The sequence below is a fragment of the Phyllopteryx taeniolatus genome, chromosome 17 (genome assembly GCF_024500385.1).
Source record: "Phyllopteryx taeniolatus isolate TA_2022b chromosome 17, UOR_Ptae_1.2, whole genome shotgun sequence".
Lineage (NCBI taxonomy): Eukaryota > Metazoa > Chordata > Actinopteri > Syngnathiformes > Syngnathidae > Phyllopteryx > Phyllopteryx taeniolatus.
This window is the reverse complement of record NC_084518.1, coordinates 5,567,933-5,856,290: the sequence shown is the minus strand read 5'-3', so window position 1 is coordinate 5,856,290 and position 288,358 is coordinate 5,567,933. Positions and strand designations below refer to the sequence as shown.

General features: G+C 41.4%; 12 protein-coding genes and 2 long non-coding RNA genes across 21 annotated transcripts; 11 read left to right on the top strand and 3 right to left on the bottom strand.

Moving 5' to 3' along the window:
• The first annotated feature begins 7,979 nt into the window (after positions 1-7,979).
• dlb (deltaB) lies at positions 7,980-13,773 on the top strand. The gene is made up of 7 exons (XM_061751570.1): positions 7,980-8,213; positions 8,289-8,528; positions 8,610-8,667; positions 8,755-9,012; positions 10,661-11,022; positions 11,391-11,607; positions 12,319-13,773. The coding sequence occupies exons 1-7, from the start codon at positions 8,163-8,165 to the stop codon at positions 13,023-13,025; spliced, it is 1,893 nt and encodes a 630-aa protein (XP_061607554.1). The 5' UTR covers positions 7,980-8,162; the 3' UTR covers positions 13,026-13,773.
• A 1,908-nt stretch (positions 13,774-15,681) lies between these two features.
• Positions 15,682-20,944, top strand: ppp1r14aa (protein phosphatase 1, regulatory (inhibitor) subunit 14Aa). Of its 2 annotated transcripts, XM_061751565.1 has the most exons (4): positions 15,699-15,994; positions 17,052-17,132; positions 17,909-17,941; positions 20,372-20,944. In XM_061751565.1, the coding sequence occupies exons 1-4, from the start codon at positions 15,791-15,793 to the stop codon at positions 20,543-20,545; spliced, it is 492 nt and encodes a 163-aa protein (XP_061607549.1). In that variant the 5' UTR covers positions 15,699-15,790; the 3' UTR covers positions 20,546-20,944. The 2 variants fall into 2 exon arrangements, with proteins under 2 accessions (XP_061607550.1, XP_061607549.1); XM_061751566.1 differs by lacking the exon at positions 17,909-17,941 and having other exon boundaries at positions 15,682-15,994.
• Positions 20,945-22,603: 1,659 nt separating this feature from the next.
• exoc3l2a (exocyst complex component 3-like 2a) lies at positions 22,604-34,698 on the top strand. The gene is made up of 13 exons (XM_061752427.1): positions 22,604-22,821; positions 24,069-24,633; positions 25,332-25,549; positions 26,292-27,051; positions 27,150-27,264; positions 28,407-28,517; positions 28,599-28,699; positions 29,187-29,297; positions 29,379-29,514; positions 30,297-30,419; positions 30,511-30,666; positions 32,554-32,675; positions 33,897-34,698. The coding sequence occupies exons 2-13, from the start codon at positions 24,089-24,091 to the stop codon at positions 34,216-34,218; spliced, it is 2,820 nt and encodes a 939-aa protein (XP_061608411.1). The 5' UTR covers positions 22,604-22,821; positions 24,069-24,088; the 3' UTR covers positions 34,219-34,698.
• A 17,922-nt stretch (positions 34,699-52,620) lies between these two features.
• LOC133467017 (uncharacterized) lies at positions 52,621-56,197 on the top strand. Its single transcript, XR_009785110.1, has 3 exons — positions 52,621-52,799; positions 55,429-55,522; positions 56,069-56,197. It is a non-coding gene; the product is annotated as an uncharacterized LOC133467017 (long non-coding RNA).
• Positions 56,198-64,025: 7,828 nt separating this feature from the next.
• Positions 64,026-121,793, top strand: mark4a (MAP/microtubule affinity-regulating kinase 4a). Of its 3 annotated transcripts, none has more exons than XM_061751336.1 (18): positions 64,026-64,858; positions 73,899-74,096; positions 75,499-75,552; positions 82,857-82,905; positions 82,988-83,053; positions 90,255-90,325; positions 90,445-90,501; positions 90,954-91,190; positions 97,319-97,438; positions 97,519-97,618; positions 97,744-97,853; positions 105,927-106,116; positions 106,298-106,509; positions 109,830-109,933; positions 111,259-111,540; positions 114,053-114,135; positions 115,223-115,267; positions 115,319-121,793. In XM_061751336.1, the coding sequence occupies exons 1-18, from the start codon at positions 64,805-64,807 to the stop codon at positions 115,690-115,692; spliced, it is 2,406 nt and encodes an 801-aa protein (XP_061607320.1). In that variant the 5' UTR covers positions 64,026-64,804; the 3' UTR covers positions 115,693-121,793. The 3 variants fall into 3 exon arrangements, with proteins under 3 accessions (XP_061607320.1, XP_061607319.1, XP_061607318.1); XM_061751335.1 differs by having other exon boundaries at positions 115,356-115,562; XM_061751334.1 differs by lacking the exon at positions 114,053-114,135 and having other exon boundaries at positions 64,029-64,858; positions 115,356-121,793.
• Positions 121,794-122,238: 445 nt separating this feature from the next.
• On the bottom strand, positions 122,239-126,430 carry ckma (creatine kinase, muscle a). Its single transcript, XM_061751337.1, has 8 exons — positions 126,271-126,430; positions 125,150-125,358; positions 124,891-125,045; positions 124,686-124,818; positions 124,330-124,501; positions 123,094-123,217; positions 122,803-122,992; positions 122,239-122,712 (listed from the first exon to the last, which is right to left on the bottom strand). Exons 2-8 carry the CDS (start codon positions 125,340-125,342, stop codon positions 122,534-122,536), a joined length of 1,146 nt encoding a protein of 381 aa, XP_061607321.1. The 5' UTR covers positions 125,343-125,358; positions 126,271-126,430; the 3' UTR covers positions 122,239-122,533.
• A 7,913-nt stretch (positions 126,431-134,343) lies between these two features.
• On the top strand, positions 134,344-138,388 carry LOC133467290 (uncharacterized). 2 transcript variants are annotated; one of them, XR_009785186.1, is made up of 3 exons: positions 134,344-136,222; positions 137,051-137,160; positions 137,595-138,388. It is a non-coding gene; the product is annotated as an uncharacterized LOC133467290 (long non-coding RNA). The 2 variants fall into 2 exon arrangements; XR_009785185.1 differs by having other exon boundaries at positions 137,051-138,388.
• Positions 138,389-139,410: 1,022 nt separating this feature from the next.
• Positions 139,411-143,208, top strand: nccrp1 (P1, F-box associated domain containing). Its single transcript, XM_061751992.1, has 6 exons — positions 139,411-139,579; positions 140,721-140,801; positions 140,876-140,972; positions 141,204-141,299; positions 142,696-142,834; positions 142,909-143,208. Exons 1-6 carry the CDS (start codon positions 139,453-139,455, stop codon positions 143,053-143,055), a joined length of 687 nt encoding a protein of 228 aa, XP_061607976.1. The 5' UTR covers positions 139,411-139,452; the 3' UTR covers positions 143,056-143,208.
• Positions 143,209-144,114: 906 nt separating this feature from the next.
• On the top strand, positions 144,115-175,419 carry slc8a2a (solute carrier family 8 member 2a). Of its 2 annotated transcripts, XM_061751990.1 has the most exons (14): positions 144,115-144,468; positions 146,517-146,596; positions 155,743-156,143; positions 157,847-157,984; positions 158,223-158,450; positions 158,531-158,809; positions 160,052-160,492; positions 160,870-161,231; positions 163,825-163,928; positions 165,000-165,017; positions 166,439-166,551; positions 171,659-171,758; positions 172,837-173,106; positions 173,186-175,419. In XM_061751990.1, exons 3-14 carry the CDS (start codon positions 155,796-155,798, stop codon positions 173,560-173,562), a joined length of 2,778 nt encoding a protein of 925 aa, XP_061607974.1. In that variant the 5' UTR covers positions 144,115-144,468; positions 146,517-146,596; positions 155,743-155,795; the 3' UTR covers positions 173,563-175,419. The 2 variants fall into 2 exon arrangements, with proteins under 2 accessions (XP_061607974.1, XP_061607975.1); XM_061751991.1 differs by lacking the exon at positions 165,000-165,017 and having other exon boundaries at positions 144,118-144,468.
• A 125-nt stretch (positions 175,420-175,544) lies between these two features.
• On the top strand, positions 175,545-196,488 carry hnrnpl (heterogeneous nuclear ribonucleoprotein L). 2 transcript variants are annotated; one of them, XM_061752897.1, is made up of 14 exons: positions 175,545-175,669; positions 176,117-176,235; positions 182,947-183,184; positions 183,537-183,624; positions 185,158-185,252; positions 185,328-185,400; positions 192,708-192,743; positions 192,964-193,032; positions 193,116-193,366; positions 193,454-193,575; positions 193,990-194,191; positions 194,604-194,661; positions 195,688-195,783; positions 195,892-196,488. In XM_061752897.1, the coding sequence occupies exons 1-14, from the start codon at positions 175,586-175,588 to the stop codon at positions 195,951-195,953; spliced, it is 1,593 nt and encodes a 530-aa protein (XP_061608881.1). In that variant the 5' UTR covers positions 175,545-175,585; the 3' UTR covers positions 195,954-196,488. The 2 variants fall into 2 exon arrangements, with proteins under 2 accessions (XP_061608881.1, XP_061608882.1); XM_061752898.1 differs by lacking the exon at positions 176,117-176,235 and having other exon boundaries at positions 175,573-175,669.
• Positions 196,489-196,634: 146 nt separating this feature from the next.
• LOC133467718 (interferon regulatory factor 2-binding protein 1-like) lies at positions 196,635-200,638 on the top strand. The gene is made up of 2 exons (XM_061752896.1): positions 196,635-198,930; positions 200,433-200,638. The coding sequence occupies exon 1, from the start codon at positions 197,196-197,198 to the stop codon at positions 198,906-198,908; it is 1,713 nt and encodes a 570-aa protein (XP_061608880.1). The 5' UTR covers positions 196,635-197,195; the 3' UTR covers positions 198,909-198,930; positions 200,433-200,638.
• A 1,031-nt stretch (positions 200,639-201,669) lies between these two features.
• micu2 (mitochondrial calcium uptake 2) lies at positions 201,670-213,780 on the bottom strand. Of its 2 annotated transcripts, none has more exons than XM_061752899.1 (12): positions 213,533-213,780; positions 213,290-213,419; positions 211,592-211,623; positions 211,415-211,490; positions 210,139-210,186; positions 209,896-209,978; positions 206,763-206,813; positions 206,553-206,650; positions 205,737-205,908; positions 205,557-205,665; positions 205,316-205,473; positions 201,670-202,203 (listed from the first exon to the last, which is right to left on the bottom strand). In XM_061752899.1, exons 1-12 carry the CDS (start codon positions 213,725-213,727, stop codon positions 202,102-202,104), a joined length of 1,254 nt encoding a protein of 417 aa, XP_061608883.1. In that variant the 5' UTR covers positions 213,728-213,780; the 3' UTR covers positions 201,670-202,101. The 2 variants fall into 2 exon arrangements, with proteins under 2 accessions (XP_061608883.1, XP_061608885.1); XM_061752901.1 differs by having other exon boundaries at positions 201,670-202,191.
• Positions 213,781-216,045: 2,265 nt separating this feature from the next.
• Positions 216,046-251,536, bottom strand: sptbn4a (spectrin, beta, non-erythrocytic 4a). Its single transcript, XM_061752280.1, has 20 exons — positions 250,929-251,536; positions 250,569-250,723; positions 240,555-240,818; positions 238,692-238,925; positions 238,509-238,598; positions 238,151-238,429; positions 237,943-238,073; positions 237,002-237,206; positions 235,903-236,148; positions 235,644-235,778; positions 235,184-235,425; positions 233,572-233,710; positions 233,353-233,437; positions 232,946-233,157; positions 229,956-231,277; positions 224,340-224,400; positions 223,990-224,258; positions 221,756-221,926; positions 221,546-221,591; positions 216,046-219,921 (listed from the first exon to the last, which is right to left on the bottom strand). Exons 2-20 carry the CDS (start codon positions 250,689-250,691, stop codon positions 219,625-219,627), a joined length of 4,551 nt encoding a protein of 1,516 aa, XP_061608264.1. The 5' UTR covers positions 250,692-250,723; positions 250,929-251,536; the 3' UTR covers positions 216,046-219,624.
• Positions 251,537-266,110: 14,574 nt separating this feature from the next.
• bhlha9 (basic helix-loop-helix family, member a9) lies at positions 266,111-267,480 on the top strand. Its single transcript, XM_061752281.1, has one exon. It carries the CDS (start codon positions 266,278-266,280, stop codon positions 267,148-267,150), a length of 873 nt encoding a protein of 290 aa, XP_061608265.1. The 5' UTR covers positions 266,111-266,277; the 3' UTR covers positions 267,151-267,480.
• Positions 267,481-288,358: the final 20,878 nt, after the last annotated feature.

Below are 288,358 nucleotides of genomic sequence, written 5' to 3'. Positions count from 1 at the left end.
TCAGATTGAAAAGTGGTCAGGAACATCACTACGATTTAGTACTCTTTCTAAATGAAGAAATAATGTCAAGTACAAGGATTCTGAAGCATCATCATCATGATCAGAGTCACATATTTTTGAAATGGTTGTTTTTTCCATGATTATTACAACAGAAACTGATTTTTAGCTACCATGTTAGTGTAAAGTAAGTCTCATTTATATGTTAAATGTTTTGAAATGCACACTCAACAAAATGTCTCGCGCTTTCAATGGCTGATTGTGAAAACAATACAAATGGGAGATAGGAGACGACATGTTTGAAATTGCATGTTCCCCTTGTGTGCCCTCTTTGGTTAAACAGCTGCCATATTCGCCCTAATGTGCTGCAGCACACAGGGTCGGGAGGAGGGCTGGATGCAGCAGACGTCCGACACTGTACTGCAGCTTCCTGCGGAGCTGGAAGGCACGGGGGCAGTGTCTCAGTGTGTGGGGTCCCTATTAGGCAGCTGTATTCACTTGTGAAATGATCTTTTGCATTAGCTCTTGACGGAACCCTTACACGCTGGACTTAAGCCTCGGTGAAAAGATAGTATTCACTCCGAGTGCCTGGAAAACAGCATTGTACACAATTGTAACTCTCTTTCCCTCTACAAATTAAAAAAAAAAAAGTATCCCCCCCCCCAAAAAACTCAACATTAACTAACAGACTGCACTTATAGTAGTGAAGTGTCTTTGTTATTTAATTTGTGTCAACTGTACCACCTATCTTAAAACTGCTTATAGTTGTTTTTCCTCACATTTCCAGATGGTTTAATGTGGCATCAGCAGAAAATGAAAGGATGAAAAAAAATTGCAGCTCTATGCGAAATAGACGTGCATTTATAACGCACAACAATGAACACTAATGTCAGTACCAAACCAAATTAGTTTGCTGACAGCTCCATATTTCTTTAAAGCTGAAAGAACTTGTTGACATCTGGCAGAAAGAGATGTGGATTTAGAGGGGCACGGCATAAAAGGGGGTAAATTTATATATCGATCTGTCCTTCTGCAAGTTTCCTCCCTCTTGCTATTGCCACAGTTGACCTCTGTGCCCTTTCTGTCTCTTCAGTTTTTACGCCTGCTGTTTGCGTGCCCGCTATCCTCCCAGCTCCTCCTTTCATCTCCCATCTGCTGCAGAAGCTGCTGCACGAGTGTCTGGATTAGGGAGCAGGAAAGGTGGGACTGAGGCGTGGGGGTGGCCCTGTCTCAAAAGAGTAATTATACATCTGTTGCTTATAGTCAAACAATTCACTTCCACAATCCACCATTGTATTAGGAAGGGACAGTGACTCAGATGTACAGCCACATATATATAACCTTTTGCAGGGCTGTCATTGAAATAGTTTTTCATTTTGTAGCTCTTATTTTTTTTAAAATCATCATTATGATGTAAATATAAAAAAATAATATATATATAATAAAATATAATTAGAATATATTGTCTTATTGTCTTTCTTATTCAAGCATTTATTACACTAGTGAAATACCTTCTTTCATTATATTTAACGAGGTCGTTTTTATGACTACTTTTAGTCCCTCATTAGTTTAAAAAACAAATGGCAGGATTTATTACCTTGGCATGTGTGTCAATTTCAACTTGACCAAAGGGGATTTCTGGTAATTTAGATTTGTTCTTATAAATTGTATCAACACACATCGCGCATCACTTGCGCTATTGCCAGACACAAACTCGAGGAGCAACTGGTTGTGTTGTTTGGATAATGTGTCTCTAAAGTCCATCCATCCATCCATTTTCTGAGCCGCTTCTCCTCACTAGGGTCGCGGGCGTGCTGGAGCCTATCCCAGCTGTCATCGGGCAGGAGGCGGGGTACACCCTGAACTGGTTGCCAGCCAATCGCAGGGCACATAGAAACAAACAACCATTCGCACTCACAGTCATGCCTACGGGCAATTTAGAGTCTCCAATTAATGCATGTTATTGGGATGTGGGAGGAAACCGGAGTGCCCGGAGAAAACCCACGCAGGCACGGGGAGAACATGCAAACTCCACACAGGCGGGGCCGGGGAGTCTCTAAAGTCATTCACCACAAAAAAGAAGAGTTTGTAACCGTTACAAGATTAGCTAACAATTAGCCTTGCTCATTCTCCTTACTACAACCCTTTCTTCTTCTTTGTATTTTTTAGTAGTTTGGATTCCCTGTGGCAACTTGCTTCCACCCAAAGACCAGTTATATGGGGAGATATGTCTCAAAATTATTTGCATGTGTTTTTCAAATCCACAAATTAATCCGCAATTCACACGTGTGTTTTTCAAATCCACAAATATATCCATGATTTACACGTGTTTTTTTTTTTTTTAATGTTGTGTGAGCATTTATCATGACTTACAATTTGTAAATATTCAATTTTGCTTGTGCATTGTTGAAGGTGCGTTTGTGGATCAGCGGGCATGCGCATTTATTTTTGAGACAAACGTAATGAATGCGGTTTCAAATTGAACAACAATATATAATAAATCACGTGTGGGAAGGTCCTCACTCCATATGCTGGGCGGCAGTGTTGCTGTCTCTGTTCAGAAAAAAATAAATAAAAATAAATATATATATATATATATATATATATATTTATTTTTTATTTTTTGTTTTTTGTTTTTTGTTTTGTTTTTAAAGAGCAAGCGACTGTTATTAATGTGCTCCCATGTTCTCTCATGTTGAGTAAAATATTTATTGAACATAAACTTGAAAGAAGTTTTATTTATAAAATCAGGTGCATCTAAATGTGCCTCTGTCAAAATGCTCATCTTGGTCACGTGATACGGGAAAATAGTAAGTCTAGCAATAATTAATAATAATAATAATAATAATAATAATAAAACGTGTTTGGAGAGTTCCTTTAAAAAGGCTAACGGGCCAAAAATGGTATAGAAAAGGAGCATACAACATTTAAGAAAAATAAAGCTGTAATAGACAATATCGATAGTTCTACTTAAAGTATGTGTTTTTTGCTCGTCAAATCCTGCTCTGTGTATTATGTGGCCACAGGCTCACAAATGAGCAATGAAACTATCAGAACTGCTTCGGCACATGGACCCGGGCGTAAAATAAAAAACTAAATAAAAAAAGATTACCCCAAGATGGGATTGGCTCATTGAAGAGAAACAAAGTGCATCGCTCTAATAATTACAACAACTATATTCAATGTAATGGTGAGTTGTATATTTAGTAATTGTTTTTATTTGTTTCTATGCTGGTCCATCAAAATATGTGAAACTGGTCTGTGGCACAAAAAAAGTGCTCCCATTCGGGGGGTGCTCAAATTCAGCCCAATTATTGGTATGTGTACTCTGCTACTTTGCTGCTCTAGCCATATACTGTATGTTTGCCGAAGACTGATGCACAAAAAAAAATAAAAAATAGCTCAAGGAGATGAGAAGTGAATCGCTACAGTGGTTCAGTACGTGTTCACAACTTGCAACAAGCAGCAATATAGAAAAATTGATATTGTACAGTATTCCTTTGTGTTTTATACTCGGCCGCCGATTTGCCCCACAATACACCGAGACACTCGGTGCCCTCCATTGACCCAACTCATAAATTTGCTCAATGGGGGTCCATGGGGCTCTTGCATTTTAGTGCCGAGCACTGCTGAATTGTCTAGCATCGTAATGAGATCCACCAATCCGCCAAATTACACGCATGCATATGAGGCTGACTGCATTCATTCACATGCACACACACATGGGCGCACACAACCCATCACGGCCCTTGAGACACCAAAAGCACACCGCTTATTGTCTCACCATCAGACAGCAAGCGAGGGCTGCGGCTGTCGCCACAGCAGGCTGACTCTTCCCTTGAGAGGCTGCGTGGGTCAGGTTTGCCGCAACCCCCCCCCGCCCCCCTCTCCCCCACCTTGGGGAGAAGGTTTTCAAGCTGCTCTCGGTGAGCCGCAGAAGAGGCAGATGCTGGCCTCTCTAATGGGAGGTCTGCGGGGGGATGACTTGACTCCTCTCTGGTTCCCATGCCCCGTGGCACACTCATGTCACACCCCTTGCAACTAATACATACGACAATAGAGCGGCTGCATTGTCCATCTGCTCAGCTGACGTAAAGACTACCCCCCACCCTCCCCACCCAGCCCCCCGACCTGTGGATCGATAAAACACATAATATAAAGCCTTCAAGGACACAAGCTATCAGAACTGCTTTGGGACATGTACCCGGCAGTAAAATAAAAAAATAAAATAAAAAAGATTGACAAAATGTATATAAGCATGTACAATGCACAAACATATGCACTTTGGTGTTGCAAATACAATGGGCAAATAATTATTTGATCCTCTGCTATATTTCAAAGTTTGCCAACTTACAAAGAAATGAACAGCCTCAATTTTTGAGGGTTGTTCATCGATTATGGTAATAGTCAGTGTATCCGTCAAAAGGGTGTAAAAAAATGTTCATTCTATTGAATTAAAGAAGTATTTGAACCCCAAACAAATGACAAGGTAGTTCTTGGTGGAGAAACTCTTGTTGACAATCACAGCGATGAGATGTTTCTTGTCGTTGGCCACCAGCTTTCCACGCAACTCTTTCAAGTTTCTTAGCCGCTGCTTTGAAAGTCGAAGCTTCGGTTCTCGCTACAGGTTTTCTATTGGTTGAGTTATGAAGACTGACAAAATCATTCCATGACCTTGATGAGCTGCTTCTTGAGCCACTCCTTTGTTGCTCCTTTGTGGTAATATGTTTTGAGGGATTTTCATTCAGGAAGACCCATCCTCAACCCGTCTTCAGTGTTCTTCCTGCGGAAAGGAGGTTTTAAGATTGAAAGATTTTTCAGTCGATGGCTCCATTCATTGGCCACTCAATGAGGTGAAGTCACCTGTACTCTTTGCATAAAACAGCCCCTATAATGTTATAATACATAATGTTTCCACCTCTAGTTGGGGGAAAAACAAAAACAAAGAAACATGAACATCATCAGCACTATAAAATCGTAACATTGTAAACCAGCCTTTTTTAGAAGCCTGAGCCGCTTTGATGACATCGGGTTGGCAACTTGAGAATCCAGAATATCCAAAAGCTGATGTGCGCTCAACAATCACCATAAAAATAAGGATGGTCACAAAAGCTCATTCTTATACTATCATTGGTTGTAAAGGTGGTGTTGGTGTTTTGTTTTTTGAGCTGCGTACAAGTTTGTTTGGCTATTTGCTCGATGAGTTCAGGGCTAGAGTCCCTCTTGAAGTAGTCCACAGCACGCTGTATGCGCTTCCTCTTGGCAGAGGGGCCCCTGTCACTTGTGCTGAGAATGTCCAGGTCATGGTCCGGTGGGACTGGGTCTGGTACATCATCATCTTCCTCCTCGACACCATTGCTGAGGGCACGGTGGGCGGGTGGAACAACAGCAGTCCTCGCCTTATAGTCAGAAAAAAAAACACCTGAGCCGATATCTGATAAAATGTTTTTTTATTAGATTAGATTCAAACTTTATTGTCCATCCATCCATTTTCAGGGGTGCGCTGGAACCTATCCCAGCTGACTCTGGGCGAAAGGCGGGGTACACCCTGAAATGGTCGCCTGCCAATCGCAGGGCAAAAGGTAATAGGACAAATGAACAATCATAAATCAAATTCACTTTGAAGTTCATTACAGTCTGAAGACTGGAACACATAGACATCACCAGATGCTGGATTTCATCCGTGGTGATGCTCTGCTCGGCCTCGACTGCAACTGTCTTCAGTTCCTGCTTGTTCTTGGGGCATTTTCCCTTCAGTTTTGTCTTCAGCAAGTGAAATGCATGCACAATCGGATTCAGGTCAGGTAATTGACATGACCATTGCATAACATTCCACCTCTTTGCCTTAAAAAACTGTTTGGCTGCTTTCACAATATGATTTGGGTCACTGACTATCTGCACTGTGAAGCACCGTCCAATGAGTTCTAAATCATTTGGCTGGATATGAACAGCTAATAATGTCCGACACTCTTCAGAGTTCATCCCGCTGCTTATGTTTAGCAGTCACATCATCAATAAATACAAGGGAACCAGTTCCACTGGCAGCCATGCATGCACACCTGACCATGGAACAGCTGAGCAGGCAATTGTCCCATTACTTTCGGTCGCTTAAAAAAGTTGTAGACAAATGTGCAATGCAAACTGTTGTAATTCGTACACCGTTCCCCTGATTTGGATGTAAACACCCCTCAAATGAAAACTGAAAGTCTGCAGTTAAAACACATCTTGTTTGTTTCATTTCAAACCCACTGTGGTGGTGTTTCGCGCCAAAGAGATAAGAGTTGGGTGCACCCTGTGAGGATGAATTTGACATTTGATTGGGTAAAGAAGTAGTTCCATTGCTGATACGGTTTAGGTTACATCGTCCAACAGCACTACTGATTCTGAAGGCCACGGTAGCACATAGAGACTGTAATCTGATTGGACAAAAAAAACCGGCCACAAATACTGGAAGCAGTGTAACCAAGAAACACTACAAAATGAAAAGAACAAGACTGTTTGGAATAAATACTTGAAATTTACTTAAGTGAAATTCACTTAAGTGCATTTAATGGAACAAATATTAGAGTGTAGGTTGTAATTGTAGTAGGTCAGTGCTTCTGATAGGATTCTTACTCGGACATTTTGCAGTCATCTGAGACATCTTTTGTTTTATTGTTTATGTTGCAAGGGAGCCGGTCAGTGTATGTGGGCACGCGCCCCCCCCCCCCCCCCTAGCCCCCTCCCCACCCCATCACAACCCCCCCCCCCCCCTCAACCCTACCCGCTCTCATTAGAATATCAGTAGGTCCGTCCTCACATTTCAACGTTTACCACACGCGCACGCTGCACTTCGCTTATCCTCAGGTCACGGGTGCGCTGGAACATATGCCAGCTGACGTCGGGGTGCACCGTTTGGGCGATTGGGCGGCCAATCATTTGCTTGCTCACTCATCATATGCCATTTGCCGAAACGTCACTTGATTGTGTAGATTCTTCTTTGTTGAAGACATTTTAAAGTAAACGCAAGCTGCTATCATTTGAAGTCAGCGTGGAGCGCTTTTATCGTATGTAAACAATAGTTGAGGTGTGTTTATCTACCAACACCTGCAAACGACAGGTGCTTGCAAGAGCCTGCCCACCCGAGTGCTCCCTGAAAAATTGGATTTGATGTGTTGGGGAGGGGGTGTTGTGCGCACGTGCGTGTGTGTGTGTGTGTGTGTGTGTGCGTGTGGTTGGGCGCGGGGCACGCTCTGGGAAAACAATAGCAGGGTTTGGCGGCGCACACGACCGACCGTGTGCCGTTGATTATCATACAGCTGTTCGCTTGAGGGCCAGACAAAGGCAACGTGATACACACACGCGCACGCACACACGCGCTCAGTGGCGTCTGAATAGCCTCGAGCTTCGCAATAATAAGGACCATTCCAGGGACCTGACCCCCACCCCGTCCCGTCTCCCGCCCTTGTCTCCCCCCCACACGCGTCAGAGTAATTATAAGGTTTAGTGCTAAAGAAAAAAAGAGGCCCATGTGCTATTCCTTGCATGGTCTTTGTTTGGTAAACCCCCACAATAAATAATAATAAAAAAATAACCTTAAAGGTGCTAACGTTACACCATGTTAATTAAATCAAAAGATGCTAGTAGCAATTGGCTGATTTCTGAATTGCACCTGTTTTACAAGTTTAGTTTGAGTTTCAAAGCGATTTTATTTTATGGCCAAAATTATAGAGAAAAGTATTCACATAAACACTGATTTGCTCTTCAGGTAAACAAACCAACTTTATTAAAAAGTAGCTGTTTTAGCATCCTGTTGAATTCATCCCCACCCGCCATATCCATATATGTGCATTCGCTTCTTATCCATGCCAATTAAGTGCAGCCCAGATGTATCGTGGGTTGTCCAAATCTCCAGGCAGACCGAGCGTGTCAGGCTGCTCCCCTGAGGTTTGCTCCGACTCCACCTCTTTGGCCGTGGCGGGGTATAAAACCCACTCTGTACGCAGCAGAACACAAAACAAAGTAGAGTGCCAAGTGTAGGATAGGGTTAGAGAAACAAGGAGAAGACACAAAGGACACCAAAGGGATCACATAGTTGGTGTTTTGAAGGATTGTTGTCTTTTTATTTTGTGGAATTACGAATGCCGGCATCCACTTAAATTTGGAAAGCAAAAGTCTGAGAGGAAATGGCACATGTCCACCAGAGATACATCTTGGCTTTGGCCTTGGTGCATGTTGTAAGTGGACTTCTTGAGCTGAATAATCAAAACTCACACGCAGATTCTTGATGTTATGCTGATCTGTCATTGCAGGTGTTATCCTCTGGGGTGTTTGAGTTGAAAATTAATTCATTCCACACGGCGCAGCGCATCTGCAGGAGACACAGGGACTGCCACATATTTTTTAGAATCTGCCTCAAGCACCCGGAAGATGTGATCTCCGCAGAGCCGCCGTGCACCTTTGGAACGGGACAAACCAATGTCATCAGGGCCGATCACACTTCCATCTCCGGCAGTGCGCCAATCAGGGTGCCTTTCCACTTCAAATGGCCGGTAAATATCAATATTAACAACAGCGAGGATTGGAGGAATGGCATATCAAAGCATTTGTGCATCCTGTGCAAATTGTTTCAGGGGACTTTTTCGTTGATTATTGAGGCTTGGAACGCAGAATCTCCAACTGAATACACAGGTACGTCTTTCGTGAGGCGAATTGGTTCGCCTGTAACTTTCCTGTGAGTGCAATATGTTCGAAATCAATTCTGACTTTTGTAAGCAGACAACCAAAACAACCTTGTGAATCGCCTGGCGACCAGGAGGAGACTCGCCATCGGCGAGGACTGGTCCCAGGATGTGCACTTCGGAGAGCAGAGCGAGCTGCGTTATTCGTACCACGTCTTCTGTGACGAATACTACTTCGGAGACGGCTGCGCCGAGTACTGCAGGCCGCGGGACGACACGCTGGGTCACTACACCTGTGACGAGGAGGGCAACCGCATCTGCCTGGAGGGCTGGAAAGGGAACTACTGCTCGGAACGTAAGTGTCTGCTCAGTCGTTGCGGGAACAAACACACTCGCTGGAGCTCTACATTCAGTCATTTTCATAACATTTGATCAATAACGGTGAAGGCGGCAAATGTCTTCCGTGCTGAAAAAGCCACTCTCAAAGTCCTATTTTCAAAAAGTTATTGAGGATTTCAAATTTGAGGGATTTGTGCTAAGGGCAATCCGTATTGACATAGCAAATGGTGGTGGCCCACTGGAATACCCTTCTTGCGTAAAGGTAAAGACAAAATTGCATCATGGCAAAGACAGAAACAGCTTCATAAAATAATGTGTCGCCCTTCAAACACTGCAGATCCAAGTGCCTAAATGAGTCTATCTACTCCTTAAACCCAGAACACTCTTGTCTTGATACAATTGTAATAACGGTAAAGACGTGCAATAGTTCAGACACTTTCGCAAAATCGTACGTATCGCAGAAATAACACCGTTTATTTTGGCCTGTCTGCTATTGTGAATGCAAAATGGCTGCCCCATCCTTGCACGTCAGCTTCCAGATCCCGCTGGTGTATTGTAACAACATAATGAGACTCTCTCCAGTGGCATTAAAACGGCAAAGACAGCTTGAGTGTCAAAAACTAAAACAAAAAGAAGACATACACACACACACACACACAAACAAAAAGGAACTCTGAAGACAGTAATATGCATCTGCGTTCATTTTCATGGAAAAGGCAAAAAAACCAAAAACTGTAATTAGTATCTGCAGAAAACATGTTGCAAACCATGAAACTCCATTTCAGACACAACGGTAATGACATTTTGGGATTAAAATTGTTGATTGGTGCCCTTTTTTTGTTTGCGCACCTGTCCCTAAGAATGTCTGTGCACGTGCCTGTTGACTTGTGTGTCTTACTAGTAACATTTTCTTTCCTGCTACTGCCTTCCACTGCTGTATGACATTTCTGCACACTTCTTGGACAACTTTGATACACTATAAGGACGACTCCATGTTACTAGTGAAGCAAAAGTGTGCACTAGTTGACATCTGCATGCTATTAGAACTATGAGTGAATTACAGGATGTTAACTAGTAGGATTTTATCGCAGTAGCGCCCAGAGAGAACGAGACCACACATAAAGAGGCGTTGCAAGGAGAGATTTCACACAAACGTGAAAGTTGTGCCTTGCTTAAGGACACCTCAACAGCAAGCAGGGAAGCAGACTAGCATCTGTCCAACAACTCGTTGCTATTTTTGCTCTTTTCCTGCAGTGGAACTTGAACTGTGATTCTTCTTGAAACCTGAAACTGGAGTCTTTTTATTTTAATGAAGAATGCCCTTCATGGTGATATCCCATGAAGGTGTGTTTTGTAGTTTTTGTTCCATCTGCCTTATGTTCTCTGGTACAATAAAAAAAAAAAAAAAAAAGGCATTAGGCTAATGTACAGTAGATACACACATTTTTCAGGGTGATCTGTTTGCACGCAGTGAGGAGATAAAAAAAAAAAAAAAAAGCATCCGCTGGCAGTGTGCCTGCCAGCTGCTTAGCTCAATACTTAACCAACAGTGAAGTCTGGAAGGGGGCTGGGGTCAGACAAAGGGGCCCCGATGTGTGTGTATAAGATGTATACAAAGGCGTGCCCATTGTAATCACACACCCTCTCCTCTCTCCTCCCCCTAGCCATCTGCTCAGCGGACTGCAGTGAGAGACACGGCTACTGTGAGGCCCCAGGGGGCTGTAAATGTCGCATGGGTTGGCAGGGCCCCTCCTGCAATGAGTGCGTCCGCTACCCAGGCTGCCTCCACGGCACCTGCGGCCAGCCATGGCAGTGTAACTGTCAGGAGGGTTGGGGGGGCCTCTTTTGTGACCAGGATCTCAACTACTGCACCAACCACAAGCCGTGCGCCCATGGTGCCACCTGCACCAACACTGGCCAGGGCAGCTACACTTGTGCCTGCAGGCCTGGCTTTGGGGGTACGAACTGTGAGCTGGAAACCAATGAGTGTGACAGCAACCCCTGCAAAAATGGAGGCAGCTGCAATGTAAGTTGCCACGTATTAAGTTTATCCATCAATAAGCCTCTTTGTCCTTTTACCAGAATTGTTTTTTTTAATTATTATGAATAATATCTAGCAAATAGCTCTAGCTACTTCAACCAAAATAATGCGTGCGTGTACTTTCGCCACCTCTAAATATACTGTACGAGACTTCAAATGAAAAATGGGATAATTGCATCTGGAAAAAGTAATGAAAGTAAATAACAGGAGTACCTAGTCAAGTACATAACTTTGGATTTATACTTCAATTGAACTGAAGGTTAAAAACATAAACTGAAGGACAAAAGAGGAACTTCAAATGTATCCACATCCATTCAATGCTTCCTCACATAAAGGTCGTTGTTCATCCCCAGGACCTGGAAAATGACTACTCTTGCACCTGCCCGCAAGGATTCTACGGCAAAAACTGTGAGATCATCGCAATGACGTGTGCGGATGGGCCCTGCTTCAATGGCGGGACGTGTGTGGAGAGCATGTCGGGAGGTTACACGTGCCGGTGCCCTCCCAGCTACACGGGCTCCAACTGTGAGAAAAAGCTGGATCGCTGCAGCAACAGGCCCTGCTTAAACGGTAAAATGGCGACGTCTCACGGCTAACAAGTTTTGGGCCATATGACTGACTGCAATAAGCAATAAATGCCTCTTTCAGAAACTAAGAACGTGACATGAAATTGCTCCCTTGTCCAAAAAATGACATAATTTGGTGTGTTATTGCTGTTGACATCCCTCCATCCATTTTCTGTACCGCTTTATCCTCACAAGGGTCACGGGCGTGCTGGAGCCTAACCCAGCTATCTTCGGGCGAGAGGCGGGGTACACCCCAAACTGGTCGCCAGCCAACCGCAGGGCACATATAAACAAACAACCATTCGCACACACATTCGCACCTACGGACAATTTAGAGTCTTCAATCAACCTACCGAGTCTGTTTTTGGGATGTGGGAGGAAACCGGAGTGCCCTGAGAAAACCCACGCAGGCACGGGGAGAACATGCAAACTCCACACATTTTGTCACCTCACGTGACATTCCGTATGTAGCCGATTGGATAAAAGTGGCCAACATAGAACCAAAAGGTACAGGTATATTAATACGGTACCCAGTCTATTACAGATATATTTAAGGAGCTGAAGTTGGAAATTGCATTAACACAGCTAAAATGATTTAAAAAAGGAAGTGAGGTGGACACACATGGCCAGCATAGAGGCCAGAGATTGAAACGTGGACACACTGCATTTTCGTCCCTGATCTGCTGGATGCTGAACAAGTGTTTTCCCCTCTCAGGTGGCGAGTGTCTGGATCTCGGCCAGAGCGTCCTATGCCGCTGTCAGGCCGGCTTCACCGGTGCCAACTGCCAAGTCAACATCGACGACTGCGCCTCCAACCCCTGCCAAAATGCCGGGACCTGTCAAGATGGCGTGAATGACTACATTTGTTCCTGCACCTTAGGGTACACCGGCAAGAACTGCAGCGTGCGCTCAGACGCATGTGGAGAGCGTCCTTGTCAGAATGGCGGCACTTGCTTCACTCACTTCACAGGTCCCGTATGCCAGTGCCCGAAAGGATTTATGGGTCCAAGTTGCGAGTTCACGTTGCAGCCTAGTTTCAAGCCCGCTTTGCGCCAGACCTCCCAGCCCTCCTCGGCCACGCTAACCATCTCCTGCATTCTTTCCATCCTGGTAGTGGCTCTAGTGGCTGGTATTATCTTGCTGAGGAGGCGCAGGAGGCTGCAAGGAAGGAAGCAGCTCAGCGACACAGCGGTTTACAATGACCTGGAGACAGTGAACAACCTGGGGGGAAGCGAGAGAGACTCCTTCCTCAGTCCGAACGGTCTGTTCAAGATCAGCAACAGCACGGCCCACCTCAGTTTCGACCCCTTTTCGGAAGGAAGGTCAGGATACAGGCACAATCCTGTTGAGAGCGGCCCGGCCAGAGCGGATCTGATATGGAGGGACGAGGCAGGCCTTGGTTCAATAACTGGGCTAAGATGAACAGAATTCAGCGAGAACACACTAAGATGAATATTAGCACTTGGTGCTCCTCTTTCTTTGTGTACAGAAGGAGCAAAATTCACCAGTTGAAACCCACTCTGCAACAACATACCAAACAATGGACTGCTCTAATGAAGAACATTTACAAAGATTATTCAAAGAATTATATGGGGCAAACCTCTTTCACATTTAAGACCCAAAGAGACAATTATTAAGAGCCATCTTTCGGAGGACCTACAACTCAAACCAAATGCACAAAGTTACAGTACTGAACAACTTTGGAAAATTTGCCCCAGGTGTATGACTTTATTTTGATACCATTGTCCTTTTTTCAGATTTTTTTTTTTTTTTTTTTTTTTTTGCATTTCAATCTTCCTTTCCTAATTTTTTCCTTATTGTACGCACCATCATTTTTATACTTTATTATTTATTTATTTGAAAACCAACGTTTACGGCTCCACTTTGATTGTCACAGAAATATATTTATACGATGCTGAATGAAGACGAACATTATTATTATTTTTTTCACGGGCTATGGAAGATAAAATATCCCAAAGTTATTAATGGCAGGGATATAAGGATATATTTCAGTTGAGCGCTAACAACTGATGACATTGCCCTGTCATGTGCCATTGTTTGTGTTCATGCCAAAGTTTGAGTGATGTCATGTGTATTCATTAATATTTAAGTTGATCATAATGTGGTTTTGTTGTCGAATAAAAACAGGTTTGATGTAATACAATGCAGTACAGGCAACTGGTTTCCTAGTACTTTTACTGCTTTAATGTTATGGTGGTCGATGCTTATTCAACAATTTTACAGTCTCTTGACAGACACAATTGCTTCTCCATTTCTATTATCATGCATCTTTTAAATTGAGTTAGCTAAGTAACAAGCCCAGCTGTACTTCCCAAAAAATGATTTAATATTAGAAATGTACAGAAAATCATTTTATAGAACCACTTGTGTGTTTAGACCATTTTAAATTACGTGAACATTTTTGCAAACCTGTGACCTCAAACAAAGATCATAAGCATTTAAAAAGGAAATGGCCTTCTACGGCTGTTAGAAAATGACTCATTATGAATAGAAAAACACTCGGTAATGCCAGAGTAGCCTTTTACTCATCCCAAATTGAAACCAATGAAATCAACCATAATTTTTCAAGTACTGCACCTAGGCTGACAAAATGAGACAGTGCTATTCATCTATGTGTTCCAATCACTTTCAGCAGTGAGGATTTCATCACTATTAGAGATGTAACGCATACTTGAGGCGTTTTTGTCCGGTTAGCTTTCCGGCGTTAGCCTTGGCGGTTTTTTCAAACTCCTCAACTGTTTGTTAGACACGATGCTGATGTACGTAATCTACTTAAGGATCAAAAAGCAGTTGTCAAACAATTGTTTGACTATTTACAAAACAATGTATTTGGAGACAGGCCTGGAGGTGGGGTTCGAAGGCGAGCGCCTGGTGGCCGGGCCTGCACCCATGGGGCATAGCCTGAAAGGGTAACGTGGGTCCCCCTTCCCATGGGCTCACCATCTGTGGGAGGGGACATAGGGGTCGGGTGCAATGCGAGCTGGGCGGTGGCTGAAGGCAGGGACCTTGGCGATCTGATCCCCGGCTACAGAAGCTGGCTCTAGGGACGTGAAACGTCACCTCTCTGGGAGGGAAGGAGCCCGAGCTGGTGTGCGAGGTCGAGAAGTTCCGACTAGATATACTACCAGTCTCTCGAGAGGGGTACCAGCCTCTGGTACCAGTCCTGTCGAGAGGGGTTGGACTCTCTTCCACTCTGGATTTGCTCACGGTGAGAGGCGCCGAGCATTTGTGAGCTGGATGAAGTGGGAAGAGGGAAGTCTGGGCGTCCCCGCTAAAGCTAGTGCCCCCGCGACCCGACCTCGGATAAGCGGAAGAAAATGGATGGATGGATGGTGTCAAAATCAATGCATGCATCAACTTCCACCATTTTTGCTCAAATCTGTCCCGCAATTCCGACTCGTCGTTAAGATATTGCAAGCATTTTTCTGTTGCCAAACTCCTCTTTACAGTAACTTGAACAGTAGTTGAACAAACTATTATCCTTGACTTCTGATTTTAAAATGAGGTATCCATCAATTTGTTGTGTGTATGGAATACTACAATTAGGTGACAAAACATGTATATGGTTTCACAGTCACAACGGCCTTCTGAGATAAAACCATAACTAAAATACGGCAAAGTGATAAAAATGAGTTTGACACCCCTGAATATGACAATAAGTGTTTTTTGTTGTTGTTGTTTGTTTTTAAATTGCAAATTGTCCTTTGAAGTAAAACAATTGAATCAGTACTTCTACTTTTACCATTTTTTTTTTTTTTTAAACACACTTTTCTGTTCTAGCTCCTACTATAGCCTACAGTACTTTTGCCAACTCCGGTGCGATCCCTGTGCGTCCCAAATGAGGACCGTTAAAGTTCTCATCCGACACGGCCCCTGCGTCGCTATAGTGAACGCAAAGAACGTAGATAGTAGTTTACATTAAAAGCAATGTAATGTTAAACAGTGTTAAACAAAAAAGCGTAGACGTGTCACAATAATGGGCTTCCATTTATACGTACTGTGATGGAAGGACAATTTAGAGGAAAAAAGAAAAAGAAACACACTCCAGAACTGTGCCCTGTCTGAGTTGTCGTCGCCTCCCAGCGCATCTCTCCACTTGAGCTTGTGGGGGGAAAAAAAAGAAAAGAAGGAAAAAAAGAAACCAGTCAGACCAGTCCAGAGCAGACATGGCAGCTGACCGGACCGGGACGACACGCGGGGAAAGAGAGAACGCACTCTTAGCAGACGAAGGACCGTTTGAGGAACACGGCGGTCATGCCCTGAAGAGACACGCCCGGGTCACAGTGAAATACAACCGGAAGGAGCTGCAAAGACGCCTCGATGTGGAGAAGTGGATTGATGAGCGCCTGGACGTGCTCTATGCTGGCCAGGTGGGTCCCAGGGAAAAAAAACACGTGCGCTCATCTCCTTTTAATCACGACCACATTTGAAAACAGACATTTAGGTTTATTGCGGGTACCAAAATACTTGCCAATTTAGTTTTGAATTGTCATTGCAATGAGCTGAAACTCGACAGTATGGGATCACTGAAGAAACAGTATTTGTCAGTCCTGACTCGCGTTATCCATCAATTGTTCTAAGAGGGAACAGAGGTGGGCATGTGGGCATGTGGGCAGGTCCATTTTTCCTTACAAGGCCAAGCAAGCAACCTCAATAGCCGCAGTCCAATTTGCCCAGATCTGTATCTGTCTTAGGAGTTATTTCCATACATGGGCATTGTGGAACTGTGAGGCACTTAAATGAGAAGGAAAATAAGCAAGAGGAGTAAACGTGTGCATCAAGATATTGTAGCTGTGTGGAGACATTGCAGGGTAGATTCGTTTATTTTGCACATAAAGTCTTCAAATTGGTCTTGTGGCATGCATCCAAACTGTAAAGGAAAAAAAAGAATGGACCTATAAAGAGGGACATTATGAGGATGAATGTGACCCCCCCCCCCCCCCCCCCACACACCCCTTTCTGAGGCAGACGCTGACACTCAGCTGATACAAAAGCTACAGTGGCCATTTGTTCAAAGGGAGCAGGCCTCGGTGGCGCAGTTATGCCGAAACAACAGTTTTAGTGTTCAAAACCCACGGCTTGCACAAATGACTGCCTTGCAATTTGCCAAAGTTTTCAGATACTCTTGGGAGAGATCAAATATCTTGTTTTCGAGCTATGCGCGTCTCTGGATGCGAGGAACTTTTCTCTTCTGACTTGATCCACCTCATGAAGAAAAAAAACAAAACCATTTTTATCAGTTGAAAAGTGAGTAAAAGTCGAATAATTTCAATTTGGTGTTATGCTAATTGACAAATCAACCCAGTCGCTCTTCTTTGAATAACTATAAAAACAATCAAGCTTCTATTGTTTATTCCCCCACTCACGTGTTTTTATGTGGATGTGACACCATCATGACCTTTAAACTGTTTGTATTTTTGGTATCAGGAGGGAGATATGCCAGAAGAGGTGAATATCGATGACTTAATTGACCTACCTGACGATGTGGAACGTGTTAAAAAACTGCAGGTATGTAAACTTGCCTTTACTTTGAATGCTTTCATAGCATTACAAAGCCTTGTCTGATTGCTGATTTATTCCTATGTAAAGGAGGCTCCAACCTTTTACAGCAGATGTCTTTTTCATTGATGTGTGGCATATTATAAAATGAATATTAGACACAGGAACACATTAGAACACTGGAAGGAGGCAGGGTTGCGTTGAAAATGCATGAGATTACGAGGTGCCCGTAGGTGCGAATGGTTGTTTGTTTATATGTGCCCTGCGATTGGCTGGCGACCGATTGAGGGTGTACCCCGCCTCTCGCCCGAAGACAGCTGGGATAGGCTCCAGCACGCCCGCGACCCTTGTGAGGATAAAAGCGGTACAGAAAATGGATGGATGGATGCTTAGCGTATCTTGATTTACATTGGATTGGTTTTTATTGTGTATAACAAAAGAAAAAGTGGCTCCTGGATGTATTTGGCTCTTATTAAATAAATTTTAAAAAAACTTTAAAATGCCTTTTTGGCTGCTTTAAGCTGCTTTGATTAAATGAAATCAGATGAGAGCTACTTGTGTTTTATTTACATGACATTTAAAATGTATACTGTACTGTACGTTATTTTTGCAGCAGATCTTTTTCTAATATAGATCACGACTCCAACATTGAATGCAATGTCTTTTTGTATCAATTTGTTCTTTGACCCTTTGATGAGGTATCTACTGTATCTACTGTATGTTGGAGACAAATGTACTTTATTGTGTCACTTTTTTTCTTTATTCATTGTTTTTATTTTTTACAGGAGCTTCTTCAAACCTGTAAAAATGACACAGAGGTAATATTTAGTTTTTCAATTCATGCTTAAGGGTTGTTGCATATTCAGTCACACGGTACGAACTATTTTATGCACATAAACATACTGTACATGGCAATTTTGAATCTGTCCATCTATCCATTTTCTGCACCGCGTATCCTATGGATGTTGTGGGGAGCTGCAGCCTCCCAAAGCCAGCAGACTCTGGCCGAAAAGCAGACTACACCCTGGACTAGTCGCCATTCAATCACAGGGCTCACATACAGAGACACGCAACCATATACCGTCACTTTCACACTATGACTAAGTGGGAACTGAACACACACTACACAAATTGAGGTCAGGCGAGGTCAGGCGAGTGAACCGCTGCACCGTCAGTGACTTGACAATTTGTAATAATGAAAACCCCATTAGTGATTTATGCACAGTTAATGTAAGAACAGCAGATTATGTCTTCACTTAGTTGAAAAGATAATGGTAATATCACTCATATGGAACATCTTTTACAGTGGGTATGGAAAGTATTCAGAACCCCTTAAATTTTTCACTCTTTTTTTATATTGCAGCCATTTGCTAAAATCAGTTATTTTTTTCCTCATTAATTTAGACCCAGCACCCTGTTGACATTTTTGCTGATTTATTAAAAAAGAAAAACTGAAATATTACACAGCCATAAGTATTTATACCCTTTGCTCAGTATTTAGTAGAAGCACCCTTTTGAGCTAATACAGCCATGAGCCTTTTTGGGAATGAAGCAGTTTTTCACACCTGGATTTAGGGATCCTCTGCCATTCCTCCTTGCAGATCCTCTCCAGTTCTGTCAGATTGGCTGGTGAACGTTGGTGGGCAGCCATTCTCAGGTCTTTCCAGAGATGCTCAGTTGGGTTTAAGTCAGGGCTCTGGCTGGGCCATTCAAGAACAGTCACGGAGTTGTTCTGAAGCCACTCCTTCGGTATTTTATCTGTGTGCTTAGGTTCGTTGTCTTGCTGGAAGGTTAACCTCCAGCCCAGTTTGAGGTTCTGAGCACTCTGGAGAAGGTTTACATCCTGGATATCTCTGTACTTGGCCGCATTCATCTTTCCTTTGAACGCAACCAGTCGTCCTGTCCCTGCAGCTGAAAAACACCCTCACAGCATGATGGTGCCACCACCATGCTTCACTGTTGGGACTTTATTGGACAGGTGATGAGCAGTGCCTGGTTTTCTCCACACATGCCACTTAGAATTAAGGCCAACAATTTCTATCTTGGTCTCATCAGAGCAGAGAATCTTATTTCTCACCATGTTGTTTTTTAGCAAACTCCATGCGGGCTTTCATGCGTCTTGCACTGAGGAAAGGCTTCCATCGGGACAGTCTGCCATAAAGCCCCGACTGGTGGAGGGATGCAGTGATGGTTGACGTTCTCGAACTTTCTCCCATCTCCCGACTACATCTCTGGAGCTCAGCCACAGGGATCTTTGGGTTCTTCTTTACGTCTCTCACCAAGGCTCTTCTCCCCCGATTGCTTAGTTTGGCCGGATGGCCAGCTCCAGGAAGGTGTTCTGACATCTTCCAGTTCAGGATTATGGAGGCCACTGTGCTCTTAGGAACCTTAAGTACAGCAGAATTTTTTTTGTAACCTTGGCCAGATCTGTGCCTTGCCACAATTCTGTCTCTGAGCTCTTCAGGCAGTTCCTTTGACCTCATGATTCTTATTTGCTCTGACATGCACTGTGAGCTGTCTTATATTGACAGGTGTGTGGCTTTCCTCATCAAGGCCGATCAGTTTAATCAAACACAGCTGGACTCCAATGAAGCTGTAGAACCATCTCAAAAATGATCAGAAGAAATGGACAGCACCGGAGTTAAATATGAGTGTCACAACAAAGGGTCTGAATACTTATGGCTGTGTGATATTTCAGTTTTTCTTTTTTAATAAATCAACAAAAAATTCAACAATTACGTTTCCCTGTCAATATGACAGACATACAGTATCTTAATATACTCTAAGTATCATTTTTCTGTGACAAATATTAAGAACGTTATACATCCTTAAAGCTGGTGAAAACAATATCGGTGAAGATTAAGTGTGACCTTTTTTGTTGAATCTGAGTTTCAAATTTTTATAACTTTTTTTTCATCTTTGTCCTATTTTCAAAAGGACGGTATCATTGGAAAACATGCTAAACACGGGAACAGACAACATATCACAATGATGAACGGATGAACTTAAAGTCATTATAGAACGCCAAGGTTTACAAAATGGTAAAGAGCCAAAACAGAGTTCGCAGATGTCAGTTAGTTAAAGTACAGACGAAGGAATTAAAGATTAGTATGTATGCAACCCTCAACAAAACATTTGGACAGCCCTGTTTTACACAAGAATGAAAGCAATTGTACAACTTCATTTTTCGCGGAAAATACTTGAAGAGTACTTGATGTGACATCGCCATGTGCCTTGTTCTCCCGAAGACCTTCATCACAGAGCTGATCGAGAAACTGGAGGGAGTTCATAAGGAGGAAGCGCTGCAGAGTGAAGGTGTGGAGCATCCGGTCATCAGCCACAGCCACCATCGCCATGAACCTTATCACTTCAACAACCCACACCGTGCCCCCCACACCCGAGGCCAGAACCAGACCCTTTGACGAACACCTCCGGCTCCATTATACACCCACAAACAACACACAGTAGTTCAATTGTCAACAACGCATAACACTCACGTATTTAATGACCAATATAGTTTGTTCGTCAAATCCATGCAAGTGGATATGTAAAACATTGGTGGTTTGAGAATTTCGTGCCAGTCTGTCAACTGCGTGGTTGTGGCACAGTGACAGGAAGGAAGTGTCTGTTCCTTCAACTTATTCCATTCAATGTTTTGTGCAAGGCGAACATTTTGTCCTTTACAGGAGGTCTCGCTTGCCGTATGAAGGAATTTCATTGTCCACGTTGTGAAACTGATTTTATGATGTCACTGACATTCATTGCTTCTGTTTTGAGCTTTTGCTTCTACACCAAATTGCTAATAAAAGTAACACACTGTATTGCACTGTGCACTTATGTCCTATGATACTTTAATGATCATAAACATATCGAGAGGCCCTGCTTAATACTCAGTTGAGGCATAAATTGTGAACTAGAGCAGGAGCTACCGTACGTCTTCTCTCTTTTGCTTTGTATTTGTTCATTTTGTATTCATATTGTCAGCATGCAGTGTTGCAGAGTAACTAATTACATGTAACGAGATTATCTAATTTAATTGCAAAATATATGCAATTGTAATCCATTACATTACTGGGACAAAATGTGTAATTAAATTACAGTTGCTTTTGGAAATTTCCATGATTACAATTTTAGTTGCATTTGAAAAATAGCCACAAAAATTTCGTCCTTCTAAAGCCGACGCTTGTGATTGTCTCTCTCTGGTCATGTGACATTCTGCTGTAGTCTCAAACATGACATCTTTGACCAAATACAGTATGACCTCGAGGCACTTTTGAACATAAAAAAGAACATTGCCTTTTGAATAGTTTCATAGTTTGATCGTTTCACTTTTTTTAATTTTTTTTATGGAACATTCACTTACAATATCTGGTTTGCATATGAAGCGATATCGTCCAAATGTAGGACATTTGTCATTAGGTCAACAGTGTCACGCTTTCCACATGCTGCACACACACACACACACACACACACACACACACACAAACACACATATATATATATATATATATATATAAGGGCAGCACGGTGGAGAACTGGTTAGCACATCTGCCTCACAGTTCTGAGGACCTGGGTTCAAATCATGCATGGTAGGTTCATTGAAGACTCTAAATTGTCATAGATGCCATGTTATGCTCCATAGAAAGATAATTGGTTGTTGGGTGCACTCTGTTCTAATGAGGATCATAACTGCATATGCCTACAGGGACTCTTCCGATTAAGACAGTTTATAGTTGACGAAAGGTGCGCAATCAGCTAGTTTTTTTTATCAGTGAAATGTTTTTCATACAAATATTCACTTTGATTATATTTTCATCGCTGCGTTAGAGTAAGTAAAGGCCGCATTCGTAATGATTTCCATACCGTCGTAGAGGAGCCTCAGTGTGTCCAATTTCCTACTGTACACTAGGTGGCAGAAAGGAGCCGCTTTGTAAACAGGCGTAGGCCACAGTCTGAAAGCGTTTACGCGTGGGCTGTCGGAACATTTCAACTTATTTTATTGCTTTTATATTAATATTTTTACCGCAAGTTGCCACAGCGCAACTCAACAGTGCAACTCAACAATACAAGCAGACTGATGCACAAACACAAACACGTCTCCAACATCTCAGTTTCCTTTACGTGACATGAGAGCAGAGACCTCGAGTTATATTACAAACATTCCTGCAACAACCCAAGTGTTTATCATCCTTTTCGTTCAGATCTAAACTCTTCCGCTGAGGAAGAATACGCTGCTGCTGGAGCATGAATGGAATTTGAACTCAAGGCCAAGGGCATCGATTCGTGCTTTAAATTCCTTCAAGTTAGAGGGGTTAATGCACGCTGACTAAGTGTGCACATGATCAAATCAGAATACACCACAGGGGATGCTTTGGCCAGACCTCCTGCACTAGGCACTCAATGTTATTAACATAGCGAGAAGGTTCCCAAGGGGGCATGCAGGGTGGGGTATAGCAGTGGGGGCTGAAGGTTTGCCGGTGTAGGAGGGGTACAAGCGACAGGACGGGCCTTTCCTCAGGAAAGCATATCACCTTCCACCACAATAGAGCTCGCCAGGAAACCACGGGCAGCCGCATTGCTCTCTTGAGCCCATGAGCACTTTCAGACACACTCTCACACTCATCAGTCACACACAGAGACAAATCCCGCACACCCCAGGATGACGCGCTACTGAAACACTGCAAGGATATCGTCTCAGGTAAGGCTGCTTGAATCGGACTCTTGATGTGTTTTAGTCGTAGCCATCATTCAGGCAGCCGATGCGCTTTGTTTGTTGTCTTCCTCCGTACAGGTGGGAAACAGGTAACGTCTCATCAACAGACACTTCATTAGGTACACCCACACAATCTAATGAGATCCAGTACAACAACCCTGCATGCCTTGAAATCGTGTACACAATATTTGAAACGGCTCTTGGGAGTTACACCCCTGCGAACTGCCACTAACTAACAATTACAAAACAATGACCTGAACATTATTGTTACTTATACAATCATACAGCTGTTGTATTTGATTCCATTTAACTGTGTGAGTGTATCTAATGATGTGGCCTTTGAGTGCAACCTCGTATTCTCTGAAGCAAACCCACCATTTGTTATTATTTTGTTTACCTTAGCCTTCACTCCAACATTCTTTCTTAATCTTGAAAGCTGTCAGGCAATATTTCTATTTTTCCAACAATGTTCACAAAAGTAAAAGTGCAGTACACTGAAGAAAAATCTCATCTCATCAATCTTATTACAATTGTACAGATTACGCAGGTAAACAATGAGGGGGGAAAAGCAAAGGGTTACAGAAGGCTGTAATCTGTAAAGATGATGATATACCTTAACATATGAGCAATATTATTTTGTAGAATATTATACTAAAAACATACCATACCATTTTAGACAGGTTTGTTTCTGACTTGAAAAAGTGTCAAGAGTGACAAAAATAGGGTGTAATGTGACACAGATATATAGCCTACATATTTGAATAACAATAAAAACACAGAATAACCTTGTATGTGAAAAAGATGAATAAGCACAAAACTAAATCTAGTTTTAATGAAACCCAACAGTGACAGTTTAATTTCAGTGACTATTATGTATCAGTGTTAACGAACATTCTCTCTAATCATAGTCAGAAGTGCGTTGTCTGTTTCTGAATGTGTGTATGTTTCTAGTGCGAGTCTTTTAAACAATAGAAATGTATCATTGGTGATAACCAGCATGTGACAACTTCTTTTTTTTTAACTTTTAAATGATACATTGTATATAATGCCAGAATGGTTGCTTTGTTGATTACGGCATCACATACTATATGTATACTATATTTTAAATGTTTGTTGTTAATACTGTGTATTGTATTTAATAGAGAATGTACTTAATGTACTATCACTGCATATTTTCAGTGATAGAATAAAGTTTCTTTTTTTTTTTTTTTTTAACTGTTCTTATTCAACAGTTCAAATTTCAAGTGCAACGATGCCAATTCTAAAGAAGCTTCCAGGTAGGTCAAAGAGCTGCCATGAGTTCCCCAGAGTGAACGGTGAACTTATTCTACCGAGACTTGACATGAACCTCAAGGACTTGAATGATCTTAATGATCTGAAGGAGTTGCACGACCTAAAGGATCTGAACAAGAACCTGAACCCTTTTGAGGATGTTGATTTGGATGAGGATGAGAGGAATGCCGGTGACATGGGCCTCATCATGGGAGAGGTGAGGGGTAACCTCCAGCTCAGGTCCTCTCGTGATGGAGAAGAGGAGGAAAATGAACTCAATGCGGAGAGACACGGGGCGGGAAATCCTAAAGGAAAGCCACTAAGAGGCACCCTGGAGCGGATTTGTGGTGTGTCACCACTGAAAACCCTTGGAAAATTGGGCAAGGGGCTCCGCAAATCTGGACGGAGTGTGTGGGGGCACAACTCACCTCACTATAGCCCTGGAGACTCAAACACGCTCCCAACTGAAAGGGAAAAAAGGAAAGGACCACGCAGGAGCTCAGAAGGAATTATGACTCTGTTCCGGTGAGCATGGGTACACATCATTGTTTTGCTACTGAAATAATGCCTTTTTACTGACAGTGTTAATTTAACACATTTTAATCATGTGCAAATAATGTACATGTTCAAATTAAGTTAATTCAAAGGACTTTTTTTCAGTGTGCGCTGAAAATGTTTTTTATAATTCGATCATATACATTGGTTGGACACGATTAAATTGTGGTAAACTGATGGAATTTTCCCTTCTTCTCCTCAAAAATATGTGCAACTAATGCGCATGTTCAAATTAAGTCAATTCCAAAGACTGTATAAGAGCATGAGAAGACTGCCACTTTTTACATAATTATATAAATCCTTAAGGTCAATATGAAAAAATGGGGGAGAAATTGTTGTCAAATTAATAGTGATTAACAGCATACAGTATAATAGTGTGTTAATTTCCTTTGTTGTGATGTAATATGCTGTTGACTTTCTTTCAGCGGCATGTTGTGCACTCGCTGTGCTTCCCGAATGGGACTATTCTTATCGAAAGCAGTTTCTTATGTATCTTATATATCAGTTTGAATAGGTGTCTCTTTTCAAAAGAACATTTCTTCTATAACCAAAAACTACAACCGAGCCTTTCATGCGGTCATGCGCGAAATATCTTTATCCCCCACCCCCTAGTGCTATTCATTTACTGTACGTTGTCAATTTTGTTTTGTGCTGCGGATGCTGTGCAGCATTACCGGCCGTCGAAAGGAGGAGCGCAGAGAAAGCCTGCCCTGTGGGGACCTGAGTGCAGACAGCGAGGCTGAGGCTTCTAGGCGGTCCTCCTTCCTCAGGATGGTCAGTCATGGCAAGCTGAAGAGGGAATCCATGTCCGACAAGGCCTCAAAGGAGACAGAGGAGGAAGAAGAAGAGGAGGAGCCATTGGTTAAAACCAGAGAGCCCCTCTCAGGTAGTGAATTAGAAAGCAATCAGAAGCCCCTGACCTTAGGTGATACTGTAATACTATACTGAAGATCTCTTGTTTTGGAGAAGTATGTTCTGTTTGGCCGAGTGGCATTTCAGTTTCTAAAGAGCACTCATGGAGGTGCGGTATTTGGGAATTCAAAATGACAAAATTCTTGGGAGAAGTCACAGGGTCCGACTGCCTGCATTTTCACTTAAGTTTAAAATACCAAAAGTGGTTCCTTGTCCTATAGATGGCTACTGGCTAAAGTTCCCCATAATACTGAGTCAATGGGTTCAATCAACAGACTGTCAAATCAGGAAATAACTGCACTTCCTCATACCCTAGGGTCTGCTCCATAGAAGTGTAACCTCATTTCTGTATACTGACTCCACAGGGAACAACGTTTGTCATTGAAAAGTGTGCAAAAATAGACCAGACTCAGTATCCTAAGTCACTAGTTGTGTTGTAATTCATGTGGACTTACACTAAGGTGTCAACGTGAGTGTGAAGGGCTTTGTGACTCATGTATGTGACCTGCGATTGACTGGCAACCAATTCAGGGTTTAGGTTCCCTTTCGCCCATACTTGACTGCGATAGGCTGTAGCTGTCTCCTGTCCCTGAGCAGGATTGGCGGTGTGGAAACCAGAAGACTGAATGGATGGCAGACCACATGTATCCTCTTATATTTCCAGATGTTTTTCCAAATTACTGGAACTAATTCAGTCTATGCTTTGCTCTCAACAGTACTGGAGATTCTGCAGTTAGTCAACCATCGAGACCTGCTCATTGCCGACACACATATTCAGGAGCTGGAGCGAGAGTGTGAACTGCTGTCTCTCCTGCCACCGCCAACCTCTCCCATCCTCAATCCTACTTTTAGTCCCTGCAGTCCTCCTGGCATAATCCCTCTATCATGTTCATCCTTGGATGACTCACTCAGTTCCAACGCAACACTGGATTCAAGCCGCCGGAAAGAGAAGGACGTAGAGCTCCTCTACGAGGCTTTGATGAAGGAGATGTGGGATGTTGTGCGCGAGTCTCTCCGTCAGCCTATTGCTGGGCCCAACCTTGGGCTTGTGGTACTGGTTATTCAACAGGAGGAGCATGCTGATGTGACCTGGGCTCTCAGAGAAGAGAGCAAGCCAGAGCGAGATCTGGATGTGGTTCCACAGATCCAACAAAACCACCGTCCCCGGCGGATGAAGATGAAGTGGAGGGAAGCTGTGGCGGAGGCTGCTGACTGGAGCTTGCCACACCCGGTGGACACTCAGGCTGGCCAGCTGGCATCATACCTTGAGCGCCTTAAGAGTCGGATGGTCGATGACCTGGATGCAGCAAAGAGGAATGCTGTGTCTATTTACCCTGAGGAGTTTTCTGCATTCCAGGTGTATGTGGAAAGTTATCACCAAGCTGTGGCTAAACGTCTGAGAACCCTTACCATCGGCCCACTGCAGATTACTGATGTCTACTCACTGTTGGACTGGTTCTACAATATCTACAACCGGTATAGTACCAGTATATTGTACTCAGTAATACTATGTAAATACGAGTTACCTTTTTTTTTTTTTAAATGTTGACGTACTGCATGTTTCTTTTTCCAAGTGATGTTCTGGGAACCATTGGCACCGCAACACCCATCAACTATGCCTCTCTGGAACCCATTCTGCCTCAAGAGACAGTGGACCAACTTGAAATGGAGTGCCTCAATATTGTCAAAGTAAGAAAACAATTTTGATTTGACAGTTCCTTAGAACATGGACCAACTCGAGCTCGGACTCACCCTCTAAATCCCGATTCGCTATTCGTGTTGACAGTAAAGAATGACATCCGAATCAGAATCAAATTGTTACTCCTTGTACTATTCCGAAATAAACAGGAAGTCAGAGTGAAAAATCCAATTTAATTATTTTAAAACTATTGAAACAGAAAGAGAGTACACTAGCGCATTTTGGCAGACGCTTCTCCCCCTGCAAAAGTATTTCTTTTTAGTTTAAAATGGTTTACTTTCACCAATGTCCTTCGCCATACCATAGCCAAAGGTAGAATCCAGGTTGATTTTGCACCCGTCTTGGTGCCGTAAATGCATAAACCAAACACTGGCTGGGACCAGCTGCCTTCCTAACCCTAACCCTAAGCCGGCTAGTTCTGCCACGCTGTGTTGGATCGTGCACAACTTTCTCCCTATCTTTCTGCCGCGGTCACCGTCTTCCATAAACATCAGAATCGTCAGAATCAGAAGCATCTTTATTTGGCAAGTATGTCCAAAAAACACACAAGGAATTTGTCTCGGGTAGTTGGAGCCACTCTAGTACGACAACAGACAGTCAATTGACAGGGAACACTTTTGAGACATAAAGACACTGGCAAAAACAGTCACTGAGCAATAAAGGGTTGCTAGTTATCTGGTAATGCCGGTACAAATTATTATTTTTTTTGACAATTGTGCAAAAAGATGCAAACATCCGTGCAGCTCCTTGGGCTTGGCCATCGGACACCTCCTTCTGTGCAGATCATCGTGTCGGTGGGGGGCTACGGCTATTTGCATCCGTAATCCATGATCAACTGCAAGAACTAACTATTGTGCACTAACTGTGCACATGCGCAGAAATTATGCGCAGTAAGTCAAAAAGGCTAAAAATTGTGAAATAGTTTGTATTTTCTAAAGTAAATGTGATGTGGCAGCAGTTGTAGCTCTTGTCAGACTAAAGTAAATCGTATAATATTTTCAGATTTGTACTAATTTGAGTCTGAAGCTGATCGCTTTCCCACACCAGCTCGAATCTCAATTCGATTCACCACCTATTCGTGAACATCCCAAGTAACAACAGACGCACAGTCATTTTGTTATTTGACTTGCAGGAGAAGGTGACGAAAGAGCTAATTCAGGTTCTGGATGACGAAGAGAGGCGATGGGCCCATACTCTACACATAGAGGAGTATCAGTCCCACCTCGCGTGCTCGGTCATTCAGGTATTTTTTGGGGGGGACAGTTAAAGACATGATATAACTTTGACACAGCTATCTGAACAGTTATCTATTTCACAATTTCAGAGGCTGAAAGTAGATCTGGATAAGTCTACATCTGTAAACCAGTTCCTAGGGGCAAGAGTGGCTCGTTTTAGTCTCATCGGTTTGGCTGACTTTCTTTATAGGTAAGTTATAAAATAGCACTGGGAAATCATTAGCAAGCATACTTAACATTATTGCCAAGTTTAGCTATTGTGTAAAAAAACAAGTATAGTTATATGCTTTCACAGTCAACGGCCTTCTGAGGGAAACCGTGACTACAATTTGGCCCGTGACAAAAATGAGTTTAACACACCTGGCCTAAAGTATCAGTCAGGACCTAAAGTCTGTTTAATACAGTTACAATGCAGTCAATAAATGTTTTATTGTGGCGCCTGTTTGACTCTGAAACAGATTATTTCCATCTTAATTGATTCCTATTGAAAAAAGTGGAAGTCAACAAGCGTCACTGAAAAGATTGCTTTTGATTTTACAGTTTCCACTGATGTACCAATCTTTTCTTACGACGTTATCATCTGCTGGATGTAGTGTTGCCCTTCATGCAAAATAGCATTAGCAGAGCATGACAACTATTTTGTAGATCGAGATCCTGAATGAAAATTGTATATACAGTTTCCAGAGAAAAGTGGAGATGTTTCATGAGACCCAGGCAGAGTTTGGGGATCGAGGAGATGGATATGTTTCCAGGACCATAGCTCTAGTCAACAGCTGCCCTCCTCTCAGGTATAACATTAAAAAAACATTTTCAATCTCTTTCAGTCCTTTGCTGAATCTGTATATTGACGTCATCTATGAACACTATAGATCCTTTGTGGAGCGCTGCAGGCAGTGTGACCCACAGGCCAGCGAGGACTCAGCAACGAGAGCCAATTCCTCCCTTGACAGGATCATCAACCAGTCTGTTAGGGTGCTGGTTGACAGGCTGTTTGAGCACATTAGGGTGAGCAAATGTTCAGCCAGGTCTTTATAAACAAACTGCCAATGATAGACAGCAGCTATGGGCAAGATTGTGAGACTTGACTTTTACAAGTAAGAAAATATGTGGTAAAAATTACAATAAAATACACCATCATCATCAGGGTTACTATGGAAGACAAATATCCAAGATCCAAATATTATATAATTAAATTGCGGAGACAAATGTGCTGTAATTTGGAGTGTGAATGGTTGTCTGTGCCCTGTGATTGACTGCCGAACAATCCAGAATATATTTTGCATTTCGCCCAATGTCAGCTGAGATAGAAAAATCCGCTCCAATAAAATAGGGAAATAAATACACTGTATCAGATCCCTCCCTTTTTTAACTAGATGATCAATTGTTATTCCAAACTTTCTATCCTATATAGGCAGTGTTATATGATATACAGTACAGTATATGGGTCAACAACGACTTAGCTGGACTTTAGTACTCGCTCTTAATGTCTGATGTCATGTACTTGTTAACATTTACTTTCTATTTCATTGACGATGTCCTAAACTGCACAGGCAAAGAATGCTACACAATGTTAACTTAGCAGTACAAGTGAAATAAAACGTTACCTTAGCAGCATAGATGAACAGAACTGATCAGATTCTATTTCTTGTTAACGTCACATTTGCACAGCCACTTGTCATATATGCGAGTTCCGTTCCTTAGACCAGCAAAATACTAAAACAGTCAGTATGAAAGTGTTCATCAGATAACTCATATTGTAACCATTGTCATTCCATTGTTATATCCAGCCGTTTTTCGACAAAATGATAAAGAGAAAATGGTTGAACAACACGGACACATTTGAGGCCATTGAAGCCAGCATTAAACAACACTTCAAAAAGTTCAGAAGGATGGATCCTCCACCGTATCAGGTATGTGTTAACAGAAACATTCTGTGTTCTCTAATGTTTGACTGAAGGCCGAGTGAGACAAAATTCTTCTTGGATTTTCTGAATGACACAGACGCTGGTGGGTGAAGTGCACCGTCGGGTGTTGGTGGAGTATGTCCGAGCCATCATGCGAGGACGGCTCATTTGCACTTCTTCCAAGATGAGAAAAAGGATGGCTTTCCGCTTACAAGATGAGGCCAAACAGCTTAAAGGACTCTTTAAGGATTTGGTGAGTCTGTACTTTATACAAAATAATACATTATCGGGTAATGCAGAGTTAAATGACAAGATGCAACTGCTTTACTCACTAAGGGAAAGCCAGAGATACTACAGAGTCACACCACACAGTTTAATTTGATACTTGTCAAAGCACTTGGCCCAACAGTTGACCTCTTTTTCATTTTTGATGAATTTATAACATTTTGTTGACATAGATGTTATTTACGAGACAATTTCAGTTTAGCTGCAAGTTCCAGTAGAATGCACTCCGGGGAAGAATTACAAACATTCTGCCAAAGAGATGTCAGCAACATTCTCTTCAACAAATAAAAATAAAACAAGCCCCAAAAAAGTTTCAAATGATATTATGTGCATCATAAGGTAGATCCACGGCCACATTAAAAATGACCAAAATTTCTATGTTGCACTCACAAATGGACGAGACAGCGGTTACGAAATCCCTACCGAACTTACAGTAATCGTTACCGTTTCAGTCATTTACAAGTCATAACTTGGTTAAATGAAATGCAAAGGTATTGCATCCCAGTCTTTATGAGCGAAAGTTTCCAATATTGCGGTGACATATAGATTTAAGGATCAAAATATTTGACAAAGGTCTTTTGAGATGCAGTTCTCCACCACTGCAAACTGCAATAATTATTGTTCGATTGTTGGTATATTGTTAAATTCATACCTATTTGACAGTAACTTTATGAAGGCATACTTTTTGATACAGCTCTTGTATTGGATCTAATTAGAGTTTGCTGGTGTCTCCAACAAAGTGGCCAGTCAGTGTATTGTCTTTGTAAGAAGAAAGTAAATTGATCAAGAGCACTTCAAACTTCAATGGAAACCTGATGACTGAACAATTTTTATGGTGTATATACCCATGGGCAAGATGGAGTCTATCCCAAGATGCCCAAGAGTTCCAGTGTGGTCATGTACGATCATGCGTTTCTCCTCTACATACAGTACTGGATACACTGCCAAGGCTGGTGGCTGTGAATGGAGTCTGCTCCTCCAACATCCTAGGTCAGGAATAAGCCAGACAGTGTTGATACAGGAGTGCATTCTGAAAAATGGCTGCCGTCAGTGAGATGGAGATGGATGATCTTGGCTTACGTTAGCACTAACCTGTGGGGGAAGAGGCTATAAAACAACTATGCCTGACAGTGTGGCATTTGCCCCCTTTCTGTGCCCGAGTTCAAACAAGTGTCCGTCACCTCAGTTGACAACAGGAAGCTGCTGTGTTCAGAGGGAACTTCCTGTTCCTGTCAGCTGGCCGACTTTGAAGTCAGTCTGGGATGGCCTTGATGGCGTGGAATGAAGTGACTATGGAAAATGGGAACGAGCTTTTTAGTGACGCTTTAAAAAAGACATTGTTATTTTTAGCAAATGCCAAACCAAAGAATTCCGCTGTATTTGGAGGAAAACAATGGCCAGAAAAAACAGAGTTGTAGTTTTGTTCTTGACTTGGTAAATCAACAACATATTTTTTTTACCCTCTGGCCTTCGAGAGAGTTAAGAATTGCTTATAATGGTTGTTCATGATATGCTTGCATCAGAAGTGCATTTACCTTTGCTGACAAATTTAACTGTTGTGGAGTCGAGAAATCATTTTTGGGAGCTCTTTCATTGGGTTTATTCACAGAGCAAAGTACAGAAATATTACATTCTATATTAATAATATTACATTACATTCACATCCATGCGCCACACAACGATTCCTCGCCAGTGTTGTCACAGCGTTCAAGTTTCAGGGCATTGACTTGTCTGTATAAATGATGAACCTTGAGGTTGGAACAACATTTAGGAAGGAATGAATCATTGTATTGAATAAAATAATGAATATAGTAATTCGGTAAATAATACATTTCCCATCACACGTCTGTTTCAGGAATCAAGTTCATCTTGGTTGGACAGTCTCATCTGCCACCTGGCTGACATCGTTCTCCTTGAAGACACGCCCTCCATCCAGATGGAGGTTGCTGTCCTGGTGAAAGCGTTTCCAGATATTCGGTGAGGCTTTAACAAATAAAATGTGTTCGGATATTTCTGGCAGGATGTGTCTATGATAACAAATTCTCTGCACTGTATCCCCAATGGTCTTATAATATTCATGCTTACTGTCACACATTCACACTGTTGTTGTTGGCACCAAGCCAAACAGGGAAATGTATGAGTATGTATGTGTTTTTTTTTTCTCACAATGGATCATAACAAGGAAGAGAAGCATGGAAATATATCATACATTACCTTTGCTATTTTTGGAAAGCAGCAATGGGTTGTTTTGAGAGTGGATAAGGCTAAAAACACCTCAGGGTAGGGGGAGGTGGGAGGCTGGGTGGGTGGGTGCCAAAACTGCCAAAGATGTTTGTTCACAGATTAAGACTGAGATGACAGTTGGGAACCTTACTGCCTGTGACGCAGAACTCTCTAAAGAGCAGACAGGAAGCTGATGCCGAGTATTTCCTGTTCCTGTCACCCTTGGACGAGACAGACTGGTGCCACATTTGGATAGAGAGACCTGACATGCTTGCTCACTGCTTGACTCACCCTTTTGTTACCTGTGGTATTCCCTGTTGGTATTTTAAGAGATACCAGTTTTTGGGTGCCTTAAAAAAATCTTTACCGACATGCTACTACTGCTTGAAATGCTAATATTACTCACTAATAATATGTGTATGGGTCATTTTCAGATAATTGGATCAAAAATGGTAAAGACATGGGCCACTGAATTTCCTTTTGAAAATCAATTATTTTACTGATACGAGTATTTGAATTACTGGCAATTGTTACCCTTTAAAAGGTTATAATTGTTTCTAAGAAAAAAAGTATTGAAGGAATCATGTATTGTAACATGAACATCAATCAATTGTTTTGTCAACAAAATGATTACATGACATTCAAAGTATAAGAGGTGTTTCCACCCTTCTAATTTAACCATGCTGACACATTCTTACAGTGTTTAAAATAGGCACACAAAGCTGTGATGGAGCCACAAACCAAAAAACGTTCGCTTTATCAACAACTTTAAAAAAAAAAAAAAAAAAAAACTCTATTGACGAGCCGCCACCTGGTTGCAATGTGCTTCAAATATCATTCACTCCTTCCCAGAAACAGATGACTCAGATGGATGTGATTCAAAGTCCTTACTGTCTTAATGACAGTCAACAGAGCCTATGTCCGTTAACAATCATCGCCTTCCACTCATCACCCCCGTGTCCTTCCTCTCAACAGGCAGAAGCACGTCTCCACCCTCCTGAACATACGAGGCATGATGCGTCAGACGGAGCGTCTAGAGATCCTCAACATAGTCAAAGACTTTCAATGCAGCTCTGCCTTAATCAGCCGGGATCATGCTGTCTTTTCTGAAATCCCCATTACCTCAGAGGTGCACTGCATCAGCTTGGGATTCTCGCGTCTCGCCATGGCTGTTACCAACTGGTTCTCGGAGCACCGACCGAGGCGAACCCGCAGGAAAAGTACCAGAAACACAAGACCTCAATCCACTGAGAGTCACAACATTGAAGACACAAATAAATTGAACAGAGAAGAATAGCTGTTGGTGTGAAAGTAAGAGGAGCAGTTGCAGTCATACTGTAATGGGATGAGACGTATATGCACCTTGACAAAAAAAAATATGATAGTGCCATCTTTTATATAACCAGCCACGTAAAGAAACTTGACTTGAGGTACTGCTCGTTCTGTTCACACTCACATAACACTATTCTGAAACAACCATGACCTTTAGGCGTTGTTTTTTTCCCCATCTACACAGTCATTGGACACGTAAAAAAACAATTCAACTTCAGTCTTTTTCGGCCCACATCAGTATGAAATGATAACGCCACCATAGCAGAGGCAATTCGATATGATGCTTTGTTGTTTATCATTTATTTACCCGGCCATATATACTGTACCCGTTTTTGGTTTATATACTACATGGTATCTAGTGATGTGTTGAACTCTCACTGTGAATGATATGGATCCATTGCTGGAAACCCTAATAAAGACCCATTGATTGGGTAGATTGAGCAGATTTAAGTTGTGTCATTGTGGGTATAAATAATGACGGTTAGGAGAAAAATTAAGGGAAATCAGCTTGCTCCTCATTGGCTCACCAAGGTTCAATCTTAAGACTTTGTTATTGAACAATTGTCCTTTTCCCATTTGCCCGCTTCTAACTTTAGGTGTTGTTGTCCCTGAACATGGGTGTGTCAGTCTGCTGCTATTCTAAACAATACATACCAAACAGACCAGGTTCTGACGCAGAAGCAATGCTGCCACTACATAAACACACACATGCACACGCACGCACATGTCTTAGTTGGTTTATCTTAAGGATATGGCAGTTTTGTTTAGCATTCTAAGAGCTTCAAATATAGGGCTCCACCATGAATACTTCATGACACTCTCTCTCTGTATAACAAGAAGGGTCATACTCCCCCGAGGCCAACAACAGGATATTTTTCAATAAACAAAGATTTCCTGTTGTCCACTCAGGTGCCAACGGATGCTTTTATTGGAGCCAAGTTTACGTTTTCCACCGGGGGGGAGGGGGGGGGGGGGTATTTCCTCTCGTCCATTCTGAGTGAAGGTGCAGCAAGGAACAAAACTTTTTTTTTTTTACGGGAGAGTTGCTCACGGGGTTCTGAACAACGCAAGCCGATAGCAGCAGTGATTGTTCTACGCTCCTCTTGCACTTCATAGGCATAGCGCTCCTCGTTAAATAGTAAAATAATTACCAAGGGAGATGTTACACTCGTTGATGTGCCATACTCTGAAACTATACAATAGACACATTTATACAGTGTCTCTAAAAATTAAAGATTGCAGTGGTGTCTTTGTTTGTTTAAAAAATAACAAAGAATAATAACTAGGATACTTTCCATACAATCTGCCAAGCCCCCCCACAGACCCCCCCAAAAATTATCACATTGCACTTTTTTCTTGGTAACGTGAGAGGATTTAGCTGCCGTACACAGCAGAGAAAGGACGTGTTCAGCGCTGTCTGTAAACAATCAGAAGTGCAGTAAAATAGATTATAGTTGTCCAGGGTCTATGTCAGTGTTTGTTTATTATTTACAGTGTCCAGAGCAATACTAAAAGTTATTAATTAGTGTACACACCAAGCTTATTAATATTTGCCTGAGTGCAAGATACATGTAAAACCCGAATTCCAATGAATAAACATAAATAAAAACAGAATACAATGATTTGCAAATCATGTTCAACCTATATTTAATTGAATACACTACAAAGGCAAGATATTTAATGTGCAAACTGATAAACTTTATTGTTTTTAGCAAATAATCATTAACTTAGGATTTTATGGCTGCAACGCATTCCAAAAAAGCTGGGGCAGGGTCATGTTTACCACTGTACTACATCACCTTTTCTTTTAACAACATTCAATAAATGTTTGGTAACTGAGGACACTAATTGTTGAAGCTTTGTAGGTGGAATTCTTTCCCATTCTTGCTTGATGTACAGTTTCAGCTGTTCAACAGTCCGGGGTCTCCGTTGTCGTATTTTACGCTTCATAATGCGCCACACATTTTCAATGGGAGACAGGTCTGGACTGCAGGCCGGCCAGTCTCGTACCCGCACTCTTTTACTACGAAGCCACGCTGTTGTAACACGTGCAGAATGTGGTTTGGCATTGTCTTGCTGAAATAAGCAGAAAAAGACGTTGCTTGGATGGCAGCATATGTTTCTCCAAAACCTGTCTGTACCGTTCAGCATTAATGGTGCCTTCACAGATTAACAGTCGGGATGGTTCTTTTCCTCTTTGGCCCAACGTCCACAATTTCCAAAAACAATTTGAAATGTGGACTTGTCAGAACACAGAACACTTTTCCACTTTGCATCAGTCCATCTTAGATGAGCTTGGGCCCAGAGAACCCGGCAGCGTTTCTGGGTGTTATTGATAAATGGCTTTTGCTTTGCATAGTAGAGTTTCAAGAGTCACTTACGGATGTAGCGCCGAACTGTATTTACTGACATTGGTTTTCTGAAATGTTCCTGAGCCCATGTGGTGATATCCTTTACACATTGATGTCGGTTTCTGATGCAGTGCCGCCTGAGGGATCGAAGGTCACGGGCATTCAATGTTGGTTCAGCCTTGCCGCTTACATGCAGTCATTTCTCCAGATTCTCTGAACCTTTTGATGATATTATGGACAGTAGATGATGAACTTGCAATTGTACGTTGAGGAACATTGTCCTTAAACTGTTTGACTATATTCTCAAGCACTTGTTCACAAAGAAGTGAACCTCGCCCCATCTTTGCTTGTGAATGAGCAATTCAGGGACGCTCCTTCTATACCCAATCATGGCAACCACCTGTTCCCAATTAGCCTGTTCACCTGTGGGATGTTCCAAACAGGTGTTTGATGAGCATTCCTCAATTTTCTCAGTCTTTTTTGCCACCTGTCCCAGCTTTTTTGGAACGTGTTGCAGCCATAATATTCTAAGTTAATGATTATTTACTAAAAAGAATAAAGTTTAGCAGTTTGAACATTAAATATATTGTCTTTGTAGTGTATTCAATTAAATATAGGTTGAACATGTTTTGCAAATCATTGTATTCTGTTTTTATTTATGTTTATTGGGGTTGTAGTATTTTGGTTTATCATTACATTATATTATTATTACTGAATTAGGTATGCAATCTTTGATTATAACCACATCTTGCATGATTGAACCATGACCAACCATAATAAACAATGGAAGTGCTCAAAATGAAATTATAAAACAGAACATTAAATATTTCTTCAAGTTGTAATGAGTGCCACACCTTTTGGCCTCAGCTTACACAGTTAAACATGCATGTGTTTTTATGTTCCAAGTTCCACGAAGCCATAGTACAAAGCAGGAAAAACATTAAGTTGGCATCACATGAATGTTAGCTTTGGCAATGTGACTTGTCAGTCACATGTTTCTGTAAAATCATTATCAAACATCCTTTCATATATCAAGATAATGGCGGATGCCGGACGGGTGTTTTTCAGGCATCCCGTGTGGGGAATGCCATTTGCGACTGAGAAAGGCAGGTAGAAATGGAGCCCAACCGCTTGATTGAGGTTTCTCTCGATCAAGTTTTGGAGGAGGAAGAGTCCTCGGTATCACAATGCAGTCCCTGGAAAGCACTCCCCTACTTCCTCTCATTAACACGGCTCTGCAATGGAAAATCCATCTGGCTGGATTTGGTGTTTGTTTTGGGAAGCAAGCATTGCCCTGTCTTTGTTCACACTGTCATGTAAATTCATGTTTCCCCACTTTTCCGTTTATTCGGTTGTCATTCTTCATACAAGTACTTAATCCAGCGGTAACAGGCAACAGGATTCTTTGGTTCTAATGCAGGATTTTTTTTATTATTTTGGCCTCCCCTAACCAACTGATGAATGTCGTGCTACTTTGGATGGCCCAGATGGGAGTTGTGGTTGGTGAAAGGCCACCTTGTTCCAACAGGACTGCAACATCAGCAAGGATTTGGCGTAGTCATGTTTTGCGCCGCAATCATGGGGACTGAGGTTACCTGAAGGTGTCAAAATTAACTCTATAAAATATTCTATCTCACTCACACAAAATTTCCTGCCAAGGTGTCAAAGAAGATCTGTGCCTTCACGGTTAAAATAACACCAATTCGCAGTGTATAAAATATTATTGAAGCTGTGCCACTATTGACATGAAGCAAGAGAAACTCACGATGTGGCCACCACATCCGCTGATCTTAAGCCTTTTGATAACCTGTGGACCATTCTCAAAATTAACATCAATGATAGCTAAGATAATTGTTTACTTTTTTTAAAGCACTGTAAATTGCATTGACCATTATGGAAAATGAAGAGTATGTGTCCAATAATTTGGATCCCGGGTAATATATACTGTAATGAGATCTGCTGAAGTAGTGTCTATGAACAAGACATTTATTTAACCCCTAACCCCTGATGAATTCAGGGTCAGTGTAACAACCATAGATGTGGAATGAGGCAATGTGCTACAATTTTGTAGGCATTACATAAATACACTTACATTTTGTGAGTAAAATACATTTATTGCAGCACAGCGGGACAACAGTAACTTGTGTCGTCTTACAATAAAATTATGGGTTGGAGTCCTTTTGAGGGTCATTTTGGGTCTTGGGTTGTCTATATTGCCCGTACGTACACGTGAATTTGATTGCCAATTACTTTCTCAAAGAAATAGAAGTATTTACATCTGATTACATTTTGATCCATCCATCCATTTTATCTACCGCTTTATCCTCACAAGGGTCGCAGGCGTGCTCGAGCCTATCCCAGCTGACTCCGGGCGAGAGGCAGGGTACACCCTGAACTGGTCGCCAGTCAATCGCAGGGCACATATAAACAAACAACCATTCGCACACACATTCACACCTACGGGCAATTTAGTGGAAGTGGATTACAACCATAGACTATTATTTAGGAATATACCACATATTTGTTTTTTATACAAATAATAAAATGATAACAAAACATGAGGAAATGTAAATACATAATAAAAACTGTGGTTGCTGCATTATATGTGTACCGCATGTGGGAAATCACATTCCATCATACCATGTGGACCCAATGACAAATGTGCACAATTTAGACATATAACATATAAGAGACATAAGTGAATGTTCCATAAAATAGTCAAACATTTTAAAGGTGAAACTGTTCAAAAGTCAATGTTCTTTAATGTGTTTAAGTGTAACTATGAGTCTAACCTTTTCAAAATCACAGACAAAATAATAGATTACACCACAGGGTGGCGTGTTGAGTTCATATTGGGAAAAATATGTCATGTTTGAGCTTAGGGCAAAATGGCACATGACCGGCGAGAGCCAATTACAAGTGTCGAGTTTAAAAAGAGGAAGTGATATGAAAAAATAAATCTCAGGTTTTGCGGCTATTTTTCGAATTTAACAAAAATTTTAACCATGGAATTTTCCAAAACAACTGTAATTTAAGTATCATACTTTCTTGTGTATAATACGCTCTCGAGTATTATACGCGCCCTCGTAATAGATCCCCAAAATCAGGAATTCCCTTCTACCTACTCTATGCATAAATCATAGTTTTGCTGGTATGCATGCTCAAACATGAAGTATTATCTGTATTCTATTAGGTTTTTCATAGAAATATTCTGCTCTGTGTGCATTCATTTCGCCTCCTCACCATTTCTACTCGCGTTCTCATATTAGCGAAGAACAAAGACGATGATTGACTGAAATCATTGTTCAATGATACAGCAACTATAACTTTTTAATAGTACTGTAGTGTATTATACATGAGAAATGAGGGTAGCCATTTTCTCCCAGTAATGTAATGGATTACAATCACATCTTTTTAAATTAAATTATGTAATCTCGTTACATGTAATTAGTTAACTCCCAACACTGTACGTATGTAAGCTAAATAGGGTAACCAAAACAACAAACACCTGACAATATCATATAGCACAGATACACAAATGCAAACTACCTGTTTAACTGGCCATCATCCATTTACTGTATTCCTTTTTATACTGCCCATCATGCTCAGAAAAACAAACTCCTCACAGAAAGGTCTGAACTGGGATTTGAACATGGATCTCAACCACTAATTTCATGCGGTGAGGCAAACCACATGCATCACTGTTCTGCAAGATTGGGCTACAAACTGAAAAATCAATCACACCAACCCATGATCTTAATTGTAAATAGGTTCAAAAGACAATTTAGTGTTTGACAACATTCTGTACAAGACTGTTTTATTCCTTTACCAAATTACTGATGTTTATGTGTAGCATGTTTGACCAGGTATTTTTGTTTGAGGTGTTGACAGGTCAGCCGACACATTTCATAAAACAGGTAAACGTCTCGTTCCGGCATGACCCATCGGGGCGAGATTCAATAGAGAACCTCCCATCCACTCCCATGTCCAGTACACACCGTCACTCAGGATGGCTGCCCACTTGAACCAAAACAATGGTACACTTTGTCACTGCTGGTGGGATATCCTGATTTATGTTATCTGGGGTCTCCATCAAGTGAAACTTTATTTAGCAATGAGGAGGTACATGCTCCAAGCAGCCAGTGCCCACATGCCAAAATGTTCGTTTTATTATGAGCAGACATTAAATCATCGCTCTCAGACCTTGGCCTCAGACAGAGTGCAGGAAGTTCACCTTTGTTCAAAACTGGAGCTACAGTCTAAAATAAACTCTTTGAAAGTTTCTATATCAAATTAGCTGCTCTTCGAATTAATGACCAAAACATGTACGGTCATCAAGCGTTCATATTGAGAATTTTGAATCATTCCCAAAACTTGTCACTACCACTGGGTGGACATGTGGATATGAATGTTATGCTGCAGTTCTATGCTGGCCTGATGCCACTGAGATTGTAAACATCCTAACCTGTGGGGTTATTTGTTTTCCTTTGTTTAAACTATTTTGACGTCTCTATAATAGAGAGAGAAAAACACATGAGGCATTTGTTGGTCGAGCTGTATTTATGTGAGCACATCCCATTGCCTCACAGACTTGGCTGTACTGTACTGGCTCCCAGTACCAATCAACCGGTGATACAGCCATCAATGTAAAAAAGAAAACCTCTGATCCCCAGCCAGTGATGATCCATTTTGTATCCTAAGGGCTTGTGCCTGTTCATCACATACATCGAGCATCCTGTGTGGTACTGTATACTTTTCCATTTTGCAGTAAGCATTTATTAAAGAATGACGTCTTCAATTGTCGCTTGGTAGTTGTGGTTAAAATGGTGTGGGAATGCCCTTCTTATGAAAATTGCATCAGTTCAAACTGCTGCATTGGAGGAGAGGGTACAAAAAAAATTTCAGTATCTATGCACAAGTAAATTACAATAAAGCCCCAACCATGTAACCAACATTAGACATTTAAAAACATTATTTATTAGCAATCCAATGGTAAAAAAAAAAAAATCATTTGATTATCTACTTCTTCTCGTGTTATCAGTGTATAGCACATTGTCAATGGTGCTACTTCAGGGATAGGACCTACTACCAGAGGTTGGTCTGTTGGAGGGAGTGACAAAAATACCCCAAAGAAAACATCCATCCATCCATCCATCCATTTTCTGAGCCGCTCATCCTCACAAGGGTCCTGGAGCCTATCCCAGCTATCATCAGGAAGGAGGCGAGGTACACCCTGAACTGGTTGCCAGCCAATCGCAGGGCAGATATAAACAAACAACCATCCGCACGCACATTCACACCTACGGGCAATTTTGACTATTCAATCAACCTACCATGCATGTTTTTGGGATGTGGGAGGAAACCGGAGTGCCCGGAGAAAACCCAAGCAGGCACGGGGAGAACATGCAAACTCCACACAGGCGGGGCCGGGGATTGAACCTCGGTCCTCAGAACTGTGAGGCAGACGCTCTAACCAGTCGCCCACCGTGCCGCCCCCAAAAAAAACAAATGTGCAAAAATATTAATGCATGGAATTTAATATGATCAGTCAGCCTGTGGTAAAAGTGACACCAAGGAACAGGATTGGATGCCTTCTGGATGTGTACTATATCTTTTATTGGCAGTGCAACTAAAGAGTCACAGGAAATAGGGAAACAGAGAGAGGTGGGAATAATATCAATCAAAATACTTGGACATTGTGTGTTGGGTGCCAAAGGGGTCGGTGGTGGGTCTGTTATTTACATTAATAACATATGTAACAAATCACAATTAATCTAATTCATCTTATTTGCACACGACACAAATATATTTAGTACAGGGGACAATTTACAGCAACTGTTGGACAGAATTATTCATTCATTCATCTTGTTTTCCGCTTATCATCACTAGGGTCGCGGGCGTGCTGGAGCCTATCCCAGCCATCTTCGGGTGGGAGGCCGGGTACACCCTGAACTGGTCGCCAGCCAATCGCAGGGTACATATAAACAAACAACCATTCGCACTCACATTCACACCTACGGGCAATTTAGAGTCTTTAATCAACCTACCATGCATGTTTTTGGCATGTGGGAGGAAACCGGAGTACCCGGAGAAAACCTGAATAAATGTGTAATGTTGATAAAATATTCACAATTAAATGTAAAGCAAAGCACAAATTATACTTTCCTTCCTTTTAGTTGATTAAGCCTGTCGTCTCCTCAAACCTCTTGCTGTATTTTTCAATATTTACATTTTTTAATTCAGTGTCTACCGTATACATTCCCGCTCTGGCCCAGTTAGTGGCACACTGCAAATGACGTAGTGGAAATGACGGCACAGAAATTAGGCATTTTGCGGAGCAATATAGATACGGTTTTAAAAATCTCACTAAAAATATATTTTTTTGTGTTTCTGTAGCATAAAATAATCATACAACAATTGCTAGGTAAACAAAAAGAATAATAAAAATTGGTGCAAACCACCCCCCCAACTATCTCTTTTCAAGGAGCCCTTGAACTGTGTGGGCCGTCATGTGAGCTGAGCAGCAATACCCCGGTCCCGTTTTTATTGCTTTTATTGATCCTTATCTCATTTCTTTTAACGTGTGTGTAAGTAAACTTGCTGGTGACCCAGCGATGTGGTTTGAACTTTTATCCACTTGATGATAAATGAGCATTGTTATGCTACTGCCTTTCTCTGTGCCTCCTTCCTTCTTCATCTGCTTACGGGCATTGATCACCGGTGACATACAAGGAAGACACTTCGGACGACTGGTGAAAACATCCTGCGCGTCATGTTGTCAAGTGACCCCCAGACATTGAGCGCTCGGCTATGTGGACGTGCATTTGATGCTGCACATACATTATTGTACTAGATTACATTTATTAAACCATCAAAAGATATATTAAGCGTGAAGGAAGAAGTGGGTTATTACATGAACAGGAGGAGCGTGTGATACAGTACTTTAAGAGTTATTTGAACGGCTGCTAACACACGTATATCCCCGCGTACATATTGGCCACAAGCTTGGCTTTTTTATCCACATGTACCGTACATTATAAATGTAGTTAAGTATTGCTGTAAATCACAATAAAATGTATACTTTATAATGTACATTATTTGAATGATTTGGGGGGGAAACTGGAAATGTGCATGTAACTCTACATGAACACAATTATGTATGCTGGAACTTGAACTATTGAGAGTTTTTATTTACAACCGTTTTATTTACCTCACGGCTTGCGAGTTTCAACAGCTTTATCACAGAGTGTACCGTAATTTCTCGTGTATAATGCACATTTCTTCCGTCCCAAAAATTGTCCAAAGTCAATAGTGCGCATTATATATCGGTGTAGGAGCAAATGGAAAAAAAACATTCCAATTTTATAAATATATGCCGCCATCTAGTGGTTATGAAAAAGCTGTACACTTTCATTCCAAAATGCCACCGCCATCTAGAGGTTATGAAAAAGGTGTACACTTTCATTCTAATATGCCACCGCCACCTAGTGATTATAAAAAAGGCGTAGCCTACATGTTCATTTCAATATGACAGGGGTATGTACGACTGCATATATGGACGGTGAGTGGAAATATGCTGCTCAGAGTGGTTGATGCAGTTGTGCTCATAAGTTTACATACCCTGGCAGAATTTGTGAAATATTGTTGTTTTTTTTAAATATGACTGATAACTGAACAACAACCATCATTAATTTCTTTATGGTTATGTTTTGTTTAACGATAATGCTTTTCTGAAATGCTTGACCGTTTAATGTGAATCCCATTAAAATAAAATTTAATATGTTTTGCCTGGTAATTCACGTTTTCTTTCAAGAATTTTACCCATCTTACAAATTCTGCCTGGGTAATCAAACATATGAGCACAACGGTGTGTTTTGTAATTTACTAAATAAAAGTAGGGCTGGCGGCACGGTGGATGACTGGTTAGGCACATCCACCTCACAGTTCTGAGGACTGGGGTTCTAATCCCCGCCCCGCCTGTGTGGAGTTTGCATGTTCTCCCCGTGCCTCCGTAGGTTTTCTCCGGGTACTCCGGTTTCCTCCCACATCCCAAAAAACATGCATGGTAGGTTGATTGAAGACTCTCAATTGCCCTTAAGTGTGAATGTGTGTGCAAATGGTTGTTTGTTTATATGTGCCCTGCGATTGACTGGCGACCAGTTCAGGGTGTACCCCGCCTCTCGCCCAAAGATGGCTGGGATAGGCTCCAGCATGCCAGCGACCCTTGTGAGGATAAAGCGGTATGGAAAATGGATGGATGGAAAAGTAGGGCTGTGAATTTCAAAATAAGAGGAAGTAAATTTAAAAAGTATTATGTGTTCACATAAAGTGCTTAACTTCAGAATAATTATTTGACAAAAACTAACTAAATACAGATTATACTTCATGTCCTCATCATATGGGTAGAAGCAAAATCATGCATTATAAAAATGCATTATACATAGGTAGAAGGGTTTTCCAGAATTTTGAGGGCAACTTCGGGTGTGCGTATCATGGGTGCGCATTATACACGAGAAATTGCGGTATATTCTGTATACATATGGGGAGACGGGGACAAAGCGACCGAGGCTTGGTTGTAATGCTGAATTCCAGCAGTAGGGGGTGACAGAAATTGTAAATTATAGCTTTAAGTATCTTCAAAGAATAGTTTTTGGTATATTTATGATTTCAACTATTGATAAAAGCAATTATAATCACTTTTAGGGGGGAGTCAATTATTTTTGCTGTTCGTGGTTGGGCCTATCCCCTTCAAATTGCGGCAGTCCACTGTTTGCAGTTGTCTATTTACAATGGGGGTGTGGAGAGAAATTCATAATATAAGTGCCATTTTGATCATTTTATATTGAAATCAGAAATGAATGATGCATCCGCTTCATTATTGAAGGGAGGAAAGAGCTCCTCCTTCTGTTGTGTAGTGACAATTAATCTGTGTGATTCAGGATGTCAGGGAGAGATTGAGCTGTCAAAATTGAAAGTAGACAAGTTAGAATTACAAAAGGACAAACCTAAATGCTGTTCATTTATCAGGGATGTTTGTTTAGGGGTGTCAAACTGTGGTAGCAGTTTTCCCTCAGAGGGCCATTATGACTGTGAAAACATACATCTCTGTCTTGTCACCATATTACAAACTGTATACACAAAAAAAATTGATGGATAACTATTTTTGAAATCAGAATTCAAGGAACATAGCTCAATTTGTTTTAAAAGGTGGTCTGGTAACAAAAAAAGACTTGCAATATCTATTTTCTATTTTCTGCCACAGATTTAAATGCACATGATTTGCTTCAGCGGGCCACATAAAAGGATGTAGTGGGCCAGATCTGGCCCCCAGTCCTTGACTTTGACATCTGTGGTCCAGAGAAGTGATTTCCAACCTTTATGGAGCCAAGGCACATATTTTACAATTGAAAAATCTCATGGCACACCAACAAACAAAAATGTCACAAACAGGGGATACTGTATGCACTCCCTGCCATCTAATAGAAGAGCATTTATTTGTTCTGTCTGTCACCATGCCTCACTGGCATAAATAGATGAATAAAGATACATTATTTCTTGGAAATAAATATTTTCTGAGCAATTAAGTAAAATTTTATAATTTCCCGCGGCACACCTAAAGAGCGCTCATGGCATACTAATGTGACCCGGCACACTGGTTGGGAATCACTGGTCTAGAGTCTGTTGGAGGGAATCCTGCAACACATTTACTGTGTGCTGCCGATGCCCATTTATTGGATGAGAATGAAGCGTGGAACAAAAGCAGCGTTGTTGTTTGTGAAGAAGCCTCCCCTACTTTGCTTTGCTAAACATTTCTCTCCCACATTTTGCAAGGAGGGAAATTACTTTGCATGGCAACGAATAAGATTGCAGCTAAACAATGGTTCCTCTTGTGAAATATGGCAACAGGCGGCTCACCTTTGGCTCCTTGTGCTTTCTCCCCAGGCTTATTTACGTAAGCAGGTTGTGTTCTGTACCCACTAGGAAGAGGTGTTGCAGGAAACCCAAAAACTGTAGTCAGATTTAGAGTAAACTGACTGCCATAGACTTGCAAATACTTGCTTGTCTTGTCTGAAGAAGGTGAATAGAACGGTAAACACAAATGTGACCTATGCACTACAATCTGGAGGAGGGAAAAGTTCAGACCCTCTGCTTTGACTGCAAATGTCTACATTGTTGTGAGGTTGGGCTAACCTGGAGCATAACCTGTCCATTGTATGTTAAATTCCACCAACTTTGGATTTGTGGATGTTAAATGATTCACTTTTCTGATCATTGTTTAGATTTTAAAGTCTCTGTAATGTGAATTCAGAGATTTCTTTCTAAAGGCATTATACATGTTTGAAGATAGTCTCTTAAAATGTGCAAAGACTGATAACTTTGTACTGAACTGTGTAGCTTTATACTGTTTTTTGCTATTTCATTTTTCCCTTTTTTTTTTGGACTAAAACAATGTCCATAAACACACTTTTTTTTAATCATCAAAATTCAGCAGTTCAAATCTGGCCTCACCTGTGTGGAGTTCACATGTTCCCAATATATATATATATAGACACGTTCCAGGGGAGGCGGGGGACATTGAGTCCGAGTGGAGCAAGTTCCACGCTTCCATTGTTAAGGCGGCCTGCCGGAGCTGTGGCCGTAAGGTGGTCAGTGCCCGTCATGATGGCAATGCCCGAAGCCGTTGGTGGACACTAGCGGTGAGAGATGCCGTCAAACTGAAGAAGGAGTCCTATGGGGCCTTTTTTACCTGTGATAGGCCAAGCGAAAGGGAGCTTTGGTGGTCGCTAAAGCAAACGCTTGGGCGTGGGAGAGGTTCGGTGAGGCTATGGAGAACGACTTCCAGACCGCTTCAAGGATAATCCGGTTCACCATCTGGCATCTCAGAAGGGGGAGGCAGTGCACCATCAACACTGTGTGTAGTGGGGAATGGGGCGCTGATGACCTCGACCTGGGACATTGTAAGTCGGTGGTGAATGTCTCGAAGACCTCCTTAATTCTCCGAATTGCTTTCCTATGCGGAAGCGGAGTCTGTGGACTCTGAGGTGGACTTTCCTAACTCTGGGGTTGAGGTTACCGAGGTGATTAAAAAGCTCTTTGGTGGCAAGGCCCCAGGGCTGCATGAGATCCGCCCGGAGTTCCACAAGGCTCTGAATGTTGTGGGGTTGCCCTGGCTGATCGTGTGGACATTGGGGACAGTGTCTCCCGATTGGCAGACCGGGCTGGTGGTCCACTTTTAAAGAAAGGGGATTGGAGGGTGTGTTCAATCTACAGGAGGACTCACACTCCGCAGCCCCCCTGGTAAGGTCTATTCAAGGGTTCTGGAGAGAAAGGGTCCATTGGGAAGTCGAATCTCATATTCAGGACGAGCAGTGTGGTTATTGTCCTGGCCGTGTAACAGTGGACTCACTCTACACCCTCAACATGGTCTTCGAGGGTCCATTGGAGTTCACATAACCAGTCTACATTTGCTTTGTGGACTTGGAGAAGGCGTTCGACCGTGTCACCCGGGGGGTCCTATGGAGGGTGTACTGGGAGCATGGGTTACCGGTCTCCTTAATAAGGACTGTCCAGTACCTGTACTACCGGTGTAAGAGTTTGGCCTGCATTGCTGGCAGTAGATCGGATTCATTTCCAGTGAGGGTTTGACTGTGTCAAGGCTGCCCTTTGTCTCCGATTCTGTTCATTTCCTTTATGAACAGAATTTCTCGGCGCAGCCAAGATCTTGAGGGGGTCCGATTTGATGACCTCAGCATTGCGTTTCTGATTGTTGCAGATGGTGGTGTTCTGTTGACTTCAACAAGCCGCCATCTTCAACTCTGACTGGAGCAGTTCGCAGCCCAGTGTGAAGCCTTTGGGATGAGAATCAGCACCTCCAAATCTTAGGCCATGGTCCTCAGTCAGAAAATGGTGGAGTGCCCTCCCTGGATCAAATAGGAGATCCTGCCCCAAGTGGAGAAGTTCAGGTATCTCGGGGTCTTGTGAGGGAAGAATGGAGTGGTAGATAGACAGGTGGATCGGTGTAGCGTCTGCAGTCATGTGGACTCCGTCTGTCGTGGTGAAGAAGGTGAAGGAGCTGAGTCGGAAGGCAAAGCTCTCAATTTACCGGTCAATCTATGTTCCTACCCTCACCTGTGGTCACGAGCTGTGAGTCTTGACCGAAAGAACAAGATCGCGGATACAAGCGGCCGAAATGAGTTAACGGTTAACGGTGTCCCTTTGAGATAGGTTGAGAAGCTCGATCATCGGGGAGGGCCTCTGAGTTGAGCCGCTGCTCCTCCGCATTGAGAACAGCCAGATGAGGTGGCTCGGGCATCTTGTTAGACCGCCCTTTGGACGCCTCCCTGGTGAGGTGTTCCAGGCACTTCCCACTGCGAGAAGGCCCCGGGGACGACCCAGGACATGCTTGAGAGACTGCTGAATGTCCCCCAGCTGGCCTGGGAATTGCTTGGGATTCCCCAGGAAGAGCTGGATGCAGTGCCTGGGGAGAGTGAGACTTCCCTGCTTAAGTTGCTGCTCCCACGAACCGAAATGAAATATCAATGGATGGATTATATATATATATATATATATATATATATATATATATATATATATATATATATATATATATATATATATATATATATATATAAACACGAATTAAGCCTAAACATCGGCTACTGTCATTTTTGGTGGCTCTGGGGTGACGTGTTTAAAAGAGACATTGTAGACGTTTAAAGTTCCCACGCGTGCTGTGTCACAGTCCCCTTCGCCATTCACCCGCGCAAGGAGGAAGTGCAACAGCTCCACAGTAAACACACACAACAGGTCGGAAAAGCAAAAAATAATGAGTATGTTAATCCACTGTATGTCAGCAAGGTGGATGAGCAGCCTATAAGGTCAAAAGTATATTAATGTGTTACATTTTTATAATATTAGCACTAGTACATGTGTTTATTTGCACCAAAGAGTGCTGAATTTTAATTTGGATTTTGAGATCTGTACAATAAATTTAAAATTACCTTGTATCTTAATTTTTTTTATCGATTTAGCTTTGCTAAAGGATTACAACCCATTCAGAAATACTCCGATGATATTTTTTACACTTATTACTTATACTTTATTTCATGAAATATACTGTACAGGATTCGATTCATACTTAAGTCACACCAGGCAAGTAATATTCTTCTTCTAAGTTATTTTCTTCAGTTTGAACACTAGCAACACTCTCTCAGCCCCCAAACCTCGATTAATCTTTCACCAGGAAAGCGTTTAAGTCGGACCCTAATGACTCCACATCCTTTCTGCCCTCCTGCTGACGGTGCACTGCAGAGCTGCCCCGATTTAACAATTGGTCCCTTCAACCCTTTGACACATGAACTTAGTCATCTTTTTTTCAGACTTGTCACTGCAATCTCTATGACCCTAACCCCATTCTTTCATTCTTTTTCCTATTTAAGTTACACAACAGGCGGCACGGTGGATGACTGGTTAGAGCGTCTGACTCGCAGTTCTGTGGATCTGGGTTCAATCCCCGGCCCCGCCTGTGTGGAGTTTGCATGTTCTCCCAGTGCCTGCGTGGGTTTTCTCCAGGCACTCCGGTTTCCTCCCACATCCCAAAAACATGCATGCTAGGTTAATTGAAGACTCTAAATTGCCCTAAGGTGTGAATGTGAGTGTGAATGGTTGTTTGTTTATGTGTGCCCTGCGATTGGCTGGCGACCAGTTCAGGGTGTACCCCGCCTCCTGCCCGATGAATGCTGGGATAGGCTCCAGCGACCCTTGTGAGGATAAGCGGCTCAGAAAATGGATGGATGGAAGATACACAACAAATCAGGGTTGCAGAAATATGTGTAACAAAAGCACTCCAGGGGACACCTGCCGAACCAAACGTCATTAGTTTGCAGTTGCAAGCTCAGTCCTGACATCTAGAGGGTATATGGGGGAAAATGATACATGCATATATCCATACATTTTGTACACCCTGGTCCTCATTAACCTAATCTCAGCGGACTTTGGGCAAGGCTGGGTATACACACTGGACCAGTGGCCAGCCAATTGCAGGGACGAGCAAGAAACATACTATTTATTGACTGGAAGAACAAAACACTTTGATATACCAAATGTTTCACCAATATGAGCATTTACGAATTAAAGTAATTTTAAGCAGAATGTGTCGATTTTCAAGGGCCTCAAAGGATGTTGACCAAACTGCTCGTCTATTCCCTTGCTACTTTAAAGAAGAATATGAAACAAGTCTAGATAAAATATCAGGAACGAGACATTGACTGTTTGACTGGAGCTACGAATATGAAGTTCTATAAGATCTTAACGCAAGTGAAGGAGGCCATAATTAGGCAGGGAAAACAACACACATCCAAGAAACAGCATACACCTCAATTCTGGCCAAATAAACAGCACAGATCACAAGATCAAAAGGCCTGGAAGACCACAGAAGAAAACTAAACTGCATTGTGGAGTGCTTTCCATGCTGATGAAAACCCTATTCACAACATCAACAGAAATTAAGAATAATCCGGAGACGGTACGAGTATCAATGTCAACACCTACTTCTTGATTACGTGGCAGCTGTCAGAGGTAACAAAATGAATTGGTGGTGTTTCGGGCTGTCCTCCACTGCTCAAGTTCAGCTAAATTCTATAAAACTGAATGGTCGGTGCTGAATAATTTCAAGTTTTTATGAAAGCAAAGAAGTAGAATAGTATTCAGTGGCAAGGTCAATGCCTGATCTCAACATCATAGAACATTCTTGTTACTTACTAAAGACAAATGCAAAGCAGTAACTGAAGGTTACTGCACTGAAGGCCTGGCAAAGGGGGATTGGGGAGATCCAGTGGCTAAAGACTCCAGTCAGTCATAGACTACAAATGATTTTCCTTTAAATATAAAAAAATGTGGTTGTATTTAAGCTACGTTTACATTATGTTCCCAGTTTCCACAGCAGTCGCATTCCAGGCCACAAAAATCTAATAAATTATTTCAATTTCACTTCATTTGTTATTGATATTCACTTTAACCTGAACCAGTCCAAAACAATTGTGGCTTGTGATATACTTTACATTTTGCTAACCTCTAGTGTCTATTTTCAGCATTACACCACAATGCTGACAGTCAAAAGGCATTTACATAAGGCAGAGGCGTAAAACAAACCCATTGTATTCAGACTAAATGAACTTAAAGTCAACAAATAACCATCAATTATAATAGACCATTAATAGACCATTCCAGTTGTGAGTGGTGTTGTACAGTGTCTCAGATTGTACAACTACGTTATACAAACCTACCACATTATTCTTTTTCACATCATGTCATATACATATACACACATATACATTGCAAGATATATTTAGGACCAAATAAGATAAGTAAATGAATTTTTTTTATATCACAGCTTCCTATTTTATTTGTTGCATACTGTTTCCATTCCATATCACACCAAATGACATCCAATAGTCAACAAGCATTCAGCAACGGAAAATCACAGCAAATCTGCCATTATCCAAATATTTTTAACTGTACAAATCCAAATCCAATCCATCCATCCATCCATTTTCTGAGCCGCTTCTCCTCACTAGGGTCGCGGGCGTGCTAGAGCCTATCCCAGCTATCATCGGGCAGGAGGCGGGGTAGACCCTGAACTGGTTGCCAGCCAATCGCAGGGCACATACAAACAAACAACATTCGCACTCACATTCACACCTACGGGCAATTTAGAGTCCCCAATTAATGCATGTTTTTGGGATGTGGGAGGAAACCGGAGTGCCCGGAGAAAACCCACGCAGGCACGGGGAGAACATGCAAACTCCACACAGGCGGGACCGGGGATTGAACCCGCTCCTCAGAACTGTGAGGCTGACGCTCTAACCAGTCATCCACTGTGCTGCCCAGATCCAATCCAATCAAAATATATTTCTATGATAGGATTGACCATGCCGTTCACTTCGGCACGGAGCATAGTAGGATGTGAATTGGATTCAACCCAAGAGCAGACAGAGGCAGAGCGAGTATATATAGAATGGTTTATTGTAGTTTGGCTCTGGGTAATATCGAAGGCGAGGTGGAAGACCGTCGGGACGAGGAGCGAGCAGGAAGCCAGAACGTAAGCAGGTGGGGTAGCTTGGTGGCGTGGCTGGAGCAGTCACCGAGACAGGGAAGGCACGGAAGGAACACTGGAGACGGGAAAGAACAGAATCGGGTGAGTACAGATGTGGGTCGTAGATTAATTACTGTCATATCACAAAACCTGCGAGTACGAGAGTCAGCCAGTGAGTCACAAACAAGTGTCAATACTCAGGCGAAGGCTGGAGAACTTGACGGGCTTTAAATGCAGGCAGTAATCAGTGCTGCTTGAAGACAGGTGCGCTGCACAGCTGAAGCTGATTGCTCGGGAGACAGAGGGGGAGAGGGAGGGACAAGGCACACAGCGCCACCCAAGCTCCAAAAGAGGAACTGCAGGGCATGGATGATGACAGTTCACCCCTCTCAACGGCATCCTTTCCCAGGTGAGCCGCATAAAAGTCTCTAATAAGGCAGTCGTCCAATATGAGCTTGCATGAAATCCAGGATCGTTCTTCAGGGCCATATCCCTCCCAGTCCACCAAATACTGAAATCCTCTGCCCCGGGGTCGCACAACCAGGATACGTGACAACGTGAAGCCCGGATGTATGCTCCTGATCTTTGAACAATGGAGGTTGGAAACCATAACATGCCATAAAGGGAGTCATACCTGTGGCGGAGCTGGTGAGGGAGTTGTGGGCATATTCCACTCATGGGAGGAAAGTGCACCAAGAGGCAGGATGGCGAGCAGCAATCCAATGAAGAGCGGATTCCAGATTTTGATTTGCCCGTTCCATCTGGCCATTGCTTTGGGGACGGTAGCCGGAAAATAACTCTTTCCAGACCTGAGATGAGGACTGAGGACCCCGGTCCGATACTATTTCAACAGGGATACCATGACGTCTGAACACGTGGAGGACAATAATGTTAGCAGTTTCAAAGGCAGAGGGAAATTAGGGAAGAGGTATATAGTGAACACAGTAGTAGTGAACCAGTAATGGTGAGAATGACAGTGTTACATTCAGATGGTCGTAGGCCGGTGACGAAGTCCAGGGAGATGTGGGACCAAGGGCGGCTCGGAATGGGTGCGGGGCACAGCAGACCAGCTGGGGGTTGATGTGAAGCCTTGCCTCGGGCACAGACGGAGAAGGCTAGGACAAACTCTTGGGCGTCTTTGACGAGACTGGGCCACCAGAAGTGTTACTTGAAGAAATGGATGGTGCGGGTGACCCCGGGATGACAGGTGAGCTTGGAGTTGTGGGCCCACTGAAGGACTTCAGAGCGTGTGGAATCAGGTACGGATAGTCGGTTAGGAGGTCCAGGCTTGGGATCCGGGTGAGTCTTCTGAGCCACTAAAGAAATTAGCATTGCAAAGAGAAACTATGGAGTAAAGTTAGAAAAATAGTTTAGCTCTAACGACTCTAAATCAGTCTGGCATGCATTACAATCGCTAACCAGTTACAAGCGACAAACCCCCAAGCTGAGAACAATAGTAGACTAGCCGACAACTTGAACACCTTCTACTGCAGATTTGAAAAGGACACTTTCACACCCCACACCCACCCGGCCGCATTACCTACCACCATCACACCTCTGACTTCTGCATTGACCATTCACGAACAGGATGAGAGACACATCTTCAAACAACAAAAGATCAACAAAGCGGAAGGCCCAGACCTCATGTTCCCATCCTGCCTCAGAGTCTCCGCGGACCAGCTCGCTCCAGTCGTCGCACAGATCTTCAAAGGTTCTCTGGAACTATTGAAGATCTCCATCATCCCAGTCCCCAAGAAACCATCAATCTTGGGTCTGAATGACTACAGGCCTGACATCTGTGGTCATGAAAGCCTTTGAACGCATTGTGCTGGACAACCTCCAGAACATCACATGACTCCTGCTGGACCCCCTCCAGTTTGTCTACTGAGCAAACAGCTCTGTGGATGACGCAGTTAGCATGGGACTGCACTTCATCCTAGAATACCTCGACGGCACAGGGACCTACGCAATGATCATGTTTGTGGACTTCAGCTCTGCGTTCAACACCATCATCCCTGAACTCCTCTCCTCCTGGGCATAGGTGATATAGGCGGTCGCCTAGGGCGCCATCTGCTGTAAGGGCGCACTGTCAGTGCCCTCCTCCTCGCGAAATATATTTAAATAAAATCATGAAATAATTTGTGACGCCCATTGGCGCCCCTTTACGTTTCTGTCTTGAAAATAACACATAAAATTACAAATTAAACTGAAGTAACTATGTTTGTCACTTGGCAAGTCACGTCACATGACGTGGGGGCACACCTCAAGTCAGCGAACGAACGATCAGTCAGAACAGGACAAGTGATTTTGTTTACAATTTTTTGCCACCATGAAAAGGACAGCGAAGCCCTCGGGCACAGTTCTGCAAAAGAAGAAAAGTGGAGGAGGAAAAGAACTCAAAATATAAAAGTAACGTTATGTCAACATATTTTTTAAATATCGTTTTGTGCTTGAGGGAGCAAGCTTGAAATAAAGTAAGCATTAGCTTAACACGCTTATGTCTGGTGACCAGACGTCCTCTTTTAGCTGGCGATGTCCTCTTTTTTGAAACCTAAAAAACCTGTGTCCAGCCAAAATTTAAAACTAGTCCGGGATTCTCAAAGTACTATGCCCCCCCCCCCCCCCCCCCCCCCGTTTTTGTTATTATCGTCATCGTTATTAATATTATAATGACACCACAGAGTTAACACAGTGATGTTATAGTGTGGATCTACTGTATGTTTGAATACAGCTACAAGTCAGTGAGCCTCAGGCATCTTGGAGCAGGATCACCTCCATCACATCAAACATACCACCTGCCCCCTGTGAAACTCAGGCTGAAGCAGGTGAGCTGCAGCAACATTACTTATGTCAATAGGACCAAATTGAGACACAGTTCGGTATAATCCTATCACTAATTAACACATTTTCTGTCACAATGTATATATGAATATGTACAAACTATCCTGCCCTTTACTTCTGGAATGTTTTAATGAATTTACCAACATTATCTGTTATCATTATTATGTTTCCTACATTCTTGTATCATATGGTAACAGTTGCACAAGAAAATATATTTGTTGATAAATACAGTATACAAGGGAATATAGCTAACTGAAATACTATTCAGATTAGATTGCTTTAATGAAGTTGTCTACAGGACACATTAAAGGTAGAATTATTATTTCCCCATTAAAATGATATATAATAATAAAATAATACAACTGGATTCTTAATCTGTTACTCATGTAACAGAACAATATTACTGTTATTATCCATGGTTTGTGGTTCAGATGTGTTTACTGTCTGATGTATTGTAGTTTGTAAATCATTGTGAGCATTTGCTTGGAGGTGAAGGCCAAAGCACAGTGGGCATTATCCTGTCTCCACAGCCTGAAGACCACGTCTGTCAGCCGTCCTGAACTGCAAGGAACTTCAAAGGCAACCCCTTTAGACGCTGCTGACTGGCCATCTCTTTCACACAACATAAGAGTGGAGTTAGTCACCAGAGGGCCATACCAGGTATCATCAGACTTTAATAATAGAATTTGAATAAACAGGTCTCTCCCTTACATTTCCTTATTTTTCGATATTGCAGAAGAAAGGTGTAGCCATGGAGATCCCGAGAAACAACCTTTCTAAGATCACATCGGGGTCACCGATTTGTTGGCGTATTTGTTATAGCCTATGCAGGGTCCAAGGCCCCAAATTACGAATTGATAAACTACCACCACACTCTCACTGATGGTGTAGTGGTACACTCGCCTGACTTCGGTGCAGGCAGCGTGGGTTCAATTCCCACTCAGTGACGGTGTGAATGTGAGTGCGAATGGTTGTCCGTGTCTATATGTGCCCTGCAACTGACTGGTGACCAGTTCAGGGTGTAGTCCGCCTTTCGCCCAAAGTCAGCTGGTATAGGCTCCAGTGTCCCGCGACCCTAACCAGGATAAGCGGTGTTGAAAATGGATGGATGGACCACCACACTCACCAATTCGCATGTTCGTTTTCTCTCAGGAAAGAGAAACACAGATAGAATTTTGAGCCGTTTATAATTCTCAAGAGCACAGCGTGCAATAGAGTGACATCTGAGTCAGTTCTGCTGTTTGCTAGGTAAAGACAAGTTAATTGTTATCTGACCTACTTCTGCGAGCAAAAAGAACTTCTTTTTACCACCTGTAACTCATCAGCACCACAATTAATTGAAACATTGATTTGACACTGTTGTCAGTAAGTGCTGTAATCGAGTTTACAGTAACTTACTGGCAACAGTGTTAGTAGTAAGGTATGTAAAAATTCTAGAAAATGTCTAACTGTGTGTGTTTGTCTGTGTGTATATATACCATTGTATGTATTCCTTTTACACAGTGCCCTTAGTGTTCAGACTGAGACACTACTTAACTGAAATGCTTTGTATTACAGGGTACATGTAATTGGAAGTGAAATGTGTGGCAAGACTGGTAAAAGACATGTAAGATGTCAGTAACAGTAAGTTGTGATTCTAAAATGTTATATTGGAATGAAATTGATGCCATGTTCAAGAAAAAATTGTTTGATTTTGATTAAAAGGAAAAACATTCTCACCAAAATTGGAGGGCATAATGTAATTATAATTTTTTTTTACTTGGTATTGGCGAATACTCAAATGTAAGCACTTGTACGCTATCTAAAAAAAATTGGTATTGGGGTATCCATCCATCCATTATCTGAGCCGCTTCTCCTCACAAGGGTCGCGGGCGTGCTGGAGCCTATCCCAGATATCATCAGGCAGGGCACATACAAAAAAACAACCATTCGCACTCATGTTCACACCTACGGGCAATTTAGAGCCGTCAACTAACCTACCATGCATGTTTTTGGGATGTGGGAGGAAACCGGAGTGCCCGGAGAAAACCCACGCAGGCACGGGGAGAACATGCAAACTTCACACAGGCGGGGCCGGGGATTGAACCCCGGTCCTCAGAACTGTGAGGCAGATGTGCTAATCAGTCATCCACCGTGCCTATTGGGGTATCACTCAAAACAAAACAAAAACAAACAAACCACAAGATGTGTCATGGTCGGTCCCCTGCAGTTCCTTTTTTGGAACTTGGGTGACACGTTGTGCCTTGCCTTCCCCTCCCTCTCTCATCTCTCTCTCTCTCTCTCTCTCTTTCTCTCTCTCTCTCTCCAAGCAATCAGCACCCCCTTGCCTGCGCACCTGTTCTCAATCAACACTCATCACTGCCTGCATTTAAGCCTGTCAGATCCAGGAATTCAGCGCCAGAGTATTGACGTTCATCCGTGGTACACAGGCCAACTTTTGTGTAAGTTACTCGACTTCCCGCAATTGTACTTACCCCCCTTGTGTTCTTCTCCGTCTTCAGTGCTCCTTCCGTGTCTCCCACCACGCCGCCAAGCTTTTCCTCCTCCCCATGCTTCCGCTTCCCATACCTTCCCTTTTCGAACAGACCACCATCGCCCCTCGGGTATCCTACCTGCTGAGCAATACTTAATAAACCATTCTCGTCAACTTTAGTATTGAGTATTCCTTCTGAGCCCGTAGCCTCCGACCAACCCCTCTCCCCATACAAAGAGCCTCATGTCTCTCTTGCTTTTGGGTCCAGTCCTACATCATACGATTACCAGTCGTGACGGAATACTCTGGCCAACATGGACACAGCAACCCTGGAGGCGTTGGGGAAAGCGCTCACCCTCCAAGGCTCCCACATTGACAGACAAGACGAAGCTCTCCGCGGAATTACAAACTACTTACACTCTCTCCCAGAAAGTATCTCTCATATCCTCCCAGATGGACTCCGATAGCCCACCTTTGAGTATTCCTTCCGAGCCCCTCACGTCCGACCAACCCCTCTCCCCATACAAAGAGCCTCACGTCCCTCCTCCCAAACCCTACTCGGGGGACCTAGGTTTAATTTCTTTTAAATTGCGCCCTTGTTTTTGATGTAAAACCATTGACTTATCCTTCGGATAAATCCAAAGTGGCATTCATTACTAACCTCCTACGCGGAAGAGCTGCGAAATGGGCGACCACGCTCTGGCATAATTCCTCCCCGGTACTTGCTTCTTTCGACTCCTTTTCGGCTGAACTTAAAAAAGTCTTTGACCACCCCGTCAAGGGCAGGGAAGCCACTCATCGCCTCATTGCTCTTACTCAGGGCTTTCATTCCGTGGCTTCATATTCCATTTAATTTTGAATTCTATCGGGTGAGTGCAGGTGGGATGACGCTGCGTTAAGGGGCATTTTTATTAATGGACTGTCATAACAGCTCAAAGATGAGCTCGCAACCAGGGACGGGCCCACATCACTTGAAGACTTAATTTTGTTATCTATTACACGAGACAATCGCCTACGGGAAATAGCAAAAGAGAGAGGGTTAGCGCCCTCTGCAGACACAAAGCCGCTAGCCATTCCGCCGCATCCTGCACTCCTTGCTGCTTCCGCAGCATCCCCTACTGCATTAAAGGAACCCATGCAACTCGGCAAGACCAAACTAGACCCTCAGGAATATCAGCGCCGTTTCAACCAATGTTTATATATTTATTGTGGAAAGCCAGGTCATTTCATTGCCACCTGCTCTATAAAACCAAAAGACAAGGCTCATCATGACCCGAGAGCGACGCAGGACCTCTCCTAGCTCTCCCTCCCGTATGACCGATCCCTCGTGTATCCTTGGCCCCCATCGCAGCCCTCATTGACTCCGGCCCTCATTGACAACTTTATTCATGAGGGCTTGGCGTGTCAGCTCCAGCTTTCCCTCGAACTCATCCCATCTCCAAATAAGGTTACAGCCCTGGATGGGCGACTCATCTCCCCTGTCACCCATCAAATGGCACCATTTACTCTATTCATCTCAGGTAATCACTGTGAAACCATCCATCTTTTTGTCATTCCTCCCCTGAGACCCCATTAGTCCTCGGAATCCCCTGGCTCAAGGAGCATAACCCCGCCATTGATCGGACCCACCTGTCAATCACTGGGTGGAGTCCTTTCTGCCACTCCATTGTCTTCTCTCGGCCATTCCACACTCATAAAAATGATTCAAGCCCTTCTTTCATGCAATATATTTATTTTTTGTTTGATTTTCTAATACAAATCTAATTAACGACTTATACATGTACTTTTTTGAAAGATGAAGTAATAGTTTCACATTGACATTCATGAACTCAAAACAAATGTGTTTGATTTGTAATGTGAATTGGGACCGCAAATTGCAGCGCTCAGACACTTGTTCCTTGCGCTCTCAGCTTGCTTTCTTTAGCGACATTCGACGATTTGTGGCGGCGCTGCTGAGAAAGACCGTGAAGACCGTCAGCGTAGTTGGACAGGCATTATGGGCTAGCTAGCTAGCTATGTTAGGTTTAACCACTAAGATGCCCTACACTAGAATGGAGTTTGAGTAGGACTACTCGTGTTTGTAGTTACTCTAACTAGTGTTTTAACCACAGAACGTGTTCTAGAAAAAGTGTACATGTACGTACGGAACCTACAAACGTGAATTATTAACTGAATGTATGTATGAATTGAAAATTCAGTGACGTCTGTGCTTTATTCACTTATCAAATATTGCTGTGTGAATGCAAGGCGGGTGGGTCATTTATGGGGCATTTATAGTCCAGTATATTGTTAAAACACCAAAGGGTAGCTAAATTGCCCATTGAGAGACGAGTAGCACCCGGCACGTGACCTCCTTCTCTCCTCACTCCCTTTTTTTCTTTCTGCAAGCGAATCAAGTTGGGCGAAAGCATTTAAGAGTTTGTGACCAAATGTAGTGCGTACATTCAAGTGAGTACAGTACTTATTGCTTACATTAACCGCACTGGTCTGTTAATGCAGTATTTTATTTGCTAATACTGAATCTGTGCTATTTTTAGCTGCTGGGCCACTGTCGCGTTAAGAGTTTACAAGACGGCTCGTGCACACATTTTATTCTATCCCACTCTTTTGACCATAACAACTGATAAACCGTTGCTTTAAACTGCTGTATGTAATTTTGTATATGGATTTCTGTTTGTTGTCCCCCGTGTGTTGCATTTTAATTAATTTGTTTTCTGTGTTTGTGTTGTTGTTCAGCCCGTGGTAGCTTAGGATGCAGAAAGGAACATCACCACCACGGTCATAAAGATTTACATTTAATCCGAAAAGATGGACATGAGGACCCAGAGGATGTGGGAATTGTGATTGAGGGCATTGAAGTCCGTAACAACGCTGGCAGTGTAATCGTGGTGTTGATCATGCTGTTTGGGCTCATCAGGGCACTTCATCTAGTCTTTCTAGAAAACCTGAAGTACACCTGAGTTTTTCGAGACGATCATTATGAACTTGGATGGACCCAAGCTAATTGCAAAGCTACAGCAGCTAAAATTCTAACTTTTTTTCCATAAAAAATATTACTTTTTTCCATCAGGGACAGTCAGGGTGTGTGCTCACAGTCCAAGACTGTCATCAAAGATGCTTTTCTAGTACTTAAAATGTGTTAATTTAAGATGCACTAACCTGCGTTACTATAGGAGTGACTAGACTCAAAGGTGTTTTATACAACTACAAAGAAGCTTAAAAATGTAAGCATGTAAAGTTCAAAATGCATTTCCAAAAAATTTAGTTTTATTTTGTGAGTTTTCAATAAAAACACATTTACCAGATTTTGTGTTGTGTGAAATAAATTGTGGGGAGGGGGTAAACGCTAAAATAATTTATTTTAGACTAATTATAGTAATTTGAGTGGGACTGATGTGAATCAATTTAGGCCACTAAATGTACTTATTTTACTTTGGCTGTATTTGATGAAAATGGGTTTGGCTGACTCAATTATATCACATTACACGGAACTACTAAATTTGAGTTGGAGTAACACAAATAAAATGTGCCACCTGCCACACCTGTTGATCTCTCCCGGGTTCCGGAGGAATACCACGACCTCTCCAGTGTTCAGTAAAGATCTTGCCATCTCTCTACCCCCTCCCCCCACCTCTATGACTGGGATATCGACCTCCTGCCGGAAGCCCCTCTCCCCTCCAGCCACCTCTTCAATCTCTCCCGGCCTAGGAAGAAGGCTATGGAAAACTATATCCGTGACTCCCTTGCTTCTGGACTCATCCGACCTTCTTCTTCCCCCGTGGGGGGTGGATTCTTTTTCGTTGAAAAGAAAGATACCACTCTCTGCCCCTGCAATGACTTCCGGGGACTCAACGACATCACTGTGAAAAATAAATCCCAGCTGCCCCTTATTTACCCTTCATTTGAACTACTCTGCGACGCCCAGTTATTCACCAAATTGGATCTCATCCGCATTAGAGAATGGGACGAATGGAAAATTGCTTTCAATACCTCTCTTGGACACTTTGAATATCTCGTCATGCCCTTTGGGTTAACCAACGCCTCCGCAGTTTTTCAGACATTCAGCAACAACGTTCTCCGTGACATGCTCAACCGGTTCGTCTTTGTCTATTTAGATAACATTCTCATCTTTTCCCGCTCCCCTGAGGATCATCACCAACATGTCCGCCAAGTCCTCCAACGCCTTCTTGAGAACCGCCTTTTTTGTGAAACCAGAAAAGTGTGAATGCCATCTCTCCTCCATTCACTTCTTGGGATACATCATCGCCAAGGCACAGTTACAACCAGACCCGGCAAAGATGCAAGCATTCCCTCCACCCGCAAAGGGAATGTCTTTGCCTATTCCCTCCACCCACCCAATGTCTTTGCCTATTCCCTCCACCCGCAAATGGGAATGTCTTTGCCTATCTCTGTTCTGCCAAACGTTTGAACCCTCGACAAGCTCGTTGCGGCTTATTTCTCAGCCATTTCAACTTCAGCCTCTCCTTCCGCCCTGGTTCCTGCAACGGCAAGCCTGACGCACTCTCTCGCTTTTATTTACCCCCCTCCATCCCAGTAGGACCGGAACCCATCATTCCTTCCTCTTGCTTCGTTGGGGCAGCCACTGGGGAGCTCAAACAAGTGGTTAAAGAGGCTTAGAGGACCCAACCGGATCCCAAGACTAGACCACCAGACCGGCTGTTCGTAACCACTTCTGCACGCTCTGACGTCCTTCAGTGGGCCCACAATTCCAAGCTCATGCTGCGTGCAACCCCGCCTCCTGGAGCACCTTTCTCCCGTTGGTGGAATATGTCCACAACTCCCTCACCGGCTCCGCCACAGGTATGTCTCCCTTTATGGCTTGATATGGCTTCCAACCACCCCTCTTTAAGGAACTAGAGCACACCGTGGCGGTTCCTTCGAGTATGGGAGCATCTAGGACGTGTACAATCCATTTGGAAGGACATCAGGGCTGCCTTGGTCCGGACAGCCGAAAGAAACAAGCGGTTGGCGGCTCTGCATCGCTCCCCTACGCCTGAATAGAAGGTGGGTCAGTCAGTTTGGCTCTCCTCCCATGACCTTCCTCTCCAGACCGAATCACGCAAGCTCACGCCACGCTTTATTGTTCCCTTTTCGATCACTAAAATGATCAATCCCACGTCTGTGCAGTTGAAGCTCCCTCAATCTTTCAAAGTCCACCCAACATTCCATGTGTCTCCGCTCAAGCCTGCCTCCACTAGCCGTGTCTCCCGCCTCTCTGTCTGCTCCAGCCACACCGCCATGCTGTTCCTCCTGCCCATGCTTCCGCTTCCTACACCTTCCCTGTTCAAGGGACCACCATCGCCCCTCGGATGTCCTACCCGCTGAGTGATACTTAATAAACCTCATGAACCTTCTCCGCCTCCGCCTACTTTTGGGTCCAGTCCTACATCATACGATTACCAGTCATGACAGGAAGTTCCCTTTAAGACACCTGGGAACTGTTTTAAATTGTTAGGAAAAATGCATAAAAGTCAAACTGATGCACCACAATATATTGTGGTTCTCATTTACAGGACACTCAACAAACATCGACATGTATAAAATGTGTTGAACGTAAATGTTGAGTTGGATCTGTCAGTATTTTTGCTATGGCGCAGTATTTGTGCTATGGCGCAGCTCATTTGTGTAATAGAAACATCAGACAGACTGACAGGAAGTTTGAAAATTTGCTGTTCAAATAAAAAAGAATGCGACCATAACCTGCATTATCAATTATAGAATGAACATAACAACTAATCAAATAAAGATCAGCCAGCAGTATCGGTCAATAACCATTTGAGTTTTTGCCTCCAGTTGATGGTCCAAAATGGTCGCGCCTTAAACAGGTCTTATTATAATAAAATCTCAATTATTAATTCAACAGATCAACCCGACTAATTGGGTGGATTTTATTGCTGTAATCTTATTGGCTATGTTTATATGCAACAAACGTCACTCTTAATTTTCTTAGATTTGTTTTTAAACAATGTTCTTTTTAATTATTATGAATATCATTTTTTTTCAAAGGTGCAGTAGGATTCCTATTTTGCTCCTGCTTTCAAGGGCATGGACTTAGTACCGATGATCAAAGCCAACGCGCGCCCTTTAATGCTTTTAAGTCTGGTTAATTCTGCCTGCGCTTCTTCTTCGTGGGTTAATGGTGCAGCGCAACACACCGACGGAGAATACCGATTGGTGACCGCTTCGGCCTTTTGCTCCGGTGCTGCATCTTCGGCTGCTGTGAGCTGCTGCAAAGCGGGCGAGTTGCATTGGCGTCGACGGGATGACATGAAAACAACAACAACAGCATATTTTATGCGCGCGTGCTGTGATCGACGGAGATGACACGTAAACAGAAGATTGTGTTTGTTTTGTGCAGCAATGAGGCAGGGGGTGGATAGTCGCCACAGAGACGCTGGGCTCCGGCCAAACATCTCTGCGTTTTAGCACCTATTCCATGCTCCGGATTTGCATTTGCTGCATCGCTGATCGACCGAGTTCTCTGTTCTCCATTTTTTTTTTTTTTTTTTTTGTGTGCAAAGTGCATGGTGGATGGAAGATGCAGTTGCATTGAGGACACCCCCCCCTCCGGATATCAATTCCTGCCATGACAGGCAGAGGTCTGCTCTCGACCGCGGTGGTTCGGCCGGCTGGAGAAGAGGCAGATTGATTCGGGACTGTGGGTCATATCTGCGGATGTTATTCTGCCGGTGGAGCCTGTAAAAAAAACCAAAAACTGCTCAGTCAAAAACACACCCGCGATTGTCACTCAGGGAAAAGCGAAAGAGAAAACATGTCCTCTCGATCTGCATTACCGTCTGGAAACGACAGGAGTACTGGCGACCATGTAAGTGCAGCTGCAGCCTAAAGCCTGTTTTGGGGGCATTCGGGAGATAAATGCGCCCTTAAAACTAATCTTTTATCATCTTGGCCTACTGGCATGCATTTGCTGCTATGTTAATGGTGCGGGTTGCTTGATCTGTTGTTTTTTTTCTTATTACGTTGGGACTGCAAGAGGTAATATTGGATTTATGTGTAAAAAAAATAAAAAATAAAAAGACTTGAAGACGGGCTAACCTTGAGTGTCTGCGCATGCATGAATAGCTCAGTACAGGAAAGCAGCCCTCTGCAAGCTTAAAAGCAGCTGTCACATCTTATTATAAGGCTGTATGGAGATTGGGATGTCACAAAATAGCCCTCGCTGCTGCTGCTGCTGCTGCTTCCTCCTCTTTGTGCATGCATGCATTCTCCGGCAATCTTCGGGTGCACAGGCCAAAACAAATGTATAGAATCTACCTTGGTTTGTTCGTATGAAGCGAGGGGGGATTACTGCATGGAATGATGTGCAGTCAGTGTTTGCGCAGGCTGCTCGGCGCCCAACCCTACAGCCAGTGGGTGTCAGACAGCGCCATACATCCAGTACAGTGCATTTAGCAGTTAGAGGTCTTATGCATGTTCTATCTATCTATCTATCTATCTATCTATCTATCTATCTATGGCAATACTGACTGAGGTTGCGTTGTCATTTCTCTCCCCTAAACACTTATCGCATGACACCCCCCCTCCCCCCCCCCCCACCCCATGATTGTTAGCAGAGCTTTTAGCACACAAGGGTGGTTAAGCCAGACTGTGTGTGTGTGTGAGTTTACAAGATGCATAATTGATTATGAATTCACGTCCACCCTTCCTATTAGAATAATCTTGATGTGCTTTCCACAATGAAGTGATGATGGTGGATGAGTGATTTGAACAGCAAAGATGTTGCCACACTGGCGAAGGTGAGGCTTGGGTTGATCTGTGGACTCAAATAATAATAAAATGTAAAAAAGCCCTCAGTGCTTTTGCTTGTGGCTTGTCACTGCCTATGGTCATTGGTAGGGCCCGACTGATTAATCGGCCAATATGAGCCCTTTTCAAATCTGCAAAATCGGCCGATTCTTTGCCGATTTTTGCTGTTGTTGGTTTTTTTTTTTACACATTAACATAAGACAAAAATGATGACATTCATCCTTCCATTTTCTGAGCCACTTCTCCTCACTAGGGTCGCGGGCGTGCTGGAGCCTAACCCAGCTGTCATCGGGCAGGAGGCGGGGTACACCCTGAACTGGTTGCCAGCCAATCGCAGGGCACATACATACAAACAAACAACCATTCGCACTCACAGTCACAGTCACACCTACGGGCAATTTTAGAGTCTCCAATTAATGCATGTTTTTGGGATGTGGGAGGAAACCGGAGTGCCCGGAGAAAACCCACGCAGGCACGGGGAGAACATGCAAACTCCACACAGGCGGGGCCGGGGATTGAACCCGGGTCCTCAGAACTGTGAGGCTGACGCTCTAACCTGTCGGCCACCGTGCCGCCTGATGACATTCAAACAAACATTAAAAAAAACAGCAAAATCGGCAAAAAATCTAATTTTTTTTCCCGTTTCTCTCTGTTGTCAAGTTAAACAAATACTAAATTACAAAGTATTGTTAAACAATCAAATGTTCTGGCTGTAATTCATATATTTATTGTTGTTGTATTGTTGATGGAAAAGTACAGAGAAGGTAAGAAAGAGCTTTGAGAAGTCTTTGTAGACCTAGAGAAAGCCTATGACAGAGTACCCAAAGAGGAACTCTGGTACTACCTGCGGAAGACTGGAGTGGCAGAGAAGTATCTTCGAATAGTACAGGACATGTATGAGGGCAGCAGAACTGTGTCGAGGTGTGCTGTAGGTGTGACAGAGGAGTTTAAGGTGCAGGTGGGACTGCATCAGGGATCAGCCCTGAGCCCCTTCCTGTTTGCAGTGGTACAGACTTTGATGGTTTGGACTCGTCCAGAGGAGAGAGAGTGAGTATATTGATAGAAGGGTGATGAGAATGGAGCTGCTAGGCAAGAGAGCTAGAGGAAGACCAAAGAGAAGGTTGATGGATGTCGTGAAGGAAGACATGAGGGCAGTCGGTGTTCGAGAGGAGGATGCAGGAGATAGGCTTACATGGAAAAGGATGACACGCTGTGGCGACCCCTAACGGGACAGGCTGAAAGGAAAAGATGATTGTTGTAAGCATTAAGGGTCCAAAAAAGAAGTAATTTTACTTAGCATATATTTGTTTTAATTAATCAGCTGATTAATCGGTTACTGGAATTTAATTCTGCCAAATATCAGAATCAGCATCGGCCAGAAACAAATCCCTATTGGTCGGGCCCTCCCAAATTTTTGGGAAGGGATCCAAAATAGGCTGTATAGATGGGGTCTGAGAGGAGGAATAACAGTACGGGAGGGAGGGACTGCCTGAGAGTTTGTAGATGCCTGTGTGTGTAGATGGCATGCTGGGTGAATGGAAGTGCGATGCCTCAGGGCCTGGAACTGGCCAGGGACTACTGTGTCGGCATCTGCTCCCTTTTTGAGTATAACCTCCTTTTATTTGTTTGTCTTTGTGCACCTCACCCACTTATCACTCTGGCATCCTGGTTCCTCAGCCTTCTGCTTTTGGCTCTTGTTTCCCACTCTACGAATTGCCTTGCGTGAGGGCAAAACATCGTTTTTAATAGCAGAAAATTGTGATAAAAATTGACAATTGTTTTAACACTTAATCATCAAATGGTTTGTAACAACAGGAAAAACAAAAACAAAGTTCAATTCCTCACAATTCTCAATTAATCAACTAATCTGCTATCTCCGACTATAAAGCACCCACAATTTTGCTGTAGACTGAAAATATTTGGGTTTGACACGAGCGTAATAGTTGAGCTTTTATTATGAGTTATTTACATCTGCATTTTATAAAACTTAGAAGATCAGCAGTTAGTATTATTTATAAAGAATTATTCATTTTCGGTGAACAAAAGGATTGGAACTCATACAATTAAAACAGATTAACCCTTAATATTGGGTTACATACTCTTTGCTTGGAATAACTGCATCAAGCTTGTGACCCCATGACATCACCAAACTTTTGTATTCTTCTTTTGTGATACCTTTTTAGGCTTTCACTGTCACTTCTTTCAGTTGTTTGTTTTGGGTAGGTATTCCCTTCTGTCACATTCTGAGGGTTTTGTTGTAGTGGGGTGGAGGAAAAGAGTGGATTCAAGCACAGGGAAGCAGGGGAGGCAAGGTAGCAGTGCAGGGTATACTCAAAAAAGGTATAACAAAAAAGACAAAACAAAAAATACTGGACAAGCAGGATGGATACAAAATAACAAAAAGTCCAAAAAACAAATACTTGTGACTCACCACGACAGGCAACATGACAAGGACAAAAACTGACTGAAAGAAAATGGGGACCTAAATAAGGCACACCTGGGCATGACACGAATGGCTGAAGGGAACTGTCTGGTAGACACAAGGAGAGCAGGTCTGGCGAGAACAAGTGGAGATGCAGACATCATAAGTACATAGGAACATAAAACTCCAAATAAACCCAAACACATTATCTGTCCCACAGAAAAACCAAAGAGCTGAAAAAAAAACCCACAGATCATAACACTGTTCCCCCTTCAAGGACGGATTTCAGATGTCCAAAACCCAAACTGTCTAAAACAGGGTGGGCTGACGGGGGTCTAGTGCCGGGTGTAAGGGCCTGAGTACTTAGACTATCATTCTGGAAGCCGACCAGGAGGACAGGAGAAAGAGTCACATCAGGGCCAGTCTGACATGCCAGATATGAAGTGCTCAGCTGGGCTGGTCAGGAAGATGACCAGGAAGCCAAGGTTATAGGGTTTGTCATGGCCCTTCAGGCCGCCGGCCGCTACACCAGACCTCACAGAGTTGCAGGTGCCCAAAATCATGTCTTGGCCAACCAGCCAAAACGGAGGATGGCCATAGGGCTAGTGCTGGCCAAGGAGGGTCAGATGGATGTGCACCGCCAAAGCGTCAGGTGACTGGCACGGCTGTCCTGGTGGTCCCGGCCAACCATTCTCAACGTGGACATGTAACTGGTGTGGTTGTCTGGGCCGACCAGTCGTAACATGGATGGGTAATTGAGCCATGATCAATGGCTGAACCGGTATGAGGGTCCTCGAGCAGCTGCTGGTCGGGTACAGGGGACTTGAGCAGCCACTGGGGCGGTATGGGGACCAAGAACGGCCGCAGGGCCAGGAACTAGGTCTGAATCAGCTTGATCAGCCTGCCATCATATAGGTTGGGGGACACCAGAAACAAGGAGGACAGAGTGTGCAGGTACGAGGGAAGGTGAAGAAGGGAAAACTGGTGGCACAGGATGAGGTGATAAAATAGGCACCGAATCAGGTGACTTGAGGACGTGGGCAAGAGAATGTGAAAGTTGTTCTGCAAGCCAAAAGCGCTCCCATTGTCCTTGTGTGACTCATCAGCACAATTAAAACATTGTTTTAAAAAATATATATAGTAACTCTCTGTTTGTGGGTGGCGTGGCACAGAGGATAAAAGTACACCCTGCAACTGGAGGGTCGCTGGTTTGTATCCCACTCCAGCGTCGTCACTCTTTCCCTGGGCAAGACACTTAACCCACATGGGGGTGGGGGTCGCCTTCGCTGTCGTCATAGGCCTTGAACACTGGCAGCTCGTGGTAACGGTACTTTTACAAGGTTACAATGGTCTAAATATCGCTCGCTACATTTATCGTTCAATTATTGCTTATTTTATCAACTATTTCGTGCGGGGGAATACGAGTTCGACTTCCGCATTGGGCACTATTTGCGGCAATCTAATTTAAGCGCGAGTGACGTTTAAGTCTAGTTCACCAATCAAACGACAAAAGACAGTCACATGATCTTGCACGTCTTCTATTGGGCTTCCCGGGCATAGGTATTAACACTAGGTAAACCAGCCCGGCTGATCGTGGCGGCCATGTTGGGAAAGCCGTCGTTACCATGAATGCAACAGCGCGCTACTCGTGTTTACATTTAGACGGAAAAAAAACAACATCATTCACGTATTGTAGTATTTGTCTGGCACTGTCTGTCTAAGAACAGAAAAATATTGTACTTAATAATTTCCTGGAGGAGGCATTTGGGATTAGCCTTTGAAATTGCTAATCGTGACAAATGAAGTGAAACAGACAATGATTTTAGTCAATTCTTTTGCAGAATGATTGCTTAAAGAGGAAGATGCTATTCACGTGGCACAGCTTGAAGCAGGCATCAGGTGCAGGTGGAGATGAGCCTGGCACAAGTTGGAGGCAAAAACAAAAAAGCAAATTTAATTTGAATCTTAAATTCGTACATTAACATGTTCTTGAGCGGTAAAAAAAAAAAAAAATGTTTTTCTGTGGGAAGAAGATTTGTTGATTTTGCCTTATTGTATTCAGTCTTCCAGATTGCTTAATTTATATTAAAATAAAAAAGATTCTCTGCGGCGGTCCCGCTGCAAGGTTTTTATTTTTTATTTTTTTTTTAATCAGTTTATTTGAAAGGGGACAATTCAATTTCATAAAACACATGAAGTACACATGGTTAAAAAAGCCAGAATTAGCCAGAAGGCTAGTTTTCATCTGTAGTCCCCTGGCGGCCATGATGTAAAAAAGCAGTTAAATACATCTACAAGACAATATAATACAGGATACATAATCAAAGACTTACTATACTACTAAAAGAGAATAAAACCACAAATCATTTGATCATAACATGAAAACATCATAACATACTTGTCTTTTAGTGTTGGCAGCTCTAGGTGTTAACTAACCACATTTTCAGTTTTTTTTCCTTTTCTTTTTGTCACCTTTTTCATGCCTTTGGTGTTTGCATGTCTGAAGTATAATTACTTAACTGTATTTTACTGAATGCTATGTTGTAAATAACTGTCAAATTTACAGCAATGGCTAAGTGGACTGTAACATATCTTCCCAGTATCCCCTGTAATATTCATGGCTCCACAGTGTTTAGGCGTTTCGATATCAATAACAAGATACGTACATAACAAGAGACACATGCAAGAAAATATGATAATACAAGAAAGTGAATGAGCAAAAAAATCTACTGCGTAGTAAAAAACTGAACACGAACAATGTGGCACCGTTGCAGGAAAGCATTGTTGTCCTATATATACTTGTATTATATACATGTGGGTTTGGTAGCTCACTTTAGAGGTCAAGAGACAGGAGCCAATTGCTCCTTTGCAGAGTGTCACCTGATTCAGGTAAGCTAATCGACTAGTCTTGAGCAGATAATGATTCACAGCTGGTGTATGAATACGATATATCAAGTGGTGCATGACTACGGAATCCAATTCAGATTACTCATCTCCCACTTTTTCATTTATTTTTTTCAATTCAATTCACGTTTACAGTAATATACTGGCAAAAGTGGCCGGCACGGTGGGGGACTGGTTATCACATCTGCCTCACAGTTCTGGGGACCGGGGTTCAAATCCCTGGCCCCGTCTGTGTCTAGTTTGCATGTTCTCCCCGTGCCTGGGTGGGTTTTCTCCAGGCACTCCGGTTTCCTCCCACTTCCCCAAAACGTGCGTGGTAGGTTGATTGAAGACTCTAAGTTGCCCGTAGTGAGTGAATGTGAGTTGTTTGTTTATATGTGCCCTGTGATTGGCTGGCAACCAGTTCAGGGTGTACTCCGTCTCCTGCCCGCAGTTAGCTGGGATAGGCTCCAGCACGCCCGCGACCCTAGTGAGGATAAGCGGTGCAGAAATCCTCCTTATGCCTTATTCTCACAACTGAATGCCTGCTTTGTGTCTCGTGGTAAACAGGGGTCCCCAAGAGTAGCATTTCTGCTTCACCACTGCTTTACAGTTTCCTAATGTACATTGCCAAGAAAGGTGTATTTGAATGAACCTGCTGCCCATCAGTCGCCTCTTGGAGGGCAGGACTGTTAAAGCCAGGCTGTTCTGCAGAACTAGAATATTCAACATTTTCAACATTAGCGTGTCACCATTTTTAATGATCCGCGAGTTGAGTACTGCCCCTGCGTCTTTGTCAGTTACCCAAGGCTGGGGATCCGGTTTAGTTTGGATATTTTGAAAATATAAAAGGATACTGTATGTCACAAGTTATAGTTAATGCATGTGCACGCCAGACTTCTTAGTCTGTGTACAACTTTTGGTGTTTATTGCGTAATTATTTAAAAGCTTTGTATGTTTTTTGAGCACACTGAGCTGGATGTGTGAGAAATTTGTCTTCAATTATGGCTGAAAGGGGCATGGTCTCTCAAATTTAACTGCCCTAAATTGGAGAAGGAGCCTTCAGCGTGACAGCCTTTCCCCTTTCGAACTCTCTTCCAAAGGAGATTCGGCAGTCACCAACATTGGATAGTTTCAAACCTGCACTCAAACGGCACTTTAGGCCTTTGGCACCTAGTTTGGTCGTTCTGTTGTTAGTGTTTTTTCTATTGATTATGTCTTTGTTGTCCACTTGTCTTTGTTGCCCACTTGTTGTGTTGTCCACTTTGTTTATGTAAAGCGTCCTTGGGTTTCATGAAAGGTGCTATATACGATGCATCTATTATTATTATTATTATTTTAATATTAACTTTGGGGAATGCACACTTAGCTAAATTTTAGCATGTCAGCATGCAATGGTTCAGAAGAAGAAGAGAAAAAATGACAGAAGAAGACAATCAGCCTCAAGACCAAAAATACGAATTGCCTTTTACGCTGAAACATAACTTGCAGGGTCAGAATTCATCTATAACCGCTTCATGCAACAAAGCGCATGTATGACTGGATGCTTTATGTCTTTATGTTTTATGGTTTGTTTGTTTTTTTGTATTGTTTTTGTGACAGTGATCTCTTGGAAAAGCAATTTCGGCCCTCTGTATGTTCCACATGCAGACCCTTTCCGTTTATTTTCTTTCCATAATTCCATTCAAAAAGTTCAACTTTCATAGATTATAGATTCAGGTTCCACAATGTAAATCATTTCTAGTATTTATTTGTTTATTTTTACATAATTTGGGCTTCCAGCTCATAAAACCCGCAAAATCAGGAATTCAAAAAAATTAGAATACTATGAAGAAATCAGCCCAAATTTTTCAGGCCATAAATGTTTTAAACGGAGTGTCACACACTAATCATCAATTAAACTCGAAGCAACTGCACAGGTTTCCCCAGGTGTCATTAAATTGCTTCAGTTTGGTTCGATTTTCTCAGTTGGGTTCAATATGGAGAAGACTGCAGACTTGACAACTGGCCAGAAGACCATCATTGATCCCCTCCATAAAATGGGTAAGCCACAAAAGTTCATAGAGTGCTGTATCTAAGCATATCAATGGAAAGTCTGGTGGAAGGACAAAATGTGGCAGGAGAAGATGCACCAGCAAGAGATGACCGTGGGCTTCAGTGGATTATCAAACATTGAAGATTCAATAATCTAACAGAGATCCAGAAAGAGTGGAATGAGGCAGGAGTCACAGCTTCAAAAACCACCACATTCATACGCATCCGGGAGATGGGCTCCAACTGTCGGGTTACTCGGGTCAAGCCACTTCTGAGCCTGAGCCAACGCAGGAAGCGTCTTAACTGGGCCAAGGAGAAGGAGGACTGGACTGTTGGCCAGTGGTCCAAGGTCCTTTTTTCTGATGAAAGTAAAGTGTGCCTTTCATTCAGGAATCAAGCCCAAATTATGTAAAAATAAACAAATAAATACTTGAAATTGTTTAAATTGTATGCCCTGAATCTATAATCTATGAACGTTTAACTTTTTGGATGGAATTATGGAAATAAATAAACCTTTCCATGATATTCAAATTTTTTGGAAAGGGTCTGTATATTGAGAACTGACAATACAATGCTACTATAAAATGTAATCTTTAGAGTTCAAAAGCAGATTATGGATGCACATACTTTCACAGATGGTTTAGATTCTGCCGATCATAATCACTTTCTAGGATTGGGTAACCCTGGAGCTCCATGGGCAGACTTCTGTTCTTATGTGACGTTGCTATTTCTTTAAAACCTTTTCCTTCATATTTTGCAGCATGTGTTGCTGGGGGCCAGCCGCTCTGACAAGGCTACAAGTCAGTCCAGCCGTTCGCTTGGCGCCCGGTGCAGGAACTCTATCGCCTCCTGCTCTGACGAGCAGCCACACATCGGCAACTATCGTTTACTCAAGACCATCGGGAAGGGAAATTTTGCCAAGGTCAAGTTGGCACGCCACATCCTGACAGGCAGAGAGGTAAGACGCCAAATGTCAATTTAGGAGACAAGGGGAAGGCAAATGCCAGAGTATGAGTGAAAGGAAATATTTGCAGGGTGAAAAATGACAATGATTTATCATTGGTAGTCAACTCATATTTTTACACAATTCACTGTAATCTGTATTTACATATATGCACGACTAAAAAAAACTTAAGGGCTATACAGTACTTAAAAGTATACATGTCTTTGGGGTGATTAACCTAAATACACTGTAACATTTACAGGAAAACTTTATTTGACCTCTAAACCTTTCAGTGCACGTTTCCAACGCTTCAATGTTTCATTGAACAGTTGGGTGTGCATTCAGAAGTTTAATAGTCAAATTAAGTTCATCTGTAAAAGTTCAAGTGCATTTTATTCCATTATGAAATTTCACCCAAAGGTTGAACAACCCTAAATGTTTTGTGAGTAGTATAAACTGTAATTGTGTAATACTGGTGGTGGAACATTTACAAAGGTGGAGGCATGCACCGGAAAAGAGAATGAATGAAGTGTGGAGTTTGCATGTTCTCCCCTTGCCTCCGTGGGTTTTCTCCGGGCACTCCGGTTTCCTCCCACATCCCAAAAACATGCATGGTAGGTTGATCAAAGACTCTAAATTTCCCTTCGGTATGAATGTGTACGTGAATGGTTGTTTGTTTATATGTGCCCTGTGATTGGCTGGCGACCAGTTCAGGGTTTACCCTGCCTCTCGCCCGAAGATAGCTGGCATACGCTTCAGCACGCCTGCGACCCTTGTGAGGATAAAGCGGTACAGAAAATGGATGGATGGATGGATGTTATTCGTATCAATTCATCATAACATTTGGACCTGACAATAAGGAAAGCGTTGTTTATAAATTAAATTACTAAATTACTTTATTGTAATTCAATTACTTCGCACACACCGAAACTTTCGAACATGATTCGACAGAACGCTGGCATGTTTACATACGACCGTTAGTGCTAGCACCAGCTTGCTGGGCTACAGAACGTTTTGTTGGCTGCTTGTGAGCCGTATCGTATTAAAAGTATGTAAACATACCTCAAGCAATCCGTGAATGAACATCCTCTCCCAAGCACCGGTGATGACCACCACACGTTTTTCCTTTATTTTATTATTTTTTTCACCCGCACACAATTTACACATTTAAAAAAATTTGGGATTCAAATATACTGTACACGATGGCAACGCAGAGTAAAAGTCTTTTGCGGAGCCGATCAGCATAAAATGCTAATTATCGGCCGATACCGATCAAGCCGATCAGATCGGTGTAAAGTCTAATTAAAACCAAATCTATGCACACAATGGCTGTGAAGAATGTTCAGCTTCTGATACTTTTGATTTATTTTAATTGTCTTCTGTTTAACTAATTAAAAATCATTTACATCTTTTCCAGGTTGCAATAAAAATCATAGACAAAACTCAGTTGAATCCAACCAGCCTACAAAAGGTAAGTTACTGCACTATATCATGCAGAGGGGTGCTTGTAACCTTTCATACATATATTTAATGATACAGTACATTAAAATTAAATATTAGACACAACCGTCATGTCCCATGCATCACCTTGGAAAACATTGATAACTAATAAACAATAAAAAACAGTGAATTGTTCAGTGTACATTATATCCTCTGAAGCATAGTGGTGTGGTTATAAGTGCCCTAACAAGAACGTATCTAGAAGCTAAGGCCTTTCTGTGGAGAGTTTGTATCGGCTCCTTTGTAGGGATTCTCTCTGAATCCTCTCGGTTCGAAATCAAGTACACTACCCCCAAAAGTATCAGAGCACTGAGGCCAATTTCTTTATTTGTGATGTAGGCTAAAAGCATTTGGATTTTGCATCAAAAGATGAATATGACAATAACAGTTCAGCTTTAGTTACTTTAGCTTCAGTTGGTTACTCACAGCATAGCATTATTTGTAATTAACCAACATTGTTTTAGGTTAGCAAAATCAATCAAGTCTGTGACCCATGGGGTTTAAGTCTGGAGATTGAATTGGTCAGTCTAAAAATTTCACTTCTCTCTCCCGATGAACTCCTTTTTTGTTTTGGCAGTGTGTCTTGGGTCATTATCGTGCTTCATTATGACAGATCCCCAATCTGTTAAGATGCATCTTTGTTTAATTTGGCAGACATAATGTTTCTGTAGAGTTTATTTTATGTCCTATATGTAAATATGTGGGGAAAAAAATGCTGAAATGTGTTGTCTCATATTCATCAAATATTTTCAGTCTACAGCAAAATAAAGGAATTGGCCTTACTGTTCCTATACTTTTGGTGGGGATGTATTTACTGTATGTTTAAAGATGAAGGAGACTGAACTGCCTGTATGTGTGCAATTGGCTGGTAATTTGTCTAGGGTGTACACCATCTCTCATCCAAAGTCAGCCAGGCTACATTTCATCACCCTGTGACCCTGCACCGGAAGTTATGTACAAGATGGCGAATGACTAATAAATATAGACCTTGTCCAAAAAATTAGAGTATCATGGAAAAATTTATTTATTTCCATAATTTCATTAAAAAAGTTAAACTTTCATAGATTATAGATTCAGGGCCCACAATTTAAGCAATTGCAAGTATTTATTTGTTTATTTTTACATAATTTGGGTTTCCAGCTCATAAAATCCACAAACGCAGGAATTAAAAAAATTAGAATACTGTGACGAAATCAACATTTACTTCTCAGTTTTTGTAAAAAAAAAAAAAAGAGAGAAGGAAAGAAATTAGGGTCACATTAAATCAATCAAATTATTCAAAACGATTAATCTTCAATACTTGGTTGGGAATCCCTTTGCTTTAATCACTGCCTCGATGCGCCGTGGCATTGAGGCAATCAGCTTGTGGCCTTGCCTGGGAGTTATGGAAGCCCAGATTTCCTTGATGCTTGCTGTCACTTCTTTGTTTTTGGGTCTGGCGCCCCTCATTTTCCTCTTGATAATACCCCATAGATTCTCAATGGGGTTTAGATCCTGCGAGTTGGCTGTGCAGTCAAGCACTGAGATTGCATGGGCATCAAACCAGGTTTTGGTGCTTCTGGCGGTATGGGCAGGGGCCAGGTCCTGCTGGAAGATGAAATCTGCATCTCCGTACAGATCCTCAGCAGAAGGAATCATGAAGTCCTCTAAAACATTCTGATAGACTGTTGCGGTGACCTTGGATTTAAGAAAGCAGAGTTAACCAACACTTGACTGGACATACCTACCTCCTAGTACTTGAAGTTGTACAGACTTGATGATGAACGTGTATGATCTGCATAACTTTTGGTGTTTGTGCTGTACATTGTCACTGAATATACTGTAGATTATTTCAGTATTCCTGCCTCCTGTTATTTACAAAAAAACTATTATACTGTACAAAAAATTTTTTTTATGCATGTTGACTCGATTTTCATTAGATTTGTGTCGACTGAATTCGGGCAACCCCTACCTAGTACACAACGCTGGGGAAAGAAAGAAAAAAGAAAGACAAGGGCAGCAAAGTGTGTTTGAATGTGATTCGTGATTATGGATGTTTGGTTTAGTCTTTAGTGGCTATTGTATTGTGACTGGGGTCTTTCGAATTGCTCCTCGTCGTCATCTTTTTTCCTGCTGATCAGCATGTTGACGTTTGGCGCCTAAATGGTGGACATTGTGCATGAAGGTCAAAGCCAGGCCAGTGCACACTTTTTTGGCAGCGATCAAGGGCGACTGCAGCATGGCACATGCACACACTCAGAATCAAAAAGAGGAATTGCAGTATAGCCATCTGCAGCTGGACAGAGCGACAGTAGGGCTGCACAATTATGGCCAAAATAATCATCACAATTATTTTGATCAATATTGTTATCAAGTTAGAGAAAAATCATTTATATTGTAGTACTTTTTAATAAGTGCAGTTTTCAGTGCAAAATGAATCTTTAAATAAGAATAAATGGGATAATAATGACAAAATAAATGTACCCCAAAGAATTCTACTTAAACAAGGGCTAACTGAATAAATATGCTATTACAAAGTGCAATTACGAATTGCAACTTAATGGGAGCGAATACAGTTAATGCATAAAACGCAATAACTTTAGGCTGTAAGCACCGACTTTTCATTTGAAAAGTCTCGTTGTCAATATAGTGAATTGTCAAGGACGGGTACGTCTCCGTTGTTCTGCTTGATTGGTAAATAGTGAACGGCCACAAACTGCAAAGAACTCGGTGCCCTGAATGAAGCTTTAATCATACGTTCACCCCCTGGTGGCTGACTGACTAGGTTGCAGGCACTGCTGCAAATGAAGCACTTTTCATATGCAGCACTGCCCGCATTTAATGTAAAAAGTCGCAGACGATCAAGCTCATTTAATCGTGGCAGCCAAAATCGTGCTCACGATTTAAAATTGTGATTAATTGTGCAGCCCTAGTATACAGTAATCCCTCGTGTATCACGTGGTTACGTTTCAGAAATCCCTCGGTAGACTGAATCCACGAAGTAGGGACCAATTATTGATTGTACGATTGATCTCAAATTTATATTTTCATATATGCAATTCACTGTCAATAAGTGATACTTTAGAGAGGTACAAATATCCTATTTGTCCACTTGAGGCACCATCCACACAAACATATGCCTATAAAAGGCAGGTGTGCTCTGCTTGAGTGATGTGAACAACAGCCCATGCATACATGGTGTAAGCGGGCGAGTTCCTGCTTAACTAATTTATTGCCGAACACATATTAATACGTAGTTTCAAACTCATCTATTGCGTGCCGAACACGTATTAATACGTAGTTTGCGATTTTTCATGGGAAGTTGTAGAGGACGCTCTGACGCAACACCACAGGGACTCGAGAGCTTGGGAAGAATTTTAGTGTGGGGCCATCGCCAGCAGAGGGAAGTGATGCACCATTTTAGATTTGGCAAACAGCCCTCAAGAGGGTGATGGTACTGTTTGCCGGCCTAAAATAGCGGCGCGGACAGGCTGGAAGTCGGACGAGGGGACGTATTGTAGTAGCTAGCACAAGTGAGGGTTTGTGTTACAAATGTGTTATTACTGAGATCTTGTATGACGACGATCACGGTCGCCATGTCAACAGCCAGAAAACAACACAAAGCGTCATTACCGATGTGATCTCCAGTGAGTTTGCGTCACTCACAGCGCATTATATAGCTAAATACGGGATTATTTTGCAAACAAAAGCCATTTCTAAATGTTGTTTTAGCTGGATTATACAATGAAAACACTTTCATATGTCTGAAATGTGACAAAAAGCAAAAAAAATACACAAGCATCAAAGTTACTGCTGCATAAATGTTGGTTTTCACAAAAAGCTAATTTAATAATATAATAATAATAATAATATCGGTATGATTATAATCATAGAACAGAATATTCTGTAAGCCTTGAAAAGTCAGTCAAAATCCTCAAAAACGGCTGGCAATCGGGGTTCTCTTTTCTGAAAACGGCTGGCACTAAACGAGTTAAAGCATTAGGCACTATGCTTCACAGTGATGGTCCCTGCGTGTAGGCAACACAATGCATTATGCGAAGTAGGGCCAGCAGATCCTGCTGCTTCCCAGAATTCTTTGTGGTGCTCTTTTTAACTACAGTACTGTAGTTGGATAAACAAGCTAAACGTTGCTCTTTACTGTCCATTTTATTATGAATATGTGCATTAGCTACACGTTGAGCTGGGTTGGTATTTTATTTATTTGTTTCATGAAACTCTGACTGTGGCTTGTGTGTTAAACAGTGGCATTTCGGTCATATTGGTGGTGACTTAATAAATGTGTGAGTTGAAATTACTCAGTAAGGTTTCTTTTTCTGCAAAGTAAAATAGCCTATTTATCATTGCTGCAACATTACAGTCAAATCATTCTAACTGTACTAGATATGTGCAGGTGTGAGCAATCTAAAAAAAAAAAAAAAAATCTGCCATGCACTAAATCCGAAATAAGTAAACCATGATATTGCTGAACTCCAAAAATGACTGACAAAAAGGCCATCTGATCACATGCACAGATATCCCATCATCCAGTCATATCATTCAAAAGCTCTCCTGCCCTGCCATGTGTTGTCTAATGTGACTTAATCAGTCAGGTAACTGTAAAGATCTCATGTTGTGGTGAAGCTTGAAATGATGAAGCCTTCATATAACCATCCAATGAACAATATTTGTCCTTAATGCTGTTTATATGCACATATGGGGCAAAGTGTCTCACTCATTGAACCGTAAGTCTGTCACTCTCATACTTGGCCCGCTTGGCCTACATGAGCTGCTTTGCTTGGGGCAAGAAGTGGAGAAACCACAAATAAATCAATGAAGAATGAAAAAATCTTTTTTTTTTTTTTTTTTGTGTGCGTAAACTATTGTTACATGCCGTTATATCCTTTCTAAGTAAAGATCCCCATGAAGATGTACACACAGAAACGGTCACTTTAAATTATAATCTTGATAATACAATAAAATAAATCAATACATATGAATAATATTTGGGCTGCTTTTTAAAAAATAATACACGTTTTACTTTTCATCATTAGCCTACTACTAATTTTGCTCCCTGTCTTTGTATTTATTATGCAACGATAGCGATGACCTTGGGTTACTATTATTAAGGCTTTAGTAAATAAATGCAATTTCCTTTGGCCTTATCAAGCCACTGCGCTTTTTCTCGCTGACATCCCATAATCCTAGTATTTTTCACTTGAGTTCAGGTGCTTACATCGCAATAGAATGATTAAATGCTTCATTTCAGTTTGTACCTTTTCCTGTCTTTCTACTTTTGTACCAGACCAGCTGTTGTGAGGGACCTTGGTGCCACATTTATATCATGAGAGAGGATTTGGACAGAATATTTTTGAAATTCGCTATTGATGATAGTGGGATTCTTTACATGAGGATACCCAGGGGTCAGAAAAAAAAATCAGAAGACATGAAAGCGCTGACATGAACATAATCTCAACAGGAATTCATGTAGAGGGAAAATCTGTGATGTATTGTACAGGCGCGGGCAAAAGAGGAAACTGAAGGCGCAGATAGCTAAATCAAGCTCTAACATGATGAGAAGGATGTCTTAGAAATGGCAGGAACAGGTTATGTTGCTCTCTACTTCCTTACAATGTTGGAAGGGAATTTGTAGTCCGTCAGATTTGCACGACAACTGCGTAATGTACATGGCCTTCCATGTTAGTTTCATTAAAGAGTTACTACATCATTTAGGTAATTTGATATGCTGTTGCTGGGAATACATGGTGTGGACGATCACACAGCAGCACTACATATCCCATGATTCACATAACATAAGCACAGCTGGAGAAGCTGAGAAAGATCGTGGTCTTAATACCTGGGTTGCTATGGCAACAGTGACATTGGCCTTTGCAAAGAGAGAAGATGGCTAGAGATGGAGGATGAAGGACTGGAGGGAGAAATGAGATGAGGAGAGAACTGAGGAAAACAGAGTAACTGGCACTAATTTAATCCCCCTGTGTTATAAGAAAATCTACAACGACTGTATATTCCTTGAAGCTGAAATTATCGCATACAGTGACAAATGCTTATGGTTTTTTTGGCCGTATATTAATCAAATTGTTTTGATAAGGACGACTGGGTGATTAAATGTATTTTCCTTGACCAGTTTATACGTTCCGGTGATAGGAATAGTCCACATACTGCTTGACAACACTGTTCGTAGTATCGGAATGTGCACCACAAGAAAATGTTGGTGTGACTTTAAAAGAATTTGATTCATCAGGAGGGGAACTAATATTGCATTCCCGCTCAGCATTTGTGACTACATGTGAAAATTCACCACATTTTGAGTCAATCTTTTATACAATAGAATACTGTTGTACAGTGTATGTCCAACTGCGTGTTGTGGCCTGATAGATTTGTGATAAAGAAAATTATTGTGCCAAATATTTATCACAATAAAATATGGTACAATTACAACTGAAAACTATAGAGTATAGCTTGCACATTTTGGGAGCTGAAGCTTGGTCCATATGTCAGATTATTTTAAGAAACTCTATCTGAGTATGAATGTGAAAAATGTGTGGATTTAAACAACACGGGTTTAGGGGATTAAGTGTTATGGTTAGTTAATATATAACAATAAAATCTAAAATAATCTAATAGTTAATCATCTAAGTTGTGTATCCGATTCCAATTCCGACCGCAAAATAAAGTAATTGGCCTCACGGTTCCAATATTTTTGGAGGGCAGTGTAGCTGCTGTACAATTGTCTGGCCATAAATCATAACAACAAAAATATTTGTACATAAAAAAAAAGAAAATAAAAAAAAGCATTAAATGAATGAATTAAATTAGTAAATAAATAACACAAGCGTCACGGCGACCGGTTAGCACATCTGCCTCACAGTTCTGGGGACCGGGGTTCAAATCCTGGGCCCCGCCTCTGTGGAGTTTGCATGTTCTCCCCTTGCCTGCGTGGGTTTTCTCCGGGTACTCCGGTTTCCTCCCACATTCCAAAAACATGCATGGTAGGTTTATTGAAGACTTTGAATTGTCTGTAGGTATGAATGTGAGTGTGAATGTTTGTTTGTTTATATGTGCCCTGCGATTGGCTGGCAACCAGTTCAGGGTGTACTCCGTCTCCTGCCCGCAGTTAGCTGGGATAGGCTCCAGCACACCCGCGACCCTAGTGAGGATAAGCGGTGCAGAAAATGGATGAATGGATAAATAACACAGAGAAATGACAAAATACCTGTGAAATTGTAATTATATTATTATTGTTGGTTTTATTAAAAGCAAGTTATTTCTTTGCAGCTCTTTCGGGAGGTACGAATAATGAAAGGCTTAAATCACCCCAACATAGGTAAGACTCAAGCTAAAGTTTTCTACTCACAATGTGACTTGTTATGTATTTGATTTTAATCTGTTTCTGTTTTGGGCTACAGTGCAGCTGTTCGAGGTGATTGAGACAGATAAGACCCTTTACCTGATCATGGAGTATGCTAGTGGAGGTGGGTACCTCAGCCATCATGTTCAGAAACCACTGTGATGTATTCGTGAGGCATTTATTTCAAATGAGAGGAAAACAATCTTTCATTGCCTTTCTTTTCTCTTAATTTGTATATGAGCAGTATGATAATCCTAAATTCTCATCATTCACCTCTGCTCTAAGACTTACTCTGGCATTCCTATGTTCAGTTTGCATGTTCTCCCCATGCTTGTTTTTTTTCCCCCAGGAACTCCCGCTTCCTCCCGCATTCCCAAAACATGTTTCTAAACTGTTAGGTGTTATTCTGTGTATGAATGGTTGTTTGCCTATATGTGCCCTACGATTGGCTAGCAACTAGTCCAAGGTGACTAGTGACTAGGTGACTAGTCCACACCTCCTCTTAGTCAAAGTCAGTTGGGATAGGCTACAGCTCACCTACGACCCTAATGAAGATAAGCGATATGGAAAATAAATGAATCAAAGATGCCCTAACCCGATAAGAAAGAAATTGCTTCTGTCAAAATAGCTGCTTCCTTTTTCCCCTCAGGAAAAGGTTGTGCCACAAATAAGCTGTAATTAGCTTTCCAATAGCCACATCTCCACCAAGGTGTACAGTTAGGTTAATGTAGACATGGATTGATACACTACAACTTCATTTGGGTAGCGTTTCTATTACGGGTTTGCAGACAAGTCTAGCAGATTGCTGCGTGAGCTCCATAAATAGTATGACATCATAGCAGGAGGACAGGATGTAACTCACAAGTGAATTCAAAAAAGAAAAAAAAAGTACTGTAACATGAAAGACAGTGGGCTATATCCCACAGCAAATTTTAAACAGTGCCAGTGTTTTGACAAGTCTCTTCAATAAACAAATAAAACAACAACAACATATTTGCATAGCCATGTGTGCATGTAATGTGCAAACCTCAATTCCAATGAAGTTGGGACGGTGTGTAAAACGTATATTAAAAACAGAATGCAGTGGGAGGAAAAAATAAGTGAACTCTTTGGAATTTCTTAAATTTCTTCATTAATTGGTCATAAAATGTGGTCTGATCTTCATCTAAATCACAAGAATTAACAGTCTGCTTAAACAAATAACCTACACACAACGCCATGTGTGTAGGAAAAAATCGCACAGCACGCCAACATCAAAACCTTATCCAAACTTTGAAAAATGGTGCAAGGAGCATCGCAGTATGGGTGTGCTTAATTACCTCAGGGCCTGGACAACTTGCTATTATCAACAGAAAATTGGAACTGACAAGTTAAACATTTTTGCAGAAGAACTTGAGGCCATCTGTCCCACAGTTTGAGCTCACAAGAGTAGAGAGGGTGTTGCAACAGGACAATTATCCAAAACACAGAAGCAAATCAACAGAATGGTTTCAGAAGGAGAAAATATGTGTTCTAGAGTGGTCCAGTCGAAGTCCTGACCTCAACCCGATTGATATACTCTTAGAGATCTATTCACACCAAAAGTCCCAGGAATCTTGCTGATATGCAGCAGTTTTGTAAAGAGATATGGTCCAAAATTCATCCTGATCGTTGTGCACGTCTGATGTGCAACTACAGGAAATGTTTGGTTGAGGTTACCGTAATTTCCCGTGTATAATGCACACCCAGGTATAGTACGCACCCCAAAATTCTGGAAAACCCTTCTACCTATGTATAATGCATTTTTACAATGCATGATTTTGCTTCTACCTATATGATCAAAACAAAGTAGTAACTGTATTTGGTTAGGTTTTTCAAATTATTCTGAAGTTAAGCACTTTATTTGAATACTTAATGCAGTATTTTTATTTACTTGCTCTTATTTAGAAATTCACAGCCCTACTTTTACAACCCCAATTCCAATGAAGTGGAGATGTTGTGTTAAACATAAATAAAAACAGAATGCAATGATTTGCAAATCATGTTCAACCTATATTTAATTGAATACACTACAAAGACAAGATATTTAATGTTCAAACTGATACACTTTAATGTTTTTAGCAAATAATCATTAACTTAGAATTTTATGGCTGCAACACGTTCCAAAGAAGCTGGGGCAGGGTCATGTTGCCACTGTGTTACATCACCTTTTCTTTTAACAACATTCAATAAACGTTTGGGAACTGAGGACACTAATTGTTGAAGCTTTGTAGGTGGAATTGTTTCCCATTCTTGCTTGAAGTACAGCTTCAGCTGTTCAACAGTCTGGGGTCTCCGTTGTCGTATTTTAGGCTTCATAATCCGCCACACATTTCCAATGGGAGACAGGTCTGGACTGCAGGCAGGCCAGTCTAGTACCCGCACTCTTTTACTACGAAGCCACGCTGTTGTAACACGTGCAGATTGTGGTTTGACATTGTCTTGCTGAAATAAGCAGGCGCGTCCATGAAAAAGACGTTGCTTGGATGGCAGCATATGTTTCTCCAAAACCTGTATGTACCTTTCAGCATTAATGGTGCCTTCACAGATGTGTAAGTTACCCATGCCATTGGCACTAACACAGCCGCATACCATCAAAGATGCTGGCTTTTGAACATTGCGTCCATAACAGTCCAGATAGTTCTTTTCCTCTTTGGCCCAGAGGACACGACATCCACAATTTACAAAAACAATTTGAAATGTGGACTCGTTGGAGGACAGAACACTTTTCCACTTTGCATAAGTCCATCTTAGATGAGCTCGGCCCCAGAGAAGCTGGAGTTGTTTCTGGGTCTTGTTGATAAATGGCTTTTGCTTTGCATAGTAGAGTTTCAAGTTGCACTTACGGATGTAGCGCCAAACTGTATTTACTGACATTGGTTTTCTGAAGTGTTCCTGAGGCCACGTGGTGATATCCTTTACACATTGATGTCGGTTTTTGATGCAGTGCCGCCCGAGAGATCGAGGTCACGGGCATTCAATGTTGGTTTTCGGCCTTGCCTCTTCCATGCAGTGATTTCTCCAGATTCTCTGAACCTTTTGATGATATTGTGGACTGTAGATGATGAAATCGGCGGCACGGTGGACGACTGGTTAGAGCGTCAGCCTCACAGTTCTGAGGACCCGGGTTCAATCCCCGGCCCCGCCTGTGTGGAGTTTGCATGTTCTCCCCGTGCCTGCGTGGGTTTTCTCCGGGCACTCCGGTTTCCTCCCACATCCCAAAAACATGCATGAATTGGAGACTCTAAATTGCCCGTAGGCATGACTGTGAGTGCGAATGGTTGTTTGTTCCTATGTGCCCTGCGATTGGCTGGCAACCAGTTCAGGGTGTACCCCGCCTCCTGCCCGATGACAGCTGGGATAGGCTCCAGCACACCCGTGACCCTAGTGAGGAGAAGCGGCTCAGAAAATGGATGGATGGATAGATGATGAAATCCCTAAATTCCTTGTAATTGTACATTGAGGAACATTGTCTTTAAACAGTTCGACTATTTTCTCACGCAGTTGTTCACAAAGAGGTGAACCTCGCCCCATCTTTGCTTGTGAATGACTGAGCAATTCAGGGAAGCTCCTATTATACCCAATCATGGGACCCGCCTGTTCCCAATTAGCCTGTTCACCTGTGGGATGTTCCAAACAGGTGTTTGATGAGCATTCCTCAACTTTCTCAGTCTTTTTTGCCACCTGTCCCAGCTTTTTTGGAACGTGTTGCAGCCATAAAATTCTAAGTTAATAATTATTTGCTAAAAACAATAAAGTTGATCAGTTTGAACATTAAATATCTTGTATCTTGTCGTGTATTAAATTAAATATAGGTTGAACATGATTTGCAAATTATTGTATTCTGTTTTTATTTATGTTTAACACAACGTCCCAACTTCATTGGAATTGGGGTTGTATTTAGTAATTGAGAAAACACAGTTGTGCACATACTGTATGTTTGATTAAGCAGGCAGAATTTGTAAGATATGTCCCATTCTTTAAAGAAAACATGAAGGACCAGGTGGAACACATTTAATTTTAATGGCATTCAAATTAAACTGTCAAGCATTTCAGAAAAGCATTATCATTAAACAAAACATAACCATGAAGAAATTAATGATGGTTGTTGTTCAGTCATCAGTCATATTAAAAAAATAAAAAATAAAAAAATATATATATTTCTCAAATTCTGCCAGGGTATGTAAACTTGTAAGCACAACTGCACATATATGCAGTCACACGTACGCCTGTCATATTGGAATGAAAGTGTAGGCTGCAACTTTTTCATAACTTCTAGGTGGCAGTGGCATATTAGAATGATAATGTACACCTTTCTCATAACCTCTAAGTGGCGGTGGCATTTTGGAATGAAAGCGTACAGCTTTTTCATAACCTCTAGATGGCGGCATACATTTATAAAATGGGAATGTGTTTTTTCCCATTTTCCCCTATACCTATGTATAATGCGCACCATTGACTTTTGACATTTTTTAGGGGGGAAAAAACGTGCATTATACATGAGAAATTGCGGTATTGCTGCCAAAGGAGGGTCAACCAGTTATTAAAGCCAAGGGTTCACTTATTTTTTCCACCACATCCTGTGAATGTTTGCATCTTATTTGCAATACAAATATGAAAACATATATTAGTGCAAGCAGACTGTTCATTCTTGTGATTTAGATGAAGATCAGACCACATTTTATGACCAATCTATGCAGAAATTTAAGACTCAAAATTATATATATATATATATATATATATATATATATATATATATATATATATATAGTCCATGTATAGTCCATTAAATAAACTACAAAGACAAAATATTTAATGTTCATATAGATAACCTTCATTGGGTTTTTTCACAAAAATTCACTTATTTTCAATTTTATGCCTGCAACACGTTTCAAAAAGCTGGGACAGTCATGTTTGTCACTTTGTTACATCACCTTTCCTTTCAACAACACACAATAAGCATTTAGTAACTGAGGACACAAATTGTTGAAGCTTTTGGAGGCGAAATTCTTTCCTTTTCTTGCTTGATGTACAACTTCATCTGCTCAACAGTACAGGGTCTCCGTTTATGTATTTCATAATGCGGCACAGATTTTCAATGGGAGACAGGTCTGGACCGCTGGCAGGCCAGTCTAGTACTTGCACTCTTTTACTACGAAGCGACGTTGTTGTAACACATGCAGAATGTGGCTTGGTTTTGTCTTGCTGAAATAAACAGGGAGGTCCGTGCAAAAGGAGTCGCTTGGATGGCAGCATATGTTGCACCAAAAACTGTATGTACCTTTGAGCATTAATGGTGCCTTCACAGATGTGCAAGTTACCCATGCCATGGGCACAATCACACCCCCATACCATCATAGATGCTGGCTTTTGAACTTTGCGCTGATAACAATCCGAATGGTCCTTTTCCTCTTTGGCCCAAGAACACAACCAATCATTTGTAAAAACAGTTGCAAATGTGGACTTGTCTGACCACAGCACACTTTTCCACTTAGCCTTCAGTCCATCTCAATGAGCTCGTGCCCAGAGAAGCCGGTGGCGTTTCTGGGTGTTGTTGATATATGGCTTTCACTTTGCATGGTAGAGTTTTAACTTTTGTAGGTGTAGTGAGAAACTGTGTTAACTGATAATGGTTTTCTGTTCCTGTGGGAATATCCTTTACACAATGATGCCAGTTTTTAATGCAGTGCCGCCTTGAGAGATTGAAGGTCTTAATATTATGGACCATAGATACAATAGCACCTTGAGTTACGAACTTAATTCATTCCGTGACCCCGTTTGTAACCTGAAAGTTTCTTAAACCGAGGTAATGTTTCCCATTGAAATTTCATTCACTACCTACCTTCCCAGTTAACATGGATCTTTTACTTCTAAAGCCATCAATGGCAGTGAATGTGTTTTAATGGAAATGCAATGAATCTGTTTCAACCCCAAAATTAAGTTATACTTTTTTTTCTTAGTGTGTGGTTAAAAATAAACAATATCGAAATAAGTGGCAGCACGGTGACCGACTGGTTACCTCATCTGCCTCACAGTTCTGAGGACCGGGGTTCAAATCCCGGCCCCGTCTGTGTGGAGTTTGCATGTTTTCCCCGTGCCTCCGTGGGTTTTCTCCAGATACTCTGGTTTCCTCCCACATCCCCAAAACATGCAGGTTAGGTTAATTGAAGACTCTAAATTGCTCGTAGGTGTGAATGTGAGTGCGAATGGTTATTTGTTTATATGTGCCCTGCGATTGGCTGGCGACCATTTCATGGTGTACCGCACCTCTCGCCCGAAGATAGCTGGGATAGGCTCCAGAACGCCCGCGACCCTACTGAGGATAAGCGGAACGGAAGATGAATGAATGAATAGAAATAAGTGAAAACACACTATGATAAAGAAATAAAACAAGTTACTATAACAGTTTATTGCTCATTAACTTTAACTAAGGAGGAAAAGAGCAGGAGGACTACAGCACCTCATTAAAGAAGACTCTTCTTTCATAATAACATGGGGAAAGTCTGATTCAGATTTTTTTTCTTTTATCTGTTTTGTTCCTAAATCATTGGTTGATTTTGGCACAGGGCGGCACAGTGCACGACTGATTAGCACATCTGCCTCACAGTTTTGAGGACCCGGGTTCAAATCCGGCCTCGTTTGTGTGGAGTTTGCAGGTTCTCCCCGTATCTGCGTGGGTTTTCTCCTGGTACTCCGGTTTTCTCCCACGTCCCAAAAACGCGCATGGTAGGTTAATTGAAGATGATAGATTGCCCGTTGGTGTGACTGTGAAACCGGTTCAGAGTGTGCCCCGCCTCTCGCCCAGATTCTGTTTTTATTTATGTTTTACACATCATCCCAACTTCTTTGGAATTGGGGTTTGTAGAATAGACATTGCACAGCAGTGGGTTGCTTATAATTTGGAGAGCTAAATCATGTCTCATGTTTGCTTCGGTCTTGCATCGGTCTTCTGTAACAGTGAGGAAACAAGAAGGGAACAATTTGTTCCTGCTCCAACTACACTGCACTATTGATTCGAACAAAGAACAAAAGGACTGCAATAGAAAATGCAAATGTGAGGCAGTGACACATTCCATTCCCAGTGTAATACTGATTCTCCACCAACCAATCAACAGAAACCAGCAAGTCTTGCACCACCCTGACACAAGCATTTGTACAAATAAAGACCTCCCTCCTCCAAATAAACGTGTGGTACTTTCTGCACTTGAGTAAACACCCCGAAAAAATACTACATTTAAGGTCGCTTGTTTCCTATGTTTTGTTTTGTTTTGTTTTGTCTCACTTGTCTCACCTTTTCACAATCACAGGTGAAGTGTTTGACTACCTCGTGTCTCATGGAAGAATGAAGGAGGTTGAAGCCAGAGCCAAATTTCGACAGGTATTAAAAAAAATCTTCATGCAGAAAATTAAGCAATCTTTCTATTTATTTACGGAATTAATTTTAGATTAATTATTATGATAATCATTTTAAGTTGGTCTATTACTATGTGTTCACAGATTGTTTCTGCTGTCCACTATTGCCACACTAAGAATATTGTCCACAGAGATTTGAAGGTAAGAAATCTGAGATGATGTTTTGGACCGCTGTCAAAAATAGGGGATTAAGGCTAGTTCAAATCATAATCTCAGACTAGTCTTAATCTTTGTGTGTGAAAAGGGCCCCATAGCGTCTTAATCACACAGTATGGAGAATTTAAAAAAACGGGCGAATGCTGGCATGTGTTCTCATAGATTAGTGAGTAGATGCATGTGTCACGTGAAGGTATGTGTGTTGTTGGACGACATGCAGTCACTTCTCCCCCTTCCCATCTGTCTCATACATCCTGCTTTTTTTTTCTTCCATTACAATTTACGTTTTGTCTTCCAATTTAATCTCATTCCACTTTTTCGTCTCTTATCCCATTATGTTCTCCGCTTCTCCCCCATCATGTTGTCTATACACTGACATTTTCTACGCTCCTCCTCTACCATATTTACCTCCTCTCCCTCTGCATCAATATACACAGGCAGAGAATCTTCTGCTGGATGCTGACGCCAATATCAAGATCGCCGATTTCGGTTTCAGCAATGAATTCACACTGGGTAACAAACTGGACACATTCTGCGGCTCGCCGCCCTACGCTGCCCCCGAACTTTTCCAGGGAAAGAAATATGATGGACCCGAAGTGGATGTCTGGAGTCTTGGAGTCATCCTGTACACACTGGTCAGCGGCTCGCTGCCTTTTGATGGGCAGAACTTGAAGGCAAGTGTGTGTATAGTGGGGACTGCTGGTCTGCCGGATAGGCAGGAGGATTTTTTTTATAACCACGGTAGTAACAGAAACATGTTTTCCACAAAAGTTGAATCGAGGCAACTGGACTTTTCTTAGCTGTTAAGGACGTTTCACCTTTAATCCAGAAGGCTTCTTCAGTTCTAAATTTTAGGTGTGAAGTCTTCCGATTTATGTCCCTGGTGGGGTTGCCCCCTGGTGGTCACTCGAAGGTACAAAATCAGTATTTTTTTCATTTTATTTTTTTGTACTAATTTGAGCATTACTTTAACAGGTTCAAGATGTTTCTCTTCATTTTCTCAAGTACAGATTTTTTTAAAGTCAAAACAGTTCCATAGGTGGCTCAATAAAAGGTTTCTGACATTCTTCATTCAAAATACACAAATGATAAAGAATTCGAGCACAATTGATGACGGCTTGGCATTCTGGTTGAAACTACTCGGTTTTTGTCTCATGCAAATGCAAAGTATGCCTTTCGTTTCCATGACAGCCGGGGTGGAGCTAGGGCAGGCGTCAAAAGCGAGCAGATACTCATTATTCTTCTCGTTCTTGTAGACTTCACAAGATTCCCTCCAGACTGCAATGGAATGGTACCTTTGCAAAGCCACCATCGCTAACTTGACCATATCCCACACACCACCATAAAGCGAGCACTTTAAGGGGGGGTTTCACTCATGGAAGCCGTCACCGAGCCACTGAAATTACACTTTGTCAAATAGTGTCACATTGTGGTGCATGACACAAAAATCCCACATCGAGAACTGAAAATGTGAGATTCTTCTGTGTAGTCTGGCAACAGGACTCCGCCCGTCTCTCGCTAATGGCAGATCTTCGCCCAGCCTAGCGACAATTCATGGGTGGAGAAATTCAGTCTTGGTAGGTGAAGATATTATGTAAATTAGCCCCACTGTTCCTGAATTAATATTACGTTATGCAGATGGAAATGCAAAATGACTAGCCCACTGACACATTTCAAGAAAAGTCATTTGCTATTAGAACATATGAGAGGTGATCATTTCTGTCTGTTCATTCGTTACCTCTATTACATATCCTGCTCCGAGTCACAGAAAGAGCTGAAAATATCCCTGCTGACTTAGAGCAAACATTAAACAACATCCTGGAATGGTTACCAGTCAATTACAGGTGGATTGTAAATGGGGCATTTGGTTGGAATTGAAACCCACATGAAATGCACAAAGGTCAGCTATGTGAACCACTGCATTACCAATAACCCTTAATACAAAAATGTTTTAACTTGTGGCACATCTGGATAAGACACAGTATTGACGCCGGAGTAAACTAAGCTTCTAAGTTACGTTTAGGTGTGTGTGATGTTATCTACATTTTTCTGTGACCTGTGACCTGTTGATGACTGGTGATCAGTCCAGGTTGTACCCCGCCTGCCACTTGGGATAGGCTCCAGCCTCCCTCTGACCTGGAAGAATATACACGGTATGAAAGATGGATGAAACGTGATTTAAACAAACCCCCCCCAAAAAAAACTCCATGTGTAACATGCAGATGTCATTGTTATTAACTAATATATTGTGGATGCAGAGAAAAACAATAGAAACATTATTTCTTCGTTTCAGTCATTAGTCAATGACACAGTTCCTCATTTGTAATTTTGAGAAGTGAACCGTTTGATGTTTCTGTCACTGAGATGCTTTGACAAGGTGATGTGTCTGTAAATAATGCGTCAGTTTGCATAGGTTTAAGACATATTTTACAGATGGGCTCTCTGGTGTCTGTGGGTTTGCCCTAATTGCTACCAGTGTTGTACCTGAACAAGTTCAGTGAACGAAAGTTCATATTTTGTGCGAACGTGAACTGAACTTAGTTCATTTCTGCCTGATGAACGAACAGTACATAATTGTAAAAAATTTATTACTAGGAAAATTATGATTTGTATCAGAATGAAATATTTTAATATATTTTCAGTCATCCAGAGCTGTGAGGGATGCAAAGTTATCAGTCCTTTGCATGTTTTTTTTTTTTTTGCACATTACGGACAAAAGTCCTGTTTTTGTTTTAATTCCTCATTTTAAAAAAAGAGCAAGCAACAGGTTTTTCCTCATGTTTTTGAGATTGTATGGTGAAAGCTGCAGCTGGCTGCCAGTGTGGACTGAATGGGTGGCAACAATGGGAAAATGAAATTCCAGTATTTTAAGGGGACGAGCCCATCAGCAACATATTGAGAAAAACACAAAAAAGAACTATGAACTAGTTTATTTTTGGAATGGTGAACATAGTTCAAAGAAGTTCAGTTCATTTTTGCAACAGTGACTTGAACTTTGACCTAAGTCGTGTAGAAAATGAGCTTTCCCAACACTGACTGCTACATATGTAAGCAGGCCGTTTGCCTACTCTTCTGGTACTTTTCATGAGCAGTAAAGTCTTCCGTCAGGGTTTCTTAAACTCCTTTCAGCTAAAGAAACAAAACCTACCGAATAATGAAGCCTGCAATTTAAGACAAAATCCTCTGAATGCAAAATGTTTGGTTATCATGTTGTAAACACTCATTGAGAGCAAGATTGAAAAGATTCAGTCAATCAACACACTATTGTTTAACAGTCCCCTTTGAATGAGGGTGACTTTGTTAGGCTATTGTCCAGACCAGTGTGAAAAAATTGCACGAAAAGCTCTCTACAATGTTTTGCCATGAGTTCTGGTTGCACTAGCAACGAGACACTATGTCTGTAGACTCCTTTGCAAGTCACATGCACAGTAAAAGGCAACCATTGTACTGTAATTGGACTGAACTGAAAAACTGATGTTTTCATTTTCTTTAACTGCTTTAATTTTTATGATAATCTCAAAATAATACAGTTAAGATCAAATAAAAGCTTATTTATTCATAGTCTTGCTGTCCATTTTAGTCTGCCAGCAACAAATGTTAAATAATCCTTAAAGCTGCTGAATGCTGGCCCTGATCTTCGCAGGCAATGACTCACTTAGGAGCAATGGGAACGGGAAGGGTGGAAGGACTCTTTTCTGTTTTTCTCCTAATTGTTTTCGACTTAGTATTTTCACATTTGAAATATAATAAATATATATTTTTTTGTATTTCATGCAATTAATTATTCACTACTAATCAGTTTCGACCGACTTGATAAAAGAAGAATGTTGTCAAAATTATAGCATTTTAAACTAGAATGGAACCCAGTAAAGTGCAGACGTCGACACAATTAGAAAATCTCAATGACGTACTGTGCCGTGAAATATAATTTCCTCTCTTTCTGATTTCAGCTTTTTTGTATGCATATTTATCACACTGAAAATACCAATACAAGATGCTTTAAAAAATAATAATAATAATATCAAACCAAGCCTATCTGGCCATATGTGAAAATATAATTACCCCCCATGTCTCTTGTTAAATCATGAGTTAACTGTGATTAACCCAGTTTTCAGTTTTTGGAAAGCTGAATGCCTCAAAACACTAAAATGAAGGTTTTGGCACGACCAAGTCAAAGTCCAGTCTTAAATCTTATCTGATGCTGTGTTATGACAAAAAGAACAGTTCACGCTCAAAACTATCATTAATTCAGAAACTGCATTTTATATTTACTTGGGTTGTCCCCGCTACAAAAAAAAATATGTGATGATCTGAAACATTTAAATATGATGAATATGCAAAAAGCAGGAGGGGGTAATAGATAGTTTACAAAATGAAAAGAATATTGTTGCTTTTGTATGATAAATGAATTGGTCTTTATAAATTGGATTGACTACTTTGTGATACTATAAAATAACTTTGAAGTGGCATGCAGACACTGCAAAGTCTCATCATTATGATTTTGTTTTGAGTTTAACAAGCAGTCATTTATAGTCCTCATCTGCTGGACTGAATATAGAGTCAGGGGGTCCTGTCAGTACAGTCCTGTGCAACAGTTCTAAAAATAAAAAAAAATAGTTAACATAAACAAATGAATGGTCACATTGCTTCACATACAACATAGGTCACATAAATGGTGAACAAGTTTTAAAATAATTTATAGTGGACTAATCTTTTACTTTTTTAATACAAAAACCTGGCATTTGAACAGTTGTGTGTTAAATTTATATACACTGTACGTGAGGCCATGTTGATATTTTGTTCTTGTTAATGAAACCACCATTTGCTATCCAAATAAATAGTTCCTTTCTGATTAAAGTCACATTTTATTCTAATTTGCAATATTTTAATGTTTCTGTTTGGTACATGTACTGTACGTGTGGAACGTTTTTTTGTTTTCCTCCCCCTCTCTTTCCATAATCATGCTACCTAACCACGAAACAGTACATTTCTGCTTTGATTTATGTTGCATGTTGAAGGTAAATTAACTCCATGGGAATTGTGAGTGCCAAGTACAGAGTTAAGAAGACATAGATATTATTTTTCTTTAATACAACCCCAATTCCAATGAAGTTTGGACGTTGTGTTAAACATAAATAAAAACAGAATACAATGATTTGCAAATCATGTTCAACCTATATATAATTGAATACACTACAAAGACAAGATATTTAATTTTCAAACTGATAAACTTTATTGTTTTTAGCAAATAATCATTAACTTAGAATTTTATGGCTGCAACACTTTCCAAAAAAGCTGGGGCAGGGTCATGTTTACCACTGTGTTACATCACCTTTTCTTTTAACAACATTCAATAAACGTTTGGGAACTGAGGACACTAATTGTTGAAGCTTTGTACGTGGAATTCTTTCCCATTCTTGCTTGATGTACAGCTTCAGCTGTTCAACAGTCCGGGGTCTCCGTTGTAGTTTTTTAGGCTTCATAATCCGCCACACATTTCCAATGGGAGACAGGTCTGGACTGCAGGCAGGCCAGTCTAGTACCTGCACTCTTTTACTACGAAGCCACGCTGTTGTAACACGTGCAGAATGTGGTTTGGCATTGTCTTGCTGAAATAAGCAGGGGCGTCCATGAAAAAGATGTTGCTTGGATGGCAGCATATATTTCTCCAAAACCTGTATGTACCTTTCAGCATAAATGGTGCCTTCGCAGATGTGTAAGTTACCCATGCCATTGGGACTAACACAGCCCCATACCATCACAGATGCTGGCTTTTGAACTTTGCGTCCATAACAGTCCAGATAGTTCTTTTCCTCTTTGGCCCGGAGGACACGACGTCCACAATTTCCAAAAACAATTTGAAATGTGGACTCGTCGGACCACAGAACACTTTTCCACTTTTCATCAGTCAATCTTAGATGAGCTCGGCCCAGAGAAGCCGGCGGCGTTTCTGGGTGTTGTTGATGAATAGCCTTTGCCATTAGAGTTTCAAGTTGCACTTACGGTTGTAGCGCCAAACTGTATTTACTGACATTGGTTTTCTGAAGTGTTCCTGAGCCCATGTGGTGATATCCTTTACACATTGATGTCGGTTTTTGATGCAGTGCCGTCTGAGGGATCGAAGGTCACGGGCATTCAATGTTGGTTTTCGGCCTTGCTGCTTATATGCAGTGATCTCTCCAGATTCTCCGAACCTTTTGATGATATTATGGACCGTAGAAGATGAAATCCCTAAATTCCTTGCAATTGTACGTTGAGGAACATTGTCCTTAAACTGTTGGACTATTTTCTCACGCACTTGTTCACAAAGAGGTGAACCACGCCCCATCTTTGCTTGTGAATGACTGAGCAATTCAGGGAAGCTCCTTTTATACCCAATCATGGCACCCAGCTGTTCCCAATTAGCCTGTTCTCCTGTGGGATGTTCCAAACAGGTGTTTGATGAGCATTCCTCAACTTTCTCAGTCTCTTTTGCCACCCGTCCCAGCTTTTTTGGAGTTTGTTGCAGCCATAAAATTCCAAGTTAATAATTATTTGTTAAAAACAATAAACTTTGTCAGTTTGAACATTAAATAGCTTGTCTTTGTGGGGTATTCAATTAAATATAGGTTGAACATGATTTGCAAATCATTGTATTGTGTTTCTATTTAACACAACGTCCCAACTTGATTGGAATTGGGGTTGTATTAAAATGGATGAAAGTAATATAAATAGACTGTGACCAATGTTACACTTGTCCTGTTGCGTCTTGAAAATGTCTGAATCCTCAGAATGTTAAACATCTAAATCTTGTAACCAACAGGAGCTGAGGGAGCGTGTGCTAAGGGGAAAGTACCGCGTTCCCTTTTACATGTCCACAGACTGTGAAGGGATCCTTCGTCGATTCCTGGTGCTCAATCCCGCCAAACGCTGCACCCTTGATGTGAGAAGTACCAAAAAATAGACAGAGTCTGTCTCATGTGCAATTAAAAAAAAGCGGACTATGTTTTTATGTCTCCACAGCAAGTCATGAAGGACAAGTGGATAAATTCAGGGTATGAGGGTGAGGACCTAAAGCCCCATATAGAACCTATTGAAGACTACAGCGATCCGGCCCGCATAGGTGAGTCAACTGGACCAGGGATAATGTAGCTTTCATGTTGGTTGTACTGTATGCTGTCAGAGCATGACCGATGTTGTCATCACACGAGATGATTTACGTCACCATTTACTGTTTGTGTGCTTCAGAGGTGATGGTCGGCATGGGCTTTACCCCAGAGGAAATCAAGGACTCTCTGCTCAATCAGAAATACAATGAGGTCACCGCTACCTACTTACTGCTGGGCCGCAAAGGCGATGTGAGTTATATACATCTACGTTTTAAAAAAATGTTTTTATTATACATGTAAGCGGAACGGAAGGTTAATGAATTAATGTATGAAGAAATATGATATCATTTGATTTACAGTATCATTTAAATCTCTGTTGCCCTTGTTACCTGGTAATTGGGATTTTCATGATTCATAATTATTAATCTCCTATTGGTTCTTAATGCAGCCTCTCAAAGTATTTTAGCTCCTCTCGTTAAACGCTCTCTTCCTGTGGATTGGTCATCTTTGAGGCTTAGGATTCTTGCCAAAAAATCTCTGACTAACACTTCTGAAGTTGTTAATTGTTAGTTAGTTAGTTGTTATTTCGTTATTTGTGATTAAATATGAGCATCTGAAATAAAAAGTACTCTTACCTGTCAAAAATAAATAAATAAATCATGGCAGCCGTATTAACCAAGAAAATATTTGAAAGCCTTTTTGTTCGATGGTTACTGATGGGAATTTATTATAACCCTAACTCCGCAGGATCCGACATTATGGGTGACCCGATAGCCCGTAGCCACCAAGTCGGGCCACCACATAGCTTACAAATGCTGGCCCGAGAGCCATAAATTAAATAACGATGAACTCAACACATTCACCATTGTTTTTAACCAAATTCTGCGTCCACATTTTTCCACGTTTCCTGGGTACTATTGGGAAATGCTTGGGGCTCTGCTATTTTATGCACTTCATTTAGCTGCTACCTGCGTCTGTATAGCTAGTGGGGCTAAACACGGTGCGGAGCTGCTCCTCTTAAGTATCTAATTATTGCCACCTGGAAAGGAGGACGAGGAGTAATTAACAGGAGAAGACAGAGAAGCCGTGCTAACCACTAAACAATTGTGAAAAATAGTCGTGCAACACCAGAGAAAGTGCTTGGGTGCTACAGTACACTTTTCACTGAAGTCTGGCTGGAACCGCGTTATGTCGAGAGTAACCTACTATCAACAGCAAATTAGCAGGCCACTAATTCTCTGTTGATGGTGAGAAACAGAGAAAAAATACAAATGCAGCCACATGACAGTGTACAACAAACGAGGGCGAATACTCTGGCGTCGGATCCCTGGGTCGGGCAGGCTTAATTGCAGGCAGTGATGAGAGCTGATTGGGAACAGGTGCGCAGGCGAGAGGGTGGTAATTGCTGGGGAGAGAGAGAGTGTGTGGAAGGCGCGGCGCAAAGCGCAACCCAAGCACCAAAAGAGGAATTGCAGGGCACAGATCATGACAGCGCCCCCCCACTTAACGGACGCCTCCTGACATCCTACCAGGCTTCTCGGGATGGGCTGCATAAAAGTCCCTAATCAATGAGTCGTCCAAATTAAGCTTGCACAAGATCCAGGAATGTTCTTCCGGACCATACCCCTCCAAGTCCACCAGGAATTGAAAACCCCAACCACATCAAGGATGCGTGATACCGTGAAGGCAGGATGGTTGTCGATGACACGGTGGGGTTGGGAGGTGGAGGGGTTACGGCCGGAGGAGAGGCCGGAGAGAAACGTCGGATGGAAATGTCGGATGGATCTTGAGAGATGGGGGAAGTTTTAACTGCACTGAGGTGGCATTGATGATTTTAGTGATAGGAAAGGGACCAATGAAGCGTGGAGTGAGGGGGAGGAGGGGGCCTGGAAGGCGGGACCAGAGGGGACTCCCGGGCTGGCTTGAGTAGGCTGACGTGAAAAGCAGGGTGGACCCGCATTGACCTTGGGAGCCTCAGCTTCAACGGTGACAGGGTTGATGATCTTTGTGATGGGGAAGGGCCCAACAAACCTGGGAGCGAGCTTCTTCGACTCCACCCAGAGTGGAATATGTTTGGTCGAGAGCCAAACTCGCTGACCCACTTTGTAGTTCGGGGCCGGTGCCCTCCGACGGTCAGCAGCGGCTTTGTAGGACCGTCCCTGGCGCACCTGCATCTGGCGGGCTCGCTCCCAGGTCCTCCTGCAGCGTCTCACCAAGGTTAATGCCGCTGGAACTGTTCGGTTCATGTGAGCCCAGTGGATGACTCTTCCCCTTAAGGTCGGCACCACATAAAGCCTGTTTTCAGGGCAATCTTCAGGGCTAGGAGTGTTTTTCAGAGCCCCTTTAACCGCAGTTTCAATGTCCCAAACAAAAGCGGAAATGAAACATGACTTGGGCAAAATAGTCTTAGGGTCAAACAAAGAATTCTCTTCGGAGAAAATACGTGACAAAGCATCTGGCTTAACATTTTTAGAACCAGGTCGGTAGGATAACGTAAAATTAAATCTAGTGAAGAACAGAGCCCATCTAGCCTGCCTCGCATTTAATCTTTTAGCAGTTTTAATATACTCAAGGTTCTTGTGATCTGTCCATACTAAAAACAGAGTCTGTGCCCCCCTCTAGCCAGTGCCTCCACTCCATCAAAGCCACCTTGACTGCCAGCAGTTCACTTGACATGACGTCCTTCCACACAGATTGGACACGTCGAAGGTGCTCCCTCACCGCGGGAACCGCCACTGTATGCTCCTGTTCCTTCAACAAAGGAGGTTGGAAACCGTAGCATGCCGTAAAGGAGCTGGTGAGGGAGTTGTGGGCATATTCCACCCACGGAAGAAAGGTGTTCCAGGAGGTTGGGTTGCGTGCAGCAACGGTTTTGATTTGCAGAAGTCCTTCCAGACCTGGGAGGAGAACTGAGGACCTCGGTCCGAGACAATGTCAATCGGGAAGCTGTCAAGTCTGAATACATGAAGGACTAGGAGGTTAGTAGTCTCAAAAGCAGAGGGCAACTTGGGAAGGGGTACATAATGGACACACTTGGAGAAACGATACAGGATGGTAAGGATGATGGTGTTACCTTCAGAGGGGTGTAGGCTGGTAACGACCTCCAAGGAAATGTGGGACCAAGGGTGGCTCGGAATGGGTAAGGGGCGCAGTAGACCAGTTGGAGGTTGGTACGAAGCCTTACCTCGGGCACAGACAGAGGACAGAGCAGGCTAATCCAAACTCTCGTGTGGCCAGACTGGGCCACCAGAAGTGTTGTTGAATGATTGAATGGATCGGGTGATTCCGGGATGACAGGTTAGTTTGGAGTTATGGGCCCACTGAAGTACTTCTGAGCGGACAGAATTGGACACGAAAAGACGGTCAGGTGGTTAAGTCTTGGGATCGGGTTGGGTTCTCTGATCCTTCTTAACAACTTCTACGATCTTCCACATGGCAGCCCCAACAAAGCAGGAGGAGGGAAGGATGGGGTCCGGTTCCCCCGAGTTGGAGGGGGGTGAATAAATACGAGAGAGGGCGTCCGGTTCGCTGTTACGAGAACCAGGGTGGAAGGAGAGGATAAAGTTGAATCGACTGAGGAATAAGTCCCAACGAGCTTGCCGGGGGTTAAGTTGCTTGGCGGAATGGAGATGGGTGAGGTTTTTGTGGTCGGTCCACACTAAACGGAGAAGCGGTCCCCTCCAGCCAATGCCTCCATTCCTCCAGAGCCCAGACGATGGCCAGCAGCTCACGATTTCCTACGGCGTAATTGCTTTTGGAAGAATGCGCAGGCATGTAATTTCTGGGTTTCGGGATCCCGCTGGGAGAGGACGGCCTTGGCTCCCGTGTCAGAGGCGTCAACCTCCACAACGAACTAGGGGGAGGGGTCGGTGTGTCTCAGTATGAGGGTGCTGGTGAAAAGCTCCTTCAGGCGTTCGAAAGCTTGAGAGGCTGCCAGGGTCCACTGAAATGGAAATCTGGTGGAGGTGAGACTGGCGAGGGGAATGCCCACTTTACTATAATCCCGGATGAATCTGCGGTAGAAGTTTGCAAAGCCCAGGAAACGTTGCAGTTCTTTGCGGGTGGAGGGAATGGGCCAGTTAACAACTGCTTGGATTTTAGCTGGGTCTGGTTGTAGTTGTCCTTTCGCAATGAAGGAAGTGTACAGAGGAAAGATTGAATTCACATTTTTCAGGTTTCACAAAGAGAAGTAGGCGCTGAAGGACTTGGCGGACATGTTGGCAATGTTCATTGGGGGAGCGGGAGAAGATGAGGATGTCGTCTAAATAGACAAATACGAACCGGTTAAATATATCACAGAGGATATCGTTGATGAAGGTTTGAAAGACTACGGGGGCGTTGGTTAATCCAAAAGGCATGACCTGGTATTCAAAGGAAGTTTTCCATTCCTCCCCCTCTCTAATGTGGATGAGATGCTAAGCGTTGCGCAGGTCCAACTTGGTGAATATTTGACCGTCGCAGAGGGGTTCGAATGAGGCGTCAATGAGGAGCAGCGGAGCTTTGTTCTTAACTGTTTTGTCGTTGAGACCACAGAAGTCAATGCAGGTGCGGAGAGTGGAATCTTTCTTTTCAACAAAAAATAATGCAGCCCCCAGGGGGAAGAAGAGGGTCGGATGAGTCCGGAGGCAAGGGAGTCGCTGATATAATTCTCCATAGCTTCTTTTTCAGGATGGGAAAGGTTAAATAGGCAGCTGGAGGGAAGAGGAGCACCAGGCAGGAGGTCAGTGGTGCAATCAAAGGGGAGTGGGGAGGGACAGCGATGGCAAGATCCTTACTGAACATCGAGGAGAGGTCATGATATTCTTCAGGGACCCGGGAGAGATCAATAGGAGTTACTGGTGACTGAGGTTTGCTTGAGGTGGATGGCCGAATGAAGACGGTGAAAGTGGCAAAATCGATTCCACCCAGTGATGGACAGGGGAGTCAACTCAACGCCGGGGTTATGTTTCTTGAGCTAGGGGATACCGAGGACGAGTGGAGTCTCCGGGGAGGGAATAACAAACAGCTGGAGTGTTTCATGGTGATTGCCGGAAATTACCAGGGTGAACGGTGCAGATTGATGGGTGACAGGAACGGTAGAGGTTCGAGGGGAAGCTGGAGCTTTGACATTCCAGGCGGTCTATACGGGTCTTTCCCAGTTGCATGGGCTCCTCCAGTCCAGTGGGGGGTGAAGAGGAGGTGGCATATACTATACTATACTACTTGTTCTAATTCCTCGCTCTCTAGCGCTTTCACGAAGATGATTGTCCAATTTTAACGAAATTAATTCCTCCAATGAGGTGGGTTCGTCCTTGGCATTGATATTGTCTGAGCTGCTCAGATAATCCTTTTAAAAAAAATTATTTTAAAGCGGCGTCATCCCAACCACATTCACTCACAAGTAACCTAAAGTCTATTGAATATGAAGCCACGGAAGTCGAACCCTGAGCGAGGGCTATGAGGCGCCAAGTGGCTTCTTAACCCTTAACGGTGTGGTCGAAGACTTTCTTAAGCTTGTCCGAACATGAGTCGAACGATGAGAGTACTGGGGAAGAATTAGGCCAAAGTGTGGTAGCCCATTTGGCAGCTCTTCCGCGCAGAAGGTTAAAAATGAAAGCCATTTTGGATTTGTCCATGGGATAACTCAGCGGTTGCAGGTTGAATACTAGTGAACAGTTTAACAAATATTGACTACATGAACCTAGGTTCTCAGAGTAAGGTTCGGGAGGAGGGACGTGTGGCTCTTTGTACGGGAGGAGGGGTTAGTCGGAGTCTGCGAGCTTGGTGGGAATACTCACGGGAAGTTTGCCGGAGTGCATCTGGGAGGACAGGAGAGATACTTATTGTGTGAGGGTATTTAATGAGTCCATGATCTTGCGGTGGGCTTTGTCCTGTCTGCCTTTGTGAGCACCCTGGTGGGCGAGCGCTTCGTTTAACGCTTCCGGTGGTGCTAGCTAGGTCCAAGTTGGCCAGAGTATTCTGTCACGATACGTAATCAAACCGAATTGGGAAGTGAAGTGGGAGGCACAGGAGGAGCACTGGAAGTGGAAGAGAACACAAGTGGCTAAGTACAAGTGCGGGTTGTCTGATAATATCTTACACACGACAGTCGGCCTGTGTACCACAAACAAGTGCGAATACTCTGGCGTTGGAGCCCTGGGTCAGGCAGGCTTAAATACAGGCCGTGATGAGTTAACAAAAGAAATCTAGAAACGTACTGCAATCATGTTTTCTAAGAAAAATGCGGTTGTAAATCTTTTTTGAATGACAGTCATCTAAAAAAAAAAGGCTAAATTCTGTTGTTGAAACCCACCAAAATTGAACAATTTATTCCTTGGTCCTTGACACACCCCTCCATCAAGCTGTGTGGAAATCAGTTTAGTAGCTTTCAATGTAGTTTTAGTATAAAATGTAAATTACATAATGCTATCCAGCACCTCTGCAACCCGAGTGAGGATAAGCGGTTCGGAAAATGGAGGGATGGATAGTCCACATAACACAGTCCTAACTGGCTCCTCTGACTGTTTTAGTGTGGTGATGTCTTTGCCTCGCAGTTCAACTCGAGCAAGTAATGCAACTCTGTTGCCATTGTTCAACTTTTCTGAAAGCATGCCATCCATCCGTTCTCTATACCAGGACTTGAACAAGAGGGAGAGGCTGCCCTGGACTGATCACACACACTGATCACAGGACACATAGACAAACAACCGTTCACACTTAGATTCACACTTAAGGACAATTTAGAATCTTCTATTCCCCTAACATGCTTGGTTTTGGCTTGTTAGAACATGCAAACTCCACACAGGAAGGCCAGAGCCCTAGTACGAACCCACGACATCTGAACATGCTAAGCAGTCGGCTGCCACACCACTTTATGACATATAGTGCGTAGGTAATTTTTTAGACCATTTTTTGGCCCATTCCTGCCTGCAAATCTCCTCTAGAGCAGTGATGTTTTGGAGCTGTCGCTGGGCAACACAGACTTTCAACTCCACCAAAGATTTTCTATGGGGTTGAGATCTGGAGACTGGCTAGCCCACTCCAGGACCTTGGAATGTTTCTTACCAAGCCACTCCTCTGTTGCCCGGGTGATGTGTTTGGGATCATTGTCATGCTGAAAGACCCAGCCACGTTTCATCTTCAATGCCCTTGCTGATGTAAGGAGGTTTTCACTCAAACTCTCACGATACATGGCCCCATTCATTCTTTCCTTTACACGGATCTTGGTCCCTTTGCAGAAAAACAGCCCCAAACCATGATGTTTCCACTCCCACGTTTCACAGTAGGTATAGTGTTCTTTGGATGTAACTCAGCATTCTTTCTCCTCCAAACATGAGAAGTTGAGTTTTTACCAAAATGTTCCATTTTGGTTTCATCTGACCATATGAAATTTGCCCAATCCTCTTCTGGATCATCCAAATACTCTCTAGCAAACTTCAGCCGGGCCTGGACATGTACTGGCTTAAGCAGGGGGACACGTCTGTCACTGCAGGATTTCAGTCCCTGGCGGCGTACTGCGTTACTGATGGTAGCATTTGTTACTTTGGTCCCAGCTCTCTGCAGGTCATTTACTATGTCCCCCCGTGTGGTTCTGGGATTTTTGCTCCCTGTTCTTGTGATCATTTTGACCCCACGGGATGTAATCTTACGTGGAGCCCCAGATCGAGGGAGATTATCAGTGGTTTTATATCTCTTCCATTTTCTAATAATTGCTCCCACAGTTGATTTCTTCACACCAAGCTGCTTACCTATTGCAGATTCAGTCTTCCCATCCTGGTAAAGGTCTACAATTTTGTTTCTGGTGTCGTTTGACAGCTCTTTGGTCTTGGCCATAGTGGAGTTTGGAGTGTGACTGAAGTTGTGTACCGGTGTCTTTTATACTGATGAGTTCAAACAGGTGCCATTAATACAGATAACGAGTGGAGGACAGAGGAGCCTCTTAAAGAAGTTACAGGTCTGTGAGAGCCAGAAATCTTGCTTGTTTGGAGGTGACCAAATACTGACTTTCTGCCATAATTTGCTCATAAATTCTTTAAAAATCAAACAGTGATTTTGTGGATTTTTTTTTTTTTTTTTATTTTAATTATTTTCTCATTTTGTCTGTCACAGGTGAGGTATACAGGGCTCTCTGATAATTTTAAGTGGGAGAACTTGCACAATTGGTGGCTGACTAAATACTTTTTTGCCCCACTGTATATTTCAATACAATTATAATGGTCTCAATTTTCTGCAGATTTCCGCTATTCACGGTCCGTCCCGGTCCCAATTCTCTGAGAATAGCAGGGGTCCACTTGGATAGTGTTCTGTCTAAAGTGTCATTCTTTCATTTGCATATCATTTTAGGAGGGCAGCGAGGCCCGCACAGCCAGTACCCTGTCCTTGGCAAGGGTACGACCCAGCCCTATAACCAATGGAACCAACAAACACTCTTCAGCAGCTACAGGCTCCTCTTCCTCCTCCACCTCCTCCTCACACAGTAAGACACAGCGCAGTGCCTCCACTTACCACAGGCAGCGACGACACAGCGACTTCTGTGAGTATCTACTCTTACTTATTACTTCTGAAAGTGTTACACTTACTGTGTAATTCAGTACTTCAGCCAAGCTGATTTACTATCGGCTATCCTTTTATAAGCCGCTGGGGACTGCTGATGCAGAATACTCCTTATATGAGTCTCTTGTCCGTCTTATGCACTGCTGTCCTCCACAACAAAGGCGGGCCTTCCATGCCCGTCATGCACCCCAAACGGAGCCCAACAAGCACCGGCGAGCGGGAGCTGCGAGAGGGACGAATGCCTTCACGTAAGGCCAGTTGCAGCGTGATGGGAAGCCACAGCCTCCCTCCTTCTAGTCCAATGGTTAGCAGCGCCAACAACCCCAACAAGTCGGAGATACCAGACCGCCGTAAAGACATGACCGCCACCACAGTAAGTGTTGCCTACTCATTTTGCGAGGGACTACTGCAATTCATTCAAATACCGTAATTTCTCGTGTATAATGCGCACCCCCAAAGTTGAACCCAATATTCTGGAAAACCTATGTGTACTGCATTTTTACAATGCATGATTTTGCTTCTACCCAGATGATCAAAACATAAAGTGTTATCTGTATTTTGTTAGGTTTTTCAAAGAATGATTCTGAAGTTAAAACACCTTATTTGAACACACAATACTTTCTTTTTATTTACTTTCTCTTATTTTGAAATTCAAAGCCCTACTTTTATTTCGTAAATGAGAAAACACACAGTTATGCTCATATGTTTGATTACCCAGGCAGGATTTGTAAGATGTGTACGTGGATTCGGCTGCCACGGGTACGCCCGTCCCTGCTGTAGACCCTCCATCTCCACCTTTTAAGAGAACATGAAGGACCAGGCGAAACACATATAATTATATTTTAATGATATTCAAATTAAACTGTCAAGCATTTCAGAAAAGCATTATCATTAAACAAAACATAACCATAAAGAAATTAATGATGGTTGTTGTTCAGTCATCAGTCGTATTAAAAAACAAAAACAAATTTCACAAATTCACCCTGGGTATGTAAACTTAGGAGCAGAATTGTACATATATGCAGTCGTACCCCTGTCATATTGAAATGAAAGTGTAGTCTACACTCTTTTGCATAACCTCTAGATGGCGCTGGCATACTGGAATGACAGTGTACAGCTTTTTCATAACCTCGAGATGGCGGCATACATGATAAAATATGAAAGTCTTTTTAATTTTCTCCTATACCTATGTATAATGCACACTAACTGACTTTTGACAATTTTGGGGGGTAAAAAATGCGCATTATACACGAGAAATTACGATACTGTCTTTTCATTCTCGTATATGACCCTTTGAGGTGCTTTTTCCAACACCTCACCTGGGTCTCCAATTCAATGCACAACCTTCAGTTTGTGATTATAGAAAGATGGAGGTTCCAACATATGTGATTTTGAGGTTATGAATGGTATGCAACGAAGGAGTTTGAGCAGCAATAGAAGGCTCATTTACCACTGTATCTACTGTTTTTCATTTGATTGCTTTTTTTTTTTTTTTTACACATATTATTTTTAATTATGACTTAACTATTGTGGGGGGAGTTAGTGATAGACTAAGAAAGCATGCTTCAGTTACTGCTGTACTTACTGTTTTTCCATTTGATTGTTTTACAGTGGGTACAAAAAGTATTCAGACCCCCTTAAAAATTTTCACTCTTTGTTATATTGCAGCCATTTGCTAAAATCATTTAAGTTCTCTTTTTTTTCCTCATTAATGTACACACAGCGGCTCTGACAGTGGGTGACTGGTTAGAGCGTCTGCCTCACAGTTCTGAGGACCGGGGTTCAAATCCCGGCCCGCCTGTGTGGAGTTTGCATGTTCTCCCTGCGTGGGTTTTCTCCGGGCACTCCGGTTTCCTACCACATCCCAAAAACATGCATTAATTGGAGACTCAGCCATGCATGTTCTCCATGCATGGCTGCGTGGGTTTTCTCCGGGCACTCCGGTTTCCTCCCACATCCCAAAAAACATGCATGGTAGGTTAATTGACGACTCCAAATTGCCCGTTATTGTGAATGTTTGTGCGAATGGTTGTTTGTTTATGTGTGCCCTGCGATTGGCTGGCAACCAGTTCAGGGTGTACCCCGCCTCCTGCCCGAAGATAGCTGGGATAGGCTCCAGCACTCTCGTGACCCTACTGAGGATAAGCGGCTCAGAAAATGGATGGATGGATGTACACACAGCACCCCATATTGACAGAAAAAAAAACAGAATTGTTGAAATTTTTGCAGATTTATTAAAACAGAAAAACTGAACTATCACACATCCATAAGTATTCAGACCCTTTGCTATGACACTCATATATTTAACTCGGGTGCTGTCCATTTCTTCTGATCATTCTTGAGATGGTTTTACAGCTTCATTGGAGTCCAGCTGTGTTTGATTATAGTTATTGGACTTCATTAGGAAACCCACACACCTGTCTATATAAGACCTTACAGTTCACAGTGCATGTCAGAGCAAATGAGAATCATGAGGTCAAAGGAACTGCCTGAAGAGCTCAGAGACAGAATTGTGGCAAGGCACAGATCTGGCCAAGGTTACAAAAAAAAATTCTCCTGCAATTAAGGTTCCTAAGAGCACAGTGGCCTTCATAATCCTTAAATGGAAGATGTTTAGGACGACCAGAACCCTTCCTAGAGCTGGCCGTCCGGCCAAACTGAGCAATCTGGGGAGAAGAGCCTTGGTGAGAGATGTAAAGAAGAACCCAAAGATCACTGTGGCTGAGCTCCAGAGATGCAGTCGGGAGATGGGAGAAAGTTCTAGAAAGTCAACCATCAATGCAGCCCTCCACCAGTCAGGGCTTTATGGCAGAGTGGCCCGACAGAAGCCTCTCTTCCGTGCAAGACAGATGAAAGCCCAAATGGAGTTTGCTTAAAAAACACCCGAAGGATTTCAAGATGGTGAGAAATAAGATTCTCTGGTGTAATGAAACCAAGATATAACTTTCTGGCCTTAATTCTAAGTGGTATGTGTGGAGAAAACCAGGTGCTGCTCATCACCTGTCCAATAAAGTCCCAACAGTGAAGCATGGTGGTGGCAGCATCATGCTGTGGGGTGTTTTTCAGCTGCAGGGACAAGGAGACTGGTTGCAATCGAAGGAAAGATGAATGCGGCCAAGTACAGGGATATCCTGGACAAAAACCTTCTCCAGAGTGCCCACCTCAGACTGGGCCGAAGGTTAACCTTCCAACAAGACAATGACCCTAAGCACACAGCTAAAATAATGAAGGAGTGGCTTCAGAACAACTCCGTGACTGTTCTTGAATGGGCCAGCCAGAGCCTTGACTTAAACCCAATTGAGCATCTCTGGAGAGACCTGAAAATGGCTGCCCACCAACGTTCACCATACAACCTGACAGAACTGGAGAGGATCTGCAAAGAGGAATGGCAGAGGATCCCCAAATCCAGGTGTGAAAAACATGTTGCATCATTCCCAAAAAGACTCATGGCTGTATTAGCTCAAAAGGGTGCTTCTACTAAATACTGAGCAAAGGGTATGAATACTTATGGCTGTGTAATATTTCAGTTTAAAAAATTATTTTTTTTAAATAAATCTAAAAATGTCAACAATTCTGTTCCCCCTCCCCCCCCCCCCCTCCTGTCAATATGGGGTGCTGTGTGTACATTAATAAGGAAAAAAATAACCTAAATGATTTTAGTCACAAATATTTTCTTCTCACCTCACTATGAAGAACAACATCCCTGGAAGCGCTATGACACGTCGAAACACATACGTGTGCACGGATCGCTCAGGGACTGACAGGCACTCTCTCTTGCAGAATGGCAAAGACAACAGGTACTGCTCTGTGTCGTGTCTTTTTGTTGTTGGTGGTTGTTTTTTGCATTTTTGTTTCAAAATACAATAACCCATAGTGCTCTAAGAAACCAGGTAAAAACATGAACAGACAATCTATCATTGAAGCTTCTTTTCTTTATTTATAACCATCTGATAAAATACGGCAATTTTACATTTTCAAAAAATGTAAAAGACTATTAATGCACATTATTTTTTTTTTCTTTATTAACATGTCAAATTGTAGAAATTTACTTGTATTCCAGAACAGGAAAAAAAAGTTTTGGTATTTTAATGTTATCGTCTGAGTTCTCAGGGAAGCCCATGGAGCAGGCAAATTCAGGTATGAAAAGGTGAATTTAATTTTCTTAATTTGTGTTTAAATGATAAAACACCAGTAGCTCATTAAAACTGAAAGTGTCTACATTAGCGCACTTCATGGTGTTGGATGGTCTCTTGATCTTGTTTTTATTACAAATGGTCTAATACATTTGTTAAGCACTGTATGTGTACTATAATCAAGGCTAATGGCTAAAAGAGTTTTTCTTAGCCAGCCAGTACATACAGGTGCATCTAAAATAAACTGGAGCATTCCAGAAATATTTTTGTATTTCAGTAGTATTTAACACATAGAAAATAGTTTTCAGAAGGCGAACTCTGACCTAATTTGTAGATAAAAATATTGTTTGATTGTTTTTTTCTGTAATATTCTTGAGATGGTGTATTTGGGAGGTTAGTTTTATTCAGCAGCATTATTACAAAAAGAAGAAAAAGTTTTTTTCTTTTTTGTGGTCATTTGCACAAGATGAAAAAAGTGCCCTTCTGCTGTAGCCCCCCCCAACACCATCTCATCTGTTGTTTTTTTACTTCCCCTCTCTGAATATAGTTATTGTTTTTTTTCAGTTGAGTTGTACAGGTTAAAGGTTAACTAATAGTGGAAAAAAACTTTTGAAATATTTATCTCTCTATCTATTTGTCTCTTCTTGTATCTCATAGGCTATATAGATTTTTATATCCATTGTAGCTTCCCTTCACCTCCTTTGCTAATAGCTGTATTTTTGATTTGTGTTAACAGATATAAATACATAATCCATATACAACTGTTTTTTTTCTTAATTGTATGAATAATTTCGGCGATGGTTGTCCTTTTTTGGACTTGAGTACCTGACCCCAAAAAATGTCTGTGCACGTGCCTCTCAGAATCAAGGTCCAAATACATCTGGACTTAACCGTCGAACAAAAATACAAATGAGCTGATGATCGCACTGGAAAGTAAGGCTTTTTTTGTGTGTTTATTTTAACATCCTCTTTCGTTTCAATGAATGCAGCTCTCTGGGCCACCGCATGCCTGCAGCGTCTCCCTCCACACTCAGCATTTCTGGGGCCGGAGCCACATCTTCCTCTTCTTCGGACCGATGCCGCTTGACCCGAGGCTCTACAATCCGCAGCACCTTTCACGGGGGACAGCTGAGGGACCGTGGCCCTCCGATTTACTCAGCCCCGCCCACTTCACCCACCCTGTCCCACCATGATGCCAGCCCGCTGCCCCATGCTCGCACCAGGGCCACCTCCAACCTCTTCACCAAGCTGACCTCCAAACTCACTCGCAGGTAGCTTGCATGCCTTCCGCAGACTCCAGAGATTTTACTTCGAAATTTTTAGTACTGCAATTCATGTCATTGTATTGGAAATACTGTATATTTAGGTCATTTTCATCTAATTTCAATAACGGTAAAGACACTTTAAAAAATCGAATTTAGCAATTTTTTCATGTCACCTTGGTTTTATATCAGTAAAAGTCTCCCATGCTGAAATAGACATGCTTAAAGTCCCATTATCAGAAAGCTATTTTAGGATTTCAAATGTTAAGCATTCATAGTAAAGCCAATCCTTATTGAAAGAGCAAAATGTGGTGGCCCACTGAAATACACTTCTTGCATAACGGTAAAGACATCACAGCTTCCACAAAAAAAACCTGTGTCGCACGATTTACCTGCGTTGCCCTTCAAACTCTGCGGATGCAAGTGCAGAAATGATCCTAATTGCTCATTAAACCAATTACATTTGTCTTTGTACAGTCATAATAACGGTAAAGACATGCAGTAGTCGTGACACGTTCTCAAATTCATGCATATCTAAATAACAGCATTTATTTTGCTGTCTGCTATTGTGTGAAAGCAAAACGGCTGCCTCATCCTGGCAATTTGGCTCATACAGCTACCCTCTGGTGTATTGCAAAAATATAATGAGGCTCTTTCCAGTGGCAACAGTAAAGACAGCTTGAGTGACAAAGACAGACTATTTGTAAAAAAGAACCTAAAAAAAAAGACACACAGTTCCATTTGGGTTACTTTTCATAGAAAAGGCATATTAGAAAAATCCCATGTCCAAGAATGTAATTAGCAGCTTCAGAAAACATGTTGCAAATTACTGTAATTTCTCGTGTATAATGCGCATTTCCCCCCCACGCCCCCTAAAAATTGACAAAAGTCAATAGTGTGCATTATACATAGGTATAGGGGCAAATGGAAAAAACTTTCACATTGTATTAATGTATGCCGCCATCTAGTGGTTGATAAAAAAAACTGTACACTTTCATTCCAAACTGCCACCGCCACCTAGTGGTTATAAAAAAGGTGTAGCCTACACTTTCATTCCAATATGACAGCGGGTACGTATGACTGTATATATGTACAGTTATGCTCATAAGTTTACCTAGCCTGGCAGAATTTGTGAAATATATATTTTTTTAATATGACTGATGAATGAACAACAACCATCATTATTTTCTTTATGATTATGTTTTGTTTAATGATAATGCTTTTCTGAAATGCTTGACCGTTTAATTTGAATCCCATTGAAATTAAATTAAATGTGTTTCGCCTGGTCCTTCATTCTTTAAAGAATTGTACCCATCTTACAAATTCTGCCTGAGTAATCAAACATATGAGCACAACTTTGTGTTTTCTATTTTACTAAATAAAAAAACTTAATAAAAAAGGATTACGTGTTAAAATAAAGTGCTTAACTTCAGAATAATTATTTGAAAAAAACTAACAAAATACAGATAATACTTTATGTTTTGATCATATGGGTAGAAGCAAAATCATGCATTGTAAAAATGCATTCCGGAATTTTAAGGTCAACTTTGGGAGTGCGTATTATACATGGGTGCGCATTATACACGAGAAATTACGGTATAAAACGTCATGTGGGACACACAACAGTAAAGACATTTTGGCATTAAAAGTTGGAAAAATATTACTTTAGAATAATTTATTTTCTTAGCAACACTTATTCGTGTTTGAATGACAACAACATGCAAAAATATCACTTCTAGTTAGTATTTTTAATTGTTTTTCACTTTCCATTGATTTTACGCCTGCCACTATAATATGTCACTGGTTTTAGTATTATGTACAGTTAAATATGTATTTGCAAACTGTTCCTCTTAACTGCAGATGCCTTTCAGCCCATTTTTATTCTTAGCAAACAGCTACTAAAGAAATACTTTATTATTCTGTATATTTCCATTACGCATTATTTATGCCAGAGGTTAAGCAGGCAACTGTCAACATTTCCATTTGCTACATCTGTCCTATCTCTATCGAACTTTGCCACTCTGAAAAACAACTTCAAAGACTAGAACATAGGTTTAAAGTGCTTATTTACAGAAAGTGTTTTTAAATCTGGAGTTTTTTTCTGCCGTTGTGGGGAGTGAAAGCTTCTCTTGAGATCTCAAGTGATACAAATGTGTATGTAATAGTACCGTAGAACAGTCAGGAAGTTTCTTGCTTTCAATTTGAGTTCAACCCTGCTGGGATCCATGCTTATTAGAATGTTTATTCACGTTGGCGTCTTTGCAAGTCCTTCTGTGGCCCCAGATTATCCCCTGTTCCCCTCTTCCTCTCAGTCGTTTATAATCACACATGACTAATCTAATCAAACCACAGCTTTATCCTTGCCACTCAATTCCTGTGCCACACTCTCCTCTACCACTTGGTCTCCTGCGATTCAATTATCTCTCATGTATCTCTTGAGCCCCCTCCCTTCACCGCTCTTACCCTGTATTCCCTCTTCTCCTGTGTTTCTTATTCTGCTTTCCTACTGTCATGGCATCAGGGTCAACCTTGACCCGTCCAAGCGCCAGGGCTCAAACAAATCAGTGTCGGGTTGCACTCTTCCACAAGGATCAAAAACCGTTAGTAAGTTGCCGTGTGTCTTGCTTATTTCTTGTGTGGCTGCACCGCTCCATTGTCTGCCTGGTCACACTGGAGTTACATCAGTCCGTGAATGCCTCACTGATTTTCTGTATTGGCTCTATCTATTCATTGTTGCTCCTCTGCATGATTTTTGTTTATTATATTCATTATATGCTTTCTCATACAATAGGATTTAAGCATGATTTTAGCTCAAGCAAGTTTTTATTTACTTTTATTTTATTTATTTTTTGTTTGGAGGGTCACTGTAATCAACAGTGGAGACAATATCATTTAGTGTTAACTCTATCCATCCAATTCATCCAAGTATGCCCATATAATCTGGCTACATTGAACACACTTCAGCCATTTTCTTAACGTGAAAAACAAAAACAAAAGCCAGTCACGCCCACTAATCTGTTGAATGGCAAACTAGGGTCTGATGGTGCCGTGGCCCAGGATGAGAGCGATGACTGAAGCAGACGCACACAAAAGAAACTTAAGAACACATTTAATGAGATTGCTTTTGTATACCCATTAATTAAACAATTTAATCGCTGCTCTGCATGGAAATACCCAAAACCCATGTGTGTACACTAACCAGGACACAAAAAGCAAAGAGATTCAGTATGTACAGTCATCATATCACGTACACAAGTGGAGTGAGAGTGCCCTTAGAATGGAGCTCCCAACACATATGTCTCTTCCATGCTGTTCTCATGCCTGATTAAACTAGTTCATTGATCATGATGGTAGTGTTGCTTTGCAGCGTCTGCACTGTGAACAGCCTGCATACGTTATTGTGCTCAATGTTGCCAGACAGTTTTCATTATCGATTTGTGGTTAATGGGTTGAAACTCATTAAATGTTTATTCCATGTGTTACAATAATGTGCACTGTTGTACTATATAGAACAATCAATGCATGCTTTAAATTGAAGAGAGCTGAGTTGTAAGGTTACTGGTCAGTACATACGGCCTGCTTGTCGATGATGCTTGTTTGTTCTGAACGTCATCTCATCTCTGCGTCTTGTTTTCGTTCATTTGTTGACTGCTCTGGATTACCTCTCTTACATTATATTGCTGTCCTCCAGGGTCACAAATGAATCTGAGGGAATCAGGAGATTTGCGGTCACAAGGTCAGTGTGTCTTTCACATCGGAAAGTTGGGTTAGTTCCTGCGTCCTTTAGTTTTGCAAACTTACAAACGTTGTGTCTACCTTTCCAGTTGCCATCTACCTGGGTATCAAAAAGCGTCCGAGCCCAGGGCCGTCGGACGTGGCCGGGATCTGAGAAGCAGTGGGCGGCGGGACCCTGCGGAGGTTGTACTGGCTCTGCGGGAGGCAGCACTCGGATGCAGCTGCCAGGTGCACCGTGCCGGCCCCTTTCTGCTCTCCTGCACCCATGGCGTGGCAGGGGGCCGCGTGGCTTTTGAGGCAGAGGTGTGCCATCTTTCCACGGGCGCCTCTGGGACTTCAAACGGGGTGCGCTATACACGACTCTGGGGGGCACCACTAGCTTTTCGGGACATCGCCACCCAAATATCCAAGGATCTTGAACTCTGAGTGGCGGGTGTGGGGATGTGTCAGTGTGTGTGCGAGTGTTAGAAAGGGTATTTATGTGTGGGAAAAGGACAACTTTAGAATAATGGAGCAGAGAAGTGGCAAGTGGAAATACTAACTTCTCTTCCTAGTTTCTTCACAACTACCACACATGTAGACACACACACACACACACACTGAGGAAACCACCCCCCTCACCCCAAGCCACTCCCACACCTCCCTCCATCCCGTCACCCCACAAAAGCTCAGCTCTCCCCGTTGAGAAACTTCACCCTCTGGACCTGGATCTGACTGAATCTATTTCAATATTTTTTACTACTACTACTCTAGCCATAATTATTCTTTTTTAATTTATTGCTCTGATGGTTGTTTTTATCCAGTATTATTTTTACTAGTGCAGAAAAACATCATTCATTGTGTTTGAGCGACCAGCCCGTCCTCTTTTTCAATATTGATATCTGTTCATATTTACATCCACCATTCAATTTTTCCATACACTTCTGGACATAACATATGGAGATGGTCTGGCTATGTGTCAGACAAGCAATCGAAGTGGGTCGCTTCGATTAGTCCCCATCGCTACGTACTACAGTGACGACTGCGCTGGATTAAGGTCACTGGGAGCAGGGTTGGCCAGTCAGAATCTGACTAACACTAATGAGTCTGTGACATCTTCAGCTTAACGAGGCGGTGGGTTTGTGGCTTCTCAATCACATTTCCGGGTGGCAGATGAGCAGGAAAAAAAATGCTTTTGAGTCTCAACAAAGAAGCTGCAGACAGCTCATTCAATGAATAGAGCTTTTTTTGTTTGTTTTCAAATGGAAATGTACTCATTAGATGTTTACATACAGTTATGCCACAAAATATTAATACCCTGGCCAAATTTGGACTTAAAAGTCGTTTTTAATTTCATAAGAATGGGTCTCATAACTGCAAATCATGCCCGAAAGGGGTAAACGACTGTAATCCCCCTGCCCATGTCAACATAAAATTTGGAGGGGGCCCTCTGAAGAATAAAATTTGGAAGGGGGCCTCTGAAGGAGCCAAGAATATGGTGCTACATCCTTGCATCCATTTTCTGTACTGCTTGTGAGCTGGAGCCTATCCCAACATATTTTGGACAAGAGGAAGGGTAACCCTGGACGGGTTGCAAGTCAATCACAGACAAATATAGACAGATAACGATTCACACTAACATTCACACCTAGGGCTCTATTTTCAGGACCGGGGTAAATCCGGCGAGCGACGCGATTGTGTGCCAGGGGCGGGTTAGACGGTATTGGTACTTTTGTAGACCAGATCACACCGACCGATCCGAGAATGGGTGGGCTGCATCACTGTGGGCGTGTCTACAGTCGACATCTTTCTGACATGGCGACATCTCTGTGCAAAAGACGACGATGCGTAATCTCAGTGATCCGTGCAATTGTCACAGCACTTGGTCGGCGTGACAACAGGCAGTGTGAGCGGGTACCCTTAATAAATACAATTGAAGCCTGTGGTAACTGCTAGCCACTTAAATATGTCCGCAGACTTCATGTATCTGTCCCCACCCTCCATAGCTGTGCCAGCCATGTGGGATGATTTAAGAAAATATAATAATGACAATGATAATATTAATAGAAATAATGCATTCAATTAATTGTTTTCGACAATGATTCAGATGGTTAGATGCCCGCTGTTTACATATTTATGAATGGAATACATCTGACATCCACCAGACTTCCACCAGTCTGCGGAGCTTGCGTATCCGTCTGCCTGTGCACCCATCAAATTCACCAAAATCGCATTAGACCAGCTGTGCTAAACTTTAGATGTGGTGTAAGTTTAGACTGACTTTCTGCCACCAAATTGTCACTGCGCCCACGGTTATGTCAAAGGACACACCTTTGCCAATTTTCCAAATTGGAAAATGCGCAGCGAGCCTTGCACTTGCACGAAAACTACAACCCCAATTCCAGTGAAGTTTGGACGTTGTGTTAAACATAAATAAAAACAGAATACAATGATTTGCAAATCATGTTCAACCTATATTTAATTGAATACACTACAAAGACAAGATATTTAATGTTCAAACTGATAAACTTTATTGTTTTTAGCAAATAATCATGAACTTAGAATTTTATGGCTGCAACACATTCCAAAAAAGCTGGGACAGGGTCATGTTTACCACTGTGTTACATCACCTTTTCTTTTAACAACATCCAATAAACGTTTGGGAACTGACGACACTAATTGTTGAAGCTTTGTAGGTGGAAATGTTTCCCATTCTTGCTCAATGTACAGCTTCAGCTGTTCAACAGTCCGGGGTCTCCGTTGTCATATTTTACGCTTCATTATGCGCCACACATTTTCAATGTGAGACAGGTCTGGACTGCAGGGAGGCCAGTCTAGTACCCGCACTCTTTTACTACGAAGCCACGCTGTCGTAACACGTGCAGAATGTGGTTTGGCATTGTCTTGCTGAAATAAGCAGGGGCGTCCATGAAAAAGACGTCGCTTGGATGGCAGCATGTTTCTCCAAAACCTGTATGTACCTTTCAGCATTAATGGTGCCTTCACAGAAGTGTAAGTTACCCATGTCATTGGCACTAACACAGATGCTAGCTTTTGAACTTTGCGTCCATAACAGTCCGGATGGTTCTTTTCCTCTTTGGCCCGGAGGACACGACATCCACAATTTCCCAAAACAACTTGAAATGTGGACTCGTCGGACCACAGAACACTTTTCCACTTTTCATCAGTCCATCTTAGATGAGCTCGGGCCCAGAGAAGCCGGCGGCGTTTCTGGGTGTTGTTGATAAATGGTTTTTGCTTTGCATAGTAAGTTGCACTTACGGATGTAGCGCCGAACTGTATTCATGACATTGGTTTTCTGAAGTGTTCCTGAGCCCATGTGTTGATAACTTTTACACATTGATGTCGGTTTTTGATGCAGTGCCGGCCGAGGGATCGAGGTCACGGGCATTCAATGTTGGTTTTCGGCCCTGCCGCTTACATGCAGTGATTTCTCCAGATTCTCTGAACCTTTTGATGATATTATGGACCGTAGAGGATGAAATCCCTAATTCCTTGCAATTGTACATTGAGGAACATTGTCCTTAAACTGTTGGACTATTTTCTCACGCACTTGTTCACAAAGAGGTGAACCTCGCCCCATCTTTGCTTGTGAATGACTGACCAATTCAGGGAAGCTCCTTTTATACCCAATCATGGCACGCACCTGTTCCCAATGAGCCTGTTCACCTGTGGGATGTTCCAAACAGGTGTTTGATGAGCAGTCCTCAACTTTCTTTTTTGAAATCTGTCCCAGCTTTTTTGGAACATGTTGCAGGCAAAAAAATTCTAAGTTCATGATTATTTGCTAAAAACAATCAAGTTTATCAGTTTGAACATTAAATATCTTGTCTTTGTAGTGCATTCAATTAAATAGAGGTTGAACATCATTTGCAAATCGTTGTAATCTGTTTTTATTTATGTTTAACACAACGTCCCAACTTCATTGGAATGGGGGTTGTAGGAAATGCCAGCTTTTGCGCCTTGCCGCAGATGCAATTTAGAGTCTTCAGTTAACCTTTCAAGTGGGTTTTCTGGGACAATGTTCCTCTGGAGTAGAACAAATTATTGCGTTTTTCACAATCGTCTGATCAGCCATGTCAATAATTTTCAAAATGTAAAACAATGCAAATGGCAAATAATATTATCTCCAACACAAGTCTTTTACTTCTTTATTTCCAGACAGAAGATACCTTGTCAACAATTAGATTTTCACTTTAACTCCATCTAAAATTTCCCCAGGGTATTAATAATCTCAGGCTTAACTGTGCATAGAACAGATTTCAGCTTTCTTTCGTTATCATGCGTGTTCGGAGCATCAGAATTTTCCAACCTGTCATGGTGCGTCATCCCGTCGCCTTTTCGTTAAACGCATAGCACTGAAAGCAGCAATTCTGACACACACTTGAGAGAATCCATCCAACCTGTAGCCCTCATTCACTTCAATGTTTATGAAGTACGGTTTCACGGTGTCGTGGGCAGCTGAGCATGAGGCAATTCCTATTGCCCTTTAGTGTAGCCTGTCGTGCCATCACAACTGGCTTACATTCAGTGCAATGCAGCACTTGTGCCCATCTCTGCGCCCTGCACGGTCACCACATCATCACCAAAAGAGTGGATGAGCCAAGTAGCAAAACCCATCAGAGTACACAGAAAAACACACTCCACCCTCTTCTTGTTGTGGCACAGTATATGAACTTGTCTGTCCATCCTCGATGACTGCGGGCTGTTGCTATAAAAGGGAAGTACCCTGGAAAGGCATGATGAAGGCATTGTGGACGTTTTTTTTTTCACCCCCTTCTTCTTTTTAGTCCAGTTGCCTTTAAAGTGAACTACCCCAGCGCCTTCACATGGTATATATTTAATGTACAAAAAGGAAGAGAAAGAAAGACTGCTTTCTATTCTCTCCCCATGTTTTTAGTGAATACCGTACTGTGATATTTACGTAGGCTGCAGAGATCATGTTGTTTGGCTGCTGATTTACTGTTAATACTATTTCTCAATTGTGGCTTTTCTCATGGTGACCCCCAAACCAACACCCATCATCCCCCCATGTCCATTTCCTTTTCGTACCTACCAAATCAAGCAACTCTATTAAACAGGGATGCCAACCTCCACTGTCAACTACCTTCAAGTTCAGTCATTCCAATAAGCATCTGGCTTTCCTCAACCTTGAGACCCTGTTTTCTCATTGTACTGGGGGCTAATGTATGACATCTTCTCATTGCTGCTTGGTGTGTGCTTTTTCAGCCAGGGAGTGGGGAGACTGGGTTTGACCTAACCTCTTCTTTAGGGTGAAAAGCAGTGTGGACACCAGGAGTCTGTCCCTGTCTTCTGCCTCGTTGTGGTATATATATTTGCATTAGGTAATAGAGACCTCAATGCACTTTGCTTTGACTTGAATCAGCTCCTTCCAGTGGACCTTTATGGGATACCCACAACTAGCCACTGGAGGGCGCCAATGTCTTAAATGTGAAACACTTCAATTTGTGGATATTTGCACAGGTACTTAATTTATTTTTTAGAATATCATTAAAACAGGATTTATATCAGTCAGTTGTTGACTGTATATACAATTTATGAAAATAGTATATATCTTAGAGCTCAAGGTTTATTTATAGCTAGAGCAAGAGAACGTCAATCTATTTTAAAGCTGTTTCTGTCAGTGACAATGGGTAAACCAACCCACTTGCAAACCCGCATGACTTCAGTGTTTGGATTTAAAGGGAGAAATGAAACACGATGCACAGCTAGGATCGGTAGCTTTGTGAAACGCAGACATATTTGAACGTAAATCTATACACTATCAAGAAATAAGTGCTTGGTATGGCTGCAAGCTTTTTCCCCTCTCACTTATGGACAGACAGCCTTTGGGTATAACACAGTGACTTTACATTGTTCACTACATTCAGGGCATCTTCAGGCTCATTAAAAGGTAGACCTGGAATTAGAAATGTACCCACATAATATACTGAAAGAAAGCATGTAGTTTTCCATCCCTATTTAAATTGGGACTTAAACTGTTTACCTTAAACTGAATCTGATCCTTAACGTTATCAAAGCCCCGTGTTGCATTCAAGCCATAGAAAGCTATGCCACTGACTTGGTTGTATATCAGGTGAAGCATTGCAGTGGAACCAACTGAAGACAAAAAAAAAAGGCCGAGCAAACAACTCACTCTTAGGGGGAGAATGGATGAACACGGTGCAATTTTTAAATTAAACTATTTTTTTTTATTTTATTTTAATTTTTTTATTTTAACTTCAGTGGTAAACGTGGTTTTGACAGAAGGTGCAGTATTTTTAATCCCAGAGGGCTCAGTATTAAACACGCACCGCTGTTTCAAAACAGATTTTGAAAAGGAAAAAAAAATGTTGGTGTATGCAAAAGAGCCTCGATGAGACTGATAAAATGCTTGGTAGCCTTTTCACTGCTTTGCTCTTTTAATTCCTCCCCAACAGAAACCAACTGTAAACTGAGCTTGAGTGGTTGTGATATCTAAAGGAGAACATGGAGTTGAAGATTAATAAAATTCACTGATGTTGGCATTCCTTCCCTCACGTTGTGTTTTATTTTCATGTGCCACGGTTCATCGTTAATAATAGAGGGCGCAATCTGACTAGTTGCTTTTCTTGAAGACAAAAATATCAAACTTTTAATAAAATATTTCAAATTAAACTGGACCCCCTCAACGCCTTGGCTGTGTCGAGAAATTCTGTCCATAAGGTAATGAACATAATCGGTGACATCGGTTGTTTTGTAAAATATAATAATTATTATTTTTTTAATCATTACAAAGCATGTAGTCCACTAGACTTGATAGAAATTCAAATAATAGAGTTAAAAACTCAGACTAAGGACCAGGAAAGCAGTATTCAATATAACAAAGTGAGAAATTGAGAACAAGGCTTCTAAATGATTCCAAATGTCTTTCACTCCCTGTGCTGCCAAATAATGTCTGTAAGGATTTGTGACGTAAAGAACAAACTTACATGAATTTGTGAATGGGGCTTTTTTTTTTATTGAGCAGTGAACAGTTCCAATAATAATTACTTTTTATACCACAAAGTAGGTAATGCCACGTTTGCCAGGCAAGCCTAGCCGAGTGGGGATCGATCCTAGGATGTTACCGACCAACACGAGAGAGAATGTGAAAAAGCTGGAAGGACAAATAGGACGTGAGCAGAGTCAAGAGTCTCTCAATGAGCTGTCGTGTCCCCTGCATGCACACCAGTTGGCTCGATTGCACATGACATGGTCATGGGGGGGGAAACATGATTGTTCCTCTTTACTTCTGAGCAGGGATCATGCTGTCAATGGCCTCTCCCTTCTCCAGCTTTTTCTCCATTTCCACCATCAGCTTGACACCATCAACCACCATCTGGACCTGTTGGACCTCAGAGGAGCCCAGACGATCGGCGTTGGAGATGTCGAACACACCGCCCACGGAGGCGGTGTCTACACCACCTTTAGAGAAGCAGGGCGGACGTTTTGAAGTGCAAATTAGTCTTCACCGCACCGCAGAAATTTTGTGTGAATCAAGATCCGCATTCGTACCTGTGCCGCGCTTCTGCAGACGCAGCCTGGTGAGGATCTCCTCGAACTTGGGGTGCGTGCTCAGCTTAGGCAGCTTGACATGGACGCCACCACGCAGACCAGTCCCTAGGTTGGAGGGGCATGTTAGGATGTAACCCAGATGCTTGTTCCACATGAAGCCGTGGTTGTGCTTCTTGAAGATCTCCTCAATCTGGTGACAAAACAAAGACGGAAAGTTAAAAAAAAATTAATAAAATGCACTTTGCTATCACTCCCTCAGGGCATGATTAGACCTCTTGTTATTTTTTGCACCTTCTGAAGGCCAACACAGAAACGCTTGAAGACCTCCCTCATGTTGCCACCCTTCTGCATGGAGATGACACGCAGGTGATCCTCCTCATTCACCCAGACCAAGAAAGTCTTGTTGTCGTTGTGCCTTGAAATGGAAGCGAAGAAAATGAAAATGGGATGGAAAGTGGCATGGTGTGTTATAAATGTTTACTCTTTCAGTTTCAGGACTGACTATTGTCATTTCTAACTACATTCACTTGGGGAATAGTTCCCCCAGTTACTAATTCTCATCCAATTTGTAACAAAATATTGTTTGCCTGATAGTTCATCATGATGTCACTATCCACAAATGAAACAGAATGACACCTCTGTCCAATAGTGTTCCTGAAAACATAATACTGAAAGTGCTTGTAACGCTACGGCCCAAATAACCGATATACTCTATATGCTATACCACTTGGTGGAAATCTGGCTGTCATTTACAATATACATGATTATAAAAAAAATATTATTTTCATCAAATAGTTACAATCTTCGCCATCAAAAACTAATGAGCCCAACTTTCTTCTAGCTTTATTAATTGCAATAGAAAGGCCATATATAAAGCCTAAAAGTGGGGATTTCATAGCCGACTGTTCATCGTTTTTTTAAGGCTCGCTTAACTTGTTCATCATCAGAGACGTGCTGACCGCAAATTCCTTCTTTTAAAGGTCGTAAAAGGTGATACTCACTCAATCGGTCCCAGATTGAGTGAGTATGGCGGTTGGGTTATAGCTGTCACAGAGGTCACACGAAGCAGGCTGTTGTCCTTCACCTTTGATCCTGGACACCCACTTTTTCACTGTACCGTAGCCTATTGCAGCTTTCCCATACACATTATGCAACCTTTTGAAAATGTTTAGTGGTGGTCCTCTGCTTCTGACTGCATCCAACAATTATGTCATTTCCACAATGGCTGACAGGAAGACGACAGGTTTTAAGCAAAACTTTTTTTTTTTTTTTTTAAATAAACCAAACAAGTATTTGAACTGCAAACCATGAAACAAAATTCAATTATCATTAAGTTCAATTAAATTGCGATCATTATTTTTTGACTGCCCCTCGTAATCCAATAATCGCGGCATTTTAACATTGGTACCTGTTGACTGCAACTTGTAATGGATTAAATTAAATGGGTTGCTGGTTTGGTTACTAAAGTGGCTTCCTTGTCTACTTGTGATTGAAATTGTTGAATATCATTCAACGGTTCATACTCACCAGATGCCTCTGGCGTCAGGCCAGTCACGGGCCATGCCAGCACAAGTGAGAAGGGGGGAGACGGGCTTGTCAAACAGGAAGTGATCAGCGATGAGCTGCTCCTGTTCAGCGTCAGTCATAGACTTCAGGGGAAAGTATTTTCCCTTGAACTCACCATCCAGGCTGGTCAGAGCTGGTGAGATGTGTATCATTAGGAAATTACATGGTTTGTGTTGAAAACATAACCTGCTACAAGTGATAATGAAATGCCATCACTATGATGGATTCAACAATTTCTAATGAATTCCTTGAAATTGTTATTGCTATTGCTATTGTTTACATCCTGTCTTACGATCCAAGTAAGCACTCAATCGTACCCTCGACGGACAGCTTCTCAATTATTCTGCGCTCGCCACGGCTGTTGTGGGGTGGCAGAGTGAATCCCTTGATGCTGCGGCCAGTACGGACACGGCTGGACAGAACGTAGTTGGGGTCCAAGTCATCACCACCCTGTTAACAAGAACAAAATAGTCGATATTCATGCACTCCTCAGTTTTATTTTGGGTTGTTTTCATTCATGACCTTCAGGTTCTCGAAGTTCAGATCCGTCTTGTGGTTGTCATTGGGGCCGTATCCACTATGACGGTCAGAGATGATGGGGTCCAGCAGTTCCTTGAAAACCTCGTAGGACTCTTCATCACCAGCAACACAGCCAACAGTCATGATGAAGGGGTGACCTAAGGAGCGAATAATGAGTGGATGGGGGTTGGAACTGGTTTATTTCAAGAGAAAAACATATTTTTTTACTGGTGCATTTGGTTAACAAATGACAGTGTCATACCGGGGTTGTCAACACCAGTCTGGATGACATCATCCACGGTGTAGCCACTAGGTGTCTGCTTGTCCCTCAGCCTGCCATACATTTCCTTGGTCAGAACCTTGGCCATGTGGTTGTTGTGCTTGGACAAGTCAGGATACTCATCCTCAACTTTGTAGTTGAGCTTGAAGTTGTTGTGGGTGTTTCCGAAAGGCATGGTTGCTTTTCTAACACTGCAAAAAAAAAAAAGACGCAGACACGAGATGTCTCGTAAAACACAAGTAATCAGACATGATCGTGATCTGAAAAATGACATGATATAGGATAGTTGAAAAGAGACAGCTGCTGGCATTTTATGTGCCCCAGAGGAATCCTGGTTACATGTGTTATACGATTTCCAACGTATCATATGACCAGTTAAAATAGAGTGGGTTGGGAAGGAGAGGGAGTGAAGTGGGGCTATTTTTAGCTCCGTCACGTCTTCAAGTTGTCCTGAAGATATGCAGAAAGCTGTCGCTTATCAAATTTACAACCGTGTCCTCATTTTACTGGTTAACATGTTCAGCAGTCACGCTTTCCATAATAAAACAGCCTCCACATTTGTATCACGCTTGTGCTGGTCACCCTTTGGGATCAAGTTTTGTCGTAGCTAAACTCCTAACAAAGCTCTGACAATCTGCAGCAGTGCTTTCCTCTGCTCTACACTGTCCATTTTTCATTTTCCATGCAGGCATGTTTTACTTGTGATCCTAACTAATGCATGCAGTGATATAAGTGGCACATTAGATGACATATGATATCTAATGCGCTACAACCAGTTAATTCAATTGTTCTATTTGTTTAGATAATTCCGCATGGCAAATAACTTTTTGCAACTACACCATTCCGGTTGGATCTAAAAAGCCAGTTTGTAAGTGAAATTGTGTCGATCACCTCGTCTATACAGTACATTCTGGCATCCCGAAAATGTTGCAAATGTGTACTTCAGTCAAAAATCAATCAATTAATCCATGTAGTATCGTAGGAAAAAAACCTTGTAAAAAGAGTTGTATGACATTCTCATATTTTGTAGGCTTTTTTAGAATTCTCAAATACTGTATCCTAATCTTCCTTCTTGAATCGAACTGATGAAATGTAATATTTACCTGCACACTAGACAAGAATAGAGGTAACAGTCCTTGGGATCAGATCCTGTTCACTGCGGCCAAATTAGGGGTCACCCAGTTCTGAAGGTCTTTGCTCCCTGTTTATATACTGGGCCGACACTCAACCATTGGTCTTGCCATTTTAGTGCCTGCTCCACTCTGATTGGCTAGAGCCTGTGCACGAATACTCTGATGCAAACTTCATGACAGGGGCACACTTCAGTCAGCCGAGAAGGGCGCCCGCAGCTGTACCGTCACCCCACGCACGCACACACGCACCCACCCATACATAGCACCAATGGATGATGAGAGTATCTGAGCTGTGAAGGGGGTCACGATGGTAGAGCCGTCACCAGGGCAGAGGAGTTGAAACAAAAGCTGAGCTGTTTTTTCCCCCCGCCACCCAAAGCAGTCACACAGAGCAAAGGGTCTTGGTGTCAGGTGTGGAGGTTGGAAAGGGTTGCTGGAACTTTTCCATTAATCCATGATGCCTTATGTCAATACGGCTCAAGGAAACGTCTAGCCCTCAGATCAGTGGGTTCTTAGTCTGCAGTGGCAATGCTCACGATGCTAATCTCATATTCCCGTTTGATACCTGCTTTGTGGCAACTTTACTAGACAACACAAGGGGAACCACCACTAACGTTTTCAAAATGCTGCATAAGGTGTCTGGGTAAGCTGCAATAGGTGACAGCACAATCAAAAAAGTGGCTGTCCAGGATCAAAGACGAAGAACAAGAGCCTGCTTTGGGTGATTTCCGAGACAAGCAAAGGAGCTCGTAACGTCCTCAGTTCCTTTGGCCGGGCAACCATAACCCATCCCCTATACCCACCCCATCTGGCACCATCTGGTTATCACCTTTTTGGACATTTAAAAGGAGTTAGGGATCAGCACTTTTCCGATGACAACAAGTTAAGCAAGCTGTCAAAAAAATGCTGCTTTAAAGAGCAGGCTACTGAATTTTACGAGGTTAGCATACATGCCCTTGTTCATCGATGGACACTTGGTGTTGAGAAAAAGGGAGATTGTATTGAAAAGTTGCTATGAAATAAAAAAATTATTTCTATGCATATATTGCCTTTCTCTTGCAATAAATAAAGTTAGAGGAAAATCGGGATTGATGCTAATAGCTAATGTTGTTGTATGTTTTAGTCTTCAACTGTGCAAAGTGCAATGCTATCACTATCAACTTGTTTAAAGTTACCTTCGGTAGTTTGTTAGGAAAAATATAAATGTATATACTGTAACTGTATTTTTATATTATTTTATCTGCTACTCAGCTCCCAATTTCAGATTCTTTGTATGCCTGATATCCATGTGGTGGTTCGCATATCTGACTAACAATTACTGTATGAGGTTCTGCGTTCAAATCTTATCTGCGGCCTTGAGTGAGTGAGTCTGTTTGTTTATATGTGCACTGCAATTAGCTAGTGACCAGAGTAAGTGTACCCCGCCTCTCACCCAAAGCCAGCTGGGATAGGCTGCAGCTCATCCGCGACCCAAATGACGACAAGCTGTATAGAAAATCAATTGATGGATGGATGGATGGATGGATTGAAGTACACTAGCATCAATGTCATGTAAATTCAGTTGTGACGACTTCAGCAATGTAAGGAGAGACTTAAATTATTATTAATCATGCAATATAGTAGTGATGCTTGATACCCCTTTTTTTTGGACTGATATCCGTCTGAGTATTCACTCTTGAGTACTCACCAATACCTAGTACTGATACCACTAGTACTTTTGATACATAATATTTAGCATAGTGACATATAATTGTGACGAAAGACCCATGTTTCCTTCTGACACACATGATGATTCGCCGATGTGTCATACCAACACCGTGTAATGCCAACTACTGGTGAGGAGGAATTATTTGATGTCAAATTATTTTGCCTTGAGTATTGGTGACTGGTAACGGCAGCCTACACAAGTATGCAATACCTTGAAATAAGGCCAGTATTGGTACTCACCCATCTGACAATATATTCTTATTTTTCATATCTTTCCCTCCATTCCTCAGGCATCTTCTCACCCGCTAGAATTCTGTTAGACAACCTGGTCAAAAAGTCCACAACCACCTCTCCTAGATGCTTCCATACCTCCACAGGTATGTCATCAGTACACACGGCCTTTCCTTTTTCAATCCTCTTTAGTGCCTTTCTAACTTCCCCCTTATTAATCATTGCCACTTCCTGGTCCATCACACTCGCCTCTTCTACTCTAACTTTGCTCTCATTTTCCTCATTCATCAACTCCTCAAAGTATTCTTTTCATCTATCCAGCACAATATTGGCACCAGTCAACACTTTTCCATCTCTATCCTTGATCACCCTAACCTGCTGCACATTATTCCCATTTCTATCCCTCTGCCTGGCCAACCTGTATAGATCTTTCTTCTTCTTCTTTTGTGTCCATGCTGGCATACATACCATCATATGCCTCTTGTTTGGCCTTTGCCACCTCTACCTTTGCCCTATGTAGCATATCCATGTATTTCTTTCTCCTCTCCTCAGTCCTCTCAGTGTCCCACCTCCTCTTAGCTAATGTCTTTCCTTGTATTATTTCCTGTACTTTGAGGTTCTAGCAACAAGTCTCCTTCTCCCCGTTCTACCAGAAGATACACCAAGTACTCTCCTGCCCGCCTCGCTGATCACCTTGGCTGCAGTGGTCCAGTCTTCTGGAAGCTCCTCCTGTCCCCCGCGAGCCTGTCTCACCTCTCTCCCCAAAAAGCCGCACAACGCACTTCCTGTCTCAGCTTCCACCATATGGTTCTGTGCTCTGCCTTTGTCTTCCTAATTTTCCTCCCCACCACCAGAGTCATCTTACACACCACCATCCTATGCTGTCTAACCACACTCTTCCCTACCACTACTTTACAGTTGGTAACCTCCTTCAGATTACACCGTGTGCACAAGATGTAATCCACCTGCGTGCTTCTACCTGCGCTCTTGTCGGTCACCCTATGTTCCTGCCTCTTCTGGAAAAAAGTGTTCACTACAACCATGAGCATCCTTTTTGCAAAGTCGACCTACCATCTGTCCCTCCAAGTTCCTTTCCTGGATGCCGTACTTCCCCATCACTTCTTCATCACCCCTATTTCCTTCACTAACATGTCCATTACAATCTACACCAATCACGACTCTCCCTCTCTGTCTGGGATGCTCAGAGCTACTTCGTCTCGCTCTTCCAGAATTTCTCTTTCACCTCTAGGTCACATCCTACCTGTGTGGCATAGCCACTAATCATGTGACACATAAGATCCTCAATTTCAAGTTTCAGCCTCATCACTCAATCTGATACTCTTTTTGCCTTTAAGACATTCTTAGCTAACTCTTCCTTTAAAATAACCCCGACTCCATGTCTCTTCCCATCTACACCATGCTAAAGTAATTTGAGCCCTGCCCTTAAAGTTCTAGCCTTACTGCCTTTCCACCTGCTCTCCTCGACACACAATAAATATATCAACCTTTCTCCTAATCATCATGCCAACCAACTCCCGAGCTTTTCCTGTCATAGTTCCAACATTCAAAGTACCCACATTCGGTTCTAGGCTCTCTGATTTCCTCTTTTTATTCATTTTCTATAGTGCTTGTCCCCATTCGGGTCACAGGTGAGCTGTAGTTGTTGATAATAATGAATAAGAATAATAAGAATAAGAATGATAAAAAAAATAATATTATTGCTATTATAATTAATGATTAAATAGTGGCATAGGGTACAGTATTATGGAAATGAAATGAAATTGCCGTGCCGTTCCGCTTTAAAGGGCAGATCCAGGATTTTTTTCATGCTGCTTTTTAAAAAGATTTTTGACACAAATGAACTTTAAATTTAAAAAAAATAATAAATAAATACAAAATAAAAAGCATATGTAGGCGGTGGGTGACTATAAAGGTAATTGATTTGGCGCAGGTCCTGCCATCAGTACAGTTCTGTCCGTCACTTAAAATGAATACAGGACTTTAAAATTTCAATGCAATTTAAAATGAAAGCAGCGCAAGACACATTTGGGAAGCGCTGTCTTTTGCAGTTACAGTACTACTACTACTACAAATAAGTCTCGAGTGTTATCCGAGGCACTGTTCTGTGGGATACCTCAGTTGACTCGAACTAGCAGCTGACTGGCACCTGTTTGGCGCCAGTCCCCGTTATTGCTGTGTGAACAACCGGTGCTACCTCCCTCCCAAATAATAACCCTACTCTCCCTTCTCACCTTCAACTCAGACCCTGTGTCACCTGCCTTTTTTATATTTAACTTTGCACCACTCTTATTGTCATGCACCTTCTTTCTTCTTGGCCTTTTAAGTTCTAATAGCGAGTGGAGGCTTTTCAGCACAGTGTGCCATTGCCTTGCATTGAAATCATGTCTCCTGTTACGCAGCTGTCTGTTGACTCTCCTCCTCTAAAAGGGGAACCATACTCCATTAGTCTGTGCAATTCTGATGCCATGTTCTGGCTTTTCTCTTTTCTGTGTGCTGCATAAAATGTGTACAATATACTTCAAAATTGTCCTTCAGCAACCCTTGCCTTTCATGAGCGGTTTGGTGTTTTGGTTGTGACTGCACCGTGAGTGTGCATGCATGTTTTTTGGGTGCGCTATGATTTCCCTCTACAATGTAAGTGTGCTTCTGAGTTATAAAATAGCAACAATCATACCGGATTCATTTTTGTTCTTCGGTTAAAGGCTGAATGTAATAGCAGTGTAGTATCACCCACCAATACTATACCAGCGGCTGGCTCTTGACATTTGACTCACAGCATTTGATTGCTCGTCAGTTATTCAACAGGGCATTGCTGTGGTGTATGTACATTCTGCAAATGCCACCTATGGAGTTCCTCACAAGAAACAGAATACTTGAAAGTACCATCAAGCCACAGAAATATAGTCTCCTCCATATTAACCGTATGTAGCATTTCTATGGAATAATAGCGTTGAAAAGAATAGTGAAGACAGGTTTGTGTCACAAAATACATTGTGTATAAAATATTTTGATTCTACTACTCCACATTTTCTTATGCAAATGTTTTCATCCAACTCAGTGCTGCATAGGAAGTTTGTTGCATTGCAGGTTAGGCCTAGTTGAAAATATATAACTTGACCCTTGGAAAGGAATCCATGCCAAATGCACTGACCCGTGCCAGAATAGCTCAGTGTCAAGCTGCAGCTGCGCCCAATGCATACTGAGTATTACATATACTGAGTATTGGGTTTCTATTGTTCAGGACTCAAACCTCTCAGGAATCGTAATATTTGCTTCATTGTGGAACCATTTCGTTAAGGCATGACTGTGAAAGGAACGCGAGGGGCTTGGCAACCACACCCAATGACGTGGCAAGCCGCTATAAATAATACTTTTGTATTAAACGCTTCATTCCCCTGTCCCCCTCACTTACAACTAAACACCTGTTTGTTGGGAACTGTGAGACGTAGAGCATGAATGCAAAATAAACAAGAATGACATGAATGATCTATATGTCAAATTACAGTTTAGATTTTACTAAACTTACTCGCGTAATTCAGTAAAAAGTAGAATTTGGTGCAATTTGAATGGAAATGGAACACCATATTCATTTTTGTTTTGCAGACCTAACGTGGTTATATTTTGGTGGCAAAACTTGTCAAAGAGTTGGTGATTGGTCTTCTGCCTTTGAAACTAAAGCCAGCAGGAGTCACAAGTCCATCTTGTGGTCAAGGAATGCTATAATTATATCAGGCGAGCTCAGTTGGCAAGATTCACCGACACCCTAACAAACATGAACCCCTATTCATCGTGGCCCCTGATTCGGTTTCATCCAGTCAGTCCACTATCCATCTCAACCTTCCCTTGACCTGACGTCTCAGAGCTTTGGCTAGAACTCCAAATTGATTAGTCAGCTGCGAATTGTTTGAGGTGAATTTTAGTTTTTTTGTCTTTCAAAAACTGCCACGTTCTCTGATAGACAAACCTGCAATTTTTCAATGGATTATTCTTTTATTTATGCATTGTTTTAAATTATACAATCCTGGTCTTTCTTTTTTTTTAATGTAAAGATATGTACAAAATGTCAAGGTGGCAAACAACCAAAGCAATCACTACTCTTCCTGCTGATTCATAACATTAAAAATAAATAATCCCTTTCATGTGCATGCAATGTAAAACATTTTGCAATTGTTTTCCATCATCCCATTTTGAACCAGATCAACTTAATGTTGTCCTTTCAGCGCCTATGGAAGCTGTGCGAACACGTATAACTGTCCAAGATTTGAATCTGCATGTGAGTAACAAGAGACGGCACGGAAAAGGGCGTGAAGAAATTGGATACTCGAGCAACGATAAAGAGGCCTCACAGTCAAATGTGTTCAGGTAAGTACAAGACGTGGTTCAACACGAAGCCAGGTCGAGCTGTGAAATGAAGACTTGTATGTAGATAATGTGCTTACTCACCAGCTTGGCTCGCGTCATGTCAGGAAGACGGGGATCCTCGCAGGCACAGATAAATCATGGCGGTGAACATTCTGTAAGATGTTGCTTCACTCATTCAGTGCCAGCCCTCCCAGTTAACATGGATATTTGACTTCTAAAGCAGTCAGTGGCACCGAACGTGGTAAGATGTACATTGCCCTTTGTTGAAATGAGAACGGTAGGTACAATGTAGCAACTCAATTATATTGTGTAATAAGAAGCAGTTAAAATTCATGGCAAGCCCTTTAAACCACTTCATCCATGCAGAGACATGTGCCACTGGGTGGAACTCTTTCAGGCTGGCTGGTATCTTCCTTGGCACCGGAAGATGGCGGGTATCTTGAAGCGTGTTAGCATGAGAGATTGAGCCAGGGAAGACTGGAATATCAAAAGGAACTTTGGCACGCCGTGCTTAAAAGCCATTAGCACCAATGGATGCTCAGAGGTTTGACAGCCCTGCTGCTCTGTGAATGAAAGATGCACTCACCCTAACATATCTTCTGCGTTAGTTTTTTCCATGCTGTCTGCCAGTGGCCAAATAGTTTTTTGTTTTTTTTTTCCATTTGTGATTCACAAACGTCTATTTAAAGGTCACCATCAGACTATAATTATTAGAGTTAATGGTATTATGTGAAGAAAGTGACACTACGGAAATAAAGTTCATGAGCTCTTCCAGTAAGGAAAGTTGCTGTCATGGAGTGTTGTTTTGTTTCGCGATGGCACATGCAAACATGCTGGAGACCGAATGTTAGGACAAAATATGCTCTATATTCTTTTATTCTATATCCCTTAGTTTCTGTGTCATTTTCATGACTTCAATAGTTCTTTTGTTCTTGTGTGACCTTTTCAAATGTACCTAGTAGCTGTACCGGCCTCCCTTTTCTCTCAAGGACAAGATAAGTACGTGAATAGGTCTTTCTTTCTTCTTTTCTCATCTCCCTCCCATTTTAATTGAACTCGGCGTTCCTCTTGCATGTTCTTCAGGGACGGGGAGAACTGCGAGGCAACCGCAGGTTCCTCTCTTGTCTGTCTCTCTCTCTCTTTGCAAAGATTTCTCTTTTCTTCTTGTCATAAAAATCCACAAAGACAAGATTGCTTCCTCACTTATTCTGTCCGAAAAAGATTTGGAATTAAATAAAATCAGTTGGAAGCATCATACTGTAGACCTGGCCCAGTGCTCTCAGAGCCGTGCAATCAATTTAATACTGAAGCTGAGCTGAAGATAACCGTAAATAGCTGAATCGTTGGCCAAGGTGGTGAGTAGTTGTATACTGCTTAAACTCGGGTTGTAGGAGTATACTACTAGTGGGGAGTTTCTTTTCACCCATGAATATTTGCCTCCTGTCGACGGAATGCGTTTGTTCACCTGCTGTGAGTAGATTACCTCATATATCATCAGGCAGCTGACATGCAATGGCGGTATGTAACACCCATTAGGCATAGAAGCCCAAGTTGTGGATGACAGGTGTCCAATGTCCTATATGGATAGAAGTGTGATGAACATAAAAGAACAGAAGAGAAGAGCGACACATTTATAAAAAAAAAAAAAAAAAAAAACATTTATCTACAACAGCATTACTGTTCATGCACATGCTGTAAGCAGTGATTCAAAGTGTACAGAGAGAGAATCTTTGTCTGTTGTTAGAAAAGGCCGAGAGCCGGAGTGAAATTAGAGTCAATGAGGCATTTTTCTTTTGACCCAATAAGGTGCGCAGTCAATCTGTTTGAAATTTTGTGATATAATCTTAATTCTCTTTGCCTGCGATCGAATGCCATTGACATTTCATGACACAAAAGTGTGACATATACAGGGTGCGTGTATAGTAATTTTAAATGGATTGTGCACGATGTATTCTTTATTGTTGTTTTTTTGACAGTTTTTGGGAATTTTTTTTGTAGTGTGTTGACAAATGTTAAAGAGGGTGATAAAGATGCTATATTTTTATATACAGTTACATAGAAGGGCAGTAGCAAGGGGATAATATGGTGTGTGGTGGTTATTTGTAGTGAGCAACTTGTGTTTTTCGTGTTTGTGGAAACAAGCAGAGCAGAAAAGCAAACAGCCAGGAGTGACAATTCATGCTGGTGCCATTTTTTTAAATTATTTTTTTGGTCTAAGCAAAAGTGGAAGGAATGAAACAAAATCCAATACACTTTTTTTGACAATTCATAACGACAACAGATCCAAAGAAGTGCTTCTCTAGAAGAGCCCGGGCGTGGCATCGGCATCACGAAACAGTTGTCCGTCAACTCATAGCTTGACAACTAGCCACGCTTGTTTGCCTTTCTTACGGCGGTGGTACAAGATTTTACGACTCACGTTGATTTCCTTGGGGAACTGGTCGTTCATTCCAAACAAAGTCCCTTTGAGCTCACGACCTTTTGATTTCCCGAACACTTTCTGCTGAAAGTGTTCAAACTTTGTAATGATGGGACGTTTCCTGGACGAAGGCCTCCCAATCGATGAACACGGTGAAAGGTAATCTTGTCGACTGTATCTTGAGCGCGGACGTCATCCTGTTCAATGCAAAAGTGTGGTTTGATTATTTTTTTTTCACAATGATTATTATTTATTTATTTATTTTTCTAACTAGGCAGCTGAAAATGAAGTCCTAAACCGGGAGGTCACGACAGAGACCCTTACCATTAACCAGTGCAGAACTCTACATCTTTCTGAATGTTTTATTTACTCCTTAAGAGAAATGACATACAACAGGTCTTTGTTATACAGGCCTTTCCACCAACTGCTAATTACTCAAAAAAGAAAAGACAACAGAAACTTTAGGTCACTGATGCAAAAGCATCAGACTCCAGCTTCCATTGTTTGGCATGGAACAATATGTTTGTTCCAGGGGGCAACTGGAACAACCAAGTATGTACAGCATAAATGAAAAGCTAAATTGTATTTTCTTGACACAAAACACAGCGGATTATCTGACAAAGGCACCTCACTTGGAATTACACAGTAACATACTCTCAGACATGAAAAACATCCCAATCAACGTAGCATTGAGCGCACGTGTTGGACGAGCCGACCCCTCCCTGTCCACGCCCACATTTACATATGCAAATCATATTTAAATGAACCCTGCACCTGAGATCCCAATCTCTGCATGAGCAATGTAATGAAGAAAGATATTTTTTTCTGAATGTGAAGTTGCTCAATGAAGTGGAGGTGCGCAAGAAAATCCTCTTTGGCACGCTCTCCTCCGGCGTAAACAACAAGCGAAAGAAGAGGGAATGGGACAGCGTGTGTGCGGCTGTCAATGCTGTGGGGTCAGAACAGCGCACACACGCTGAACTAAAAATAGAAGTGGTCAGACATTAAGGTGGATGGGAAGCGGAGGACAGGTGCCCACCGCCAAAGTGTGGCCAAAACAGGCGGAAGAAACAGCCCGGAGGGCCTCACCCCGTTCGAGGGGAGAGTCGCCGCGATCATGGGTGACACTCCTCACTCAGGGGTGGTGGGAGCACATGTGGCTGACTATGATCACCCCACAAGGTAAATACCATGTATTTTTAGAACTCGCAACAAATGTTCATACAGTAACCTACACTCAGACCTGTGAGAGAAAGGTTCATGCGTAAATGTTATATTTATGCTTTTTGCAATCGGTCTTTTGAATTCAAATAGAAGCACATCAGCATATCAAAAATGTTGACTCCTGCTTGATTACTTAGTCATTCAATTGGCGGTATAAATGATCGCCTCGATCAATTTATAGGCATCCTCACAAATCTCAGTGATTCATTAATACACTGGTCAACAAGTGAATTCAGAGTCTTGCTTCTTTTACATTGTTGAAGTCAAATGTTGCCGGGCATGAATTTGTTCATTAGTACTAATTGTTCATGTGTCTCTGATGTGCAGATTTATGATAACAGTTTCCCAGCATCACCTCTAAGTGTCGCCAAAGGAACAACAGCAGCAGAAACGTGCGTATGCCAGCCATGAAGTTGGCGTGAGGCACCGCACATTTCCACGGTCATTTCACGCTTGATCCATCTGAACTTCGCTGTGAAAAAGAAATATGTATCAAGTGTGAAATGACCGTGGAAATGCGCGGTGCGTGACGCCAACTTCATGGCTAGCGTACGCACGTTTCTGCAGCCGATGGTCCTTTGGCGACACTTAGAGGTGATGCTGGGAAACAAATCTGCACATCAGAGACACAAACAATTAGCACCGATGAACAATTCATGCCAGACAACATTTGATTTCAACAATGTAAAAGGAAAAGAAAGGATTTGGAATTCATATCAAAAAATATCAGTGAGATTATTCATTTTATTGGTAAGATCTGTGATCACTTGGATGCTCGTTTTCCAGAGGATGAATTCAAGGAGTGGTCTGCGTTTGATATTGAAGCGGCGAGCTCAGAGATCCGTTTTGAGTGCGGAACAGCAGATGTATAATCAACATAACGACATCGCGAGGTGGTGAGCTGGCTACACAAGTACTGCATGTGGTTTGGTTGACAGCATTGATGTACTTGGAATGGTATGATTTTAAAGATTACACATCCAGTGTAACATTTTTAGATATTTCCAAAAATCTTATTGATAAGCCACAACACGCCTTTGTAGTTGTGACAGGTATAAAAAGTAAATGATTTAATTTTTTTGTATAAAGTAAACTAGGGGTGTCCAAACTATGGCCCAAGGGTCTTTTGCAGCCGTAGCCATCAGTTTCTGCCTTGATTGGCTGTTAGCATAATGTTATATTCCTCTGAAACCGCAATGGTTTCTTAACAAATTAGACCTACAGCCTTTGACCGTACTTCAGTGAAAAAAATATTTAGTAGTCCTTAGTATATTAAACACTCTGCACTCCCTGTTGATTTTTGTTTTATTTGGCCCACTCATGGTTGAAGAAGGGTTCAGAGCGATAGAACAGCCGACGTCAAGTCAATGTATCACTGTACCTACTGCGCTTCCTGGTGGAACTACTGGGCATTACAGGACAACCCGATGGAACCACTGGGCATTATAGCACAACCTGGTGGAACCACTTGGCATTACAGGACAAGGTCAAATGAATGTAGTCATGATTTTGATATGATTTGGGCGATTTTGTACCAATCTTTGGCGGGCCGGATTGAAATGATCAGTGGGCCGGATGTGGCCCGCGGGCCGTAGTTCGCCCACCCCTGGCCTAGTTAATAACGGTCGGCGGTCTGGCTCATCGGCGTTGTGGCCTGTCCAACGCGCCATGGCCGTGCCCCACGGAGGCCCTCACAACGAAAACACTTCAGGGAGCGAGAACTGTTTATTACGTGCACTAGCTCACAAACGAATGGGCTAACCGGCTAGCAAGCTAACGAGGCAGCGAGCTTCATTGTATGGCATTTATTTATCTTATCATGTGAATAATGTTTCCCACTTGGCATCCATTGCAGCCTTTTCAAACTGAAAGGGGATCCTTTTGGGCGTTCTCTGACTTTGGAAATGAGGCAGGAATTTTCCCTCTGAAAAGTATTTTCACAAGTGTGTAATGAATCTACATAATGTATGGGTACTGAAATAAATGAACTTTTCTACCATATTCAAATGTATTGAGATGTCCCTGTATGCGGCAACATTAAATAAATAAATATGGAAATAAATGGATAAATATTGTAATGAATGAATGAATAAATATTGAAATAAATGTTATGTTATTATGTTATTTTGTTTCTTTGAGAATCTTTCATTTTAAAACAACTCTGAAGCGCTGCACAGTCCCAATCTGACAGTTCCAGTTAACAACAAGAAAACATTTTTATCCTTTTATAATCATAACGTTTCATACAGATCTTGTATTAGATTTATGTACATTTTGTAGCGGTACCTACAGTAAATGTTGCAGCCAGTGAGGTCATTGTACATACAGTAGTACTATGAATACAAATGTCTCTACCTTGTGGACTCGAGTAGCAAGTACAACACAAAATCCAGTTTGAGATGCTACTTGTACCGTTGTACGAACAGTCGGATTTAATATTCTTCAAATTACTTTTGCATTATAGGTGAGTTTATGATGTATATCTAAGAGAATTTTTTATAGTATTAATATACTGTAATTACAGTCATAATATTGTGTAGCAAAGACTAGGAATCCCTTGAATGCAAATCCAATTAATCATATTCCCACCAATTGTTTTTTAAGGATTTGCACTTCAATACAGCACAGTTTATATATATAAAAGTTTATATATATAAAAAGAATATAATAATTATATATATATATATATATATATATATATATATATATATATATATATATATATATATATATATATCCATATTATTATATTCTTTTTTTGTCTTTTTTCAAAACATGTCCCTGTTAAAATGAAAGGAGAATGAAATTAATATAAACAATCAAATAAAAGAAGAGGACTAAGGTGAATTATACAGAACTTTGAAATCAGCTCACTCTTCTCTCGCCCCCGTTTTGGCGACTATATAGTCCGAGGGGACGCCAACTACAGCCCCTCTGACAAAACCCTTGCCTGCAGGCTGCACCCCAACCCCCACCCTACTAAACCACTGCATATTATACAGCCTATACATAGTATATAAAAAACCAAACAGATGAGAGCCTCTTGACGTAAAAGCTTACTGTGCCTTTAAGGGCCCAGTCAGCAGCTTGCGCAGCCTCGCTGACCTTGCAACACTCTGGGTGTGGTGTGCAATAAATGTTCCAACGTACTTCCTCGTTGAAACACCGCACGCACTACTTGCCGAACCATGAGTGCCGCCTGTCAGGATGAGTGGGATCTGCAGGGCTTGCCGATGCCGCAGAGCCTGGACTGGAAGTCCGTTGATGAAGCCAAACCATTTGGGAGAAATCTGCTCAAGAACCCAACTCCTCACGGTACCATAGCAACAGAATTGAACTGGAGGGTCCTTGACCCCGCTGATAGCAAGAGCAGTCTAGTGTAGAAATAGCTGATTTTTAATTTTGAGACTCTCTTGGCTCCCGTGAAGGTCCAACCATATGGAATGTCCTATCACACTATTGTCAGTTGTCTTTATTACCAAGCAGTTCATCGAAATGAGATTTAGGGCTTGTAAAATAATTGTGGTTTGGACCAAAAGCTTTCTTTGAATAGTTATTGTATTTTCAAATCTGAAAACGTCATATGAACATAAGGGTCTGGTTTTAGATGCACTTAATACTGGCACTGTGGCACACAATATATTTCGAGATTGCTTTGCTGGTCTTAAAATATATCTTGCAAAAAAAAAAAAATAATAATAATGATTGTCGCAGTTCTCAATTAAAAACTTAAGTTTAAAGACTTTTAAAACTAAAAACGTATGTAATGGCTATTGTAGTAGGTCCTTAGGTTTTGTATTCTCGACATCATCGCAATGCTTGCAACTGAGCAGTTTAAAATAAGTTCGTTTTAAGAATGGGGATAGTAATCGATTAAATTACCAAAATCTAGACTGTTGTGTGGAATTGATTGTTGATGAACCTGTCTTTAAGCAAATGGAGAGCACTGCTTGGCTACAACCAGAAAAATCCCTGTATTCCGTCACTGCAGTAATTTAATTCTATTTTGACAGAAGAATGTCCGAGACCTTTTATTAGGACCCCTGGGAAGTTTGTCAACTGTGAGCTTGTGAAGGCCTTTAATACTCTTGTGATTAGGGGCTATATGAATAAACCTAAAACTTGATCACTTCATTTGTTAGGGTTAGTGAAAATATATAGTCTCATATCTGCTGTATTGTCGATTAAAGACATTTAGTCGCATGGCCATCACTAGTTGGTTGCAAACGGAAACGATTCCTATTTACTCATTATTATAAAGGAATCATCAATATTGGACGTTTATCCTGAAAGTCTACTAGGGTGCAAGTGTAAGATTAATGCGCAGTAATATAATGCGCTTTTAACACTGAGGCACACCCAGCAACCTTGTCAGGCAGACATGGCTTTATAATGTTTGCTGTGGACTAAATCCGCAGGTGTGGTGTTTTCACACTTTGTCCTCAACATTGCATAGGATTAAGTAAAGATATAGCTCCACCTGAACCTGAGCTGTCTGAAGTGCCCATGGACGGCCCACCGATTTTTCAACCAGAAGGTAGGAAATGGGACTGATTGGCATGTTTGACAAGAGTGTGAGAAGAATTGAACCATCTAAAGTTGAATTTCCAGGTGACTTCAGTGGCTGGACCACAAACACAGAAGTTCTCCCTTATGATAGCAGTGGTATTCCACAAGGGGCTGTTATCTGTGCTTTGCCTCAGTATAGGTAAGTCTCATTGTGGAGCAGATGCTAAAAGGACCATTGGACTGAATTTCTATTCATTGTTTTACTTTCTGAACATAATTATACACAAACAACTTTCACTTTTGACTTTGAGACCATCAGATTATTATTATTATTTGTTTTTTTTCCTGAGCTCAGGTCAGAGTCATAGTAAGCTGATAGTAAAATATTCTCTCTCTCTCTCTCTTTCTCTCTCTTTCTCTTTCTCCTCAGCTGGTTCTCCCTGGAGCAGACTGTGGACTTAAAGGCAGAGGGGCTATGGGAAGAGCTGCTGGATGATTTTCAACCGGAAATAGTGATTCACGACTGGTGAGTGAGCAATCGCCTCAAGCACACACAATGGAACATTTGCATTACAACATCATGCCTGATCAGCCTGGTTGCTAGGGACATTCCAAATGACTGCAAGTCATAAAAGTGTGTACAGATTTTGTAAATACATATACTATTTAAGTTTGTAATAATCCATTACTTTTTAGCAGTTCAGGCATTCAGTGTTTCTGTTTGTAGCCCTTTCTGGGCAAGGAATTAAGAGAGAGAGAAAAAAAACAGGTACTGTATATTAGCGGTGAAAGTGAAAACACACAAAATGGCTGAATCACACCATAAAACATATGCATTGTACAATACAGTATATAGAAACAGGATAAGTGGTTGAAATAGATTAATGAATAGAAAGTATATTACCCTGGCACGTACAGTGCTACGCAAAAGTTACATTTCTTGTTTTTTTTTTCGATTCTAATTCTGATCATACATAACTAGGTGTGTCACTGTTACTAAAGTGTAAGAAAGTGAAGTGTTGCCTTCCAATGTTTTTGTTAGTCAGCGGTCTACTTTCCGGTTCATGGAGAATGACAAATAGAAGAAGCATGGTGTCATTCTGCAGGGTGGACTGTTCCATTATTGCCATATTGGCTGAAATCAAAAATACATTCTTGTATCTGCACATTCATGCACATTCGGATTGTGGCATGGTGTGTTTCTTTTTTAGATCTTGTAGCCCACTTCACTTTTTCTGACAGGCACTATTTAAGATTACGTGAATGAATAAATCTGCCGGGAATTAGGCCTGGGTGTGGCCAGTAAAATTGAACTCATCTTCCCGAAAACTGTGATTAATCACAGTTAACTGATGATTTAATAAAGGGTGGAGACACATTTATTTTTCACGTCGGACCAGATTTTTTTTCCCCCCTTGATAAAATTCAGATGCAGAAACTTAATTTCGTATTTATTCGGGTTGTCTTTGTCAAATAATACAATTGGCTTGATGATCTAAAAAAATTAAAGTGTGGCAAATATGCAAAACAAAGAAAAAGATAGATGGATAAATAAAAATGGGCTAAGTACTTTTTTATGGCACGGTAAAAGATGTTTATCTGAGGTTACAATCATACAATGAGCTCCCTTTATAAAGGTTCCCCCCTTCTATTTTAAGATGGGGTTTTGTTTTCAACACTTAAATTAGATGTCAATTTGAACAGACCTGCAAAGTAGAATTACAATAATTGCAGTAGTACTTTTAAATGAATATTCCTCTAACATTGTGAACCAAAATTGAACATTTAAAAAAAAAATTAATTGACTCTCCATCCCTATTGATCATTTGATCCATGTTCTCCCTTAGTCTTCATCTCGATATCAAATAAAAATGTCGATACCTTAATTAAACGTCAACATTAACTTCACGTTATTGCACCAGGTATGAGGAGAGTCAAGTGCATCAGTCGATCTACCAACTACATGTGAAGTTATTGGGCGCAGACCAAAGCACGGTGATCTCAGAGCACTCTGTCAACCCCACTGAGGATCTGAGCACTTATTCCCACACATGGAAGGAGGTAGGCTCCTTTTGTTCTGTCTGCTGTTCCTTTTACATCTGATTTTCATTGCATGTCCCTCTGTTCACCCATAGGTGTCACACGTGTTCTCTGGCTACGGCCCGGGAGTGAGGTACATTCACTTCTTGCACAAACTGAAGAACAAATTCATGATGTCCTTCTTCCCCACCATGTTTACTGGCAGCTCAGTCGTTGTCAACCCTATCAAAACCAGCTCATAGACCTTTTCTGGAAAGGCTGCTGAAATGTACTCACAATTTCAGATTGTGAATTCTTACTTTTTAAATGATGATTCAATGGATGCTCTGGGACAAGACATTGCTGGCCTAGCAGTACCCATCTCAGAATTGAAAATAAATAGTCTACAAGTTTCATTCATTCTTCCATTCAAAGTTTTTGTCATTTTTCAAAACCATATACATACGTCCACATTAAAATGTGCATGATTCTGTGTACCGTATATGATATTATATGCCCCAAAACTAAATGCATATGGATACATGTTGTCTTTAACCTTCATGCACCATTTTCTGTAGCATTACAGTCAATGCATCTTGTTTATAGCAGAAGTTACTACTGAAGAGCGTATTTCTTGGCCCTTGCCCACAAGATTTTGTGGTATTTAAATCATTTCTGAGTAACCCTGCCTTAAAACAAACTATCATTGACACGCAACAGTTTTTAAAGCGACAGACTGTAAATCTATGAAAATAGGTCATTAAATGAGTTGCTTTTTAGTTACGTTTACAGTTACAGTTACAATTTTAGTGAAAAGTAAGTAAAAATTGCAGCAGAAGCTTGGATTAATCAAATTGTTTTTTTTCCCCCCCAGTCCACTTCCTCCTTCTGAAGCCGGCGCTTGTTATTGGCTCTCTCTGGTCATGTGCCATTCTGGCACAGTCTCAAACGTGACAGTTTTACCCATTATTGTATTGTATTGTAGTTCAATCTTAGTTTATCTGAGATTTTGAAAAGGTTAGACCGAGTTAGACTTCTAAATTATGGTAATTTTTGAACAGTTTAATCTTTATAATTTTGACATTTTTTTATGGAACATTAATGCCATCTGGTTGTCATATGAAGCGCTATTATATAAACTGTGCGCATTTGTCATTAGGTCAACATGGTATCATAGTTTTGAACATCAACCAACACATTTCTAAAACACACAAACACATTACAAACAAACATTGATTTACATTTCATCATGTTTTTAATCAATTTATTATTTGTGTATAGAACAAATATGTGGTTAATTCTGAAATAATGATCTAGGGTTGAAATACTTCATACAGTCATTCAAAATTATGAAAAGTAATCAAATGTAATTAGTTATGTGACTTTGAGGAAGTCATTGAAATCGTTACACGACTATTACATTTGAGTCGTGCTGACATTTAGTGGAAATCATACGTGATGACCCAAACTCAGTTGGGACGACTGGGAGGAGACAGTCAAGGCGTCACGTGACCTGCCGCGTGGGGCTCCAAGCATCACCAATGTTGCGTTCACGGGAAAGTTGACTCAGGCGTGTTCGCGTGCGTCGAGACGGGGATAGAGAAACCAGGCTTCAGACTTCATACGTTTTTAGAAGCAATATCACCTTCAACCGGAGCTGTGCCGTTAATAAGAAGGTAAGAGACTCAACCGACGTAAACGTAAGCGGTGATGATATACGGAGGTGAAACCAAAAACATTTTGAGACAACTAGCTAGGCCCACATTCCCCAACAGCATCACCTGCCCGAATATTTCATAGTAGTAAGTGTGTTTCCAGAGTTTGACTAATACTTTGTCTTTCACTGTTTAAATGTACCTTTTGCTTTTTGTCTGAACAGTGCACACTCAATGGCTACAACTTAGGCACACAAGTGCTGCCTTTACAAAGATTGTTTAGGGTTTAATAGGCAATGTTTTTAAACAAAACTGTACACGGTACACGTTTTTTTTTTTTGTATTACGCTTGTCCTCATTATAGTTTAGGTTGAACTGGAGCATATCCCAGCTGACTTTGGGCGACACCCAGGACTGGTCGCAAGTGTACAGTACAAGCAATCATTCACGTTCAACTTCAAACCTATGGACAATTTCCTCAAAAAAGGGCCACAACATTTTTCGACGAGTCGAGGGTCTTTTTTTATTTTTTTTTATTGAGGTCGGTCACATGCGATAAGACTTTAATATGATTAAATAAATACAAAACAAAAATAAAATGGACGACTGGTTACAGCACATCTGGCTCACTGTTCAGAGGTCATGGGTTCAAATCTGGGCTCCGGCCTACCTTTGTTGACTTTGCATGTTCACCCCGTGCCTGCATGGGTTTTCTCCGTTACACCAGTTTCCTCCCACATTCCCCCAAAACATGCATGGTAGGTTAATTGAACTCTAAATTCTCTGTAGGCGTGAACGGTTGTTTGTCTATATGCGCCCTGTGATTGGCTTGCGACTACTTCAGGGAGTCTCCTGCCTCCCTTCCAAAAGTCAGCTGGGATAGGCTCCAGCACACCCGTGACCCTCGTGAGGATAAGCGGTCAGAGAATGGATGGGTGGATAAAATAGTCGTATCAAACAAAACAGGACCCCTGTTCATGAATCCAAAACAAATATATCAGGAGATAATTAAGAACACAATTCATTTTAAATATAAACGCAAAGAAACCACGAGAAAGAAGGAACAAATATTTCTGGGCGAAGGTGAAACAAGCATCTCAGAACTCTGCTTCTTGTCCTTTCCCAAAGGCTACACCACTCTAAGTCAGCACTCTGTTTTGTTGTTGTTGTTGTTGTTGTGTGTGTGTCATAGATGTGACAAGAATCCTGCTTGCAGCTTGATAATTTCAGTGCATTTATTTTTGGAGGAAATTACGTAAAAATTGCTTCGCTTCATCTCAGAATGTTGTTTCAAATTGGAACTCTTAATTAAAGGCATATTGGGAGACGTGGTCTTGTGCAGAGGGGGAGAATGATTTTTATTTTATTTTTTAATTCTCCTTTGAATTGCCAATTTTCACTGTCCACTTATATTTACCAGCAAACTTGGAACACACTATTTTCCTCCAATCTCGGCTTCTACAGCTGGCAAAGTGTCGCCAATATGCTAACTGCTAACGAAAGTTAAACTTGTACTCGCAGCAGTGAACTCTGTGAGCCAGTAACAGGCGACAAGTCCCGTTGGACATGTGCTGACCCAATAAAAAAAAAAAATAAATAAATAAACATGCACAATGAATCGGTTGGCAGACGGCGCACTGAGCTGTGCTAAATTCATACTGGATTTAGAGTATTCAATTTTTGGAATGTGGAAGGATGCCCGCGTACGCAGAGAAAACCCACGCAACCTCCACACAGGAAGGCAGGAGCTGAGATTTGAAACGCAAACCTCACAACTGTGAGGCAGACCGGCTAACCGCAATGTCGCCACGCTGCCCTGTGTGGTCACCCATACATCTTACAATGAACAACCCTACATCCCCAAAAGGGATTTTGTCCTGCTTAGCTTATTCAGCGAAATGAGAGTCGCACGAAATTAAAGAAACGCCTCTCAGTCTGATGCCAAAATAATACACATATTGGTCCATCAATACTTTTCTGACAGTGTCAGTCACAACTGCAGGACACTCTTTACGTCTGAATTGACTATACTGTAATGCTGCTGTGTTTGATCTCATTTTACTGTGCAGGTTTACCTAATGTTGTGGCTGGTGAGAGTCTACATCATCACCCATCCATCCTGGTACAACTACAACCTATGATTGAGACAGTAAGTAGCTCAGCCTACTTGTTAATATATATTTTTTTATCTCTTATTGTCAGCTGTAGTTCTTTTGGCAGCCTCCTTTGAATCAACAGTATGTCTTTACATTACTGTTTAATGATACTGTATACCAATGCTCATGTACAGCACATCTAATACTGTAAATGATTCCCTGACATTTTCTGATGGCTGAATTTCAAGTTGATAATGAAATCTTTTAAAGTCCTGATTCACACACAGTAGCAGATAAAAGAACATGGCGTATTCTGCTGGCCATTTAAAACTATTTAGAATAGATGAATATAAAGATGATCACTACGGAACAGACTAAAACACACTGTTTGGCGCTTAATTGTGGCAAATTCTCTGATTAACGACCGAACACAGGAAAAGGAGACAAGACAACATGTACTGCGGCTCAGAGGGTGAAATCAAAAAAGTTCACCACAAAAGCTCGCCTACTACTTATCCTGAAACGCAAGACCGCCGTCTCACCCCGCCCGCACTGTAACAGCCCAAGTAAACCAATGCTGCAGCATTGTATACAGGCGAATGATACACGTGCCATTTCAGGTGCCACGGGACAAAGGGCTATACTATACCTCACGTTTCTCTCACATTTCGCCCTGGATCAATCAGTGAAACGGTGTAGTTGTCTCCCCCACTGAAAACGTTTCATCTCCTTGATTTGAGTCAAGACATTTTAAAGCCTCTGCTTTATCTTATCCTTAATGAGATTGCTCGGTTAGCTCTTATTGATGGATAGTAGTATTTACATTTTTTTTTTTTTTTTTTTGGAATTGTCAAAAGCAGCGTTGTAGGTCAGGGGCCACATACACCCCAATTTGATGTCATGTGGGCCAGACCAGTAAAATCATAGCATAATTCATGTAAATAACTGAGTTGCTGAAATAAAGTATTTTAGGTTAATCATAAATAACTATCCTTTTTCAAAACATTAACAACAACCTTATGTTTCTTAAGAAATTTTTTTTTTTTTGCAGCTTATCTCATTTCCACTGTCTGCTGCCTGGTCAGGATTGCAAATGAGAGTCTGTTTTCAATTGCCTTACCTGGATAAGAAAAAAATCAATCAATCAATCAATCAATCAATCAATCAATCAATCAATCAATCAATCGACCTCTCTGCATTATAACTGATCACAGTGATTGTTCTTACTTAATTTATTGCTTATAAAGGCACACAATATTAAGCCACAGGTATTTGGAACTCAAAAATATAGTATAGCATTGCATTTTTAAATTAAATCAGCTTATCAAGATCTAGGAATTATTTTAACTCAATTTTGAAATTTAAAAAACAATTTAAAGCTCTCAGAAATTGATCACCTGACATCCAAATAATGTTGTACCTCAAACATACATAAAAAAATGTATTGATATTGCATTGCAAAGACATGGACAATATGATTCCACTAAACCGGACTCTTTCTTTTTTTTTTTAGTTAATTTCCGACTAACATTTAATTGCACATTTATACACTAAAACCACAGATTTAATTTGACAGAACTTTATTGTAAAATACACAATTGAAAGTTCAAACCTCTTTGACGCTGTGTTGTGTGTTTTGATTCATCAAATACACCAAAACCCATCTGAAAAAGGGGTATTACTCTTATCACACTAACCCCGTTACACAGGGCCGTATAGGCAGGTTTTGGCCCGTGGGCCGTATGATTGACACCCCTGGTCAAAAGCCTCTCATATATGCAATATAATATGGGGATCATGTAGTTCAAGTCAGGGTATTATGTTAATCATTCGTTTTAATTAATGACTGAGAAACGTTAGTCAGTCATTTACATGCACTAAAGAAAGACGAAATATTGCATTAAACAATGTTTTCTTTTTGTTTGAGCGCCACCATAACCAGGTGGAAACTTTCCACAAAAATTAAAATGTTCTTGCACTTAACAAATTATAGAGAGCTGGAAGGTTATCTCTTTACCACTCGGCTTGTAGCATTTAGCATGTAGCCACAAGTCACTCTTTCTTCTTGAATCCGCACTTTAAAACGAGTTGAAAGGAGCATCGTCACCACCTGGCACCGGCACAGACAGACATAATTTTTGCCTAAGATTGCTGAATTTCACTGAGTGTTTGAAAGCTGAAACTTCACCGAAAAGTGTTGAAAAGTGGAGAGAACAAATCATGTCAGTAACCATATAAAAGTAGTCTTTCCTGTGGTAGCTTGTTTTGTTTTCATTGCCTTAAGTCTGCCGGCTGCCTCCACACCTTTTGTTAATATTTTGTTTGTTCTAAACTAGGCTTATGCCTGTAATTCCGATGACCACGCTGAACAATAAATGGCACTAGTACACAAACTGATTGACCTTTGTGTTTCTCTTGGTAGGAAATATGTTACCTAAGGCTGGGTAATAAGTATTCACAACTGTGAAGCTCAAAAATCATCCACCCAAAGATAAATGATTGTCAATTGGAGTCGGCCAAATTTTGGGTTCACACCATTCTTTATCCAAATGTACTGTAAGTTGTCTAGAGATGGGTATAATAAACGATTAGTGGTTGACTAATTTATCTTTAACAATACTGTCAGTTGTGTGGATTTTGATGTTACTAGCGTCTAAAAGAAAGTGAGGCAAAAAGGAGAACTGTACTCAGTTTCACCCAACAGAAATGCTGTTGGTGATTTGGATAGATTTTTTTTAAACTATCAACATAATTAAAATATTCATTCATTCATGTTCCATACCGCTCATCCTCACTAGGGTCACGCGCGTGCTGGAGCCTATCCCAGCTATCTTCGGGCGAGAGGCGGGTACACCCCGAACTGGTCACCAGCCAATCGCAGGGCACATACAAACAAACAACCATTCGCACCTACGGGCAATTTAAAATCTTTCAATCAACCTACCACGCATGTTTTTTGGGGATGTGGGAGGAAACCGGAGTACCCGGAGAAAACCCACGCAAGCACGGGGAGAACATGCCAACTCCACACAGGCGGGGCCGGGATTTGAACCCCGGTCCTCAGAACTGTGAAGCGGATGTGCTAACCAGTCGTCCACCGTGCCGCCATAATTATATGTATTAAAAAAAAAAAGAATGCTAATTAATTTGACCCAAAGTCGATCATTTTACCCAAAGTCAATCAAGGGAATTTAGTCAAACGTCCATCCTGAATGTGTGTGTTTGACAGTTTTCCACCAGCTAAAGAGTATTGGTCCTTCTAAGGTGACGGTTGCCAATGCCCAGACAGAGTATGTCATGTAATTGAAACCTCAGGAGCTGCTGTATCCTGGCTGTCAGTGGCTTGTCAAAAAACCCTTTCTGACCTTATGTCTTGTCCTTTGGAGTTAGCCTGTCGAAGATACTCATGAAGACTCTTGGGGGGGGAATCTGTAACGTTTTGACCTGCGTGGCGGACATGAAAGACAAACAAACAAAAACAAATGGATTGTTCACTTGGAGAAAACCTGTAAAGTTTTTTGAACTACAAAATCCTTAAACCACTTCTGCTGTTTCAAAGTGCATTATTTATGGTGCTATAAACCTAAAATCCCCTCTGCATATTATATATGACATTAATGAGAACAAATTTTATTTATATTCAAGAACAATGGCTCATATCCGAGTGTTTGTATTTTGAAACAATTTTTCTTCCCTGTCGCACAGGTGTAAAAATAAGTTGAACTCTGTGAGACAGAAAAACATCAAAACACTCAAACACAAGTGAATACGAGGGTTTCTATATTTTCAGTGGCCACTTGAGGAAAAAGATTTATATTTTTTAAGTGCATTAAAATTGCAGTGTTTTATTTGTTTTTATTATTTGGACCCTCTGCATTATATTACACAATTGCCAGCAGAAAGGATTTCTTCTACCAGACATTCTTAGAACCGTTAAAATATAAATGACATGTCAAGGAGTGAGTTTCGTAGAGTGACATTTTTGAATGAAAGGCATATAATTTTGCTGAAAATCTTATCACTCATGATGAAGCAAAAGGTATCCTTTAAACCTTTCATTTGATAGCGTAAACAATATTTAAAGTTTTACTACCACTAAACTGGGCCTGTCACTGAGTTGACTATGAATTAAATTAGTTACCTTAATTTAAAATGTTCTCTTTTTGCAGTATGGCTGATGCAAATAGTCTTATTGCTCCAGCATACCCTTGACCCTAGTGAAGATAAGCGGTGTAGTTCTTTACATTAATAATATAATATCAATATCAAATATTTAGATGAATTTTTGACAAATATGCGTGTGTGTTTGTATGTATATAGAATTGCACAACTATATGAAGTATATGTATGATATACAGTCATTAAAGAAAAATATTAGACCACCCTTGTTTCTTCAATTCCATGTTCATTTTAATGTCTGGTACCACTAAATGAATTTTACCTGAAGAATAAATAACCTTAATTGTATTATTAAATATAACTGTTATTATCAAGAAAACCGCAAGACATTTAAAAATTAAAAAGAAACTGAAGAAACAAGGTTTCATGTGTGGAAAGATAGTCTATGAACTGAGAGAATTAAGAACTAAGAGACAACGGGGCTCGCATAGCTGTCCAGATTGATAGCTGTTTTTTTTTTAGGGGGGGGTCATATATTATTATAGTTGCACCTTTTATGTGTTTTTAAAGCAATATTGTAATAACATAATTGCAAAGAACCCAGTGGGTCGTGCCTGGTTCTTGTTTCAGGTTTAATCTGATGTGCTAATCCTCCTGGGAGACCTGGAGTACCACGTTCAGTCCTGTATCCATTGACTAATGAAACATTTGTGTGGGAAACTTCCAACTTGCTAAACATTTGCAGTCACTGTGCTCCATGGAAAATTCTGTCATATAATGGATACAGCCTCTAACAAATCTTTAATCGTTAACTTTGAGATTTGTGCGAGGATGACAGCTGGAGGTGGGCCACATAATCATAGTCAGTTTACAGTTAGCCTTAGAAACTGGTAATGTAATGGTAATTGCTGCTGCTAGATATCTAAATACTACATATAACTTAAGAGACATAATTATTCGTGAAACGTTTCGGAAGTGAGGTTTCCATAAGTACCATTGTAACAAGTGTACATCATTGATCCAAATGCGATTCACTCCGTGTTTAGAGACAGGCTATAGTTCACACAGTGAAAGTATCTTTTCAACTTTCATCTGCCTATCAACCCAGAGTACCTATTTTTAAACACACAACTTGTGAATATTAAATTTAAAGATTTGGAACCCAGTTACTATTTTACATGTGACGACGACTCAAAGGCAAGAGGTACAGTATTGGTTTCAGCCCTTTTGTTTCGTTTGTACGATTACACAAGAACTGGATTTGCGACACATTAACGTGGCAAAAAAAACAACAACAAACTTTTAGTGCACAATTAAATAAAAATGTGATGGTAGAAACATTTATTTTCTCCTGTCACCTTTTGTGCCAACCCCAGAACCTAAATGGTATCATTCAAATGTGCGATTTCCTACTTAATTCTCATTTGAGCACATTGACCCCTAATGCCCGATTAGTGGTTTGGCCCATTCAGTGTGCCTGTCTTGTGTCTGCACAGCTCAGTGGATCATCTTACACTCTGATTCAACTGCTTCATTGACAGGCCTATAACATCTATCCAAAGCCCCGAGTTACTTATTAAAGGGCTGGATCTATTTCTTTACTTTCTCAGTAAACAGAAAGCCTGTCTTTCTGCCAAAATTTGTGTGAAACTTGAGAGGATGTTATTCTTTTGCAATACTGTACGTGTTTTATATTGTATTTCTCAAATCCAACAATAAATCTCATGGGGAAAATATTTATAGAGGAAATACACAAGATTTAGAAAATAACGAAAAAGGTATTTTTCACAATACAATATAGAATGTGTTGTAGGAGTGGGAAATTACTGTACGAGCACGATATTTTGGGGATTTTGTTGTGATCAGTTTATTTGAAGATCGTTATCTCCAATCAATCTACATCTCGAACTGATGGCTAAACATTCTCCCTCAGGATTTTCTGGTAAAGAGCGGAATTCATTGTTCCATCAATCACAGCGAGTCGTCCAGGTCCTGAAGTAGAAAGCAGCCCTAGATCATCACAGTACCACCACCACGTTTGACTGTTGGTTTGATGTTCTTTTTCTGAAACGCTGTTACGTCAGCTGTAACGAGACAAAAGTTCAACGGTCGTCTCGCCAGTCCAGTCTCCCAAAAGTCTTGGCAATCATTCAGTTTTTGTTTTTGACAATAAGACGAGCCTTTATGTTATTTTTGGTCAGCAGTGGTTTTCGCCTTGGAACTCTGCCATGGATGCCATTTTTGCCCAGTCTCTTCCTTATTGCTGACTCATGAACACTGACCTGAACTGAGGCACGGGAGGCCTGCAGTGCTTTGGATCTTGTCCTTGGTCCTTTTGTGACCTCCAAGATCGATTACCACTGTGCTCTTGGGGTAATTTTTGTAGGCTGGCCACTCCTGGGAAGGATCACCACTCTTCAATGTTTTCTCCATTTGTGGATAACGTCTCTCAATATGGTTCGCTCGAGTCCTGAAACTAGAAATAGCTTTTTAACCCTTTCCAGACTGATAGATGTCAATTACTTTCTCATCTGTTCTTGAATTTATTTGGATAATGGTATTTTGTTGCACCTTTTGGCTGCCTTCATTTTGTCAGAAAGGTTCTGTTTAAGTGTTTTCTTAATTGAACAGGTCTGGAGATGATCAGCCTTGGGTGTGGTGAAAGTGAAAGTGAACTCAGCTTTCCCAGAAATGTGTTTAGCCAGAGTTAATTTATGATTTAACAAGGGGGGATTATTATTAACCCCCCCTTGCAGTTATTCATTATTATTTTTTATTATTATATATATTTTATTATTATTTTTTTGCACATATGGGCCAGGTAGCTTTGAATATTTTATTTCCCCTTAACAAATAAAATCACCATTTAAAAACTGCGTTTAATGTTTACCTGGGTTATCTTTGTTTGATGATCTGAAACATTAAAATAAGAAAAGTATGCAAAAAAAAAAGTTTTTGAGAAAGGGGCAAATATTTTTTACGGCACTGTAACTGTGTGTGTGTGTGCGTGTATACACACACACACAATTGTGCAGAAATTTGCACACTACCTGTTGACAGCTGACAAATTCCAACAATCCATTAGGGTAGACATCAACTGTATTAAAGGCACTAACGTTTTTGGATGGAACATGTATCAACGTAAGATGATACCAGGCAATCAGTAATCGGGAGTGCTGACAGAGATTGGCCAAGTCAGAGAGGGTCAGGGAATATGAGCTGTTCCCAGATAACACCACACATCCACAACCAGCCAGCATACAACTAGCATCCCTTAAAATCTCGACTCTGTTGTAGTTTTACAGTGTCTTCCGTTTTGCAGTAACAGTCAAAAAATCGTGACTGCATGCAAGATCAGAAATACTTTTCCAATATCCTTATTTTTTTTTCATTGTTTCAACTGGAGAGACCAAGCTGTACTTAATGGTTAATGTTTTTGAAATGTTATACTCGTAGATCGATCAGGCTTTCTTTTCTAATGTTTACAGAGTTGTTTTTAGTTGACATGAAAATAATACCCTGCTATATTTAGGTGAATACATCAATCAATTATGCATCCACCTCCTGCAGCAGTGGCTCTTTGATTGGCTACCATCAATGGCACCGTTTAATTATTATAATTCTCTGTAAAAAAAAAAAAAGAAAAGAAAAAAAAAGTCAGGCTTTCTATTTAGTGTATGTGCCAGACCTTACCTTTTGTAAAGAAAGGTAACCTGCCTACTTTTTAGTGTGTGTTCTTTGGAAAATGTGTTCATAGCAACTTCTGGCGTAAGGTATTTCTTAGTGTGAGTTCATGGTAACCATAGCAGTGCTTGGAAAGTGAAATGTGATGCAGCAGCTCTGTGGGCTGTGTTTCTGAATCACAACTGTATAATGATCAGGCAGAGCTCTGGCAGCATCAAAGATGCAGTACCCAAGTACTGTATCTGTTTCAAGCGACAATGCAAAATGGAGTGTAGCTTCACCTATGGGAGGTAGTAGGAACAGTCCGTTATTCTGACATACTGAGAAGTAAATTGCCTGCTATACTTTTTCACTGACAATCCACAACATCTTTTTTCTTATTTGGAGATTGAGTCATTCATTGTTTTCTTCATAAGGTACAATGAGCAACTGAAAGCTCTTGGTTAGTGAGAAGCTTTCAGCCCAACAGTATAATGCCCATAAATAAATTATGCTAGCACACACAAGGTCCACATACTGGCATGCACTCAGGCTGTTTACCAGGGATAGGTGTGAAGAAGACCATGGTACTGGTGAAGAAGACCATGGTACTGGTACGATGCTCCCTATAAAAAAAATTGCATTGTTGCATGTGAAATAATCTCATCATCTGGGATCAGTGATCATTACCAAAGAAAGACAATGACTTATGTTAAAGACAAAAAACTGAAATAACTTGAAAATGACAAAAGTAATAACAATTTTAAAAAATACAGTCTGAAGGAATTGCTTCATTTTTGTGGCCCAACAGAATTAGTTTATTATTTTGGAATGAAATTTGCTGCTCCTTGTCAGAAAGCTTGGTCTCAGCCGGGGGTCATGGGTCTTCTAAAATAATGATCAAAACCACAAAGTTCAAAATACTCAAGAATAACTAATAGCAACATCAAACTATAGTGAAAAGCCCTGATCTAGCCCCTGAATCATATCATATTGAACCTCTGTGAAAGGAGCTGAAACTAGCGGTCAGCTCTGTCAAACCTGATCAACTTATTTGCCCAAAAGGAGTGGGCCAAAATAGCTGTTGTTATCATATTACCATTTTTTCCCCCAATTATGTCATTGACCAATGGGAGTTTTTCTTTCTTGAGCAGAGGTACCAGAAATTTTGTCCACATTTGTGTAGCGCATGAGCAAGTAGGTTTTGGAATGAGTTGATACATACTGACACTTTTAGTTTATGTTTACATGACTATAATCTTGTAAAAACAGGAATGTATTTTGTCCCATTCTCGAAAGGTTTCACATACTGACAGTATTGCCCGTTTAGCATATTTCATATGCTAAAAATGTATTATCTTCATGAATTTTTGAATGTCTTTCTCAGATTAATTTTAATTTGGTTCTGCTTTTCCAGCAAAGTCGTCTGACCCAGCGGCTCCCCAGTGATCCCCCAGGCCTCCCAGAGATATGGCACCCATACCCTTTCACATTTCAACAGTCCCTCTTCTCCTTCTCTTGGTTCTTCTCCTGTCTAACCCTTGCACCTCCTTCAGGCCACAGGTTGTTGAACGAGCATCAAGCCCTCAACAACCCCATCAATCCAATAATCTCACAGAATCTGACAAGCGGACTTGTACAGGCCATGTAGTGTGTAGACCTGGTATACTGTTGCCAGTGTGGTTGCCAATCAACCCTCCTCAAGGGGAGAGGGCAGGGAGAGCTGTCATCTACTTCCTCTGTCTCATGTACATTTTCCTGGGAGTGTCCATCATTGCAGACCGATTTATGGCATCGATCGAAGTCATTACCTCTCAGGTATGGTTCACTTTTAAGAATCATCTTTTTTAGTCAGTCTGGAATGCACACTTCATGTATAGAACACAGCATTTAGCTAGGGGTGGGACTCGATTGCTGTGATTGGCTGGCAACCAGTTCAGCGTGTACCCCGCCTCCTGCCCGATGACAGCTGGGATAGGCTCCAGCACGCCCGCGACCCTAGTGAGGAGAAGCGGCTCAGAAAATGGATGGATGGATGGATGGGACTTGATTGAAAATATAATGAATCTCGATTAATCACATTTTACTCATATAACAATATTTGTCCTATAAAGCAATATTTTTTTTTACTTAAATGGATTTTAGTGGACGACTGTATAAAATATTTGACACAGATGGGAAAATGTTTAACCGCCTATCCTCACAAGGGTCGCGGGAGTGCTGGAGCTGGTCCCAGCTATCATTGGGCAGGAGGCAGGAGGCGTACACCCTGAACAGGTTGCCAGCCAATCGCAGGGCACATATAAACAAACAACCATTCGCACTCACATTCACACCTACGGGCAATTTAGAGTCTTCAATTAACCTACCATGCATGTTTTTGGGATGTGGGAGGAAACCGGAGTGCCCGGAGAAAACCCACGCAGGCACGGGGCACATGCAAACTCCACACAGGCGGGGCCGGGGATTGAACGGGGATTTTGCATAATTTGCACAAAACCACATTTATCAAGGCTTCCATCGGGTAATCTTTTCAATAAAATTTGCCTTCCATCAGTCCTAGCAATGCTGTTTCATCCAATTCCTCCATTTTGGTAGCCGAGTGGTGTACCAGGAAATCGTGCACTGACAAAGGTTTCGTGTTGTTTCGAACACAAAATGCATTTAGAATGCGTTCATCAACGAATTAATTTGTAATTAATTAATCGTAATTAATGTGTTAATGTCCCACCCCTAATTTTAATACAAAGTGTCCACAAAAATACTCCCTGATTATAAACCGATATAAGCTATAACTTATGCTGCGGAGAACATCAGATGCATGATTTCACACGTTTCATGTGGTAAACGGTAGCATTACAGATATGCCCCTCTGGCTATTCTACAAATAAAGATGCAATAGTCTAATCTCTGTCGCCAGCATATCTGAGTGATCATGCGTACTATTTCAGTGGTACAATTTTTCAGCTCCTCCAGGGCTGCAAGAAGTGGAGGTACAATACATAAACCTTGCTCTATAACGAAATAAGTCACACAGATCGTCTTATCCTCCACGGCCCATCAATCTGTTTGTCAGGTACTCATTAAGGATGCCAGTGTGGCATCTTGCTGAAAAAGGTAGTCACCACCATCAGCAGCTAGTTATGGAAACATCCAATTGATTAGCGTCTCCAGGTAACTTTGACCAGTAACAGTGCATCCCTCAAAGAAAAAGATGCCAGAAAGTGCCAGTGACGACTGAAAATGAAATAAAATATATTTGGATAGGGAATCTATGACTTCATATTTTCAATATATTAGAATTGGTTTTGAGATCATAGCATAATGAAATTAGGGAGTGTTTTTGTGGACACCCCGCACATAATTTCTTGTAAGCCAAAATCCCGCCAACACTTAGTTCAACTGTTATGTTATTTGTTCATCATTGATAAGTTTGTACTTTACTGACTTAGGGGACTTCATTGTTTAACACCTGAGAGAAAGATAATAAGACTGGCATATTTACAACATCTGTATTGTAGGTGAAAGAGATAACCATTACCAAACCCACCGGCGAGACTACAGTAACCACAGTGCGAATCTGGAATGAGACTGTCTCCAACCTTACACTCATGGCTCTGGGCTCCTCTGCTCCTGAAATCTTGCTTTCTGTCATTGAGGTATACAACAAATTGAAAAAGAAGAAAACTTCATTGTGGAAGAATAAAATGTCATCATTTTTTGACAAATCAAAAAAGTGTAATTTAGGCTCACCTCTGGGCACATAAGAGGTAGAAGATCCCAATCACTGCTTTAAAGAACAACATAGATCCAAACGAGGCTGTGATCAACGATCAATGATCAATCCTGTTTTTAATTGTACATTTTATGTTTTTTTTTTTTTTTTTTACTTGCCAGGTGTGCGGGCATAACTTTGATGCAGGGGAGATCGGCCCAGGCACCATTGTTGGAAGCGCTGCCTTCAATATGTTTGTGATTATCGGCATATGTGTGTGGGTGGTCCCCGATGGAGAGTCTCGCAAGATTAAGCACCTGCGAGTATTTTTTATTACATCTTTCTGGAGTATTTTTGCCTACATTTGGCTCTATCTCATACTAGCTGTGATATCGCCTGGGATCGTAGAGGTGTGTTTCTACATACTCTATTAGTTTGATGGCAATTATTGATGCAAATAATGAAAAACTGGCATTGTCTGTATTACTAGGTGTGGGAAGCTACAGTGACACTGCTTTACTTTCCGGTGTGTGTGTTACTGGCTTGGATCGCTGACCGTCGCCTGCTCTTCTACAAATACCTGCACAAACGTTACCGTGCTGACAAAAGACATGGTATTGTGGTGGAAATGGAAGGTGACATTACACCCAAAGCCCATGATATTATCATGGACGGAAAAAACTCAGATGGCATTTCGTGCCCTACAAACTCCTCAAGTGTGACAGTATCTGTACAAACAGCAAGTGAGATGGACCAGAACCAAGATGAGGTAAGGAAAACATTTACTTTGCCACTGCAAGATGCTTGTCAAAGGACAGAAGGTTGAAGTACTTTAATTTTCTTCTCATAGGCTAGATTTACACATGCCTAATTGCAGGTCCAGGTGCCCAATTCATATTTAATACCTGTATCAACCCTGTGGTGAACATGCCAGTACATGCCAGTACACCCGGAGAGTTTGAGGCCAACACCCTAGCAGCTGTAGTAACCTTTAGGTCTTCCCATTAATCTTTCCAAATCTACAAATTTTGAAACACTTTTACATTTCAGAACACAAATTAGCAAAAGCCAAAACACTTTTACATTTCAGAAAACAAATTAACAAAAGCCGAAACACTCCCAATCGTTACATCTGCGTAGCCTACCCGTCCCACGATGCAGTAGCCAATCATGTTGAAGCAGGGTGGGTCTTGCCGAGAAAGGATTTCCAAAGGCCTCTTTATACTCCCGCGCTCGCGTGGCCGACAGCGCCCGTATTGCATCATGTGATCAACGCATTGGGCCGCGCGGCCCCTGTGCGTCACTTGATGCGCACACGGCAAAAATTGTTGCTGCGCGTAGAATGCTGCGGAGAACATCTCTCGTGATTGGTCCGTTTTAGTCACATGCTGTGATGACGTACTCGACCACCTACGCCGCAGCCTTCTTGATTGATTTTCCAGCATAATTAAACGTATCATGTGGTCATCTAGGTCCATTTGTTCTAGCAGACACTGACTGTTCCACGGTCGCCATTGTTGTCGCTTTGTTCCTTGTTCCGGAAAGGAAACTAAAAACGACTATTGGAAATGGCCAAAAAATGCAGAGGAAACTCCTAGGCAATACCAGCCGTACTTGCACCACCGACTTGGAGGAGAACTGCAGTACATTTTCAAAACTGCACGAGTGGTTTGCGCTCAAGTATAAAGGCAAACTGCTCGCGGGATAGCCGCAGTGACATCAGCGCGAGTATAAAGAAGCCTTAAGAATGTCTGTGAAATGAGACGTTCCCTTTCATCTTGTGTAATTTGTTTTGTCGTTTGTAAAAGTGTTTCTCCTTTTGTTAATGTGTTTTCTGAAATGTAAAAGTGTGTCACAATTTGTTATATTGTTTTGCACTTCCAGGTCACCGTATTTCTGGCATTGCCACATCTTTTAACATTCCCATGCAATGTTTGCAAGAATTTCAAAAGCTGAATGTCAGTGTTAATCCTTTTTTATAACAATATGAATTATTTCTTTCAATTGATAGGTGGTTCGTATGCTGAAAGACCTAAGGGATAGACATCCAGACAAAGACCTAGACCAGCTTATTGAAATGGCAAACTACTCCACTTTGGTTCATAAGAAGAAGAGTCGAGCTTTCTACCGTATCCAGGCAACTCGCTTGTTGATTGGTGCTGGAAACCTACTAAGGAAACATGCTGCTGAATATTCACGCCGTACAGGTGCGGCAGGTCAGGGGGATGACGATCGTACATGCTCTCACATTTGTTTTGAAAGTGCCCAGTATCTCTGCATAGAGAACTGTGGTACCTTAAGCCTCTGGGTGGTCCTTGACGGGGGCACAGCTGAGAACACTTTTTATGTGGACTACTCTACGGAAAATGGTTCGGCCAATGCTGGGGTGGACTATGAATTTAGTGAAGGAACGCTGACATTTAAACCAGGAGAGACTCGGAAAGAGATCAAGGTGAGCAAAGTGAAAAATCCGTTATCAAATATTAGTAATGGGAACAGTATTTTGTTATATTCCTCTGGAGGAACGGGCTGCACAGGATTCATAATTGTTGGTCCGCCATCGAGGTTTTTGTATACAATACAGGTCACAATTTTGTCTATATGTGAGATGAGATTACAACGTCCCAAAAATGGTATCTTTCGATGATGACATACTCATTTGAGCTAGCTGTGATTGGAGCCTGATTGTTTCGTTAAACAACTTTTATGGCACGTATACTGTATCATAAAAAATTGGAGGGTGTTGGGATACAGATTTGTAGATGATGTGAACAAAAGATTATTTTGGGTATTCCTAAAAAAAACTGTACATTTCTATGCATTTCCTAGGTAAAAATTTTGGATGACGACATCTTTGAAGAGGACGAACATTTCTTTGTCCGTCTACAAAACCTAAGGTTAGAGGAGGGTGGTGGTGAAGGGACAGGACATTCACCTAAGGGCAGACTAGTGGAGCCGCTGGTTGCCACTGTTACTATCTTGGATGATGACCATGCTGGCATCTTCACCTTTGGTCAGGGGGTTTTGCGGGTGAGTGAGAGCACAGGCACTCTGACGGTGACAGTGGTGAGGAACTCAGGCTCCAGGGGTACCGTTTCTGTACCATATCACACAGAGGACGGCAGTGCCAAAGTTGGAGTAGACTACGAGCAGGCCAAGGGTGAGCTGGAATTTACCAATGAACAAATGAGGTGAGACAAAGACAGAAACTTGAGGCAATTGCTATCAAATAAACATGTCGGCATAGCTTTAATGTAATGTCATAATATTCTGTTATGTTTATGGATGACATATATTGGGATATCTGGCCATTACTCATGTAAGAACAAACAATTGAAGGAATGTTTGTGATTTTTTTTTGGACTGATGTTGAATGAGACACCCTTGCGCTGTATCTCAGCTCTGGTTCCTCCCAAATGTCTTGGAAGGTTGAAGCTCTGGGTTCTTTCAGGCTAGTCAACTTATTTCACATCAGTTATCCATCATGTCTTCCTTGCTTGGTAACAGAAAAGAGCCTTTCCCAAACTGTTCCTTCAAAGTTGGAAGCATGGATATGTCCAAAATGTCTTATGCATTAATCAAAAAATTAGTGATGAACTTGGGAATCCTGGCCAGTTCCTGATTTGATTAATTAGATGAAATGTTAAAGAAGTGTCTCTCAATACTTTAGTCCATACAATATACTTATATACTATGTAGTAATCTACTGGCTAATTCAGATTGTTTATAAACAATCCACGCCAGGTTATTTCCAGGTGGCTGAACGCAAGTGACTACCACTAACCAGAAGAGATCAAGCCAGCTACTGTAGCAATCGTCAAAAACGTTGGTGATCTCAAACTGAAACGATGACAAAAGCTTGTGTTTAGGGTTGCGCCACCAGCTACAAGGCAAAATGTTTAGTTTTTTTGTTTTTGTTTCACGAATCCCTTAAATTCAATCTTAATAGCATTTGTGCTATTATTTGGAGCAACAGAAAAGCTCAAGCTAAGCACTAAGAAATCCATGACCAGATTTTGTAGATAACAGGGAACTAGACCGTCGACCATAGCCATATCAAACAGCATCAGTCACCAAAAGAACCACTCAATAGTAGCCTATCCTCATTTACAAATTATGGCAGTATGCTCCCCTGAAGGCGATGACCAAGTTTAAGGCAATTCATTTATTGCTTTCTCTTGAATTACTGATAAGTAGCCAGTTCCTCAATGATCTTGTTAACCATCTAAATTTCCACCACCTCTATTTTTTAATCAACTCACCTGTTGAAATGTAAATTACGGCTGCCGTTGGGTCTCTCCTCTAAGCAATTTACTGCATGTATCTTCTTTTCGACTGACACTACACACATTCAAACTACAGTGGTAGAGAAGAAGGCTAGCCAATCAGAGACGTTCCCTTGTGAGTCTAAGACTTCCCAGACAACAACACTAGAAGAAAATAATAAATTTACTGTGTTTTTTAAGTGCAGGCACGGTGGACGACTGGTTAGCACATCTGCCTCACAGTTCTGGGGACCGGGGTTCAAATCCCGGCCCCGCCCGTGTGGAGTTTGCATGTTCTCCCCGTGCTTCGGTGGGTTTTCTCTGGGCACTCCGGTTTCCTCTCACATCCCAAAAACATGCGTGATAGGTTGGTTGAAGACTCTAAATTGCCCGTAGGTGTGAATGTGAGTGCGAATGGTTGTTTGTTTCTATGTGCCCTGTGATTGGCTGGCGACCAGTTCACGGTGTACCCCGCCTCCCGCCCGAAGATGGCTGGGATAGGCTCCAGCAGTCCACGGCCCTAGTGAGGATAAGCGGTAAAGAAAATGGATGGATGGATGGATGGATGTTTTTTAAGTCACTGTGCCTTGATCAGACCACATGGAAGGGTTTGTTTACTAGCAGTACCATCAGAAAACGCTTTGACTTTTGCCACCTGAAAAGAACACGTCATTATACTGTATGTTCAGCCAGCCGTCCTCAACCACAGCTCCAAAGGTGCACATTCCACTGAGCTATTCTGTAGAATGAATGAGTGGAGCGTTCCTCCAAGCGATGGGGATCACAGATTATTTGTGCATTGACTGGATAAAATCCTTTCCTGTTCACGTAGCTGAATTTGTTTTGTGTTGGTGCTTCAATTGAAATGTGGGTGCAATCTATCGCTCCAATTATATGTTAGGGAGACCCTTGTTTAATTCCGGGTTGTTGGCTGTATGGCAACTGGATGTAAGGGCCCAGGGAATTGAATTGATTATCATGCATTCTCATTTGTTTTACTGTTTGTATTTTCCTTTACTACATTATTGCTTTCAGAAAGGGACAATTTAGCCTTTATTAGTGATAATGATTCTCCATTACCTCACTATTTGATGGGTATCACGTTGTGAGGTAATCCTGTAATGCTGTCCACACTGTGGGAAGCTGAAGTGACACTATTTAAACTGACTGAGTTTTCCCATAAATTTTGCAGGTTGTGTAAACTGTTTTTGCATGCTGACTAATTGCACTTTTAGTGGACGATACAGTTATGTAACCAGGCCAATCAGTTAAATTTGTTTGCAACTTGAAATGCATTGTGACTGGAGTAGTTAGTCTTATAGTTTGTTTAGTTTAGTTTATAGTTCGCTTGTTTTTTGATGACAAAATGAAGCAGTATTATTTTGTACCCTCACATAGCTTTCCAACTGTGTAAAATGAATTTAAGGTCGATTTGTGGTCTATCATGTTTGATTTAGTTTCCTTTTCATATTTTGTATGACTAATATTGTTGTGTTTTGTGTGTCTTGTATACCCCCAGCCACACCTTAAAAGTTCACATTATAAATGTGGAGGAATATGAAAAACAGGAAAACTTCTTTATTGTGCTTGAAGAGCCTAAATGGCTGAAGCGAGGACTATCTGGTAAGTAAATCCTTTCAAATAACAAAAGTCTAATGTTTATATGATTTCATGAATACGTGGATAATGAAAACCCACTTGGCTTTCCTTAGAAACTATTTTCTTTGTGACTCGAATTATTTTCATACCTGCATTTAATAGAGATGAAATTATATGAACATTTCATATCATGATTATCACTATCAGAAAAGAGTATTACTTTTTTTTTTTTTTTTTAAAGAAAAAAAAGGCACCACAAGCATTGCAACATATTATATTTTGAATAATAAAAATATTAAATCAGGAAATCAATTACAAATTGTGTAAACACCAACAAACACATTTAGTGATCTATTTGATAGTGGTGGTATTAACACAGGGATGTAAATAATTGTTAAAGACATAAAAAATATTTGACATCATATACTTATCCCGCAAGCCCACGACCCTAGTGAGGATAAGCGATACGGAAAATGGATGGATGGATAATTATCGGTGTTTTTTTAATCTCATTGTATAAGTACATGTGTATAGTGAAAATTTAAAAAAAGACATGATTCTGTTAAATTCAAATATATTTTGTTTGTCGAATAGATACACTATTTATGTGAACATAAACATGAAAATTCAATCATCAGTCAATCAAATTCAAAATGCTTATTTCAATCAGATTACTAAATTCACAGATTAGTGTAATTTGTGCAATTAATTGAATGTTTTAACTGACAATATTTAAAACAGCGGCACGGTGCCCGGCCCCGCCTGTGGTGGTGGGGCTTTTATACAAGATTGAGAATTATTTTTCATGAGAAATCTAGCTAATCTAATTATTACCTCTCTTACAGTGTCAATAAAAACTGAGTATAATTCTCTTTTTTAATTATTTTTGATACAGCTCTTTTATTGGATCTCAATAAAATGTGCCAGTGGTCATAAGTGGAGCATTTTTTGGCGCAGTCTATCCTCTTTATATTTTTATGCTTTTAGGATTATGGAATACAATTGCTTGATTGATTTAAATGTATTTGTTGTCATACTAACATACTAAATGGAAATATGATGATTTAATCTTTTTTTTCTTTTTTTTTTTCACAGCATTACTACTTAATCAGGGTAAGACATTAGTTTGTCGGTTGGGTTTCAGGGTGCAGGTGTTAACCATTTCAAATACCAGTTTTTGTATAGAAATAGCCAATACTGTGTCCATAAATGGATAATGGCATTCCTATTCTCAAACTATCACTAAATGCTGCAAAATGTATTAGTTAATCCAAAATCCTAATCTTCCCACTCGCAGAACGATTACTGTTGCTCCTCTGTACTCATTACAGTTGACAGCTTTAAACAATAACTTTTGGTAGTCCCCATAATGTAACAGGACAAGATACAGTTCGATATGGATCGATACACATCCATAGAGGTTTTCTGATTATTGCGATCTGAGAACAGTTGGCTAAAGAAGCTGAGCTCAAATGTGTAATCAATACATTTTATTAAGATACACAGTATTCTAAATCTCCGGAAATTAGTCACTGTTCATCTGCTCCCTGTTGTGCAGGGCCAATAGGCTTTAATTATGATGGTGACTAGGGGTGAAGCTAGGGCGTTATGAATTGTGAAGTGGTTCCTTGTTCTCAAACAGCACATAGTCTGAAGAGAATGATGAGCAGGAAAAGAGCAGAGAAAACCAGACATTTTCACTAATGGAGGAAGCCCATCATCACCAAGCGGCCAAATTATACACATCAACTTTTGTGCAGATCCATGCATGTGGGGCATGCAGCGGACACATTGCCAAGCAGAAATTAAATCCAACCCCATGTTGACAACTTTGCTGAACATTCTAGTATATACCAGTTATCAGAAACGACTCCTGAAAACGCTGTTAGCTAATGCTGATTTGTGCGAATATCACAAATCAATCACTACACAACAACTGTAATAGGGATTGTTTTTGAATACGTAATTTACACTTAAAGGCTATGCAGTTCACTGCACCTTTGCAATATTATGTCCGTGTGCTGTGTGTGGAACTACCCTCAATTCTTAAGGTTTGGGCCAGTACTCGTAACTTGAGTTTTGGGCTGCGTGTGTGTTTGTTTTACTTTTCTCTTTCCCAGATCGCTTTTGACAGGAAGTTTTATGAACATTCTTAAAATTCTACCTCTCTTCGGAATAGCAATGGTAAATTTGCAGATGTGGCAAGAGCACTTGGAATATGACATAAAAATTCCTCCTCCCATTCTGTATGTAAGTGGTATGGTTCGATTCATCCTTGGTCGAGGTCCCCCACTGCTTTCTTCAGTTTAGTAGAAAGAAATGAGGCTAACTGAGCAACTGTTGAATACATGTGTCCTGACCCGTGTCAGCAAAGCTCAAATGTTAGATTGGTTGTCCTCTACAGCAATCAAGTGACACATTTTCTTAGGAGGATGGGAGCTCTACCCACACTATATGCAATTGACCAGGACAGTATGATTGACGAAATAGGCACAGCTGCAGTAAGTGAAAGAATTTTGCTTCATCCTTGACAGGCCACCCCACCACTGAGGAGGAAGAAGCCAGGAGGATTTCTGAGATGGGCAAGCCCATTCTAGGAGAGCACAGCAGGATAGAGATCATCATAGAAGAGTCCCGTGTGTTTAAGGTGTGTGGGTGGCTGAATACCTTAACGATACATCCCCCTGCATTGCTTCTGCATATTTGTAATGACCATAGTATTTGAGATGATGACCAAATTGATGATCAAATTCCAAAAAGCCACCTTTTTTTTTTTTTTTGCTTTAAGAACACAACATTTTTGAATATAAAAGACATTGGCACTAGATGAAAAATGTAAATAGATGGTGTAGTTCCTAAATGTGCCAAATTAACTTTGGCCTGAACTAAAATTAGCTCAATCATTAATCTATCTGGGACCGGCATGATAATCATTTAATTGATCATTAAGAATTCTGTCAATTGTGTGGAATTAATTGTTGATTACTGGCGTACTCGAAGCAATCGCGTGCACAACTTGGCTGCAACCAACAGAAGCGTTGTTGATTCAGTCTCAATTAGTTTTATGTTATCTAAAGTAGTTAGTAGATACAGTAGTTAGTGGATAGCAATGGGAAGTTGAGCTTCACCGATACTGAAGAGGGGTACACTTCCCTGCACACACACAAACGCCCAACCGGGAGCTATAATTAATACAGTTGTTACAGAATGGCAGAATACAGTAATCCCTCGCTATACCGCGGTTTATTTATTGCAAATTCAGTGCATTACGGATTTTTTTTTAAAGGTCAGTGTAGTACAGTGACTTACCTGCACATCTCTCATACTGTCAGCTTTATCGGCCAAAGGAGTTAAATGTGGCAGCAATGACTCAGTGAAGGTCATTTGGGCTCTTCTTCTTTGCAGAGAAATAAACCTTAGCACTGTATATGCAACTCATACATTTGGTAAATCACCAAATTGCTTGAAGTTCCTTACAACTACAGTGCTGTAGTTTAAAACATCACCGCAATGTATTCTGGGTACCCATAATGCTTCTTGCTGACTACATTGCAGGACCATGAGTGTGAGGAATGGTGCCAGTGCTTATTGGCAGGAAAATCCCTGTTCACAACATGTCTGGATGGGCTGTTGTTCATGTCACACAAGCAGTGCATGCTTAAATAGGCAGGTGCTTTTGTGTGCGTGTGTGTGCGTGCGTGTGTGTGCATGTGTGTGGCAACCTCATGGACAAATAAAAAACTCGCAAATTACAGTTTCACATATTGGCATTGAAAATCTTATATGAAACCTATGATTTTGTATGGTAATGTATTTGATTACTTTGCAGATTTCATTGACTATGGGAGGTTTTCTGGAAGGTAACCCCCACGATAAACGATGGTTTACTGTAACTTGAAACAAGCAACAAAGTCAGGAAAGTTGCAATACTGGAGTGTTGTATTACGAAGTGATGAGACACGTGAACATGCTGACTCTGAATGAGTGAAGCACAGTGAATGAGGAGCAGCAGGGGACAGGAGAGGGATGTGTAACTGTGCTGAAGAATCGTCAAACTGGTCCAAACTTTGTGCTCTTGATCAGCTGTTCGAACCGTTGCTCATGAACCTGAATATGACAAGCGCTATAACAAATGGCTTAGTTTTACAAAACTGTCCACGATCAGGCGAGATTCATTCAATTACGGTGAATTTACAACTTGAAAACTTTGGTACTTTTTACTTGGCATAATTCCAGTCAGTAGCGCTGCTAAATAATAAATATGCAAAACATGTTGCAATCTCACAGCTTAATTTGTTTTGACATGTACAACCCAATTCCAATGAAGTTGGGACGTTGTGTTAACCATAAATACAAACAGAATACAATGATTTGCAAATCATGTTCAACCGATATTTAATTGAATACACTACAAAGACAAGTTATTTAATGTTCAAACTGATAAACTTGATTGTTTTTAGCAAATAATCATTAACGTAGAATTTTATGGCTGCAACACGTTCCAAAAAAGCTGGGACAGGTGGCAAAAAAGACTGAGAAAGTGTAGGAATGCTCATCAAACTGTTTGGAACATCCCATTGATTGGGTATAAACGGAACATCAATGTGTAAAGGATATCACCACATGGGCTCAGGAACACTTCAGAAAACCAATGTCAGTAAATACAGTTCGGCGCTACATCCGTAAGTGCAACTTGAAACTCTACTATGCAAAGCAAAAGCCATTTATCAACAACACCCAGAAACGCCACCGGCTTCTCTGGGCCTGAGCTCATCTAAGATGGACTGATGCAAAGTGGAAAAGTGTTCTGTGGTCCGACGAGTCTACATTTCAAATATTTTTGGGAAATTGTGCACGTCGTGTCCTCCGGGCCAAAGAGGAAAGGAACCATCCGGACTGTTATGGACGCAAAGTTCAAATGCCAGCATCTGTGATGGTATGGGGCTGTGTTAGTGCCAATAGCATGGGTAACTTACACATCTGTGAAGGCACCATTAATGCTGAAAGGTATATACAGGTTTTGGAGAAACATATGCTGCCATCCAAGCAACGTCTATTTCATGGACGCCCCTGCTTATTTTAGCAAGACAATGCCAAACCACATTCTGCCCATGTTACAACAGTGTGGCTTCGTAGTAAGAGAGTGCGGGTACTAGACTGCCCTGCCGGCAGTCCAGAACTGTCTCCCATTGAAAATGTGTGGTGCATTATGAAGCGTAAAATATGACAACGTAGACCCCAGACTACTGAACAGCTGAAGCTGGACATCAAGCAAGAATGGGAAAGAATTCCACCTACAAAGCTTCAACAATTAGTGTCCTCAGTTCCCAAACGTTCATTAAATGTTGTTAAAAGAAAAGGTGATGTAACATAGTGGTAAACATGACCCTGTCCCAGCTTTTCTGGAATGTGTTTCAGCCATAAAATTCTAAGTTAATGATTATTTGCTAAAAACAATAAAGTTGATCAATTTGAACATTTAATATCTATTCAATTAAATATAGGTCGAACATGATTGGCAAATCATTGTATTCTGTTTTTATTTATGTTTAACACAACGTCCCAACTTCATTGGAATTGGGGTTGTATTTTTAGTTTAAGTCAATCCCTGCAAGGTGGGAAACAGTATGGCTTCTGACAGTTCTTCATATGAAAGTCTCCTTCATAATTTTAAACAAATACACAAACAAGATTACAGGAAGTCCTCGAGTTACGACTTACTCGACCTACGACGTTTTGACTTTACGACGCCCGTGCCTCGTCCGCCATTTTGTCCCCAGCACCATAGTGTTTCTGCTTAGCTAGTGCATAGTGCTTGTCTGTGTTTGTGCGCCGGGAGTATCTTTGCCTTTTTCGTCCTCCATTTTTCACACTCTCAGCAGTAATGGTAAGTACAGAATTGTATTCTTTTATTTTATTGTATTTTAGTTTCTTTATACAAAGTGTTAACCTTTCCTGCTACGGTCACCTGACCGTGGTCGGGAGAGCCTTCTCCAAGGCCGAGGTTGTCCTCCTCGGGGTTAACTCCCTTCCCTCGTTGCACAGCTGAGCTGGGTGGCGGCAACAATAAAGGCAGGAAGCACCGATTTGCTGCTTTAATGGCTTTATTAGCTCCTCTGCACATTCAACGTCAACGGGTCCTCCGCTAATCGCGACTCTTCCACGGTCGCCGTCACTACAGTTGCCACTGTACACACTCTCACCTGCGCGCACTCCTTCCTCCTTCACAGTCCCGCCGGACGACGCCTGCGCAGTCCCGTCTCACACACATCGACGCCCACGCCCACACACACTGAGCTTGCTGTCACAACAACGTGGGACCACAGTGACCCATAACAGAAAAATTTCGACTTTAACGGTGAAATCCGACTTACGCGGAAATTGGGGTTACGTCGCCAGAATAGGAACGGAACTCGTTCGAAAATCGAGGACTTCCTGTATAACTAAACGTAAAAATATATATATCATGGTGGTATGATTTGATTTATTGACAATCTGGCACTTTCTCACACATCAGACTCCCAATGGCATGCTTGACCAGGTACAGTTTCAGCAGTGTGCTCTTGTGATAGAAGATTTCTCATTTTCTCATCACACACCTTTTGGATATACAGGAAATGTATATTCATTACTGCCTTTTCTTTTTAATGCATGACCTGAATCTGAAGATACACTAAGACTCAAACCCAGGGGTGTCAGGAACAAGACATGTACTGATCAGTACATGTTTGGCTCTTATAGGCGCACTATAAAGGAGAACAAGTCACATAAGTATCACAGCTGATTAGTCATGACACTCATGAACTGGTGGCATTAGCTATTGAGCCATCACTTAGACCAAAACGCATCTGAACGAGTTGAATCACAAAAAACTGTTATATGGGCTGCATTAAAGTTCCTACTGTGCCGGTTTTTACCCTTGGGCCTGATGTCAAACACCCCTGCTCTGAACTCTTTTACATTGTCTTGGTGTGCCAAGCATGTTTACTAGGTCTGTAACGATACAGAATCGAAACCCAAAACTTCAAATCGTTGACAAGACCCAGAATATTTGCCGTACGTGCTTAAAGAAACATGTTAATGCACCTTCAAAGACCTCCAATATCACCATCTTGAAAATAATTTACGTGAACCATGGAAGAAAACTACTCTGAGAACTGATGTGCAGATGTGCTAACCACTTGGTCACCGTGCCGCCTTCTGACAAATGTATTTATTATATTGATAAATTATATACAGTATATTATAATATAATATTACTATAAATGAATGAATTTATTATTATGATATTAATTTATTTATTCAAAATTGGGTCAGAAATCGAGATATGAATCAAACCTTAATTTATGTGTATCGTTACAGCCCTAATCTTTACACTTCTGTTTTGCCTTATCTTTAAAAACTGCACATAGCCAGAAATACAATTTGGAGAGGTATTACCTTGTTTACCATGTAAACAAACACTCATTTTGATAATGCTGCTAACATTGACCTACTTGTATTATGCGTGATGTTCGGTTCATTGTCAGAGCGCTGTTGCATAATCTCTGTGTAAAAGACGCAAGTGTTTGTAGACTCTCGGAGTCTCACAATTTTAATTTATTCAGCAGTAAATTATTGTTGATTACATGCAGATTATTCAGTGGATTTTATTTTATTGTTTTGGAACAAATACACACTTCTCAGAAAGAATGTTTTTAATGACTGATAAATCATGACCTAATCATCCTAAACTGGCCTATTTCATATGACAGAATACTGTGGATAAACTCCTTAAGGATACAAATCTGGCAGCTGTGATTGGGTCTCGTTCATGGAGGGAACAGTTCATTGAAGCGGTCACAGTCAGTGCAGGTCAGTGACTATCATTAAAAAAATTATTGTCTAAATTTCATTTGAATTTGTTGTATTCACGTTTAGTCATACTAATGTTGATCATCTGTGTTAAAACCAGAAGGCTAGATTTACATGGATGGGACATTTTAACGAGGCTCAAGCACTTTTAATACAGTAAATGCTTGAATGGCGGGTCCTCTATCTTATGTGGAAATACTGAAGCAACATCTCAAGACATCAGCCAGAAATGTAAAGCTTGGGCGCAAATGTGTCTTCCAAATGGACAACTACCCGCTTAAGCATAATGAAGTCAGTGTTTTGGAGTGGCCATCGCAAAGCCCTGATCTCAAGCCTACTGAAAATGTATAGGCACACCTGAAAAGGCAAACAGAAACGTTTAGTATGATTTCATGTCAAATAGATATATACTGGATGTAAACATCTGGTTTCAACTGTATTTTCCTTAGCTTGCAATTGCCTAATTTGTAAAATCACAATGTTATATGCAATACAGCCATGAATAACTTCCATAATATATTGTAGAGTATTAACTGAGTAAGACAGGCATTAGAAAAACAATGTAAAAGTTAAAAACACTAAATATCATTATAGAAGTGTCCTGTACATATATAATATTGCATTAAGTAAAATCCTAAAATAATGTATAGAGTGTGGAATGTTGTGGTTACGGGGCAAACATGTTTAATTACCCAAGGTTAACAAAATTCATTAGGCTTGATTTAAAACATAACTGATATCCCTGTGAAAATATTATATACACACAAATAGCAAAAGTGAACACAAAAAGCACTTCAATAAAACACTTTAACAAATGATGATTGTGAGACATTGCAGCTTTTTTGTCATCTTTTTGGCCTACAGTCCTTTGGCTTCTGGATTCTTGTTTGACTTTTGGACCATGTTTTCCATGAAATTTTAGGTAAAAGTCTGAGTTTGCGTTCACTGTAGTTTGCTATCAGTTTGAGGCTTACTGGGGCACACAGTAAAAGAACCTGCCTTTGATGTTTGAGCGCTATCTGCTTCTCAAATTGTGTAGGATGACACTTTTCTTTTTTCCTTCTTTTTTTTTAAACAGGTGACAGAGATGATGAGGGACAAGATCAGCCAATGCCGAACTGCTTTGACTATTTCATGCACATATTGTGCATATTTTGGAAGATTCTCTTTGCTTGTGTCCCGCCAACTGAGTACTGGAATGGCTGGGCATGTTTCATAGTGTCAATATCTGTCATTGGTATGTTAACAGCCATTATCGGAGATCTTGCATCTCATTTTGGCTGCACAGTTGGCTTGAGAGACACTGTCACCGCAGTGGTATTTGTAGCCCTAGGGACTTCAGTTCCTGGTAAGTATTATCTCGTCGATATATTTTCATCTTAATATTGAATGTTCAGTCTATGTAATACTGAACCTTTAATCCACAGATACCTTTGCCAGTAAAGTGGCTGCAATCCAGGACCAATATGCCGATGCATCAGTGGGAAATGTAACTGGAAGCAATGCAGTGAATGTCTTCTTAGGTATTGGTGTAGCGTGGTCTCTGGCTGCCATTTATTGGGAAGTAAAAGGTCAAGTTTTTCGTGTGGATGTTGGCTCACTGGCGTTCTCAGTCACACTCTTCACCATTTTTGCCTTCTTCACAATGGGAGTGTTGATGATCCGCCGTAGGCCCTCTATAGGTGGTGAACTGGGAGGCCCACGGATCCCCAAAATCCTGACATCACTGATTCTCTTTGGACTCTGGTTCCTTTACGTTCTCTTCTCTAGTTTGGAAGCCTACTGCCATATAAAAGGCTTCTGAGAATACATAGTTGGGGACAGTAATTAAACAAAGATATACAGTTTTACAGTACAGTATTCTTTTGGAAAGAACTGATGAGTAATTTTGAGAAGACCCATCATCACTTGACAAACTTTGGCCATGGTATAACACACTTGGACATGTAAATCTGCATATCCACTGCAGTAAGAATTTATTTTCTTAGCATTGAGCAGTCAGTAAACTAAATAGCATACAGTGCTCATTACGTATACCAAGACGAAATTGTGAATGTCTTAAAAAAAAAAACTTTATACCACCCCTCTGCTTTGTAATTTGCTTGACTTCATTATGTCAGGACACCGCTGTAATTTATTTTTGTCATCAACTACAGTATATGATGGATTTAAATTGTTATAGTATAGATAAAAAGGCCAGGTAAAAACGCTGAACTGTGTAATTACATTGATATTTTTGTCATGAACTGTTAACATGGAGCATATAAAAAATGTGTTTCTCAAAGCAACATGGACCTTTGTTTGTGGCACAAATCAATCCAATTTCATTATTAATCAACACACCACATGTCCAGAATAATCAATGGTATACTTACAATTACAATACATTCATTTTAAGCTACACAATGACAAAGACATGCACTGTCAGTCTGACTGTTTTAAAATGATAATTCAACCTGAAAATTGCAGCTCTTTTTTTTTTTTTTTTTTTGTAACCTGTAGTTTCATGTACTGTATTTGTAATGTATTGTAAATGTTCTGATATAGACAAAACTACAATATAATTTATTTTATGTTATAATTGGAAATTGAATGTGTGTTTTTGTCTCCACTGGCTGCTCTAGATTCGTAACTGCAGTATGTACCATATTGTCACGTTCCTAAAATAATAGCCCAGGTCATTTTTTTTTTGTTAAAAAAAAAATCATCTTCTGGTCACTGATGGTGCAATGGTACACTCGCCTGACTTTGGTGCGGGCAGCGTGGGTTCAGTTCTCACTCAGTGGTGGTATGAATGTGAGTGCGAATGGTTGTCCGTGTCTATATGTGCTCTGCGACTGGTTGGCGACCAGTTCAGGGTGTACCCCGCCTCTCGCTCAGAGTCCGCTCGGATAGGCTCCAGCACACCCAGCGACCCTAGTGAGGATAAGCGGTACGAATGAATGAACGTTCTCAAACAGGCCGTTTGAATCGTGAACAAGCTTTATTATGAGCAAGGATTTTAATTTGTGTTGTGTATTTACTTTAAGGTTAGCTTACGTGAGCAATGCTTAATCGGAGGCCCAACGTTTTAGATAACTGAGCCCAAAATGCACACTGAAGAAATGTGAAAAATAGAATTAAAAAAAATACAGGTCTACACATGGTCAGAGCAATTAGCTTGATGTCATTTTTGCTGAGTTATGGAGCTCACTTTTTTCCCCTCTTCCTCTAGATTGCTAATAGGTTTAAGTAGAATTGAATGTATCTTGAGAGACATAACCAGTGCATCCTATTTAAAATGTGCCAGTGATTAAATTTGTTTTTTAACAATTACATGGAAGACAAATCAACAAAATCATACCAAAAAAAACAAATAATAACATTTTGGCTGTGTTATTTGAAAGAAAAAGAGCATTTGGGTGGTGGCGCTTAAGAGCTGGGGGTAAACATTGCTACAGTATACATTTTGTCTCAGGACAACTATAATTTACACAAGTGCATGCTGTGTCTGTATTTTGTGCATAGATTATTTTTAATTTCATGGATGTCTCCTCCAATTCTTGAATGACCAACACACATACCGTACAGTATTGTAATTAATAGTTTGTGCGAGTGGAATGTAATATATGTATACACTGCTAGTTTCTATATAATAAAAATTCTCCCCATGTTCAAAACATTTAGAGTTCGAGAACGTTTCGTTTACTTTACTGAATGAACAATGAAAACGTTCAAAGATGTCATCAATTCCTCAGCGTTAAAATTACGTTTCATTTGAAACGTGAAGTTACATTGTCCCATTGCTTGTGAATGCAACATTAATCTAGCACAAGGGGCAGGACAACATGGCTACCGCTGCGGGCCGATACTACGGAGAAGGCGGCAGAGCAACAAAACGACAGAAAACCGAGGACGGAGGGATGACAACGGTCGGGCAAACCTTCTTGTCGCACTATTTAGTTGTTAATACAATTATTTATGTCATAAAATGTGCCTTTAGACGCCACTATATAGAAAATTCAGACCCTCGACTTCGGTAGCCAAGAAACTAGCCATTCTAAGCGAACACAATTGTGACCGTACACTATTTAGCAATTTCAAGGTAGTCCGTTTCCTGAGCAAAGTAAATAATTTAGTAGAGCGTGCAGCAATGTTAAAACATTGATAAAACCCGGAAATACCAGATCAGTTGTTTGTTTTCTAGGTTTAACGTCTAAATCAACAGTCTACCGCTAATGTGTAATGCTAACACCAATGCGAGCTCCATTCAAGGGACTCACATCGGGCCTAGTTTCGCATGTCGTGTTTGTTGGAGAACTAATTTCCCCACATTGCACGTCGTTTATCGAGCGTCACTGTGCTGGAATTATTTTCAGGAGGGCTACGATGATCCCCATAAACCCCTACCCTCCCCGGTGGTGCACATCAGGGGCTTGGTTGATGGTATTGTGGAGACCGACTTGGTGGAAGCCTTGCAAGAGTTTGGAAGCGTCAGGTATTCATCCTCTAGGAAATACGCCGTAACGTAAAAGGTTTTGTGTTATTGTACATTTCCCACACCAGTGGTCCCAAGTCCTAACCTTTTGTCTTGTGTACGCCTTTACTCATACATGCTGATGATTCTCAAAAAGTAGAACACAACAGATTATTGAATGAAATTTTATCTCCTTAATTTGAACATTTGATTTGCAGGCATTGTCTCCTTTTTAACTCAAATTAAAAACAAAAATAAATAACATGTTGCCTTGAAAATAAATATTATTATCAGAATAATATGAAATAAAAATAAATAAACCTGCCCTTGTTTTATATAACTCTTATAATGTTTACTGAGTGTTATATGAACCCTCTCTTGAATCTAGAACAACTGGACGTTTCAGCCATTTATCCATATTTGCCTTGCGGCTGTTTTGATTTTGGCATGGCTGTGCCACAGGCTATTGTCTCCACAGGTAAACTAGCTGTAGCGCACAATTTTATTAACAAGCTTATGAAATGACTGAGAATATTTACTCATCATCTTGGAAATAAATTGTTTAGTATTTTCACGCATGGTTGGGAGGGTTACTTTATGTATTCCGATACAGTTATTTGTTACCTGTTAAAAATGTTGCGAGTAAGTCTGACTGGTTGTATTTACCCACTCGTGACGATCCAAACGACCGATTATCGAATCAATTTGATCTCTTCCTTCTTGTACTAACCCAAATTAATAATCCAACAAATGAAAAATCAAATTTGAATTATTTGAAAACTATCTGTAGCCCTCTTTAATTCCTGTTTGCTGTTTTTTGGAGGTCGCAGATTTAGTCACAATGTAGACAAAGCGGGCTGTGGGCACATTTTCCCACTGGGGAAAAAAGCAGTTGCCAAAACTTCTTTTGTTAGTTTAAAATGACTTACTTTATCCCTCGCCATGGGAAAAGTGTTTAAGGAGTTCTCAATGCTGAAAAAAAATGTACTCCACGCTGGCTGGCAACATTTTGTCTCCTACCAGCTAGGTAGCTTAGCTGCTAGTTAGCGGTAGCTCTTGTTAATCATGTGCCACGATGTGTTGAATGAATCTTGCATAACTATCCAATTCATCTGCCGTGGTTGCAGTCTGCCATGAACATTCGTGCAGCTACTCCTCACGGGACTCTTCGTTTTGGGGAGATTCTTTCCTCAGGGGAGAAGGCTCCATGATGCGTTGCATATTATACGCAACTGTCCAAATGCGCGCAGTAAATCAAAACGCGCTGGAAGCTAACAAGGACATGGCCGGATGACTTGATTCATTCCAGCTCCTGTCAGAATAAGATGCGTAAATTCATTGGCTTCCAGTTGAATGTGAACATTTTAATTCAATTTTTTTTAATTGGAATTCACAAATTGAATCAAATGGTGAATACATTCTTCTTAGCCCAAATAGTTAGTGATCCATGTACCATAATATTAAAGTAATGTAACTTGATTACTTACTTTTAAATACTTTAGGATTATCCAACTACCAAATGTGCTAAACAAATGACAAAAGAAATGAAATATCAATACAATATGTATTTATCTGGTCTTTTTGGTCTTATGAATGTTTAATATGCATGGTTTCGGAATGTAGGAGGAAGCTGGAGTACCCAGAATTCTAATCCAAAAGATTATTTTATTGCAGCTACATCTGCTTGGAATGGTGTTTAACTGTCACCTCAAACCAATGAAAAGCTTACTAGAACAGTGACTGTGAAAATACATCTTTACAGCATTTTAGTGGCAGTTGGTAATGTAGTTTTGACTATCTTAATTTTCCAATTTACAAATGCCACTGCAAGATTTACACTGAAGATAAGGTTTTGACTGTGAGCAATTCATTTAATTTTTTTATATGTTTTGACATGAACAAATGTAATTTTTGTTCCAAGTACAAGTAAAGCTAACACTAATTTTGCATTACAGGCCAATACTTGTAGTTTAACATTCTGGTCTTATCATAAAGCAGAGCTGACAAATGTTAGGGAGCATCCGTATTTTGTTACGGAAATTACTGCACCCTGACTCGTTATGGCCGTAACACCAATTGTTCTGGATATTGGGGGAGAAAAAAATACAGCGTCCGACATTACCGGCCAGTACGGCGCTGTGTCTGACCATCGTGACGAGGGAAGAAAAAAAGGCTCCTTGGGGGTACGCTATTTGAATGTAAGGTAATGTTCTTGACAAAATTTGGAAAATATGGAAATTCAGGCAAATTTGGACAAATTGTTTTGGAAGTGAATTTCTACAGGTTGGCAGCTATGGTAAAGCATACTTTGCTCTGCAGATAGTCCCCTTCAGTATTGGAACTTCAAGGTCAATTCCTTTGTTTTTGTTGTATACTGAAGACATTTGGGTTTCAGATCAAAAGAAGAATGAGACAAAAGTTCAGAATTCCAGCTTTTATTTCATTGTATTTACATCTAGATGTGCGAAAATACTCGGGACAGAGCACCTTTTGTTTGAACCAACTCACTTTTCAAGTGAGCAAAAGTATTGGAACATACATTATTAAATTAACTTAAAGTAAATGATATGTAATATCATTTAATATGTAAACTGCAAGCCTGCAACCCATTGACTTCACCAGACTGTTGAAGTCTTCATTTTAAATGCTTTTCCAGCCCTTTACTGCAGCCTCTTTCAGTTCGTTTGTTTCTGGGGGTTTCTCCCTTCAGTCTCCTCTTCAGGAGGTAAAATGCATGCGCTATTGGGTTAAGGTCCGGTGATTGACTTGGCCAGTCTCAGACCTTCCACTTTTTCCCCCTGATGAAGTCCTTGGCTGTGTTGGCAGTGTGTTTTGGGTCTTTGTCTTGTTGCATGATGCTTCTCCCGATTAGTTTGGATGCATTTTTTTTGTAAATTGCCAGACAAAATGGTTTTGTAGACTTCAAAATTCATTCTGCTGCCACCATTATGAGTTACATCATCAATAAACACTAGTGAGCCTCTTCCAGAAGCAGCCATGCAAACTCAAGCCATGACATTACCTCCACCATGCTTCACAGATGACCTTGTGTGTTTTGGATTATAAGCATATCCTTTCTTTCGCCATACTTTGGCCTTTTCATCACTTTGGTAGAGGTTAATCTTGGTCTCACCAGTCCATAAAACCTTGTTCCAAAACTTTTGTCTCATCTCTCTAGTTCTTTGCAAAATCCAATCTGGCCTTCCGATTCTTTTTGCTGATGAGTGGTTTGCATCTTGTGGTATGGCCTGTATATTTCTTCTCTCGTAGCCTTCTTCGAACAGTGGATTGTGATACCTTCACCCCTGCCCCGTGCAGGCTGGCATTGATGTCACTGACTTTTGTCTTTGGGTGTTTCTTCACAACTCTCACAATGTTTCTGTCATCAACTGCTGTTGATACCCTTGGCCGACCTGTTCGACGTCTATTGCTAATTACACCAGTAGTTTTTCTTTTTCAGAACATTCCAAATCGTCTTATTGGCTATGCCCAATGTTTTTGCAATGGCTCTTATCGATTTTTTTCCCCCTCTTCTCTCAGCTTCAAAATGGTTTGCTTTGCTTGCTCTCTAGTCTTCGTTTGCAGAACAGCCAATGCAGTTTTAACAGGTGAAACCCAGTCAAAAACACGCGCTATCTAACTTTTAAGCAATCAATCTAAAAGGCAACAACTGAGCAACTACAAACCCATTAATCACATGTTTCAATACTTTAGCTCACTTGAAAAGTGGGTGGGTTCCAACAAAAGGTGCTGTGTCTCGAGTTGTTTAAAACATGATGTAAATACCATGAAATAAAAGGTGGCATTCTGAACTTTTGTCTCATATTCGTTTGATCTGAAACCCAAATGTCTTCAGCCTACACCACGCGGAACTTCAGTCAAGTCAAATTGAGTGAGTGAAACAATAAAATACGTCTATACCAACATTGAGGCAGCTACGAAGTTCAACGGTGGGTTGCACTCTTGCACTTCACCAAAGGTCAAACTAGCAACTTTACATCACAATGAATTGGGACAAAATTCACAAAAACGTATCACAGTATCTCACACACTATCCTTGTGCTTCATCGGTGGGTAGGTAAAGGAATCAATGTTTTATAGTATTTAGTATTTAGATATATTATTAGATACTCCCAACTTTGTACTCTTACTCATAGAGCAAGCATATAGAATGATTGTTTAAACTTTATTCCCATGGGCTCACCACCTGTGGGAGGGGCCATAGGTGTCGGGTGCAGTGCGAGCTGGGCGGTGGCCAAAGGTAGGGACCTTGGCGATCCGATCCCCGGCTACAGAAGCTGGCTCTAGGGATGTGCAGTGTCTCCTCTCTGGCAGGGAAGGAGGCCAAGCTGGTGTGCGAGGTCGAGAAGTTCCGACTTGATATAGTCGGATTCGCCTCCACACACGGCTTGGGCTCTGGTACCAGTCCTCTTAAGAGGGATTGGACTCTCTTCCACTCTGGAGCAGGTGTGGGTATACTTATTGCCCCCCCCCACCCCCCTGGCTCGGCGCCTGTACGTTGGGGTTCACCCCGATGGACGAGAGGGTAGCCTCCCTCCGCCTTCAGGTGGGGGGACAGGTCCTGACTGTTGTTTGTGCCTATGCACCAAACAGCAGTTCAGAGTACCCACCTTTTGGAGTCCTTGGAGGGGGTGCTGGAGAGCGCTCCCGCTGGGGACTCAATCGTTCTGCTGGGGGACTTCAATGCTCACGTGGGGAATGACAGCGAGACCTGGAAGGGCGTGATTGAGAGGAACAGCCCCCCGATCAGAACCCGAGCGCTGTTCTCTCATTGGACTTCTGTGCTCATCACGGATTGTCCATAACGAACACTATGTTCAAGCATAAGGGTGTCCACACGTGCACTTGGCACCAGGACACCCTAGGTCGCAGTTCGATGATCGACTTTGTGGTCGTGCCATCGGACTTGCGGCTGCATGTCTTGGACACTCGGGCGACGAGAGGGGCGGAGCTGACAACTGATGACCACCTGGTGGTGAGTTGGCTCCGATGGTGGGGGAAGATGCCGGTCCGACGTGGCAGGCCCAAACGTATTGTGAGGGTCTGCTGGGAACGTCTGTCAGAATCCACTGTCAGGAGTTTCAACTCCCACCTCCGACAGAACTTTGCTCATGTTCCAGGGAGGTGGGGGACATCGAGTCAGAGTGGACCATGTTCCGCGCCTCCATTGCTGAGGTGGCCGACCGGAGCTGTGGCCGTAAGGTGGTCGGTGCCTGTCGTGGCGGCAATCCCCTAACCCATTGGTGGACACCAACGGTGAGGGATGCCGTCAAGCTGAAGGAGGAGTCCTTGCAGGCCTTTTTGGCCTGTGGCACTCCTGAGGCAGCTGATGGGTACCGGCTGGCTAAGCGAATGCAGATTTGGTGGTCGCTGAAGCAAAAACTCTGGTATGGGAGGAGTTTGGTGAGGCCATGGAGGAAGACTTCCGTACAGCTTTGAGGAAATTCTCGAATGTCTCAGGAGGGGGAAGCAGTGCACCATCAACACTGTGTATAGTGGAGATGGGGCGCTGCTGACCTCGACTCGGGACGTTGTGAGTCGGTGGGGAGAATACTTCGAAGACCTCCTCAATTCCACCGACACGCATTCCCATGAGGAAGCAGAGTCTGGGTTCTCTGAAGCGGACTCTCCTATCTCTGGGGTTGAGGTCACCGAGGTGATTAAAAAGCTCCTCGGTGGCATGTCCCTGGGGGTGGATGAGATTCGCCCAGAGTTCCTGAAGGCTCTGGATGTTGTGGGGCTGTCCTGGTTGACACGTCTCTGCAACATCGCGTGGACATCGGGGACTGTGCCTCTGGATTGACAGACTACGTCTTTTGGCTGGCCTGGGAACGCCTTGGGATCCCCCTGGAAGAGCTGAAGGCAGTGGCTGGGGAGAGGAAAGTCTGGGCGTCCCTGCTAAAGCTACTTCCCCCGCGACCCGACCTCGGATAAGTGGTAGAAAATGGATGGATGGATGTTTAAACTTTAGTCTTGGCAAATCTTGGCAAAACAATTGCACCTGTAAAGTTGCCACACAGACAAGATATACATTTGGAATATTTCTGCAGAGTTCGTGAAATATCAAAATGGACATTTTATCTTCAGTTAAAAAATACTCTGAATGGAAGGCCACGGTTTGCAGTACTCTCAAACGCCAGTGGGGGATGCCTTGCCTGCATGTTTAAATATTAAACAAATAGTTGATTGCTGTATTTGCATTCCGTTGTCGATCTGTCCCAGCTTGGTCTTCTCGGAGAGAGGGTCGCTATCTTCAAAAGAAGGAAAGGAGTCTTTTGAAGATGGGAGTCAAGATTTGATGGGAAGCTGCTAATTAGGTTAAGGTCCAGCAGGCGTACGCCAGGCGTCCTTTTAGTGACTGTCTCACAGCAGGGCGGCTTGGAAGAATGCAGCTTATCAAGTTGTGGGGGCGTCACCATGGCACCTCAGGTTGCGGGAGCATGTCTGCTACACAGTACACCATCATTGCAGCAGACCCTGCAATGTGACTATTGTGCACACGTACATTGACATGACATGACAATGCGCAAACTAAATGTCGTGCAGCCCTAATAATAACCTTTTGGATTAGAGTCGAAAAATAAATGTCTTTATTCTTCGTTAGGGTTAATGAAATTTTAAAATTTCAATGTCAACCCCCTTTACTATGGCTGTCAAGATTGTTGTATTTTGTAGCTTCTAACCAATATGGATTGTACTCTCCCCACATAGTTCTGTGGTAATGATGCCCAAGAAGCGCCAGGCCTTGGTGGAGTTTGAGGACATGAATGGATCCTCCAGTGCTGTTACATATGCAGCTGAGAACAAGGTTTACATTGCAGGGCACCCTGCCTTCATCAACTATTCCACTAGCCAAAAGATCTCGCGGCCAGGAGACTCAGACGACACCCGGAGTGTGAACAATGTGCTGCTACTCACCATTATAAACCCCATCTACCCCATCACCACGGTAATCTAAACTTCAAACCAGTGTAATACGAGTGGTTGTGTTTAATATAGTTTGCAGATACAACATTGAAATGCAGTAAAGGGCTCTGATAATTTTTTACATTTTTATGTGACAGTTATAAAGACTTGCTTTTTATATAATTTATTTTCCTTTTTTTGTTTGAAAGTGAACAATTTAACCGGTTTTGCTTTATGTATGGTTATTGAGCCATAAAATAAATATATTATTTTCATTATTGAAAATAAGGGTATCATTCCCACTCTGGTCCGATGTGGTAATTTAGAGGGGTACTTTGGGCATGCTAGGACTCAGGAGTGCTTTTTTAAAAATGATTCAAACTTTACCTCTACAGGATGTGTTGTACACCGTATGTAACAACTGTGGTCCTGTACAGCGGATCGTCATCTTCAGAAAGAATGGTGTTCAGGCCATGGTCGAATATCCTTTTGTATTCATGCTCTTTTTGTAGACATTGTTTATGTAGTCATTTGTGTAAATCTGCAATATCCTTCTTAATATTTTATGATTCATATTGACTGCTTTGAAAAAGGGTCATAACAACAAACCGGGTAGTGACCCAAGACATTTGCAAAGTACTCTCATACATGCAAATCAGTTGCCTTTCGGCGAAATTCGCCGTTTTGAACTCAAAGTAGGCCATTTACGTGAATCGTATAGATCCGATGAGTTTTTCGTACTCCTTGAATGCTGCCAGCTAGCGGTAACATTACTTTCACTCCGTTACAATTATATAAATGTCGCTCGATACTATTATTTCTCAATTATTGCTTATTCATTAACTATTTTGTGCGCAGACTATGACTTTGACTTCCGCATTGGGTGCTCTTTGTGGCAATCTAATTTAAGCGCTAATGACGTTTAAGTCTCGTTCACCAATCAAACGACAAAAGTTTTTTTTTTTGGGAGGACTACTTTTTACTTGAGTCACATTATTGTCAAGTAACAGTACTCTTACTTGAATACAATGTTTGGCTACTCTACCCACCTCGAGACATCTTCTATTGCTACTCTTACGTTTCAACATTTTTGCTCATCAGATCAGCCAGTGTCGTATTTGTTGCACTGGTCTTTTGTATTTTCGCGTTGAGGTGATATGAGTCGTGGCCCTGGTTGAGGTCCCAGCGGAACCGCGACGCGCATGTAACATCGGTGATAAGAGCCGATCCGCTAGTACATCTTGTATTAATTAGGAAACGCGCCTACAATTAACTAATTAGTTTGCGGATGTTAATGTTAAATGTGTAAAGCAACGGAGCAATGTTCGGGATTATGTCACAACACAGAATTAAGTAACTTCAAATTCTGAAATGGCCAATGGAAACAGAAAAATATTGTACTTTTTATTTTCCTGGAGGATGCATTTATGAATTGAAGGATGAATTAGCCTTTGAACTTGGTGATAGTGAAAAATGAAGTGAAACAGACAATGATTTTAGTCAATTCTTTCCCAGAATGCTTAAAGAGGAGGATGCTGTTCATGTGGCACAGCTTGCAGCAGGCATCAGCTGTAGGTGGAAAAGAGCCTGGCTCAATTTGGAGGTCAAAACAAAAATGCAAAGAGATGAGGCAAATTTAATTTGAATCTTAAATTTGTACATCAACATGCACTTGAGCGGTGTAAATAAATGTTTTTCTGGATGAAGAAAATTTGTTGATTTTGCCTTATTGTACTCTTCAGAGTCTTCCAGATTGCTTCATGTATGTTAAAATTAAAAACAATTATCTGCGGGGGCCTGGGGGATCCCCCCAGACCCCCACTCCAATGTTTTTGTTTTTTTTTGGTTCACCTTTTTCATGCCTTTGGTGTTTGCATATCTGACTCTACATATTAACTTTTCACTTCTTGTAGGTACCAAACATATTTCCCTTTATAGTGAGCTTCTGCTAACTGCAGTCAGTGACTCAGAATTGTTCATGTGCTCAAACATCACCTTAACTTACAGTTGCTACATTTGACTCAGTCCAGAGTGCCCAGAGGGCCAAAGCCTCGCTCAATGGGGCAGACATCTATTCTGGTTGCTGCACACTGAAGATTGAATATGCCAAGGTATGTGTAAAGCTTGAAATGTCATAATTAGTACAAGTAGAGATATTAGTGTTTCTTTTGTGACAAAATCCACAGCCAGCACGCCTAAATGTCTTCAAGAATGACCAGGACACATGGGACTACACTAATCCTAACCTGGGTGGCCAAGGTAGGTTTGTCACCATTCATTCCCCTTTCTACTTCCGCTTTACCTTTCATGCCACTAGTTTTAGATGTTAGGTCCCTCTACTGTGGGAATATTGCCTTCGATCACATTATCGAGTTCTTTCACTCAACAAGCTCGTCAACCTTATTGTTCCAAGGCATTATTCTTGTGGTACAATCACCGTTTTATTCATTTTCTTGCTACACAGCAGGCAGAAAGTGAGGGCATGAGGAGTAACCTCATTGGCAGCCAATTATTTTGTCCAATGCATGAGTACAGACCAGTGCACTCCAGTCACCGTACCATGCACAAGTACACCATTCACCACTTAGGTCCACATTCCCTCAAGAGCATGAAACAGCTGCACAACAAAACATCCCTGCCTTTTCCCGTCCAGTAAATACTTGCAAGTGTGCTCATTCTATCAAACATATTGGAGATTTTATTATTGCTTGAATGAAACTAAGGTTCCCACAAAATGGAGTCTGATGTCAGTACCTTATGTCTAGTTTGTAGCCAAAAAGGATTTATGCTTAATCTCTTAATGCATGGATCAGATTACAAGACGAATGGTCTCTCACGATGGCACAATGTCAGACTACTGCCATGAAATTCTGTCGTATCTCGGTCAAACATTGGCAGCACTACATGACATTTATTACGATATAACTGTATCCCGTATTTTACGATCATTGGGCTACATGATCATGTTGTCAAATCAAACACTGTGGGGCAGGCAGGCAGGCACCAACAACGATTGCAGCAATGTATTGGGTTTGGTGGGATGGGGACAGGGGAAGTGGGAGGAAACGTCTGTTGTTGCCACTGGGTGCTGCGCAGAGGAAGTTTTGGCCTGTCTATTCTTCGATGAGAGCTTGACGTAATGTTCACGTACTTTCAATACGGCCCGCAAGCAGGCAACATAACGTTATGTAGCTAGCTAGTGCTAGCACTAAGGTTTGTACATAAACATGCCGGCGTTCTGTCGATTCATGCTATAATGCTTTGGTAAACATTGGTTTGTGCGTGTGAATAAATGTTGACAATGGTGAGCAAGTACGTTGACAACCGCAAGGCGCCGGTCGCAATTGGCAATCCTGTTGGTTGACGTCAACGCATATGTTGGAAGGTTGTCGTTCATATGTCACACCGCATGGAAGGTATCAAAGATTTTTGTGTCGTAGGGCCAAATCGTCGGCTGTGGATTATGTCACAGTACAGAAGTATTGTTGTTCATGACAAAATATGTTTTTGGCCTGATCTGGGAAATCATCGCAATAGCAAATCGGGCCAATATCGGGGCTAAAATCCTGTAGTCTGATCCAGGCATAATTTAGCATTCCATCTACATGATAGAATACGATTACACAAATTATTTTGCTGGCAGCTGTCCACTGCCTCATAGTACTGTTACGGAACGTGGTTTGTAACACTAGATGTTTTTATGAGCATCATAGTATGAAGTTCATATTACGACAATGGCATGAAATTACTTTTTAATGTGGTTCATATATCATTTTGACAAAGTTATATCCTGGCCAGTACCGTGAAGGGATTGTGGTTGTCATGTTGCATTGCAATAAATAGCCTGTTTAAAGTGGTTATAAACATTCTAATCAATACTGTTAAGTTACATGAATAAAGGATGATTGATTGATAAGCACGTTCTTTGCATCCCATACATTTAACTCCCTTCAACAGATTGGTTTTACAGTATGGCCTTAAAAGGCATGAGAACCTAGTTTTCGACATATTCACTCAGATGAGAAAAACTCTATGAATGAAAACTACAATAAACTTTTTTTTTTTTTTTAACATGCACTGGTTTATATGAAAAGTAAGGACATGACTTTTTTAGAATTATTTTTCTGTGATATTTGTTTAACATAGACTGGACACTGTTCAAATTATATGCTGTGATGTCAAATCAAAGTTAAGGTAGCAGCTCCATACCATCCTCTCCAAAGGTATTTGAACGGCAAGGTGAAATCCTTTGTTTCCTGTTGTATAATGAAGACATATGGGTTTCAGATCAAAATATGAATATGAGACAAAAGTTCAGAATGCCAGCTTTTATTTCATGGTATTTACATCTAGGTGAGGATAAAGCGGTACAGAAAATGGATGGATGGATGTTAAACAATGCATCTTTTGTTTGAAGCCACCCACTTTTCAAGTGAGCAAAAGTATTGCAACAGACATTATTAAATAAACTTAAAGTGAATAACATTTAATATTTGGTGGCAGAACCCTTACTTGCAATAACTGCATCAAGCCTGGGACCCATTGACTTCACCAGACTGTTGCATTCTTCATTTGAAATGCTTTTCCAGGTCTTTAGTGTAGCCTCTTTCAGTTCTTTGTTTCTAGGGGTTTTTGCCTTCAGTCTCCTCTTCAGAAGGTAACATGGATGCTATATTAGGTTAAGGTCTGGTGATTGACTTGGCCAATCTATGACCTTCCACTTTTTCCCCTGGTGAAGTCCTTTGTTGTGTTGTCAGTGTGTTTTGGGTCATTGTCTTGTTGCATGAAGCGTCTCCCAATTAGTTTGGGGGCATTTTTCTGTAAATTGCCAAACACAATGGTTTAGTAGACTTCAGAATTCATTCCGCTGCTACCATCATGCGTTACATTATCAATGAGTCAATCAGTGAGCCCGTTCCAGAAGCAGCCATGCAAGCCCAAGCCATGACATTACCTCCACCATGCTTCACGGATGAGCTTGTGTGTTTTGGATCATAAATTGATCCTTTCTTTCGCCATACTTTGGCGTTTCTATCACTTTGGTAGATGTTAATCTTGGTCTCATCAGTCCATAAAACCTTGCTCCTAAGCTTTTGTGGCTCATCTCTGTTAGTTCTTTGCAAAATCCAATCTGGCATTCCCATTCTTTTTCCTGATGAGGGGTTTGCATCTTGTTGCATCTTGGCCTGTATATTTCTTGTCTTGAAGTTTTCTTCAAACAGTGGATTGTGATACCTTCACACCTGCCCTGTGGAGGTTGGCAGTGATGTCAGTGAGTGTTGTCTATGGGTGTTTCTTCACAGCTCTCACAATGTTTATGTCATCAACTGCTGTTGATACCCTTGGCCGACCTGTTTGATATCTGTTATTCAGTACACAAGTATTTTTTCTTTTTTGGAATACTCCAAATTGTTGTATTGGCTATGCCCAATGTTTGTGCAATTAGGGTTGGGCATAGAGAACCGAGAACCGATCGGAAACGAGACAAAATTTTTAGTTCTCCCGGAATCGTCCAAATAAAAAATGTTGGTTCCCAGTTTCGATGCCTAGTCCGCCGACCCCGAAGAAGTGGGAAACCAACGAAGAAACGGCGAAAACCAACAAAGAGCGTGCATGAAGACGTGCATGTGCCCAACGGCGGCGAACAAAAGTGTGTCTTTGTTAAAATTATTGACCAATCGCCTCAGTGCAACACTTGAAATAAGATTATATTGTGCAAAGGAGGCTTTCACAATGTGTAGCGTCTGACATGCTCCCTCCCACTCCGAGCCTCTGCCTACACCGCGCGGCGCTTCAGTGGTCAACTGTTAATTGGGTGAGTGAAAACAATAAAACACGTCTATGCCAACATTGGGACAGCTAACAAGGTAAACGGTTGGTTGCAGATTTACACTGTTTTTAACGTTTATTTTAGTCTTCGAACCAATGTAAGAGCCGGAAAAAAAATGCTTAACATTGAGCTAAAACTTCACCGTAGCAACTTTACATCACAATAAATTGGGACAAAATTCACATAAACATCTCACAGAATCACAAACGCTAACCTTGTACCTCATCGCTGGGTAAGGAAAGGAGTCAATGTTTTATAGCATTTGGTTCCATCCATTTAAAAATAAAATAAATCACAGGTGCCGTGTGGTTACTTTTTGTGCCAAAATGCTGCGTTCCGGTGCGTGCCCTTCAAAATAAAATGCTACAAGCTTAAAACAGGAAGTCAAGTTAAAACTTGCACATATAAACCATTTGACGTGATAAAATAGTCCCAAATAATGATTTTAACAATCCTATATTAAACTTTTAGCTGAAATATTAATTGGTTATTAAGTCAATTGGGTCATAGGTTTGATATTTATACTGGTTATAAAGAACCCCGAGTCAAATGTTCATTTGAATCTATTGTGCGGGCTGCTAAGAAAATGGATGTTTATAATTTGGACACCCTTTATTTAAACTATGCAAACTTTTTTGACCCAGCCCTCTAAAAGATTTGGAATCGAGAATCGTTTGGAACCGGAATCGCAATCGTTCAAATTCAAACGATGCCCAACCCTATGTGCAATAGCTTTGATTGATCTTCTCTCGGCTTCAAAATGGTTTGCTTTTTTCCCATATACATCTCTCTGGTCTTCATGTTTGCTTAACAGCAAATACAGTTTTCACAGGCGAAACACACAGTCTAAAACAAGCACTATCTAACGTTTAAGCAATCAATGTAAAGGCAACACCTTAGCAACTAGAAACACCCATCAGTCACGTTCCAATACTTTTGGTCACTTGAAAAGTGGGTGGCTTCAAACAAAAGGTGATCTGTCCTGAGTTTACATCTAGATGTAAACACCATGAAATAAAAGCTGGAATTCTGAACTTCTGTCTCATATTCATCTTTTGATCTGAAACCCAAATGTCTTCAGTATACAACAAAGACAAAGGAATTGACCTTGCCGTTCCAATACTTTTGGAGGAGACTGTATATTTGTTCCTTTTTTAGTCGGTACACTCCCAAAACAGGTTACAATCAAGCAAGGTTGGCTGGAAATTTTTTTTTTTAAAAACAAACTTGGCACTTTGTGAGGTGTCCAGTTGGGAGAAGTGTTCTATTACATTTCAGCTGCCTTTTAAACCAGAGGTACTCCTTGTGTCCTGGCCATGCAAACCCATATACAGGCTTACCTCATTTTCCAAGCAGACACATGCTTGCCAAAGACACAACAACTTCGACAGCGACAATAGAACAGCACCCAAAGCCATAACTAATGTAAATCTACTCTTCGGGACACATCGGACACAGTGGGACAACAAACACTGGAACACAACCTCAACGCAGTACTTCCTCATATCAAGTTCATCGACATCTCTTTCTCCACTACAAGGGACTGACAAGGGGATCCATTTTATTTTTTGGGGTGATGGACAATCACCCTTTCATTTTGAGGGACAAATATTCAAAGGCCACGCAGACACCTATACCCAACACAGACCCATCTTGATACGTTGATAAGCATCCACCACCACCTGTTTACCAGTACAGCACATCTCCAGATCCTTGAGGAGCAACCACTTTTGTCATAGCACATTGATGGTCTGGGCAGGTTGTTGTCGGCCACACTTCCTAGCCCTGGGGCCCTTGGGCTATTCCTTCTGTAACACTACCACAGGGATCCACAGAGGAATTGTCAGACACTCAGCTGACAAGGGAACAGATGACAACACATACTGCAGCAGACATCAGGAAAAAGAGACCCTTCTCTCGTTGCAACAATAATACAGCATGCCTCCACCTTCCTGTGCGAACACATGACACTACAACAAGCTGAATATCCACGGCTGCATACAGTGCGGAACTGCCATCACAGCACATCATCATGCAGATATACTGTCAAGCACTAGATGCCTCTTCTCTTTTTCTACAAGTGACCAACCGCCATTAAACCAAATCAAAGCAAGCAATATTTCCATGCCCAATTTTACACGAGAAGAAATATCCACGGGGGGGGGCCCATGAAGACACGAGCATGAAACATTCAGCAAGCATACAAGTACAGATGCAAACAGATTACAAAAATCCTCTTCCAAAGCGCTGCATTTTTGGACTGGTATTCTGTTTTTCCCTTTACCTTCCCACCCGTTTCCCTTCTATCTGTGCTGTTCTGTTGTTTCATTTTCCTTTTTTTTTCTGCACTGGCCCACAGTGATGCCTTTAACACCTCCCGTGTGATGCAGGTTTGGCTCAGTGTGTCTATGGACAGACAGCCCACTCTCAAATGATGCACTAATCCTGCTTTGTGGTCTGCACGGTAAGCCGGAAATGCTTGTCATAGCAACTTTGAAAAAATAAAATGAAAAATCAAATGGCAGCAAGCACAAACCAAGCATGGATTTGTGGATGTACTTATCTATGGTGGTGGGGATGCAAAGAAGGAAGAAAAGAAGAAGAAAAAAAGAAATGGAGAATGAGTTGTCCTTTGAGGGTAATATCCTTGCTGAAGACTGCCCCCTACTGCCCACTGTGTCCAATACTTCATGTATGGTCCTGTAAGTACTGCTAAATGATAAGTTGATGTATTGGTTAAAAACTGACAGTTACTTTGTACCAAAATCAAACTTGCTGTTGTTTACTCAGTGCTGTTGCAAAGTAATAGCTGATAGCAGTAATAAACTGACAAACTGGCAGAATTAAGAGACTACCATGTGGATGTTTAAGACATTTAACAACTGTAATATTATTTGAATAAAACTGATATACAGTGGCGTTAAAAAGTACTGCCCCCGTCTCAGGCGTATATTTTTTTCAGTTTCTCCACTTTGTTTAAGATCTTCAAACAAATGTACATATCAGACAAAGATAAACCAAGTAAACAAACGATTTTAAATGATGATTTGGGGGGGGAACTATTCAAAGCAAGAATATCTCCACAGAGATGACTCATTGCCAGTTATAGAAAGCACTACATTTCAGTTGTTGCTGCTGAGGGTGGCCCAACCAGTTATTAGGTTTATGGGGCTGTTTTTGACAGTGGGCTAGGAAGCTTTGAATGTTCCCCCCCCTCTTAATTAAAATAACAATTTACAAACATTTTATGTTTTCTTGGGTTATGGTATGATATTTACATTTGTTTGGCAATGTTAGACAAAGTGGGGAAGCTGCAAAAAAGAAAAAAATAACTTTGAGAAAGGGGCCTATACTTTTTCATGGCACTGGAGCTCCAGTTGGATTAGGTAATATGGTGGAATCATAATTGTGATTGCAAGAGAGGATTAACCTTTATTTGTGTTAAAAGAAATAATTTTGATGTCATAGAACAAATTGGAACTGCAAATGACTGCTGTATTGTGCTTAGAGTAAATGAGATCCTCATAAGATCACATCATTAAACTGCTGCATACTGGAAATTTGTTTTTTGATCATATTGATTCTTTTGTTATGCAAAGTGTTGCATACCGGTAATTTGATTTTGTTTTAATTACAATGTAATTGTCAGCGCTGTTGAGAAACGGTAACATTATCAAATGTATGTTTTTTTCCAGTTGCAACTTTTGATTTGACATGTATCTGTGTACCTGCACAGATGCTGATGGTGAAGGCAATTGGAACAGTTCACAAGGTGTGTTTGCGTTTTATTAGAATGGCAGGAACAAATAAATCTCCATTATGTCATGAATTGGGTTACAAAATCATACCTTTAATCAAAGTTTAAGACTCGAGCTCCTTCTGTTGCATGTCAATCACCTTACATCCCGTACCACAAAGTCACCACTCATTTACCAGCATGATATTTCATCAGAAAACATTTTCATAGGCATTTATGATTGTACCTTATGTAGATCCTAATGGAAACTCAAACAAACGCCAGAGACAGCCTGCTCTTCTTGGGGACCACCCACCTGATTATGGTATAAATCCAGAAAACAATTTCAAGATGATACGCAAATTATGAATACTGATGATGTTGATTTCCCCCCTACTTATGATAAAGGTGGCCCTCAGGGAGGCTATCATGGATACAGTGATGACAGCTATGGGCCGCCTCCTCCCCACCGAATGGGGCCAAGTATAGGGGGACGTGGTCGTGGTAATCAGCGCTACGGTGCTGGATATGGGCCGCCACTCCCCGAATACGGCCCCCATGCCGACTCGCCCGTACTTATGGTATATGGTCTTGAGCCCTCAAAGATCAATGCTGACAAGGTCTTTAACATCTTCTGCCTCTATGGCAATGTGGAGAGGGTGAGTGCAATAAAAGCGCTCCTCTTAAGGATTTGTTTGAAGGGAATTCATTGGTATGTTTTCAACTGCATATTCTTATTCCTGCAGATTAAGTTTATGAAGAGCAAACCCGGAGCCGCAATGGTCGAGATGGGTGACTGCTATTCTGTGGACAGGGCCATCTCTCATCTTAACAACAACTTCCTTTTTGGACAAAAACTCAATGTCTGGTAAGGGCAGTAGTCTTAAAATGTTTCATCTTTTTTTAAAAAAATGAGTCTTTACCACAGCCCTACCGATTAATGAATCAGCTGGCCGATCTAATCAGCCGATATTAGCCCTTTTCAAATAGGCAATTTTTTGTCATTTTTTCTTAGACATTTACACATTACAAAATAAGATAAAGATAATGACATTCCAACAAACAAAAGACAACAACAAAATCGTCCCGATTTTTGCCGAATTTTCTGTAATTCATGTTTTATTGTTCTGTTAAGTGACCCAAATGTTATTTAATGCAATTACAGTAAAGGCATTCTGATTCAAATATTGGAATTGCATCGGCATTAAAAACAGAAAAAAAATCCATGATCATTACTATTATCAAATTCCAGACACAAACCTCTTGTCTTTCCTTGGTGTAGTGTGTCCAAGCAGCAGGCTATAGTACCAGGACAGAGCTACCAGTTAGAAGACAACAGCAGCAGCTTCAAAGACTTCCATGGTTCTCGCAACAACCGCTTCACCTCACCAGAGCAGGCAGCCAAGAACCGAATCCAGCACCCCACAAATGTCCTACATTTTTTTAATGCACAGCCTGACATCTCTGAGGAGATCTTCAACCAGGTCAGAAAAGCCACAAAGCTTTTACAGTGTATATATAAAAAGTCTCCACACCCCTGATCAAATGCCAGGTTTTTGTTTAAAATAAATAAAAATTACCAAGATAAATTTAAAAAAAAATGTTCCAGCTTTGTGACCTATAACCTGAAACAAGAATAAACTGAAATCTTTTAAAGGGGAAATTTAAAAACAAATAAAACTCATAAATATGCACCCCCTGAAACTGTTACTTTGGTGCAGCACCTTTTGGCTTTTAGCTCATTTTAGTAGTTTAGAAGGTTTAAAATTACTTGGGCTCATTTTTTTTAATATCACAAACCTGGCATTTGAACAGGGTTGTGTAAACCTTTTGTATCCACTGTAGCTTGAGTATCGTCAGTATTGTCATTACCTCAGAGCCGTGTTTTCCTTCTAGGTCTGCGATGAATTGGGAATTAAGAGTCCTTCAAGTGTGAAGCTTTTCAGTGGGAAGAGTGAGTAATTGGCATTCGTCTAAGATGTTTTGTTGTGCATTAACTGCCATTTATTTTCATAATTGTCAACAGCTGGTTGTTCTCCGTGTCATCCAAAATCAGATTTTAATACTGTACATGAACTCAACGGCATATATTTAGGTTGAGAATTTGAGTTCTGGGAGTATATGTCTGGTGTTCACAGTAAATGCACACTTTGCTGGGGAAGAAGCGTTATCGAGCTTATTACCTTGAGTGACACACAAACATACAACAGCCTCTGTTCCAACATTCACGAATGAGTGTGTGATTCACGCATCCTCCATTTTATAAAAGATAGCTTTCAGTGTTTACATGGAAACAATGCTGGTGTTTTCAGAAACTTCCACCTTGAGACGTGTTTGTTTTTGCTCTCTGGAATGCTGTTGTCACGAATATGTCGTATCATACTGATGAGTAACCCAAACGACACTATTTAATAAAATTAGAATTTGGATATAGTCGCTGTTGGGTGTCACCCTCTTAATCCAAATTGATCCGGTTGGTAGTCCTCATGTGGGTCTGTTCTTTTTTTTTTTTAACCAATTATTAACCATTTACGCATTGAAAATGATTGCTCTCCAGAACGAGATGTTTAATAACTCAAAATCTGCCACTTTTATTATTTCCTGAAAAATGGTTTCGGAGATTCTAGGATTCCCCCTGACCGTGACAATATTGTACATTCTTGAAGGGATTGATACCATTATGAGCTTATCTACACCCAAAGTTCTGGAAACAAAACATCCTCAATATCATGTCAAACATAAATCTATAGGAATAAAAAGCATTGTACAGTATTTATATAAAAAAGAAAAAAAAAGAAAAAAATTATTAGGCTTGTACTCATTTTACCTTGCTAACTTTACCAACCTTAATTGTTTTCGTATAATTGACTGCCTAATAGTGGATGTGCCTCATTTGCCACAATATAGTATACATAACTACCAAAGAAATGACAACCGTTTGGTATTTCAATGTAAACATTTGTTTCGTGTGGCACGACAGGTGAGCGAAGTTCCTCAGGCTTGCTCGAGTGGGAATCCATTAATGATGCCATGGAAGCCCTGGCAATGATGAACCATCACCAGATGAAAAACCCCAGTAAGTATTCACAAAAATTGCAATTCCCAAATGTTACTTTAATTGTCTGAACTTTCACAATGTATGTATGTGTACAATGTCCCCCCCCCCCCACCTTTCTTTTTCTAGGTGGACCTTATCCTTACACTTTGAAGTTGTGTTTCTCAACCACTCACCATGCCAGCAGCTAAATACATCCCCTTTAAACAACGTGTCACATTTTATTTCTTTGCATAAACTATAATGTAGTTCTGTTCTTATGTCCCATTAAAAGTATTCACTCACCGTTGACACAAATAGGATTGCTGTGCTTTACTATATTATTTTTTAAGTGATTACAGTATTTCTTTTCTTTTAGATATATATTACAAAGCCCACAATCTAAAATATTTCCATGTAAATCCAGCCTTTTGTTTTCAAATAAAGATGGAATGCACATCGAAAGATAAACGTCCACGTAAGGTATTTATTAGCAAACTGGGTAGTGATTAAATTGCAGTTTTCTGTTACGAAAAAAAAAAAAAAAAAAAACTTTGTTGTCATTTGGTTGGTTGTTGGACTACAGCAAATGATCAGTTTTGAATTCATGTTAACACTTTGGAAATAAATATAGCATCTGGAAACACTAGATAGTTCAGTTTTGCAGCAGTGAACCGGGACCAAGTGGGAAAGTGTGACCATGCACTACAGTAATACACGATACATGTAATAAACATCTCCAATACAGCTCTTTAGTGTTGTGTTTCAATGTTTGAAATGTGCTAGGATTTTGGATCGGGAACTTTAAAGTACTTGACAATATTAAAACATGAATTGGAAGCACTTGCAATTTAAGTGTATTGTGGCTCAAAGCAAGAGCAGGCTCAAGTGTGCTACAGTTTTTGTTTTTGTTTTTTTGCTTCTTTCCAAGCAACACGCGTTAAAGTGATATTACTGACTCTTTGGCTAGCTAAGTACAATCTGATGACTTCAAAGTTGTTACCTCTTAAATGAAGGGGATCCGATGTATAGCCAAGAACTTCTGTTGATATTCGTAATAAAGTATCGATCGACTAGAGTGTGTTGATACCAGTTGTACTGGTTTACGTGGGGCAACACGCATGTTGGTTGGAAGGAAATTTGGACGCATAGAACGCAGACGCCTACAAGTCCCATGATGCCTCGGGCCGCGAAGTACGTAGGTGTTTCCGGTGTCCTGTAAGATTTTACTTCCCTCTGCTCGGATCGACGCGAACAACACCAAGAAAGAAGACGTTCCAAACTAGCGAACGCCCTAGAATACAGTCGTCCGTCGAGCTCCACTTTGTTAGGCGAACATTGCCAGGTGCGCAGCATGTGGTGAGCCGTGGCCGAAGAAGGAAGAACAGCAGGAAACGTTGGTCGCAAAGGTTCAGGCCTAGCGAAGAAAGTTTGGTCGAGGGCCTGTAAACAACATGTCGTCCTCGTCGCAGCCCTCCTCGAGACGCCAGTGGTGCTACCTCTGCGATTTACCCAAGATGCCCTGGGCCATGCTGTGGGAGTTCAGCGAAGCCGTATGCCGGGGCTGCGTCAACTACGACGGCGCGGACAGAATCGAGCTCCTCATTGAAACCGCCAGGCAGCTGAAGAGCACGCATGGGGTTCTGGAGGGCAGGTCTCCTGGCCCGCAGCAGGGCAAAGCCAGCACGGCCGGGTCCGCGGAAGCCGGGCGGCTCGACAGGGGCAGGGGCGAGTACGGCGTCGCGTCTCGCCTGCCGAACGGTCTGCACAGAGCTGAAGACGTGGCGCTGTCGGACAGCAGCCGGCAGAGCCCCAACGCCCGCAGGGCGATGGCCGGGGCAGTTCCGAGTCTCCACGGAACGATATCCCACGCTTTGATCGCTCAGGGCTTAGTCGCGTCCCCGCACGGGCTCCTCGCGCCGATGTCTGGCTCCAGACCGGGGGCCGCTCCCGTGGCGGTCTCGGCCGGCCCCATCATGAGACAGGCCGCGGCTCTGGGCGTGGGAGCGAGCACGTCTGCCCTGGTGGGCATCGACCCGGCCGCGTGGAGGAGCAGCGAAGCGATGGCGGACCTCAACGAGGTGGCGCGCAGCAAGGTGGAAGGCTGGCCCAACAAACCCAAAGTGGTCAGGGACGTTCTCGCGGCGCTCAGCACCTGCGTCCCTTTTCCGGTGCGCTTCAGGAAAGAGCACAATCTGATGGGGCGCGTTCTGGCGTTTGATGCCGGCGCCGCGCCGGACTTCGAGCTCAAGGTGTTCGTGGAGTATCCCGTCGGCTCCGGGATGATCTTTTCCGGAGTTCCGGACCTGGTCAGGCAGATGTTCCGCGACTCTGCCAAGGACGCCGGGAAAGCGGTGAACTCCGGCTTACGCTACGTGGAATATGAGAAGCGGCAAGGCACCGGAGACTGGCGGGGGCTGTCGGAGCTGTTAAACGACGGCGTGCGTCTGTTCAAGGAGCCGCCCATCCCCGAGGTTCTTCCGCAGCCGGACGCCGGCTTGCCCGTGGCGGTCGCCGCGCGCTCCGTCCAGGCCAAGAGCGCAACTCGGCGCCGCAAGGCCTCTCCGGGCTCCGAGAACGGCGAGAGCGACGGCAGACCCGATCACCCGTCCCGGGAGGTGTGGTCCAGAGGCGCTTACCCGGGCATGGAACCTCTCCCGGGAATGGACGGCCCCCCTCGTTTACACAGCCAGCCCTCGCCCATGTCTGCGCTCATGGGCGTCGCCGACAGCCTGAGCTCCGGCCAGGCGGCCAGAGACAGCCCCGGCGTGTCCTCAGCGCACACGTCCGCAGCCGGACGCGCCGCCGCCGGCAGTCCCTCCGCCGCCACCGCCTCCACCTCTGTCTCCCAGGCGTCCGTGGGCCCGAGCGGCGGCGAGTCGGCCGGCGGCGGTCAAGGCGCCCTGCTCTGCTGCACCCTCTGCCGAGAGCGTCTGGAGGACACCCACTTTGTCCAGTGTCCCTCCGTCCCACACCACAAGTTCTGCTTTCCCTGCACCAGAAGCTTCATCCGCAGCCAGGGCCAAGGCGGCGAGGTGTACTGCCCGAGCGGAGAGCGCTGCCCCCTGGCTGGGTCCACCGTGCCCTGGGCCTTCATGCAGGGGGAAATCTCCACCATTCTGGCCGGAGACGGAGACGTGACAGTAAAGAAGGAGAACGACCCTTGACGTCGCCGTCCTCCCAGCAGCGGTACGACCGGATAGCTTCGCTCTTGTTTTGAACGTGCTGTTCAAAAGCTGCGTGTACACAGACAAAATATTATTTAAAAAAAAAAAAAAAAAAAAAAAAAAAAGCACCGATTCCAGGTATTAATATCCTTCCGCTACTGGCCTTACTTCAGCGATACCAGGTATTAATATCCTTCCGCTACTTTGAGGTATCGTGAAGGGCTGCTGATAACAGCCACTGGCATGGAGTAAGTCCTCCGCACTGCAGCAGGTTGACACATTCAGAGAGAACAAGTTATTTTGTTCACAGCTATGTCATTGTGTTCATTTTAAATTGTATGTATCAAAAAGTACTAGCGGTATCGGGACTCTGTATCGGTGAGGGCTGCTATTGTTTGGGGGGGGGGCGGGGGGGATAAAAATAAAATGGTATCGAGCGAAAAGTATGCGGCTCAATTAAAAATGCGTTTTTGTCATCATAGCTGAAGCGTAAAACAAATGATTAATTTTGTCATTGGGTCCTTACTGGCATAACAATGAAAATTTAATTCAACAATAGCATTTACCCTTGTGTTAAATAAAATAGCACATCCGCCTCACTGCTCTGAGGTTCAGAGTTCAAATCCCGCCTGCGGCCTTCCTGTATCCAGTTTGCGTTTTCCCTCCGTGCTTTGCTTAGGTTTTCTCCGTTAGGTTCATTGCAAAATCGAAACTTGTCCTCAGGTGCGAGCGTGACTTGTCGTTTGCCTCTTTGTGCCCTGCGTTGGCCGGCAACCAGTCCAGGGTGTACACCCGGCTTTTACTCGGTCAGCTGGGATAGGCTCCAGCTCAACTGTAACCATAATTTTGTATTTTTAGCTTTTATTTATTGTTGACATGAACAGATTCTCATTTGCAATGTCAACTTGGCGTCTGACGGCAGAGTAAAACGAAGCAAAATACAAGACAATACAAATGAATATAATAGAAACAATAAATACATAAGACAATGAGGAATACAAGGTTCATAACAGGCTATAAACAGATGCAACGATCATGTAAAGTATCCCTCGCTAACTTTTTAAACGATCAACCCAAAGTAGGGTGGACTTCGGAAACAAAGTTAATAAAACTTGGAATGGCGAGTGCGGGTGGTGGTATGCATGGTGAGCAGAGAGTAAAGAAGCTAATGATATGTGGTATAGAAAGTGGATGGATGGATATTAGATAACAAAAAAAAAGAACAAATTCTATCAATGTTTAATGTTAAGGGGTCATTGGTTTGCAGGGGGGGGGGGGGCGCACCGCCGCCGGCATCCCTGGAGATTCAGATCGCTTATAGTAAGGTTTAAAAATGTAAAGCTAATTCGCAAAAAAAGAAAACAAGTAATTTTCTTACGAGATGGTCTCTTGTATAAGCTCTCACAGCTCTCCCAAAAATGTATTTCCTGCAAAACAAATGTTGATACTGAAAAGGTAGCCCATGTTGGATTTCCAGTTTACATTAACCTTTCTTATCGTTCTCATCCTCCTTTTCTCCTCCAGTGGATGATTGATTGATTCCAAAGCACTTCCCTACCACGTAAAGCAGAGGTTTCCCTCTCTGCAGTTCATCATGTGCCTCTCAGGACCGAAGAGCTCCCACGTCGAAGAGGACAAGACTTTGCTTAAGGACACAACATGACTCATGCTTTTCATCAGGCCATTTTCCAAGCACACCCTTTTTAACAAATAAACAAAAAAAAAGACAGTCTTTTTTTCTTTCATTTGTGTATAATTTTGGCAAATATAGATGGATCACATTGATACTGATCGTTTGACCGACAGTTGCTCCAGAAACAAAAAACGAAATGTCAAAAATGTTCTAAAAAGAACTATTTTCCTTTTTAAAGCCAAGGAACTAATGTAATCTCAACGTCTCATTTGTCTGTCAAATGTGAATTTCCTTTCAATATGGCTGTAATTTCTATTTTTGATACAATTCAAATTGCATTCATTTTTGTTTTGTTTGTAGTACGAAGACCAAAGATGGCGTCATACTCAAGTGTCACTTTTATTTTAGTGGTGTATATATTGTATTCGCTGATAACCATGCCGCCACTCACTAATTTCTCTCACAAACGTAAGGTTTATTTACTTTCTGAAATATGTAATAGGTAATTAGCGCCACAGTCTTAAATGGTTAAACTTGTGATTTCAATGGGTCAATTCTACAGTAAATTACAGTAGTAGTTGAAATGTTGCCTGCCTGTCTTTTACTGTTTATTTCTGTCTCAGAAGTGCAACAGATGCTCAGATGAAAAGTTTTTTTTTTTTTTTTTTTACAAACTTTATTCAATAAATACCAAACAAAACCCACACCACTGTATACTCATTTGCTCAAATTATATACCGTGACATGAAAAAGTATTTTCCCCCTTTTGATTTCTAGCTTGTGTGTGCAATTTTAATCAAAATTGTTTTAGATCATACCAATCTTAGTATATCACAGAAAATCCAAGTAAAATATAAAATGTAGTTCTAAATTATTTTAAGGGAGGTTGAATCAAAATAAACATCTCTCCGAACAGTACGATGCGGGACAGTTCTACACCACCGAAAAACTGGAATAAACACGATGCGAATTGCTCACAATCAGAACTAAGCATGATTAACTTTATGGTGGCAATCAATTTAGGAAGTGGTTATGATGAAAGTCAGTATGGAATTAAAGATGTGCTTGAAAATATTAGGTGCAGCAAAGTCATAACCAATACCACGGCGAATCATTCAAAACAAAAAGGATAGTTAATAGCTTGATTTATTGCATGACTTGAAAGTATTGTACTGTATCGATAAAGGTGCACACAGTACCAAATTGTAGAAAACCTGAAACAATTTTACAGCCTTTTTGTAAAGGTTCTGCTTGAGCACACACACACAAAATACACAACCTAATACCCACACATTTTTAGACATTTGTACAGATGTGGTAAAAATCCTTTACTTTCAGGACACCCATTGTCACGCCTTTTGAGCTGAAAATACTTTACTCGTCACTGTGGTGGTGATGTCATGAAATTGTGATTCAAAAACCGATATATTTTCACTCTTGCAACTTTCACACTTTTGTCAACTACAGTGGATTTTACAAGTTGTTTTCGACAGCACGTCCCATTGATGATGCCAACACTCGGGCGGTGGGGCTGAGACGTGTCCTCGGTCGACCCCACACTCAGATGGGACATCTGCCGTTTCCAAGTGCTTCCTGAGCTCCTTTCAGGGTCTCCTGCTTCACACACTTCCAGTAGCCAGAGAAGCCATTCTGTGGATGCACCTGCATATGTTTATCACATAAAATAAAGCCAGAATTCTTGGAAAATGAGATGTGGACTAGCAAAGAAAATTGACAGTTGACAGGTCCATATTTGTCAATTGTTATGCAAGTAACAATAGCAGGTTATCAGTTGTCCAAATCTTCAGATACCTGCCCCCCTCCCATCTTTAATTAATAAATGTATGAACTCATATTATGACATTCAAATAATGCGAGTGACTTGCTGCGGTGACCTGACAGGAAAAACCTTAGTCACACTTCTTTACTTCTTACTCGTTGCTAATTGTTTATGCAGACTGAAATACGTCATATAGATTCATTGTTTGTGTTCTCACTAAAACACACCAGCTTTTTATGGCAAGCTACTAAGTGACTATTACGTACTGTATATTAGCAGCTAATTTACGTTTCAAGCTTGCACTTATTGTGAATACAGTATGTATGTCCTTAGTAGACACAGCTAATATATTTATTTTGTCTCAGTTTTTTTTTTTTAGTTTGACTATTACTCCGCCTGGAGTGGAACCCATTTGTTTTTTCATGCACTAGTCTGACACATTCTGTATTTATTTTACGCACACATTTACAAGGCAAATGGGGATAACTGCACTTTCAGTGTGAAAAGTTCCCACTTTAGTTTGCATGGGGTGATAACCCTGCACGTGTAAATCAAAACACTGATTAATAATATTGTTGAATTTGCACTTATTTAAGATTGCTCGTGTGATTTGAAACAAGATTTGATGATAATCAAAAAGTGAATATTGTCGAAATGTGCTTTTCCCAAATGGGCTTGTAACTAGTTGCGAAAAACTGGGAAACAATATAATTGTTGCTATTCATAGCTTACCGTGGAAAGGGGGAAAAAAACATATGTGGACCCTTTGGAATTTCTAAAATAAATTGGTCATAAAATGTGGTCTGATATGTCAGAGTCTGCTTAAACTAATACCACACGAAACGTTATATATTTTGATAGAGCATAACGTAAACATTCAGAGTGAGGAACAAGAAGGTGAACCGTTGGATTTAATAACTGGTTGACCCTCCTTTGGCAGCAACAACCTCCACCAAACATTTCCGGTTGCTGCAGATCAGACGTGCACAATGATCAGGATCATTGTCCTGTTGCAACACCCCATCCCCTTTCGAGTTTCGACTGTTGGACAGATGGCCTCAAGTTCTTCTGCAAAACATCTTGATAAACATGTGATTTCATTTGTTGGTTCAGCTGGCGTTTGAGGGACGTAGCCCGAAAATACTCAAGTGAGTGAAGGACACCATCGTACAGTATATAGAAAAATGCCCACATGCCAGCTCAAGTGTTCTAAAGCCAAGCCATATGTTTAATTGCCCGCCGTGGAATACCTGTTTTATAAAGCTTGTGTGTGTGCACGCGTTGTTTGAGGGGTAAAATGTGGCCCTACACTCCCACCCCAATAAGTGTTTCTAGATGCTGATTTGAAGCGCCCCTTAAATGCGACATGTCAAGCTCCCAGCAATTTCATCCGCCGAACTATACAATACTCACCCATAGCGAGATTTAAAGGTCCCGTATTTTTGCTACTTGGACCTCCATAGTGACTCTCTAACATAGACTTAGTATAAAAGCATCTATTTCATTTAATAAAAAAAACAAAAAACAAAAAAACACCTTGGTTTTGTCATACGAGTGTCCAAAAAAGGCCCCTCTGACAGCTACTTCTGTTTGACACAGTTTTGTATCCGCTTTGTGCATATTTGGCTAAGCGCCCTTTCCTCTGATTGGTTGTCGCCGTTTATTTATTTATTTATTTTTTTTAATACATTTTTGATTTTTGTTGCAGAACATGTAAGTTGATGTCTTGAAGAAGCCTCTCCACGTTTCAATTAATATTTGGGGCCATAAAACCTTAAACTTTGTGCTTGAATCCGGGTTGTTTGCAGCGAAATAATTCCCGCAGCAGCTCGGGGGTATTGGAGTGTGGGGATACGACAGTCGGCCAATCAGGTACCAGTTTCAAAAGACTTGACTTCTGATTTGAAAACTAATTGTTAATCATTTTGTTGTGTGCATACAGTATAACACTATGATCAGGCGATGAAACAATTTATATGGTTTCACGATTATAACGGCCCTCTGGAAGGAAAACGTGCCACTATTGCTGCCAACAGAGGGTCAACCAGTTATTAAAGCCAAGTGTTTAGCTTATTTTCCCCAAAATATGAAAACATGATTGTTTGTGTGCTATTAGTTTATGCAGACTGTTCCAAGGGTTATACAGGAAGTCCTCGATTTACGAACGAGTTCCGTTCCTACGCTGGCGACGTAACCCAAATTTCCGTGTAAGTCGGATTTCACCGCTAATGTCAAAATACTTCTGTTATGGGTATTGTCCCACGTGATTGTGACAGCAAGCTCAGTGTGTGTGGGCGTGTGCGTCGAGACGGGACTGCGCAGGCGTCGTCCGGCGGCACTGTGAAGGAGGGAGGAGTGCCCGCAGGTGCGAGTGTGTACAGTGGCAACTGTAGTGACGGCGACCGGGGGGGAAGAGTCGCGATTAGCGGCGGACCCGTTGAATGTGCAGAGGAGCTAATAAAGCCATTAAAGCAGCAAATCGGTGCTTCCTGCATTTATTGTTGCAGCCACCCAGCTCAGCTGTGCAACGAGAGAAGGGAGTTAACCCCGAGGAGGACAACCTCGGCAGAGTATTTGTATTGAAATAAAAAAAAGAAAATAAGATGCTGTACTTACCATTACTGCTGAGAGTGTGAAAAAAGGAGGGCGAAAAAGGCAAAAGATACTCCCGCCGCACAAACACAGACAAGCACTATGCACTCGCTAAGCAGAAACACTATGGTGCTGGGGACAAAATGGCGGACGAGGCACGGGCGTCGTAAAGTCGAGGACTTCCTGTACAGGTACGAGTCCGTCCCACTTGAGGTCAAACTGGTGTGAACGTGGCCCGCAAACTAAAATGAGTTTGACAACACTGGGTAACACTACTTTATCCTTGTTCTTTAATTATTCATATTTTTGCAGAATTCTATTCGATTCCATGAGAGTGGTATCAATCTTTCAGCGACAACTTTTTCCCCCAAACCATTTAACCACAGTGATGGATCGACCTACCTTGAGCCCCCGCAGCACTCTGTCTTTCATCACTCCAATGAACTCCTTGTGGCTCAGGCAGTTGTCCCCGTCCAAGTCGAAGAGTTTAAACACAGTGTCCAACACGTTCTCGGACAGGTCGTGGCCTGTGGCTATCCTCACGGCCCGCTTGAACTGGGCTGTTTTCGTAATATAGAAACACATAATTGTTTCAGACAGCGTTCTTCCTTGCTGTGCATTCCAGCTAGAAAAGAGGTCCTACCCATTCCTATGGGACGGTTGGCTTCACTGATCATCTTCATGGAAAAAGCAAAATCCTCCAGATTGTTTGTGAACAGGCAGAAGGCTTTGAACTCCTCAAATGTGATGCTCTGCAGTGGGCAATATGTCATTTGCATGTTGCACTTTGGCAAGAAATACGAAAAGCCATGCTGCAGCGTACCTGGCCAGCAGGGATCCTCTTCCTCATGTTTTCCCAGTAAATCTCATTGTCTTCCTCGTTGGTGTAATGGAGCAGCCACTCGGCAAAGTCCTCACGTCGCATGGTGTCCATTCCTTTGGAGAACTGCAGGAACTCCATCTCCTGAACCTCAGCCTGTAGATCCTCCATGAACCTAAGAGACAGACAGTTGACCAAATGGCAACTAAATAATTTCAACACAATCTCAAGACGCACATTTACACTGACAACCGAAGCCAATCTTTTAATGAATGGGTCTATTTCTACCAGTGACTGATCTACAGCAGGGATGGGCAAACTTTTGTCCGGCAACTGATTTTTAAAAATGGACAGATGGACCAGGTTACTCATACATGAAGTAAACTATGTATTACATAAAATGCTTCATTTTATTAATAAAATAGTTTTAATAGTAATGTTTTAAATTAACTAACCAATTGAATGGATGCATATAAATGTTTTTTTTTTGTTTTTTTTACACAATACATCAATTACCTATTAGTACTGCCGGCACGGTAGACGACTGGTTAGCACATCTCATCTGCCTCACAGTTCTGAGGACCGGGGTTCAAACACTGATAATGTAATTGGTCGGTGGGCCGGATTAACCGATTAGCCTGACTTCTTCCACTCTTGATTCATGGAGTAAAGCTAATAATGCTCACAAAGCCAACCAACGGAAAAAAGATTCACCGCTATTTAAATGTAAAAAAAAAAATAAAAAGGACAACTGGTTGTCGTATAAAATGCGAGTCTATTTCCAGACAACTGCCTTTGAGCAAAGCACAGACTGTTTACTTGTGGAATTCTTGATACTGCAACTTGTTTTGGCCACTCTTTCCAAAGAAGTATGCCTGCAGCGTCGTGTTCACATGCTCGCCTTCTTCAACTGATCTCTGCAAGATTCCAGCAGTGCAGAAATAACACATTTCAACAAATTTGAAAAAACTAAAGTTGGGCTTTGTTGACAGAATCCTGATTAAAAAAAGACAGTGGGCATTTCCTCACCTCTGTGATGTCCTTTGAAATTCTCATTTTACTTTTCCCAATGTTCTTGAGCTGAAAAACAAAAACAAGGAGAAAAATGATGAACAACTTTCAAAAAAGAAGCATTATGATCTTTATGAAGACATACTTAGGCTGTTGAAGAAAAATGAAAACATGCACTTCTAATCATGGAACCATGCTTGTACACCAGTGTTAATTTTAACAGCACATTTTTATTTCGGTTCAGTCAGTCTTTTGACTAAAATGTAATTTAGTTTGAGTCATAATTGTGTCATTTAAATAGTTCTACTTTTAGTTTATTTTTAATTGACGAAATCCCATAAGATTATAGTCGACGAAAACTCCAGTAAATTTAGTTGACTAAAATAAAAAGTGTGTTAAGGGTGTGTGCGTGTAAACATTCCCTTCAATTTCTTCAACATGATTGGCTCCTGCATCGCGGGAAGTGTAGGCTACGCAGATGTAACGAGACCGCATATATGGACACCCTGAACGGCGAGCCTGTATAGGCGTTTGATGCTGTATATACAATATATTGCACTTAATCCCATTTCTTAAACCATAAAAAGATAGACTAAGAGTTAAGGAAGAATCAGGTTGCGCAAGAGTAAACTGGGGCGTGAAGACGCTGCGCAACGGAAATTCTAATTTTGAATTGCGTCAAAACCAGTGGCCGACCGATCGGTCGCTCAACGAAACAGTTGCCAACCCACGCACACGGCGCCATAGTTCAGTTGGGTATGGTGGCGGTGCTCAGTGTGTGCCAGCCTTAACCACCGTACTCCTCACCTTAACTCATCCTAAACTGCCTTAACCCCAACCCTCCATCTAAACCTAACCGTCATAAACTTCTTAGTTTATTGGGACCACGATGCAGGAGACAATCATGTTGAAGCGGGCGGGTCTTGCTTTTGTTCATTTGTTTTCTGAAATGTAAAAAGTGTTTCACAATTTGTTACATTGCTTTGCACTTCCAGGCCACCGTATTAAATACAGCTTTTAGGACCACAACTCCTGTTATGTTTTTTGATGCACGCTTTGGAATACTATTATTGTGTATTTTAATGTTGATAATTCATAATGGTGGTACTCAAGAGATTAAATATTTTTATGGATACTGTTGAGTAGTGGCAAAAACTAGTGGAAAATATTAGTATAATTGATTATACGAATAATGTCTAAAATTACAGATTGGGGTCAGGCCAGGAAGACCTTGTTATGATAAACCAGATGTACTGTAAAAACGTCCACTGGATGGTGCCAAAGTGAAGATCTAACAGGGCGATACAGTCTTATTCGCATTTGCTTGCTTTATGCATATTAGCAAACATATTTAACCTGTAACAGCTTATTACAAATATTTTTGGTACCTAAAAATTAGGAGCCCACAATTATCTGTTTCCACCCAGGTATTTGTGAGGAAAAGATAATGGCGTGATAGGACCTTTTTCGTGTCAAATTAAGTATTTTGTGTCATGTTGTATGTTTAAGGCTAGGGGAGTATATGTTATGCATACATGTATTACTTCAGGAAAGATTGATCAGAAGTGAGCTTTGAGTATTGGCTAACAAGTTATTATAAGTCGTATCCATAGTAACGCAGGCGAAACGCTTTGAGTAATATTGAGACATGGTGAAATGCACTCACTAAAATGGAAAACTGGATTCAACTGGGTTCGACAAGCAAAAGTGAAGATCAAAAGAGGGAGTGAAACTCCGAGGAAAACCAAGGCCTTAGAATAGCTTGGATGACATTCCTATACAAGTAAAAAACTCACTTTTTTAGCGCTCTTTGACTCCCGTCAGCCAGCATTTGAGGTACTATTGAAACATTCATTCACATCTAATCTTAATACAATTTTGAAGAATAAGCTTGTTGGAGGAATGCTCGGCCAGATCAATCGCATGTTCCTTTATGAATTGGTTTTTATTTTTCATTTATTAATTTTTTATTTTTTTATTTTATTGTCATGTTTCGAATTTTCACATTTTGGACTTTTTCCATTCACCAACGTAAGAGACTCTGAGACTTGACACAGTACTATTTATAAATATTTAGAACCACTGAGCAGCAAAGTCAGCGGACTTAGAGATGCTAACTAAGCGATAAAAAAATTATTTTTTTAATAACTTTTTTTATAAACTTATATAGTTTATAACTACATGTTTATAACTAACATGCATACCTGTATGTGGATTTCTGGGTGACTGGACTGTAATTGTCTCTTCCAGTTGGTCATGTTTCTAAAAGCGTTCTAGTGCACACTCAGCCAACGATATAGTAGAAGATTATTCTTTTATGTTTATATAGTTCTTTCCACATGGCCGCTCGCGGCCGCTGGCTTCAAAAAAAAAAAAAGGCCCTTGACTATTACGAAAATTATTCGTCAACAAAATGAACACTGTCGTGCAGCTGCTAAAGTAGAACAGACATGCAAGCTAGAAGCACACATACACTAACATCACACAATTCCGTTCTGTCACATATTTGTGACTTGGTCAGGACACGGAAATGTTGGAGTGAATGGACGAAACAGAAGTACTGAGTGATGCAAACAAAATGGATGAGAATCCATGCATGAGTCCACCTCACCTTTCAGCTGTGGCAGCATCAGGCAGCATAAAAAAATGCAAATAGTGTGACATTTAAGCCCACAATCTATTCATCCATTCGTAAGAACAGTATTAATATAGCCATCCATTTTCTGTACCCTCACTAGGGTCGCGGGCGTGCTGGAGCCTATCCCAGCTACCTTCGGGCCCTGCGATTGGCTCGCGTACAACTGGTCGCGAGCCAATCGCAGGGCACATAGAAACAAACAACCATTCGCACTCACATTCACACCTATGGGCAATTTAGAGTCTTCAATCAAACCTACCACGCATGTTTTTAGGATGTGGGAGGAAACCGGAGTATCCGGAGAAAACCCGCTCAGGAACGGGGAGAACATGCAAAGTCCACACAGGCGGGACCGGGATTTGAACCCCGACCCTCAGAACTGTGAGGCAGATGTGCTAACCAGTCGGTCACCGTGCCGCCAGTATTATAATACTAAATGGTAAAAATATGTGATATAGTATAATTGTCAAACAGAAAGAAGGCTCTGTATCCCTGTCATTGGGTTTATTTTACCTTCATAAACTCCCTTTTGTCCACATGCTCGTTGCCGTCCACATCAAGCATTTTGAAAGCTATACGAAATCCTGTCCGTGGCTCTGCAACAGCAAACGGCATCAGTTATCAACGTCGACGTCTAACAAAACTCACCCCACAAGCTCAGTCAATAGAACGTATAAATGCAACCTGCATGCCATTAATGAGGGAAAATACATTTAGGAATTGTTGATGAATTTGTTGATGTGGTCATTTACTTACTTGTCAGAATAGTCAGCAAGAACAGGTATTCTGTGTAGGATATCAAACCTGCAAAACAACAAGAGCTGCGTAACGCGTTACTATATAAAAACTAGTAATAGATTAGTTAGATTATAGTTACTTTTCTTATGTCATTGTGTGTAACTATATTGACCATACAACACACTTTAACATTGCTGAAGTAAGATTTTACTTCAATTTAGGCAATTACAGACAATCTCCACTAGTTTGCAGTAAAGAAGCATGACAACGAACAGGACATCAGCCACTGACAGTGATGTCGTAAGTTTAGACTGACTTTCAGCGTTTGTTTTGCCAACAAATTATAAAACGCAATATTCTTAACTATTCCTAACTAAAGGGCACACAACAAACACTTTACATTATGAAACTAAGGTGAAATATTTACAAACGGAGCTGCGAGTCATTCTGAGAGGGATCACGTCCTCCCGTCTGGGGCGGAGTGACATCATACATATGCCAAATCTCGTTTTCAACACGTGGACAAACGCTGTCAAGTCAACAATGTAGGAGGGGGAGGAAGGGGGGGGGGGGTGTTTAAGCTGTCACTATTTTGACTTTGTATCTGTTAAAAATGAAAATATTGACTTTCATTGTACACCCCGTGCTGTCGACAAGTGTCAAGCGCAATCCGTGTTTGGGGATGGCGCGAAAACCACAGGTTTGCAAAAATGTGTGAGTTTCAAAAAGTATAATATGCACCACTTTCAAAATGATAGAGATATTCGGCTTGGGGATGAAATTGCGGGATGACCCTAAAATGAACTATAACCCTGAAAGGTTAACTTCATTTGACCTTCTCTAAACTTTTGAATGCCCATATCCAACTGTTCAGCGTTACAGTACTTTTTTGCAAATATTTCAGCGCAAAAAAACCCCAAATATGCTTTACATTTTGTTTGTGTATGATTTAAGTAAAATAAAACATTAATGGCTAAAATAGTGCTATATTGACTTACAAGCTTATTATTATTTTGTTCTGTGACCAAGTTCGCCATTAAATTTTTCCCCAAAGAAAATGAATTGAAATGCCATTTATCTGTTCCAGCCCCCTAAAACTACAAATTAATATAATCCCTTTCATTGAAATATAAATATTAAAAAACATAAAAAGGGAATGTAAAGAAATAAACTGTTTTAATAAGTGTAATTACGCCAAAAGTGACACATATACTGTAGAAAGCTAACTGTTTGGATCGCAGAGATAAACAGAACGAGCCAGTCATGCAAGAACCCCCATTCAGTTCAAACTTACCGTTGTCTCCCCAAAGTCTGAACAAATTGTTGCCAGGCCGAGCTTTGGAAGCAGCGACCAACATCTGATCAATTTCCTACAAAAATGTCAGAGTAGATGCATATCAGTATTATCATCCCCGATGGAAAGTAAAACGTGTAATTTACTTAACTCCTCAGTGCAGGGCACTATACTTACTTTTGTTTTGAGAACTCTCTTCTGCAGTTTTCCTAGACCAGAGACCAGAAACACAGTTAAAAAAAAATTCATCACATAAAGGTTGATTTCATAAGAATGAAAGAAACCAGTACATATTGAAAAAAAAAAATGGTGCACCACCCCATCAGATCCAGTTAATGATGCTGTGTTGAGGGGGGGAAAGCTTCTTTTTTTCATTTTGAGATGTTTTATAAATTAAATTCACAGTACAGGGGGTCCACGGCTTACGACAGACCCGACATACGACATTTTGTTGTTATGAACGGCGTGAAATGAACAAGGTTGAATATGAATAAAAGAATATGTCATCATGCACCACAACAATATTCACAGTTACCACTGTACATACTGTTCCTTATTTGATTGTTTTACTGTATATGGCCTAGAAATGATTACACAAACATTTAGCGTAAAGATGACTTTATAGCATTAGCATAGGTTTATAGCATTAGTTAGTGAGAAGACTATGGTGTATTCTATATCTATTTTGCTGCCCACACTGTTCTTCTCAAGAATAAGGTTCCACTTGCGCTATATAAGTTCAGTTTTACAGTCACGGTAAGTCACGCCCAATAAAAAGTCTCTGTAATTTTGAGGCATCGACTTAGAACACCCTTTGGAATTTCGGTCTGTACCAACTTATTGGACCAGACTTCGGATAAGCTTAAGAAAATGGATGTTTAAACTTTAGCCTTGGCAAATCAATTGTATTTTTTTTTAACTCTAAATTGAAGTTCTTTTTTTGACCAGGCTTTCTTTTGGCTACATCACACAAAAACGTTACCCAAAAAGGCAACTTTTTTTTCAACACAAGAAAAACTCAATTTCCTCTGAATTTAAAAATTCTTGGTGCGTTGTATTCAGGTTGAAGTGGCCATTTCAACCAGATAAAGCATTTTGACAGACTGTCAGTTTTGGGAACACTTGTCAAATTGCTAATGTAATTGAGAAAAAAAATGCTCCTCCATAAACTGGCCTTCCAATTGGGAAAAAGCTGGGTTTTTGGAGTTATTTTAGAGTGTATCTGCATGTATTCCTGCTAGCCATACCCGTCATTTTACTGAAGAGTACAGTAGCGAAGCCATCTACGCCAAGTTGCCAAATTAAACAAGCAACTTTTACTTTTTTTTTTTTCAAGTGGACTTTAATTCTGCCTGGCAACAAATTCGGTGACCATTTCTCAGTTGACGTTGACACTGTCAGAGAGGTAATGATTTATGGTGGGACAATCGCAGTTGTAGTTTGCAGCGATGTACAACTGCACTCAAATATTTTGTTAAATGTGTCATTCCAGAATTGGACAACATTTTCTGCCCCCCCACCTCCCTCCCCCCTCTCTTGAAAATCATCACTACAGAAACATGCTCTTGTTGTGTACATTACAGTTGCCCTGAGACAAAACGAAATGCATCTGTTGTAAAAGTGATACCTCAATATTACATAAAATAAATCTATTAAATAAAAACAATTATGCTCTGACGTTGCATCTCTCCAAATACACAAAACCCTGCTAGCAAAACATGCTAACCCTAGCTAGAGAAAGAGGAAACAGTGAGCTTCACTTTCACAATTCCTTAATTGTCTTCCGATTCTTGAATGAGCCACAAATGTCAATTCCCTTTCTCTTTGACAGGAGGCGACTGTACATTTATGTTGTATGCTGTTATGTCAGCTTACGATCGACATTCTCCAGCATCACAGAGAAGAGGAAGTCTCTCGGCGTCATGTAGGGCTCTTCTTTATATACAATTGAGGCAAACTGGATGAAACGCCTCTTTCTGGCAGACATTTGGGGAGCAGCAGACCACTGAAAGCAGGGCAGGACGTTGAAGAATGATTTTGAAAAGAGAAAACAACAACGTACATTTAAAAAGGTGAATCTGGAGTTCAAATAAAACTTCAAAACTTGTGCGTACTCACCTTTTGCTCTTCGGCGTGAACGACAACGAGAGGAATACTTCTACTGTTCACGTCATATCGGTAAGCATATCCTAAAAACCCTGTCGCGAAAACTGTGCCGCAGATAACAGCTGGGCGCCATGTTGAACCTTGTAAATGCCGTGAGCCCCTGACAGCACTCCTGAAAAAGAACGCAACTTTTCCAACGAAGGCCATTTTCTCAACACTCGCCCCCTCGTCGAGCTTCCGTAGCCTCGCCCACGGGTGGCGCCAAGGCATAGATATTAAGACTAGATACGCCAGCGCGCTGTAGCTGCCTAGCTCTACTGACGTAGCTATGCGGCGGCCATGTTGGAGAGGTCGATGTTCCCATGAAAGGCAAAAAAAAATAATATATCGTAAATTGCTTAGTTCGCATCCGATTTTCATGAGGTTTACTTTTTTTTTTTATTATTAATCAACGCCAATGCGTGTGCTATCAATGCATAACATTTGAAAAAAAAGCAACAACAGCAACAACAAAATACATGGGAAAGGTTACTCCAGTTCCTTTGTTGTAATTCTATGATGCTATAAACACTGTACAACCCTGTTTATAGTCTAGGATATTCTAGAGCTTCGGAAATGAGACACGACCGATGTATCTGGGCAGAAACTGGACTTAAATACCTTCCTCCACATGGGGGAGGTGGGGGGGGGGGGGGGGGGGGGGGGGGATTTGTTACCCTTTTGCCCTTGATAACCTTGAAAATCTAATGTAACCATGTTGAAAAAAAACATAAAGTTATGATTTATTAAGCACCTGACTTTGGTGCGGGCAGCGTGGGTTCAGTTACCACTCAGTGACGGTGTGAATATATGTGCCCTGCGACAGACTGCCGACCATTTCAGGGTGTCGTACGCCTTTCGCCCGAAGTCAGCTGGGATAGGCTCCAGTGCCCCGCGACCCTAACCAGGATAAGTGGTGTTGAAAATGGATGGAAAAGGATGGATGGATGAATACGCGTTTGAATACAGAAAGTGCATGTGAGAGTGGCTGTGGCGAGTCTCCCCGTGTGCCCGCGTGAGCTGCTCATCCATGAGTGAGATTCATGTTTATCAGACATAATAATCATTAAAAAAAAAAAGAAATCTATATACCGTAATTCCTCATGTATAATGCGCACCCATGTATAATACGCACCCCCAAAGTTGATCTCAAAATTCTGGGAAACCCTTCTACCTATGTATAATGCATTTTTACAATCCATGATTTTGCTTGTTTTTGTTTGTTTTTTAAAATAATTATTCTGAAGTTAAGCACTTTATTTGAACACTTATAATAACAGTATGTAATACTTTGTTTTTATTTACTTGCTCTTATTTTGAAATTCACAGCACTACTTTTATTTAGTAAATGAGAAAACACACATTTGTGCTTATGTTTGATTACCCAGGCAGAATTTGTAAAATGTGTACAATACTTTAGAGAAAACATGAAGGGCTAGGCGAAACACATTTAATTTTATTTTAATGGCATTCAAATTAAACGGTCAAGTATTTCAGAAAAGCATTATCATTAAACAAAACATAACCATAAATAAATTAATGATGCTTGCTGTTCAGTCATCAGTCATATTAAAAACAAATATTTCACAAATTCTTCTAAAATCAGTTTCTCGATTGTGTTTAATTGAAAACAAAAGCAGTTCTAGAGAATAAATCCACTAGCATGTACAGGGCTTCAGGCATGACATGGTAATTTTATTTTGGCCACAATATAGTTGTGACATTCACACAAAATGCTAATATATGACCACAAAATGGGTGTAATTTGCGCAAAAAAAATACTAATTGGTGGGTTTGTTATCACTTCGATTAACAACTAAGCAAATGATGCCCACCTTCGCTAGAAACTGCAATTCCTGGTGTCTTTTCTTACTCTGTTTTCATGACTAGCCTGCAATGCTGTGCTAAGGCCTTTCAAACTTCTTGTTCCATGTGCCCCCCTTTTAACTTTGAGCACCTGCCCTTCCAAAGGTCTCTGCACGTCCGTCACATAATGTATAAAAATATCATGCAGTATTTCACTTAACATTGATCTTATGGGGATGGTGTAGTGGTACACTCGCCTGACTTTGGTGCGGGCAGCGTGGGTTCAGTTCCCACTCAGTGACCGTGTGAATGGGAGCGCGAATGGTTGTCCGTGTCTATATGTGCCCTGCGACTGACTGGCGACCGGTTCAGGGTGTAGTCCGCTTTTCCCCCAAATTCAGCTCGGATACGCTCCAGCGCTCCGCAACCCAGAACAGGATAAGCGTTGTTGAGAATGGATGGATGGATTGTATTTATGGCTGTGATCCATATGTCATTCTTTTATTTCTTCTGTGCCTATAGCTTGATGTATAATTTAACAATGATTTACTGGAAACAAAGCCTTCTTTCATACAGGTGCCCTTAACCTTCCCTGAAAGGGTTTTATGCAGTAAATAGAAATATTTGTAACATCGCCATGTCTGTAAAACCTTCAGAGGAGAAAGAAGACAATGGCAAAGTGAAGGGATGCACTGACTTTATACATCACCATATTTCATATTTCGACAGACAGTGTTAATTCAGATTTAGTTCAATTCAACAAACAAATCATAATGTTAATGTACATTCTTGAAGCATACATCAAGTTGTGCAGGATTTGTGCAATAATGTATACAAGTCTGATAATTTATTACTATAGAACAGACCCCCCCCCCCCCCTGCTACCTAAAGTTGCACAAGCCTCTTTTATTCTTTTTTTTTTTTTTTACTTGCATACGTTTCACCCATTCACTCACAATTCGCCTCTTCATTACTGCAAAAAAAAAAAAAAACCTGTAAGAACGGCATCGAAATGTTTGTGTTCCTCTCTTTTACTGTATATACAGAGGCAAGTGGGGACACAAACTTTGAGATAAAAGCATCCCTACAGTTGATATCCACCAATGATTCAGTCCTGCAGTGAAATTTCGAATAGTGGAGTGTTTATTGTTGGATACATACCAAGAATTTACAAGTGGGTGAGAGATTAAGTCCAATCTTTGTGCAAGAAGAGATATGAGGTGTGTCAGAAAAGTTCCAGGACTGGTGTTGCAAAAGATCCTGTATATTTAAAATCCAGACAATAGACTACAATTTTTTCCCCTTCGAAGTTATCCCCCTGGTGTCTAACACACTTTCCCAGCCTTCTCTGTTACACCTTCAAGCACCCCTGGAAGCATTCTTCTAGGATTCTCCAAAGCTCCACCATCATAGCCATGTTGTGGTTTTCCACGCTTGATTATCCCCTTGAGCTCGGGAAAAAGGAAAAAAATCACACCGAGCCAGGTCGGGCAAGCGGGGAGGTTGCTCCAACACGGCGATGTTCTTCTCGGCCAGGAACTGTGGGATGCTCAGGGGATTGTGAGCAGGTACCTTGTTATTGTACATTGAAGATGCGCTGCCTGATCGTTTGGCCGCATTTTAAGGGAAAATTCATAGTTTGTAGTATGGGTTCCAAATACGTGTATCTTTTATGACACCAGTCCCGGAATTTCTCTGACAGGTGCTTGTAGTTTTTTTTTAAAATAATTTTTTAAAAATCTGCTAAACTACCAGTAACTTAACTAGTTATGTTACGAGGTGCAGTTCAAATCTAATGAGCCCAATTGAATCCAACCAACAGTAAAGTTTTGAGTAGGAACGGCTCTCAAGATTCACAATCTCCTATTTGTTTGAATGTGCTACTGAATGTGAGTAGAACAGCAGATCATACAGTGTCCACATTAATTCAATGTCACGTTAGCATCAGCAAGTTCGGAGGTTTATTAATGTCTTAGCAGCAGGTTTGAATGTAAAGTAACAAAGACATACACACTTGAAGACCATCAATGAAGGAAACAAAGTTTGCATTTTTTTTTTTTTATCAGTCACAGTTTGTGCTGTCTCTTGTTGTTGTGTTGCTCATAACATGGTGGAAGAAAAAAAAAAGAAGTCCCTGGCGTGCTTCATAAAAGTGATGGAGAGCAAACATATCGGACACCCACATGTAAGTATTGTAGCTCCCACGTGAATGATAAAACGATGTATTGCAATGACAGGTTTAATTTCAGTTCAATTCAATAATCACCAGTCTTCTTTAGTGCTCTTTCATCTAACTGTATGACATGGCACTTATGTTAAAAGAGTGACAGGAAAACAACATTCACATTATAAAGTACAGTAGCGCATCTATTCTCGTTTGAATAATTGGAAGGCTGCAGAAGGACACAGCACATCGTCACTACATTCTTCATGGGGGTAACCCAATACTCGTGAATTGGAAAGTATCTTTTGGTGTTTACCAAGAAAGGAAGACTGGTTGAATTTATATATATATATATATATATATATATATATATATATATATATATATGTATATAGCTGCAATGATGATAAAATGAAACACTACATTTCAACATTTACAGAATGGCTCCAGCTGTCGCTACAGAGTGGATCACTTCTTTTCAGGAATTTATGCATGTCGTGTCAAAATGGTAACAAATTGATTTTCACATTTACGTATGTTCTAGTGTTCTCGTACATGTAAAAGAAATGAACACATAGCCAACAACCAGTATGTCTGTTAATCTCACAGAACTCTGTGCTCGCCAACAAAACTTTCTTGATTTACACATGTTGATAATACATACATTTAACACACTTCTCACAAACACACTGACCACTCAATCCGCTAGATGGTCTTATTTGGGCTGTGGGCCAATATAGGCAACATAGGAATATAAAAATACAAGCATATTTTAAGTATTTCCTGTTCCTCTTCCCTGGTAAAAGTGGCTCATACAACTAGATATTGGTGTACTTATATATGCTATGTAAAACATTAGTGACTTCTAATTTGCATATTTTCCTTTAAATGTAATGTTTTTATTTGACTTAAGTGGATTAATACAAATGTTTTACTTTTACCCATTACACTTCAGTGTACTGTTTTATTAGCGCACAGGGTTTATTGATATACATACAAAGTTAGGTATATACATTTCATGACTTAGAACAGATTTGCATTTGAAGTCGCTGTTGGTAGGTGACAATCTGGACTTTAAAATAAAAGACGCAACAGTACAGAGAGCATTTCTCTCACTTCAGGTGTTTACAATTCTTCAGACGCCATGTTAAATTCAGTGGGGAAATGAATTATAAGGGTATAGAACAAACAAAGGTGGGGCGGGGGAGTAAAGGGCCACTTACTCATCATAACAGATGAAGGAGGAGTCTCTTATAACTGTGGATGGAAGACAACCCTACTTAGTGAACTATGATTGCAAAATGTTTCCTTGCACTAAATTATTGCAATTTCCCCAAATGATTTCAAGAACATAAAAAAAAGTCAAACAAGGGCACTAGGAGACTATTAAATTTCATGCAGTGTTCAGATTTTGTGTACAAAGGCATTATGACAAATAGTGTCACTGTGAGCATTTCATTGTAAGCTCCTTTTTTTTTTTTTTTTTTTACATGGATCAAAAAATAATTTATATTTAACGACATCCCCCCAAAAAAGCTAGGTGCGTAACACCAGCATTCCATTATGATAACATGATCTATGATTACCATGTGGTGGGAATACATGTCTTCAAGATTTTGTATGCTTTAAGTATCTAAGGTGCAAGACTGGGGTAATCGTGTGTGGATGAGAAATCATATCAAATCATCACATTTGCAACTACTTCATATTTAATTTGCTTTTATCTCTCACTACAAGAGAGAATAACTTCCCAAAAAGTATATTGCTTCAAATGTTTTTAACCTTCTTTTCACCTCTTTTCAGGTGTGTCTAGACAGACAGAGAGACAGACATGGTATAATCGTTCACCAAAACATAGAAAGATGAATCCGAGAGATGAAACGACGAGAATCCCCACACGCAGGTGGCCCACTGCAAGCGCTGATGCACTGCTTTAGGTAAAGGGGAGCTTGGCTGAGAGATGAGTTACAATAGTCTTGTCGTTGGGTGGTAATCTCATTGTTTTCCCGCTCTGTGACTGAGGCTCCGCAAACATGCTTGCCATTCATACAACCAACACTTGTCAGTGAATAAAACAGAAACATAAGCCGGCTCTTCATTTGCTCTTTCCAGATGTGCTGGAGCCCCCCGCCCCACCCTCCAGCTTGTCAGCAATTTCTGATGTGTCTAACTTGTCGGAGCCGTCCCCTTTCTCTGATCTCTCCTTCTCAGATCTCTCCTCGCCGACGAGCTCCGATCTCTCTGACCTGGCGTCTGCGTCGCCCTCAGACCTCTCCTTCCTCTCTGAACGGTCTGGGTCCATGCCTGATGTGCCGGGCTTGTCCCACTTGACCATGGCCTCATGCTCAGCTATACAGGTGGTGATGTTGGAAGTCCAAGCCTTCAGATCCTCCTGCAGAGACCAACAATACACAGCCATGATACAGTTTGTAGTCACTCTGATTTTTTTGGTGTGGTTTTCTTTAAAGCAGAATACCGTGGCCGACAAAAGCAACATCAAATGACTCACCGTTTGTCATCAGGCATTTTTTACAGTACAGTGGAATTTCCAAAGTCCCTAAAGTTTGTCCAATTGTAATTCAACCAAAATTCTCAGAAGAAACGAGCTTAAAAAAAAAAAACTCACAGGTATGGCATATCTTGCAAGACTTCAGCATATCTCAAGAGATTTGAGCATCTCATGAGGCTTCCGCTTAATGAGCACATAGAGGATTAACTCCAAAAGTGTATCCGCCCTCACAGAACAGTACCAGTCAGGCAAAGAGGAGAGATATAATGTAGACAACAGAACCTTTTGTGTTCGTACAATACCATAGTGCTAGGAGGAACGACATATAAAATGTGAGCGGCGTAATCGTAACCTGGCACTCGCCATCCCCCTAACCAACTGGTCTCTTATGCAAATTAGCCATGGAGTTGCTTGTTTGGTAGAAGCATCTTTGTCCCGGCAGATTAGTACAATATGTTAAGGGTGCTATAGGATGTTACTTAAAAAACAAAGAATATGTACAGTTAATAAGAGTGTTATGATGGCATGAGTTTGACTTGAACAGATTATTTAAACTTTATGAGAAAAAAAAAGCTAGTGCGCCAGCATTACAGAATAGATTGCGATTGACTTCTGAAAATCTACATTCGTCAAAAATGCTGAATGTAAACATTCTTAAGTTTGTTAAAAGGTCTTATGCATGAATTTAAGTGCATCCTTATTTCGCACATTTATCTAATTATATATAAGGGCATTTTGGTACCCTTCCATGGAAAAAAGAAAAATGAAGTGATAATATGAATGTAAATTAACAAATGAAAATCAGCCACGGCATTTACAGTATGTAACACTCAATGAAGCTGCTGCACCTGTTGGCAGGATGTTTTTAGCTGTGTGATTTCAGTCATTTTTCTGTTGGAGGAACTGTGACATGCTGCTGAGAAAAAGCTTACTGACACTGCGATAGCATTTCTCTCCGGAATGCTTTGAAAGTCTCAAAGTTTCTTTGGATGCTGCACAGATTCAAGACACCCTGTGCCGGATGCAGCGAGGCAGCTTATTCTGAAGCAGAGGTTGGGGACTCGAGTCACATGACTGAGGAAAGACTGAGTAAGGCATTTTTTGGCAGAACTTTATTTTCCATTTCTTTTGGCTGGATGCGTCTAGTAGTATTAGCCTAGTAGCCTCTTTTATTTACTTATTTATTTATTATTTTTTTTAGTTACTGCTAACCAATAAAATGAAATTAACAAAATAATGCTTCAGTCTACCACCTGATTGATCTGATTTGAAGATCCAGTGTACTTGAAGGTAAAGATCATTAAGCAATATAAATTCATAATTGGCTTTGCGCTTGTTTATGTAGATAGTTATTACTAATGTATTCATGTTTTAACTTTGCCTCAAAGATATATATTTATTGTATTTAGTTGACCTCAAATGTAGTGTATTACAATCTTGAAAAATAATCCTATTTTTTACCTTCCCATACAACTCCCTTTTGACATGACTTGCTAAATGCTCTTACCTCATCTTTTGCATGGAATACTAATAAGTTATTTCCATCGTTGACTCTGAGAGGGGGAAAAAAGCAGTGACAGTCAGTTTCTCATGCTGTGGAAGGCTTTAGAGTAAAATATATTGAAAAAAGAGTCACTTGTTTTGAACATTTCTGGTTAACTATCGAAATAACATTGTACACAAATAGACACAATCCTAATTTTGCAATTGATCTTACTGAAGAATGAAGACATTCTTCTTTTTCTTGTATCCCAAAGAAGGATCAAAAGAACAGTTGGAAAGGTCAACAGATGGCTCTCCATTGTATGTTGTGTTGTGGTTCCTGGCGTCCTTATAGAAGGTCAGCTTGCCCTCTTTCAGCACACAGTAGACATTCACCCAGGATTTGCTGGAAACACAATCAGAAAACACAGGTCAGAGACCAAAATAATAATAAAAAAAAAACATTCACTTTTTACAGCAAAGAACTACCCATTACACAATTAATATTCACTCACGGTTGGTCAGCATATGAATGATTATTGACTATATTTAAGTGGTTTGAATGTGGCTAAAATACTGTACTGTCAATGTCTGTCAGGTTGCTCATCCTCATGCAGTACAGTGCAGTTCCCTTTGAAAATAAATTATATCTCAGCCATATAATATACAGTTCATCCATTTTATTTTGTTTGCCTCAGGTAACCATTAACATTGGCCTAATTAAAGCAAGTTACGTAGCTCATGAAGCTAGTATTGTTGTTTTTTTTGCTTTTCGTAGTGGAGCGTAATTGTCTTCTAACAATGAAGAAGCAGACAAAACGTAGAGGTCTTTTATTTTGACGGCAATTTTTTTTAAACTGGACAGTCAGGGCTCTATTTTCGTGACAGAAAAAAAAATCTGCTAAATCTAAAATCTGCGCCGAGGCAGGTTAGACCCCGTATTGATAATTTCGTGGACCAGCCCATCCCCGTCTGCGCTGCTGTGGGCGTGATCACAGCCGACTTCAATACTGTCCAATCAAAGGGGCTCCTCTCATTCCCTTTAAATGCAGTTAGTCACGCACTGAGTCTTTAACATGGCGGAAGAAGAAACAGATTTGCTAGAGACCCAAAGTACGTTTATAAGGAACTCCAAGCAGACCATCACGAGCGGAAAATGATAAGTTGGCTTGGGAGGAGATCACAGATCTGCGCAGTGAAGCTGGTCCTTGGAAACTGCCCCCCACAGAATCTGTCTGCCTGTGCCCCAATCAAATTTACCAAAATCACAATGGACCAGCTGTGCCAAGATTTAGATGTGGTCTGTGCGGGGGAAAGTTTAGACCAACTTTCATCAGCAAACTGTCACTGTGCCGGGCGCATTTCCAAGGGTACACCCTCACTGCGCCCAAATGCTTAGCTTGGCGCAGGCTGGTCTGCCACATTGACAGACACATGCGGCGAGCCTTTGCTTGCACGAAAATAAGGATATGGCAGTCTTTGCGCCCGCCCCCGTTTTTTTGGGGGCGCCTTCATTCATGTCAGTGGTTATCCAGCGCAATTGAGATGTGCAGTTAGTTAGCAAGCTATGCCTACACCCCAATAATACATCTATATACATTATATATAGTCCGCTGGCGTGGCTGCTTGAGAGTGCCTTGTTGTCCTCTGTGAGTGCAGACACATCACTGAGGACAAAGGTGGAAGTGCGAGGAGGGGGAAATTTGTTTTTTAAAATGTCAGTCTTGACGGCGGCACGGTGAAAGACTGGTTACCACAGCTGCCTCACAGTTCTGAGGACCTGGGTTCAAATCCGGCCTCGCCTGTTTGGAGTTTGCATGTTCGCCCCATGCCTGCGTGGGTTTTCTCCGGGTACTCCGGTTTCCTCCCACATCCTCGAAACATGCATGGTAGGTTAATTGAAGACTCTAAATTGTCCATAGGTATGAATGTGAGTGCGAATGGTTGTTTGTTTATAAGTGCCCTGCGATTGGCTGGCGACCAGTTCAGGGTGTACCCTGGCTCCTACCCGCAGTTAGCTGGGCGGTGTAGAAAATGGATGGATGGAAAATGTCAGTCTGGACAGCCAGCATATGGACCAGGGTTTTGCATTGGTGTGGCCGCTTTAGAGTGCCTCGTTGTCGCGGGATAGAAAAGCCACTCGACGCCCCGTTGGGATATATTCCAGTCACCCGAGGCTTTAAGCCGACATACTGTATTTTCGCGGCTAGAAAATATAGTTCGGTGAAGGCATATGAAAGATGCTAGACAAAGTAGGGTTCTATTTCACCTTGTCGTAGTTGTACGGGCTGTGGTTTCAGCGCATTCAGCGGACACAACGGCTTGATTTTTGCACTATTTTCAGTTGTCATTGTATTAGCGTGGCGATTTTTTTCAATCATTCAAATTAGAAAAATAAAATACACCTGAGAGTTCCTCGCTTTTAGCCTTGCCACAATACAGTGTCATTTGGATAACAGCAGCTTATACCTGGTGGGGCTCCTCTGCTGAGCTTCAAGATCAGAGCTGGTGGCCTTTTTGCGATATAGGAATCCCTCATTGTGTGCTGTGTGTGACGGTGGCTGGGGCGTTGTCGGGGCACCAGTGGCTGGAGCTGATCGAGAGCGGCGAGTTTCCTCAGGCTCTTTCGGACGGGGCCTCCTCCTCGGTTTGGGTCGATCTCGAGCACGAGGTCGACCATCAAAACGTGTCACTGGAGCTGAGAGGCTGCTTGGAGGCCGATACGGCTCTCCTCTGGCCTGATGAAGCAGATTTGAGAAAATGATGCACATGCATGATGTAACTTGCACCATTCTGGTTCACTGTGAGAGATAACTTACATGTGCTGCTTCTCTCTCCTGGACTTGTTCTACAATCTCCGCCATAGTAGATCTCTTTTCCCTGCATTGATAGAGGACAAGATAAATCACCCATGAAGAGTGAACAGTGAAAACTGGTCTGTTAGTAAAACACCGTTTTCCACTGAAAATGGATAAAAACAATGTGATATGGACATTTTTTTAGACTAAAAAAAGGCCTTTTCAAATCTGAAATACAAATGCAAAACCATCAGGATTTCCTTGAAAACCTGAAAATGGTAGTCTCTGAAAGTGTAGGGCTTTAGCATGGTGTTCAGGCTAGGCATGTGCAGTGTCAATGCTTCACAACAAGAATGCCGAACCAGAACGCTTTTGTTGCATATTTGGTGCTAAAGAGAATGACAAATAACAACGTTGGGTTTTCTGTTCGCAATGAATTTTCAAATAATCAATTCACAAAATACAAACATATATCTAAATCTTAAATTATAGCTGTCCTGAGACAAATTGTAATGAAATGACCCTTTATTGCTCAGTGACTGTTTTTTTTTGTCAATGTCTTTATGTCTCAAAGTGTTCTCTGTCAATTGACTGTCTGTCGTCGTACTAGAGTGGCTCCAACTACCGGGGACAAATTCCTTGTGTGTTTTTTGGACATAGCAAATAAAGATGATTCTGATTCTGAAATGTATATAATTTAAATATTATTTAAAATACCAAATATCTCTTAAGCACTCTCTTTTTTTCTCGTCCCTCCCTCTTGATTATCAAGTTATATCTCAAATATAACAGATAAAATAACTTTTAAATCTGCTTTTTTTTGTTATGACCTTGTGGTTATGGCTTCAAATGAAATACATAATTTCATAAAAAGTGTACCGTTGATGGTTGAGCTGGACAAATCAAATTACTGCTGTATAGTTTATTATCTGTTTTTCTTTATGATCTGTTATTAAAAAATATTGGTGTCTAAATTGTCCTCCAATTATGGAATGACCTTACTTCTTTATTACTTCGTACTGTAATTTCCCGTGTATAATACACTCTTGTGTATACCCCCAAAATTGACTACAAAAATCAGGAAAACCCTTCTTCCTATGTACAGTACAATGTGCATTTATGACTTTCCATCCATCCATTTTCCATACCACTTATCCTTCCTCGGGTTGCAGGCGTGCTGGAGCCTATCCCAGCTGACTCAAGGTACAAGGTACAAGGTACTTTTATTGTCAATTCTTCAATATGCATAACACATAAAATTATGGTATTTAATGGCCCGGGCTGCTACAAAAGACAGTACAAATAATAACATCAATATAAAAGCTAAATAAACTATTGTATATACAGTATAAAAAGTATTAATTGAATTTGCAAATATCAAAGGTCAGGTGACGTGTGCAACATAGTCAAGGTCAGAGAACCAAGGCAAATAAGACATTCATAAATTACATGACAAAACCCCAATGCTACTAAAGTGAATGGTGCGACCACGAGTCTGGTGTGAGCATATGTGTGTGTGTGTATGTGCGTGTATTATGTGTGTGCATCTACATGTTTACAGGGCATCAGAGTTCAGAGTTCAGGTGGGCAGAGGACAGAATAGTTAGAGGGTGCAGAGCGGGCAGAGAGTTCACCTTCCTGACAGCCTGATGAATAAAACTGTATCTGAGTCCTGACCCGCAGACTGCGCAGTCTTCTGCCTGGTGGCAGCAGACTGAAGAGGCTGTGTGACAGATGAGTGACATCCCCTGCTATGCGGAGGGCTTTGCGGGTGTGGCGGGTGCTGTAAATGTCCTGCAGGAAGGGAAGAGAGGTTCAGATGATCTTCTGAGCTGCCCTCACTATGCGATGGAGGGTCTTGCGGCAGGATGCGGTGCAGGCTCTGCACCACACAGTGATGCAGTTGGTCAAGATGCTCTCTATGTCCCCTCTGTAGAACGAGCACATGACGGGAGTCGGGGCTCTGGCTCTTCTCAGCTTGCGCACGAAGTTGAGACGCTGGTGAGCTTTCTTGGCCAGTGATGAGGTGTTGCTGGTCCAGGAGAGGTCCTTGCTGATGTGCACTCCCAGGAACTTGGTGCTGTGCACACACCTGCAGGATGTCCATGTTCAGGGGAGCATGCTGGGAGTGCGCGCTCCTGAAGTCCACAAAAATCTCCTTGGTTTTTTCCACATTCGGGGAGAGATTGTTGTCCATCCACCACCCGGCCAGGCGGCTCACCTCACTCCTGTAGTCTGTCTCATCCCCATTGTTGATGAGACCCACCACAGTTGTGTCATCTGCAAACTTGATGAAAAGGTTGGAACTGTATGTCGGTGTGCAGTCATAGGTCAGCAGGGTGAAGAGGAGGAAGCTCAACACACAACCTTGAGGGGCCACCGTGTTCAGAGTGATGGTACTGGATGTGTTTCTGCCGACCCGTACTGCCTGCGGTCTCCCTGTGAGAAAGTCCAGCAGCCAGTTGCACATCGAAGTGTTGAGCCCCAGCTGGTCCAGTTTGTAACGTTGTAGATCATTTGTTAAGGGATGATCTCTGGCTGAGAGGCGAGGTACACCCTGAACTGGTCGCCAGCCAATCATAGGGCACATATAAACAAACAAACATTTGCACTCACATTCACACCTATGAGCAATTTAGAGTATTCAATTTACCTACCATGCATGTTTTTGGGACGTGGGAGGAAACCGGAGTACCCAGAGAAAACCCACGGAGGCACGGGCAGAACATGCAAACTCCACACAGGGGAGGCCGGATTTGAACCGAGTCCTCTGAACTGTGAGGCTGATGTGCTAACCAGTTGTCCACCTTGCTGCCCTTTCCTAATTTGCTTTTCTAAATAAGTTGGATCAGTTTTATTATTAATACTGTTTACTTGTTCTTTAGTAATGTATATATTACTATGGTGTACACTGCTACCTAGCGGCTGGAGGGACAGGCCTTCCCACACGTGTGAATATTCCCAACTTGTGTGTGTGAAAACTGCGTAACGTTTATCTAAAAAATAAATGCGCGTGCACACTGATCCACAAACGCACCCTCAACAATTCAGAAACAGAATTGTATATTTACAAATGATAAGTCATGATGAATGCACAAACAACATTAAAAACGTGTAAATTACAGATATATTTGTGTATCTGAAAAACACGTGTAAATCGTGGATATATTTGTGTATATAATTTTGAGACAAATCTCTCTCCATAGTTCCTTGCTTTGCAAAGAAGTTCTGCTGTTTCCACAATATCATTTTAAAACAAATTATTTTAGACTTTACACATGTTCCAAATAACCTACCTTGTGGGCTATTCCAATGGCTCTTTTTAGCAGTATGAAGAGTGGATGTAATAAACTTATATGTATTGCCCTAAACCTCTGTGCAGTAATGTAGGTAAAGTAAAACCAAGTAACAGAAAACAGTGTGGAGTGACTTTTCAAAAAAGTGACTTACTTTGGTCATAACAGAGATGCTTCTAGATACTTAATATTGAATAGCTTACTGTATCAAATGCTTTCTTAAGATCAATGAATACTCCAACAAAATATTTAATCTGTGGCATTTGTGATTTTTCTATTAATTCAATAAGGGCTTGTGCTGTTGATCGGTTGCTTCTAAATCCATATTGGTTATTGGTGAGTAAGTATTGCTTTTCTATGAAATCATCAAACCTGATAAGAGAAAAAGTTTTACAGAATTTTTGCCATCTGTGGGAGAAGAGAAACAGTCTGTAATTTGTTAAGAAACAATGTTTGAATGTTTAAATTAAAACATACAAAACAAAACAAATAACATTGATTTGCTAACAAATGTGTTACAGTAAAAATGTAAAGGGAGCTGAAGTGTTGTGCTAAAACAGTATGTTGACAGTGACATCCAATGCTCCTATAATGAGTGACATTCAATACAGTATTACAAATATTTTTTTGGGATAAGACCCAGAAAGACAAGTAGTATAGATTAAAGGTGCCATGCCATCAGAATCAACATTTCCCACTGTTTATGCATAACATAGGTCAAAATTAATCTATGAAATGGTTTAAATTTGACATCTATGCCGTTTGTTGATCATATGCAATAGCCAATGAAAGCCAAAAGGCATTGAAAACGAGCGGAACTGAATTAGGTGCCGAAAATAAGGTGTCGTTGTGATATTAGATATGCCACTCATTGTTCAAGTACCCACCCACTCAACTCAAATTTGCATAGCTACAGCCAATGGTCGTCACTCACAACGTCTTAAAACAATGGATGATAAAATGATCGTCGCTGTTTGTGTGCACCTGGAACGTTTTTGATAACTCCTGCTACCAAAAACCAGGATGGTATGAAAAAAGAGCAGGCCTGGAGAATGGATAGCGAGGAAATTAGTGTATTTGGTCAGCCTACTTGTTTACAGCTGTCTTTTTTACTTTGCTGTGAACCAAGCTAGCAATAGCATTCGTAACATATGATACACACTCGCTCTGTCTCCGTCTTGCTCACATGCACACTCTATTAAGAAATATAATTGATGATAGATGGCAAGATATAGCCTGCAGCCTATAGCATTAGCAGGCAGCAAGCACTCTCTATTAAGAAATATAATTGACGATAGACAGTGAGATATAGGTACAACCAGGGAGAGAAAAGTATATTTACATGAGACTTTACACCGATCTCATCGGCTTGGTCGGTATCGGCTGATAATTAGCAATTTATGCTGAGCGGCGGATCGGCTTTAATGTCATAATTTGCCGATCCGATCAATGACGTCATTGATCGGCTCCGTAGAAGACATTTACTCCGCGTCGCCATGTACTGTATATTTGAATCCAAAACCTTGTTTATTTTTAGCCTTGTCGCGTCTTTTGACGAAGTACTGTAAATATCTGACCACCATTAAAGTTATTTAAAATAAAAAAACAAAAAAAGTCGCCGGTGTGGCACAGACAACACGTCTGAGACAGACAGCTCGTAATGCCTGGATCAGACTACAAGACAAATTTGGTCTTTCACAATTGCACTATGTCAGACTACTGCAATAAAATCTTATATTCCGATACCACCACATCCCGTCTTTTCCGATCACTGGGCTTTATCTTGTCAACTCGAACTTTTAATACGATACCGCTCGCAAGCAGGCAACAAAACGTTAGGTATCTTAGCAAGCAAGTGCTAGGACTAACGGTTGTATGTAAACATGCCGGCGTTATGTCGAGTCATGCTCTAGTTTTGGTGTGTGTGAAGTAATTTAATTAAATAAAGTAATTTAATTACACTAAGGTGTCACTGATGGTGTAGTGGTAGACCCGCCTGACTTTGGTGCGGGCAGCGTGGGTTCAGTTCTCACTCAGTGATGGTGTGAATGTGAGTGCGAATGGTTGTCCGTGTCTATATGTGCCCTGCGACTGACTGGCGACCGGTTCAGGGTGTAGTCCGCCTTTCACACAAAGTCAGCTGGGATAGGCTCCAGCACCCCGTGACCATAACCAGGATAAGCGGTGTTGAAAATGGATGGATGGATATATATATATATATATACTGTATAGATATGAAACTTTAAAGCGAAAAGTCAATCAATAATTTTCCCGTTTTGATAAGGGCGTTTTTGCCGTGTATATGCACCCGAACTGTCACCAGCGTGACCAGATCACTTACCCTGAGCGTTTGTCAGAGCCATCTTTAACAGAGCCCTCCAGGTCACTCGAGTCCTGTCGTTGCAGCCTCTGCTTGCCACTCCCCTCCTGTTCACTGGACGACTGCCTTTCCAGGCGTCTCCGATACCGCTCCTGACGCACAATCATTGGAAGCTCGTTCAGCCTGGCTTGGATCTCCTGTTCGCTGGAAGTTTGTCTACCCAGTTTGTACTCCCGTTCTCGTCTCAGGTGGTCCATCTGAGGGTCTGAGCGGCTGCCCCGGGGATCCCTCTGGAGACGGCCGTGGAGGAGGTCCAGTCCGGACTCCGGCCCCATCATGTCTGCCATCGGGATATCACCATACTGTTCCCGCTGTACTCTACTGGCCTCGAGGAGGGGGTTTACAGCCTTGTGGATGTGATTGATCCCTGGTTGCATGAAGTCAGCTTTCAAGTGTTGCCAAGCATAAGCCATTTTTGGGTCCATGATGCCACCACTCGGTGCCAGGTAACCCGAACTACCAAGACTTCCACTGCTGTAATGATTTTGTGCGAGATAGCCTGAGCTACCCATTCCTCCACTGCCGTGATAATTCTGAGCTAGATATCCTGAACTCCCCAAATTTGGCTGCGGAGCCAAATATCCTGAACTCCCTAAATTGGGCTGCTGTCCCAAATATCCTGAACTACCCATGTTTTGAGGTTGTGTCGAGTAAGCGGAACTTCCCATGTTATGTTGTGTCAAATATCCAGAACTTCCCATATTCTGCTGCTGAAGAAACCCAGGGCTTCCCATTACATTACTGCTTTGCTCCTGCGCCAGGTTACCCGAACTTCCCAACCTGCCACTGCCCGGATGGCTTTGCATCGCATAGCCAGAGCCACCCACACAACCCATAGACAGTCCAAAGTAACCAGAGCTCTCAGCGTTATCAGTTGTTTGATTGTTTATCCCCAGGTATGTAGAGGTGTCCTGTCCTCCACAGTGCGAATTCAGCACTGAAAAAGCGGAGTCATTTCCACCTCCAATGGCCTGGTGGTTCATCCTGAGATATGAGGGGCTCACCAACTTTCCACTACAGTGCTGCTCCAGCCCGTGATACCCTGATCCATTTATGACTGGATTGTAGCTGGCGAGCGATGAGGACAATCTCTGGGCTGCAGGGGGGGCAGCTGGTTCCACGCTGGTCTGTGAGTGTGTGGGTTCTATTTGGGCGTGTACCATCTGCCTCATAAAGGATGGGTTTGAACTGAACGAGGGACCACTTGGAGTCAGACAAGATAACGGGAACATCCTTCGACTGGAGAGCGGTGTCTTTTTGTCTTCCTCTTTTTTCTTCTCAGCCTGAAAATGATTGAAATAACTAAGATCATGCTTACTAGGGAGGAGAACACAACACAAAAGAAGGATATATGCAATGCAGTTATACAAAATTATTAGGAATATTTGCTCATTCGTTTTTTGGCAGCCATAGAACAAAAAAATATGGGGTGGAATGAGTAAGATCATGGTTCATGAGACAGCTTTTAAGGCCATAACGATGCAAAGAGATGGTATAGACCAGTGATTCTGAAACATTTTGCACCAAATACCAACTACAAAATACTTCAAGTACCCCCATCATGACCAACATTGAAATATAGTAGCATATTTAATAGTTGTAAGCCACTGTTACATGTACATTTTGAACATTAACACTGTGTTTAAATATTGGGAAACAACAACTATTAACTTAAATAATGAGTCAATTAAAATATACTAAATATAAAAGTTAAAGGTCCCCTTCCATCAAAATCCAATTTTTTTCTACTGTTTTATGCATAACATAGGTTAAAATTAGTCTGTGACCTGGTTTAAGTATGGCATCTATGCGGTTTGTCGGCTGAATGGAATAAAACAATGAACGGCATGGGGATGAAAGGCGCGAACCGGTTACGTTGAAGTGATTGAATGGCACCTGCTTTCAAAATATCTTCCTCTCTTTTACTTCACCCGGGTGACACGTCCCCTCCTCTGTGGGGTTGTGACCGTGATCGAACAATCAAACGCTTGGTCAATTCTACTTCACGACGATAGTAAGACCCCACGTCATCGAATGAGCCAAATGCGATTTCGCTATGGAGGCTCAGCAATATCGCCAACAGCCAACCGGCCAATCAGAGCAAAACTGTTTTCCATATTTCAATATTCCATATTGAGAAGATGAGCGAAGAAAGCAAGCAAAGTTTATTTATTGTGATATTTATTTACATGTGATAAATCCGTCTATCTCAACTCCCAGGCAAACAAGACAAAATAGAACATCTTTAAAAAGGACATTATGGGCATTTTCAGTCCAGATTAATTTGCATACCCGATAAAAGGACATCAAAGATTATATATAAAAAAATTGGATGTACGGGGACCTTTAAATTAAAAAAAATAATAATAAAATTGTTTAAAACCAGTTATTAAAGATTAAATGAAAATGTATGTAGCTTGAAAGTTAAGGACAATTGAACTTTACTTGGTCAGTGGTTTATTTATTTATTTTTTGCATATCTGTAGCGCACGTGTCAAACTCAAGGCCCGGTGGCCAGATCCGGCCCACCACATAATTTTATGTGGCCCGCGAAACCAAATCATTTGCTTGAAACGCCATGATTCTTGCGAATATCAAAAAAACTTTAAATTGTCATATGTAATAAAAAATAAAGTTGTGATACTGCAACCATGTTTTCGTTACGAACACCCTTTTCACAGTACAGTAACAGTTTTTTTATTTCAAAACTAGTCATCCATTGATTTGTTGTGTATGTAATAATATAAGGTGACTCAACATTTATATTTCACAATCATATCGGCCCTCTGAGAGAAACCGTAACTACGATGTGGCCCGCGGCAAAAATGAGTTTGAGTTCAGTTTGAGAATCACTGGTACAGATCCATGTCTGCTGAGCAACTACAATTCCCCAAGATTTTTTTTTCCTGTGGAATCAAACGGATTAAACATTTAGCTACAGTCAAGCTTACTGCGGAAAGCTGGCGGAGAGAGCTGAAGCGTTCTTTCCAGGTTACAGCAGCCTTGCGGAAGGCTTCATGGCGAAGGATGAGCTGCTCAACCTCATCAGTTTGGGCCTGGGTCTGACCGCCCTCTGGCTGCTTGGAGGTGATCGGAGGTTCCTTGGCCTTCAGCCAGGCTTCTGCCCTTACTGTCTCCTGGGCAAACTGGAACCTCTCATGTTCTGAAGAAAACAGCCTCCCGTTAATCTGTTAACCATCACTTCACATTATAATGCATGTGGCACAGTAAATTTGCATTTGCGTGTCATATCATACAATGGTTCTACATATTGATTTCAGACCTGTGTCACATTAACCTGGAGGCTAATAAGGTTAATTTATTTAACATTACGTTGTGTCAATTGTAAGCAACTCACTGCGCTGTAGCCTCTCCTGGTGTTTGTCCCATTTCTCAACAAGATCATTCTGCTTGGCCAGAAGGCTGTCCAGCTTTTCTTTAATCTGCAACCATGACCCAAAAATATATTGATTGAGATCAGATTGAGTTCAAGAAGGACTTGTGTTGCTTGTGTAGTTATCCTCATGTGCATGAATAATTTGGAATTTGAAGTAATTCATCGTTTGGTTCGCCTGACCTCCTGCGATGCAGGGTTGCCAGCAGCTATAAGGATTTTGCCGAGATCTGCACACTGCTGGATGGTTTTGCTGCGGCCATCTATTTTGGCTTTTAGCTCCTGGTGCTGTTTCATCATGACCTCCAATGCCGTCAAATCCCTGAGATAAGAAAGATGATGCATTATTTAGAATTACAGATTAGAAAAAGCAATACATACGAGTACTTGAGCAGTTTTTTCTCGTAATAGTTCATCCCAAATGTGTTTAATAGGAGTGAGGTCTTTCAAGGACAGTCAAATCCTTATCATACCATACCATAGCCGACAATGCTTTGTGCACTAGGGAATGCACCACAAATTCTATGATTTGTTATACTGAATAATTAAGATTTAGTGGCAACTAAAGAGTATAGCAAACCCAACCCAGATTAATCGATTTTGAGATCAAGGGTGGTTTACATCTGGTTCATATTCTCTTATGCCGTCAGTTGATGAGGTTGTAAATTTGTTTGGTTCCTTTTTACACTATGAAAATTCCAAGCCAAAAAATAAAAAATAAAAAATGCACGTGCAACACGAAAATGACTTGCTGTATGGATTATTGGAATCGGTGCTAATAAACGCAGCATGGAGCAAAACTCATTTTTGGGATAGCTTAATAAAAATGAAAATTGACTGCACAATATATCAGTCTAAAGTAAAGTAGAAAAAAGTCGAGTGAACCTATTTCCTTTCTATAATGAAAAAAAAAACATGCATTTATCAGACAACATGCTAACCTCATACAGTACAGTATATGCAGAACCAGAGACATGTCTGGTAAGTCATCATTATGTCGTCTTGGGTCAAACCAGAAATTTGCCAAGAGCGGCTTGAGGTCACCATAACTGAATTGTGCCAAATTCATTTGGAAAACATACCACCTTGGTCTCAGACCAATTGGTTTCATCTGGTCCTTACCCCAATTTAACTACTGGCTTCACAGTTGGTCATGTAGAATGAGCTATGACCGATGATCAGCCAAACATAGCAATTGATTTCAACTTGCTAAATATATGTATCAATTACATATATTTTTAAAAAATTTCTATTTACTACATGTTTTGCAAGGGCGGCACGGTGACCGACTGTTTAGAGCGTCAGCCTCACAGTTCTGAGGACCCGGGTTCAATCCCCGGCCCCGCCTGTGTGGAGTTTGCATGTTCTCCCCGTGCCTGCGTGGGTTTTCTCCGGGCACTCCGGTTTCCTCCCACATCCCAAAAACATGCATGAATTGGAGACTCTAAATTGCCCGTAGGCATGACTGTGAGTGCGAATGGTTGTTTGTTCCTATGTGCCCTGCAATTGGCTGGCAACCAGTTCAGGGTGTACCCCGCCTCCTGCCCGATGACAGCTGGGATAGGCTCCAGCACGCCCGAGACCCTAGTGAGGAGAAGCGGCTCAGAAAATGGATGGATGGATGGACATGTTTTGCATATTTGGGACGGATGGAAAACTCAAGTCAGTCTCTGACGCTTTGATTACATGATATTGAAACTTGAGGAGAGATATCATTGCAAATTAGGTCAAGATGACACTGCAGCCTCGCTCGACACTATAACACTAATATGCTCACAAGAAGAGTAAATTTTACCTGGGTTCGTCCCATCCAATCTGGCCCTTAATGCCTTCCATCCACATAAGATTTTCGCGCACCACTGAGAAGAATTGCACTTTGTCTGTCACTGAGGTGACCTGGACACGGCTGGCCACACAAGAGCTCAACAGCTCCTTCCAAGCGTCCATTACTTCGTGCTCTTTTGCCAGAATGGCCTCAGCCTTCTCACCAGCATAAATAGTACGCAGCTGTGCAGCGTTCTCCTGCAGCTGTCGTACCTGAACCAAGATAGGATGCAATGACTTCATCATAGCTAGTGAGGTTGTTGATTAATACGGTCACAAGAGTTGCACCCACCCCCCCCAAAACAATCTATATGATCATTTTGTATGTAATCGATTAACTGTACATCCTGTATCATATAAAAGTACAAACCCCCCAAAAAACAAAGTAAATGATGTCACTGATGGTTTTCAGAAGAGGTTATATCACTTGCCTGTGTAACTAACAGTTGAAGGGCATGCTCAAAAGAGTGCATAAGTCTCTGCAGGGTGGCTGGATTGGTGATGTTGGCTTGGCATGCCCTCACCTCTGGCAGCTGCTTTGTCTTTCCTGCGATCTGAGCCAAAACCTACAACACCAGACAGGGTCGTCATCACGAGCGCTTTGAAAATATGAGCGTTATGTTACAGCCAGACAAACACCCTTTAAAATGACACGCCTGAAACACAGGCTGTTATTAACTCGTAACACACCTCCTTGCAGTCGGTGAAGAATTTATGGAGCTGGTTGGATGCTGCCAGCATCTGTCTGCGGGTCTCCATCAGCTCCAGGAGGTCGGCCCAGGACTCGTTCAGTCCATCCTTCCACTCAGCAATGGTGGCTGCATCCGAATGACCACAGTCGATCATTTCATTCACCATTTTGTTTACCTGCTCCATCCGCTGCTGGCCAATGTTGTTTGTTTCTGAGGCAAATTTGGTGAACGTTTCTTGAAGCATCTGGAAAAAATATATAAATAATGTAATATGTGTATTTTAAAACATGTGATCTATGATGAAAACACAAGATAATCAATTAAGAACAATAAAAGCACTTGGCTATTATACTGTTTACACAAGATTAGTAATATTGACACATCCAGTGCAGTACCAAAGTCTCATTCTGCCATTAGATTTGTTGTTTTACCAATGGCATGATGTCCATATATAATTAAAGTCTCTTAATTAGAATATAATCACAATGTCATATGCATAACACTTGTAGCATGCAGTTGAATTTCTGTCTTTTATGTATGACAAAGTTTCAAAATTATCGAAAAAAAACACTTTTGCAGACTACTGTATGTACCAGTGGTACAAGTTTTTACATCCAGTCACGCTATAGGTTTTAATTGCTTGTGCTGGGACCACTAATAATAACACAGGTTATATTAAGATATCAACTCACAGTTTTTTACTTGTGTTTAGACACTATAAAAAGCATCCCACCGCACCACTCATCAGTCGCACTGCCTTTATCATTTCCCACATCCTGTCCTGTCCTCCCCTTTTCTGTCCTCTCTCATCTTGTTCTATTTGGGTAGTTATTCCATGTTCTCCCCCCCCCCCCCCCCCCCAACACACACACACACACACATCCACAAATAAGAACATGATTTGATTGTTGTAACGTTACTTGTGGTCAAATATCTAACTATTGCCTAACTATTGTTCTGCTGTGGTTCGCATCCCTGTTGCACAGCAAAACTGTTACAGCACAAAAGGCATACAGATCCAACATAACCCACAACTATAAAACAACTTGTAATTAGTGAAGACCAATGCGTAAAACTGCAGTGATCTGAATTCTCACCGTAACATGCTCCAGGTCTTGGCCAAGATCGGTAGAACTTGCTACAGTCTCTCGTTCAGTGATCCATTTCTCTAATTCCTCTACGTCCTTATTGAGCTGATAAAGCCAGTACTGCTGCTCCAGCTTGATCTTCCTGTGCTCCACCATGTCTTTCAGAGACACATACAGTCTGTCTATGTGAGACTGCTGCTTGGTGATTTGCTCACTGAGGAAAAAATAACAATACCAGATGACAAACTCACTTATTATAAGTTATTACAATTAGAAATGCATGGTTGGAGATGACCACAATGTGCCCGAGCAGGTATCTAGCAATTGTTCAGGATGTTATACATACAACCCCAAATTGGACAATACAGTATAATGGAATCCAACACATCGATTCATTCATCCATTTTCCAAAACACTTATCCTAATTAGCCTCAGTGGTGAGCTAGAGCCTATCCGAGCTGACTTTTACGCTCACATTCACACCCGTGGACAATTTATAGTCTTCGATGAACCTAACATGCATGGGTATAACACGCAAACTCCGCATAGGAAGGCCTGAGCCAAGAGTCAAAGCCGGGACCGCTCGACTTTGAGGCGGACTGAATCCAACACTGTGTAACTCTGCCCATAGCCCTGCCCTTTTGTGCACATTACAACCACCTGCATCTCAAATAAAACTGTTAACTCTCATTTGCATTATTTTACAGACACCTACTGTAGATCCAAATTGAAGAATGAGATACCTAGATCTTAGATACTGTTGTTCATTTGAACATGATGCCAGTGAAACTGAACTGTGTTTCACACAGAAAATCTTGACTATAATTCATGTGTATTGCACTGCTATACCGTTCTAGTTAAAACAAAAATAGATTTTTTTTTTCTTTTTCTAAAGCTATGAACTGAGCTTGATAGGTGAACAGCAAGTGAAATGATGAGTCATGTCACACCTCTCTGGGTGTCCGAGCTCTAGCAGCTGCTGGCATTGCTGGGACAGCATGCCCACAGTCTCTGCGTATGTTTCCACTGTTTGTTCCAGAGCCAGGTGAGTCTTCAACAGTTGCAGGGTGCTCGCCTCATCCTGAAAACAATCAGAAGTGAGTCTGTGTACTGGAGTAGTGGGTTTACAAATAAACTGACTGCCAGTGTTGTCCGTACCGTGCCTTTTTCGTCATTGGCCTGCTGCAGCTTCTGACCTGACAACCAGGACTCCACTTTGGCTGCCTCACTGTAGTATTGTTGAGCCTGCAGTGCTGCATCCAGCATCACAGATCTCCTTTCCAGCTCCAATTGCAACACCTCCCACAGCTGCCGCACATGGCCAGCCCCTTCACGCACAAACTCCACTTCAGGAGTGCGCAGCGATGCGATAATTCCCGCCCTGTCTAGAACCTCCTCAACACGAGCCCGCCGCCCTGCCAACTCCCTCTGGAGAGTCTGAAAGACCGATCTCAGGTAAATCTCAGGAAGGGTTTAGGTCTACGTTTAGCTTAGAATTGACCTTTGTGATACTCACCTGTTTTTTTTTTACATGCTGCTGCACACTATGGAGATTACGGCCATATTCCTTACATGATGCCTGGGGAAGCCTCTCTTGAATCCACAGCTATTAAATAATCAAACAAGATAATGCATTTAGTCAATGTGCACATGTGGGAATGGTAACAAATATTTAAAAATGAGAAGATGATGAGCTAACCATCTCGTCTTCCAGGTCTTGAGCGACTTGGTGCATCTCTTTGGAAGCCAGCAGGATGCGGCGTCTCTCCTTCAGGGGCTCAATGAGGCGAACGATGCGGGTCTCTGCCATGCCTGACTGCTCAGCACCCTCCTTGTCACCTGCCATCAGACCTCGCTGGGGAAGGCAAACTCCTTGCAAGCTACCCAGTTCCTCCACATCCTTGTAAATGTCCCCAAACTGAGACTCCATAGCCTATGCCAAAACGATACAGTAGAGTTGCAGCTAAAGTAAGGTAAATGTTCAACGGAATTGTTGCATATGTATGTAATGTAAAACGTACAAATACTGTATTGACTGAAGTTTTTCGCCCTTGAAAAACAATTGTCAACGGGGGTGGGGGTGGTGGAGAAAGATAGGGTCGGGGGGTGGAGGGTTAGGTGGCTATTTGTGTTTAGGAATGTGTCTTCTGCATGCGCCACAAACACGATATTGATTTTAGACTTTTTTCCAAATTGTTATGCAAATGATACATTTTCTTTGATTTTCATCAATAGTCCATGGGACAGTCAACACAATTTTCAAGTCATCAACTTTTAGAATATCATTTGAAGGATTTGAACAAACCTCCCAATGGAAACTGTATTTTTAATACCAAAAAAAAAAAAAGCACTGTTCCAAATTATTACAAACAACGCAGTTTAAAAACATCTCACAGGTTGTAAAGAACTCAAAAAGTCATTTGTTGAGTTACAGAATTAGCAGGTCATATTTAATGAAATAAAAACCAGAGTTGCTGTTTGGATGCGACCTGCCTACCGCCTTGATAGATCTTTTACTTGAGGAGGCTCGGTAGGTCGTCAATTGGGATGTGGTCACAGGAGGATGGGGGCCAGACCATGAGTTTATCTCCTTTTATGCCCATAGCAGCCAATGATGCAAAAGTATTCCTTTCAGCATGAGATTGTTCACTGATATGTGCCGCTCAAACCTGGATGGTCCATATGCATGGAGTAGTGGATAGTTGGTGGATAGCCACCATGTTCCAACAAGGCTGGGATCTCAGCAAGGAGTTGGCAGAGTCATGTTTTGGGTCGTAATCATGCAGCGAGAGCTGGTTGGTCCCTTTTAGGTCCCTAAAGGTGTGAAAATGGCCACTTTCTTCCATAGTACAAAAAGAAAAACCGCGCTTCCTTAAACAAAATAATCTTCATGCATGACAAAGCACAAACTGATGCTGCAAGGAATACCTCTGCATTATTGGCTGCTATGGGCATAAAAGGAGAGAAACTCCTTGTGTGGCCCACATCCTCCCCTGTCCTCAACCCTATGAAGAACCTTTGGCGCATCTATGAGGGTGGGAGGCAGTTCACATCAAAACAGCAGCTCTGGAATGCTATTCCGACATCTTGAAAAAAAATTCAAGCAGAAACTCTCCCAAAATTCACGTTCATAGGATACACGAATTGTGAAGCTGCTATTAAATAAGACTTCAAATGTTATTCGACCTGTTAAGATGTTTTTGACTAAAATGGCTTTTGATTTCAGTAAACGTGATCTCCTAATGCTGCAAATTGAACATATAACTATTTTAAATTCTTTAACATCCTAAATGGTTTTGAAACTTTGTTGTGCATAATAATTTCGAAAAGTGCATTTTAAATTCTTTATTTAATAAAAATAAATACAGTTGTCATTGGCAGGTTTGATCAAAAACATTCAATGTCTACTCGAACGATTGATGACTTGAAAATTATGCTGTCATTTGCTTCGACTATTTAGGAAAATCGAAGAAAAATATCATTTGCATAATAATTTGAAACACGGCGCAATAATATATTTTTTCTAATATTTAGTATGGGCCATATATTCCTATATTCTTGCCTGGAATTTCTGGAGCTGCTCATTGAATGTGGGCAGATGATGTGCCTGCTCCAGTTGGGGGGGCTGCTGCTCCAAGTGGGAGAGCTGGTTGTCAAGGTCCGAGTAGCTCTTCACTGCCGGCTCCGGCTTGTTGTTCTCAAAGAGCTGGCGAGCTTTGGCCTTGGTTGTGGTCTCCAAGTCAGACCAGCACTCTCTGATCTCTTCTAGCTTCTGCTGCACAACTGTGCGCAGCTCCGGCTTCTCCTGGATCAGCCCCTGGCCTTCCTAAGGAAGGAAAACAGGAACAGTTGTTAAACTGATAGAGGCGACACTGACAACACAGATTGATACAAATCACTGTATCAGTGCTAACACTGCTAGCCTTATTTAGTTTAAAATAGGCATTATATGTGAGACTCTCATTTCTTGGCTGAGTGACTCTGTTTCTCCCTTGTACACGGCATTAATGTCAGCTATAGCTTCAAGGGACGGTTCTTATGGGATGAGCTGCTGTCTCTCTCAGTAGCAGATATGGAGAAGATGAAACACTACAGCTGGAGAAGGCTATAAAGCATTTTCAACGTATGCAGTGTCAATCATTCTATTCCATTACACTGAAAATCAAACATTCATTGAGTCATCATTAGCATGGAAGCTGGCGAGGCTCAAAGTCTAACCTTGATCTGTACACTGTACATATGGCATTGTTTGGACTGAGGAAATAAAATAAAATAGGCAGTAGATAAAATCAGTTCTGTAGCCAGAAATAACATGGAATAAAACTGCTCCATGCCAAGGCAGCAACTTACCTGCTTGCAAAGAAGCAGGAATAGAGCAAAATTTGGCCTCGGGCTGACCTACAAATCGTGCATGGTAAGTCTAATACACCTCTCTTATGTCCTGTACCTGAGCTTTTCCTCGTTCTCTCTCTTTTTTTTGTGAGAGATTCCGAATGAAGACATGCATTCTAATCAATGCATCCGGCATTTTCTTTTGTATCAGTCGAGCTGATATTTCTAGTATAAACGTCTGTAGTATTTGACCGGAAACACTGATTTGATCTGCTTGTTGATGTCAGTGATACTTTCATATTATGCTCTTCATGAGAGTAGTGTTGCAAAAGGAAACTAGAAATTTTCCAATGAAAGTTAGTTTTGCCTAAATTGTGTGTGTGTGTTTTTTTTTAAATGCATTGTTTTATTTGTGAATAGTGTTTTAATCATTTTACAGATTAAAATGGATGTAGTGTGCGGATTCAAAATACAGCAGTGGCCTCAATACTCCTGCTGTAGTGTGCAGGTTTTTTGAAACATCTATGACATGATGGAGCAATTCACAGTGTATTCACATACGGTCATAAAGTGGGTGTGGCCTCAAGAGTCTGCAGTAAATTGTGTGCTGTGGCCATGGAACTAGAAATTCTTACAAATCATTTTAGCTAAGACTAATATTAAGATGTTTTATTGTAATATTGCAGTGCCTTGCTATAGATAAACCTGTAATTTGCCACAGTTGCACCTGACCAATTTAGCTCTGTAATTCCCTAAAATGGTAATTCCCATGGAAAAGTTCCATCTTTAAGAATTCCTGAAATGTGAAATATGGTAATAACCTTAACATTCTGTGCATCAAAGCCCGGCATCGCTTCTGTAATTTTGCTGTGGAGCTGGACTACTGTATCTATTCTATGGCTCACATAATGCAGTGCTGCATTCCTCCTCTTGGCACAGCCTCTCTGTTCAACTTCTGCTTGTGCTCAGTCTCTCTCACATCCCTAAGCCTCATTCTCCATCTCATAATGCAGAGCCGGCAGAAAGTGGTCTCCCTCCTCTTGTGGCTTTACTGACACACAGAGGCAAGAGGAGACAAAACCAGAGATGGGGTGGTGGAGAGGAAAGGCAGAGTAAAAGAGGAAGGGAGGTAATGCGAATCAAAGGTTTGTGGAACGGGAATCGGGCTGCGGGTGTGCCGTGCTGTGGCAAAACCTTTACGCAGTTGGATCCAATGAACATCTGCGAGTTTTTCTTCTTCAAAGCAGTTATGTCTACCACGGCACAATGTCGTAATAGCATCCACATGGCAGTATGATACTGTGCGAAATTCTTCAGGCTTTCCTGTGATGCTGATGCAGCAGTACAGTTGGAGTTATGTAAGAGCTTGTTTTTTTTTTTTTTGTTTGTTGACAAAAGTATTTACACCGACTGAAGACAGAAAAGCAACACCATGTCACAAACTCTGTGTCTCTCTTTCAGTCCACATTGTCCGTAAACAAAATGTATTGATAATTGTCCAATTACTTTGGAGCCAAAGTGCTTTAAATAACAGCAGGGACATTTGTGTTTGCCCATGCTTAATAAAACTATAATTAAAACATTTGCCTCTGTATCAAACCACAGCTAAACAAAGAGCTAAGGAATGAAACAACTCAAAAACAATTTGTGGCTGTTTAAAGCCATCAACTTTCCTGTTCAGGGTGATGGGAATCTGGAACCCATCCCAGCTCACTTCGGGCTAAAGGTAGACTACACCTTGGACTTGCCACATGGCGCTTGTTTACAGCACACTGAGTGAGAAATTAACCCTTGACAGTTCCACAAAAGTGTAGTTACTATATGTACACTACACAACCAATCGCTGTGCTGTTTAAAACAAGAAGGTCAAATATCAGTAGGCTTTATGTCCCATGTTTTTGTTGTATAAAGACCAAATAAGGAAGCAAGATGTGTCGCTATCATAAATCAACATAAAGAAACATTGATATAACATACTTTTTTTGTTTTTTTTTAAATTAACAACTGTGGCTTAACACCTTTGGTTTCCGTTGATGGTTGTAATTGTTATACTGACCGTGGCCAGAGTTTAAATATAATTATTGACATTGACGAATAACTCGATTTTTACCCAAACCGCAACTCTCTGCTTCACTCAGCTTTAAAACATTTTGCGAATAAGTCACCGGACTGAAGAACAAGATAAGAGTTTTCTCGCTGTCATGTCATTGACCTACTTTTGAACATAATGGCTCACAAGTAACCAAATGTGCAGTATCTTTTGAGATTGCTCTCCTACAATATTGGGTCATTGTAGTGGCAAGACAACACAAGTACACGATACACACACAAACATATACAAACACACACACACACACACTATCCATCCATCCATTTTCTGAGCCGCTTCTCCTCACTAGGGTTGCGGGCGTGCTGGAGCCTATCCCAGCTATCATCGGGCAGGAGGCCGGGTACACCCTGAACTGGTTGCCAGCCAATCCCAGGGCACATACGAACAAACAACATTCGCACTCACGTTCACACCTACGGGCAATTTAGAGTCCCCAATTAATGCACACACACTATATATATATATATATATGGAACAGGAAAAGTTACAATGTTACTCTCAAGTGCAGATACCGATGTAATTTGTGTAGGCGACATTGTTTCTGCCAGTGTCTTGTGATGATTTCTCACAGTGGAATCTCAAATGTTGAATGCCTCTGAGGTTGTACACTTAAGTACACGAGAGGTGTTAAGAGAAGAATGTGAGAAAAGAACAGTAGTTAACTTTGTTTTAACACTTGTGTTACCATTAAGAAGGTTAAAAAGTGAGATATAGCTAGGGTTGGGCATCGTTTGAATTTGAGCGATTCTAGTCCGATCCCGATTCCGATTCTCGATTATGATTCTTTTAGGGGGCTTGGTCAAAAAGGTTTGCGTGGTTTAAATAATCATTTTATTAGCAGCCTGCAGTATAATCTCAAATGAACATTCTATATTACCAGTATTAATATCAAACCTATGAACTAAAAGGCAATGTGTGTGGAACTAACCCAATTGACTTAATATTCATTAATTATATTTTCAGCTAAAAGGTAAATATAGCATTGTTAAAATAGTTATTTGCGCCTTTTTTTTTAAATCGTCAAATGGTTTATATGTGCAGGTTTTAACTTGCCTTGCTGTTTTAAGCATGTGGTCTTCAATTTTGAAGGGTACGCACTGTAACTCAGCATTGTGACACGAAAAATTATTTCACAAAGTAAAACGAGACAGCAAAAAAAGAGTAATAAATGGAACCAAATGCTCTGTAAATCCTTGATTTCTTTCAGTGCAAGAGTTCAACCCACCCTTTAACTTGTTAGCTGCCTCAATGTTGGCAGAGACGTATTTTATTGTTTCACTCACCCAATTTGACTTTGACTGAGGCTCAGTGTGGAAGGGAGCACGTCAGACTTCTACACATTGTGAAAGCCTCCTTAGCACAATATAATCTTATTCCAAGTGTTGCACTGAGGCCACTGGTCATTTATTTTAACACAGTTAACACTTCTGTTCACCGCTGCCGTTGGCCACAAGCACGTTTTCGTGCATGTTCTTCTTCGTTGGTTTTCATCGCTTCTTCGTTGGTTTTCACAACTTTTTTCTTCAGGGTTGGCGGACTGTAGGCATCGAAACTGGGAACCGCATTTTGAAAATTTGAACGATTCCGGGAGAACTGGAATGTTAGTCCCGGTTTCCATCGGTTCTCGATTCTCGAAGCCCAACCTGTGCAAGACACCTTAATATTGTTGTCATTTGTCCGTAAAGTCAAGACTGATATTTTTTTTTTCCCATTTTATTATTCACAGTGATTAATGTGTGATACATACAGTTGATAAATGTTTTATGATGGTGACAGCTTGACCCTGAAAATCTGAAAAACAGTACGTATATATTTTTTATTTATTTCCTTTATGGGAAAATTTTAGGCTAACCGGCATCCCAGAAGGTTCCATTGTACAGTATATTGACTAAGATTAACTTTATATCAGTATTCTAATATATACTTAACTGATCATCTTCTGTTTGCAATTTTTCCATCCACCCATCTATCTATTTTCGATCGCTTATGCTGTTCTGGGTCATGGGTGAGCTAGAGCCTAATCCATCTGACTTTGGGATGTAGGGTAGACTTTGAACTGGTCGTCAGTCATTTCTTTTGGTATTTCTTTCACCTCCTGTCTGTGTGCAGATATGGCATTGAGTCCACTTACAGTATGCACACTTGAGACCTGGGCAAAAACATTCATCCATACTACTTGTCCTCATTAGGATCACACATAACTTGAGCCTATCCCAGCTGACTTTGCGAGAGAGAGAGGCGGGGTACACCCTGTACATGCCACCAGTCAATTGCAGATGACAAATATACTACAATTCAAGAAATCATACTGGATTAGACTACACAGTAATGAGACACATTTACAGTTCAAATTATATTCAGCATCTAAAACTGATGAGCCTTTGCAGCTCGCCAATTCATCTTTCAAAGTGCTACTCCTATATTGGCATCAAAGCCATTTAAACAAAAACAACAATAAGTGAGACTTAATCAGTAGTGGGTGAAGGAAACACCAAAGATGACCGACTATAGTTAATTCGATGGTTTAACCCACCTAAATGTCAACTGGTGTTTAGGATTGATATTGTTTCCATATGCAAATATCGAGCTGGTCTATTTGTTCGGGCCGGCTATGTCGTTTTATTTACAAAGTATTGACATCTGTGCCAGAGGTAAGGCTTGGCACAGGGTCAGTGCTCACACTGTAACAGAGAAGTATCCACAGTTCTTTAACATACTGTACATGAGCTGACCTGGAGCTATGTTCCATACTGAGCGTGCATAGTGAGAAGTGAAAAAAAAGAACAAAGGCAAAGGACAGAGCCAAACTCTTCCAAAAGACCACAAAGCTCAACAATCATGGCAGCATGATTGCAGTACAAGCTTTTGTCTCTCAGGTAGCGGGAGCAGGAAACTTGGGTAAGTGAGGTTAATAGGACATAAAGACAAGGCCATTGGAAGAGGATTATATAGGAAGTGGAAGCGCAAGAGGCAAGACATATGACCCCTACATCTATAACACAAACATCTTTATTTTTAATTTTAAATTAGCCCTATCGATGTAATCTATTCATCCAGTGTTAATAATTCTGTCCATTGCGTGTAATTGAAACAATTGTAGCAAAATGGAGTACATCAACTGACGTTGGGTGAGAGGCGGGGTACACCTTGAGCCCGTGGCCAGCCAGTTGCGGGGCACATATAGACAAACACAACCATTCACACTGAGAGTCACACATAAGGACAATTTAGAGTCTTGAGTTAACCTAACATGCATGTTTGTGGAATGTGAGAGGAAGCCGGAGTCGCTGGAGAAAACCCACATAAGCACAGGGAGTACATGCAAATCCCAATCTAATTTGCTAGAGGTTATGGGTTTGAATCTCATCTTCGGCCTTTCTGTGTTGTTTTCATCTATCTGCGGATTTTCTCCGGGTGCTTTTCCATGTTGTGCTCGAAAAAGCACGGTAGGTTCATCGAAGACTTTAAATTGCCCATTGGTGTAAAATTGTGTGCGACTGTGTCTAAATGTAAATGTAAATGTCTAATTGACTGTTGGCCAATCCAAGCTGTACCCCGCATCTCGGCCGTAGAGTCAGGTGATCCAGCTCAGATCGACCCAGCGTGGACCACGCTACAGAAAATCTATGCATGTATGGATCTCTTAAATAATCAATCTTTGTGAGAATAGTTTTGAGAAGGTCTTTTCTTGTTCCAGCATGACTCTAGTTTAGTGTAAAAGGGCTTTCTCAGAGCAACCTTTGGAATGAACAAGAATGGATCCTCCAACATGACCTCACAAATGTTCTTCTAAATGAAAGGAGAAAAACACCGACATACTCCGTATTTTCTCATTTTCTTCTTTCTTCAATTACTGTCCATAAAAGCAGTTGGTTCATTTGATCAGGGTGCAGGCAGACAGATACTGAGCTCCCGCGGACATATTTAACTCGCAAGCGTTTATCACCAGCTCATTCTGTATTTAATAAGGGTACCCACTCACATTTCTGTTGCCACAGTGCAGTGACAATGCTCCACTCACGCAGGGATCACCGTGATTATGCATTATCATGAGCTGACGAAGGTTATCCAAATGTGAAGCCACAGCAAAAGAAGAATGGATTGGATTTATATAAAACCAACATATTGTAACCCTACTAATTTCGAGGGAAAGACAACTCATCTCTACATACATTTTTTCTCTAGTAAACCAGCCCCCTATAGTGAGTACTAAATACCAAAAATAAAACCTCTTTTATATGAAATGCAATGTACGACATGTAAAACATATGAACAGAAATTGCGTTATGTGCATACTTTGAACGCAAGAGAGTGAAAGTGAACACTTTTGGGTGGCGTGGTGCAGAGGGTCCATTTACGCCCTGCGACCGGAGTGAACAGACTGCATTGTGTCCCTGGGCAAGACATTCATGCCCAAGAACGAATGTGGTTGGATGTTTGGTGGTGGTCGGAGGGGCCGAAGGCGCAGAATGGCAGCCACATGGCTGCTGTATCCAGTAGGAAACGCCCTACTGCTTCCAGGAGAGAAAAGAATGATCTGACTTCAGCATGGCAGCGTTATGAATCCCACTAACCCAACCCAACCTAAACCTTCCTGTAACAATTTTGATTGTATTTATTTGGTACAAATGTGATACATATTTGGAATGGTCAGCATAGCCTGCCCTTCCCGCGATGCAGCAGCCAGTCATATAGCAGAGGAGCGTGCCCTCTGGAGCGTGTTGGTATTAAGTGGTAGAAGTTAATAAATGTGCTGCGTATCCTGGTTTAAGCCAGGTACTTGCACCACAACTGTACATCACTGGAAGGCAGCGTATTGCTCTGTGCACTCAAGAGCCAGGTTGGCGAGAAGTGGGAGGGATTGTGCGGAACAAACCATTTTTGAGGCAAGTGGGGTACTGTATTTTTGTTGTTGTCAAACTGTTACATTTCAACTACATACTCCCGAGGTTATACACTTTTCTACGCTTTTCTCGCTTGTTGAAAAATAACGTAGATTAAAATAAATAAATCATATATTTTTGAGTGTCTAGACCAGAGTTGGCGGCACGGTGACCGACTGGTTAGAGCGTCAGCCTCACAGTTCTGAGGACCCGGGTTCAATCCCCGGCCCCGCCTGTGTGGAGTTTGCATGTTCTCCCCGTGCCTGCGTGGGCTTTCTCCGGGCACTCCTGTTTCCTCCCACATCCCAAAAACATGCATTAATTGGAGATTCTAAATTTCCCGTAGGCATGACTGTGAGTGCGAATGGTTGTTTGTTTCTATGTGCCCTGCGATTGGCTGGCAACCAGTTCAGGGTGTACCCCGCCTCCTGCCCGATGACAGCTGGGATAGGCTCCAGCACTCCCGCAACCCTAGTGAGGAGAAGCGGCTCAGAAAATGGATGGATGGATGGATAGACCAGAGTTGTCGAACTTGTTTTCATCATAGGCTACAGAGTTATGGCGCGTGTGTGATCTTTATGACTGGAACTAAATTTGAATTATATTTAACCATACAGACTAAAACTAACCAACACGTAAGATTTTGTTTGATGATTGTGCTATTGTATGCCAAATATAAAAAAAACTGACTTTGCCGTGAAATAATCAACTCCATCTACACTGTATTTCTAGACTATAGTTATAGAACATTTACTCATAAGTTTTCTAAAAACCACATATTTTAATCTTTGGTGGGCTACATGAAATTATGTGGCAGTACCGATTCACTCCGCGGGTCGGTCAAGACTGCCGTAGCTTATTCTTGAAATGCATTTCTTTTGTAGACAGCCAAAATGGCCAATTTGATACATTAGGTACATTAGGCAACAGTAGTAGGACTTGTCTTCAAGGACCATGGATATAATTAGTTACACTAGCTCATGAATAATTAATAATGGAGACAACAGTAAATTAATGTGTAAAGAGGATTACAATCAATTTTATTGCAGTAAGTAGAAAGTAACAAATTTAAGTACCTGTACATACAATAGATTTATATTTCAGTATATAAAGAATGTGTGGCATGGTGGAGAACTGGTTAGGACATCTGCCTAACAGTTCTGAGGACCCGGGTTCGAATCTGACCTCGCCTGTGTGGAGTTTGCATGTTGTGGCCGTGCATGCGTGGGTTTTATCTGGGTACTCCGGTTTCCTCCCATGTCCCAGAAACATGCGTGGTAGGTTCATTGAAAACTCTAAATTGCCCGTAGGTGTGAATGTGAGTGCAAATGATTGTTTGTTTCTATGTGCCCTGCCATTGGCTGGCAACCAGTGCAGGGTGTACCCTGCCCCTCGCCCAGAATCAGCTGGGATCGGCTCCAGCACGCCAGCAACTCTAGTGTGGAAAATGGATGGATGGATATATAAAGAATGAGCTCAAACATCCCAAGAACACGTCATCATATTCTAACAGATTTTTGTATGAATGAAATGAAATGTATCTTAATACGACTGTAATAGAGAGAGCTTAATGAAGAGATGAATGTTGAAGAGTTTACATTACAAATTATCAAGTAACAAACCAATTACATATCAGCAGGACCTACATTCTCAAACTAGAACATCCTCAGCTTCTCTAAACTGGGAATGCTATTCCTCGAATGAAAGTAAAATTTCTGCAACATGGAATACAAGGAGTGCAAATTGAGCTCATTTGCATGTCAAAAGCCCCCTTAGCTTCAGCGAGGGAGAGGATATTGCATTATGTAGATGGGATGGCATATGATGGGAACACAGTTCTGTCTTTAAAAGAAAACCTGCCTTTCAAGATGACCATAGAATAACAGTTCAAATGAAAAAAATAATGTACATTATCTGTATGATCGCCACTGCCGCAAAGGTTTTTTTGTGTCGCTAAGCTAAACGATGGACCGACGCAATTGTACTCTTAACATCACTGCGAGAGTGGCAAAAGCTCTGTGAACGTGAAAAGCGAGCTGAGCATTCATAACCTTGAGAATGTTATTCAGGATGCCCCCTTTGCCATGTCATAAAACAATGATCAATGAGTTAGGACACCTCTCCCAATTTCACCTCGCTTCTAAGGCAATTCAGACATGTGTTCTTATCAACATGGCACCCCACTCCCACCTCCCTCTGACTCACCTGCTCTATCTATGTGACCTCTCCATCCTGCAACACATCTACTCACCTGTTCTATCTTGGCCAGCCATTCCTTGTTCCGGGCCAGTTCTGCCATGAAGGCCTGGTGCTTCAGCCACTTCCTGTGTAGCTTTTGAGCCTCATCTCGCGCCGTGTCTCGGGCCATAAGCATCTTCTCTTCCACCCGCTGTCCCACTCACTCAGCTAGGGGAGACAAAAATAGCCACCATCAGGAGGCCAATGCTTGATCAAGCCGGCCCTTTCCCACAGGACGTCCTGCTCGCTTCTTCTATGCACGAGCCACCCTGTTCCGCTGGGCTCTGCAGGGGCCTGGATACCTTTTCTCTCACCACCCACCCCCACCAGACACTCTTTTTCTGGAGAAAAAAAAAAGAATCAAGATAAGCACCTCAGCAGCGGTAGCAATGGACGCACTCAAGCCCTTCGTTTGGATCGCCCTGGGTCCTCATGCCCTACTACTTCATCGGTCTTGCGGTCCTGATGCTGCAGTGCCTGCTAGCCACGAAAGGCAAAAACAACCAGCAAAACCAAGGAAATGAACCAATGGCAATGCTGTTTAGGAGTCACACACACACATCCAAGCTACGTTGCAGGTGGTCAGTTATCTTCTAGCCTCAAATGTCAATTAAAATCCAGGAATCGGTGCAGATGTAACATCGCCACAGAGGAATCTTCCAGCCGGAGCAAACCTGATCATCCACCGCTGGCAAGTCCCGGTCAATCTATAGTCCTGTCTAGTGAAGCAGTAGACGGGAGGAGGATGAGGGGGAGGAAGAGTTTGAGTGGGAGGAGCAGGGAGGACAGGATGCAGAGGCAGTGCAGAGGAGGCTGGAGAATATAAGCTATCTGCTCTTGAAATGCATCATTACCGCTGCTGCAATGATGCATGCTGACGTGAGACAGCACACAACATTCTCGCCTCAGTTCGCCTTTCTCATGTTCCCGAGCAGCTCGACCGCGGTTGGTGCATGCTGCTGCAGTCCTTGCCTCTCAGCAACGCTCTGTGTGGGTGCATATGCGTGTGCGTGTGTGTGTGTGTGTGCAATCACAATCAGCACTGCAGTGCCAGAGCAGAGCAGAGCAGAGAGAGAGAGAGAGAGAGAGGTATACTGTAAGAGTTCAGGAGAGAGAGGCAGGAAGAGGGAATGTTAAAGGGGAAAAATGAGTGAAGAAGAGGAAGAGGTAAAATATGGTGTTGGGAGGTAGTGCTGGGGTGGTGATAAACAGAATGGAGGTAAGAGCCTGCGTCATCCTTCAGTGTCACCAGGGACATTTCGCTGCACTAGAAATGACTGCACTCGGGAGCAGGAGCAGGATTTGGGATGGAGGAGGGGTCAGTGGAAAGCAGTGAATGAGAGGGAAGGAGGTTGCGTGCACACATGAGCAACAGTGCAGCTGACTGATTTGGATCAGTGCTCACACCGCTGCTTTAAGACAGCCTGCAATGGGAGCCCCTTGCCACAAACAACAACAACAACAACAACTGTATGGGCCGTAATTACAAGTCACTGGATGCACACATTTCACTGTTTCATCACTTTTGCATTACAAAACATTTGTTTGTATATGTGCTATTTTCATATAGTTTTACCAATAATGGTGAAGACAAAAAAATAAATAAAATAAAATAAAATTTAGCAATTGTTTTTATGCCGCCTTGGTTTAATAATTGTACATGTCTCCCATGCTGAGACAGCCACGCTTAAAGTCCTATTTTCCAAAAGTTATTGTTGAATTAAAATTTTAGGCATTCATAGTAAAGGCAAACCTTATTGACAGAGCAAACGGTGGTGGCCCACTAAAATATGTTAACGGGAAAGACAAAAGTGCATAACGGTAAAGACATAGACAGCTTCATAAGATTTGTGCGAGTGGCACAATTTAAATGTGTTCCCCTTCAAACTGTACAGATACAAGTGCAGAAATGATCCTAACTATTCATTGACATGAGAATACATGACAAATACACTGATTTATACACCCCCCTTAAATAAGATATAGTTCTACTTTGGGATTTTGAAATGAATTCTGAAGAAAACAGATGAAGGCAACCTGTGTAAATAGTGATTTTGGTGCAACGATTGAGTGTATTTTGGAGGTATTCTTTTTTTTTTTAGCAATGGAATTGTTTTTAAAGAAAAAATAATTAAAAATGAATTATGTAATGAAAAGAAAAAAAGTGTATTTGTTGGATTTTTTTTTATTCCATCCAATGTTCTGTTTTTTGTCAATCATGTTTGTTAAAATATGTTTGGATGGCAACCAAGTACACTGAATTTTTGTATTGCAAACCTTTTGTGTTCATCTTGACATAACTTTTCATTTTATTTTTTAATTTTTTAAATATTTTTTAAATCTGATACTTCATCCAACTGCTAAAAACAGCTTTCATGCAATTCACATATTGCAAGGAGAACTTCAGGTCTGTGCTAATTGCTAATACCAAACACTTTCTGTAGCCTCCTTCCACCATCTAGAGGGGGAAACGTGCATTTTACACCGGCAAGTTCAAGCAAGTACCCGCGCATCATAGAAGTTTGTATTTGATTTTTTTTTGGGTTATTTCATCATGGTATGTCAATCATTTCAAAAAATATATTTAATGAATGGCAGCATGGTGGTTGATTGTTTAGCCCATCTGACACACAGTTTAGCGATCGTGGGTTCAAATCCGAGCTCCTGCCTTCCTGTGTGGCGTTTGCATGCATACCCATGCGTGGGTTTTCTACGGGTGTTCCGGTTTCCTCCTACATTACCAAAATACGCACAGTAGGTTAAGTGAAGAGTCTAAATGGTCCTTAGGTCTGAGTTTGTCATTTTATGAGAAAAACGGGAACATTTATTGTCCCCTGCATGGGACTGGTAATAGAACCTCTTTATACCTCATTAATGTTAACAGTGTTCGAGAGGGTTTTATTGTTTAAACATTCATTAATAGAATATAATTTACCAGTAATTTTGTTTATATGTCCATGAAGAATGTTCCAAAATTACTTACAGGCAATGTTGCCTGTGCCGTTAACAAAGGATTTGTTGAGTTTGATCCTGGAATGGATTACACTGGGCTACAAAAAAATATTTCTGTAAGTTTTCGATGATTTTTCAACTGATTTAGGACAATTTTGCATCGCGGAAACCGAAAATTACATCCGTTTCTCTCGTTCAGGTAAGGTTTTTATGCCAAGTTGTTACCACTTTATTAATCAAATGTTACAAACTTTGCTGACTGTAAATTGAATATTAGGCATTGATAAAAGTAAGCACCAGTAAATTGAATGTTACGTCATCCTTCTTCAAAATTCAGGGCATGAACATGTGTTTATTTGAACCTGCAAAGTAAAAATACCTGTACATGTAAACGACACAAAAAGAAACAAAAACATGTGGCCATAGTTCTAAAGGTTGACCTGTTGGAGCAAAACAAATGTGATATTTGGATTTAGCATGTCAAACTTGTCCTCAATCAGCGAAAAAATCTTCAACAATAATTTTTTTGTTGACCAGTGTTATTTTTGTTTTTCTGTTTCGTTCCTATATTACCAAACAAAATATGCTTGCATATTTTGAATTGTTTTCATTTTTTAAACATAAACACTACTGTGCTTTTGTCTTTTGGGAAAGATTCCAAATATTCCGTTTATTTTAAAGCTTAAGGTCTGACAATAAAGCGCAGACAGCAATATCACAATATTTCTCAATATCGAGTCGTTTTGACAAATGAATGTCCCGACTCACAACCAACTAAACATAGATTATTGTCAATAATCACTTAAGATAAGAGACAATAAGTAATGTCAGGATTTCTTTTTTAGCTTAAGTTGAAAGAATGAGGCAACTGACTGAGACTATTCAATGAACGTCCACAGACTCATAACCCATTTATTGTCTTTTCCACGGGGCGCATTAAAAGGCTTGAGGCATGAGAAGATTCAAGCCTCCACACGACTGACCGAGAGAGCAAAGATGTACAATCAACACATTTAGATTAATACACTATCTGCATATGCATCAATTTAAAACAGCTTTCAATCATCCTGTGTCCAAGGGACAGCTGCCAATTTCCGCACATTCATTTTGGGCACTTGTTGAATGCGTTTTAGATTCATTTACACCAATTGTGGCTGGGGTACTTTGTTACTGCTTCTGCAGTCAGGGGGCACCACTTTATATGCTGTGTGGGAACTAGCCTACAGACAGTTAACCTTGACCACATGTTCCAACACTGTGAATGGACCCGTTAATGATAACCCAGTGTAATGACTGACTTCTCGTTGGAAAGAATGTCCAATGAACATACGTCTCTGCCTTTAAGAACTTGTTTTTTTTTCAGCTCAATGCAAAGTGCACGTGCAAAACTAAAAGAAGGAACTGATTTTCTGTCCATTGCCGTATGCAATAAAAGTGCATCTTTTTAACAATCCCTGCCCTTTACATTTGCACTTGTGGATCCTCCAGTAAATACTGTTGTCTTAAACTGAATGATTCATATCACGATTCAGAGCGGGTGAGGAAGCGTGTCTACATTCCTTTGCAGAGGAAACTGTTAGACGTGTCATGACATCAGCACACGGAGATCTGCATGACATAAATCACAAAGACAGGTTACATTAATGTGCGATTTACGGCTAAATTAGAGAGTGCAGGATTGTCACTGACCCAAATATTAGTGCAGTTTTGTTGTTGTTTTCTACATGGCAACCATCTTACATTTATGACCTGACTGAAACAAAAATGTCACATTAATCACTCGTCAGTTATTTCTGTAAACAGAAACTTAAAGTTCATGAAACATGGAATAAAAGTCTGTAAGGTCCAGGTCGTCTTTGGGCGAGAGGCGGGGTACACCCTGAACTGGTCGCCAGCCAATCGCAGGGCACATACTGTATAAACAAACACCCATTCACACTCACATTCATACCTACGGGCAATTTAGAGTCTTCAGTCAACCTACCATGCATGTTTTTGGGATATGGGAGGAAACCGGAGTACCCGAAGAAAAGCCGCTCAGGAACGGGGAGAACATGCAAACTCTACACGGGGGGGGGGGGGGGGGGGGGGGGGGGGGGATTTGAACTCCAGTCCTCAGAACTGGTCAAATGAACCATCACAAATATTACCACGTTTAAATAACTAAATAACAGAGCAACCTTAAAGGTTGAGACCCCTTTCTGTGACAAGTGTCGCCTCCAATTTGTTCAGATTTAAAAAAAAAAAAATCCATAATTAAAGAAAAAATTGGAATTCATGATAATAAGCTGCTGCCCGCCAACATACAATGCTTACTTACTGTAAGTCCACCTATTAGATGCCACTAGGTGACAGTATCGGTTTGCAAACTCTTTTCAGTTCGTCACCAGCCAGGTGTCATCAAATTGTGAGTAGCCATCCTTATCTTGGTTTATGATACAGTGGTTAACGTCTCTCTCTACCTGTGTCTGCATATGAGCAAGGCATCTGAACCTTGCACGATAAATGTGGCTTTTCATATCAAAAGTTTGACCCTGGAAACAACTTGGACGCCAAGGAGTGTTTGGAGTGTGAGAGCAAACTGGTATACTTGGAGAAAACCCTTGGAAGCACAGGGGAGAAAAAGCAAACTTACAAACATACACATTTCCTATCTGTGCATTTTCTGAACCGCTTATCCTCACTGGGGTCGCAGGCGTGCTGGAGCTTATCCCAACCAATCGCAGGGCACATAGAAACAAACAGCCATTCGTACTCACATTCAAACCGAGGGGGAATTTACCAGTCTTCAATCAACCTAGCATGCATGTTTTTGGGATGTGGGAGGAAACCGGAGTACCCGGAGAAATCCCACGCAGGCACGGGGAGAACATGTAAACGCCACACAGGCGAGGCCGGGTGACATACACTGTAAAGTAGTTTGAACTTGGGGGCATATTTTTCACATATTTATTTCAGAGGAGCGCACCAGAGTTAATTTGCAAGTGGACCGAGATTACCTCTTCAAGCACTCTCACCCTGCTTGTTCGCATAACAGGCTTGCAGTGAACTTTCTTCGGACACCACAAAGGCTCCCTCACACACACCTGCACGCTCCACACATTTCTATTGCCAGATTGTACAATATACCGTTACAGACATTACAGTGGGAAAATTAAAATACATTTCTGCATTAACTGGTCATAAAATGGGGCCTGAACTTCATGTAACGAACAAGAATAAACAAACAGTCTGCTTAAACTAATATCACACAAACAATTATGTTTTCATATTTGTATTGAACATAACATAAACATTCACAGGACAGGGTGGAAAGAAGTAAGTGAACCTGTAGGCTATGAATTCTCCAAGAGATAATCAGAGTTTGGTGTGAGCCAACTTGGAGTTCAATCAATGAAACAAGATTTGGCTCAAAGCGGCTACTAGAAAACGCACATCAGGTTAGTATTGTCTTTTGTCAAGAAGCATTGCCTGATGTGTACCATGCCACGCTCAAAAGAGCTCTCAGAAGACCTATGATTAAGAATTGTCGACTTGTATAAAGCTGTAAAAGGTTACAAAGGTATCTCAAAAAGTCTTGATGTTCCTCAGTCTGTAAATGGAGAAAGTTTAGCACTGTTGCTTCTCTTCCAAGAAGTGGTCATCCTGTAAATATCACTCCAAGACGACAGCGCAGAATGCTCAATGTTGTAAAAAAGAACCCTAGAGTATCAGCTGAAGGCTTACAGAAATCACAGGCACATGCCAACACCTCTGTTGACAAATTGACTATAGGTAAAATAGTAAACAAGAATGGGGTTCATTGGAGAACACCAAGGAAGAAGCCGTTGCTGTTTAAATTGGAGGAATGGTCCAGAATTTGTCTTCATCGTTGTGCACATCTGATCTGCAACTGCAGGAAACATTTGGTTGAGGGTATTGCTACCAAAGGAGGGTCAACCACTTATTAAATCCAAGGGTTCACTTACGTTTTCCTCCCGATCCTGTGAATATTTATATTATTTTCAATACAAACATGAAAATATATACTGTACTTGTTTGTGTGGTATTAGGCTAAGCCACAGGTGTCAAACTCACGGCCCGGGGGCCAAATCTGGCCCGCCACATCATTTTATGTGGCCCGCGAAAGCAAATCATATGTATCAACTTCCATAACTCTCGCTTAAATATGTACCAAAATTTCAAATTGTCATATACAATAAATAATATATTGATATTGCAAGAATTTTTTGTTACCAAACCCACTTTTACTATAACTTCAAAAATAGTTGAACAAACTGTTATCCTTGATTTCTGATTTCAAAACTAGTTATCCATCAATTTGTTGTATATATGTAATATGATGAGACAATTAAACTTGATTTCTACAATGGGGCCTGTGACAAAAATGAGTTTGACACCCCTGGTTTTAGCTATCAGTAAATTGTTTGGTTGCTCTGGCTTTAAATTTACAGGTTTAACAAATCCTCCCTAAAACGGAAATTACAAATCCAGCATTTTCAATTCAAATAACGGCCATCAACATTTAACACAAATTCAAGGGATTATAGTGTGACAATTGGTTGAGGGGCTGAGGCAACCACAAACACCTTTTGGACAAATGGCTTTTTATTGAGGTGAGAAAATTCCTTGCAACAGCCAAAAACATGCATTAACATACCACTGCAAAGCCAAGGTTAGCTAACCCAGACCTTACTCGCTTATTAGCCCTAACTACCCCTTTGGTAATATACATCTACGTTTGGCACACAGACCTCTAATAACAAACGGCTAACAACCAGTCATTATTGGGGCTTGAGCAGGAGATTTACAAATCTTAGTTGCAGTGGCATTGGACAGGTACCCCTTGCTTGAAAATGGTTATTCCTTCACGGGTGAGGTGAGCTGTGTGATAAAATCTTGTGATTTATTCCTGGTGGCTGATAATTACTGGTGTGTTGTCACCTGTCAAAAATGAATGGACGGGGAGAGTCCCGAGTCTGTAGTCTGCACGGTCTTTACAACACCGCAGTAAATCTGTAATGTTTGTTAAGCCATAAATCCATAGCATGTGATAAAGGCTGATCTCTCCTTGGCGGCATAAGATGAACATTTCATTTTAGAGATAAAAGGTATGCAAAAGATTATTTGAAAGCTGTGCTAAGTAAAGAGGTGTAAGTGACTAGTTTACAACTCAGTGGAATGAATCACTGGTTTAATACAAGACAAGGACTAAAATAAAGCTAGTTATGAATTATGGTTCACAGCGAGACTTTGATCACTAACAGAATTGTACCGATTTTGTTAAGTAGTGGATTTAGAGCTTTCCAAAATGATTTCTGATGCATTAGAGGGAACCCTCACTGATTGATCGTGTTGTAATAGGTGTGTTTTTAGGAATAAGACAGCTATATAACTTGAATGTTTTTTCATGTTGCATTGCAATGACATCAACGAGTTGCACTGTACTGAATAGCCTCATAGTGTATAGCACCAGTGTCCAAATCAAAGCCTGCAGGCCAGATTCGGCCCACCACAACATTTTGGGTGCCCTACTAAAGCAAATCATGTACACCCACAAAACAAAATTGCTAGTTTTTTTTTTTTAAACAACAACATTGAGATATTGTAAGCATTCTTTTGTTACCAAACACTTAATAAAATAAATTGCACAATACATGAATAAATGATTTTCCTTGACTTCTGATTTCAAAAATAGTGAGCCATCAATTTGTTCTGTGTATGTAATAATACTGTGTGATGAGGCAATTAAACATTTATAAAGTTGAAGTCATAACGGCCATCTGAGGACAAAAATTAACTTGACACCCCTTGTGTATAGTGTACAAAAGCGATGAATGCAACCTTAAACTGCTGACGGGAATTGGCAACAAATGCTCTCCTGCTTGGTTGACATTGTTGACATTTATACCGGGTGATTGAAAAGTAACTCCCTATTTTTAAGTACTTGTAATTTATTTCTGAACTATAATTCTTACAAGAAATTAACATGCGAAGAAAGTGTATTGCAGGGAGTTTCATTTTAAATTCGCCAGCATGAGCCACCAGTTTCTCAAGCCGCCTGGGAACTGCATTAGCTGATTTCATAATGAACTCTTGTGGGATGGAAGACATAACTTCTCGTATTCGCCCTTCAAGTTCTTCCAAAGTCGTTGGTTCGATAGAACAGACTTGCTCCTTTAATTAAAAAAAAAAAGAAATATTACAACATATGAATACATTTTATTAAAATTGATTAATTTTATTTTAAAATAGGGAGTTACTTTTCAATCACCCTGTATATATATATATATATACCTCTATATATCAGAGGTGTGACCAAGTCATGGCTTTGCAAGTCACAAATAAGCCTCAAGTCTTTGCCCTCAAGTCCCGAGTCAAGTTTCAAGTCGAGACAGCAAAGTCCCGAGTCAAGTCTTAAGTTGAGACATGCTTGTCCCGTGTCAAACACATTGAGTTTCGGGACCGTTCATTTGACCAACAAAATAGCAATATATTTTAATATATATAATATTCATATTTCATTAATATGTACACATTATGGCGGCACACTGGAAGACTGGTTAGCACATCAGCCTCACAGTTTTGAGGACCGGGGTTCAAATCTCCACCTGTGTGGAGTTTGCATGTTCTCCTCGTGCCTGCGTGGGTACTCCGGTTCCCTCCCACTTCCCAAAAGCATGCATGGTAGGTTAATCGACGACTCTCAATTGCCCGTAGGTGCCAGTTCAGGGTGTACCCCACCTCTTGTCCAAAGATACAGTGGGTATGGAAAGTATTCAGACCCCCTTAAATTTGTCACTTGTTGTTATATTGCAGCCGTTTGCTAAAATCATTTAAGTTCATTTGTTTCCTTCATTAATGTACACACAGCACCCCATATTGACAGGCAAAAAAAACAAAATTGTTGACATTTTTGCAGATTTATTAAAAACGAAAAACTGAAATATCACACAGCCATAAGTATTCAGACCCTTTACTGTGACACTCATAATTTAACTCGTTTGCTGTCCATTTCTTCTGATCATCCTTAAAATGGTTCTACACCTTCACAGTCCAGCTGTGTTTGATTATACTGATTGGAGTTGATTAGGAAAGCCACACACCTGTCTATATAAGACCTGATAGCTCACAGTGCATGTCAGAGCAAATGAGAATCATGAGGTCAAAGGAAATGCCTGAAGAGCTCAGAGACAGAATTGTGGCAAGGCACAGATCTGGCCCAGGTTACAAAACAAAAATTCTGCTGCACTTAAGGTTCCTAAGAGCACAGTGGCCTCCATAATCCTGAAATGGAAGACGTTTGGGACGACCAGAGCCCTTCCTAAAGTTGGCCGTCTGGCCAAACTGAGCAATCGGTGGAGAAGAGCCTTGGTGAGAGACGTAAAGAAGAACCCAAAGGTCACTGTTGCTGAGCTCCAGAGATGAAGTCAGGAGATGAGAGAAAGTTCTAGAAAGTCAACCATCACTGCAGCCCTCCACCAGGCAGACTGGCCGGACGGAAGCCTCTCCTCAGTGCACGACACATGAAAGCCCGCATGGAGTATGCTAAAAAACACCTGAAGGACTCCAAGATGGTGAGAAATAAGATTCTCTGGTCTGGTGAGACCAAGGTAGAATTTTTTGGCCTTAATTCTAAGCGGTATGTGTTGAGAAAACCAGACACTATTCATCACCTGTCCAATAAAGTCCCAACAGCGAAGCATGTTGGTGGCAGCATCATGCTGTGGGTGTCTTCTTCAGACGACTGGTTGCAATCGAAGGAAAGATGAATGCGGCCAAGTACAGGGACATCCTGGACGAAAACCTTCTCCAGAGTGCTCAGAACCTCAGACTGGGCCGAAGGTTCATCTTCCAACAAAACGATGACCTCAAGCACACAGCTAAACAGTGATGCCGCGCACGTTACTTTGTAACGCGTTACTCCAAAAATAAAATAAAATAAATAAATCCGCCATTTTGAGTAACGAGCAAAGTAACGTGTTACTTTCTGCAGGAAAGTAATTAGACTACAGTTACTTCTTCTCACCAACAATAGTTACTTTTGCATCATCAATGTCTCTCATAAAGTATTACTTTGTAGCTAGTGATTCTAACATAGAGCCGACACCACTCCTCTTTTCTGAGACCGCTCATCTTGTCAACATTTTAAACAATTTTATGCACAGTGTACTGAGTAAAGTGTGTTCTATGGAGCACTTTATATTGTATAAGCTGTAAATATGTGTTTTTGTCATTCTAAACGTATTGTCACATATCTGTATCCAGTAGTTACGGTCAGCGGAAATGGAAAGGTCTTCTTCCCATTTATTAATGATTGGTAAGTGCATTGATTTAGTGCATGAAATTAATATACAAACTTTTGAGAGATTTGTTTTCATTTGCAGAAGAAGCTTCACTATTTGCTTGACAAACTTTGGCAGTTTGAGGTTGCTGCTTTTAATTTATTGTATTGAAGAAAGTTTCCGCCTGTTATTTGGAATTCTTGGAACAGTTCATCACGTGTCTTAAAAATATCGTTAAATAGTTGTTGTCGGTGGTCAATTCCATGTTGTTTCCATAAGCTAAAGGGGTATATTATTAATTTCGAAATCTGGATTATGCCATATTGGGGAGAGCATACTGGGAACTAATTGAGATCCTGTAGATTTAAAACTTTTCAACCAAGTCATTATTGTGATGCGATTATTAGGTTCTTAAAGCATTTATAACGTTTAAGACGTGGAAATAAATGGGAGTTTTGGGACTTTGATGTTGTTGCAGTCTATTTGTTCCAATTCCAGCCAAGAATGATGCTCCTCATCGTGGTGCATCCATTTGATGAGGTATTGCAATTGGTTAGCTAAATAACAGTGTTTAAAGTTGGGAGCATTTTGGCCTCCCTCCTGTTTACTTTTCTGAAGAGTGGATGAATTAATTCTATTTTTCTTATTTTTTTTAATCATTTACATGTGGGCTTAAATGGAATCATTGAGAATAAATAATTTATTTGAGGTAAGGTTTTAATTTTTATTGTGGCTATTCTTCCTAGTATTGATATAGGCAAGTTATTCCAGCGTCTTAAATCAACTGGCCGACTGGTTAGAGCGTCTAACTAAGGCTAATTGGGAACAGGTGGGTGCCATGATTGGGTATAAAAGAAGCTTCCCTGAATTGCTCAGTCATTCACAAGCAAAGATGGGGCGAGGTTCAACTCTTTGTGAACAAGTGCGTGAGAAAATAATCGAACAGTTTAAGGACAATGTTCCTCAACGTACAATTGCAAGGAATTTAGGGATTTCATCATCTACGGTCCATAATATCATCAAAAGGTTCAGAGAATCTGGAGAAATCACTGCATGTAAGCGGCAAGGCCGAAAACCAACATTGAATGCCCGTGACCTTCGATCCCTGCATCAAAAACTGACATCAATGTGTAAAGGATATCACCACATGGGCTCAGGAACACTTCAGAAAACCAATGTCAGTAAATACAATTCAGCGCTACATCCGTAAGTGCAACTTGAAACTCTACTATGCAAAGCAAAAGCCATTTATCAACAACTCCCAGAAACGCTGCCGGCTTCTCTGGGCACGAGCTCATCTAAGATGGACTGATGCAAAGTGGAAAAGTGTTCTGTGGTCCGACGAGTCCACATTTCAAACTGTTTTTGGAAATTGCGGACGTCGTGTCCTCCGGGCCAAAGAGGAAAAGAACTATCCGGACTGTTATGATGTAAAGTTCAAAAGCCAGCATCTGTGATGGTATGGGGCTGTGTTAGTGCCTATGACATGGGTAACTTACACATCTATGAAGGCACTATTAATGCTGAAAGGTACATACAGGTTTTGGAGGAAGATATGCTGCCATCCAAGCTACGTCTTTTTCATGGATGCCCCTGCTTATTTCAGCAAGACAATGGCAAACCACATTCTGCATGTGTTACAACTGCGTGGCTTTGTAGTAAAAGAGTGCGGGTACTAGACTGGCCTGCCTGCAGTTTGAACATTAAATATCTATACCATATTTTCACCACCATACGGCGCACTTAAAAGTCTTAAATTTTCTCCAAAATGGACGGGGCGCCTTATAATGCGGCACGCCTTATGTGTGCACCGGGTCCCAAAATCTGTAAATGTTGTTGTGTGACTTTGATGAGCGCTCCGCTTGACTGACTGGGAGGATTTCCTGCCGACACACTGCTATATAGAGGAAAGGCGGACGTGACTGAGGACAGCATGCGGACGTTAAAGGGGGCGTGTGAAAGAGGACGCTAAAGGCATGCCCCCAGTAGGTATATAGCGCCGGAATGTGCATTGTGCAAAACAACATCGGTTTGGCTAAGGATCCCCGAAAATGGCATCTACGAAGCACAGTTTAAACTGCAAGCTATCAGTTACGCGGAGGAACATGGGAATCGAGCAGCCGCAAGAGAATTCAAGATCAACGAATCCATGGTGCGCAAGTGGAGGAAGCAGGAAAACGCCGGCATCATTGCTGAACAGCCCTCTGGCAACGAGACTGACTCCGACAATGACGAGAGGGAACCCGGCATGTTGGATTGAGAACTTGCCCAGCTGTTAATTTGGGATACAGAAGATGAGGACTGTGATGGATTTGTGGATGAGGATTGATCAAAAAATAACGTGAGTACATTGTTAAATAATTCCATGAAGTACAACCGAGCTCAGTTTTGCTCCCACTGCCTTTTAAAAAACATTGTTTTAGCGTGCATGCTACCGTTTGTTTTAAGCTAGTTTATGTTTTACCATGCCTGCGCCCAATAATACGGTGCACCTTATGCCGGTGTTAAATACAGAAATAGAATACTTCTTTTAAATTTACTTGCTCTTATTTTGAAATTCACAGCCCTACTTTTATTTAGTAAATGAGAAACCACACAGTTGTGCTCATATGTTTGATTACCCTGGCAGAATTTGTAAGATGTGTACAATTCTTTTAAGAAAACATGAAGGACAAAGTGAAACACATTTAATTTTATTTTAATGGGATTCAAATTAAACTGTCAAGCATTTCAGAAAAGCATTATCATTAAACAAAACATAACCATAAAGACATTAATGATGGTTGTTGTTCAGTCATCAGTCATATTTAAAAAACAAAACAAACAAAAAACAAAACAATATTTCACAAATTCTGCCTGGGAAAGTAAATTTATGAGCACAATTGTACATATATGCAGTCATATGTACAACTGTCATATTGGAATATAAGTGTAGTCTACACCTTTTTCATAACCTCTAGGGGGCGGTGGAATAGTGGAATAAAAGTGTACAGCTTTTTCATAACCTCTAGATGGCAGCATACATTTATAAAATGTGAAAGTCTTTTTCATTTTTCTCCTATACCTATGTATAATGCGCACTCTTGACTTTTGACATTTTTTGGGGAGTAGAAAATGTGAATTATACATGAGAAATTATGGTAATCCATACATACAAAAAACAACCAAAGAAATCCATACATACAAAGAAAGTAGAACAAATAACATTATTCTGCAAGCGCTAAACAAGATTTTGCTAAATGCATTGCTGTTGTGTGCTGGGTCATTTGTTTAAAAGTTAGCACCACCACCTTTTTCTGTCCACGACAAGTGAAACTTGTACCACTCATGTGGGTGACAATATTTTACTGATGACTCTGACGTGCGGAATAATCTTTATTTGGCATGCTATTTACGTGCTACATGTCATTTTACAAAGATATTAAAGGACTTATGCTTTAACAATTTGTAACAGTCAATTCAAAGAAATTGAACCAGATTATATTTACGAGTAACAGGTTCTGGAAGATAGATTAACTGAGCCAGCAGCAATTGCAGGTTCTAATTGTAAAGTATTTGGCCTTGTTTTTTCCCCTCTCTTTGAAGTTGAAGTCCCCTCTGCTCTTGTCCTGAGGTGCTGCCCAAGCCTGATTTATGAGCATGATTTCCAGGGAAGCTAGTCTAAATTACATGCCCCCTTAAACCTGGAAGGGGAGACAGAGAGAGAGAGAGAGAGAGAGAGAGAGAGAGAGAGAGAGAAAGAGAGAGAGAGAGGAGGGGGGTCAAATCGTAACTCTTGAGATGTGTAATTGCAAGCCGAATCTAACCTGCAGTAGATAAGAAAATACCCAGACCCGAGAAAAGGGGAAATGTGTTTAATATTGGGACTTTTGGATAAATGTGTAATTTTTCTGCTTGTGATATGTCACTCATGTTGCAGAATGAATGTTGTCTTTATTGCTTTTAATATAATAGAACGAGCTGCATGCGGTAAAGTACAGATAAAGGTTGAAAAAAAGGAAGACATCTGAACCAATGAAGACCAACTCAGCAGAAATTATAGGGGCAGACATCCCTCAATAAAGATACAAACTGAAACAAGGATTGATTTCAAAATTAATATGTATGATTTGTTTTGTATGCTGAGACATAAGTGTTGAAACTTGTAAAGGATGTGAGGGAGAGTCAGAGGAGGAGGAGGTGACAGTGCCATTTGACTGGAGGGTACTCATAAACCTGGAGAGGGAGAGAGTGCACCATTCCTCACAGGTGACTGTACCATGTGACTTCAGAAGCTTTAAAAAGCAAGTGAACCTGTCCTGTTGAAGTACAAGTAATCACAAGGCAGCAGCGGAGTCAGGGAAAGAGAGTACCTGGGCTGTCGGCGCACAGCAGCAAACACCGATAGCTCCGCATGCAGCAGTCTGCGAACCCAGCGTGGCGTCCAGATTTTCGGTGCCAGTTGTATTTTTCATACCTCCAGCGAGTGTCCACTTCTATGTCACAATGAGCTGCAGCAGCGTTGCAGAGTCTGAGTTTTCGGAGGAAGAGTTGGAGCTTGGTGCACTCAGCCAAAGTAAGGGCGATGGAAGTCCAAAGACGTCATTTCAAGACAGCGAGAGCTCAACAAGCAGTCCGAGCGACCCAGAGGAGGGTCAGACCAAAAAGCGCAACAGACCAGTCCGCTCCAAAGCTCGACGGGTGGCAGCCAACGTTCGTGAGCGAAAACGCATCATGGACTACAACCAGGCCTTCAATGCCCTACGGGTCGCTTTAAATCATGACCTTTGTGGCAAGCGACTCTCAAAGATTGCCACACTGCAAAGGGCCATTAATCGCATCTCTGCTCTCTCTGTATTCCTGAGCACAAACCCTCCCAGCAAGCCTTGCACCCATCAGGAGTGCAAAAGGTCAACTGCAGGACCAGCAGTGATGGCGGTATCTCGACTTGAGCCGACCAAAGGTACGGTCCCCCGCCTGGAACATCAAAGTTACGCTCCCTGGCAAGCATCCATCTCCCATCAGATGCAGGCACAAGAGGGTCCGCACATGCACAGGCTCCCTATGGAACCACATGTCTACATGGATAACGGTGTGTCGTCATGCCCCCCTTCACCACACTACCCTTGTTATCCTACGGAGGGACAGCTTTACGCCTCACACGGCCACTGTGGCAGCCCTCATGACTATCCGCCTAGCCCACTGCGATACTCTCAGGTGGGTGACGGGTTGGGGTACCAACCCGGAATGTGGGGCTCCTGCACTCAAGGGTACATAGACGCTTTTGTAGAGCCGTCTCCAGCTTTGGGACATCCCTGGCAGATGAACTTTTGGCAGGAGCACGAGCACAACCTCTCCACTGGCTCAGACATACTGTAACAGGAAACTGGGAGCTCTTACACGGGACACCACGAGACAGTTGAATGATCTCAGGAAAGAATTTGATTTTTTTGATTTTTTTTGCTTCTGGTGATCGAATCAACTCAGTATTACAATAAACCTTAGGCAAATATAATTAACATTTTTAAATCAACATGCAATGATCATCTGCAGAAAATTATGTTTCAATCTTGATCACACAAAATGGTGTCATTGTTAGTCACTTCACAATACAAAACTGAATTATTTAAATGTTATTTTTTATACTTTTTTTTATGGCAAAGAGCCTCTTAACACATTAGTCAACATTTTAAAAAAGTATTTATTTACTCTTTTGGCATAAAAGTTGTGTCTGTCTGTACATTGTTTGTACATTTGTAAAGACATTTTCTAAACTTTCAAATTAAATGTTAAAATCTAGGATTCCTGTCACGTTTTTTTGTTGTGCATTTGGTTTGTTTGACTTTTATACACGAATCAAATAGTATGCATTTCCATGTGTGCAAGCAGCAGATGTGCGTGTGTGTGTTAGATTATAGCCTAAGGTCAGCAGCCTCAAGCATTCTGTATCTGCAATGACAGAGGTCCTTCACTCATTTGAAAAATGGCCTCGCAAGTCCATTCTTGTCATTTTTTTAGCGACGAAAGGTCCACATGCAATACGCTACGTTGTTTTGGCGGAGGGTTTTGAAGTGCCAATTTCTGTTAAAGCAACTGCTTCAACAGTTCAACAGTACTGATTCCAAGTGATGGGTCAGCTGGTAGTTGTACAAATCAAAAGGAACTCATTAAACGAAGCCTCTTCTCCTACCAGCTCTACTTGCGGATGTTACTCAACAACAATTTTCCCTAACCTGCCAAGTTGCATGCCATGAAAAAAAGCGATACTATTATACCATAGGAGGTACTTCACCGACAGATTTATGTGGGTTCAGGAAGGAAGACTGTGCCCCGTCATCAGTGCGGTGAAATCCCCTGTCGGAGCCGCACTGGCCCGAAGGTACAAATGAATGTGGGAATTTTTTTTTTTTTTTTTTTAAACATCCTAATGGTCGCCCAGCAAGGGCTCAGAGACAGCACTGAAACAACTTGGCCCGGGGAGAATTAGAACAAGCTGTAAACGGAGAGGAGGAGTGAACTAATAGGAAGAAGATAATAGGAAGAGGAGCTGTGAAAAAGGAGGACTGACTGAAGTTTTCACCTATGGTTCAGCAGACATGAATCAGTGGAAAACCTTGACTCACTAGTGCGAGACGATGGTGGGTGACAGCCCTCCATGACAGCATGTCTTGTACTTGTTTTTTTTTTGGCACATCAGAGGATCCCCACTTGGTAAACTGCCAGTTTAAGAGTTTGTCTTGGTCTGCAAGAGATCTCTAATTGAAGATGCAATGGCAGTATCATGCGGTGGTAAAGAAAAATAATTTCAGTGTATTTGTAATATTGTAATTGTACTCACAGTAGTTTTAATTCAACATAATCTTTGTTAAGAAGAAACTTTTTTACTTTTGTACTTTTTTACATTGCGCTACATTCTGCTCGCTACTTGTATTTTTATCGACAGGTAGGCTTACTATATTTATTGTTGCTTGTGGAATTGTTTCTTTTCAAAGTGATCTATTCACATAAAACATGACAGAAATATATACTAACAGTACCTTACAGATAGGCTGCAGCTCACCCGTGTCCCACATGAGGATACAGTAAGTGGTATGGATGGATAGACGTACTACGAAATGGAACAGCTACATCGAGCGCTGCCATCTGGCCGTCTAAAATGTCAGCATTTCAGCCTACAAGAACTCCACTTTGAACTTGAGAAACATGCAAATTCTATCTTGGTCTTTATTTGCAAAATGTAATGCTGTCACTGTAAACCCGGATAAGTTGAGTTTACTTGAAAAACACTAGTGAACCGGTTACCTTGAAAAAAAAAACTAAGTAATGAAGAATGAAAACTTAAACTCATTTGACTCAACATCTTAAGTACTCAAAATTATTATGAAAAATGATTGTAGTGAATATGCTTATTTGTGTGTATTTTGTATATATATATATATATATATATATATATATATATATATATATATATATGTATAAATTTACTTATTATTATTTTATTCATAACCTGAAGTGCCCCAATATGAACAGGAAGTGCTAAAAAAAATCCCGGAAGTGAACCAGAAGTGCCCCCAAATGAACCGGACATACTGGTCTCACCTTATTCATTGTAAAACAAAAGTTGGTCACTCAGTGGTTGCACAAACATTAATACAGTGTTACCTTGAAATTTGACTGAGTCAATATGTGTTTTGAGGTACGACCCGTCATTTGGCTGATTTTTTGCTGACTTGGAAACTCAAATTTGAGGTAGGAGCGGTGTGTGGTGGCAGTGTACTCATTTCACAACAGGAGCACTTTGGCAAATACCTGTAGTGAACAATTCGTCAAAAAAGAGGCATCAAGCTGTTTAATGCAAGCTGTTTAAAGTTTACTGTCAAAATAAACAGAAAACAAGGAGAATTATATATTGTGTATTTGAAACAAACACATTGCTTAGCCTTTAGTCTGCTAGCTTGCTATTGCTAACAAATTATGGAAAATACATAACCCTTTAAGCAACTTGTATTTGAAAACAAATGGTTTAGCAACATATTTAGCCATTCAATATAGCACTCACTTTGCACTAATACTCACTCATATAAATATTGTTTAGAAGCTGAAAGGAGGTTTGAAGTCTATTTTAGACATCCATGTACACTACTGGATATGGGTCTGGCTGTCACACTGGACCCAGGTGACCATTAAATTGAATGAGAAGGTGTGACAAAAAAAGGTCAAATTCTTATGAATTCTATTCAAATGTCATTACTGCAGCATTAAAGCAAAATATTATACATTGCATTTTCTTTCATTAAAAAACAAACTTTAATTGTTTACAATTGTTTTTTGGGGGAGGCTGGAACGGAGCTCAGAACAAGCACCGTGGCATGGTGGACGACTGGTTAGCACATCTGCCTCATAGTTCTTCAGAGTTCAAGTCCAACCACGCCTGTGTGAAGTTTGCATGTTCTCCCCGTGCCTGCGTGGAGTTTTCTCCTGGTACTCCGGTTTCCTCCCACATCCCGAAAAACATGCATGGAAGGTGAATTGAAGACTCTTATATTGTCCGTAGGTGTGAATGTGTGTGTGAATGGTTGTTTGTCAATGTGCGATTGGCTGGCGACCAGTTCACGGTGTACCCTGCCTCTCGCCCAGAGTTAGCTGTGATAGGCTCCAGCACGCCCAGGACCCTCGTGAGGACAAGCGGTACGGACAATGGATGATGGGTGTTTAGAGTTACGTATGTGCATGATCACAGAGCAAATTAAATTTGTATCTCAAAGCCCCACTGAATAATATTGCCTTTAGAACCCAATTTACAAGGCAAGTTAATTTTTCAAAAATAAAATCTTTGGTGCTAGCCTACCATCTCTAAGCTTGAGCATGACCTCCTGAACAAAGCTGAAGGTGTTCTTCATGTATAATAATAATAATAATAATAATAATAATAATAATAATAATTCCAATGAAGTGGGGACATTGTGTTAAACGTAAATAAAAACAGAATATAATGATTTGCAAATCATGTTCAACCTATATTTAATTGAATACACTACAAAGACAAGATATTTAATAGATGCTGGCTTTTGAACTTTGCGTCATAACAGTCCGGATGGTTCTTTTCCTCTTTGGCCCGGAGGACACGACGTCCACAATTTCCAAAAACAATTTGAAATGTGGACTCATCGGACCACAGAATGCTTTTCCACTTTGCATCAGTCCATCTTAGATGAGCTCGGGCCCAGAGAAGCCGGCGCCGTTTCTGGGTGTTGTTGTTAAATGGCTTTTGCTTTGCATAGGAGAGTTTTAAATTGCACTTACAGATGTAGCGCCGAACTGTATTCACTGACATTGGTTTTCTGAAGTGTTCCTGAGCCCATGTGGTGATATCCTTTACACATTGATGTCGGTTTTTGATGCAGTGCCGCCTGAGGGATCGAAGGTCACGGGAATTCGATGTTGGTTTTCGTCCTTGCCGCTTACATGCAGTGATTTCTCCAGATTCTCTGAACCTTTGATGTTATTATGGACCGGAGATAATAAAATAATTAATGCAGCCATATGGGAGGGCACAGGCCAGTGCAAACTGTAGGCCGGTCCAAAGCCCGGATAAATGCAGATGGTTGCGTCAGGAAGGACATCCGGCTTAAAACTTTTTCCAAACAAATATGAGCCTTCATCCAAAGAATTCCATACCGGATCGGTCGTGGCCCGGGTTAACAACGTCCGCCACCGGCGCCGTCAACCTGCGGGGCGCTGGTGGAAATTCAGCTACTGTAGGTCGAAGTCAAAGAGGAGGAGGTGGAAAGTGAGTTCTTCGGCAGAAAGAAAAGAGGAACGCACAGAGGCTAGAACTGAATGCGGGGACTTTGAGTGTTGAGACTATGACAGGAAAATCTCGGGAGTTGATTGACATGATGATTAGGAGAAAGGTTGCTATATTGTGTGTCCAGGAGACCAGGTGGAAAGGCAGTAAGGCTAGAAGTTTAGGGGCAGGGTTTAAATTATTTTACCATGGTGTAGATGGGAAGAGAAATGGAGTCGAGGTTATTTTAAAAGAAGAGTTGTCTTGGAGGTGAAAAGAGTATCAGATCGAGTGATGAGGCTGAAACTTGAAATTGAGGGTGTTATGTATAATGTGATTAGTGCCTATGCCCCACAGGTAGGATGTGGCCTAGAGGTGAAAGAGAAATTCTGGAAGGAGCTAGACGAAGTAGTTCTGATTATCCCAGACAGAGAGAGAGTCGTGATTGGTGCAGATTGTAATGGATGTAAAGGAAATAGGGGAGATGAAGAAGTGATGGGGAAGTACGGCATCCAGGAAAGGAACTTGGAGGGACAGATGGTGGTAGACTTGGTGGCAAAAATGATGCAAATGACTGTAGTGAACACTTTTTTCCAGAAGAGGCAGGAACATAGGGTGACCTACAAGAGCGGAGGTAGAAGCATGCAGGTGGATTACATCTTGTGCAGACGATATAATATGAAGGAGGTTACTAACTGTACAGTAGTGGTAGGGGAGAGTGTGGCTAGACAGCATAGGATGGTGGTGTGTAAGATGACTCTGGTGATGGGGAGGAAGATTAGGAAGCCAAAGGCAGAGCAGAGAACCATGTGGTGGAAGCTGAGACAGGACGAGTGTTGTGCAGCTTTTCAGGAAGAGGTGAGACAGACTCTCAGTGGACAGGAGGAGCTTCCAGAAGACTGGACCACTACAGCCAAGGTGATCAGAGAGGCAGGCAGGAGAGTACTTTGTGTATCTTCTGGTAGGAAAGGAGAGAAGGAGACTTGGTGGTGGAACCTCACAGTACAGGAAATCATACAAGGAAAAGGGTTAGCCAAGAAGAAGTGGGACACTGAGAGGACCAAGGAGATGCGAAAGAAATACATTGAGATGCGACATAGGGCAAAGGTAGAGGTGGCAAAGGCACAAAAAGAGGCATATGATGATATGTATGCCAGGTTGGGCACTAAAGAAGGAGAAAAGGATCGATACAGGTTGGCCAGACAGAGGGATAGAGATGGGAAGGATGTGGAGCAGGTTAGGGTGATTAAGGATAGAGATGGAAATATGTTGACTGGTGCCAGTAGTGTGCTAGATAGATGGAAAGAATACTTCGAGGAGTTGATGAAAGAGGAAAATGAGAGAGAAGGGAGAGTAGAAGAGGTAAGTGTGGTGGACCAGCAAGTGACAATGATTATTAAGGGGAAAGTTAGAAAGGCATTAAAGAATATGAAAAATGGAAATACAGTTGGTCCTGAGGACTTTCCTGTGGAGGTATGGAAGCATTGAGGAGAGGTGGCTGTGGAGTTTTTGACCAGCTTGTTCAATAGAATTCAAGCGGGTGAAAAGATGCCTGAGGAATGGAGGAAAAGTGTGATGGTGCCCTTTTTTAAGAACAAGGGTGATGTGCAGAGCTGTGGGAACTATAGAGGAATAAAGTTGATGAGCCACACAATAAAGTTATGGGAAGGAGTGGTGGAGGCTAGACTCAGGACAAAAGTGAGTATTTGTGAGTTAGAGTATGGTTTCATGCCTAGAAAGAGTACCACAGATGCATTATTTGCCTTGAGGATGTTGACGGAAAAGTACAGAGAAGGTCAGAAGGAGCTACATTGTGTCTTTGTAGATCTAGAGAAAACCTATGACAGAGTACCCAGAGAGGAACTGTGGTACTGCATGCAGAGGTCTGGAGTGGCAGAAAAGTATGTTAGAATAATACAGGACATGTACGAGGGCAGCAGAACAGTGGTGAGGTGTGCTGTAGGTGTGACAGACGAATTTAAGGTGGAGGTGGGACTGCATCAGGGATCAGCCCTGAGCCCCTTCCTGTTTGCAGTGGTGATGGATAGGCTGACAGATGAGGTTAGACTGGAATCCCCGTGGACCATGATGTTTGCAGATGACATTGTGATCTGCAGTGAAAGCAGTGAGCATGTGGAGGAACAGTTGGAAAGATGGAGTCATGCACTGGAAAGCAAAGGAATGAAGATTAGCCGAAGTAAGACAGAATTTATGTGCATGAATGAGAGGGGTGGTGGGGGAAGAGTGAGGCTACAGGGAGAAGAGATAGCAAGGGCGGGGGACTTTAAATACTTGGGGTCAACCGTCCAGAGCAATGGTGAGTGTGGTCAGGAAGTGAAGCAACGGGTCCAAGCAGGTTGGAATAGGTGAAGGAAGGTGTCAGGTGTGTTATCTGACAGAAGAGGGCAAAGTTTATAATACAGTATCGAGGCCAGCCATGATGTACGGATTAGAGACAGTGGCACTGAAGAGACAACAGGAAGCAGAGCTGGATGTGGCATAAATGAAGATGTTGAGGTTAGCTCTCGGAGTGACCAGGTTGGATAAAATTAGAAATGAGCTCGTCAGAGGGACAGCCAGGGCTCGACGTTTTGGAGACAAAGTTAGAGAGAGCAGACTTCGATGGTTTGGACACGTCCGGAGGAGAAATAGTGAGTATATTGGTAGAAGGATGATGACGATGGAGCTGCCAGGCAAGAGAGCTAGAGGAAGACCAAAGAGAAGATGTATGGATGTCGTGAGGGAAGACATGAGGGCAGTTGGTGTTCGAGAGGAGGATGCAGGAGATAGGCTTACATGGAAAAGGATGACATGCTGTGGTGACCCCTAAAGGGACAAGCCCAAAGGAAAAGAAGAAGAAGATCAGGTGTTTGATGAGCATTCCTCAACTTTCTCAGTGTTTTTTGCCACCTGTCCCAGCTTTTTTGGAACGTGTTGCAGCCATAAAATTCTAAGTTCATGATTATTTGCTAAAAACAATAAAGTTTATTAGTTTGAACATTAAATATCTTGTCTTTGTAGTGTGTTCAATTAAATATAGGTGGAACATGATTTGCAAATCATTGCATTCTGTTTTTATTTATGTTTAACACAACGTCCCAACTTCATTGGAATTGGGGTTATAACAGTACTCTTACTTAAGTACAAATTTTAGTTAGTTTTTTTTTCTACAGGTGGGTTTGCTGAAAATATCTAATTTATGTGGAATTATGAGTCACCTGAGAAGTTACCTCACCTCTGCAACAAATGAGCTGAGTGTGTCAGTGATGCACCATTTTTTTTCAGACAGATCCGCCTCCTCAACACCTTTGGCTACCAAGCTGATGGAAAAGAAAACAAGCTAACATGAGAGAAATGATGAAAAGACACAAGTGTGTGCTTGCGTGACAATGGGAATGAGTCAGCCTTCAGAATGAAGATGCATGTTGATATTGTACATACTCCATTCTCACTATACACACACATACGCGCACGCATGCACCACTTACACACACACACACGCACACACAAAGACACACACACACACAAGCACGCACACACTACAACATCGGTTATGGTAAAGGCCCCAGAGTGTCTGTCTACTATACAGATAAAAAGAGAAATCAAAGGAGACCTCTATGATAGTTTTAGTTACGTATTTAATTTGATTTTATTATTTTTCGTGGTCGCATACTTGTTATTGTGGGAAACTCATCACCCTTGTAAATTTTAAAATGTCTGCCATTTTCCAACTAATGAAACAAGATGTAACTTGTTTTATTGATGTTTGGCTCCACTGAACAGTAAGCACTAACAATATGGAACACTAGATGGAGACACCGGACCAAAACAAGGATTCAGTTGAATTAACTAGAAAAAAAAAGAGAAATGAAGAATGTTTTCTGTAAAATGCGGATGCCTTGAATGTCAACATGTTATCTATCTCAAGGCATTTTACATAAGGAAGGTCTCGGACCATACTTCTCACACTTGAGCGAAAAGCAACTGACAAGACAGGAGCAAACACTAGACAATGAAACAAGTGAAAGTAAACACCTTGAAACCAAAAAGAGACTCAGCACGGTCATCTGCCACTGTCACATACAGTACTGTGAAAAAGTATTTGCCACCTTCTCAAATTATTATTATTATTATTATTATTTGCATAGCTTCCCCACTTGAATATATAAGATCATCAATAAATTGTAAACATCACACAAAGATGACCCAAGTAAAGATAAATCTAGTTTTTAAATGGTGATTTTCTGTATTAAGGGAAAATAATATTCAACGCTAACTGGTCCTGTTCACTGCCGACCAAAAAGAACATGAAGGCTCGCCTTAGTTTTGTAAAAAAAACATCTGAATGGTTCCCAAGACTTTAGGGAGAATATTCTATGGACTGTCAAGACGAAAATTAAACTTTTTGGTAGGTGTGTGTCTTTTTACATCTGATGTAAACATGGTGGTGGTAGTGTGATGATCTGGGGTTGCTTTGCAACTTCAGGACCCGGACGAATTGATCTAATTGATGAAACCATGACTTGGGTTCTGCAGCAGGACAACAATGCAAAACACACCAGCAAGTCAACTTCTGAATAGCTTAAAAAAACAAACAAAAAAAAAAAAAAACAACAACAACAAAGGTTTTGGAGCGGCCTAGTCAAAGTCCAGACTTGAATCCAATTGAAATTTTGTGGCATGACCTTAAAAAGGGTGTTTTTGCTCGAAAAACCTCCATTGTTGATGAAATAAATTCTGCAAAGAGTGGGTCAAAATATCACCGCAGAGATGTGAAAAACTCATTACCAGCTATATAAAATGCTTGATTTCAGTTGTTAGATTTAGAGGCCATTACTTTTTCACACAAGACCAGGTAGCTTTCAAAAGTTTTTTTCCCCCTGAATATATAAAATCACCATTTAAAAATTGCATTTTAGATTTAAAGTTTATGTTTAAAGTGGGGTAACTGTGCAAAAAAAAAAAAAATATTTTGAGAAGGGGACAGAGAGTCTGAGAGAGACACCCAGGCAGGCAGGACGGACGGGTTGTGGGGGATTAGAAAACAATGTTTATAACAGTGATTGGATAAACATAAACATTCTTTAGTGACTTGTATGACAAACCTCAACTAGAGTGACCACGTGTATTTAAAAATGTGTAGTTTTGAGTAATTACCGGAAAGTTTATTATTATTATTATTATTATTCTTTGTTTGTCTTATTGTTCCAGATAACGAAGCGAATCTGTGTGCATCGTCTTCATTTTCTGTATTTTATTTCATCTGCTTGTACAGATGAGTAAATTGTGAACAAACTATAACTATCTCTGTTATAAGGGTATACTTTATAGATAGTGTTCCCATGATGTCACGCACCTCTGTACACACTCTGGCTAGATACTCAGTCCATATATCTGTGTTTGTTCTAAACACTGTTCAAGCTTGAACACTTGGTAACTTTAGAAATTACGTTACATACGATACATATAGTACGTAGTTCCATTTTCAATATTTACATTTTAGTTCAGTACTCTTAAGTAACACATCCATCCATCCATCCATTTTCCATACCGCTTATCCTCACTCGGGTTACCGGGCATGCTGGAGCCTATCCCAGCTGAGCGAGAGGCGGGGTACACCCTGAACTGGTCGCCAGCCAATCACAGGGCACATATAAACAAACAACCATTCGCACTCACATTCACACCTTAGGAGTCTTCAGTTCACCTACCAAGCATGTTTTTTGGGATGTGGGAGGAAACCAGAGGAAAACTCACGCAGGCACGGGAAGAACATGCATGGTCTAGGAATCATTTGGAACTCAATAAGGATATGAAACATTTCAGTCAACATGCATCGTATTGACGACTTCTGTAAGACTTGGAAATTTTATTTAGGATAGTAATGATTAGAAAGTAGAGACAGCTAAGAGATGAAGCCTGTCTCAGATATTTTGAAGACTATTTTAATATTACTTCATTATTTAATTTAAAAGTAATTGCTTAATATTTGTCTTCAATCATTTTAGTCCCACAAAATGTAATCTCTGCGACTTCAAAAGTATTTGGGACCAAACAGTTATTGTCCTTTGAGCCAAAATCATGTCATTAGCCTCAATGTTGATCAGTTATTAATTAAATGTGTTTCTAAGGACAATGTCGTTGCATGGAATAGCTACCGGGTAACTAGCAACTTCGGAAACGTCGATGATGTCAAATGCTAACATGAGTGAGATAGTAGGGAAAATAGAGTATCTCAGGAAAATTGTTGCAGTCACTTCTTTGTTAGGAAGACAGGGACTGTTGCCATTATGAAGGTAGAGGCAGCAAAAATAGAGGGAATTTTAATAACAATAATTATCCATCCATCCATCCATCCATCCATCAATTTTCTTTACCGCTTATCCTCACTAGGGTCGCGAATACATTTTATTCATAAGGCATCTATACAGCCACTCGAGGTTGCTGTAGAGGACATTTAAAACAACGTCGAAACAAGCAAATATACAGTAAACAAATCTATAGATTTAAAAATTAAACATTTTGCAGCAGACCACCAACCATTAGAACAATAGCAGCAAATAAAAAGTGGGAACAACAATCAAAGTGAATTTATTGAAAAAGAAGTGTTTTCAAATGAGATTTCAAATTAGATAAGGAGTCCATGATCCTGATGTCAGGAGGGAGGGAGTTCCAAAGCCGAGGAGAACAGTGGCTGAAGACTCTGGAACCCATGGTGGACAGACGTTTTGGAGGGACAATGAGCCTGTTGGACGAGGCTAAGAGTCTGTGTGGGATTAATGAGATGGGAGAGGTGGTCAGAGAGATATGAAGGAGCGAGGTTATGAATGGCTTTAAATGTGTAGAGAAGAATCTTATAGTCATTGTGCTTTGGAAGTCAGTGGAGTTTTGGGAGAATGGGTGAACTATGATTGGAGGACAGTGTGCTTTTATGATGCAGGCAGTAGCGTTCTGCACCAGAGTTTATGGATGAGCTTAAGTGGAAGACCAAAGAGGAGGAATTTCAATAGTTCAAATAGGATGTACAGTAGCCAGTGTCTGGATTATGATAGCAGCACTGTTCGGGTTAAGGGTTTGGCAGAGGCAACTAATATTGCAGAGATGGAAGTAGGCAGACCAGTAACTGATGTGGGTATTGAAAGAAAGGGTACTGTTGAGGACAACAACCAGGCTCTTAACCTGAGAGGAAGGAGAAACAGAGGTGTTCTAAATGCTGAGAGTAAAACTGGGATGTTTGGTGAGGATGGTTTTGGAGTCGATGAGGACAATCACAGTTTTGTCGGTGTGAGTTTTAGAAAATTAGAGGAGAACCAGGATTTGATTTCCTGGATACAGGCACAGAAGGATAATGGTGGGAAGGGGGTAGTGGGTTTGGATGAAAGTTAGAGCTGGGTGTCACCCGCATAACGGTGGAAGTTGTATTTTGGGAATATATGGCCAAGTGGGTGCATGGAGATAATGAGTAGGATGGGACCAAGGACTGATCCCTGGGGAACGCTAGAGGAGAAAGGCGATGGTTGGAATGAGAACTTTTTCACCCGAATGAACTAAGTACAACCAGAAATATAAGATTTGAATCAGTCTAGGGCAGAGTCAGATGAACCAATTGAAGCCAGTCCGTCGAGGAGGATGGTACAGGAAATGGTGTCGAAGGAGGATAGATAATAGTCCCGAATCAGGAGGTCATTTGTGATCGTTAAAAAGGCTGTGTATATACTGTGGCGTGAACAGAAGCTAGACTGAAGCTGTTAAGTTATTAAGAGAGAGGTGTGTCTGGACCTGTGCCGCAACTACCTTTTCCAGAATTGTAGAGAGAAATGGTAATTTGGCGATAGAACGAAGGATATTGAAGTTGTAGGGGTCTGAGCCAGGTATTTTTAATATTGGTTTCTCGTGTGCATGGAGCTTTTGCAGGAATGTGATACTTTTCTTCAAAAACATAATCACCCATGAAATTTTCACTATATCCCGCCAACATCCCAGAATGACACATGATTGATTGTTGTGCCACAGTAAGTTACTTGGCTCATTTGATCTGAAATGACAAAGTCCAAAGGAGGAGGAGGAGGAGGCAAGGGATGAAAAGTCAGAGCACTTCGCTTTCTGTGTCAGGTATGTGTCAAAGGGGGCAGTGAAGGAACATTTCCTAGCACTTGATGTCCAGTCGATTGCAAATGAGCTGCAGCAGCAGATCCAAAATATTGGTTTTGTACAGCTTAAGTGTGCAGCACAAACATGATGGTGTAGCCATCACGAGTGGGTCAGCTGTACTGTACAAGCACATTTTAGAAGGTTTAATTCTATGTGTCTTGTTATGCTTATGAATTTAACCATCCCAGAGGTTGTGGAGCTTTTCAGCTTGTTGGAGGGTATATGCCTTTTCTTCAGCACCTCCCTAGTGAAACATCATAAGTTTATGGAGGCTCAGACAAAGCTTAGATTGACAACAGTTGTGTTTGTGAAGCTTTCAAACACTCGCTGGGCATGTCAGTTGCAATCAATCAATGCAGTTCATGAGATGTTGGCTGCCATTTTGGAGTGCTAATCTCACATTGGATCCCCCATAGCTTTTGGTCTCAGAGCAAATCTCTATAGGTTATCAGCAGTCTATGCAATGCGATGTTTTAGTCACTTCTGTCTGTAGTCGAAGTTTAGAGATGGCAGAAGCTTTGATAAGCAAACAAGCTGTGTGTGACACACTTAAGAGCAAACATACAGATGCATTCGACACACAGCACTGTATGAGCAAACCAAGGTCTTGTGTCACACACAGGTGTCAAGACAAGGCATAAAAAGAGGGGCCACCCGGGGGCAATTTGCGGCCCTTACTTCATAGGATTTAAAAGTCTCACCATAATTACCAACAATACATACAGTAGTTTGGTAGGCCTAAGAGTCCATCACCTTTTTTTTTTCCAACACCCGCGTTTACTCAATATAACCTTTGAAAAGGCTTTGCACTTGTCCAACAGCAGTCATGTCCTACCTATGACCGGGGGGCCAGCCCCCGTTTTTGTGTGGCCTGCATTTTCTCAATATAACCTTTGACATGTCTTTGCGCTTCTGACAGCAGTGGTGTTCAACCTACTACTACTACCTACTACGAGACCACTGTTGGAGGGCACATATAAACGACCATTTGCACTCACATTCACACCTACGGGCAATTTAGAGTTTTCAATTAACCTACCATGCATGTTTTTGGGATGTGGGAGGAAACTGGAGTACCCGGAGAAAACCCACGTAGGCACGGGGAGAACATGCAAACTCCACACAGGCGAGGCCGGATTTGAACCCGGGTCCTCAGAACTGTGAGGCAGATGTGCTAACCAATCGGCTACTGTGCCGCCTGAAAAGAATTATTTTAAATTAAATTCTCTTTGACTGCAGCATATTGGACCAGTTGGAGAGTCTTTAATGACTTGGTGGAGCAGTCTGCTCAGAGTGAGTTAGAATAATCCAGCCTCAGTAGGTAGAGCAGTTCGTGCAGTGACCGAAGGGTCACTGGTTCGTATCCCGGCTACAAAGTGTCCGCATGTCAAAGCGTCCTTGTGCAATTTGCTCCCAGTGGGCCTAGCAGCACTTTGCATGGCAGCAGTTGCCCATTGGTGTATGAATGTGTGTGTGTGTGTGTGTGGGTGAATGTGAAGCTTTGTAAAACGCTTGTGGACACTGTGATGGTGTAGTCAATTTACCATATATATATATACACACATACACTGAATATGATCTTTTGAAAATATTGTCAGATATGTTTATGACAGTGGGTTGGTCCATCCACTACCAATGAGCTTTAGAGTAGGATATAATTTTTAATAATAGAACAACCTATATGAATTTAAAGTCACCCACTATAAATATTCCATCTACAGTAATTACTAAGATTGATAATGATAAAAAAAATTCAGAGAATTCAATTCAAAGATTAAGGAGCAGGAGGGGTTACACAATAAAAACTAGAAGATGCTTTGGCATCGTTTTGGCAAGAGAGATTAAGAACAAGGCTTTCACTTAAATTAAAATTAGATTTGGGTTTTGGATATGCAAACAAAGCTATTTGGTGGTACTATGAGGTGAGTTTTTTTCTAAAGTAATCTGAGGATTGATAATTATATCTGACTGTAGAATCTTCACAGCTATCCTTTGGTGCGGATACCACTGCAGCCAACTTTTGTAGCCATTTTGTTTTATTAAATAGTAGATATGACATTATTGCTAATAATTTTTAAATGGAACACAGTGTTTCATCTAGAAAAACACTTTATGTCAGGGGTCGGGTGGCACTCCGTGGCATAAACACTGGAATGGGTGTTCAGCCGACTTTCCCATTAATTTTGTAATGGGGAAGGCTTTAGGACCTGGGGCGATGGTATCTGTGCTGAGGGGGCGGTAACACGGAATGCCGTGTCGCACATGGCTCGGGAAGTGCAGGGAGACTGAGGCGACGCAATGGGCCCTCAAATACAAAAATGTTCTATTCTGGAGCGGCATCGCAGTGACGTCAGAAAGCGCCTAAGGAGAGGGCCTGGCGGAGTGATTCCTGAGTGCTATTTTGGCGGACTTGTACTGTAAATGGCAAGAGGGAAATGGAGGCATAATAATTGCGGTGTCCCACTGTCTGTCTTTCTGACTTTAGGACAGTAGAAAAATGATACACCGAGACATCTCTGCAGGAGCCTTTCAAACTCCCTTTCAAAGCTCCCCGCTCAGCCTGAAATACACGAGAAAGCGGTCCACTCAGCGGGGAATGCCTGCCGACATCCTTGTAGGCCTACGTCCGTAGGCTACATCAGCATTTCCAAATATGGGCATCCATTATGGGCTTGGGTGACAGCTCACGACCACAATCCCCTCAGCACTGTAGTTGCGGTCCCTCTGACATTCCCAAAGACGTGTGCATTACAGATGTCAACAATGGCCACAATGGCAGGGCCAGCTGCTAAAAAGGCAAAATCCAGGGCAAAGCACAAGAAGACTTTCAGAGACCAAGCAGAAAAAGCAGAGTCAATTGAACGTGCTGTGTCCAGGTATGGTAAAGAAGCTAGCTCCCTCAAAGTTGTTACCACTGCAGGGATCCCATTTGATGTGCGTCCCGCGTCTGAGACGCACAAAAATGAACAGGGACGCATAAAGTATAATCAATCTGCATCCATAGATGCACAGCATTGCTTAAAACCTGTCCTACGTATGTGTGTGTTGCTGAAGTCCTTCAGCGAATCATTGTCCAATAAACGTATGAGTCCAGTTTTGGTGCTAGCCAAGCGGAGGCAGAATAGGGCGTGTTATTGTTTCATAAATACAATGGACATGAGACTTTTTTTCCGGACTCAATAAATTTTCTTTGTTGTGGAAACGACCCTCTGGCAGAAGAGCATTGGCTCCTTAGAGGCACACAACTTGCACACTTTAGGGGAAGTTAGCTATCACCTTCACTAGTCTGTGAGCTAACTTACTAGTGAGTTAAGGAGCTAAAACGCTTGTGCTGGCTCGCTCGATCGTGGCGACATTGAATTTTAAACTGGCAGACCACTGTCCGCGTCTTGACCCAGAAGCAGTCTCATATGGACTTACACCATAGCCGTAAAAGAAAGGTTAAGATTTTATGACTGTGCACCAATGCACAAAGCAAGGTCCATAAAGACATGGAATAGATTTTGGTGTGGATAAACTTGACTGGCCTTAACAGAGCCTTGACATCAACAGGATAGAACACCTTTGAGACTGAGAGCCAGGCTTTCTCGACCAACATCACTGTGTGGCCTCACAAATACGTTTCTGGAAGAGTGGTCAACAATACCCTACACACTTTCCTAAACCTTGTGGAAAGCCATGTCACAAAGGTTGCCAAAATCCACTCTATGTAAATGATAATAATAATGTGCGTACTGTATATTGTGTTGTCATAGAGATACTGTATTAAGGGGTTTTCTCCTGCCAGAAGTGAATGCAATTTATTTTTACCAATCCAAGCATAACATGCTCAGAAATATCTCACTTCTGTCATGATGCGAGTTGGATTGGATCCAAGAGCAGACTGAAACAAATTGTTTTGTAATTAGAATTGCATGAAATCCAACCGGTGTCACTAAACTGATTGTGTTCGACTTTGGAGGTCCCTCTTTATATCATAAAAATGTTAAGTATTTGGCCTTGGAGCAAATAAAGAGCAAGAAAATACTGTAACGGAAGATAGGAAAAAAACACAAACACAATCATAAGGTTGCTTTCTAACTATGATTTCTTGCATCGAGTGCCACTGGTTACAGCAGTAAAAGTAGCAGTGGAAAATGTGACTAAAAAAAGGAGCATTTAAGTGCATTTAGGACCACAACCCTGAGAAAACCCTGTGGTCTGCAGGTGAAGAAGCAGACAGCTAAAATGGAGAATATCTAATCTTGGCTTGGTTGGCAACAAACTATTAGTTCCACTGCCAAGGGGGAGTTTCCAACCCCATCTGTTTGTTTGTCAACCCAAGAGAGCCCTTTATTGATTCTCTTCTTTGAGGATGTTTCTATTGTGAACTAAAATGGAAATTCAAAGTCATTTGCTACTCATTAGTTTTCATTAAGGAGTAATTGTGTCATGCTTCTAACAGTGTGGAAACAGGAATTTATTTTTCAAAAAGATGTAGGAGATACCATTTGCATGAGTCCAGCTGGTCTCATTTTGGGGTTCTGGCCTCATTATACTAACACAAAATCTTGTCAAGGCTTATGTTAAATATACTGTACTGTATACATGCCAGTATTCTTGAAGTTATTACAGTGGAATGGAACTGTGACAAGTGCTTATCTGTTGGAGATTGATCTGAATACCTCAGAGTTGCTATTGTCACGTTTCATGTAAAGCCTTGATTAAACAGCAGCAGCAGGTTTGCGTTTCTTTCCCCCCTCTAAGTCATTAACATAAAAAGGTTGAGAGACTGATTAACAGGAAATATAGATTGAGAGAGAGAGAGAGAGAGAGAGAGAGATTTACTGTTGCTCGGGTATTTTTTGACAAACGGCAGCGCAAAGGATTTCACCATTTAGAGAAAATACAGCGACAATGAAATGCACAATAGTATTGATTGTCTGCTCGTGTCCTTAAAGAAAAAGGAGGGGGGGGGGAAAAGTCCTTTTTGACCTGGAGAGCCTTCAGCATAATTTCAATCATTGGCTAGGGGAGTTTCAGCAGACTGTGCGAACTGTGCACAAAGGTGTCACTCTAACCAGATGACGTATCTCCCAGTCCATTGAGGACAATTTGCCAAATTGGCACTGAAGTGACAACTGGGAATGGAAGAAGGCAGTTGTACTGCTCTGACTGGATTTAACAAGTTGGCTTCAGTCTGGATCGAATGAAAACCCCATAGCAAAATAATGTAGTTTCTGTTGTTTATACTTTCTTTCTGCCCTCCACTTTTTCTCGAGTTGTAGTATTTTAATACATGCAGTATTGTATTTTTTTAACTTGGTGATCGTGGTGGTGGGGAAAAAACCCCCAAAAAAACATCAACTCCACAACGCATTAGAGGACAGGTGTCAAACTCAGTATCACTTTGTGGCCCGCAAAAAAACCCAAAAACACTTCATGTTGCTTGTTCCAGTTAACGCGTTTTTTCTTTTTCTTTTGCCAGAAACTCTATTGAAATTGCATTTTTTTCTTCACATTTAACTGAGAGTTGTTTTCACTTAATCCCTTAACAGAAATTTTACAAAAGCGCAGTTGTATATTTCAATATTTGCATTCAACAATTTTACCTGACTTCTGATTTCAAATTCAATTAGTTCTGAACAATCTATAGAGCAATCAATCACAGGGGCTGTTGTGTACAGTGGTACCTTCAAATATGAGTATACTTACTTAAGTATATCAAGCTCTTTATTACCACTCTCAGTTGAAGTTGGTTGTAAAACTACACAAAGAGAATTACATGTGTATTTCAACAAACCCCATAACTTTGTCCACTAGCTTAATGCTAAAACACAATGCAAAAACGCCATAGATGGAATAATGAAACTAGAATCAATGTTGCGGTACTTCTCAACCTATAAACAACATGTAGTTGCACACAAACTGTGCAGTCAAACATACAGACAGAGAATATAACAATACTTAGGCCTATATTCTTTATGCTATGTGAAAAACAACTAACATTACTGTAGCTTAGTTGCGACCGTTTTCTTTGTATATTCATTGTATTCCCACCTGGTGGCCAAGGAATGTACAACACAAGGAGCAGCACAATATCCACTGCATTAAAGCATAACACCATGACGCATTTTTTTTCCCCTGAACATTGCGATTAATTATATAACTACTGTATGTTTTTATACTTTATAATACTACAGAGTGCTATTTTTCTGATTAACAGACACGTTACACATTTTTTTTGTTGCTGGCTTTTGGCAGCCCGGAATGAATTAAATACATAAGTCGAGGGACCAGTGGTCCCTTGATGTCATGAATATGGTTTTCACAGTCATAACTGCCCACTGAGGGAAACCGTAACTACGATGTGGCCCATGACGTACTGTAAATGAGTTTGACACTCCTACATTAGCGTGTCCCAGACCGCTACAGTTGTTTACAGTGTTAGGCTTATTCAGCATTACCGACAGTGCATCCCTGTTGTTTGCTTAAATTTAAGTCCACAACTTGAAATTCCAGGTCGTCTACTCTAATTTTCCTACCAAATCCTTAAGTAATGTCCTACCGAAATGAATCAGCCAGATCTGGTATTACTGTCATTACAACTCCAGACCTAAAGATACCATTTATAATATACATGAAGACAGTTAAAGGGGGTCCTTGGTTTACAATTAATTGAAGGTTAATTGAAGACACTAAATTGTGCATAAGTGAGAATATGAGTGTTGTTAGATATATTTCTATGCTGCTTACAGGACACTAGGACACACACACACACACACTAGCTTTTGTTTGTTAAAACTAACCATTTTATGTTATGAATGCTATGGCAATAGTAGAGTTATTCTTCGAACAACTCTCAGGCCTGCAATCTGATTTTATAAGAGGTCTAAAAACTTAGTGCATTGTAAGATGGCAAATGAAAGGCTGGCTAGACACTTCAAAACAATTGAATGCGCCTAGCATTCAAAGCGCAGTGCAGTTTACTGACTCGAATAGTGTTTTTGGCCATCGTTGCCATTCATGAGTAAAATAGATTTATGTTAATTTTTTGTAGTTATTTATCCCTTGTCAAATTGTTTCTGTGTATTTGTACATGAGTGTAGAACTACAGGTTTGACGAACAGTAAGCGTACACAGGATCTCTTTCTAGTGTGGAGTTCTGACATCCATTAAATAAGTGCTAGGCAGCAATATATTTATTCGACGGGTGCTAGTATGCACGGTGGACATCTGTTATACTACATTCAAGTTTAGGTGCAAATGAACAGCTGATTTACAGGAAACGAAGTGTACCATCCCTCACTGCTATGGAAATTAAAACTGAAACCAATTGTTGATTTAGGTTGCGTAATGGAACTTGTAAAAAGAGGTGGAAACTACAAAAAAATGAGCTAAAACCCTTTGGGACGGGACTATAGCGCAGAATTATATTCTTTTAATTTGCAAGTATAACACGTAATCTTTGGAACACATTTTATGAGGACACTCACTCTCTAACAAATAAGCAAAACATGTTGAGCTTTTGCCAAGCTACTAAATCAAACATTTAAAGAGGGTTTGTAGTCATGATCTACAGATGTTGAAGGATGTCCCATATGTTTCCAACAGAGTTTTTATGGCGCAGCCTTAATTGAAACAGACTGTCCTTGTCCTGAATTTGGAGCAATACACAAGCTGAAGAAGGCAAAGAAGGGAGAAGAAAGAGAATGACAAGATACACTATTTGCTCCCATGCTGTATTAAACAGTACCGGCATTGAATGCATGTACAAATTATGACAGATTATGATACAAACACTTCTGTAAACAATTTCCCTCATCAAAGGGCAGTTTATTAGGCAAATATTTAAGTTCTAACTGGGCTTAGGGTGAGCATCTAGGCATTACGTCCAGAGCCGGTGGGGGGGGGGGGGGGGAATCGTAGAGTAACTTCAGTAAGAACATGATTAGAATATTTAGCCAACAATCAGTGGTGTGCACTGAAGGCCTTCTAAGCCTTTTCTGCTGGCCTAAACACTATATATCCAAATATATATATATATATATATATATAAATATATATATATTTATATATATATATATATATATATTATTGGAATGGAATTGCTATACCCCGTGACCCTAGTGCGGATAAGCGGTTCAGAAAAATGGATGGATAGATGGAATTGCTATATATGTATATGCTTGGAATTGTAGATGATTTTGTTGTATTATTACATTAGTAGTCAGTATGTGGAGTGTACGTTTAAGTATGTGTTGTGTGTGTGTGTGGGTGTGCGTGTGCTTGCGTGCATGCGGGTGTATGTGTTTGCATGGGTGTGTCTGTGTTTGCATGATGTGGATCGGAACGGTGTTTTTTTGGTGTATATTTGCTCTTTTAATTGTCTGTTTTTATCTCTGTAAAGTAAAAAGTTTCACGTTATAACGAAAGTCATGTCACGTTATAACGTGAAACTTTTCATGTTCTAACATAAAATCAATCACGTAATAACGTGTAATTTATCACACAACGTGAACCATATCACGTTATAACATGAAATGTATCACATTATAACGTGATAATGAACCTTTTTTTTTTTTATTTTTGGGTGTGGCAGCAATACGCTTCCATACTTTCTATATATAACATTTGATTTGATATTTTACTGGCGCTTCCACGTCCAAT

Coding starts and splice junctions, on each gene's coding strand:
- dlb (XM_061751570.1), top strand. CDS start 8,163: ATGGCACATGTCCACCAGAGATACATCTTGGCTTTGGCCTTGGTGCAT. Junction 8,214..8,288: donor CTTTGGCCTTGGTGCATGTT/GTAAGTGGACTT, acceptor CTGTCATTGCAG/GTGTTATCCTCTGGGGTGTT. Junction 11,023..11,390: donor AAAATGGAGGCAGCTGCAAT/GTAAGTTGCCAC, acceptor GTTCATCCCCAG/GACCTGGAAAATGACTACTC.
- ppp1r14aa (XM_061751565.1), top strand. CDS start 15,791: ATGGCAGCTGACCGGACCGGGACGACACGCGGGGAAAGAGAGAACGCA. Junction 15,995..17,051: donor ACGTGCTCTATGCTGGCCAG/GTGGGTCCCAGG, acceptor TTTTGGTATCAG/GAGGGAGATATGCCAGAAGA. Junction 17,942..20,371: donor CCTGTAAAAATGACACAGAG/GTAATATTTAGT, acceptor GTTCTCCCGAAG/ACCTTCATCACAGAGCTGAT.
- exoc3l2a (XM_061752427.1), top strand. CDS start 24,089: ATGCCAATTCTAAAGAAGCTTCCAGGTAGGTCAAAGAGCTGCCATGAG. Junction 30,420..30,510: donor TGGATCCTCCACCGTATCAG/GTATGTGTTAAC, acceptor TGAATGACACAG/ACGCTGGTGGGTGAAGTGCA. Junction 32,676..33,896: donor AAAGCGTTTCCAGATATTCG/GTGAGGCTTTAA, acceptor TCCTCTCAACAG/GCAGAAGCACGTCTCCACCC.
- mark4a (XM_061751336.1), top strand. CDS start 64,805: ATGTCCTCTCGATCTGCATTACCGTCTGGAAACGACAGGAGTACTGGC. Junction 91,191..97,318: donor TTGATGGGCAGAACTTGAAG/GCAAGTGTGTGT, acceptor TGTAACCAACAG/GAGCTGAGGGAGCGTGTGCT. Junction 106,510..109,829: donor AAGACATGACCGCCACCACA/GTAAGTGTTGCC, acceptor CTCACTATGAAG/AACAACATCCCTGGAAGCGC.
- ckma (XM_061751337.1), bottom strand. CDS start 125,342: ATGCCTTTCGGAAACACCCACAACAACTTCAAGCTCAACTACAAAGTT. Junction 124,819..124,890: donor TGAACTTCGAGAACCTGAAG/GTCATGAATGAA, acceptor TCTTGTTAACAG/GGTGGTGATGACTTGGACCC. Junction 122,713..122,802: donor TCTGCAGAAGCGCGGCACAG/GTACGAATGCGG, acceptor GCTTCTCTAAAG/GTGGTGTAGACACCGCCTCC.
- nccrp1 (XM_061751992.1), top strand. CDS start 139,453: ATGAGTGCCGCCTGTCAGGATGAGTGGGATCTGCAGGGCTTGCCGATG. Junction 140,802..140,875: donor ACCGATTTTTCAACCAGAAG/GTAGGAAATGGG, acceptor TTGAATTTCCAG/GTGACTTCAGTGGCTGGACC. Junction 142,835..142,908: donor ATTCCCACACATGGAAGGAG/GTAGGCTCCTTT, acceptor GTTCACCCATAG/GTGTCACACGTGTTCTCTGG.
- slc8a2a (XM_061751990.1), top strand. CDS start 155,796: ATGGCACCCATACCCTTTCACATTTCAACAGTCCCTCTTCTCCTTCTC. Junction 158,810..160,051: donor TGGACCAGAACCAAGATGAG/GTAAGGAAAACA, acceptor TTCAATTGATAG/GTGGTTCGTATGCTGAAAGA. Junction 161,232..163,824: donor TTTACCAATGAACAAATGAG/GTGAGACAAAGA, acceptor GTATACCCCCAG/CCACACCTTAAAAGTTCACA.
- hnrnpl (XM_061752897.1), top strand. CDS start 175,586: ATGGCTACCGCTGCGGGCCGATACTACGGAGAAGGCGGCAGAGCAACA. Junction 175,670..176,116: donor AGGACGGAGGGATGACAACG/GTCGGGCAAACC, acceptor AATTATTTTCAG/GAGGGCTACGATGATCCCCA. Junction 193,576..193,989: donor GGACAAAAACTCAATGTCTG/GTAAGGGCAGTA, acceptor TCCTTGGTGTAG/TGTGTCCAAGCAGCAGGCTA.
- LOC133467718 (XM_061752896.1), top strand. CDS start 197,196: ATGTCGTCCTCGTCGCAGCCCTCCTCGAGACGCCAGTGGTGCTACCTC.
- micu2 (XM_061752899.1), bottom strand. CDS start 213,727: ATGGCCTTCGTTGGAAAAGTTGCGTTCTTTTTCAGGAGTGCTGTCAGG. Junction 211,491..211,591: donor AGAGAGTTCTCAAAACAAAA/GTAAGTATAGTG, acceptor ACATTTTTGTAG/GAAATTGATCAGATGTTGGT. Junction 206,651..206,762: donor TTTCAAAGGACATCACAGAG/GTGAGGAAATGC, acceptor GGAATCTTGCAG/AGATCAGTTGAAGAAGGCGA.
- sptbn4a (XM_061752280.1), bottom strand. CDS start 250,691: ATGCTTATGGCCCGAGACACGGCGCGAGATGAGGCTCAAAAGCTACAC. Junction 233,438..233,571: donor GCAACCCTGCATCGCAGGAG/GTCAGGCGAACC, acceptor TCATGGTTGCAG/ATTAAAGAAAAGCTGGACAG. Junction 233,158..233,352: donor CCAGGAGAGGCTACAGCGCA/GTGAGTTGCTTA, acceptor TGTTTTCTTCAG/AACATGAGAGGTTCCAGTTT.
- bhlha9 (XM_061752281.1), top strand. CDS start 266,278: ATGAGCTGCAGCAGCGTTGCAGAGTCTGAGTTTTCGGAGGAAGAGTTG.